Source organism: Lepidochelys kempii, chromosome 1 (assembly GCF_965140285.1).
Source record: "Lepidochelys kempii isolate rLepKem1 chromosome 1, rLepKem1.hap1, whole genome shotgun sequence".
Taxonomy (NCBI): domain Eukaryota; kingdom Metazoa; phylum Chordata; order Testudines; family Cheloniidae; genus Lepidochelys; species Lepidochelys kempii.
This window is the reverse complement of record NC_136380.1, coordinates 280,293,787-280,537,579: the sequence shown is the minus strand read 5'-3', so window position 1 is coordinate 280,537,579 and position 243,793 is coordinate 280,293,787. Positions and strand designations below refer to the sequence as shown.

General features: G+C 40.9%; 1 protein-coding gene across 8 annotated transcripts; it reads right to left on the bottom strand.

Annotated features, from left to right (window-relative positions):
- Nucleotides 1-8,086: 8,086 nt before the first annotated feature.
- Nucleotides 8,087-229,823, bottom strand: PPP1R12A (protein phosphatase 1 regulatory subunit 12A). 8 transcript variants are annotated; one of them, XM_073327676.2, is made up of 27 exons: nt 229,445-229,531; nt 215,159-215,372; nt 211,072-211,632; nt 155,242-155,372; nt 122,696-122,814; nt 108,404-108,563; nt 104,841-104,985; nt 97,643-97,717; nt 97,142-97,230; nt 96,836-96,993; nt 92,291-92,418; nt 82,738-82,953; nt 81,652-81,746; nt 74,736-74,858; nt 70,687-70,854; nt 70,072-70,248; nt 61,162-61,252; nt 58,948-59,145; nt 58,585-58,750; nt 57,249-57,367; nt 54,373-54,438; nt 40,483-40,499; nt 38,349-38,490; nt 37,016-37,120; nt 35,660-35,707; nt 18,389-18,439; nt 8,088-11,609 (listed from the first exon to the last, which is right to left on the bottom strand). In XM_073327676.2, the coding sequence occupies exons 4-27, from the start codon at nt 155,346-155,348 to the stop codon at nt 11,523-11,525; spliced, it is 2,850 nt and encodes a 949-aa protein (XP_073183777.1). In that variant the 5' UTR covers nt 155,349-155,372; nt 211,072-211,632; nt 215,159-215,372; nt 229,445-229,531; the 3' UTR covers nt 8,088-11,522. The 8 variants fall into 8 exon arrangements, with proteins under 8 accessions (XP_073183780.1, XP_073183774.1, XP_073183777.1 ...); XM_073327678.2 differs by lacking the exon at nt 211,072-211,632; XM_073327672.2 differs by lacking the exons at nt 211,072-211,632; nt 215,159-215,372 and having other exon boundaries at nt 229,445-229,823.
- Between the last annotated feature and the right edge of the window lie 13,970 nt (nt 229,824-243,793).

Sequence of the window (243,793 nt, the reverse complement as noted above, 5' to 3'; positions counted from 1 at the left end):
CCATTTTGAAGCACTTGGAGGAGAGGAAGGTGATCAGGAACAGTCAACATAGATTCACGAAGGGCAAGTCATGCCTGACCAACCTGATTACCTTCTATGATGAGATAACTGGTTCTGTGGATATGGGGAAAGCAGTGGATGTGATATATCTTGACTTTAGCAAAGCTTTTGATATGGTCTCCCATAGTATTCTGGCCAGCAAGTTAAAGAAGTATGGATTGGATGAATGGACTATAAGGTGGATAGAAAGCTGGCTAGATTGTTGAGCTCAGTGGGTAGTGATCAACGGCTCGATGTCTAGTTGGCAGCAGGTATAAAGCGGAGCGCCTCACGGGTTGGTCCTGGGGCCAGTTTTGTTCAACATCTTTAACAACAATGATGGGATTAATTGCACCCTCAGCAAGTTTGCAGATGACACTAAGCTGCGGGGAGAGGTAGGTACCCTGGAGGGATAGGGTCCAGAGTGACCTAGACAAATTGGAGGATTGGGCCAAAAGAAATCTGATGAGGTTCAACAAGGACAAGTGCAGAGTCCTGCTCTTAGGAAGGAAGGATCCCATGCACCGCTACAGGCTGGGGACCAACCGGCTAAGCAGCAGTTCTGCAGAAAAGGACCTGGGGATTACAGTGGATGAGAAGCTGGATATGAGTCAGCAGTGTGCCCTCATTGCCAAGAAGGCCAACGGCATATTGGGCTGTATTCGTAGAAGCATTGCCAGCAGTTCGAGGGAAGTGATTATTCCCTTCTATTCGGCACTGGTGAGGCCACACCTGGAGTAGTGTGTCCAGTTTTGGTCCCCCCTCTACAGAAGGGATGTGGACAAATTGGAGAGAGTGCAGCAGAGGGCAACCAAAGTGATTAGGGGGCTGGGGCACAGTACTTATGAGGAAAGGCTGAGGGAACTGGGGTTATTTAGTCTGCAGAAGAGAAGTGTGTCAGGGGATTTAATTGCAGCCTTCAACTACCTGAAGGGTAGCTATCTTGGAGCTTGGCTGTTCTCAGTGGTGGCAGATGACAGAACAAGAAGCAATGGTCTCAAGTTGCAGTGGGGGAGGTTTAGGTTGGATATTAGGAAACACTATTTCACTCGGAGGGTGGTGAAGCACTGGAATGGTTTACCTAGCAAGTGGTGGAATCTCCATCCTTAGAAATTTTTAAGACCCAGCTTGACAAAGCCTTGCCTGGGATAATTTAGTTGGTGTTGGTCCTGCTTTGAGCAGGAGATTGGATTAGATGATCTCCTGAGGTCTCTTCTAACCCTAATATTCTATGATACCATCCCTGCCCAACCTGGCTAATAGCCATTGATTAACCTATCCTCCATGAATTAATCCAGGTCTTTTTTGAACCCTGTTACAGTCTTGGCCTTCACAACATCCTCTGGCAAAGAGTTCCACAGGTTGACTATGCGTTGTGTGAAGAAATACTTCCTTTTATTTGTTTTAAACCTGCTGCCTATTGTGTTAGGAGGAATAAATAACTCCTCATTATTTACTTTCTCCACACCAGTCATGATTTTATAGACCTCTATCTTACACACACGTCATCTCTTTTTCAAGCTGAAAAGTCCAAGTCTTATTAATCTCGCCTCATATGGAAGCTGTTCCATATCCCTAATAATTTTTTTGCCATTTTCTGTACCTTTTCCAATTCCAGTATATCCTTTTTGTGATGAGGTGACCAGATCTGCACACAGTATTCAAGATGTGGGGCATACCATGGATTTCTATAGAGGCAATATGATATTTTCGATCTTATCTATCCCTTTCCTCATGATTCCCAACATTCCGTTCCTTTTTTTGACTGCCGCTGCACATTGAGTGGATGTTTTCAGAGAACTATCCACAGTGACTCCAAGATTTCTTTCTTGAGTGGTAACAGCTAATTTAGACCCCATTATTTTATATGTATAGCTGAAATCTTTCTGGCTCATTTGTGGGTTAATATTGATAGGATAGGTATTAGAGTTATAAGGAAGTGTTTAGTGTCTTTTTGGATGCTTGTGAGTTGCTGAATGCATTAATCTTACTTGTAATATCTATATTCTATATTACATAGTGTAGTGTAATATCTGAGTGGATATAATGCAAGCCTCATGACCATAAGAATCACATACAGGAGAGGGGCATTAATCAGTGGGAAGAGTTGCTCTTCTCTGGAAATGGTTATGCCCCTCCCAAAAGAAGAAACCCATGGATATCAGCCAGGCTACCATTGGCTCTTACAACTGGAAACTCCCTACCTGTGGATTGAGAAATCATTAACAAAAGGATTAAAGACTTGTGTTGTTGTTCTGCTCTTCTACCTGTGAAGATGAATCATGTCAGTGGACTCCTCCCATCATCTGAGTTTGCAGCTGAGAGCACATAGCAGGAGGGAACTAAGGATCTCTATGTTGCTTGCAGGGGGCTGTGGACAAGGAGTTTCCTATACATAAGAAAGAGATCCCCAGCTGCTTAGCCTGGGGTAACCCTAAAGGACAAATAGAGCTTGCTGATTATAGAAACCTCTATTACCTTTTAAAATTTAGGGCTGTAGCTCATTTGTGTGCCCATATTCACATGCTTTAACATTGTAAATAATTCTCTAGTTTCCATTTCCTAATTACTAAATCTTCATATAGTTTATTACAGAATTGGTGGCAAGCATTATCCCAGGTGCAATTGACCTGGGGTAAGTAACTGGTCCTTTGGGACTAGAAGTAATCTGAATTTTGGTGTTAAGGGACATTTGGGGTTAAGGGACAGTAATCTGTGATTTTGGTGTTAAGGCAAATTTAACACAAACTGGGGTATCCAAGGGTACTGTCTTTGACTCTATTTAAGGCTGTTAATGGGCCTGAGGAGTTGGTTAGTGGAATTTAAGTTTAAAACTCATGACCAGTTTGGGGTTTATGCCATCAGTGTTTTACTTTCCACCCTGAGGTTGGTACTCACACTCTCGTTTCACTGTTGGGAGCATCAAAAAGATTCTTCAACTCCCATGACAAAGCAAACACAGTTTAGGATAACCCTCATATTAGTTCTACTGCTGTACTGTGGGCTAATCACCACCAGCACTAGCTGCTGGCCCATTTTTACTAGCCATAGACTAAAATAGTCTGTATGATTACTAATGATGGAGAGAGGAATGACTGACTTAGAGGCAAGGTCTACAACTGGATAAACTTAATGCAGATGAGCAAAAGTCATCCCATCAGCGTTTTTAAAGTGTGGGATCCAAGTTGTAGGAGAAGGGTTGGGTTATTTTGATTATCAGACTTGAGGGTTGGTCCCTTTCTTCCTTTTGTCTGATTGACAGGTCCATTCCTGAGATAAGAAATTTATACCATCCACTAATTCTTCCAAGACATGGGTTAGGTAAAGTCAAATAGCTGTCAGAAAAAAGCTCCTTGCTTGAATTAATGAATAGACTTGTCAGTCAAGAAGGAACCGCACAATGAACTTCACTGCTTTGTGCATTTCCAATTCTGTCTCAGTTGCATATCATCTTAGCAATCAGAAATGAATCATCTCTGACATTAGAAAAGCAGAGAGACTTTAATCTTACCAAGGAGCCCAGGTATGGAGTCATTAACACAGGGATCTTGAAAACAGATATTCAGAGGCTATGAAAGATCACATTTTCAAAGAACGTTAGAAAATACTCCTATGCTGTTGGGTAAGTTAACATTTTTGACTAGATGAAGCTCCATGTGATACATAGGCAGACAGTGTTTGGGAGTGAGATTCAGACTTTGATTGATCAGTAATGTTGATTTCAATTATAAAAATCCTTCTCCAATCTAACTGTGGCCAGAAAACTACAGCCTTCTCAGTTCATAGCGATTTCCACAGACATCATCCATGCCCTTTTCACTCTAAGATTAGGCTACTGTAATGCATTCTATATGGTACTATAACTAAAATCCATTAAGACACTGAAGCTGGTACAAAATGCAGCAGGCCACCACTGAAAGCACATCACCAGGGCTCCATAATTCACAGTGGTTGCCTGTTAGAAACAAAGGGGTTTTGTTCTAGCTTTCATGATCTGGAACCTGATGGTCCAAAAATCTGCTTCTCCAACCTATGCCATGCTGTTGCAGTTGGAATCAGCAAGGCACTTAAGCTCGGTTTAGGAGAGGCATTCTGCGTGTAGGATGCTTGACACTCAGATACATTCTCTTCCTCTGCTCAGAATAGACCAAATTTACTGGCCTTCAGGGTGGTGAGCAAAGTCCCAGCTTTATGGGGAGAATGAGGGAAGGAGAGATAAGATCTTGGAGGCAGGATGAGAGAAGGGATGTTGCTCTAATTATAAAAGTTATTTGTGTTATGGGATTGAGCTGACTGGATTGGCTTTTTAGATTTCTAATTTAATAAAATATAGGTGTCAATGATCTTTTAATTTTCAGAGGACCTAGAGCTCCCCATTTTTCTCCTATTACTGGTTACACATGGAAAGTATGTATCCTTTAGATGAGGAAAGAACTGTGGTTCTCAAACTTTTGCATTGCTGACCCCTTTCACACAGCAAGCCTCTGAGCGCAACCCCCCGTTATAAATTAAAAACACATTTTTTATGTTTAACACTATTATAAATGCTGGAGAAGCAGTATTTAGGGGTGGAGGCTGACAGCTGGTGACCCTCCGTGTAATAACCTCACAACCCCCAGTTTGAGAACCCTTGGTTTAGGGTTTGTTTGAAGTGCTGTCACCTGTTAGATGTCTAAAGTTTCTGTTCACTAAATATTATGAAGGGGAAGGTGCTTTTTTTTCCTGATTAAACACTTATTTTGCGGAGTTATTTAATATTCGAAGGAATAAGCAGGCACATCTATTGTCCAGTTATGTCTGCAGTATATTTTAAGTGCAGAATAAAGCATATTTAAGACTAAGTGAGAAATAGTTTGAAACTTGGCTTCCCAGGAAATCTCTCTTCCCAGGGAAGAAACTGCTTCTCTTCTGCCTCCTCTCCCCTTTCTCACTGTTTTTCCAGGGTGTTTTTTCAAATTAATTATTTTTTTAGCAAAAACAAACAGTGCAAGTTTGTGTTGGCCTGGGCTTGCTGGCATGTAACACAGGGAAGCAATCCTTTGGGAGATGGATTGTGCTGCCTTGCCTAACTGTTCTTGATAAGCTTCACTAAGTCTGCAAGGCAAAAGTGTAAGGGCCAACTAAGTAAGGAGGATTGAAATAATTACAAAGTTGGAATGTGAGGCTTCGGTCCCTGCTATAATTATCCACAGATAGAAACATTAGACATCCAACACGTGACCAACTTAAAAAACCCTCAAACCCTAGTTTTCTTTTTTTCTGAAGATTACATACTTTCGGTATCTAATCAGTAAAAGCAGCAAAAAGGGGAGGTGCTGACATAAGCAAGAATAGATGTTTTAATCAGCATGGCAGCAGTTTTGTTTGTGTGGGTAAGCGATTCATTAGGAATGTTTTTAAATCCTATCATGTATGCACCTTTGGGGCTGCTGTACACGACTACTCTAAACTCTACTACTAAAACAGAAATCAGTCTAATTTTGAGCAGGATACAGGTGCAGCTATTTGCTACCAAATACCAGCTACTGCTCAGGCAAGCGAGACAAATGCGAAAGACACCTGCTTAATAAAGCTCACTGGATATTTTCCAGCAGAACATTTTTGTATTAGAAAGTGCCCATTAGTTAAAACCAAGAGGTTTTATGGAATCCTGTAGATTTCAATGAATCTTCCAACAGAACATTAGAAGATTTTGAAACCCGCCTGGTTTCCTATCAGTTTGGCTGCCCAGCTGAAGGACTGCCTTGGAGTTGGGGATCCCAGAGCTTCCAGACTTTTATGCCAGTTGGCTCCATAGGCTGCCTGACTTCCACAGCCTGGGAGCTAGCTCCCCTGAGAGTCTGGCAGCTGGGGGGTGGGGTGGAGGCGTCAGGTAGCCCTAGGGTCCCTGACTCTAAAGCAGGCAGCATGGTGAGGCTGTCTGGAAACCAAAACCCCTGGAAGGCCAAGAAGCTGCTGACTGAAATTGACACAATGCTGGTCAGTTTCATTGCTGCCCACTACTGAATTACAGCTATGAAACTGATCAGATTGGCCAGTCAGCAAATACAGAACAACCAGGAGAGCCAGTTTGGGTGTTTTAAAATTAAATATTGCAGGATTTATGTTCCATGAAAAATTGAGTTTTTGGCCTTGTTCAGATATGGAAAAGTTTTTCTTCCAAAAACTCTATTATGGAACAAAAATCTGTTCCCTGGCCAATTCTAGTGCTTAACACTTTTCCCTACTACCTGTAGTTTTTGGCTTAAGGTGAAACACAATCTCTCTCAACCTACATGTTAAAACTCAGTATATGTGAACACCACCCCCTTTAAAAAATACGTAAAATAGGTGAATGTCATCCCTGTCCCCCCAAAAGTAGTCTAGGTATTCTCATATGAAAATGTCCAATAAATGTCAGATGTAACCAAGAGTTCTACAGAAGTTCACTTTATTTAGGTTTTTGAAAAGATAATTCTTATAAGATTTTTAAAAAATAGCAGTATTCTACTAACTTTGAGTTATAAAATTTTATAGAAAAGTTCTATAGAATTTAAGTATAATTTAACTTAGAACTGAAGAATGTCTTTTTCTTAAGCCACACACAAAGGAAGCATTGCTAGATGTTGTGGAAGTAACATGTCTCTCAAGAGGTATTATGTACAGATGAGAAGAAACCCCCAAAGGGCATTTGGAAACCTTATGTTCTTAAGAGTATTGTCACAACCCTATTTGGTGGAGTCCTAGCATTATACAACATTCCATAATACACACACACACAATTTTGTATTGGCTGGGTACTTACATCTGGTCCAACAGTGAATTGCATCTTTATGGTTTGGTGCAACAGAAAAGCTGCTTTTCCTACTTGTATAAGCTTAACTTCAAAGAAATTAAAATTGTTGCACAACTTCCAGTTTGACAAGTGGATAAATGGGTAATAAAAGAACAAAGTTTACGATCTTCATGCTGCATCATGAAGTCAAGTACACGGAAGCTCCAACTGAAAGAGAGGGAAATTATTCAATCTAGTAAAAATGTAGGTACCTTTTAAAGTGGCCCTCCCTTTTCAAACAGAAGTGAACAACCACATCCTTCCTCAGAGCAAAGTGTCAGCCAAATATGAAAAAAAATCAACAAGATAAAATGTATGTCATTACTAACCTTATAGGCCAGGGACACAAAATATGGGGCAGGGAATTCCATGTTTGAACTGGTTCTTGTTCTGACAGATGGGTTTGCTGCCTCTCCCTATACAGAACAGGCATAGGGGTTCAGCATACTGGCCTAACAGATCTGAGGACACTTGCAGAAGCCTCTCTACAGAGATTCTCAACTTCTAAGGTGGTGTGACAGCTGCTCCCTGCCATTTCATTCCTCTCAACACTGTGGAGATTTCATATGTATGATTATGCTCACCCTGTTGGAAATTAAGTAGTGTCCCCTCTATTGAATGAAAGCCTCCTGATCAAAGCTATGAGGGATAGGGACAGCAGCTCTCCCATTTGGTAGAGCCAGATTCCTGTAGTAGACATGTGGAAGACTTCTGTAGGAGCAAGGTAAAAAGGAGGATCCCATGCAGTTAGCACTCCCCTTCCTTACACCCAAAGGGAGACGTGGGATCAGTGGATCTACATTTGGAATTCCTGCTTGAGGAGAGACACCCTTGCTCGCCCAGATTGAGCTAGCGTGCTAAAGGTGGAGAGTAGCTGGGGCAGAGCAAGGGCTTCCCACCAAGTACATACCTGTGGGTCTCAGACAGGATCATATGCAGGGCATACCTCCCTCCTGCAGCTACACTCTTAGCACACTATCTCAACCAGAGGGAGCACAGCACAGTATGTCTCAAGCTAGAATTTACACCTCCAGCTTGAAAGTAGACATACCCGAAGCTCGGTATCCTCTGTCCACAGACATATGAATGCAGGGGTCAATTGACCCCCCTCCTCCCCATGTTTAAAGTGGTGATTTGACCCAAATACTTTTCCAGTTTATAAACTGAAAACACAAATGCTTACCCCTTGTCTCCAAATAAGAGTACATTTGTTTTGCTTTAGTCCCTTTTCTTTAAAAAACAGCTGCTGCACAATGAGGTGGGATAGGTAATATGAAGACCCAGTAGGTCTGTAACGTGGATAGAACAGATCTGGCTTTACAATCTGGAGCACAAAGCAGAGTTTTGCATGGAAGTATGCCAGCGCAGACAATGTCAATAGAAGCTCAGTGAGATAGGAATGGGTGATTTTTTGATTTCATGTAGGTGAAAGAACTGGAAACAGAAGAGCAGGGTGCACAAAGACAGAAGCGAAAATGAATGGTGGTTAACTGAAAACTAACCTGTCTTTTTTGGGTACAGGGAGGAAGTGGCAGAAGGCTGCATGGTGTGTGCGCGGTGGGGATTGAGGAAAGCACAAAGGGTGGTTTGGGGAGGGGAACTAGAATCCAGGAGTTCCAATTCTCAGTCCTCTAGCTCTCTAGCCAAAAGCCAGAGTCAGGGATTGAACCAAGGAACTGATACCCAGTCTCTTACATGCACAGATCTCCCTTCTGGCCTCTCAACTCCCTCCAATTGTTATTTATCTAGTCTGAATCCTCATACATGGTCACTCCTTCTAAAACTCTGGTTCCATCCTTGCTGGGTGTTCGGGCCACATTAATTGGTGCCGTGGATTGTACGTGCTATCCTATTCCTGTGCTGCTCTAAATCTCAAGCACCAGCTGTTTCCATGTATGTTCAATATTAACTCTGGCACAGCTCTCTCCCTACCCTGGAACAGGTCCACTGAAAATACGAGTTACTGTTTTGAATTCCTTTCTCCTCCATGTCATTCACTGCACCATCAAAATCTATAGTAAGTTTAGTCAGTCAGGTACAACAAGCAATGAAGTGCTTTTCCAGTAGCGCCAAATGAGCAAGCAGACCTCCAAAGCAGAACTGTGTTTTAAGTTCTGTCATTTGCAGGTTGGGGTGTGGTGTTTTGTTTAAAGTTCACTTTTGGGGGTTTGTCTATCTACAGCAAAGTTTAGTTAGGAAAACATTTATGGAGAAATGAATTGGTGCTACAGAATAATCAATTAAATTCATCACCTACTCTATTAGAGTCAGGGTTGTATTTTACTGTGGTAATAGCACAAAAAACTGGTTCTCAGTTAAGTTCTGCATACAGACAGGTTTATGTAAAATATATAAACATTTGTCCAAGTTGTTACAGATTGCATAAATATGGCATTTTTACTGGTGCATTTACAGATGTGCATGTACAATGATGTGCAAATAATCACAATTAGATTACAATCTTTGAAAAGCACTTGAACTTTGCATCCAAGTAAAGCAATGAATGAAAAAATGCCCACTGAAGAATTTAAATACCAAACTCATAACATCATTTAAAATATTCTCAGTAAAACTTTCACACATTTAAAATAGCTTTTATTCATTTTATTTGTATATGTCAAAATACAATTTTTCCAAAAGAGTGGGTTTTGCAACTAGTTTCATGCAGATACAAGGTCTGCTCAGTACTACCAATAAAATCAATATAGCACAGTAGCTGTTCGTTTTTTAGATAAAGAATAAATAACCTAAATATAAAACACTAAAATATTAGAAACACGTATTTACTCATTCACAGGCACCCAAACTTTACCAAATATAATCCAGAATATGCCTAAGTGTCTCATAACAGAACTGAACATGTTGAATCCATTCAAACTGATCAATTCTCTGCCTTTTATGTTAGCGTAAGACAATGGTAGTTCCCTATATTCAGACCCATCTCTCATACAGATCAATTACAACAAGCTATCTCAAAAACTATCCTTGTACCTTTAAAATCAAGAATCCTGAGCTTGGTAGTAAGAGCATAACCTCACATCTTCAAAAAACCAATCAACTGAAAGAACATGTTCCCCTGACCAAAAAAAACCAAACAAAACAAAACAAAAATAAAACTAAACAAAACCACACAAAAAACCTCCCCACCCCAAAAAACCAAAACCCCTCCCCAAGAAGTAGGCAGTAGAACACAATGACCTTTTTAAATGAAGGGGTACAAATTCACATTTAATATAGTATACAATAACCAATAATACAATAGCTACTACAAGCTTTACAATGTACAATTTATTTTAATGGCTGAACTGTTCAGTGGTATTAGGCAATAGTCTATGTGCCAATAAGATGTCATGTATAGTTTAGTGAAAATATAAAGGCTGTTTGTTTCTAACAAAAGCAATCTTCACTTAAGTACTTTTTTTTTTTAAAAAAAGGCCACTGAAATGTATAAAATGGTCTGAACAGGATGGTGGTATCAACTCAGATGCCTTTTCACATGGCAATAACAGTGCATATAAACATGGTGAGTGTAATGGGTTAGGTTTTTCAAATGATTTAGTAACGTTACTTTGGCTAGCACAACAGTTTTGGACAGCACTCAGATAAATACAGGTGTGTGAAATGTAGTGAAGCAGTTATATTTATGCAACTTTTATTATGGTGAACACTATCAACTGAAAAAATGGGAGGAACAAGGTAATAAAAGTATTTTATAGTTCAAACCTTTTGTCACAATAGGGCTCCGTACAATGTGTAAATTCTTTTTACCATAAAAATTAATGAACTTTGTTAAACACACTATTCTGGAGTAGCCTAATTTGCAGTAACAGACATTTGCAATAGGAAAGTATATTCAAGCATGCCACGTGGTGGTCTGAAAATCAAAACAGTACACATTTATATATACAGCATCACTCAGTACCTGCTAAAATGAATGTGAAGATTACAGGATCTAACATGTTTCATTACAAACTTTTTTTTTTTTTATTAAAGTGACCAATAAAGGCAGAAAACAGGACTTGTAAAATAACTCTAGTTTCAACGGACTTTAAAGCATCTTGTATAGGAAATAAATGCATATTGCACAAACAGTGAAAGCAAACGTTCCACCAGACACGTTCCAGGTGGTTGGACAATACAGCTCTAGTTAGCAACACAAAGATGTATTTTAAAGGGTTGTGTGGTCTCTGCAAATGATAAAGCTGTGAAAACACTGTACAAGAAAAAACTGGTACATGAATAATTAAAAGCAAACACACAAATCCAAACTTAGATGTAAAGAAAAAACCGAGTATAGAAAAACTATGAACTGTGGCACAACATGAGTAACTGTCTTCTGTGAGAGCTGAAAGCTTTCGTTGATGCAAAAGTGTTTATGTACAACTAAGGCTTACTGGTTAAATATCTGAGGCATATCTGGCCTTGAACACTTTCCTCATATGCTGTAGCTGTAAACAAGATTTCTCAGTCATTTTATCTTCTCAGCAGCTGCGCTTTAACATGAAACAATGATCCTGATAAAAAGAACACAGGTAAGAGGGCATTTGGCAGGATATCTGAAAATGACAGTCTCCAAGGTATCTTCCCAAGCTTCCAGTGACTGCCACACCATGGTCCACTGGAGTTACTAGATCTGTGCAATACCATTTTGCTGCTGTAGTAAACCTTTTTATTTGGAAAGTTTGCTTATAACTCTGATCAAGGCCCCATTTTCATCTTTTAGCCTCTGGTTGTCTGCCTTCAAGTCTGGTAGCATCTATCAAAAAATGGAAGCACAATGGTTATTTTGCTGGTATAACCTAAAACAAAGGCAACAAAACTAGACAAGGCAGACATCAGAAATAGAACCTTTAGTCACAGAAGTTGTTTTAATTCCTTCAGTAATAAACTGGTTTAGAGCACTCGGCCTTCTGGCATGAAACAATTAGGCTATGGTATATAAGTTCTCCTTTGCTAGCACTGGATGCACTAAAATTCAGAAGCCAGAAAAAATGGCCTCAACCTGCTCAAGGTGCTTTTGTGCAAAAGAAATGTTGATTGAATTGTTATAAAGGTTTTAATTACTTCCAAGTGCACAACCAATATGATGGTTATCGATTCTTACTATTCAAGAGGCCCATCTACACTAGCAGTCTGCATTATTTCATCAAGATTTAATATTAAAGCTAAGCATTTCTATTACTGTTCGTTCCTGCATTGGTTCCAGCTTTCCATAATACCCAGCCTGAGCAATATAAAATCATAGAATTTAAGGTCAGAAGGGACATTATGATCGTCTAGTCTGACTTCCTGCACAACGCAAGCCACAGAATCTCACCCTCCCACTCCGGTAACAAACCCCTGACCCATGTCTGAGCTACTGAAGTCCTCAAATTGTGATTTAAAGACTGCAAAGATTTCAAGGTGCAGAGAATCCTTCAGCAAGTGACCCGTGCCCCACGCTGCAGAGAAAGGCGAAACCCCCCCAGGGCCTCTGCCAATCTGCCCTGGAGGAAAATTCCTTCCCGACCCCAAATATGGCGATCAGCTGAACCCTGAGCAAGTGGGCAAGACTGCTTCAGCATGTCTTGTAGCACTACCTTCAATCGCTGCCGTACCTATGCTTCGGAGCACCCATCCCATGGTTCCACACTCAGCTTTCCAAGTAGCAGAGTGTACATACACCCAGGAAAACAACATTAAAAAATATTAAGGTTGCAAAGTCAAAAACTCAAAAGTTAGAAAATGCCAGAATTAAAGGTTACCTGGAAGGCTGGGAGATGCACAGGCACAGAGGGGGTTAGGAACCAATGGATGAGGGAGGGAGGGTGGACAGGCACAGAGAGGGAGCAGGGCAGGAGCTGGGATGACAGGGGGACAGGATCAGAGGGAAAGGATGCGCTAGGATCACAAGGATCTATAACCACTACAGAGAACATTCCCCTACAGAAACTAGAAATTGATCCCAGGAGTTCTCAGTCTCCACATTCACCTGTGGTCAGAAAATATCTGTGAAGACTCTTGGCAAACTGCGTGTCCTCACCCGACATAGAAGATAACAGCCTATTTCTGCTAACAGCTACCTCAAGCATCAGAGCTCTGTGCTTTGGACCTAAATGTCCAAACCCTGCTGATGACCCAATCAATACAGTTCCGACATGATTTTTTTGTTTAAAAAAAGTTAGCAAGTTGTGCACACAACCACCCCATATGTTAAAAGAACATTAAGCCTGCAAAATCAAGCATTCAAAAGTTAGGCTGCCCACACAGTGTAATTCTCCCCTCTCCCCCAATGCGTATGTATTACAATCTGCACAGAATGATCACATTTCCCCGCCCCCATAATACCCCTGCCTCTCCAGTGCACAGGATAAGCCTGTCCAGGGAATGAATCACGGTTGTGTAATGAGTTACAGTATCCATAGGATCCCTGCCTCATTTGCAGAAATGTGAAGGTGCTTGGTGTGTGCAGTAGGACGTTGCAGGAAGAGGAAAGATGGTTTCATCATGATTAAGGAACTTGAATGCCAACTACAGTCTATCCTTGCCTCTGCCAGTGTTCCTGTGTGAGGCTATGCACACTTTAAAACCAGACTTTTCACAGCTGGCCACTAATTGTGTGTTCATCATTTTCTGGGTGTCCGCATTTTTGACCCTGGGGTCTGATGTGCAGAAGTACTCAGCACTCTCAGCTGCAACTGAAGTCAATGGGAGCTGAGCTTCTATCATAAACACAACTATAAAATGCTCTGGGCTTTGAAAAATCAAGCCCCATGTGTCTCCACTTGAGCACCCAAAATTAGCAGGCACTTTACTATTTTGGCCTTAATCTCTCTGAGCTTCAGTTCCCCAGCTGTAAAATGGGGATGAAAACCCCTCATCTCACAGGGGTATGATTAATGTTTGTGAAGCACTCTCATGCTATGGTCAGAGAACCCCAGAAACACCCATGAGGATGTTAATAATTCTATCTTCAGATCAGGGTTTGAATGGTATGTGTTAAATCAGGGCTGGGGCTGAACACTGAACAAAGGAGAAGATAAAAGGAAATATTTAAAAAACTTTCATGGAATGAGGCAGGAGCCTTAGGACTTTTGAGCACTTGACTTTGCAACGTTAACTCTTAATGTGTCTTTTTTTAATGCAATATTATCTCTAGTATACTGTGGTGTATGTATTATGTGTATGGACATATCTCTGTACCACTGTAACATGGTTTGTTCCAGGGTTTCTGTCCTATCTGGGGACCAGTGTACAGTGAAATATAGATGAAATGGCCAAGGACTACCACGCTCCTACCTTTTCTGCTGCTCAGTTTGCTCTGGGCTTCTAGGCCCAGAATCCTATGGAACCTCAGTGTCTGTGCTTGAGGAAGTAAGACACTTGGTTTTATTCTTCGTATATTTGTAAAAAGAAAATTTTGTTTTACATGGTTTCGCTGCTTCTTATTTTGAAACTAAATAGTTTTCTCTTTAGGATCTAGAAAGCAGAAAAATGCAAGCTCAGGTGTGGAGTAAGAACGTCTCTCTGACCTATCCATGAGGCTTAGTCAATTCCTCCATGTCCCCAAATGTACTAGTCAGTCCTCAAGGCAAATTTGGGGGAGTGTGGTATGGCAGGCTGACCAGAAGGCACCAGTGCACCTGAAGGAGATAAGTACCGTAGAGAGCTGAGAGTTACTGGTGTGCGTATGGAGCTTGGTCTGTTTTCACAAATGGTTATTTTTTTATTTTCTGTACAAATCTCTGGTGTGTGGGAGATGGGGCTCCAGCTCCACAGTCCTGTGCCAACTCACTCCTTAATGAGGGAGCTACAGTTATTACCAGCATTAATGTATGTGAGCACACACGAGCTTTAGCTTTTTTCCCCCTTAGTGAATTTCCATCCAGATGAAAAAACACTATTCAAACACAGGGCTTTGTCTAAATACAATCTATTTATTATGCAGTTACATAGTTGGCAAAAACTGTCCTTAATAGTTTTTATTCTGATGAAGCTATTCGTGCATTACTACCCAAGACAGGAAGGAGTAATGGGTAGAGAATATATCAGCCAAATACTGAATGGGAGAGGTGACAGCACCAGTGTTCTGTATTACGGCAGTAATAGATATGAGTATTATGGGATTGATCTGGGAGGACAATCTGAAATAGATTAGCTGCAACTCTGTGCTCCTTGTGTATATGAATGCTAAAATGGTTTAACGTGAACCAGCAAAAGCAGAACAACTCAACATTTTCTTGGGGCTAGTGCAATCTTACTGGATTTAGAAATTCCGGCGACATGTCCACGTACCACTTCAACACAAGGGGGCACATCCTCGGCTGGTATAACTAATGAAGCTCTGACAAGTTACACCAGCTGAGGATCTGCCCTAAAACACTTCACTAGCATTTCAGGTGCTTGAACAGGTGGTGTAAATTCCAAAATTCTCTAGTATAGCTGAGCCTTTAGTTAACCCTTCACTATACATATAAAGCTTAAATTCTCGTTTACTTCTCCCTGAAAAACAAGAGCATCTTTCTGTGGTCTCTTAAATAAGCAAGACCATAACATGCACTATTTATATCTTGTTATACTATTGTGGGTAGTTTTGCATAGGTCTAGTTGATGCAAAATGTCATTCAGTAGTCACTAAGCACATCTTTTAGTAGCCAAACCCAGATTTTTACAAAACCAAACCCATAAATGATTAACAGTTTTGCATAAACAAAGGTTGCAACAGACCGTGCTCATGAGCATGTGCAGCCTCCTACCCCAACCCCCCAATGGAAAATTCTGAGGCCTGAGGCAGAACCAAAAAACACACATACGTCCCTCCTCTCTCTTCTGGGACAGAGAGAGAAGGTGCGTGCGTGCAAAAATGAGGAAGGTGGAAGGGCCATTAGCCATAAAAAAAATTCTATTTTTAAATATATTTTCATCTGGCCCAGATCCACAGGGCTCAGAGCTTCAGCCATGCATAGTTTTTCTATGAAGGACAAAGGGTTAGTGGGCTGAAAGATTTGGCATGTGGATAAGAAGCAGGGGAATGGGTCAAATTTTGTTTTCTCAAAAGGTAGCCACCAAATGGATTTTTCACAGATGTCCCCTGTAACTGGATTTCACACAGGTATAACACCTGTAATCTTCAAATCAACAATCAGATTTCCTTTGGTTTACAGTTACAGATTTTCAAGCTTATTTTAAACCTAGTTTGATAAAAAGAGTATTAGCACAACCGAGCCATACCTGAACTAAACAAAGTATTTGAACAAATACATAAGGCTTGAAATTCAAATACATTTTTGAAGAAAAGATTACTTTTTTGCATACCAAAACTCTACATATTGGAATGTAAAAACTAGAATAGCTGATGCAAATAATCAAGTCCACAATCCTGAAATCATTACTCAGATATTCACTAGGGCAATTTTGATTTGGGTCAATCTTATAAAAAGTTAACTGCAGAGAGAGGAAGATCTCTACTGTTAATTTTAATATGTTGGAAATTTTGAGGTCAATTGTCAAACTCTGCATTTTGTATAAAGATCAAAACAAAGGAAACCTAATGCTAGTTCAAGTCCTGCGTGAACAACCATGCCTTTTGGGGCACCACATCTTTACATAAAGTATAAATAAACTACAATCAAAAGTCTTGTACAAGACAAGAAATACCTATTTCTTGAACTGTCCTCTGATTCATCTTTGAATGCAAACTGATAAGATATTATGCTAGTAAGGATAATACCAAACCCTACCAATGTGTCTGTAATAAGGAACAGGAGCTGGGACACTGGACATCATGCATAAGCCATACTTCTGTAATCAAGCAATAAGTAAATCTTCAGACACACAAGCATTAATAGAAAAGTGCTGCCAAAGCACTAGCTAAAATTCAACACCTGCCAGGCTACTCAAAGGAGAAAAAAAGAAGAAAGAAGAAATTACAAGTCCACAGAACGTAGTTGCCTACAGGACCCTGAGAGCTTTGTAACCACTCTGGTCAAGGCCCTATTCTCAGCCAGCAGTCGCTCATTTAAATGTCTCAAAGATTGAATCTGCAGGAATCATAAAAAACAGGAGTGAAAACAAGAGAAAAGCAAGTATAGTATGACAAGGAGAACTGAAAGAGAACAAATCAAAAGAGACAGTCACGTTAAAAGTAGATAACTAACTGTGAAAGGAAAGGATCAAAAAGTGGCACATTCTTGAAATGTAATCTAAGAACAGCCAGTGATTAGTCACAGCTTTCCAGAACAATTCAGGATGCATTAACAAAGAGTTATTTCTGGAATTCTTTACTTAAAATTCTAATTACATGGACTAAATTTCCCATTCAGCAATCTGCAAATAATCATGTGCTTAACATATACTTTTATGTGACAATACAGCAAACAAATAGGATGAGAGTTAATCTTACAATTAAAAACATTAATGTGTAGCTGCAAAAAAAAACCCCAACAACTTTGCAAAACTGGTAATATATTTGTATTCTCTATTTCTCTTATCCCTCTAGCCATCCTTAAGGATAACCTACAAGTATAACACAACATGATATTCTCTATTCTGCAATTCCCCATCATTAGAAGAATGAAAATTTTTCCCTTGCTGTAGTTTGCTTTCTGTCCCAAATATTATTTTGTCCTCCATTAAGGCACACGTACTCGGCTCTGAATCTAATGCAGATAAAACAACATGGTTGTCTTTTGTATACTTCTCTGCTTGTCATCATCCATTATGTCAGCAAGAACTCCATGTATGCATTTAAAAAAAACGTTTCTGGAGAGTGCTGTTGCAGAGCAGCAGGGAGAGCTCAAAAATGTGTTTTAGAAGAAACCCTTTAGCAACAGAATAACGAATACTGGCTGTTAATAGACTGGGGGGGTCCCTCTAAAATTATAGCGTCCAAAGACGTTTTCTAGTTCACCACATTCCAACTGCTTCCTTGGTATGATTTAATTTTATCAGCAGTTTGGTTGGCTCACTTCTGGAGTTTTGTCCATGGATATAATGAAAAATGTATATATGGTCAACTCCCTGGATTAACCTTATTTAGCTCAAATCATATCACAACTTAAGAAAAGAAAACCAATCACAGAGATTAACTCTAGAACTACAAGGTTAAAGTCTTATTTTTAAAAAAAAATTTCACAGGCCAATCCTCTGTTTTGCACTACTGTAAGAGTGAATGAAAACCATACAATACCATCTCAGCCTCGAAAAGTGATTCACTTTTCCCCTTGGTTTCAGTTAAAAAATGTCTACCCTAGAAACCTTTGACTTTTCTCCCACCTAAACTTGTAAATTTCAGCCACCTTCTTAAAAAAATAAATTAAAAAAAAATAATCACCCTTTGCTATTATATCCTTTGGAAACAGAGCAGTAACTGAATTGCAGATTACTGCACAAGAGATTCTGTTGTGGTTGCATCGGGGAAATGATGAATTTGCCTATTCTCCAATGAGATTGCCAACAGCTGGAAAACTTCCACCTTATAAATAATGTGAACCACCAACACTTTTTTTTTTTTTCTTTTTAAAACAGAATTAGTCACAAATGGTGTGACGCACTTACTTTGAGTTCCTCTTCCATTTCAGATATCCGTCTTTCTAGAGCTCTTCGTTCCTAGATCAAAGGAGTGGAGTTAATGGTAAGCAATGCAAATTGCATTTTTAATACTTCTTGTAAATATGGTGAAAATAGTGATACATGTCAAGTTTCAAAGACCAAACAACTTGAAGCACAGAGTGTACAGGAGACTTGTGATGCCAGTGATGTGTAGAAAATTTTTTCACATTACAATTTAAAAATTTAGACGGAAGAGAGAATAAGATATTCATTAAATTTTTCAAAATACATCCCATCTCTTCCTGTACATTAATTTGGACAGGGTATAAGTATGCCTTTGTTCAGATTTATTCCCTAAGGTAGACTTCTGTGATCGTTCAACATACAAGAAATGCAGAAAATGATCAGAAACAAACAAGTATATTAAAAGAAACAAAAAACACAAAAGCATAGGCTTTCATAGACAAGCAAATATAGCTGAAATGTTTGTCTCCTCTCAGAATCTTCCTAAGACACTTTTTTTTTTAAAGTTCATTCCCATAATATATTCTAGATTAACAATGCAGGCAACAGACTTGATATCATGATTCCTTTCCTTGTGTAAGACAATGCAGTGGGTCTTATTTAAAAGCAGTTGCCATATTGAATATTTTACATTCCAATTTTTCAAAGAGTGAAAGGCAAAAGCAACAGATTACTGCAAAGTGTACATTTATATCTGCATACAATGGTGTTATGCAAAACAGCAAGCAGCATTAACTGAGGTGTGTAAAACTTTGGTTAGATCATACCGCCCAGTAGACACTGACTCTTGCCGGTCACCTTTCAGATACAAACCATTTGAATTTAGTTTAATCATAGTGTAGTTATTTCCCCAGACATATTTCCCCATTTTAGCAAATAACTTTAAAGGTTTAGCAAAGTAATCATTTACTGCAGTTGTTAGTATCTTTAGTTTATTCTACTTAAGTCTTCTGAGTTGAGAATTGTATTTTTCTAAGATGATATTGACAGATAATAATGGGCATAGTTATCTGTACCAGTGAGTTAACTGCAGTAAGCAGGTGAACAACAAAAGCAAAATAACAAAGCCAAATAAAACAATTCCAAGAAAATAGCAAACCCAAGTTACTCATTATTAGTTTTTAAGGGTAGCATTTATTACCAGAGCTCTTAGAAACTAGAGGTCAATTAAGTACAGTTCAGACTTCATGAAGTCAGAGCTCCGGTACGAAACTGCAGAAAAACCTGAGTGTCTCTGGATTAAGTTTAGAAGTGTGTGCAACAAGAGTGATGTAGTGGTGGGAGTCTGCTATAGACCACCGGACCAGGGGGATGAGGTGGATGAGGCTTTCTTCCGGCAGCTCATGGAAGCTACTAGATCGCATGCCCTGATTCTCATGGGTGACTTTAATTTTCCTGATATCTGCTGGGAGAGCAATACAGCGGTGCATAGACAATCCAGGAAGTTTTTGGAAAGCGTAGGGGACAATTTCCTGGCGCAAGTGCTAGAGGAGCCAACTAGGGGGGGTGCTTTTCTTGACCTGCTGCTCACAAACCGGGTAGAATTAGTGGGGGAAGCAAAAGTGGATGGGAATCTGGGAGGCAGTGACCATGAGTTGGTTGAGTTCAGGATCCTGACGCAGGGAACAAAGGTAAGCAGCAGGATACGGACCCTGGACTTCAGGAAAGCAGACTTCGACTCCCTCAGGAAACGGATGGCCAGGATCCCCTGGGGGACTAACTTGAAGGGGAAAGGAGTCCAGGAGAGCTGGCTGTATTTCAAGGAATCCCTGTTGAGGTTACAGGGACAAACCATCCCGATGAGTCGAAAGAATAGTAAATATGGCAGGCGACCAACTTGGCTTAATGGTGAAATCCTAGCGGATCTTAAACATAAAAAAGAAGCTTACAAGAAGTGGAAGGTTGGACATATGACCAGGGAAGAGTATAAAAATATTGCTCGGGCATGTAGGAATGTTATCAGGAGGGCCAAATCGCACCTGGAGCTGCAGCTAGCCAGAGATGTCAAGAGTAACAAGAAGGGTTTCTTCAGGTATGTTGGCAACAAGAAGAAAGCCAAGGAATGTGTGGGCCCCTTACTGAATGAGGGAGGCAACCTAGTGACAGAGGATGTGGAAAAAGCTAATGTACTCAATGCTTTTTTTGCCTCTGTTTTCACTAACAAGGTCAGCTCCCAGACTGCTGCGCTGGGCATCACAAAATGCGGAAGAGATGGCCAGCCCTCTGTGGAGATAGAGGCGGTTAGGGACTATTTAGAAAAGCTGGACGTGCACAAGTCCATGGGGCCGGACGAGTTGCATCCGAGAGTGCTGAAGGAATTGGCGGCTGTGATTGCAGAGCCACTGGCCATTATCTTTGAAAACTCGTGGCGAACCGGGGAAGTCCCGGATGACTGGAAAAAGGCTAATGTAGTGCCAATCTTTAAAAAGGGGAAGAAGGAAGATCCTGGGAACTACAGGCCAGTCAGCCTCACCTCAGTCCCTGGAAAAATCATGGAGCAGGTCCTCAAAGAATCAATCCTGAAGCACTTGCATGAGAGGAAAGTGATCAGGAACAGCCAGCATGGATTCACCAAGGGAAGGTCATGCCTGACTAATCTAATCGCCTTTTATGATGAGATTACTGGTTCTGTGGATGAAGGGAAAGCAGTGGATGTATTGTTTCTTGACTTTAGCAAAGCTTTTGACACGGTCTCCCATAGTATTCTTGTCAGCAAGTTAAGGAAGTATGGGCTGGATGAATGCACTATAAGGTGGGTAGAAAGCTGGCTAGATTGTCGGGCTCAACGGGTAGTGATCAATGGCTCCATGTCTAGTTGGCAGCCGGTATCAAGTGGAGTGCCCCAAGGGTCGGTCCTGGGGCCGGTTTTATTCAGTATCTTCATAAATGACCTGGAGGATGGTGTGGATTGCACTCTCAGCAAATTTGCGGATGATACTAAACTGGGAGGAGTGGTAGATACGCTGGAGGGGAGGGATAGGATACAGAAGGACCTAGACCAATTGGAAGATTGGGCCAAAAGGAATCTGATGAGGTTCAATAAGGATAAGTGCAGGGTCCTGCACTTAGGACGGAAGAACCCAATGCACAGCTACAGACTAGGGACCGAATGGCTAGGCAGCAGTTCTGCGGAAAAGGACCTAGGGGTGACAGTGGACGAGAAGCTGGATATGAGTCAGCAGTGTGCCCTTGTTGCCAAGAAGGCCAATGGCATTTTGGGATGTATAAGTAGGGGCATAGCGAGCAGATCGAGGGACGTGATCGTTCCCCTCTATTCGACATTGGTGAGGCCTCATCTGGAGTATTGTGTCCAGTTTTGGGCCCCACACTTCAAGAAGGATGTGGATAAATTGGAGAGAGTCCAGCGAAGGGCAACAAAAATGATTAGGGGACTGGAACACATGAGTTATGAGGAGAGGCTGAGGGAGCTGGGATTGTTTAGCCTGCAGAAGAGAAGAATGAGGGGGGATTTGATAGCTGCTTTCAACTACCTGAAAGGGGGTTCCAAAGAGGATGGCTCTAGACTGTTCTCAATGGTAGCAGATGACAGAATGAGGAGTAATGGTCTCAAGTTGCAGTGGGGGAGGTTTAGATTGGATATTAGGAAAAACTTTTTCACTAAGAGGGTGGTGAAACACTGGAATGCGTTACCTAGGGAGGTGGTAGAATCTCCTTCCTTAGAGGTTTTTAAGGTCAGGCTTGACAAAGCCCTGGCTGGGATGATTTAACTGGGAATTGGTCCTGCTTTGAGCAGGGGGTTGGACTAGATGACCTTCTGGGGTCCCTTCCAACCCTGATATTCTATGATTCTATGATTCTAAGTTTTTACAGTTCAAGCCAGGATGGATTGATTCAAATCAAAGCAATTTAAATAACCAATTTCAATCATGATTTAAATTGGCAAGCAGGAAACACTGATTTAAAATAATTTTAATTGTGTTTCGCAGTTGTACTTCATTATGTTTTCAAAAGACAGGCTGATTTTCATTGGTTGGAAACCAGGGGAATATGCTATATCTATATGTTCATTTAAGACTTACTTAAAAACAGCTTATTGATGCTTAATCACATTCTTCATTTTTATGTTTATGTTAAAAATGATGATTATCTAAAAGTTTATAAAAACATGTTTTGCATTTAAAACTAATTTATTAAACAAAGGAAGCATTATGCCTAATTAATGAATTGAACTGATTGTTTCTGGCCATAATCAGAGTTTAACGACAAAAGGGACTACCAGATAATGTAGTCTGACCTCTTGTATATCTACCTCTACTGAGCACCTGCATACTAAACCCAACAACCAAAACATCACAGCCCACAGGAGACTAGACTATTGTGTGTCACAGGCAGAGAATAGGCGGGAGCGAGGTGCACCAGCGCCCGAGGTCCCGCAATTGCGGGTAAAATTATGTAGTGGATACCCAGATAATCCTGGCAAATGACCCACATGCACATGTAGTGGAAGGCGAACCCCCCAAGGTCACAGGGGACCTGGGGGAAAATTCCTGCCTGATCCCACATATGGTGATTAGTTAGACCCTGAGCATGTGAACAAGAACCAGCCAAACAAACACTGGCATGAAAGAATGCTTGGTGCCACATCAGAACACTGGCCCTCCCCAGTGTCCACGGTCACCATGTCCTTCAAAAGTTTAGAACTAGTAGATCTCATGCTTTCTCACCTAATTTGTATTCATAGCTAGAAGAGGAAATCAAGCCTTCCTACTTTTTTAGCTTCCTATTGGTGTCTCAACTTGGAATGAACTAGTCATTGAACTGAATTAGTTGAATAAACTGAAATGAAGAAAATATTCTCTCTGCACCTACAGAAGAGGCTACTGCTGTGAAAGCTAGTTTAGCTCTTCAAGGAACTCTAGTTTGAGGTGTTTTGCCAGTGACTTCCAAGAGTTCAGTGGTATGTCTTTCTTTAAAATTTGGCAAACATGTACTACTTAATACTATTTTGTATTTAAATTATTTTAATAGATTATAGTAAGTTTAGGCCTTAAAAAAGAATGTCTATTTCAAATTTAGTTTTAAATAGGTTTTTTTATTAGAATAAAACAATTCAATTTAAATAAAGTATGTTTTTTAAAAAATATATAATTGCTTTTTATCTATGCTGGTCCAAGCTACACAAGAGGGGCTCTTAATTGGGCTGACCTAGTAAATTGTCTGTTATGCAAATAGCAAAATTCTGATGAATAAAAAGTGTCCAGAAAATGAAAGTTGTTTCTATGATACAGAAGTGTCCCTAAAAACAAGCTTCTTACTGTAGCGGGAGCACATTTTAGAAAACAAACAAAATACAGTTACAGCTACGTTACTATTTTCTCACGGAGGAAAAAAAAAAAACCCTGGATTCCCTGTACCACAATTTACAGAAGTAACACTTAAACAGCAATTTTAGCAGCTTTCACTAGTTAATAGAAATACTGACAACAGTTATTAGTAAGGCTGTCAAGCGATTAAAAAAAATTAATCACGATTAATCGCACTGTTAAACAATAGAATACCATTTAATTAAATATTTTTGAATGTATATTTTCTACATTTTCAAATATATTGATTTCAATTACAACAGAGTACAAAGTTTACAGTGATCACTTTATATTTATTTTCATTACAAATATTTGCACTGTAAAAAACAAAAGAAATAGTATATTTCAATTCACCTAATACAAGTACTGTAGTGCAATCTCTTTACAATGAAAGCTGAACTTATAAATGTAGAATTATGTACAAAAAATAACTGCTTTCAAAAATAAATCAATGTAAAACTTAAGAAAAGACTATTACTTTTTCTGTAACTGGTGTTCTTTGAGATGTGTTGCTCATGTCTATTCCACAATAGGTGTGTGTGCTTGCCACGTGCACTGGTGCCTGAAGTTTTTTCCATAGCAGTACCCGTGGGAGGGAGGGAGTGCCCCCCGCGACCCCTGGAGTGGTGCCTGCCTGCCTGGCACGGTATAAGGGGAGCTGTGTGCTCCCCCACCCTCAGTTTCTTCTTGCCAGACAACTCTGACAGAGGGGAAGGAGGGTGGGATGTGGAATAGACAAGAGCAACACATCTCGAAGAACACCAGTTACGGAAAAGGTAACTGTCTTTTCTTCTTCAAGTGATTGCTCATGTGTATTCCACAATAGGTGATTCCAAGCTATATCTGTTGGAGGTGGGTAGGAGTTCACAAGTTCCCAGGAAGGAGGACAGCCCTGCCGAACCCGGTGTCATCCCTGGTTTGGGGGATGATCGCATAGTGCGAGGTGAACGTATGAATCAAAGACCATGTGGCGGCCGTACAAATGTCCTGGATGGGGACGTGGGCCACGAAGGCAGCCGACGACGCCTGCGCCCGAGTCAAGTGTGCCCTCGCAATGGGTGGCGGGGGGACATCCACCAGCTCATAACAGGAGCAGATGCACGACGTGATCCAATTGGAAAGCTGCTGGCCCCTCGCGCGCTCAGCTGAGGCGATGAACAGTTGCGAGGACTTTCTGAATGGCTTGGTTTGCTCGAGGTAGAAAGCCAGAGCCTGCTGCACACTGAGAATGTGGAGACGGCACTCCTCACTGGGTGTGTGAGGCCTGGGGCAGAGGACTGGTAGAAAAATGTCCTGACCCATGTGGTAGGCAGAGACCACCTTGAATGTGGAGTGCAGGCAGAGCTGGACCTTGTCCTTATGAAAGACCACATACGACGGCTCAGAGGTCAGGATCCTGAGCTCCGAGACTCACCTGGCCAAAGTGATTGCAACCAGGAAGGCCACCTTCCATGAGAGGTGAGACCAGGAGCACGTGGCCAGTGGTTCAAACGGGGCCCCCGTGAGACGAGCCAACACCGGGTTTAGGTCCCACAGTGGGACAGGGGGTCTAGAACACAAAAAAAGATGGTCCAAACCCTCAAGGAACCGGACAGTCATAGCATGGGAAAAATACCATGTGCCCTTGCACTGGCGGATGGAAGGCCGACATGGCTGCCAGGTGCACCTTGACGGACGAGGGCACCAGGCCCTGGGCCCTCAGGTGGAGGAGGTAATCAAGGATAAGCTGGATTGGGGCGGCCATAGGGAACACACCCTGGTCTACCGCCCACCTAGAAAGCTGGGACCACTCTGCTAAATAAGCATGGCGAGTGGAAGGCCATCTACTTTCAAGGAGGATGCGCTGGACCTGTTCTGTGCATGTGCTTTCCTCTCCGCCTAACCACTGAGCAGCCATGCCGCGAGATGAAGCGCCACTAGGTTGGAATGGAGGTGGCGGCCCTGGTCCTGAGAGAGCAGGTCCAGGCAGAGCGGCAACGGCCACGGCGGAGCTACCGCCAGGCCCGTGAGGGTCCCGTACTAATGCTGCCTGGGTCACGCCGGTGCAATCAGGAGGACCGGGGCCTTGTCTGTCTTTATCTTCTCCAGGACCCTGCTGATTAGAGGGAATGGGAGAAAGGCATAGAGAAGCTGGCCTCAGAGGACAGGAGAAAGGCATCGGAGATAGCGCTCCTCCCCAGGCCCCCCCCGAGCAGAACTGGGGGCATCGCCATTTCTGCTGAATCGCAAATAGGTCCACCCGGGGAGTTCCCCACCTTTGGAAGAGCTGGTGGGCCACTTCTGGGTGGAGGGACCACTCGTGTTGCGAGGAAAAGTCCCTGCTCAAGCGATCTGCCCTCTCGTTCCGAGCATCTTGTTTGGGGAGGACCACAACCATAGGGAGGTGATCACAGAGTCCGGCAAGGTGAGGACCTTGTCCGTCCTGTCCGTGGCCTGGGAGAATTTCGAGGCCAACCAGAGCTGGAGGGACCTCATCCTGAGTCTGGCGTGACAGACCACTCACCTGCACACCGACATGTGACCCAAGAGTTGCAGGCAAACCCTGGCTGTTGTGTCACCAGGAACCTTGTGACCGAGTCCATGAGACCTTTCAGGGTCTTGAATCTGTCTGGCGGGAGAGAGGCCCTGGCCGACACTGCGTCCAGGAGCGCCCTGATAAACTCTATGCATTGGACCAGGACTAAAGTGGACTTGGTGTTGTTTACCAACAGGACCAAGGCGGTGCACGTGGACAGGAGGAGCGCCACATGATCCCTCACCTGTGACTGGGAGATGCCCTTGCCAAGCCAATTGTCCAGATAGGGAAATATCTGGACCCCCTGCCCCCTGAGGTAGGTCGCTATCACCGACATGTATTTTGTAAACCCCCTGGGGGTAGTGGACAGACCAAACGGGAAGACCATGAAATGGAGAAAGCGCCTGTGCCCCTGGGATATGTGGATGCGGAAGTATGCGTCCTGTAGATCAAGGGCAGCATACCAGTCCCCGGGATCCAGGGAGGGGATGACGGAGGCCAAGGCGACCATGCGGAACTTGAGTTTCACCATGTACTGGTTCAGACTTCGCAGGTCCAGGATGGGCCTGAGCCCCCCTTTGGCCTCCAGGATAAGAAAATAACGAGAGCAATACCCCTTGCCCATGAACTCCTTGGGCACTGCCTCTATCACTCCTAATCCTAGGCGCCACCCCACCTCCTGCTCGAGCAGAGATTTGTGCAAGGGGTCCCCAAGAGGGACAGGGTAAGGGGGTGGCTGGGCGGGGAGGAAGTAAACCGGAGGGTGTAACCCCGGGAGATGGAGTTGAGGACCCATCGGTCTGAGGTTAGCCGTGACCATTCCGGGAAGAAAGCACACAACCAATTGGAGAAGGGGAGCTTTATTGGGGATGGATCCCTGGTGAGGACTGGCGGGGTGCCCCGAGTGTCCCATCAAAAAACACCTTTTCCCTGCCTGCTTGCCCTTGGAGGACCCAGGCTGGGGGGGGGCAGGCCGAGACTGCCTCTGAGGGTATCTCTTATAGTCCCGCTGCTTCTTATGGGTGGCCTCATACTTCGGGAGGCCGGCCTGGGCGGGAGTCTGCTGCGGCTTGAACTTAGGTTTTGCCAGAGCTAGGACATAGAGGCCCAGAGTCTGGAGGGTCGTGCGGGAGTCTTTCATGCCATGCAGTCTTGTGTCTGTTTCCTCCGCAAACAGAGCTTTCCCGTCAAACAGGAGATCCTGCATGGGAGACTGTGCCTCGCTGGACAGCCCAGAGACCAGGAGCCATGACGCCCGTCTCATGAACACCGCAAAGGCCATTGATCGTGTGGCCGTATCTGCAGCATCTGAGGCTGCCTGCAGGGACGCCCTAGTGGCCGCTGCCCCTTCCTCCACTATCGCACTCCTGAAGCGAGTCCTCAAACTTGGGCAGGGAGCCCCACAGACTGAATTCATGCCAGCGCAGGAGAGCCTGATGGTTTGTCACTTGTAACTGGAAGCTTGAAGATGAATAAATTTTCCTTCCGAAAGAGTCCAGTCTCCGAGAGTCTTTGTTCTTTGGGGTCGGGGCTGGCGGATCCTGCCATTCCCTGTGGTTGACTGACTTGAGCACCAGGGAGTTGGGCGCCGGGTGGGTATACAAGTACTCACGCCCTTTAGTGGGTACTTGTGTTCCACCTTTTTAGAGACGGGGGCCAATGAGGCCGGTGTTTGCCACAAGGCATTTGAAATCTTAGCCACCCCTTCATGGAGAGGCAAGGCCACCCTACCCGGTGCCAATGGGGACAACACGTTAAACAGAGAGTCTGAGGGCTCCTCCATCTCCTCTGCTTGGAGGTGGAGGCTTGCTGCCACCCTCTTTAAGAGTTCTTGGTGGGCCCTGAAGTCTTCCTGCGGGACGGAGGGGGACGGGGCTGCAATTGCCTCCTCTGGGTGGGGCGAAGAGCCCGGTGCGGTGCTCTGGGTGTTGGCTGGCACTGGAGGGTTCACCACTTGGTCGGACTCCGGTCACGGTGCCGAGGACGTACGTCTCACTGACTCCCTTCTCAGGGGTCTGGAGAGGGAGGCCAACGGTTCTTCCAAAGCTCCAGCCACCGAGTGAGCTCCCACCGGGGGCTGCGCCGGAGGCCATGGTGCCCACTGGTACCATTGGGCCAGCCACGATGCTCGGTGCCACTGCACCTGCTGTGGCACCGGTGGGGCTGGCTGTTCGGGTTGGCTGGCCTTGCCCATCGAAGGACGGCTATGAATGGAGACCGGGCTGGCATAAGATCTGCTGCTGTCTCTGGACCAGGAGGAATGGCGGTGCCGGGATCTACGACGGCCATGGGACTGCGATCTCGACATGGAAGACTGGTACCGACAGAAACAGCTGCTCCGCGAACGGCCAACGGGCAGACCCACGATGGTGAGACACCGGCGATAGATGTCTGGGGCTGCTATGTCTTGGCGGAGACTTGGAGCAGAAGTCTGAGCAGGAACGGTGTCAACCACTGTGCTGTGACTGACTGCGGTACCTTCTCTGAGACGAGGTCCATAGGCGATGCCCGCTGCGGTCCCGTCAATATTCGCTCCTTGAGGATGAGCAGTGCCAAGAGTCCCGGCTGGAGGGAACCCAGCCAGACAATCTGGTTGGCGTTGAGGGTGAACCACATGGACTCTGCCCCAAGCAGTCACTGGGCGGTGAACAGCAGTGGGAATGTTCCCTTGACTGAGACTGGTACCAGGCCAGAGGTGACTGTGGAGATCGCAGCAGCGGCTTGCCTTTGGAGTGTAGGGCCAACATCGGCGGTGCTCCAGGCATCGGCATGGACATAATGTCCCGGGCCGCCTGGAGAGCTTCAGGTGTGGATGGCATCCGGACAGGCCTGTTCCGAAGGGGCCGGGCTACTCCGCTCAACGTGAGTCAGAGGCCTGGGGCCTGGTGGGGATCGAGGACTGCCCAACATGGGCCTAGCCTCTGTCCCAGACTTGCCTGAGTGCCGCTTCGAAGAGTGAGTCTTCCTGGCCCTCTTGGCATGCCCCATGAAAGGGGAGTGGTGCCGACTGGTCGATGGCACCAGAGGGTTGCTGTGTACCGACGTCACGGTGCCGGGTACCGGTTTGGAGCGGCGTGCCAGAGTCGGGGTCAGTGCTGACTCCATCAGGATGGCCTGGAGCCTAACGTCCCTTTCTCTTTTGGTCCAAGACTTAAACAACTTGCAAATTTTGCACCTTTCGCTGATATGGGTTTCTCCCAAACAGTCTGCATGCAGGTCACTTCTTGGCATGGAACACCTACAAGAGCCGCACGACTTAAAACCCAGGGCGCAGGGCATGCCCCGGCCCGGGCTCACTGACTAACTGAACAGCTAACTAACTACAGGTACTAACACTGAATGAAGAGTTCTGGGGATGAGCTACAGCAAAGCCGGAGCAGAGAAGTTCTGATGTATCTTCACTGGAGACAAGAAGGAACTGAGGGTGGGGGGAGCACGCAGCTCCCCTTATACCGCGCCAGGAAGGCACCACTCCAGGGGTTGTGGGGGCACTCCCCGCCCACAGGTACTGCTCGGGGAAAAACTTCCATCACCGGTGCACGTGGCGAGCACGCACACTTATTGTGGAATATACATGAGCAATCACTCAAAGAAGAACCTACAAGTCTAATCAATCCTACTTCAGCCAATTGCTCACACAAACAAGTTCATTTACAATTTGCAGGAGAGAAAGCTGCCCACATCTTCTTTACATCACCTGAAAGTGAGAACAGGCGTTTGCACGGCACTGTTCTAGCCAGCATCGCAAGATACTTATGTGCCAGATGCGCTAAAGATTCATATTTCCCTTTATGTTTCAACCACCATTCCAGAAGACATACATCCATGCTGATGACAGGTTCTGCTCGATAATGATCCAAAGCAGAGTGGACTGACGCATGTTCATTTTCATCATCTGAATCAGATGCCACAAGCAGAAGGTTCATTTTCTTTTTTGGTTGTTCGGGTTCTGTAGTTTCCGCATTGGAGTGTTGTTCTTTTAAGACATCTGAAAGCACCTCATCCCTCTCAAATTTTGGAAGGCACTTCAGATTCTTAAACCTTGGGTTAAGTGCTGTATCTATCCATAGAAATCTCACATTGGTACCTTCTTTGCGTTTTGTTGAATCTGCTGTGAAAATGTTCTTAAAACGAACATGTGCTGAGTCATCATCCAAGACTGCTATAACATGAAATATATGGCAGAGTGCAGGTAAAATAGAACAGGAGTTCAGTCACAAATTGAATTAATGCATTTTTTTTTTTTTAAAGAGCAACAGCAGCATGGAAGCATGTCCTCTGGAATGGTGGCCGAAGCATGAAGAGGCATATGAATGTTTAGCATATCTGGCACATAAATACCTTGCAACACCGCTATAAAAGTGTCATGCAAATGCCTGGTCTCACTTTCAGGTGATATTGTAAATAAGAAGCATGCAGCATTTATCTCCTGTAAATGTAAACAAACTTGTTTGTCTTAGCAATTAGCTGAACAAGAAGTAGGACTGAGCAGACTTGTAGGCTCTGAAGTTTTACATTCTTTTGTAACAAAAAAACCCTACATTTGTAAGTTACACTTTCACAAAAAAGACTGCACTACAGTACTTGTCTGAGGTAAATTGAAAAGTACCATTCGTTATTTTTACAGTGCAAATATTTGTAGTAAAAAATAATATAAAGTGAGCACTTAACACTTTGTATTCTGTGTTGTAATAGGAATCAGTATATTTGAAAACGTAGAAAAACATCCAAAATATTTAATACATTTCAATTGGTATTCTAGTAACAGTGCGATTAATCGTGATTAAACAAATTAATCACGATTAATCTGTTTAATCACGATTAATTTTTTTTAATCACATGAGTTAACTGCGATTAATCGACAGCACTAGTTATTAGCCATATTTTTCAGGAAGTTGTTCTTTTTAAAACGTACATGTCTGTTGGACTAATTTTAAATTACAGGATTACAGTCAAATCACTATTCGTGCATCCCATTAAAAACAACAAAAACCTTTCCTCACTTCTCCGTGAAGATTCAGTTCAAAGATGTACTGAAGTCTCATAATGTTAAGACTTCATTCTCTGCTTTATACTTGATTTTTAACCCTGTTTGCTTGCCAATTGCAATAATCTTCTGTTAATTACAGTGCATTAGTGCTGTTCTACTCTATTTAATCTAATAGTTTTATTTATGAAGTGTCCTCCCCAGGTGCCACTGAAAAAGTAAGTTTCTCTGGGAAACAAAAGGTCTGACTTAGAAAATAGCTGTTATAATAAAACAAAGCCATACTATTGTTCAGAAAAAGCCAGAACCATCTATCAACATCAACATTGCATGCATTTTCCCCTTCCTCTAAGTTAACTATATATCTATTTACATAGTAATGTTTGGATCATGTAACATATCAGCTCTCACGCATTTCAATTAGAGTTTTGCTTTTATCTAATTCTCTAATCCTACCTAAAAGAAATCTCAGTCGATCAGAGCACAAGAATTAGTTTTACTAATCCCTCACTATACGCTTGTTTGTCAATTATGAAGTTTCTGATTCACCTAACTGCAATATGCAAATCCTGTATTCTGAATAAGGACCCTGGATACTTCTCCTGGCTACTCTCTATCCGCAGGCTAACAAACACAGGCACCATTCTGACCCTCTTCCCAAACAGCTTCAAAGATTAAATACAATTAAATTTAAAAAAGAATTACTTTTAGCAGGAGAGGGCCAAAAGGGTTTGCCAAATAATGAGATGTCTGGGGTTTGGTAAGGTGATAGGCTGTAGCCAAGCGGTATTGAGGAATTAACAGTAATCAGAATGCAAGTGTGAGAAGGTGTACTTCGGTAAAAAATGAACAACCTCCTGAGGATATTCTCTATTACATCAGTAGTAATCATATTCTGGGCTTATAAACACCTCAACCTTTGACCTCAAAGAGTTGGTTTACCCCAGTATACAGTTATTGCCTCCAAACAAGAAGCATCCTCGGGTTATATGAATTATGGCCAGTAACTAAGGTAGAGATGTCCCCAATCCAAATCCTCAGATCTGAGCAGCCCCACACTTTGGGGAGGCTTCAGGGTGATGTTTGAAGTCCTGATCCAGATCCAAATTTTGCAGTTTTGGCTCATCTATTCTGTGACTGTAAACAACTATCACTGTACTACTTGGAATGCCCAAAAGCATGGCTAACCGACATTTCCAAGTTAAGGGCTATAAATGGAACCCGGAACCCTGTTCTGCCTAAATATTGCTGGGATCTCCTAGCAGTGATGAGATGTGTGCCACCCATCCCAATCTTCATAAGACTGGCCCAATTCCTACAACATTGTAACTAATCTCAAATAATTATGTTGGCAATGAATCAGCAGTTTATGGCATAGAAACCTATTTTTTTTTAGGGCTGGCAAGGGTATTAGTCAGAATCAACCTCTAGAATAACTGTTAGGCTAGTAATGTAAAATAGTTTTAAGAAGTTTATTTATCATTAGTGAAGAAAGGTACATCTCATCTTGAAAATGGGTCATAGCCCAATCAATTCTATTAGCTTTTCCCTATGGTAACACCTACCTCCTCTCAACCCTGCATCTCTTCCAGTCCCTCCCACTATTTCACTTTTTCCCTGTTCTGTTTTTATACGTATATAGCCCCAAGTTTTGATTTTATGTAAAAGCATGTGTCTTATACTTGGCAAAACAGAACATGAGTTTTAGCTTACTGCTTCATTTATGTATATGCTTGTACTGCATGTGAGAAATAGTACCTTTAAAAATTCTAAAAATGAAACAAAAAATTCTACTAAGTAAAGGTGTCTAGTATATTTCTGGATAGCCAATCTTTATTTACTGCTAACAGTTAAAAAGTAATTGAAGTGGGATTTTTATTAATAAACTGAATTCTAGAGTATAACAATGTTATTTTTTGAAAGGGAAGCTAATTAAAGATAATTCTATCCTTACACCACTTTCGTATTACTAAGAATATTTGAATGAAAAAAAGAATCTTTAGTATTTCATTGGCTATTGCTGTTGATTCAGCTGCGGAACTCATTCCTCTGTGACACTGCTGTTAGGAAAGAATTGATGTCACACATAATTACTACTTCAGCTGAGGAATAAGTAGTAAAAGTGGATTTTTTTTTAAACTGCTCTCAGCATGGTATCTGAGCACCAGATGAAATAACTAATATTTGAAGTAAAAGAAAGCAGAGAAATGAAGGAGGAGAAAATGTATAATCAAATATAAATTCTCTTTTAAAAAAATGTTCCTCATATATCAGAGTTAAGTTTGAGTTGATAAAATAAAGAAAAACATAATTCCATTCCTTGAGCCAACTAGATTTCAACTACTCAGTAATGCTATCCCAACCTTTATTCCTCCCTTTACCTGCTATGTGTTTTATATAATAAATTTGGTACAAGAGTAACGTTTCTACAGTGAAACTGACTGGATAAAAAGTCTACTCCATGGAAAACAAATAGTTTCATAGTGACGCTAAGTCTCTTAATACAATGGCCTATTTTAGGAACTGAGAACAAAGCAGGAATTTTGCTACTGAAATACAAGAGTATCATGTACTACACATTTAAATAAATTGTAATGCATATTAAAAAATCGGTGCCATTACACCTATGATGTACATAATTAAAAGTAATAAATTCCATTTGTGTGACCATAGTGGCAAAGGAAATGCCCGTTAAATCAGGTGGTTATCACTGCCCAGTGAAAAAGATGAGAGCTACCTTAGGGGTCAAAAGAATTGAGACACAGAAGGTGCAGAGAAACTGTTAGAGCTATCTGGAAAGGAAGCCGTAATGAATGAAAGTCACAGTAAGGAAAGACAGCTTCATTTCTGCATATCAGGGGCCTTATTTTCCTTATGCATTGATCATTCACTAAGTTACCATAGTGGAATTTCAGTCAGTTAGTGCAGCTGAGCATTTCTACACCTCCCTGCTTCCCTACCATAACTAACAAGTAAATTTTTATTTTATCATTGGTAAGATTTGTAGAACTAAAAGTGGCTTCTCAATCTGCAATCCTTCCTGTTAAATTTCTAGATCTAGTACTCCTGTATACTATTAAAACTATATATAGCTGCAGGATTGGCTTGAGATTTTTTTGGTCTGGTTTTTGCTTAGGTGGCAGAGGGCAAAAGGGAAGCTTAAGGGATTCATATAATGTTCCAATATAAATAATTTACTTTAAGAATAACGAAACTAACACTACAAAAAATCCTCCTCTCACTACTCTTCTTTTGTATACCTTAAAAACAGCTTAAACCATTTAAACGAATTTGGCTTTTTTTTAAAAAAAGTTGCTCTTGAGAAGAGCCAAACTTTTGTCCAAAGGAAATTTTTACAGCTAAGCTATTAGCTTGGAAAAAAATAAGTCTATAATGGAAATGCAGACACAAAATTAAAAGTTTGTGTCAGTACGACCATAATTTTAAACCCTGTGTCTTATTGCCTACACATACATTTGTGTACAAATATACATATTATCTCTCACAGAATGTGAGTGATCTGTATTTTCAACAACCTGATCTTCACTCGGCCCACAAATCCATCTCCTTTAAGAGTACTAAAATTCCCAGCCTTTGCATAGCTTCAAACAGATCCTCTCCGCCAGTTAACAAAACAAAACAATAACCACATCAATTTTCCTCCTCTCCCCTCCCCCAAAGTGGTATCATCACCCCTAAAAAAATGTACATATGCCAAGAAAAGAAAAATAGTATTTTGCCCTATATCAGACCTTAACCTTGTTACTGGTATCTTATGAAGCAGAAATAGGAACTTTATTACTGATGGTAAAAGGAGATTCCAACGAGACACCTACTACTTGCTTTTCACCCTGAAAAGTTCCAAGACATCAGATTTTAAGTAAACGAGGAGAAAGTTTTGTGGCAAGCGGAGGTTTTTTTTTTTTTAAATGAAGCTGTTTGAAGTTGCTTAGAGATATGGAATGTTAGACATAATTCTGGAGAAAATTGTTTAACAAATTACAGTATTGTATGCAGTGTTACACTGCAGCCATGTTGGTTTCAGAATATTAGAGAGACAAGGTGGGTGGGGTAATATCTTTTAATGGACCAACTTTTGTTGCTGAGAGACAGCCACACAGAGCCCTTCTTCAGGTCTAGGAAAGATACTCGGAGCATCACTCGGAGTTAAATGCAAGGTAGAACAGAGCTGTGACACACACAGAGCTCACTGACTTTATCTCTCTAATATAACTGACAGTTTGAGGATAACTTATTAAAAGAAGTATTACTGCCTATAATGCTACCTTACATTTATTGCCACTTTGCATCCTACAAACCCAACATCTAAATCGTAAGAATCAGTTCACTAAAATATATCCACCCTGGGACTGGAAAACAAAAAGAACCAAACTAAAATATCCACTAGATCTTTGGCAGAAACTTACCCTTTTTTCCATTTCCAAGAGTGACCTGTCAGCAAATCTCTCTTGTCTCTGAAATACAATATTAATAATTATATGTGGGATTTATGGTGAAAAAACAAAATATAGGAGGCAAACAGTAAAAAAATCAATCAATATTTTGGCTCTTCATGGTCTTAACTGTCAAAGACAAGACAAAAGACAAAGAATTAAACAAATCAAAGCTTTTTTGTATTCCTGAAATCAAAACATACAATTTTACATCGTATTTAATCTCATGCCCAGAAAACTCTTTAATACCTATATTCTGAGAGACAGTGTTGTAGTTAAGGTTCTGGAATGGTATAAAAGTGCATGGAGTTTGTTCCTGGCTCAGTCACAGATGTCCTGTGTGACCTCGGACAAGTAATTTAATCTTTCTGCAACCTCTGGCAAAATAAATTAATAGAGCCTTACCACTAAAGGTATTACATCAATGATTTCATTGATGTATTTGAGATACTTAGGGCTAGTCTATGCTATTGAGCTACACTGACGCAGCTGCTGTAGTGCAGAAGACATGCTATGCTTATGGGAGAGCGCTCTCCCATTTGCTTAATTACTCCACCTCACTCAGAGGCGGAAGCTATGTTGGCAGGAGAGCGTCTCCTGTCAACATAAAGCTGAATGGACACCACTTTAAGTTGATGCAACTTATATCGCTCGGGGGAAAGGGCGGGACCTTTTCACACTCTTGAGCGATGCAAGTTACATCGACTTAAGCAGTAATGTAGACAAGCCCTTAGATACTACAGTGATGTATACTGGGTACAGATATTTATTTGTAAATTCTTTCTACAATAGTTTTAAACAAAAAACCTACTATTAATCTACGATGTGATATCATCATATGCCGCAGTTATTTAAGAGCAGTTATCTGCACCGATTTAGAGTTGCATTATCTGCTGTTCAACTGCAAGACAGGATGCCTAATCAGCCAGTGACAGCATGGCAAATTTGTAACAACCTGCCATCAGGTTCATAAATTAATCAGTTCATAAGTTAAACATTTATACTTTGAACATAAACATAATTCAACAATGTAGAATCATTTTCTGTCTTTACACCTTCCTCCCTGCAGAGAAATTACTTAGATATATGCTGGCAAGAATCATTGATACCTTAACAATTACCACTTGCATTAGGTTTCAGACCAGACAGATCTAGCCTTCCCTCATCTCCAGCAACAATGGCAGTTGCAGTACTTAGCCCCTTTCTTTTAGAAAAAGGGAAGATAAAGCCAACATCTGAGAAAAATGCCAATTCCATTTCCAGGATTTTCTGGTTTGTTACCCATTTTACCAGCTAGAGACTTTCCTGTGTGTGTGTGTAAATACAAACCTGAGTGGCCTTTTCCAACTGTAGTTTAAGATCCGTCAGCTCCATGTTGGTATCATGTAACTGTGCTTTCAGCTTTTCATTTTCAGTTAGAATCTGTTCGTAAAGCTAAGAGAAAATTTGGACAGGTTTAAGAAATGTGCATCTCTTTTGGCTGCATTATTTAATGTATAAGGGGCTACATTCTTCTAAAACTTGATTTAATTGTATGAAAAGAACAAACAAATTTACACTCAAGAGGTTCTATAGAACAGAACAGTACTTTTCTGTGTATGTTTTGAACCAACTTGATAGAGAACTATATTCCCACTACTAAATGGCTCTAAAACACCCGCAGAAACAATATCATTTCAACTAATTTTTAGAGCATTTTCTAAACAACATTACTAGCTTATCCCCTTATTAAATTATGCTGTAAAATTTCATACGGGTGACAAAAGTATTGTAAGTAGTATTACAAGAAAATTCTAGCTTCCATACATAAAATGGTTCCATACATAAAATGTTTAAATTCCCTCAAAGGAGAAACTTTTGTCGTTTATATTACAGACAAGAAGAAATGTATGATAATTTTACCTTATATTTCCATAATACAGAAAACAGTCTGAAACATTTTCCTCCTAAAAAAAAATCTCATCTTGACAATAAGTTGAACAGTTGCTCATTTCTTGACAAGTATCTTCTAGTTTTCAACCAACAAGACTAGATTTTACATTGTACTAGCAAGTGCACCAAACAAAAGGCTCCATTATAGATGTCAAGCAATTCTACCATCACCTTTAGCCACAAGGACCAAGGTAGTGATATGTGGTGTCATTTGGCTCCTCTGGACCATCCCCTTCTCTTGCAGAGGTGAATGCAAGGGCCAGAAGCTCCTATATAGCCAGGGAGAAGGATACGATTCTTCCTTTGCCTCTGAGGAGTTCCAACTTGAGTTACTTAGGGTATGTCTACACCTACCAGGGATCAACGCTGCAGCAATTGATGCACCAGGGGTTGATTTAGCGGGTCTAGTGAAGACCCACTAAATTGCCTGCTGATCATTCTCCCGTCAACTCCGGTACTCCACCGGAACGAGAAGCGTAAGGAAGTTGACAGGAGAGTTTCTCCCATCAACCCAGTGCTGTGCAGACACCGCAGTAAATCGACTTAAGCTACGTAGCTGGAGTTGCATAACTTAGGTCGACTTACCCCCGCAGTATAGACCAGACCTTAGGCTGAGGCAGGATTTGGGACTTAACGTGAGTAATCTGATTACTTCAGGACAGAATTTATGGGGGAAAAAAAGACCACAAATAAAGGTTTATTTTAATATCAGAACTACTGGCCCAGATACCTTTTTAAAGTCAGTTGCATCTTCTTTTTCTAGCCTACTGCAATATGGTTTTCGTTCTTCGAAGTAACTGTGTGACCCAGACCGCCCCAGCAGCGAATCATAACGGTCTCCTGATGATGTGCTGATTGATCCTGCATCATATCTTTCAAAGTAGTAAAGGTCATTATTTCCATGACATTGCTAACATGGTGCAGTGTATCACGCATACGTAGTTTATTCATAACATTATCTCCTATCCTCTCTCTAACTGGTGGAAAGCATTTTTAAAGTTTTCTTTCTTCCATTCAGCATTAAGATCTATTTCATATGAAAACAGGTTTTCTGACTGCCAACGATGGCTTAGGGAGTGCAAAATTAGCCTTCTATGTCAGAATTTCTTTTGAATTAAAATACATTCCTTCAAGACATTTTTGCATGATTCTGAAGACGACCTTGTCAAGATTATTTAAAAGAGGGCTTCAACTTTTCTTTGCTTGTTCATCTTTTATAAGGACTGAATTATTATTAACCTCAAAAAGATCAGCCAAGTCATGTCTGGTCTTTCCAGTTTTACTGGAGGACCTCAGGGAATTTTCAAGGATATTAATTGAGAGTTCAACTACCTTAACAGAAGCAATGCGGTTCCTTTAACAAAGGCTTCTTTTATTCAATATTAGTCATTGAAGTAAAATAGATATTTAAAAAAACCCACCAAATGGCTTTAAACAATCTGATCAAAAATCTGTTCCCCTTCCCATTGCTAAGCTTGCACGGTTCAGCTGTTGTAATGTCCTCATTTAACACAGAGGTTTCTAGCACAGACAGGACCTGACTTCTTAATGTTTTTTTTTTCAAAAGCAGATTGTATTTTTGTCTATTTTTGAAGAAGTTTTTCAGGCCATTTTTCATAAAGCAGCTACAATGAGTATACGCCCATTTTTTCCTTTGCAGGTTTTGTTTAAAAGAGTCGACTATAAATAAAATACTTAATAGTTCAGGATTTTTGCAATATTACTTCCTTAAGATTAACTCCTCCAAATGGATGAGTTAAGTGGCATTTTCAGACTATTTCTAATGTTCACTGACTTTGCATTTCATGTCTACTGAATGCAGCCTGCTTTGCTTCCCATTGAGTGTGTCACTCCAGAATGCTCCATATTCAGTATCAATCCACCGATCAGAGCAATGGCACTAGCTTACCAAAAGCCAAGTCATATTCGCATACATTCATTGTTATTTAAGAAATGTTTTTGTACGTAAGTAACATCTAGACATGCACATTATTAGGGGTGAGGAATGCATGATTTGTTTCTCTCTGACAAGTAAACTCCAATTTCCAGCTGGAAGACACGATACCAGCTATGTGGAAGCCAGACACACAGTTTAAGGCAGAGAAGGAGAGCCTGGACTAGTCAGACCAAAATTTTAAAAAGCTAGTAAATATTAATGCACTCCTTATTTGGGTGCTATGTACCACACTTCCATACTTCCAGCAGAGATTTTTCCTGGGAGCCTTCTACTCCACCAACATTTAGGGCAACAGAAGCAAGATCTGACAGAAAACAAACACCATCTTATCTAACGTATACTCTACACCTTATGTCTTAAAAATTTAGGCCAAGATTTTCTGAAGTGACTGAAGATTTGGGTTTTCATCTTGAGAAACCTTCAAGAAGCCTGATTTTCAGAGGTGGCAGCACTTTCTGAGCATGAAGCCCCTTACAGTGTCTCAAACTGGGTATCCAAGAATTGAGAGTCAAAAGCACTTGACGTTTATGAAAATCTTAGCTTTGCATTATAAATTGCATCAGACACAGACTGGATTGATTATGTTCTGCAAAGTACCAAGCATATTTTTGGTGCAGTATAATTAAATAATTCAGCACATAACCTAAACAACATTTTGAACATATCTTCAGGTCCCCTCTAATCTCCCACCTGCCTGAATGTGTAAAAAGTCAATTCTATGGCTTTATTACTATATTTTATATAAAACATACTAAATCTTTACAGCATTAACATTTTTTTCCGAGCTTAACCTAACCAACTATTGATAGCAAAGTAGGATTTGTAAATTAAGAACTTAAAAAACAGAATATGAGTCAAAAAGATTTCTGTTTTATAAATAAATGATTTGTTTAAATCAAACACATACCTTGAAAGACTATCACTCTGGAAAAAAGAAGAAAAAAACATTTGGACAAACTGGTATTGGTACATTCATTAAATATCATATTCAACATATCCGTGAACAAATGTAGCATGGCCGACTTGTGTTAAAGCACAGGAGAAGCTGAATGTTATTCAACCATGTATTATCTGAACACCATGTACAGCTTCTTTTTGTTATGGCTATAGAAAAAAAGGAAATGTGCTAAAATATATTTGCCAGAAAAATGTTTTGCAAAGAAGTTAGTACAGACTGATTAGAAGGCTTAGATTTAAGCATGATCAGAAACGTTAGAATAGTTTGAGAAGTATGTAAATTCCGCAGTTTCCCTGCCATTTGGCAAACCTATTAAATAAGACATAAGGATTTTGTTCACTTCCAATCCTCTTCCTCCTACCCTTTATTTTTTCATTGGAGAACAGTAGTTTAAGAGCTCAATTGTCTGAGTCACTACATATCATCCTGAACAACATTCAGTGCATCCTAGAAAAATATTGGCATTACTGTTATTTAAACAGGAGTAAACTGGGTGGGGAATCTGAACTGCTGCCCCAACAATATGTAACAAAATGAAACCATTTGTACACAGCTACTCAATTTAAGTTCATATACAAAAGAGTAATTTAACAGGTTCCCAAATTACACAGGAGTTTGCAGACACAGGAAAGCCTCACATGTTGGGTCAAGAACCAAATTTAATCAAATTGTATGTGCGGGAATGCACTTTAACACAAAAGAATGTGTAGTTCTCTGTTATTTTTCCTTTGAATGATCAATATAATTGTATTGTTTTATGAATGCAGGTTCTTTCCAGTGACTATAATGCCACCTGCACATTCCCAGCAATGTTCATCTGCTAGGCTGGCTTAAGATTTGGTTTTGTTTCCTTTTTTACATCTTTATGATGTATGGGAGAATTTCTGAAAGGGCTGGATTGTTTGTTGTCCTGTAAGGAGCAAAACAAAAAAATCCAAATACCTCATTTTTCCTCTTCCCCTCCGAGATATTCAACAGTGCTAGCATTGACTTAACTCTACTCCCACTAAATTCAATAGCAATACTCCCTCCCCCCTTCGTTTCGGTGGGAGTGAAGTTAGGCTAATGCTGCGCTCTTTTGAAGGTTCCACTCTATTTCTGAGTCAGAGATTTTAAACCCTGCTGCATGAGAGAGACACTGGAATGGATTTTAAGCAACAGGCTGCAATTTTATTAACATTGGTTGGAGGCGGAACGTGACCACACTTCTCAAATACCAGGCATTTAACTGGGGCCAGTGTGGAGTTACAGAGCTCCCTACATAACTAATAACCCAGGGCAGACCCCGCAGCCTAGTGCCAGGACTCAGGGAGCTATAAAGCAGGGGTTCTCAAACTGGGGATCAGGACCCCTCAGGGGGTCACGAGCTGTCAGCCTCCACCCCAAACCCCGCTTTGCCTCCAGCATTTATAATGGTGTTAAATATATTTAATTGTTTTTAATGTATAGGGGGGAGGGGGTTGCACTCAAGAGGCTTGCTGTGTGACAGGGGTCACCAGTACAAAAGTCTGAGAACTCCTGCTATAAAGCGTACCAAGGGTGTGTGTGTGTGTTGCCGGGTGGGGGTGGGGTAAGAGAAAAAGCTCAGTCTGAAAAGAATGCTGGCTTTCCCTTCTCCTTACAAGCACAAGGTCTGGGAGCTGGTCCTTTTAGATTTTATCTGCATTGGCCCAAGTTACAACAAACTAACCAGACCCATATTATCTCTTAATATTGGAGTTCCAAATTCTATTTGTTATCCCAACTGCACCTCCACAGTGCTGTAAGGAAAGCAAAAAACCCTTATCTGACCCATGTCTAATTTGGCCCAATAAGAAAAGTTTCCTTCCTGATCCCAAAACCCAGGTGATCAGTAAGACCTGCATCCTGGAAACAATCCCCTATCTAGAACTACAGGGAGGGAGAGGGGCAGTTGAAGAGGCAGGGAGTCTTGAAGCCTCGGGGAAAAGTTTCAATAGTTTGGAGAGCAGTGGGGGAGGAAAAATCAGCTCCTACTTTTTCTCCCCAGCCTAACAACAGGATGCAAGAACCCAAGGAAAAGGAGGGGCATCTGGCATCTTTGGAAATGCACATTCTACCATCACCCCCGGGGGCAGAACATCCTTTTTTCTGATCCAACTAACATCCCACCCACTCAACCACAGAGGAGGGAGCATTTCTCAGGCATGGCCTCTTCTCCCTCCTCCTCACTTCTGGGACAGTGCATTCCCTGTGCAGTCTGACCAAACATTGCCCTCCACCCACCCCGACCAGGAAAGGATTGTTGTTGTTGTTGCCGCCTTTATATTAACGTTGCTTATTATTTTCCCCTCTTGCTCCCTTTCAAAGTTTTTCTGTCTCAACCAAAAATATTCCGCATTTAATAAATACTGCTAGAAGATTACATTAACCCTTTGAACACTGGCATTTTTGGACTGACAGTGACGTGGGAGCTCAGGAAGACATATCTGCAGCATTCAGAAGGTTTTTCAAAGAGTTCTGCAGAAAGTGAGTTTTGGTGAGACGTTTCCAACACAGATATCTGTGAACATTCACATCACACATGAGACTATTTGAACGCTGTAGCAAATTTTCAGTTGTCAGTCTGAAACTGACAAAACTGAACAGAGTCTGGTGCCTAATTTTATCCATCAGTTTTCCATTATTGTTTGTGCATTGTTAATCACACTGCTTCATTTTTTCCGCATCTCTAAACACCATTCACACTACTGGGGCCATATAAACAACACAAGAAAAATTGCAGAATCTCATGAAAACATGTATTGAGTTCACCATAGAAGTCTTGTTGACCCTTAGGACAATTATCAGTAAAGAAAATAAAATGGGGACATATGTACACTAATCGTACCTTGAGTCACTCTTGTTACTGAGCAGTTTTTATAAAACTGCCACAAACAGATGATTTGAAAGCTAAAGAACAAGACTGGAGTGCAGTATTAAATCAAAGTCACTTGTGTCAATCTTTGGTGGCTGCCTAGGTGGAATTTAAACATCCAGTGACATTTGTTATCCTAATATTGGCAACCTCAAGCTTCCATAAGTTACGACTCAGTACTCAAAAAATGACTTTCTATTCTATTTTGATTCTTATACTTTATCCATTACTGTGGTGTTGGATTAATCATCACAAGACTTTAAAAATAAATTATATCTGCATTTTGCCTGCCTGGAGATTTTTGAGCCTATGATGGCATGTGGCGCATCAGCAACTACCCATAGCAAAAATCCTTAAGCTGAAGATAGGACACTAGATGGGGAAGGCTCTAAGTTACGACAGAGAATTCTTTCCCAGGTGTCCAGCTGGTGGGTCTTGCCCCACATGCTCAGGGTCTAACTGATCATCATATTGGGGGATGGGAAGGAATTTTCCCCCAAGTCAGATTGGCTGAGACCCTGGGGTTTTTTCAGTTTCCTCTGCCGCATGGGGCACAGGTCACTTGCAGGTTTGAACTGTAAATGGTGGATTCTCTGTAACTTGGTGTCTTTAAGCCATTGTTTGAAGACTTCAGTAACTCAGCCAGAGGTTAGGGGGTCTATTTGAGGAGTGGGTAAGGTTCTGTGGCCTGAAATGTGGAGGAGGTCAGAAGATGATCATGATGGTTCCTTCTGACCTTAAAGTCTATGAATACCCTTATATCCAATTTGCATGTGAAAAGGCAAAAACAGAAAGGGAAGCCTCCCTCGGACTGCTGGGTGGTGATCAATCTGTCATTCCCTCACAATTAAGGCTAAGATTTTGTCACGGTTATTTTTATCCAATGTCACAGACAGGTAACTGGCAAGAACCAAAAATTCACAGAAGCCCCTGAACCGTCCCTGACTTTTATTAAAAATAACTATGACAAAATGGGGAGGGAGGAGGGTCCAGCATCCACTGCTGCTAGGGGCTCCAGGGTTCCTCACACCCATGGTGGCTGAGAGCGCAGAGTCCCCACTGCTGCCAGGAGCATCTTGGAGCCATGGGGTCTGCCTGCACCAACTAGGAGCTATGGGCCACCTCCCCCGCCAGCTGACAAATTCTGCCCCACCACCCTGAAGCTGAAGCAGGATTCCATAACAAAATGTTAGCCTCTCTCTCAACCTGTGAGGTGGGAGATCTGTCTTTCCTTCCTTCTCTATCTGTCTTCCATATCTCCCTCTCATCAAAGCTTTCACCACTCTCCCATTCTCCATGCCTGCTCTTGCCATCTTCTGTCCTCCACATTGACGTCTGCCCCTCACATAATCAATGCCTGCCCTCCAATATTACTTTGTTCCTGTTACCCTTCCTCTCTGTCTGTCCTCCAGCATTCCCTCGATCCCTCTTAATTATTCCCACCACCACCATCCTTATATCTCCTGTTCCCTCACTATCTCCTTCCTGTGCCATGCATAATGAAAAGGAAGGCTTGTCAATTGAGATAACAGTAGCCTCATTTCTATGTTCAAAAGCTTAGGGAAACACTGGTAATCTTAATGAGGGCAACCTGGCTTAAACGCTATTGAAAGTAATGAAAGAGTGGCAACAGTTTGTGAAATGAAAACTTTTAAAATAACACCTAACATCAGACTTGCAATATTATCATGAGAGTTGGCAGTTCCGTGAGGGCTTTAATCTTTGTCAAGTGTCCTGGCCAACATTCCAGTTCTAGCAAATCAGGTTCTAACATTCCAATTTTTGAGCATTATTTTTGCTAAAAGGCCAAATAGCTATCCCAAAATAATATCCAAAATAAATCATAGATTGCAATTTACAAGACCAAATTAAATTCTGAAGTACATTCTAATTAGTAAAAAGATACAGAATAGACTAATTGCTGAAGACTACCTGAGCACAATAAAACAACACATCGCTAAAGTAAATACCTCCCCTACAGCAAACCAGCAATAAACCATGTCATTCAGGCATGTCTGGCGGCAACAGTGTGAACTGTTCAGTGATATTGCTCTGGAATTCACATTATAAAAATCAGTGTTTATGACAACTTAACTACTGAAGTAACTTCTACTAGTTACATTATTTTGTCACCTTCCTCCTTGAAATCCATCCTAGTTCTGAAAAGATTTCATTGCTAGTGATATGACAAATGATCAATTTGGACAAAACTTTTCAGTCTTTCCTTGGCTTGTATTCACAAAAAACAGATCTGATTCACCAGTGCAGAAAATGGATGTGCTTATTTTCACTGAGTCCTGGCTTACAGGCAGCACTGCTTCCTAACCCCCTCTCTGTCCCTACTCAGCATTCAAACCAATTTAAGGGTTTCTAGAACTTGACACTTAGAATAACAGACGTTATTGGTAATCAACCTGTAGCATTTCTCTAGCACAATGCTACACTGATGAATTGTATTCCAGACCAATGCATTCCCTCTTGAAATTGAGACTACAAAGGGATACCAATTCAGAAAATGAGCATAGAGAGCAGTGAACAGTACTGGTATACTGTAATTAAATATAGGGCTTCAAAGAAAGACCTTTAATATTTTAGACTGAGGTATTGCAGAACCATTTGCAGACAAGGGTTTTTTGGGTTTTTTTCCCCAGTTTACTCAGCAATTTATCTTTATTTCTTGTGTGGGTCTAAGTTTATCTTCCTTGTGAGAGCACAGATTTCCTATAAGTAGCAAGGTATTTTGAATTTATGTGCTGTATTGGGAAATCCTTGCTCCTGGCACAGAAGAGCTGAAGTAAAATTATATTATGATGACCTTCAAGTTATAAACTCTTGCTGTTTGTCTTTTTTTCTTTAAAAAAAAATAGGGATGAATTATCAGCTAACTAGTGAAAATGCAGTTCTGTACAGGGAACATCAAAGCGTAGACTGAGGACTTATTATAAACAACTTTTCAAAGACCTCTGATGTTGAAAAATATTTAACTCATTTGTCAGGTTCCTTACAGAGTTCATGCCAGAAACCATTCTGTTTAAAGTCTATTTCAACTTTCTTTGTAGCATCTGCAAGACTTGTTCTTGACCTCTTCCCTTCAGTTTAAATTCTTGAGTTACCGCCAAGGCTGTCAGAACTTTATAACTGCCATCTTCTATCTCTGTCTTGTAACTTCACTAGGCAATGAAAGCATCAGCAGCACCACTTAAGGGAGTAACAGAGAACTTCATTATCTCAAATGATTTTTATTTTCTGACCAATATGTAAAATAAGCAGCAAAATCAAATGATTTCAAACTGTATTTAAATATTTTCAAAAACATGTTATGAATTTTTATTTCCCTCATAACCTGTATGGATTATTGGGACTGGTGGTTTGGGTATGCAGAAGTGAGAAAAACATCAGTTTTTCCAATATTAATCATCATAGTAAAGGTGGGCAAGTAAATTTTGTGCTTGGGACAGTAAGTTTACACAACAATTGTGCACAGGTGCCTTGGAGGTAGGAGTTTTTCAGCTTCTCTCTAAGCACCACACACAGCAGAGGGTTTATGATTATTTCATAGAATGTGCAGTATTTAGAACCACTTGAAAAGAAGCAGAGATTTCACTTTTTGTCATGGAATTTAGGAAGGAGACTGCATATCAATCGAAAGTCAGTATTCAAAACGTTTTCTTATCTGATTTCTTTAGAGATGGCCAAAATTGTCACAAAATATTTAATTACTAGTTTAAGATTTCAGATTCAAATTATTATTAATAGAATGGTTGCTATTTAACTGTAGGAACAAGAGACTTGAAGTCTGCTTAGCCTTAGAATGGGACTGAATTGTAAAAGACTGTCAGAACTCTAGGCCCATACCAGCATTGAAAACGCTGGGAACAGAGGTAAGAAAGAAGCAGCAGAATTTGCACAATATTTTGAACACACAAATATAAGATGTGGGGTTAATGTTTTGAACAAGATGCAAACTAAAAGCACTTTCACAAGTTCAAAGCAATTACACCCCAAACCCAATGTATTCTCTGGTAAAATGGACCTGAATTCTGCAGAACTCTGGCTGCATCAGACATCAACTTCAATTATATTTGAAAACAGTTTTTAATAGCCCTGTATTATTTATTTTAATATTAAACCAATTTTCATGCTGTCCCCATATTTTCTGATGATATACCAGATGTTTGTATAAACAAAGCATAACTCTAAATTGAAGGTACAGTTGTTGGAGAAGAGAACTCTCACATTTTCAGAGCTATTATTTGAAGTGGTCTGCAGACTCAGTAATAGGACACTGCAAAAATTTAGAACTGGTTAATATTTTTAAGGTGCTCTCCACAACCATAAGCAACAAACAATTTTTAAAAAATGAAAGATTGGACATTGCAGCCCATTTCTGTGACAGGACATGGAATATGCAGCAAATTCTATGGCTGCAGAATTACAGAATACATGAATGGAGCCCCACCTACTCCTTTGGCTTCTACTCTATTCATACAAAAAATGCGTGTTAATGGTAAGGTTGAGAAATTAAGCACTCATATGCCAGGAAATGAGAGGTAAGCTTCAAAATCAACCTTAACTCTGCCTCCAACTCTCATACGTATGCCTTAAAATATCAAAATTAATCAAAATATAGTTTGTAGTAATACCAGCTAGAATTTGTTATACAACCCTACCTACAACTCAGTACACAACAGTCACACAATTCATGTTTGAAGAAAAGAGTTTAAATAACTTAAGTTATGAACATTCAAAGTTAAATGACCCATAACTAGAGACAGTTCAGCTTTCTAAGAAGTTCTAATGGCAAATGATAAGCCTCAGTGTGATAGATTCATACGGTTAAAGCTTTACAATTACTGAAGTGATTTCTCAAATTTCACCTCTGCCTCAAATCTCAGTGTTATCTACAGAATAAGTATGAACAAAACTCATTCATTCATTTTCCCCCCCCAAAGATGCAAGTATAAACTTTCTGAATAGAACGCAAAAAGCTTTTTCATTCACCCACACCAGTTGTGCTTAAGTTTTCCAGAACAATTCAGTTCCTAGCTAAGAAGCTGCAGGGAAATTCCCAGCCTACAAGGCACTAAAGTGGTTAAGCTATCAACAAATCTAAAAGGAAGTAATGAAGCATGTTGGCATTCTATATGATAGTTTATGCTATGGTGAACATTTTCCTCCCTTCAGCAAGGAGGCTCAATTTCCAACTAGTTCTCCTGCAACTCTGATGCTGGAATCTGCTTTTCTGGAAGAAGCACTTCTTCCCTGCATCTGACAAGTAATATAGTTTCTAGCCCGATTAGCAGGTTTTTTTTGTTGTTTTTTTCCCTGGCTCATTGTATCAAATATTCCTTTTACTTTCTTAAAAATTATTATTCCCACCCCTTGTCGGGATTCTCTTTACGCAGTTATCTGTTTCTCAACTTGCTTACACTACCTGGCTACTGTATTGTGCACCATGCTGAAATGGTTCAGCTGGAGGTAGCATCATTTGGAAAAGCAAGAACTTAGCCCACCACTTCTTCTTTGATGAACAAGGAGCATGGTGTTCAGCCAGTCCAATCCTGTGTAAAAATTAGGTTCTGGACAACATTTAGTAGTGGTACAGTGTGTAGCTTTATTTGAGAAGTTCATTAATGAAATCCCGCAAGTTAGCATCCACACAGCTTTGCTTGCATCACTCTGCCCCCACCTCTCTGAATCTAACCTACATGCTTTCATCAAGAGATTAAAAAAATATATTCAGTTGCCCACACACACAGTGTATTAAAAAGCACTTACACAATTTTAGGCTTGATTTACTATTGTATTACTTTGGCTTTATATTCACGTAACTCCTTTGAAATTACCATAATCACATATCAGACTACAATTCCACAGAAAGAAATAAGGAAGAAGTAACGCCCAGTGTAGCAACATGAAAGAATAATTACAGATCTGAGAGCAACAAAGAATCTGCACTGAAGACTGATGAAGAAGAAAGGAAATATGAACACACAATCCATTAGGCTTGTAGAAAAGATACAAAAGCAGCAAAAAAGAGGACAGAATGAATCATTTAACCAAAGTGGCTGAGGAATGTGTAATGACACTGATACAAACACAACAACTGATTCACTAGTGTGTTACTTCTATGTTTCGGTCAACAGAAATGTATTCTCTTATGCCATATGATGGTATAGATTAAGATATAATAGTTTTTTTCACCCACACTCACAGATTTCAAAGCTTTCTTCCTTTGCAACTGTCAGGGTTCCTTCCCCACTCTGAACTCTAGGGTACAGATGTGGGGACCCACATGAAAGACCACCTAAGCTTATTCTTACCAGCTTAGGTTAAAAACTTCCCCAAGGTACAAACTTTGCCTTGTCCTTGACCAGTATGCTGCCACCATCTAGCGTTTTAAACAAAGAACTGGGAAAGAAACCGCTTGGAGACATCTTCCCCCAAAATATCCCCCCAAGCCCTATACACCCCCTTTCCTGGGGAGGCTTGAGAATAATATCCTAACCAATTGGTTATAAAATCATCAAAGACCCAAACCCCTGGATCTTGGAACAATGGAAAAAATAAGTCAGGTTCTTAAAAGAAGGATTTTATTAAAAAAAAAAGAAAGGTAAAAATCATCTCTGTAAAATCAGGATGGAAAATACTTTACAGGGTATTCAGATTCAAAACACAGAGGATCCCCCTATGGGCAAAACCTTAAAGTTACAGAAAACAGGAATAAACCTCCCTCTTAACACAGGGAAAATTCACATAAAACAAAAGATAACTAATCTGCCTTGCCTGGCTTACCTATACTGGTTGCAATACTGGAGACTTGGATTAGGATGGGTTGGAGAAGATGGATTTCTGTCTGGCCTCTCTCAGTCCCAAGAGAGAACAACCCAGTAAATAAAGAGCACAAACAAAAGCCTTCTCCACCCCCAAGATTTGAAAGTATCTTGTCCCCTTATTGGTCCTTTGGGTCACGTGCCAGCCAGGTTAGCTGAGCTTCTTAACCCTTTACAGGTAACAGGATGTTGCCTCTGGCCAGGAGAGATTTTATAGCACTGTATACAGAAAGGTGGTTACCCTTCCCTTTATATTTATGACAGCAACAAGATTACGTCAATTCCCCATAATATACTTTCTTGAAGACTAGTAACCTTGTGCTGGTATTTTTCTAGAATGAAGAATTCAAGTAGATTGTGCTCTCCACTTCAGCTTCCCTGTGATATTACCAACTGTTATTAGTACCCACTCATTTATGTATTCTTCAAGAAAAATGTAGAAGACTCAAAGTTTGTGCACCATTAGTCACAGCAAAGAATTTTGCCAGAAAAACCGAACAGATGAAACTAAGGATGTTGACAAGGCAGAAAAAGACAGACAGTTAGCTTTTCTGTAACTGGTGTTCGAGATGTGTTTTTCATGTTCATTCCATATTAGGTGTGTGCGCTCGCCCCATGCACCGGTGCTGGAAGTTTTTCCCCTCAGCAGTATCCGCAGGGGACCGGCTCTGACGCCCTCTGGAGTGGTGCCCGCATGGCGCAGTATAAGGGGTACCACTGGCTCCCCCCACCCTCAATTCCTTCTTGCCAGAAATTCCGACAGTGGGGAAGAAGGGTGGGTTAGGAAATGGACATGAGCAACACATCTCAAAGAAAACCAGTTATGGAAAAGGTAATGGTCTTCTCTTCAAGTGCTTGCTCATGTCCATTTCATATTAGGTGACTCCAAAGCAGAACCCCTGAAGGTGGGTAGGAGTTCATGGATGTGTAGATTGCAATACAGTTCTGCCGAACCCAGCGTCTTCTCTGGCCTGCTGAGTGGTGGCATAATGAGTGGTAAACATGTAAACAGAGGACGTTGCGGCTCTACAGATGTCCTGGATAGGGATGTGTGCCAGGAAGGCCATCAAAGACGCCTGCACCCTCATCAAGGGGGTTCTGACAATCGATGGCGGCAGAACCCCAGCCAGGTTGTAACAGATCCTTATGCACTACATAATCCAACTGGAAACCTCTGCGAAGACACTGGGAGAGTTGAGTTGATTTTTGGAAATGCTTGGTAGGTTCCAAGTAAAAAGCCAAGGCCCTCTGGACGTCCTGGGCATGAAGACCCTCTCCTCACTGGTCTTGTGTGGTTTGGGACAGAACACCAGAAGGAAGATATCCTGGTTCATATGGAAGGCTGGGTGGAGCCACAACTGAACCTTATCTTTGTAGAAGACCATGTATGGAGGTTCTGAGGTCAAGACTTTAATTTCAGCGACCCGTCTTGCCAGCATCACCACCACCAGGAACACAACCTTCCATGACAAGTGGGAAAGGGAGAAGAAACTCAGTGGCTCAAAGGGTGGGCCAGTGAGCCTAGAGAGGACCAAGTTAAGATCCCACTGCAGGACAGTACAGGACTCTACCTGCGGGAAGAGTCTCTTGAGCCCTCTCAAGAATCTGACCATCATGTCATGGGAAAACACCATCCATCCCTGGATCGGCGGGTGAAAAGCGGAGATTTCCGCTAGATGCGCTCTAATGGAAGATTTCAGAGTAGCAGCTGTGTTAGTCTGTATCTGCAAAAAGAAAAGGAGGACTTGTGGCACCATAGAGACTAACAAATTTATTTGAGCATAAACTTTCGTGAGCTACAGCTTACTTCATTGGAATGCATCCGATGAAGTGAGCTGTAGCTCACAAAAGCTTATGCTCAAATAAATTTGTTAGTCTCTAAGGTGCCACAAGTCCGCCTTTTCCTTTTTCTAATAGAAGAGTGTGCCAGGCCCTGGTTCCTCAAGTGGAGGAAGTAGTCTGGACAGCCTGTTGACAAGCTTCCAGGTGGATTTTGTGGCTGATGCAGAAGTCCCATAGACAGAGCGCCTTCTGACAGAGCTGACGAGTGAGCTCCCCCCCTTGCCTGTTGATGTAGAATATCGAGGCTGTGTGGTCCGTCAGGACTCGTACCACCTTGCCCGACAGCTGGGGCAGGAAGACTCTGCACGCCAGCTGGACTGCTCGGAATTCTTTGATGTTTATGTGTAACTGCGCTTCCTCTGGGGACCATATCCCCCGTGTCTGGAGATCACCGAGATGCACACCCCAGCTGAGATCAGAGGCATCCGACACCAATTCAATGGAGTGAGGGGGGTTGTCGAATGGAACTCCCTCCAGGACTGTCCTGTGGTCAGTCCACCATTGTCTGGGGAATGGTAACTATCTTTTCCAGGGGGTCTCTGGACTGGGACTAGACTGTCCCCAGCCATTGTTGCAGGGGATCTGCGTTGGGTATACCGGGCCATCCACGCCTCACACTACTCAACCGGTACCGGGACATCCAACTGGACCGGGAGCTACTTTGAGCCATTGCTGGGAGGATCGTCCTGAGAAGGGAGACCACCTTTTTGGAGACTGGCGATGAGGGCCTGGCGATTGGTGGTCTCTGGTGCCCGATTGGTCCCGGGCCCCTGAAGATGGTCTGGGCCGATCCAGGAGTTCTTGCCTGGTGGCACATGCCTCAAAGGGTCTGCACCAATCTATCAGCGAGGTAAGCCTTGAGTCCCTCGATTGGTGCCCTCAGTGCAGGGACTGAAGAGGGCTCTGCTGAGCCTGCCTCTCCGGTCCTGAGGTGTGATGGCTGCTCCAGGTGAACGCTGGCGGGACGTCCCTCTTGATGGGAACAGTACCACTGAGCTGGGGACACACGCATAGGTCCCAAAGGGGGTCTTCCCCAAGACCGGAGTACCACAGGAGCTGGTGAGGGCAGCACCAGGAGCGTCAGGATCTCCTGAGCTGCCTGAACGGCTTTGGGCATCGATGACACCTGAAGCTGTCTGAGGCCTACACCACTATCTGGAGTCATAGGTAAGGCATAGGATGGGCTGCACCGCTCTACTTGAGACTTCCCGAGGGGGATGTTGAGCTGCCCAACATGACTCTTGGCTCGCCCCCTGCCCTCTCCTTTCCCTTGCGTAAGGTAGGAGATCTTCCCCTCACAGTCTTTTTCAGTTTCTTGACCGGAGCCATGGAGGGAGACTGGAGCTGGCTTGTGGACGGCACCAGGGGAGTACTGTGCACGGATGCCACGGTGTGGAGTCGGACCACAGCTCCGGTGCTGGAGTGAGTGCCGACTCCATTAGGAGCGCTTTCACATGGATATCATGCTCCTTCCTCATCCTAGGTTTGAAGGACTTCCAGATACAGCACTTGTCACTTATGTGCCCCTCGCCTAAGCACCTTAGGCAGCTAGTATGTGGGTTGCTAACAGGCATAGGCCATCTGCAGCAATCGCAGGGCTTAAAGCCACTCGGGACTAACAAAGAGTTTGAGAACTAAGAAAACTACTATGAAGAACTATTTTACAGGATTTTAAAATTCACAAGAACAGAGAAGGAATCAATGCTAGCCGAAGCAGCAGACATTCCAGAACCGTCACTGGCGGCAAGAAAGAACTGAGGGTGCGGGGAGCCGGTGGCGCCCCTTATACCACGCCATGAGGGCGCCACTCCAGAGGGTGCCAGAGCCAGTCCACTATGGATATTGCTGAGGGAAAAACTTCCCGCACCGGTGCATGTGGTGACCACACACCCTTAACATGGAATGGACACAAGCAAGCACTCAAAGGAGAACTAAGAACTCCCTCAACTACTGGCCTAAGCATCAGTTAGAAATATCAACATTTACAACAAATTCAACTTACCTATACCTAAAATGTAAGAAAGGGGAAGGTAATACGCAGCAAACAACCACTATTAAAATATATTAAAACCTATCATTAAAGCCTGTAGTTCATTTATAGGCTAGAAGACATCATCTTTCACACAAAAAACTGCGAAGGAATTGGTACTGAAACATAACAACAAGACATGATTCAACAGATACCCCACTAGATGTGTTCTTATAACCAAATCTAACTGCAATGAAAGAAAATTAAAACAAAATCTGTCTTAAGAGATCACAATTGAATTAAAAATACCCAACAATTACCTGAGTTTCTTTCTTATTTGTTCCTTCTTCTGAATCAGACTGGTGTTCCTGTTCATTTTCATCACTCTGGAGAAAATAGTAGTAATAAAAATAGTAAACTTTTTAAATGCTATTTAGAGTTTTTAAACATTTCATATTTCTAAGGTCAACATTCAAGACAGAGGGCTGATCTACATTACTGCTTAAGTCGATATAACTTACATTGCTCAAAGGGGTGAACAAGACACCCCTCTGAGCAACACATTACAGCAACCTAAGCACTGTCCACACCAGCGCTATGTCAGCAGGAGGCGGAGTAATTATGCCAATGGGAGAGCACTCTCCTGTCAGCATACAATGTCTTCCCTAGATGTGCTACAATGGTGCAGCTGCATCAGTACAGCTATGCCAATGTAGCTCAGTAGGGTAGACTTGCCCAGAGTTTATTTGAATTAAATCTATTTGAACTGTAGTTTATATGCTGTATAAAAGCAACAGAAGCAAACACAAAAGGACAAGAATTTGTCCAAAAGTATCCCATAACATTCCTAGATGGCTTTGTTCTATTAAACAAAACAAAATGGCAGAAACATTGAACAAGTAGATGTTTTCAGTACTAGACTGATATATAATGGAAGAAAGTGGGATTATATAGTTGGCATAAGGAAACACTTGCTTTTACAAGAGACATTTGAACTCTTATTTTTAGAAACCATTGGGAGTATAGGCCTTCTTGTTAATTTGATCAGAATTGACTTTTCTTAATTACTTTCAATTATAAATACACAGCAATTTGCAGAGCACAGGATAACGGATCTACTTCTCACAAATTAAGTTTGTAGATTAAGAAGAGGGAGGGAATTTTGTTCTAAATTGATCACCATTGCTTATGTTTCTCAACTGTGAAACTACCCCCATTAATATTATCTGGCAGCAAAAGAGCTTGATATAAAAAGATATCTACTCTTGCCCACTAGACACTGGTTCAACTGCACTTGAAAGATTCTGAACTTTATTATTTTTATGGTGTAAGTATCATTCTAAAATTAGAATACTTTCTAGATCAGAAGAGTTTTAAAAACATCACAAACAACTTTGGGACAGTGGCTGAGGTCAGGGCTCTCTTCTCTGCACTATCTTAATAGACTGGACAAGGAAGGTATTTGTTTTATATACCAGTTCTACAAGCTTCTTCAGAGGAGTGAGGGGCCTTTTTTTGAAATCAAGGCTGGAAATCCAGAAGAGAATGGGCCTATCAGGCTCTTCTGAATTTTATCCTCAATTTCTTTTCTCTCATTCTCAAAACCCATGCCATGTATGCAATCCAAAAGGCATATTATTATTATTATTTGTATTACAGTAACACTTGGTGCCTCAACTCATTGTGCTAGACACTGTACAAATAGAGTAAGTGATAGTAATTATTTGTTTACCTATTGATCCTACCCAGATTCCTAGGAGAACTTTATGTTAATCTTTTGACATGTTGAATATCGACCATTTATTCCAACACTTCGTTTCTGAGCCAGTTTCTAAATTATGTCAATACTTTACCTCTTATACTATGACTTAGTTTTCTTAAATGCCTCTTGTGACAGACAGACTTTGTCAAAGGCTTCAAAAAAGTACAAATGTGTTATATCAACTGGTTTTCTTTAATCTACTATTTGCTCAAAGAATTCTAGTAGATTGAAGATGAATGATTTTGGTTTATAAAAGCTGTTCTGGTTTGTCCCAATTGCATCATGATCATGTACGTGTTTTAGAATTCATTCGATGAAGTGAGCTGTAGCTCACAAAAGCTCATGCTCAAATAAATTAGTTAGTCTCTAAGGTGCCACAAGTACTCCTTTTCTTTTTTCATTATTATAATTTGATATGCTTACTGCGTGGAAATGTTATCCCTTCAAAATAAGGTGTTTTCTAAAGGAATGATCAATACACCCCAATTTAGATGCGTTTAAATCTGAACCCAAGATACTGCTGCTTTCATTGTTTACTTGCACTCTACAAGTGGGCTCCATTAGCTTGTAGACCTATACAGAACAACTATATCTGAGTACATCAGCAAAAGTCATTTCAAGCATGCTAGGCCTATGGGTTTAACAACTGCTGTGGCCACACTTATGCAAAAGGCATGATAACCTATACAGTGGTCATCTCATTCTATAAGGAACAATGTCCTATGTATTGGTCATCTCATTCTATGTATTACTAATCTAAATGGCCTGGGAAGAAATCCCAGACAATACAGACCTCAACAATCCATGCTACTCCAACATGCTAACACATTTTATATAGAGAAAAACATGTTACAAGCAAGACTGCAACTATTTTTGGAAGCACCCACTAGTATGGGCATAGTTGAATCCATCTCATGATGTTTTATTTCCTGGGTTTTCCAGAAAGAATCATATTAAATCATATAACTCAGTGGTTCTCAAACTTTGGCAACCCCCATTTTTATTTAAAAATTTTCACAGACCCCCAAGTTCGCCGCTCAGCCCCAAGACCCTGCCCCCACTCCACCCTTCCCTCCAAGGCCCCACCCTCGCCCCACCTCTTCTTGCTCCCAGTCAACCCCTGCCCCTCCTGTTCCTGCCCCCTCCCCAAAGCATTTCCCATCCCTGCTCCTCCCAGCGCCTACTGCACGCTGCTGAACAGCTGTTCCCCGGTGTGAAGCGCTGGGAGGGAGGGGAGCAGTTGAGGAAGGGAGGGGGAGGAGTTGATCAGAAGGGCCCACGGATTCCCTAGAGTACCTGGGGATCTGCAGACCCCAGTTTGAGAAATGCTGATAAAACTCTAAGCTATTTCCTATTATTTTAATGTGATAATTTTATATAAATTCTAAATGCTATGAAATAGACGTATGTTTAGTTGTTTTAGCAGTTTCTCACATCTTGAGTCCAAAAGGAAACTCCTGTAGATCTTCGTTTTTCTCTTGGTCGCCGTCTTTCTCTTATTGATTTTGACTGTGATTTATCTTCTTCCTTTTCTTCTTCTTTTTTCCGGCCTTCTGTTAAGAATAACATTTTTAAAATATGACACAGAAATCATGTGATCTTCTGTAATATACAACTTACACGGTAATCTTAGAGCTGCTGGAATAAGAAGTTCAGTAGCCAGTTTTATAAATTACGTGGTAACACACACCTGCTCAGAACACAGTTGTGAAATATTGTTGTAAACACCATTAAAGTGGTCTGGCAAGTATTTTTGTATTTCCCAATTGCTTTCTGTAACATTCTACCTCAGTCACCTAACCAAAATATTTCAATATAATAGGAATACTTCTGACAACAATCTAGAGGTTGGTTCTAAGATTCAAGCTTTAAAACTTCTGTCTACTTTATTATGAGGGCATCTGACTCAAGAGAAACAAGCATAAAAGAACACCAGGCTACATTTCCTCACATAAATATTTCTTTAGTTATAGCATCAAGAATTCTGTGCAATTGACTTACGTTCATTTAAGCTTTCTTTACCCCAAAAATATATATCTCTCTTTTAGGACAATGTACTGAAATTTCCTGGATTTCATTAAGATTGTGCTAAGGGCTTCCTTCTTCCTTAATGGAAATTTAGTTTGAGGTCAGCATGGGCCTTACTGACAAACTCTCTCACTTTTGAGTTCTGATTTTTCACCTCTCACATGCTTTCAATAACTTGTACAAAAATAAGTATTATTCACGGTTGCACAAACAAAACATTTACTTCCTCTAATGTATTTTTAACTATTTGTTTACCCTTCTGTTAATACAACAAATCATACACAGCCAGCAGGTACTGTAGTAATCACTACCCTAACTTATTTATTTCAGTGCTTCCAGTCTTCACGGTTTTAAATGAAACTGTTAAAAGGTGAACCAAGGATGAGATAGAAAAAAAAGAAATAAAACATTCAAGGTGAAAGCACCCCTTTGCTTTGATTTTGGCTTCCTTGAACAGCACTCTTTTCCTCTCAGCAAACTCATAGAATTGCAACATAGTATTATGGAAATCTGACCCAAATTCAGAATCACTTCACGATAGAGGGAAATAAAGTATTATATATTGGGAGGCACCACTTGAAGATGGTTGCTTCAGAAGATAATTATCCTAGGGAGGCAGCGACTCTTAAAGTGGCCTTAAGAAATCCCTTACCTCATAACACATGCAGTTTAAGACCCTCCATAGAGGCAAAAGAGCCTCTAATAAATAAGGAAAGAAAAAAGTCAAAACATATAGTCCTACCTCTCTCATTTTCTTTTGTTCCACTTCTGGGATAAACAGAAGTTATACCTATAAGGCTGTTTGGTCTGTTTAGTTGACTTGAAGTAGAAAGAGAACTAGTGGAGGTGGAAAGCGAAGAGGATGATGAAGTAGTTGGAGTTGAAACTGGCCTATAGCGATGATAGGGCTGTTCAGCAGAGAAAAAGTAAATATTAATTTCCAAAGATTAAAAGGACACAGATAAAAATAAAGAATATTAACATAAGACATTTAAATAACTAAAGAAAACTTAAGTCTATTATAATCTTCGCACCACCAAACAAAAATTAAGATTTATACCACTTTATTCCAGTTACACCACTTAAAAGGAATAGTATGAGATACCTCCTCAAGAGTTCTGGAATATCTTTGTCTAAAGTCATCCTCTTTAGTTTCTGATTCCTTCTTGTCCTCCTGTTTTTCTTTGTCTTGTTTTTCCTTCTCCTCCTTCTCCTTTTCTTCATTCTCTTGTTCTCTGGTTCGTGTAGGACGACTTCTTCCTATAGTTTTTTCAGCTTCTTGAAGATCAGTCAGTGTTACACCCTGTGGGAAAAAAACAGAAGCAAAAAGCAACATTTCACTTTCAGTTTTTACTGTTATTGATGGCCAGTCTATAAACTCCTAAAACGGATTTAAAGTTTTTAACTCTGGAGTGTTTTTTTTGCATTTTGCAATTAACAAAACTTACTCTTCATTCTGTACCCTCAGCATGTACCTGCTAAAATGCAGATAAACAATGTCTGCTTCTGTGATATGATTTTCAATGGGACATTACACTCCTAAATCATGGAGCCACTTTTGAAAATTCCACCCTAGATCTTTTCCACTATATTATAAGCACTATTAATATTTTAGAGAGAATGTTTATGAAAATACAGTAGTATTCATTGTCTTAGACTGCTGAATTTAACAGGTGTTGAGCCTTCAGACATTCCACTACAACTGGAGTTGTGGGTCCTCAGCACATCTGAAAAAATCATGCCTGCAGCACTTAATACCCTTACATTTCCTCACAGTGGTTTCTGCTTACCTGAAAAAGGCTGAAACTTATCCTTAAGAATTTTCATGTTACTTTGAAGATAAGAATTTTCATGTTACTTTGAAGATAAGAATTTTCATGTTACTTTGAAGATTAAATTATCTGAGCCAGAGTAAGCTGTCTACTGCTATGGAAAAAGAACATCTCAAGAAAATGCCAGGTCTTCTCTTTCAGAGTTTCAGCCAGTGTGACTTACTGAAATTCTGATGATGCCACCTGCAAGGTGGGACTAAGGACTAGCATATGTGAGCTGGACCTATTATGTCCAGCATTGGTGGAGACTGTCAACATTTGCCTACGGAAGTCATTGTGTCAGCTGTTCTTAAAGAAACTGTTGTGTGGCCTCTTTTCATAAAGCCAGCTCTTGAAAAAGATCTTGCTGTCAATCTTTTTTTTCCAGGGAAGGGCATGGACAGACTTGTGGTAGGGTAGCTCTGATAGTTTCTTCAATTTACAAATTCTCTTGACATTAGTCAATCTGATGATAGGTTTGGTTTTAGATTAGAAAGTGCAATGATTATTTGGTTATTATTTGAGGATACCGAGGAGTTAGCGAGAGGATGTGGACTGCAACATATTCAATATACTGAGGACTCCCAGATCTGTCTCTCTTTCACATTTGGTATGGGCTAGTGCATTGGAACACGTATACTAGGGGCTATATGATTTTTAGGGATTAGAGGAGTTGTAACTGGCTACCACTCAATCCAGATAAGATGAGGATACTGTTTGTTGTTGGCTTGGGAGAAATAGCTGAAATATTGTATCAGTGCCTGAAATCAGTGTACAACTATTATTTGTAAAAGTCATACACAAAACTTCAGAGTATTCTTAGATCTTAGGTTAGTCCTAGATGTTCAAAGAGCACTCCACACATCCCCCCTTCCCCCCAATCTACATCTAGGGAGACTAGCTTGAACTTTTCTCTTTGATGGGGACCACGCAGGTCCAAGTCTGTCACCTCAATCAAGGGACCATTCAGGAACGGAAGCAAATATAATATGCCAGGCCTGCTTCTCAAACAGTTTCAAGCCTGGAGCACATTGCATGTTGTTTCAGACAATGTAATGGCTACCAGTAAGTTTGCTTGTGGAATTCAAAGTGTTGGTTTTAAAGGTCTAAATAGCTTGGGACCCAATTACCCAGGCATGTCATATTGTCACAGCTGAAATCAATGAAGACATTCAACTAGAGCCACCTTGCTATACAACAGGAAGAGGCTTTCCGGAAGACTCTGTGCTGGAACCTCTGCTTTCTTCCCTCCAGTATGGATCTGTTAACCTTAAAGGAACACTGGAAGGCCCCTCTTTTCTCCCAAACATTTTGAGAGGAAGAGGTTTTAAATTTGGAGCGGCGTTGTTGTTTGTAGTGTGGATTATTTTATCTGCTGGTATGTACTGAGTTTACACTGGTGAGAACCGTCATTGTATTTGACGTTTTACTGTAAAAATTATGAGGTTATTGCAGAGTTTGGCACCAATTTATGTGTTTATAAATGAAAAAAGAACAAAAAACTGTACCTGTGTGGATCTTCTGGACTGTCTTGCTTGCCTGGATCTAGCTTTTCTTTGGGACTCAGACTCTTCATCCCGAACAGGAGTGAGGTATGATCTAAAGAGTAAAATTAAAATAATATTTAATAACCACTAATTTTTGCATTAAATGATTAAAGAAATGAACATTTGCAACATTTTATGATTGAAAATCAATGCAATTATAAGAAAACTCAAAACTAAATTCTACATAATGTAACTAGATACATAAATCTGTCTTTGAAAATGCAAGAAATACAGAACTTGTATTTTGAATAAATTTTAGCATATTTATAGCAGTTAATCTTTAAGTGTTATATCAGAATCATATCACCAGAATACACTACTGATCTAGACAACATCCTTACCAGTAAATTTTCTTATTTACAATAAACTCATTTTGGCATTTTCTCTCAATACCACTTAAACTATTTTGGTGCTCTACCAGTCTGCTAAAAAGGTGGAGTACCTCAGATATATAGTGTGTAGGTATATATGAATGACTATGAAGCTTTAACATGAATTTTTTATGTCTAACATAAAGAATATGGCTATTACAGGAAAGCCCTACTATGCCATCTATTGTCTCAGAGTATTAAAAATGCAAAGCGACTGCTCATTTTTTCCAGTATTACAGGTTTGTAGTCATTTTATAAAAGCAAAAATCATACAAACATCTAGAACAATGGCCTCTAAGTAATAGACTTTTAGCCATGTTGCCAAGCAAAACAAAACATTAAAATGTAACACTTGGCCTCATGACTAATCAACCTCCCAAAAATCCATGACAATTAAAACTCCCAAGTAGTCTTACAAAACACAAGATCTAAAACTAGCACTCCTCTCTAACTCTGGGGGAAAAGAGAACAAAGTTTTCTGGATTATTTTCATGAGAGATTCTGTTTCACATGTAAATTTGAGTGCTCGATCCTAAAGCCATTCAATGAATTTCTGCTTTTGAGGCTTCAACTCTCTCAGATTTAAAGGGCAAATCTTGAGCCCAGTGTACAATGTGTCTGTGTGACCAGGCTTTTATGTGGCTTTCATGCCCTGCAAAGGAGGACAGGACAATCTGTATAGAAGCCGAACCTCAAATCCCACCCCTTCCTTTCCCTTAGCCTGTACATATACAGCCCAGTGTGCATTACGATACAGGGACCCCTGCACATAGGGGGGACCCAATTTATGGATGCTCCACTGCTCCTTTACACTAGCTTTGATTGTATAGAAGAGTTCTAAAGCCATCACGAGGGCCCCAAAAGAATATCTCCTATGTACAGGGAGACTTCTCTGCAGGAGTGCCCTACGCCAACCCTTGGCCGCTTCCATCACTCCTGGGGCAGGTGGCTTGCCTGGGTGCTCTCACAACCCTGCTATTCCAGCTGCTTTAATAGCCCACAGAGTCTGTTGGCTGTTCAGCACCAACTAGTCCAGGCAGCTCAACACAAATTAATCTAGCCTTCAAAGCTGCTCTCACTTGTGGTAGGGGCTGGCCAAAACCTCCACAGTCACAGCACAGGGGAGGTGCCAAAATGTGTGAAGCCTTTTCCTCCCTGAACCTTCTGGGTCCTCTTGCTGAGCTATGTACTGACACATGGATCAGCTGGGCACAGGGTTTATGCTCCCTTCATCCCGCTCTCCTTTGTGCAGCGGAACAGCATCGGTTCAACTACAAGTGAGGCTGCCTCAGCTGTGGACACAGGATTTGCCCCTTACTGAATTATCTATACATCTATAATGATACATGAAGATTCTTAATGGAACTGCTGATTTTCTATTACAGGATAATAAATCAGTGCTAGACCTATACATAATCTGTTCTTTGCTGTGTAATACTGATAGTTATTTAAAAGTATTAAGTATATTTTAGCATCTTTAGAGTAACAAAGTTGGTAAAAAAAAGCTGAAAACAAGCCAAAAATTAAGGCCTCGAAACAAAGTTCTATTTACAAATTATATATCTTGCATTCCAAGTCTGAGGACAACAAACTGTGCAGCCTTGAACCATTCTGGGTCCCAAAACTGGCCAGTTTATCCATCTTTCACAATAGTGACTTCGTGATCATCACATTTTCTGATGTTGTATACAAAATGGTTGGTTATGTTTTATTAGCTTTTTTGTAAAGAACATATTTGTTAATGTTGGAAACACTCCTTTACTTTTGGGAGACCACTCACTAGAACCATCGTTAAGAACAGCTCTTTAAATTAATGAGATGACTGTCACTTTAAAAATACTACTATCTTTTAAAAAAATAAATAAACAATTGCACAAACTAATATTGGATTATCACCCATGTTCTACCTCTACTTTAACTACAGACAGATTAAAAATGAAAACACAAATTTGCCCTAATAGATACAAATATAGCTATTTCTACAAGTGCCCTTTGTCCTGCTATGTAACATCTATAAAATACAATTCATAAGAATGTTCATTTCCCATCCTTCTCTCACCATGTAGTATTTTTGGTAGCTCTTCTCTTTTGCTAGATAGCAAGGGCTAGTTTAGATTAGGAAAAAAGGTGTGTGTTTTTGTTTTTTTAAACTGGGCTAGCTAATGTGTTTGGAAATACCACTTACCACCTAGACCTTGCCTTCATCAGGAAAACCATACATTTTTATCCTATTCGGTAACAAACATGATAAAATCCTAATGTAGAAGGGAAGCTTCTATTTTAACATGTTGGCTGGTAGGGGTCAACTGTAGAACCTACAAGGAACCTAAGCAGGGGTTCTCACAAGCAATTTTTTGGTGGCCGCTCTGACAATTTTTCCTAAAATACTCAATTAACTTTAGGAAAAACAAATAAATATGCACATATACATGTCCAAATCACTATAATTTATTTATGGAAGGTTTTTTCACAGACTCAATAATAAAAATCATGTACAGTTTTCTCTGTTCTTTACTGGACCTAAACAGAATAGAAAAAAAAGAACGTGCTTTCCATGTTCTTGTCCCTTCGTGCTGGTTTCTTTTGCTTTTTTCGGTTGCTTTTTTAAAGTCTTGCTAGCTAGTAAGTCTCTTTCTGTGAAAAGTGATATTTGTATTTTGTTAATATAAAACTTTTCACAGCAGCCGACTCGCTAGCTAGCAGGAAGGCAGTGAAAAGTGATATAAAACATACAAATATCACTTTTCACAACAGACAAAGTCACTGGCAAGCCAGGACAAATTAAGCCCTGGATGAGGTGGTGGGTAGGGAGGTAGCTCTGGGCCAAGGGTGATGGGAGGAGGAGTCTGGGGACAGACAACGCAGTGGAGGCCAGCGGTAATGTGGGGGGTGGTGAGCTTGGGGCCATCAGTCACTGCTGCATGGCTGAGGGACAGAACTGAATTGCGTGGCCCCATGGGTGGAGTACGAAACCTTGTGGCTAGGAGTCAGAGCTCACTGCCGGAGCTCAGAGCCAGAGGAGGCAACGGGTGGGGGGTGAGCCTGGGACCAGGGCAGGGGTCAGGGCTCAAAGCCCATGGCTAGAGGATGGAGCTGCCGCCACACAGCTGGAGCCTGCCACCCACACCCCCAGGTCTGAAGCCCACACCCCACCACCTGCCTGCTCCTCTAGCATTTGTGGCTCCAGAGGGGGACAAGGCCCCACCCCTGCTGGCAGCCCTGCTGGCAGCCCTGGTGGGGCCACTTCTTTGCCACCCGGCCCCAGGAAGCTGTGGCAGCATGAAAAGTCCCTTGAGAAATGCTGACTCCTAGGGTTTACCTTGGCTGGCTAACGCATGCTAAAACACAAACTGCCATGTCTACACTAGGATTTTAACATGTGTTAGTTAACATTTTTAACACACACAAACACACAAGAAAGTGTACATGTGTTTTATCACCTTAAAAATTGTGTTAGCTGCCATGCTCTACTCTGGGCTTCCCTCTGGTTAGACCAATGAGCTAACAAGATTTTAAAGGTGTTAAACTGCTTCTACTCTAGATGCTAAGTAGTGTTTCAAACTGTGGACTGGTTTACACTAGAAAATTAGATTGACCCAGCAACATTGCTCTGGGGTGTGAAAAATCCACAACCTTGAGCAACATACTTAAGCCAACCTAAGCCTCTGTGTAGACAGTGCTAGGTCAATGGACGAATTCTTTCTTCGACCCCCATACTGTCTCATGGGAAGGTGGACTGCCTATGCCAACAGAAAAACCCTTCCCATAAGCATAGGTAGTGTCTACCCTGAAGTGTAGAGTGGCGCAGCTACAGTTGTGTCTCTCTAGCATTTCAATTGTAGACAAGCCCCATGTTAGCAATGCACGAGTGCTAATGTTCATCGGATTACCCACCAGGTCCCTCAAAGTCTTTTTCAGTCACTACTTCCCAAGACAGAGTACTCCATCCTGTAAGTATGGCCTACACTCTTTATTCTTAGATGTATGACTTTACTGAAATGCATCTTGTTTGCCTATGCCCAGCTTACCAAGCAATCCAGATACCTTTGTATCAGTGACCTGTCCTCTTCATTATTTGCCACTTCCCCAATCTGTGTGTCATCTGCAAACGTTATCAGTTATGATATTACATTTTATTGATGAAAATGTTAAATAGCGTTGGGCTATGAACAGATTCCTGTGGAATCCCTCTAGAAACACACCATTTGATTCCCCTTTTACAATCATATTTTTAGACCAAACAGTTAGCCTATTTTTAATTCATTTAATATGTGCCATGTTGATTTTGCATCTTTCTAATTTCTTAAATCAAAACGTCATGCAGTTCCAAGTAAAATGCCCGACAGAAGTCTAAGTGTTCTATATTAACCAAATTTGTATTCTCACAAAAAAAGAGATATGAAGTTTGACAACATATATTTCCACAAACCCAAGCAGACAGGCATTAATTACATAACCTTCCTCAAATTCATTAAGTTCCATATCAGCTGTCCATTATTTTGCCCGGAAGAGATGTCAGACTGGCTGGCCTAAATTACTCAGGTTATCCTGTTTACTCTGTCATAATATCAGTACAACATTAGCTTTCTTCTGGTCCTCTGGAACTTCCCCAGTGTTGCAATAGTTACTGAAAGTCAATATTAACAGTCCAGAGAGCTCGTTGGACAACTCTTTTAGAACACTTGGAAGCAAGTCATCGCACCTGCTGATTTAAAAATATCTAACTTTGCTAGCTGCTGTTTAAGATCTTCCTGAGTTACTGTTGGAATGGAAAGTATTTCATCATGATATAAAATACCTCATCTGGCTTTTTCCTAAATACAGATCAAAAACATCTGTTGAACATTTCTGACTTTTATTACTGACAATTCTACCATTTCCATCTAGTAAAGTACTACTGTTAGGATTCTTTTTGTTCCTAATATAATTAAATAACTCCCTATTGTCCTTAACTCTGCTAGTCATAGATTTGTGTCCTTTTGGTTTCCTTATCTATTTTCTAAAATTCCTACTTTCCTGGTCACATTAATTGCTCTCAGCTTTTCCTTCCTTCCATTCTCTCCCTCTCACACACAATCTTCTTTCAGACCTCATTTCCAAGTCAGGTTCGTGTTCTGTTGTGGTTGTTTGTTTTTAAAAAAGCGTAGCCTTCTTTCACAATTGTGGATTTTTGGTCATCTAGTAAAATGTTCTCAAACAATTGCCAGTTACCATTGACTTTTTTTTGTTTAAATTATCTCCTAGCTGTTCTGGCTCAATTGTTTTTAGCCTTGTGAAATTTCTCTTTTAAGGCACCACATACATATATATTATTCATTTGGACCTGAATCTTTTTGCACATCACAAACAATCAAATCATCATCATTTTGCACCTTCGTTTATACCACCTTGAATGTAGTTTTAACTAAATCAGAAAAAAGCCACTCTTACACCTGATCAGGAGTGTTCAGACAGGGAACTACACTGGTATAATTATACTAGTGTAACTTCCCAGGTAGATAAACCTCTAGTCTAGACAAAGCCCTAGAGCCTGCAATTACTATACTAGTATTTGTTACTGCTAATATACCTATAATGGAAAAGCTCCCATACCACTAGAATCCGTTTTAGAGTCTTATAATTCTGTGTGCAAAAATGTGTGACAGATTAAAATTGCAAAAAGATTTCTTTGTGAATATTTTTGTCCCACTCTTCCCTACTTTGTTCCCAATCTTTTTAAAAAATTAGTTACAGATGAACACTTTCACAACTTCAACTTGACCCAAAATGCACTGTTTGTTTAGGCACTAGAATAGCTTTGAATGGGTTTACTTTTCAAGTAAGATTTTGCAGTATTGTGTATTAATATGGACTAAGTCACTATATATTTTTTTAATATTCAGCAAACTATGCACTACACATACAATCAACACTTTCATTTAAAACAGTTTTACATTGCACCAAACCTTTTGGCCAGAATATAATTAAAAATCAAGGAAATTCAGTCCACTTGCAGAAATCTAACAGTGGATATTGTGATCTTACATAATATACGTGCAATACCTAGACATACTAGTGAGAGTGAATGACAGAGTGACAGCCTTAACTCTGAATTTCCTTGATTTTTTTCAGTCCGTAACATACTTTCAGTGGTTACAGTAACAGTTTAAAATTAAAACTGTTCTAATAGAAGGTTTTCTTTACTGGGAGCAATACTTCCACTCTTTTTACATTGCTTGCATTTATTTTTATCAATTTTATGTAACAGACACTTCGCCTGCTGCAACCACGCTACTTTATGAAAAATACATATGCAAAGTAGTGGTTACTACCAAAATGGCTTGTGAGCCACATCATTCCCGCAGATGCCTCCAATGTCAAAGTGGGGAAGACAGATTAAAAATTGTCCTAAGTTTAGATCACCAAATTAGCATGTCTGCTATGTGGTATCCTCTGGTACAGTAAACCAGAAGGATCTAGGTTTCTCGAGCCAGTTTCCCACCTCTTGTGAATGCTAAACATCGATTACATTACATTTGCAACTTTAGAGCTTGATTTCTGAATTTTCCTAGGCTTTTTATTTTCCAAAGAGAAAGTACTATGTGATTACGTATTGAAATAAACACTTAGGGCTTGTCTACACTTCAGGTTATGTCAGTATAATTTATGTTGCTCACAGGTGTGAATAAGCCATCTCCCGAGCAATGTAATGTAGAGCGCTTTGAGTTAAACCAGCCTTCGGAGAGCGCAGTAGGGAAACTGCTGCAGTCTGTCCACACTGACAGCTTCAAGTGCACTAGCATGGCTACATTTGCAGCGGCATTGGGAGCAGTGCATTGTGGGCAGCTATCCCAGCATGCAAGTGATTGCAACGTGCTTTTCAAATGGGGGTGGGGTGGAGTGTGTTGTGTGTATGTGGGGGGAGAGAGAGTGGATTTTTGGGGGGCTGAGAGCATGTCAGCATGCTGTCTTGTAAGTTCAGACAGCAGCAGACCCCCCTCCCTTCCTCTCGCGCCCCCCCCCTCCCCACAGCGTTCCACACTAATGGTTGCTTTGTCTTGGAGCAGATAAGCAGCCGGCTGTCAGAAACGGAGCTTTCAAAGGGCATCTGTGCATTCCTGCAGCGATTCAAAAACAATGACAAGAGTGGCCACTTGAACTTACGGGGATTATGTGACGTTTCCGGAGGCTGATCAGAGCGCAGTAATGCAACACCTTCATGCATACTGACGCCGCGGCACTCCAGCAGGGGGAGCAGCAAATGTTACTCCACTCGCTGAGGTGGAGTACCAGCAGAGCTGTAGCCACGGAGTCAGAGCACTCTCTGTGCCTTGCCAGCATGGACGGGTAGTGAGCTAGTGCATCCGGAGCTCCTTTATTGCGCTGTAACTAGCGAGTGTAGCCAAGCCCTAAGTTACACTAACCTAAGTGCCAGTGTAGACAATGCTATGTCGGTGGGAGAGCTTCTCCTGCCAACATAGCTACTGCTTCTTGAGGAGGTAGTTTTATTATGCCAACGGGAGAACTCTCTCCTGTCAGCAGACAGCATCTTCACCAGATGCGCTACAGCAATGCAATGGCACCAGTGCAGCTGTAGTGCTTCTAGTGAAGACTAGCACTCAAGGTATTTCCATGCAGCCTTCAGCAGCAAGCCTCCCAGCCCAGGTCAACAGACCTGGGCTCGCAAGCTCGTGCTACCATGCTAAAGGTACAAATGTAGACAATGAAGCTTGGACTACAGCCTGGACTCTAAAACCTAGAGAGGGGTGTGGACTTCAGAGCCCAAGCTGCAACTTCAAAGCACTGTCTAATGCAGCTATTTTTAGCACAACTTTGTTGATCTGGGCTGGTAGGCTTGATTCTGTGGGAGGTATAAAGACATCACAAAGAATGTTTGGTTCAATGTTCTGTATCTCTATGTGATCAGACATACACATTAATAACTGAAATAAATACTACACAATGCCTTCTTATTTCAGTGTATGGTTATTGAGATACTTCTATATTTATATTAGAAAGGGTAATTACTTGCTACAGAGTTCACTGTGCTATTTTAACCATTTCAGTTGTCAACCAGTTTCTTCCCTCTCCACCGCACCCCATTTAGAAATCTTTCCATGGTGTTACTATAGGTATTTATTTGGTTTTTTTTTTTTTTTATGTGAACGATTTAAGCAAAGAACAGAAACATAAACCTGCAAGTAACCTATGCCAAAAATCTACATTATAATTCAAGGGCAAAACAAAACAGAAGTAACACGAAAGACCATAACTCACAATGTTATCATTAGTTGTAAGATATTTTGTGAGATTCTTTGGAAGTTTCTCTCAAGACAGTTTTTGGAAGGTTAATGAAATCTGTAGCATGTTGATAGCTGTTTCAGTACAGTTAGTAAACAGACAAGTATTGATTCACTTACTGTATGTACTAGTTGAGGTACAATTAACTACTGCACTTTTCATAAAGAAGAAAATGATCATTTTGGGTAACAGCACCATTACTCGCAGGACCTTTACACACCTCCGTCTCTCCCTGACCTCTGACGTGGAGGACACAGTGCCAGAAGTAGTTGTAGTCATGGTTGTGGTAGTAGCTGTAGCATTTACAACAGATGGCGCAACAGGAACGGTCACTGCTGTAGGAACATTGTCCTTTTCTTTCTCAGTACTATCCTCAGCCCACAAACGATTTGAGGTACTATCGCATCACAAGCAGCAACACAAAAAAGAGAAAAGGAAACGCTAAACAATGAAAGCACTTTACTAAACAGCTGATAACATGTAAGTTGAGGGATGGATTTTTTTAAAATAACAAATGGAGAAATGTCTCTGCTATGAAATATGAAGCTCACCTGGAGCCATTAAATTAGATAAATTCAAAGTTAAACAGTTCACACTGCTTGAACTTCATTATTCTTTACCCTTCTAGCATTCAATTTATTCTTTCACAGACATGCATAGCTGCCACTTTAAAGCGAAAGCCAACACAAATTATTTTTGAGCCGAATTGTATATGTTTCAACAAATTTAACAGGAAAATGAAAAAATCCAGAGCCCCATGACCTACTGAACAAAACAAGCATGCACATACATAAGCACAGAGTCCATCTGACAGGAAGTGTGTTGATGCCCTTACCTGCTTTGTACACCTGCTGAAGTAGAACCCGTTGTAATCTTTGTAGTAGTGTTTGTGCTGGAAAGCAGGCTTTTCTGAAGACCAGCTGAAGAGGTAACTGTTGGTGCTGATGTAGTACTTGGAACATGAGAACTAATCAAGTCATCTTGTCTTCTTCCAAAGGAGCCACTGAGGGCGAGAGGTATTTACATAGGATGTGTTTGTATCATTTATATGTGTACATAAAGATGTCAAAGCTACGAAGTGACTAATTAAAACACGAGCTCATCTCAGACAAATTTTTTGGGCAAAAGGAACATTTTCAAATTGGAAATGCATTCTTATTTCCCTTGACTCAGCCCCTCTTTCAGCCTCCGATGCTGTAACCTGAGAGTCATCCTTAATCCTGGACTTTTCTTCTGCTACTCAGGCAGATTTGGAGACAGAGTATCACCACCCCATAGGCTTACATATATGTAGTTGTGTTTCAATTGCCTCTGCCGAAGTCCTCATCATTATCTTCACTGCCTCATTCTTCGACTATTGCATCACTCATCTCAATGGATTCTCCAATATCCATACACACAGATGCCAGCAACATTCTCAGTTATTCAAATTTTTAAGCTCTCTGCGGATTTGCTCCGTCTTAGCTCAGAAACATTATGCCATTCTATTTCTAACTCTTACGAACACTCCCTCTTCCATCTCCATTTTTTCAAGGTGTAGAGAGGAAAAGGAGGTCAAGAGGAAGAAAAGAACACAAAGGTTCCCACACAACTGGCCCTGAACTTCTCATTCTGCATAGCAGAGTTGAAAGCACTGTGATTGGATATGCTTTTTCTGTAACTGAACTTAGTAGCTCCATAGCCTCATGGGCTCTACAGACTGTCACACTATTGCAAAACAGTAGCATGAGTGCTGTCAGTTTGCCATCACTACTCTGGATTTTTTATTCTTCTACTGCTGTTAAATTTGCATACAGAGAAACCTATGATAAAAGAACATAGAAGTTGTACATTAAGAATGCAGGAATTACCAACTTAATGTTGCACACAGAATCTTAACTCTACCTCTTGTGCAGATGGATTATAATACAGTCTTCAGCTGCATGATCTCATGCAATTTCTCAAGCAATAGCAATATAGGTGTCACATTCTGATTTGTTTACTGGCCCCTTTGGGATGCCTGAATTTCACAAAAGGGGCCAGAAAGCAGCCAGAGCTGCCCATCTTAGAATGCTGCTAGTGTGGGGAGCTCTCAAATGGCACCGAGCTGGCACACTGAGGCCCCACTCAGCCCTGGTGTGGGAACCCTGTGGGATCACAGCAGGAAGGCAGAAGCTGGAACAGCAACCAGGCTGCTTTAAATTACGCTGAGGCTTAAAGCAAGCAGATCCTCCCTGAGATTCAGTGAGCTGTAATCAAACCAGCTCCTTGAGAGACCCCACTGCAGCTCTGTGCAACAGAGAATTTAAGCCACAATACAGAGGCTTTTTCAACAACTTAAAATATACGTGTGCAGCATCATGCTGTATTCTATGTTTGCCAGAGAACCAAAGTCCATTATTTCTAGCCCCTCCCTTCAGTCCTTCTCCCACTGTAACACTCACTCCAGCTTTATTTTTTTTAAGCCAGCAACAGTATCAAAACATGCACATAATGAATTTAAGCAAGCACATAATATTACTGTAACCCTCATTCACCGCCCCTATCCCCCAACTGTTTGCTACTCCAACTAGCTGTACTATGTTTAGCATTAAATTGTAAGTGTTCTTGGGTGAGGAACTATGTCTTACTTATTCTCTAAAGAGTTTACTATACTTTAGGCACTGGACAGATTAATAAATACTATTACTAGTAGTATATAATTAACCACTTTTAACCATACTACAGATAACTGTAATAGTGAACAAATTGAAAATTTGTTGGTGTAGATGTAATAAGACACCTAAGTCTGAAGTTAAATAAGATTCACAGTTAGCTGTCTTACCACTGAATTGCACCTGAGGAAGGATGAGCTGCTCCATTAATAAAGTATGCCTAAAAGAGATGACTAAACATTTAAGTATTCAATGATACACCAGACTGGGTAAAATTTTCAAGAATGCCTAAATGTTTTAGCAAAAAGAAAAGGAGTACTTGTGGCACCTTAGAGACCAACAAATTTATTTGAGCATAAGCTTTCGTGAGCTACAGCTTACTTCATCGGATGCATTCAGTGGAAAATAAGTGAGCTGTAGCTCACAAAAGCTTATGCTCAAATAAATTTGTTAGTCTCTAAGGTGCCACAAGTCCTCCTTTTCTTTTTGTGAATACATGGCTGCTACTTTGAAACCTGTCATAAATGATTTAGAAGGTCAAGTTTGGTTTTCAAAAGTGAGTTAGGCTCTTTGACTTTCAGTGAGGCGTAGGCTCCAATGGTGCTTAAACCACTGTTGAAAACAGGACTCTGGATAACATTTTCAAAAGCATCTATGATCATAAAAACAGTGCAAGTAAAAAATAATTAAAAGATATTAGAAAGCGTTACATGAATAGGTCAGATATAGAAAAAGCTGATTGCATATGAGAAATAGCATTAAAACTATATAATAATGCAGATGCACAAAGGTTGCTCCTACAACCCTAACTCTGACATTTCCCAACTGCTAAGATTATGCAACCTTTGTCTTTAATTTTTTTTTAAATGGAATTTAAGATTTTTCTTCTTTTCTTTTAAAGAAAAACATCGAAGATATACTCTATAATAGGGAACTATTCAGCTACACACTATTGGAATCATTGATTTGCATCTTAGGATATGTCTACACTACCCGCCAGACAGTGATCGATCCAGTGGGGGTCGATTTATTGCATCTAGTCTAGACGCAATAAATCGATCCCCGAGCACTCTTCCGTCGATTCCTGTAATCCACTGCTGCGAGAGGTGCAGGCGGAGTCGACGGGGGAGCAGCAGCAGTTGACTCACAGCGGTGAAGACACCACGGTAAGTCGATCTAAGTGCGTTGAGTTGCGTAACTTAGATCGATCCCCGCCCCGAGTGTAGACCAGGGCTTAGTGACAAAGAAAAAGGCTCTGAAGGAGTACACCTCACCAGCTTTTGCACCATTAGCATGTTTCAGCGTGAAGTTAGTTACCCATATATCCATGGGTAGAACTATAAACTTTATATGCTTATGGCCCAATCATACGAACACTTACTGACGTGAGTAAATTTACTCACATGAGTAGTCCCATCAGTGGAATTACGCAGCTGAGTAAAGTTATTCATGTGTATGTTTGCAGGACTTGGCCCTTTGTGAGAAAACTCTGTACAATGTATACTGTGCATGCATGGAGAGTTATTTTCAATGGAGTCAAATCTTATTCATATCAAAAACCTTCTTTTAAAAAAAAAAAGAATTAAGAGCAGGCATGTCTATATTCTATGAAGGCTGCAAAGTGGCCAGGCCTAATTTTAAAATAGTTCCATCCCTAGGAATATTGGCATAAGAACTTTGTCAAAAAAAAAAAAATCACAATTTTTCTACCCTACCATCTTCAAACTTACAAGAAGAGGCTGAACCATTTTATTTTAATATTTAAAAAATAGTCACATAGTATTTGGATAATTTCCCAAATGTGGGAAATTTCAACCTAATTCCAGGTACCTAGGAAAGACTGAAAAAACAGGATGGCAGAATGGAAATATTTATGCAACTTTAACTATAGTAGTTACTGCTACTCCTACTTCACATGCACAACTCTAAGCTGGTTTGTAAAATCATGTTTAGAAAAAATAATGGTTTGTGAAACAAGTAATTGGGGGAGGTGGTGTTTTTTAAGAATGAACTTATGCTGCAAGGATTTTAACTTCTCTTCCTTTAGGAGTCTCTCTTGGCATTACTTTGGAATTACTCTTTTTTTAATCATAAAAGAGAAACTGACATCTTTATGGTGGCAATGTTTACTTGAAAACTGTCCTTGTAGGGTAAAAAAATGCATTAATCATTTAATAGTTTTTCTTAAACACAAGCTAACAATTTGTTCACTTATTCTGCTGAAAGCAATACACATGGTCACAGCCCTTACCTTTTTTGATAACTTGTATTTAGTGATGTAGGTCCTTCATTCAAGTTGTTTTTCTTGACATCTTCCTCCCATTTTCTTCTTGTGTAAGAACCACTACTACGTATTGAGCTAGCAGATGAATCCCTGTAAAAGGATTGTATTTGTGTAAGGCTTGTATTAGTGATAGTTTTGTTTGTTTCTTTAAAGGGGGTTGCAGAAGAGAGGAAAAATAGATGATTGGGACTTGAGACAGTAAGTGTACCTGTGCAGACAGCAATAAAATTACCTTTTAGTTAGCAAATTCCAAAGCTCCTATCGATAGATTACTATATCTAATTATGTTAATACTGATATATATATATATATATATATATATATATATATATATATTATATAAAAGAAACACATGGATGAAAGGAGACTATGGAAGAGAAGGGAAACCAGAAATAGCAAATTAATAGTCATCTTTTACATGTTGATATCATTGCCTTTTTCTTCTCATGACAGGGGCAAGAATCTCCCACAATGCTACTGGGACACCATAATGCAGTCAAGGGAAAACTACTTACCTTTAATTTTGCTTCTCCAAAGCCAGTCTCCAAGGATTTCTCATTCTTGGGAGTATCTCCCCTGGTTCAAAAGATATTTTGCCCTTTGAGCCACTGGTAATGTGGGCTAGCAGGCACTGTGGCCTACAAGGTCCACCATCCGGTGGACTGCCATGTGACATTATCTATCACCTATCACTACCTAAGTCCCTAGGAATTTCCAACCAAATCTTGCAGTGCATAGGAAGCACAGGCTCCCCCAAAACAAGTCAATTTGAAACTTTACCATGAAAATTAATAAACAAATCAGTTTGTTTTTGTATTTAAAAATTTAATTGAATAAAAGTCCAGGGAAAAGAAAAGAAAAGAAAAGAAAAGAAAAGAAAAGAAAAGAAAAGAAAAGAAAAGAAAAGAAAAGAAAAGAAAAGAAAAGAAAAGAAAAGAAAAGAAAAGAAAAATCTACCCCATAGACAAAGTAAAAGAGTGGGAAAAAGACCTGTGAAATTATGTCCAGGGCGCCAAGTACTCCTTTATTCCACAAATTTACCCTTTGCTGCAGAAATGAGCTTCAGAATCTCACCTGTCACCTTTAAAAAAAAATGTAGCCCTTAAGTGGCTGCAGATATAACCTTGAAAACATAAACCAATAGCGTGGTATCTCCTTGTCATTGCAGAATGCCTGTAACAATAGCTCTGAGATGTATTAACTGTCTCATTCATCTCAATGAAGGTCCTGTTGACTCCATGATTTTGCAATTGCAGAATGTGGCATTTTGCAAAATGCCAGAGAATTCTGATTTTTTGCTGTAGAATGTGTCATTCTGCTGCAGCCAGGTCCCTAACTTTTTTTTTTTTTGTACACTATCTTCATGCTCTACTGGGACCTGCCTTGTAGTTGGCTCTTGTGCTTCAGCTTTCCCAACAACAGGGAGTTACTTGGATTCAAGTCCATCAGCTATAAACTGTTCTATGGAGCCAGGCAGCAGGTGGTCAGGGAGGCAGATCTGGAGTGCAGCTTGCAGCCAAAGAATAACAATGGAGGCTGGGAGTGGGGAAGACCAGAAACCACAACTTTACTTCAACAACAAGTTGTTGGGCTGAATACAGGAATCACCAGGTTAAATTCTATAGCTTGGGGTATTTGTGAGGTCAGACTAGATGATCATAAATTTAAAGCCACAATGGATCATTAAGTGTAGGCTGGGCTGTATGGAAAACTGAATATGGGTAGCCAAGCAGATGAGCTACTGAGATTGTTACAAGCTGCTCCTTTCCCTGGCACACCTGGGGCAGGGAGAGGAGGCGGCTCTGAAGTTGGTCCCCTGGACAAGATTGCAACTTTTGTGAACCATGGAGACAGACTACCTGGACAACAAGCAAAAGTTGTTGAAATTATCATTGCTGAAAACAAACAGCAACTAATTTTGCATCAATTAATATTTTCAACTATGAGCTACAGTTGTGTGTGCAATAATGGCAAGGACGGGAATGATGTGTATTTCGTTGAGACAGAATAAATTAATATGGCAACAACATGTAGGGGTCCTACTGCAGAATTTGGACCCACAGAGCTATGAAGTAAATTGGGTCCTGTTGATAACTTTGAATAACCACAATTACAAGCAAATACTTCATCTTAAAAAAAAAAAAAAAAAGACATCAATGCAGGAGGTTCACTCTTGGAGAACAAAGGAGCGCAAGAGAGATTCTGCCATACAGAGACTGAATTTAAGCAATATTGTTTTGTAAACGTATGCAAAGGAAAACCATGTGGCTGCCTTGTGTATGTTTTGAACTCAAACATTCTTGAGACCAGCAACCAAAATTGCTGGTTTTTAGCAGAACACCACTGCATATTAAGAGGGGTGACATGACCTTCCAAATTCCAGCTCACAGCAGTAAGATATTCAATTAGAAAGCTATTTAAAGATGGCCTTTTTCATGGTCTTATTGAAACAAGTTTGGTGGAGTTTCTAAGGCCTTTAGTGTGCTCCAAGTATTAAGTCAAGGACCTTTGACCATCAAAGGTATTGAGTAGAACCTCAACAAGAGAGTTTGAGGAAAGCATTTTCAGGACAAAGTTACAGGAAAGTGCAAATCAAAATGAAGGCAAGGGCTCAAGTACTAAACTTCACCTCAAAAATTAGACAAAAATGGATCCAAGAAGAAAACAGCCCAAATCCAGATTTAGACGCATTTCCTGATTGCAGTCAAGGAAGAAGTGGAGCAGACATAGTGGCAGTTAGGGCATCTAACTGACTGGTAAAAGGGCATCAGTAGGCAGGGGTGGCAGGTTTGTAGAAATTTTGGTAGTGCCCAGAACCCGCCCCCCCCCCCCCAAAACTCTGCCCCTCACCTGCCTAAGGCTCTCGGAGGGAGTTTGGATGGGGGGAGGTGGTCTGGGGTGCAGGCCATGGACTGGGGATTAGGGTGCAGGAGGGGTGCAGGGTGCAGGCTATGGGAGGGGGTCTGGGGTCCAGGCTCTGGGATGGAGTTTGGGTGCAGGCTGTGGGCTGGGGCAAGGGGTGCAGGAGGGAGGGAGTGGTGCAGGCTCTGGGAAAGAGTTTGGGTGGGGGAGGGGGTCTGGGGTGCAGGCTCTGGGACAGAGTGTGGATGTAGGCTCCAGGCTGGGGCAGGGGGTGGGGGGTGCAGGAGGGGGTGAGGGGTGCAGGCTCTAAGATGGCGTTTGGGTGCAAGCTCTGGGCTGGGGATGGGGGTTTAGGAGGGGTGCAGGCTCTGGGAGGGAGTTTGGGATGGGAGGGGGTGCAGAGGGAGGGGGTGTAGGCTCTGGGAAGGAATTTGGAGATACGAGGGGGTACAGGGGTGAGGGCTGAGGATGAGAAGTCTGGGGTGTGGGAGGGGCTCAGGGCTGGGACAGAGGATTAGGGTGCGGGGGGATGAGGGCTCTGTTTGGGGTAGAGGGGTTTGGGGCCTTGGAGAGGCTCAGGGCTAGGGTGGAAGGACACGGTAAGGGCAGCCTGCCCTGCCATTAGTGAATGGGGGGGCACTAGGACCCTGCAGCAGCAGTTGATGCCGGAAGCCGGCTGACTGACAGAGCAGAGTCAGCATGAGCTGCAGGCTTTGGGGCCAGGGGAGGTGAGCGCGGGCAGCAAGTGGGGGCCGGGGGACACTTGGGGAAGCTGCGGGGGGTCGGCAGGTGGGGTCAAAGGAGAGACCTGGCCCCAAACATTGGTGGAGCTAGGCCCCTGGGCCCTGAATATTGCTGGAGCCTGGCCACCACGAGTTATAACTCGCTGCCCCTGTCAGTAGGGGTCTCATGTACTAGCGAGCCTTCACTTCCTCAGAGTTGAAAGCTCTTGAATTCAAGGAGTTCAGCCCTCTCTTCTACTGGAAGCCTAAAGAGTGAAAATCCTGTGCAGAAGTTTCTTTAAATAACGTTTTTCCATTTTGATGGAAACAAGGCAGTGATGCATGTGTGGACTATGATATCATGAACAAAATAAAAAGAATTGGCGGGAGGTAGGGGGTTTGAAAACTATGATTTATCACTTTGTACAGTGTAATTTCAGCATTCTCTCTCCAAAAAGAAAAGATGACCAATCAGAGACCCTTCTGAACTGCTATATTCTCAAAACTGTTCAGACTTTTGCAGGGCAGTTTAGAAGGATCTCTAGCTAATCTACTGATCTACAGAGACTAGATGAGCAATCAGCCTTCCCACTTCAATCCTCCATTCCAACAGGTTTACACCAGAACTTTTGCTTTTCTCACCTCATGTATGATTTCCTAGACAAGAGCAGAGCTCAGAGAGAGGGAGAAGTGGAAAGAGTCCTCAAAGGCTTTAAACAGCTATAGTGTCAGATCAGTCTGGTCTCATGGGTCTAACTACAGGCAAGGAAATCCAATAAACTTTCTTTTATAATGTCAGTAAGAGTTTTTCCTGCCAGTGTCTAGCTAGATAGAATTCTACAACTCCTACAGCCACATATAAAATGGCTAACACAAGTACAGTACTCACAAAAATATGTTGCCACAAGTCATCCTTGGAAAATATATTTGCCTCTACAAAATAAAGAAAGCCTACAACATACCACAACTTTTATATTGGAAGAAAAATGTTAGAGACATGTGATTCAATCAAAAGAGAAAGAGGATGCACTTGTAACAGCAATGTAAATATATAGAAAATGCTTATTCTTTTATATGAAGGGCCTTAAGTAGCTACTACTACTATCTCAGTACATGAAAACATTTAACAACCTACTAAAATATTCTAGAGGCCTGACATCATTACAGACAATGTCTACATGATGAACTTCTAGATGTAATGTAATTTGGCACTTGAAAGTTTTTCACTAAGGAGGAAAAAACCTAATAGTGAATTTGCTGGGTAAATCTGAAACTTTCACCACAAAACTAGACTTGCATTATAATTTAAAGATAACACAGTACTGTTTGAAACAGTACTATGTTAAAGTCCACTAGGAAACCTTTAGTGAACACCAGCAGGTTCTACATGGACCGATTAATATGCCACGTTAGTGCACTTTAGAAATCACCCCCGGTTAATATGCAATATCCAACCATGCAGACAAAGCCCCCATGTAACGTCACATAAAACCAACAGAACTCTATTCTTCAAGAACCTGATGCTATTCATTTTAAAGTGACTACCAGAATATCTATACCAGCAAAATCAGCAATCATATTTCAGCAGCTGTCAGTAACACGCAGCTACAGCATGTTAAGCTGCTAGTGTGGATAGGGATCAGCCAGTTTTATGATGTCATGAAAACCTACTCGCAAAAAGAAAAGGAGTACTTGTGGCACCTTAGAGACTAACCAATTTATTTGAGCATAAGCTTTCGTGAGCTACAGCTCACTTCCTCAGATGCATATCGTGGAAACTGCAGCAGGCTTTATATATACACAGAGAATATGAAACAATACCTCCTCCCACCCCACTGTCCTGCTGGTAATAGCTTATCTAAAGTGATCATCAGGTGGGCCATTTCCAGCACAAATCCAGGTTTTCTCACCCTCCACCCCCCCACACAAATTCACTCTCCTGCTGGTGATAGCCCATCCAAAGTGACAACTCTTTACACAATGTGCATGACAATCAAGTTGGGCTATTTCCTGCACAAATCCAGGTTTTCTCACATCTCCCCCACCCCCATACACACACAAACTCACTCTCCTGCTGGTAATAGCTCATCCAAACTGACCACTCTTCAAGTTTAAATCCAAGTTAAACCAGAACATCTGGGGGGGAGGGAAAAACAAGAGGAAACAGGCTACCTTGCATAATGACTTAGCCACTCCCAGTCTCTATTTAAGCCTAAATTAATAGTATCCAATTTGCAAATGAATTCCAATTCAGCAGTTTCTCGCTGGAGTCTGGATTTGAAGTTTTTTTGTTTTAAGATAGTGACCTTCATGTCTGTGATTGTGTGACCAGAGAGATTGAAGTGTTCTCCGACTGGTTTATGAATGTTATAATTCTTGACATCTGATTTGTGTCCATTTATTCTTTTACGTAGAGACTGTCCAGTTTGACCAATGTACATGGCAGAGGGGCATTGCTGGCACATGATGGCATAGATCACATTGGTGGATGTGCAGGTGAACGAGCCTCTGATAGTGTGGCTGATGTTATTAGGCCCTGTGATGGTGTCCCCTGAATAGATATGTGGGCACAATTGGCAACGGGCTTTGTTGCAAGGATAAGTTCCTGGGTTAGTGGTTCTGTTGTGTGGTATGTGGTTGTTGGTGAGTATTTGCTTCAGGTTGCGGGGCTGTCTGTAGGCAAGGACTGGCCTGTCTCCCAAGACTTGTGAGAGTGTTGGGTCATCCTTTAGGATAGGTTGTAGATCCTTAATAATGCGTTGGAGGGGTTTTAGTTGGGGGCTGAAGGTGACGGCTAGTGGCGTTCTGTTATTTTCTTTGTTAGGCCTGTCCAATTGATGGCTAAAAAACACAGCTAAAGACTTATCTAAAATAACAAATTACTTAATTCTTTTTACCAGTGCAGAGAGTGTGTTGGTTGCTAAAACATAGGTATTAATTTTGCCTGAGTAGACAAGACCTAGGGATTACAACCATTTAGTGCTTTTCCCACATATCCCTGCCCACTGTTCCTGTAAGAAGGCAACATATTGCAAATGTATAAATATTCTGTTCTGTTCTGCAACAAGACAGCAGTTGTCTTCTGACTGCAATATATTGCCTGGTTATAAGAATCAAAGTGACAGAAATAGTTTAGATTGAAGAAGGGATACTGTAATATACATGTGCACCATCCAAAATAGCTTTTACCATTAGTTTCAACTCATTCTTTTGGAGGTCCGGAGGCTAGTTTCCAAGAGATTCTGATATCAAATAACTGTGCGCATTGTTAAAAAGCAAGTTACAGTTTCAAGAGTCACCTGTTTTCTTTCTCGTCAACGTCAGATGTACTGGCCAGCCGTCTTGGTATTGTAGGTGCAACATATGCAAGTCTAGTTCCTTTATTATCCTTCTCCTTTAAGACAGAAAATTTTTTAGAAGTTAAGAATAGCTTTGTATGAGATAGTCATGACTTATAATAAAAGCTATTCAAATGTCCCTAGTTGCACTGCTGTCAAAGTTGCAAAATTATCTATGCCAATTCCAACTCTATTTATATTCCAGGTTAAATTGCACAATTAGCATCAGGCAGAAGTTAAGAACAACAAGCAACATACTGGGAACAGCAAACTGTTCAAAGGACCCAACTGTCTTAATTTTACATCTCTTCGTTTTTCTGTTAATGGGTCTCCAAAGGTTTGGTTTTAAACAGCAGCAAATGGTAACTACCGTTTAAAGTGTTCGAGTGTTTTCCTAAAATCTGCAAACGTATTTACTCAGGACTACATGCACAAAGACATTAGAACTTGAAAAAAGGAATTACGTTACTTTGTAACAAGCAAAACCATGAAGTTATTTTTGTTCAAATATCTATGGCAAATTAGTAACAGTTTTAATAAATGCTTAATTAAAAAAGATAAAAGATTAATCTTTGTCCCCAGAATATGTGAATGAAGGGGTATAAGGAGCCTTTTTCTGTCCTCATCCCCAGCACTCTGCAGAAAGGGACAGAAACTATCACGATCCTTGCACTCCCTTCACTGCACAAGACTTTGCACGACTAGTTGTGCAAGCCTTCACAACAGTGGTAAGACCCTGCACATACACTCTTGCAACAGCTAACGAAGCTGCTCTGTGTGGAGGGAGAGGCCTGCTACGTTTTTCAAAAGACGGCACAACAGCTGCATTTCTTCTAGGGCAGCTCTACTGCCTATCAAGAGCAACAGCTTAATGCCACAATTTAACAGCTGACTTTTAGTAAAACTTTGTAAGAGCATTATAAACTCCACTGCAATGTAGCTATCTACAGGAGTACATATTACATTCACTTTATATCATAACTAATATTTATACTAAGTTAACCGGCCAGAACTCAGAAGTGTGTTTTATATTCTGAAAATGGTTACCTTTTCTTTGTTGTCTAATGAAGAAGAGAGTCTGGGACTTGAAGCTGAACGCATAACACCTGTAGAGTCCTTTTCTTTCAGAGCTTCTTTGGAAGCTGTAATCTCTGCAAGTGCCCCATAGCTGCCAGTCTTTCGAAGACCTAACCTCCAAGAGGCAGGAGATTCATCTTTTCTCTCTTCCTCTTTGGGAGAAACCTTGGTTGTTGAAGTTGGAAACTGTAAACAAAAAGACATCATTACGTTAAAGTCATTAACTTACACTAACGCTGGTATTTCATGCTTCTTAGGGATATTTCAAAATACTTCGCTATGTTCAATTATCATACATACTTTTTGGTGGAGGAAGGGGCAACCAATACATATTCATTTCCTGGGTAGGTTAATGACATAAGAAACAAATGGCTCAAAAAGAAAAACAACTTTTCTAAAAGTTAGCGTGAAAACCCTCCACACTTCATAATACACACTGTGATAAAGAGATGCAAACGAACATTTACACACAATTGAAAACCATGCAACTCTGGTATCAACATTTTGATTAAATATGTTACGTTGCAACCTGAAACAAATCCTGTGCACACCAAAGCCTCACCATAGACTTTTCACCCTTATTGGGCACAAGAACAATGCCAGTTTTGCGCAAGCCCTGCCTCCATGATGCAGGATGTACTGACTCCACCACAGGCATGATAGGAGGAATGAAATCATACTAAAGCCAATTAAGACAAGACACAAAGATGAAGAGTGAAAGAATGGAAATAGAGAAAAAAGAGCTTTTTGTTTTAAATCCACATACTTGATTCCTCATTCATGCACACTACTCCTCTTTGAGGCACAAAATATCAAAAAGCAACAAGACATATCTAATACTTTGGTAAAAAGTTCCTATTAAATACACTAGACCATGTTGTGAAATGATAAATTTTGATACAAAAATGCATTTAGTTTCCACATACAAAAGGCAATGAAGCTTTCATATATAACAAAAATAATTACAACATTCTGATATTCCACATTTTGAGAAAGTATATCTGTTGTACTTTTCACACGGTAGACCAATGGCACATAATAAGCTAAAATGACCAATTTATTCCAGTTTTTAACCATTTGTTCAATATACACTGTCAACTTGAAGTTATATTTAAAATGTTCTCCCCTTTATGTTACAAAAATACTTCAGATACCTGAAATCCAAGCATTCTGTGAAAAATGGAGGTCATACAGCTCAGACAGTTGTGTAATCACGAGGGACAATTTTAACAGAAACTAAAAGTCAGAGAAGTTGGAATGGTTGCCAGAGAAAGAAAGACTGAATATGTCTAAGGAGAAGGCAGCTTGGAATGATGGAAAAGTTTGGAGCAGGCAGAGTGCAGAGGTGTTGGGATGGGGTATGAAGGCAGGACAAAGAGCAAATCAATCAAATGGCCACATTGTGAACAATGCACACATCACTATGATGACTGAAAATCCACCTAACAGTAGCCTATCCAATCAATTGGTTGGTAAAATGCAGTTGAGCACAGCTATGAAACTAGAAATTATTGTTGGTCAGTGGGAGGTATCCTCTTCACCTACTGAAAAGCCTATATTTCACTGTGCCTTATCTTTCCACCAGTCAATCCTGATCCATTTTTTGCTCTTTGCATCTCTCTACATTTCAGAGATCAAAAGGGCCATGTCTTTCCAGCCCTACAGGGCACACAAATGATGTGCAACTCTATTCATCAGCCAGCAGCACACACTTTGCAAATATGTCATCATCTCATTGAATCCAGCCTTCATCAACTAAAGGAATAAGATATCAAAGGCAGTTAATGATCATGGGTCCCTGATTGCAGCACAAGAAAGAGGATTAAGCAAGAGTGACTTGGCATCCGAGTGTGACCTTTTAATACCACCTTTGGTCAGGACATATATATACATTCAAAGATGCTCTCAATTCCACACAATATATTGGCCATTATGATTAGCGACCTACAACTATTTTTAACTCTAGTGTATTTTTTATTTCCTTTTTCCCCCTCTCATAACAGAAGAATGTACTATACTGCACATATTGCTACGAAGGAAGATGACACAAGAAGTTGATGGGGGGGTCTTCAGAAACGAAACTAGACCAGCACCTTTCACATAACCACTCCACTTTAGAAGCAGAACCATTCCCTTCCAAACGTTGGAAGTTTAACTCTACTACATTGCAATACATAGTACTATCAGTTTGGTCATCCACCAGTTCAAATTTACTTTTATCAAAGCACTGATGGAATCTCAAAGGCTAAGCTAATTTCTTGGGAAATTTCATGGGATGGTGTTCCATGAAGGAGGAGTGCTGGGCATAGACGGGCTCCATCTTACAAAGAGAGGGAAGAGCATCTTTGCCAGCAGGCTGGCTAACCTAGTGAGGAGGGCTTTAAACTAGGTTCACCGGGGGAAGGAGACCAAAGCCCTGAGGTAAGTGGGAAAGCGGGATACCAGGAGGAAGCACAGGCAGGAATGTCTGTGAGGGGAGGGCTCCTGCCTCATACTGGCAATGAGGGGCGATCAACAGGTTATCTCAAGTGCTTATATACAAATGCACAAAGCCTTGGAAACAAGCAGGGAGAACTGGAGGTCCTGGTGATGTCAAGGAACTATGACGTGATCGGAATAACAGAGACTTGGTGGGATAACTCACATGACTGGAGTACTGTCATGGATGGTTATAAACTGTTCAGGAAGGACAGGCAGGGCAGAAACGGTGGGGGAGTAGCACTGTATGTAAGGGAGCAGTATGACTGCTCAAAGCTCCGGTATGAAACTGCAGAAAAACCTGAGTGTCTCTGGATTAAGTTTAGAAGTGTGTGCAACAAGAGTGATGTAGTGGTGGGAGTCTGCTATAGACCACCGGACCAGGGGGATGAGGTGGATGAGGCTTTCTTCCGGCAGCTCACGGAAGCTACTAGATCGCATGCCCTGATTCTCATGGGTGACTTTAATTTTCCTGATATCTGCTGGGAGAGCAATACAGCGGTGCATAGACAATCCAGGAAGTTTTTGGAAAGCGTAGGGGACAATTTCCTGGCGCAAGTGCTAGAGGAGCCAACTAGGGGGGGCGCTTTTCTTGACCTGCTGCTCACAAACCGGGTAGAATTAGTGGGGGAAGCAAAAGTGGATGGGAATCTGGGAGGCAGTGACCATGAGTTGGTTGAGTTCAGGATCCTGATGCAGGGAAGAAAGGTAAGCAGCAGGATACGGACCCTGGACTTCAGGAAAGCAGACTTCGACTCCTTCAGGGAACGGATGGCCAGGATCCCCTGGGGGACTAACTTGAAGGGGAAAGGAGTCCAGGAGAGCTGGCTGTATTTCAAGGAATCCCTGTTGAGGTTACAGGGACAAACCATCCCGATGAGTCGAAAGAATAGTAAATATGGCAGGCGACCAGCTTGGCTTAATGGTGAAATCCTAGCGGATCTTAAACATAAAAAAGAAGCTTACAAGAAGTGGAAGGTTGGACATATGACCAGGGAAGAGTATAAAAATATTGCTCGGGCATGTAGGAATGTTATCAGGAGGGCCAAATCGCACCTGGAGCTGCAGCTAGCCAGAGATGTCAAGAGTAACAAGAAGGGTTTCTTCAGGTATGTTGGCAACAAGAAGAAAGCCAAGGAATGTGTGGGCCCCTTACTGAATGAGGGAGGCAACCTAGTGACAGAGGATGTGGAAAAAGCTAATGTACTCAATGCTTTTTTTGCCTCTGTTTTCACTAACAAGGTCAGCTCCCAGACTGCTGCGCTGGGCATCACAAAATGCGGAAGAGATGGCCAGCCCTCTGTGGAGATAGAGGCGGTTAGGGACTATTTAGAAAAGCTGGACGTGCACAAGTCCATGGGGCCGGACGAGTTGCATCCGAGAGTGCTGAAGGAATTGGCGGCTGTGATTGCAGAGCCACTGGCCATTATCTTTGAAAACTCGTGGCGAACCGGGGAAGTCCCGGATGACTGGAAAAAGGCTAATGTAGTGCCAATCTTTAAAAAAGGGAAGAAGGAAGATCCTGGGAACTACAGGCCAGTCAGCCTCACCTCAGTCCCTGGAAAAATCATGGAGCAGGTCCTCAAAGAATCAATCCTGAAGCACTTGCATGAGAGGAAAGTGATCAGGAACAGCCAGCATGGATTCACCAAGGGAAGGTCATGCCTGACTAATCTAATCGCCTTTTATGATGAGATTACTGGTTCTGTGGATGAAGGGAAAGCAGTGGATGTATTGTTTCTTGACTTTAGCAAAGCTTTTGACACCGTCTCCCATAGTATTCTTGTCAGCAAGTTAAGGAAGTATGGGCTGGATGAATGCACTATAAGGTGGGTAGAAAGCTGGCTAGATTGTCGGGCTCAACGGGTAGTGATCAATGGCTCCATGTCTAGTTGGCAGCCGGTATCAAGTGGAGTGCCCCAAGGGTCAGTCCTGGGGCCGGTTTTATTCAATATCTTCATAAATGATCTGGAGGATGGTGTGGATTGCACTCTCAGCAAATTTGCGGATGATACTAAACTGGGAGGAGTGGTAGATACGCTGGAGGGGAGGGATAGGATACAGAAGGACCTAGACCAATTGGAAGATTGGGCCAAAAGGAATCTGATGAGGTTCAATAAGGATAAGTGCAGGGTCCTGCACTTAGGACGGAAGAACCCAATGCACAGCTACAGACTAGGGACCGAATGGCTAGGCAGCAGTTCTGCGGAAAAGGACCTAGGGGTGACAGTGGACGAGAAGCTGGATATGAGTCAGCAGTGTGCCCTTGTTGCCAAGAAGGCCAATGGCATTTTGGGATGTATAAGTAGGGGCATAGCGAGCAGATCGAGGGACGTGATCGTTCCCCTCTATTCGACATTGGTGAGGCCTCATCTGGAGTACTGTGTCCAGTTTTGGGCCCCACACTTCAAGAAGGATGTGGATAAATTGGAGAGAGTCCAGCGAAGGGCAACAAAAATGATTAGGGGACTGGAACACATGAGTTATGAGGAGAGGCTGAGGGAGCTGGGATTGTTTAGCCTGCAGAAGAGAAGAATGAGGGGGGATTTGATAGCTGCTTTCAACTACCTGAAAGGGGGTTCCAAAGAGGATGGCTCTAGACTGTTCTCAATGGTAGCAGATGACAGAATGAGGAGTAATTGTCTCAAGTTGCAGTGGGGGAGGTTTAGATTGGATATTAGGAAGAACTTTTTCACTAAGAGGGTGGTGAAACACTGGAATGCGTTACCTAGGGAGGTGGTAGAATCTCCTTCCTTAGAGGTTTTTAAGGTCAGGCTTGACAAAGCCCTGGCTGGGATGATTTAACTGGGAATTGGTCCTGCTTTGAGCAGGGGGTTGGACTAGATGACCTTCTGGGGTCCCTTCCAACCCTGATATTCTATGATTCTTTTACCTACCAAAAGATAACATTGCATGAGGAACTGTGGCAATTTGTAGGATTCTCTATTTGAGCAGGTTTGAGGCTAGAATATATGTTGCAAGTTGAATTATTGCACAAAATTGGATCTGTTGTACCTAAAGCACAGCCCTCAAACATCATGCTCCCTTCAAGAAGGGTCAGTGCCTGCTCATAAAGCCTAACCTCTTCTTCGAATGCTCTCTAACGACCCACTTCTATCATTACACTTACAAGAAAATACTAACTGATACTGACTAGGTAGATAGCTCATAGGGATCCTTGATATCTAGTTTGTTTATTCATAGCCCCTAATTATAACTTATTCAAAACCTTCTGACTGTGCATATAACTTTATAGCCATGGCTTGCATGTTATACTAGATTATATAATCACACGTTTCCCACTTTTTTTTTTTAGCCTCATAATCCCTCCCCTAATTCTTCAGATTGTGTGACATATGCACTTATTAAAAAAAGAAATACAACTAGAACTAATTTAAGTTCTTTGGGTAGGAAAGGCCTTTCATTATGTGTTTGTAGAGCCTAAAACAAAGGAACCCCTTATTAGCTCCTCTTGGCCATACTGTAATACAAACATTATACTCATCCACTTTGAAAAGGCTACCGCAGCACAAGTTCCTCACAGTCCTTGAAAGAGGTGCTGAGCTCGAGGGTCCTTGTGCCTTCCCCCATCCTGAGCACTCTCTTGGAGTGTCCAGAGTATCTCAATTCTTAATATGCTTTGAGACACTAGTCTGAAGATGTATCACTAACTTAATACAATCGTTGAAGCCTCCTAGAAGTTCTGGCCATTAAGTTTTGAGAGACCAAACTCACAGAGGCTCCAAAAGAGAGTTAACAACCCACAGAGATTGGCTTCTCCTCCCATGCTGTGGAGGGCCCTCTTGCAACTAGGATGAGTTTGATGTGCAGAAGTTGCCTACCCCACACATGCCATGGCACTCAATTCTATGGTGTCTTCCTGAAAAGCACTGCAGAATAAGGATTTGAAAGTGGCGCAGAAATGGTGAATCCACTAGTAACTTCCCCATCAATGCAGCCAGTGTACAAACAGTGCAGATGCTAGAGCTATAGCAGCCTGAGGGTAGAAATCTTCCTTCGTTTAAGTCTAGGAAAAGCTCTCCGACACATGACCCAGCTACACTGGGGTCAGGATTGGGGCCACAGCAGTTTATACTTCCTGTTTCAGGCTTCTCTTTCCAACTCCTATGGATTAAAGCTAGTGGAATCCTTCCAAGAGTGCTTGGACCCTTGAGACTCTAATCCAATCAAGACTGCTTTTCTCTTTCCTTGAAGAGCACAAGACACACGGGAAAAGAGCCTGAAAATAAGAGTGAGTGAGTCAAATAGATCAATCGATCGACAGAGAGAGACAGACTGACAGACACATCTTTAGAGTTTCACACACTCAAATACCAGTCATATGCAGGGATAGACTCTTCAGAAATCTATTACTATCTTTAGATAAACTTCTCTAGTTTTCGCAAAAAGAAAACGATGAAGTGAGCTGTAGCTCACAAAAGCTTATGCTCAAATAAACTGGTTAGTCTAAGGTGCCACAAGTACTCCTTTTCTTTTTGCGAATACAGACTAACACAGCTGCTACTCTGAAACTTCTCTAGTTTTGCTAGTGAGAAAAATGGTGGACAAAACACTAGTCCAGACATCCACACAAACGGTGAACATAAGCCAAAGGAAGTCAATTCCACATGTCTCAAAAACCCCTGATACAGTCACACTGAAAATATCATCCTTCAGATAATTATGTCAAATGATCATACTTAAGTTCCTTTTCAAGGCTCTCCCCTATCATGCCTACTGTTAATCTAGCCGACATATACTAATATGCATACAATAAGTATATTGTTAAATTTAACCTTTTTGCTAGCTGTGACCAAGTCATGGCCAATCTACCAGTATGTTTTACCCTTTCCCATCTAACATCTATCTCATTATATGCCTCTCTTTAGATTGTGAACTCTTTGTGGCAAGGGCAGTACATTCTTTTCTGTCTGGAAAATATCTGGCACACTGAACATGCTCTCATGAACTACTAATGGTAACATTAGATGCCATCCTCAGCTGCACAAGAAACAGGTTATTTTAACATAAATGCTAACTATTGATGTTTAAGACCATCTTGCTGTAGTAAATCTAAGACAGGATTTCAGGGAAAACAGAGGCCAAGACCATCAGCCCAGAGGCCATCAACTCCCCCTTACTCTGCATAGGAAACATATTGTCCCTGCTGAGGTAAGTTACCACTGCCTTACTTATTACTTCCAAATATGAAAAACGAATTAAGCAAATAGCTGGCCAGGTTAGCCTGTTGATGTATAATATAGAAACATGACTCTAGACTGACAAATGAACACCTTGAAATGTTCTATTTTGTTTAAAATTCACTTAAGAATATAAAACAGAAAATTCACCAAGTTAGTGCTGCTGTGTATTCTCCTACCAGGACAGGGCCCCAGGGAGAGATGGGATCCTCTATCCTTGTTTCAACAAACACTTTAAAAAATAAAATTAAGAAAAACTTTTAAAATAAAATGTTGAAAGTCGTATCCCTTCCATTTCAATGCAGAGTTCTTACCTGTACTTGTTTTTAAAATTAATGAACCAACAACATTCACTTCTCATGTCTATCATTCCCAAAGGACCAATGAGAGGGAACCACATATATACATGTATTGGAGGACAAAGTTCTGACCAGCTCATATTGCTGCAAATATAATTTCACACAAGTTCTGAGACAGCAGGGAAAGGTTTGGTCCTTTGTGGGCCAACACATTATATTTTAAAAGTTTATGAGATGTCTCCTCTACCGCTTGAGCCATTTTTACCAAACTCCTTCCCAGAGTTCAAATGTTCAAACACATCCTTTCTGCTTTATAAATCTGTTATTTTTGTAACTGATGGGGTTTGGTGATAAACAAGACTGGCCAAGATTGAAAATGTATTTATTTTAAAAGCTGCTTCCCCATTTCAAAACATTGTGACTAGAAAAAGAAATATCCTTCATTTTATTTCAAATTCTTCTTTATTTGTCTGATATTGGCAACCTCAGATTTGCAAAATGGAGGCAGAAGCAGCAGAGATATTTTGAGGTTTTCACTTCAGCTGCATGACTTTAGAACCCATTAACCTTGTGGAACTGGCACAGAAAACACAGGAGAAGCTGAAGAACCAAGCACAGAATAGTCAAGATTTAAAATACTACATGGGAGTCCTCCCTCAACTATGGAGCAGTACTGACAAGGGACTGAAAGCTGCATGACGGAGGACCTGAGCAGATTTCTGCTCTCAAGTCCCTCCTCCAACAAGTCTAAAAATGCAACTTGTATGTCTAAAACAAAAAGTTAATTTCAAACATGATTACCATTCTACCCATCTATCCAGGTTTATGAGTAGCTTAATTGATTCCAACACACACCACCTTGGATCTATCAACAATGAACACACATGGTCCCAATATGTATATACATTAAACAATAAATTAGGTTATTTGAAAAAGTGTTTTCAGTTAGATTACATATATGGAACATCAGTTAAAATTCCTGTCCTTTATTGGGGGGTTTGTGATCGCGTGTTAATTTTTTATTAAAATTGCTACTTGTTATTTCCAGTGTTTCAGAAGAGTCCAAGTGTTCAGGAACACAAATACTTGCTTTTCTATAAAACTACATATATGGCACAGTAAGTTACATACTTGAGGTTCTTGTTTACAGACTCCTTGGTTTAGATATAAATAGAACAAGTTCCCCTCCTCCCCATAAAAAGTAGAGTGGGTTTATAAATAAAAGATGTTTAACAGGGGTGCTTTTTCTTGGACAATATTTTTTTGTTAAACAACTAAAATCCTTCAGGTATGTAACATACATGTAGAAGTCTCAGTAAAACATGATGAAACTCAATTTTGAAAATACTTAAAGCTGTAAGTTTTATAAAAATTGAAAGCAAATATTCTAAAGAATACAGAATATTCCACTATTCTTGGTGTATTATCTAAAACTCATTTAGTCAAGCCAATTCACATTTTTACACTAGAATCAACACAGAGTTTATTCTTAGACAATAGAACTATCTAGAAACACAGATATAAAGAAATTTTATTTTGTTTTACCTTCTTAATGGGTGATGTAGGTGTCACTTGACCAGTGGTTATCGAAGATGCTGTCACAGCTACAGAAGCTGGCTGTGCACTGATGTTATTTGTATTATTAGTTACAGATGCCAAGGATTTGGTTTTATCTGCAAATAAAACATTTAAGATGGGTCATTTGTAAATTTATTGATTTCATATTTTATAGAAATCACATTTCTTCAGAATAGGTTAAAACTCTAGTTAAACGTTCCAACTAACATATGTTAACCATCCCATTTTCTATTCTTCAGTGTTTACTTCTGTCCGCATCCATTTTCTGTATCTCTTGGTCAAAAATAACAAGATCTTTTCCCATAGTCATTAGTTATACAGCGCTGCCATTTACATTAGTCAGAATTACGTGTTCTTAAGGATTGCAGCTTCAGGCCCTAGTCATTTGCTGATGCCCCTCAAAAAAGTTAAGCTCTCAGATGCATGAAGGAAAAAAAATCAGCCTACTTAGTTTTGGACAGTGTGAGTAACATAATCCTTGTTAGGTTTGGATTGTTTGCCTTCAGAAGGATTGTAACGGTTTATTCCTAGACTACAACATTCTTCTTTATCTTTATTATTAAAGGCCTCAATTCAGCAATGTGCTCATGTATGTGTAACTTTACGCCTCTAATTAAGCACAAGTTGTCCTAATGGGACTAAAGTTACACATTTGGTTAAGTACCTTGTACTGAGTAATATACTGCAGTTCAGCAAACAAACAGATTCTGATCGAAAACTGATTCAGAGTTTTCAAAGATAATACAAGACTATTTACATAGTACAATGAGTGTACATTGCACTACAGTAAAACAGGTCCTTGCTTTAAAGAGGTCATAGTTTAAAGACAAAACAGGTATAATACAGTACAGCATAAACCACAATGGAACGATATTAATGTGTGGTTCTACCATGAAAAGAAACTAATTAAATAGTTGGTACCTCCTGACTCCAACAATCTGCTCCCCATACAAATTCAGTGATATATGTTATTCACTACGTTTAAACTACTTTTAACTTCTATAAGCACCGAAGAGTGACCACAGACCTGGAGAGCAATTAATCAATTAATTAACTTCCAATTGCAGAATCTTTATTGCTGGTGATTCATGTGGCAAAGTACCTGGCTTGGCTTCAGGTCAAATTTCCAAGCCTGGCACTTAGTAAAAACATATTTTAACTGGTCAAGGGAGCACATCTACAGGTTGGAGGGGTCTTGGTGTATGTGATATGGTGTGTATTTCATGAAAAGCTCCTTGCACACATAGGGAAAACATAAAAGAAGGCACAAACTCTGTATTCACTTGACAAAAAGATCAATTAGACAAGAAATGTGGATTGTCCATGTGAACTGACAGAAGTATGGAAACAGATATAGGTGCAGTAGTTAAAGAGAGATTTATAAGTGAGGAGTACAGCCTTGAATCTAATGTGGAAGAAGAGAAGTAGCAGCATAGGAATTCAAGTATGGGGGAGGAGGGGCGAGATGGGAAGGAAAAGATAGAGCAGCATGACAACTTTTGAAATTATCTGAGGGAACGGCAGGCCAGCAAATAAAACTATACATTAATTATATGAGTGAGTATATGTACTAAATTTAAAAATCAGGAGCCAAGCTACCCCAAAAATCATGAAACTTAAAAAATGAATAAACGTAAGGTTTTTATTTATTTTCTGGCTGGTTAGCCTTTACAGCATGAATTCACAGATTTAAGTTTTTTATACCCCCAACCCTTAGGGACAGAAACTTATCTTTAAAAAAAAGTAGAGAGTCTCACAAAATCGATAGCCTCCAGGAGTTGAGGTTTTAAGAAAACACAGCAACTATCATATCACTTGTGATAAGTCACAGGAGTTTGCAACACTACATTTGTGTAGAAAACCACTTTACATTATCCAGCTGGAATTTTCATTAAATTTCTGAGAATTTTCATTGTAAAGCTACATTAAGAGGAATAATGGGGAAAAAAGGGACAGTGCAGTTGAAATTTCGAGATGCAGCTCTTCAGGGAAAAGCCTAACTTCTCTTGCTTGCCAAATAAAGTATGATAAAAGCCTTGTTTATATTAAAGAAAGTCCAAAGTTTACATGAAAATTAATTCTTGTGTCACAGTCAAATTTTCCTGGCACAAAACAGTCTACTAGTAATCAAGAGAACACAGTTAGAAAAGTCATGGAGTTCATGAAACATTATAGCTAGCACAGTGACTGAGGCATCACTGCATGATCAAAGGTGACTTAAGTTTAACAAACCTCAACTGTTCTAGATGAGGGATGCAGGAACACCAAAGTGGTGTTTGACTCTCTAAATTTGAGAGTGGTTTTCCAGTATATCATTAAACATTTATAGGAGACGATGGTCTAATTAAAATCTAAAAACTATGAAACTCTAGTAAGAATTTAGTTCTGGAGCTTATCCCATCCCACAATTTCATTTAAGGCAAATATTTATAACATTTTTATTGGTCCAGTGCTAAAATGTAGCTCAGGTGGATGAACCATATGAAGGCAGAATATTTTAAAATGAGCAGAGATGGCTGACAAGGATATTTTAATCATTTAAAAACGTTCAAGTCACTGTGTCCAAGCCCTGGTCTACAATGGTGGGGGCAGATCGATCTAAGTTACGCAACTGCAGCTACGTATTTAGATCGACTCACCGTGGTGTCTTCACCATGGTGAGTCAACTGCTGCTGCTCCCCCATCGACTCTGCCTGTGCCTCTCGCGGCACAGACCGCTCGGGGATCGCTTTATCATGTCTAGACTAGACACGATAAATTGATCCCCGCTGGATCAATGGCTGCCCACCGATCCGGTGGGTGGTGCAGACATACCCCAAGAGATAGTTTTATAGGATTAAAATGATAATAGTCTAAAAATAGAAAACTAAGTAGTGCAACTATATATTAAGCATTTCTCTAGATAGTTTGATGCATGCCTCTAAATTAGGTAACAAATAATTTAACCCTCTACAGATTTCTTTCCAAATACTGTGTGATTTCTTGTTCCATTAGGCATTTGTTCTTTAGAATATAATGCACTTACAACTACAGTTGTGTCAAACATTTCTGTTGTTTTACATATTAAAAGCATTGCTGTATTAGTAATAGCTGTCTAAGACTGTCTAGCATATTTTATATCATACAGAACACAAGTTTAAGCAATGTATTTACACATTCACCTAACACCACATGCAGGCATAAAACACTGCATATACGTGGAGGCCCAGGTGGTGATTTAAGTACCACTGCTTATGTATGGTGACAGAGAAAAGCTCCCCATTTGATCTGCCTGCAGGGAGAAAGGGGCAGTTGGGAAAGCAGCCGATAACTCCTCTGAAATTGCTTGATCACCCACATAGACTAACCACCTTCTCCTCTCCCCAACTCAAGGGGCAGTCCCTAGAGCAGCCACATGCAGATGGAAAGGCAGTTATCCAAACAGGCAACAGCAGCATTGTTTTTCCAAATATCAACATACGTAGACAGACACAGGAGAGAAAGGTTGTACAGCGATCAGAGCTACTATGCAATTTGGTGGTGGCATGAGAAGAGGTGGCAAATTTTGATGGACATTTGGGGTGGGCTGAGTTTAGGAAGAGGATGCTAGAAAGCTGTGTGCTTCCCAATTCCCCTCCACCCCCGATACACACTATATTTGTGTTACTATTTTAAATATTGTTACAGCCCTGTGTACTTGTACACATACACACACGTGCACAAAATGCTGAACATTTGCTCCAGTCTAGGAGTGTAAAGAGAAGTCTGAACAATGGCATCCAACTTAGATTTTTAAACAAGTCTGCTGTAGCACCAGTTTCTCTACAAATGAATCTAAGCTCTTTTGAGTACTATTAATCTTGAGCTGAAGTTGTATGTGAAGCAGATGTTGAGCTACTACCAAAAATAATACTTTTTTAAACCCCATTTATTCCAGTATACTAATAATCAATCCGAAACACAGGTCTCTTTAATTTGTCAGTATCTGAGACAGAATTATCCACTGCATTTATCAGAGTCTGTTCCAAGGTAACAGAACACATGAGGATGTTTTCTTTTCCAATACTTCATAATGTAAGGCATTAGGATAGTGAGCAAAGAACTCTACTCACAGAGGTCTTATTTCTGTCTTTTCCTTTGTTTCCTCCCTATTCCACATCCTTTTTAGGTATGTTATTTGAGATCTCTGCTTCCTTGTATTCTTCTCTGATTAGCGATTTATAATCAGTATTTTTAATCAAATTACTGAATTAAGAGTTTCAATTTCAATCACTGCCATAAATACAAGAATATAGCTCATTGCAAAAAATTTCATATGAATTACATTTTGTGTTTATAAATGGGGATTTAGATTTAAACTTGTTTAAAAACTCTTAAAAATTTATTGAAACTAGAAAGTGGCCATCAGGAAATGAAATGAAAAGTGGAATCAAGAAGCTACAATGATTAATTCCCGTTATCATATAAGCCCAGTATAGTGAGTTTAATTGAATCAACATCCTAAACCAAAGATACATTTCCAAAATTATTTACCTGTTTCAGCTTCAGATTCTGAGTCTTCTTCCTCATCCTCTTCACTTGAGCAGCTGGATTCATCCTTCTTTCCCTCTTCTTCCTCATCTGCTTTCTCTTGCTCCAGAGACTCAATACTAGATGCATTCTTTTCTTGCTCAATAATCAAAGTTTCTTTGCTGGAATCAAAAATATTAATTTTAAATAAAAAATACAGAATATCTATTCTTAACTTCAGTAAAACCAACCGCCCAAATAAGTGCTTAGTATTTGTGAAAGTTTTTTAAGTTATTTTCCTCACCAGAAACATCTTAATTATTTACTTACTTTTTAAATGGCTTTTGTGACTGATTATTATCCATGTTGGCTGTAGATTCAATTAAGGGAGATTTCTTTTCCTGTTTTTCACTATGAATCTTTAAGAGATATAAAATTATGCAATTAAATTGATAGAATGATATAAATTATACATATTTAATAAACATGTTATTAAAAGATACCATCTTCTGCAGAATATAAGAAATCCTCTATTTTACAACACAGCACTCCCCAAACAAGCATTTGCCAAATAACTGTATACAGCATTTGCCTTGGGTAGTTAAATACAGTGAAAGCTTTGCCTAAAACACATCACTTTTCCCTTCAAGATTTTCAGATCAACTTCACTGACCAAACAGAACAAGGAAGATGGCACAGAAGGGCAGTTAAGCACCTCAAGTCAAACCTGAAGGTTAATTCCATATACTAATCTGAATTAGTTATAGCTTGTATATAAACACACGCACCATAATACAGAGAGAGAGAGCGCACACTCTCTAAAAAGCCTACCAGATTTTGCTTCTTTTGTAATTCTTCTAAATATCCTAGAATATCTTCATCTGCTACATCAAATGCTGTCTGACCCTGGTGTGGAGGGGAAAAATGTAATACATCATAAATATAAAGTAGGATTTAAAAAACAGATGATATCTAAACTCGTCACATGATCGTGTAATAAGACGTACAACTGTAAGTATGAGCTAGATCTCATCACAAAATTGGTAGCATTCCACCTGTCTAGCAGTGATTCAGCAGATTTTTGCAAATCCACTTCTACCTGAAGTTGATATGAACAGGAAAATATACATGCTCAGAAAAGCATTTCTCCATGGGAAAAAAGATTTTATTGTAGTAGAATTTTAAATTCTGTAATGCCATGAACCCAGTTAAAAAAAAAAAGTGTTTGAAAGACACTTGTCTTACTCTGAGCCTCAATGGGTTTTAAACAGCTAAGAGAGTCATCCTAATAGCTGCTTGTTACATGGTGCCCAGGAAAGGTTGGGTGTGAGTAGGATGATCAGCTCAGTGATATATGGGGAATGGATGCCAATTTCATTTAGCTGCAGACATCTGCAACTTTCCACCTTCTCTGTATGTATGTGTATATATACATATATATATACACACACACACACACACACACACAAAACCCTCTTCTTATTATATGTTCCATTCTATGCATCCAATAAAGTGGGCTGTAGCCCATGAAAGCTTATGCTCTAATAAATTGGTTAGTCTCTAAGGTGCCACAAGTACTCCTGTTCTTTTTGCGGATACAAACTAACACGGCTGCTACTCTGAAACCTGCAACTTTCTAATTCTCATAGGTCCATGGATCATAAAGTTAAAAAAAATTATCTTGCACCATGTAAACAGATAAAAGCAGTGCAGGTAACACTGCCTATAGTTAAGGTTGCCTGACACTTTCCCTTATAAGAACCAGTTTTCAGTTGCCTATGAGTTTACAAACTTTAACCATTTCAGCTGAAATTTACTCTAAGTGTCTGCCTTAAGCTGAAAACTTTTGGAGAATTTCAGCATTTAGCTGCTCAGCTATTTCTTCAAACAAGATTGGGGGAAATGTTGTTTAGCCATGTTAAAAAGTTTCTTACAAACTGTTTAATTGGGAAACTAGTGCATAAATGCTTTGGAGCAAGGACTTGACATTTGACAAGGGGATCACCTGGGTTTCAAGGATGTGCTGTTTGCTGTCCCCATAAAAATTCACCCTAATTTGGCCAAGCTCTGAGCCTCTGAAAAACTCAGTTCACACATGCTCAGTAAACAATTTTTAGAATTTGGCAGCTAAATTCTCTGAAAATTCTGTCTAATGAACAGGTTTTTGTCCAGGGCCGTGACGCTGAGAATTTTCTTACAATAGCTCCTTCTGTTAGCCTTCATTCTGATGTTTTCTAACTTTTGAGTGCTTGACTTTGCAACCATAACATTCTTTCATGTATTTTTTATGTAATACTATTAACAATGTTATCTGAATTATCAGGTTATTTTTTTATTTCAGAGTAGCAGCCGTGTTAGTCTGTATTCGCAAAAAGAAAAGGAGTACATGTGGCACCTTAGAGACTAACAAATTTATCTGAGCATAAGCTTTCGTGAGCTACAGCTCACTTCATACTCTTTCTCCAGTCTTCCCCAAGGCTGTCTGAAAAGATGCTGAGAGGGAAAGGAATTTTTTTTCTGTTGTTCATAATATAAAACACTCCTTTTACTTTAAAATGAATATGTTTTCTTAAAATAGTTACTGTAAGTCTTAATATTAACTGATAAGGGGTATTTTGGTAAAAATAATCTTATACCTAAATTTCTTAATCTCAAATGTTCTCTCATATCTGATGTTGTCCTTTTGAATTAATGGTTTTCAAACTACAGTAATATACTTTAGGGGTATTATGGATTAATGATCCTCCTTTGGTTTCATGCTTCACAACCATCAAGGCATGTCATTAGATTGTAAGACATGTAAGACATGTAGACATGCAAGACACCCGTAGTCACTTATATAACCTTGCAGGGGCACCTTCTTTTTATAAAGGGCATAGCTCAAGGTAATATTTACATCAAGTGAATCATTTTTAAATTTTTAGGTAATAAGCAATTTTAATAAAAATATAAAAGCTATGAAGCATTTTTTCTCTCCAGATAATCTGTATCTGAGGCGTGTTCTGACTCATCTCGTCTAAAAAAACCAGTTAAAATGAACACCTGTCAGTCTGTTGTTCTTCACTGCAGAAAAGGAATTTTTCAGAGAGAAATTGACCAAACATAGTAATGATGCCCTGATCAGCTCTGCCAGGAGCCTCTCTGGTACAAATTTACAGAATGCCAAAAGCTCATTCTTTAGGAAGACATTCTCTGTAACAGTAACATGCTGCAAGTCAATCAAAGCCAGCTCTGCTTATGCTCAATGTAACTGCAGAGCTATAGTCTTTTAGATGTAATGCTCACTATTTAATATTGTGAACAGTTCATGATCCTGCCATCCTGTAGTGAAACAAACAGTTGTTCCAATATGAATAGCAGCAGCTGAGGAAACTGGATTCAACTATTATTCTGATTTTGCAACAGCTATTTTTTCAAAATGAAAACCCATTTCCCCCCTCTAACCGAAAACCAAAACATTCATTACTATTAAAGTTTCTCCCTACTTACTGTAGCTTTAGCAGGGCATAACTACTCTGCTTCAATTTTGCCAGTTGTAAAATAGTGGTAGTAATACTTACGTACCTCATAGCAATGGTTGCAGTGGGGGAGGTTTAGATTGGATATTAGGAAAAACTTTTTCACTAAGAGGGTGGTGAAACACTGGAATGCGTTACCTAGGGAGGTGGTAGAATCTCCTTCCTTAGAGGTTTTTAAGGTCAGGCTTGACAAAGCCCTGGCTGGGATGATTTAACTGGGAATTGGTCCTGCTTCGAGCAGGGGGTTGGACTAGATGACCTTCTGGGGTCCCTTCCAACCCTGATATTCTATGATTCTATGATTCTATGAATGGTGTATGCAATTTTATGTTGAAAACTACTCTATCAAATAAACAAAGTTCAGCTAGCCAGTGTTAACTGCTAGGATCTAAAACAGGCCACTACTGTCACGGATTACAGTGGATTCAGAAACTGAAGTAGGTTTACTTTTGCCCATCCACTTGTCTACGGATTTTATTGTGTTGCACATTTATCCATTTTGCTGGAAGAAGTTTTATTTAAAAAAAAAAAAAACAACCCATATGTCCTATAAATCCCCTACAAAGCACACCACAGGCAACCAACACTTGTTAGCTGATAGCCCTGTATTCTTTTTTCACATTAGTTTTTAAAAATCAGAAATAAAACACTGTTTGGTTGTCCACCTCAACCAAGAGAATATGTAAACATATTCAGTTTTAAAACTCACAATCTGATTCCTATAAAATATGCATTCACGCAAACAGATTATGAACAAATAAACAAATAGATAAATATGCAGATTTAAGCCTGTCTTCACTAAGTAAATCTGTTGGTTGGTTGGAATGCCACCATCTTGCAATGTCTTGCATCCACACAAAACAGTCATTGCAACTATTGGTTGCATCAAGGAGTTACAGTACACGAGATTCCATCTTCAGGACTGGCTAAACTGGTGCGGACTTCAACAATTCCCTTTCTCCAGCCCACAGGAATAGCTGAAAGGCACCAATACACACTGTCCTCTTCAAGTCGTCCCATTATCCATTGATTTGTACTTGGAACCAAAGGCCCCTGTTTCCAACAACAGTGCTCTGAAACTACATGAAGTTCCAGATGCACTGGTAGAAACCACAGCAAGCTGGGCATATACAGCAAAGCTATGCCAAAAACAGTATAGTTGCGGATGCACTTAAGTGTGGCAAAGGTAAGGACAATGACTAACTCCTTTCAAGCAAACAACGTGTGACCACTGTTCCTCCTTGCTTGGTGTAAACACATCCTGTTTCTATTGGACAAATGACCCAAATTATGTTTTGATAGAAAAATCAGCAGTGTTGGCATTTAAAAATGATCATAACAGCTTCAGATTTAACAGCTCATTAAGATAAAGGAGAGGAGTTCATAATTGTCTTTATTGTTTCAATCAGACTGGTAGCCAAATAAAGACAACTATGCACCCATTTACATTGTGAAGGTTATTTTAAGCAAACCCAAGACTGGAAAGGGTTCTCTCTCTTCGATACAGCTTAGATGTGTGCTGCACAACTGTAAGCCAGGCAACATGTGGTCCCCTATGCTTCCTACAACCCAGTTGTCATCTTTCAGTTTCTGTGGAATCTTTTGGGTGTGTGCCTGCAGCCTCCAAGCAGTGTCAGTTTACAGACAAAAAGCCTGAAATAGTCACTTTCAGAGGTGTGAACTGCACCATTTATCTCAATGACATTAACTCTGAAACTGAACCATTTATATACTAGAACTGTAAACACACTTCTTGCTGATCATTTTAACAAAAATATCCAGCATAGCTAAATATCAAACATTAAAGATGCAGAAGACCTATTAGTTTGTGTGTATAATCCATGTCCCCCAGCTGCTTTGTAATGGCAAGAATGGATTCTGGGTGGCTCCAATGAGAGGGGAAAGGGGAGTGCATCTAAACAGAATATATAGTATATTCAGTAGAGGCTGACTAGGGAAGCTTGTGGGAGTTCATTCTGCAGCTTACTCATTTCAGCAGCTGACAAATAATTTCAGATTCTCAAAAGCATTCAGCATAACACATGGATTTAGGGGTGGGAGGATTTAAGAAATGTAGGGTACAGTCTCAACCTGCAGCCACAAGCCTCTATATGGAAAACTTTAATGAAAAGACCTTCTCCAACTTTTTAAAAGAAGTGTCCAAGGGGGAAAAAAGGCTTAGATGACTACCTTCACTGAATGAAACAAGACAACTTCAAGACTTGGGGGGGGGGGGGGGGGGATGGGGGAGGAGAGGACTGTTCATACTGTCTGCGAACACATTTTTCACTGGATCCTGATAAAGCTTAGATCAAATTCAGCTACATTTGATTGACTCATCTCTGTTTTGTGAAGGAAACTGAAAGCTTGCCAAATGGAAATTTAAAGCTTGACAAGTGCCCATAAATAACAAGGCTACAGTATTTGAAAAAATCCCTATGGAAGTCCTTACACAAAGCTATTCTATCAGGAGTGTGTTAAGAGATAACATGTTGATCTGGGTCACAATTTGCTTGACCACTTCAAAGATAAAAGCAGGCCAGAGTTGATTTCAGAGAAGTAGTTGTATAACTTTCTGTTGATGTACTCCCTCACCTGGAACCATCATCTGTGGGCTCTACACTTACAGCACTCTACAAATGAAAGTTTTCCATAATCACCAAAATATTTTTTGTACATTTATATGCAAAGTAAGGCCAACGTTTTCAAGCCTGTCTGCCTAATGTAAAACACCCAAGTAAATGTTTGATTTTCAAGAACTATTGATATAGGCTTATTTTCCTCAGGTAAAATGACTTTGCAATAAAAGTATTTGTTGAAATGCCTTCAATCCACACACAGTCCATCGTGCCAAATATCTGAAGCTAGGCACCTAAATAAAAGTGTCTTGGTCCTCAGAAGCTGCTCAGCACCCACAACTCGGATTAATTTCAAATGAGGTGTGGGTACTCAGCCTCTCTGAAAGCCAAGCCACTGATTGGGTATTTTGCAAAGTTACAGATGGAATCTCTCAGCTGCACAGGTAAGCCCATGTCTCCAGCCACCACCGCTTAGCTTCTCTTGTCTGCTTCTCCTCCGTCCTTTCTTGCCTCAGTTTGACTAAAGATATCCAAGTTTTCTCTGCGACAGTTCTCCAGAATACCACCACCACCACCACATGCATCTCCAGTCTACAAAGAAGTCTAAGGACCCACTTGGTAAATGAACTAAGTTTCAGGGGCAGATTTAAGAACATACATTAATAGAGCTCAGTTAAATCAATTTCTGACTTTCTGATGCAACTGAAATACGTTGTCTGAGTACAGTGTTATCTTCTGGTTTTCAGTGGTTCTGTGAGTATTTATACGGGAGCAGAAAGTTTTTTAAAAGGCAAGTTCATCCTTCTTAATGTTTTGACTCTCTAAGTCTAACCTAAACTTCTGGGCATAATGTCTGATTTTTGAGATAAACTACAATGTTTACCCTTAAGTGGTTTCCTCCTCATATAAATTATAGATATTTACAAACTTAGTTCTAGTTTAAGTTTTTATGCCTAAAAACTTCTTAAATGATTTTTTAAAAAATTAAGGAAGGGCTTGGTGAATGAATCCCCCTACACCTTAAAAGATGTGCAGGAAAATTCACATGCACTACAGGCACTGAAGAGTAGAAGTAGTTCAGGGTCCAGGTAGAACAAGGGAAGCAACCATAGCCTCAGGCCCTACAGACCTGCAACAACAATTTCAGTCCTTGAAAAGCTTATAAACTTCATAGGAATGTTTGGATTTTGGGGGAAGCAGGTCCGCTGCAGAGTTAAGGAAGTCCACAGTTCCTAAGCTCTGCCCAACAAAAGAGCTGAAAACCTGCAGCAAGAAAGCATGAAGCTACAGATTGATGCATCATTTAGTAAGCCCAAAGCTGTCTGCTATATTTCCCAAGTACACAAAAGCAGCACACAGTGTTAACACTTCAGTGCACATAATACAAGAAGAAATTGCTTTTAATAGTTAATTTTGCCATCCCGCAGCCCAATGCTAGTCAAAGACACCAGCATTCACCTAGGTGAAACATATTAAAGCCAATCTGGGGTTCAAGCAAAGCTGCTGAGTTATGATGAACCAAAAAAAGTTTAAGAAAATGCCCAGGAAGTAAGAAACTGAGTAACATTAGATATCAAAAATTAAAAGGCCTTATTTTATTTAATCCTAAACATTCAGAAAAATTCTACCACAGCATAGGTTCTCACTAGTTTTATTTCAAATTTAATTTTCAAAGAAAAATAGCAGAGCATATGGGGCAATTGTTGAAAACTCAGTACAAAGTTGAGTCAGCCATCTACAAGTCAATTTAGAAAACAAAAAATTAAAAAAAAAATCTTAACACACAAACATGCTGGTTCTCGCAAAACATGCATTACAGAAAGTGCCATGTACAGGAATGGCACATTATTACTACTGTTCTTACCCTGGCTTCTAAAGTCACTTTAGAGACCAGAACTTTGCATCTTGACAAGGATTACATAAAAATCCTACCACTTTGTTGACAGTCTCCGTATCACACAGGTTTTCCACTAAAATTCGACATGCTTCTTCTTTACCCCAGTGAGCAGCAGCATGAAGTGGTGTCCAGCCATCATAATCTTTAATATTTACATCATAGCCAGCCTGTATTAAAAGCCTAAAGGAATTAGAAGAATTAGATCTAGAATACCACTGACAGTAATAATTAAACTGCCAATAAGTGATAAATTATTTTAAACAGTTTTAAATTTTTCTTGCCTTCAATTCACTTCTCATACACAGAGGTAATGGTAAGTCTATGTTAAACGTAAGACTCAATTAAAAAAAATAAATCATATCTTCCCAAGAAATATTTTCAAATCATTACTAGTCCCAAGATTACTACAACGAAGAAATTCAGAAGTTTGTTTTTCCAGTCTGTTTTGTCCTCATGCATTTAACATTTTATATATCATCAGACAGTTCTCCCTCTTGGCGAGAGTATTTTACACAGGAACAGGGGACAGAAGCGTTTTTTTAATTAGGACAATATGACTGTAAAAGCTCAAAAATTATCAGACACACCTTCTTACAGGTAAACTACCTGAAACTATTTTTGAATTAATTTTTTGAGCTGATGTCATCCCTTTAAGATCACACATGGCTAGTGCTGTGGCAGAATAGTGCTTAGATTAATCAGTTTTCAGAGTAACAGCCGTGTTAGTCTGTATTCGCAAAAAGAAAAGGAGTACTTGTGGCACCTTAGAGACTAACCAATTTATTTGAATCAGTGAAGCTCTTCTCAGAGAGTGCGGGACCTCTCAAATCAACAACGTCCCATCCGATGAAGTGAGCTGGAGCTCACGAAAGCTTATGGTCTAATAAATTTGTTAGTCTCTAAGGTGCCACAAATACTCCTTTTCTTCCTTCAGCTGAAGTTCAGCATTACTGATTTCATAGTTCAAGAACCAAAAACAATCAGCCAATACTTCCCAGAATGATTCCTTAGGAATATGGGTGTGAGAGTCTGTGTGTGAGCAAGTGCAAGAGAGATCATATACACCACAAGATTAATGAAAGTGTCAAGTGTTCTAACACAGGCATCTTCCAACGATTCAACTTTTAAAAGGATTGATGCAGAGACACGGTCTAGCTGTTGAAGAAACATTCGTTTGCACACAAGAGGAAGGGTATAAATGTATCATAAACCTGCAAAAGGTAGTTAGCCTATTTGGAGAAAAAGAAAAATAATTATTTATCCAACATAATTTCCATAAATAATGGCTCTTAAAAAACAAGGCTGGCAAACACTATTTGGCTGCAGATATCAAGGTATTACCTGAACAAAACCCTTTTTTTTTTTTTCCTATTGAAAGTATATTAGGGCTTTTTCCTAAAGCAACATTTAACAATCCATGTTGGGAGTGTAGGATGGGGGAGAATATTTAGTTGCAAAGTACTCTGAGTTAATAATTTAGTTAAGATTACATGGCATTTAAGTAAGCTAACAAACAAGAATATTTGGCAGGTATACACTTTGAGTCTGCATACTAAATATATATTTCTATCGACCAGAAGATCAACTGTTCATGTGTAGAGATATCTTAATAAGTCATGGTTTCAAAATTATGCACATAGCACAGAATCTTCTTACTGCAAAGAAGTCTAATATAAGGGCATGTCTACATGGAGAAACTGGCACAACTACAACAGTGTAATTATGTCACTGTTCTGGAATGAAAAGTGATTTTTTCAGTATAGTTTATATTGTTCTGCTATACGAAAAAAATCACTTATTTCAGAATGGACTGTCCCCAATGGGGAGTTATAACAGCATAGATATCACAATATAGTTATACTGCTATAGTTCTGCAGGTCAATTTCCCTACGTAGACAAGGCTTTACAATGTCAGAAGTAATGAAGTTTATTCATTTAGGGACACTCATTTATGTTCACTTTAAGGTACCTTACTGCTCTGCCAGTGCAGGAGCAGTAAAGTACATTTATACTCACTTTAAGGCCAATTTACATTGCCAGAGTGGTGCATAAGCCACCTTAGTGAAAACCAGGGCCTAGGCATTTTCATTACAATTAAAGAGAAGGGATTTCACTTCCTGTCAAAATAGGTATGTCAGAAGTAGACAGATCAATGGTACAAAATATAAGCAGCTAGGTTCTTGGAGAGTCCTCTTCATGTATTTCAAAACTATAAATTTACAGAATATATATTGTAGTCTCAATGGACAGCAGAAATTTTAAATTTAAAGTAGTCAACTAGTAACTTTAAGAAAAACAAACTCCATAGCCCTGTGAATACACAATTCACCTTGGTGCATAAAGCAGATATTTCAAACACCCTAAAAACAGGGACTTGCATTAGGGATTCACTATCTGTCAAGTTTTAATTAAATGAATACAAAATCTCAAATTCATTTCGTCATTCACATTTCTATTTAAAAAATATTGATAAGGCATGTGAGCTAACTGCTTTCCTTATGATAAAATATTGATGTCTTTTTTTTTTTTTTTTAACCTGAATCTGTTTTACCTTATCCTCTAGGACTATACAATATTTATTTTATTCCATATATTTTCTTCAAGATTTCTAAAACTATTGGTCCCAAAATGAGATCTGTATATTTCTGAACACAAGATGAGCTTAAAATATAAATCCATACAGGTGACTTTAAATTTTATTAAAATATGTAAAAAGAAAAGGAGTACTTGTGGCACCTTAGAGACTAACCAATTTATTTGAGCATAAGCTTTCATGAGCTACAGCTCATTTCATCAGATGCATAAACTGTATGCATCCGATGAAGTGAGCTGTAGCTCACGAAAGCTTATGTTCAAATAAATTGGTTAGTCTCTAAGGTGCCACAAGTACTCCTTTTCTTTTTGTGAATACAGACTAACACGGCTGTTACTCTGAAACCCATTAAAATATGTAGAATCTGTTTGGCCCACACAAATGTTGTGCTTAGGTTTATGCGGCCATCCTGTATAATAAGGTTGGGCACCACTGAATTAGACGATAAGAGAAGTCTGAATGTTTGCAGGAAAAAAATTGAGATGTTGATAATGATACATCTTTTAAAGCCTTTCCCTAAGTAATCCTTCAAGTTTTGGAATAAAATTACTAATTTTCTTCTCTCAAACCTGGATAGCTTTAGTCTGGACTACTTTTACTGCATAAAAACAGCACAGTAAATGATGGTTTTAAACCAGGTGTATTATCCCAAAGATAACCTGCATTAAAGAAAGGTATCCTTTCTCCTTAATATATTAAGCCAAAATATACTTCAGAAATATGGATATTTTTGCCATAGTGACATTGAGGATTCAAATTCAATATGTACAATACTGTTAAGTTTTGAATAACTCAAGTAAAGTTCATGACACTATGTAAAGTTTCAACATTAGTTGAAAACAGGAAACATAACTGTGAGAAACAGGTAATTCTAAAGATCACAAGGTTCCAGGATGCAATCCAAAAACTTTCAATCATATTAAGGCCAAGTTATTTTACACTAACATCTGGACAAGCTTGGAGACACGGAAAAAAAAAAATCTACCATTTAGAAATAATACTTACTTTAAAACTTCTGTATACCCTTTAGCAGCAGCTACATGAAGTGCTGTACCTCCAGATTTTGCATGCCTGACATCGTTTATACGGCCACTGTTAAGCCACTGTCTTGCATCTCTAAGCATTATCCGTTCTTCTTCTTTTCTAGCTGCCTCTATATCAACCCCTAATTGAGAAAAAGAATCGTTTCATTTCAAACATAAGGTCATCATTAACTGATAATTCCTGCACATTCCTTGCATGTGGCAATAAAAACACTGGCTAAACAATATCATTAATGTATTGGGGCAAATGTTAAATGGATCTTTTAAAATAAGCCCTGAGAAAGTGTGGGCACATCCATTTTGTATTTTTTACATGCAAATCCTCTAGGATGATTTTCAGAGACTGACTAAAAACTGGCCTTTTAACTTTATTATTAATTTACATGGGGAGTGTAAATTAATGACCATGAAAATTTAATGACTACTACAGTGGTCACTATTAAATAGAAAAAGATTAATGATTAAATTTGTCAAGCTATCATACTACTACATCTCAAATAATGTAACGTTATTTCCTAAATCATGCCGCTTGTGATAAAGGTTGAAAAAACAAGGTGAGGGGGTGGCAGAGGGGTTCCAATTATGTGTGCAAAGACATAAGCAATGGCTGCTGAAAAGTGTGTTTCCCGCAATTAAGACATTTTTAGAGTTATTGCTGTTTTCCAAAGAACCTTTCGTAAAAAGTAGTTTCTAGCGTCTCTTTGTGAAATAATGATTTTCACCCTGGTAATCTAGCCTTGGAAAAAAGCTTGCAGGATAAACAGCAAGAGTATATCATGAACTTTTACCTCAGAATTCTCAGAATACAAGTTTTACCAAAGACTGTATGTAGCATCTCTTATAGAAAACAGTTTGTGGTACTTTATAAGGAAGGGCAGACAAGAAAGAGCAATAAAAGTTCAACAAAGCAATTTAAGAGTATAAAGTTGAAAAAATGATGCTGAAGTGTTAACGTGAGAATGTTACCAATCTCTTCTACAGCATTTTTCACAAATAGATGTCAAAGCACTTTACAAAGGAGGCCAGTATCATACTCCCCATGTAAGTAGGAAGCACACAGCACAAGCATTTTAATTGACTAGCTACAGTAAGGGGAGTATAGAAAACTATAACAGTGAACAGGAAATAGATGGGGGCTGTAGCTAAGCAAGAGTCTGCTATTTATGCTGAATGGGAGAACTGGACTCGAGGACAGCTGAGAGCAATACACAGGGAAAAACAGCTCGAGGAAGTGTGGTTATCAAAAGCTCAAATCAAAATTGGTTGACCTGTAACAGAGAACTTGGGCTGTTTGAGCTACAACAGTACACAATAATGAAAAAAACAGAAAAAGAATACTACTCCATGTCTAAATCCAAACTGCGCAGGGATTTTAGATGGATTGAATGTAATTACCCAAATACAGGGCACCAAAGTTAAACATCTGTTTTTGCAAAAATCGCCATGTGGCTTTTAATGACCACAAGTGGACAACATGGTAATTTGTTTTATGACAGTATATATGGCAACATGCTGTTTTCTATACCTCCTTCTCTAACCATCTACAATGTGTTTCAAAAAGCATTTCAGCAACACAGTTTTCTCTTTGCTTTCATCCTGCAGTGAAGTTATGTTAAATTTGATATTTCCATGGCAACTAATATAGAAATCAAGTTTTAACTTAATTGCAGAATCATGTTGAAAGAGATAATGGGTTGAAAATGATTCTTGTTTGAATGAGAAGTCTTTGATGACACCAATATTAAGAGTAACTTTATAAAAGGCTAACAAATTACAGATGTTGCTGACAGGAATAGTGTGTGTTATAAATGATTATAAACACATCAGTAGAACGTATTATAGATCATTTATAAGGAGCCTACTGAACTTTTGGACATAACTAATTATTGACTAAAACACCAAAGATTTATTAATCCTTTTAAAAGAATGCTGAACATAAAGTCTGGTCAAAACCACAATAATACATAACTCAAAAGGTTCACAGAAAACCTACTTAGCCAAGAAGCTAAAATTTACAGGCTATGTGTACACACAAGAGACAGTGCCGTGGTGGGAAGTTTAGAATGCCTCCATTTCTGAAAGAAGTCGGGGGGGGGGGGGGGGGGAAGGAAATAAAGGACATCCTGTATATACCACCAGACCCAGGGTGGACTGATTTAAAACAAAACGATTTAAATCAGCAAACATGAAACACTGGTTTAAATCATCAATTTTAATCATATTTTGCATTTGTACTTTTTAGTTATTGTCCTAAAGAATGGCTGATTGCCACTGGTTGGGAACCATTAACACATGTTGATTTGCAACTAAATATAGCCCTTTTATGGTATTTCCTTTTGCTAATCAAGAGGATACACTATGGACATGTCTACATGTACAGCACTGCAACAGCATAAAATTAGCCCTGGGGAATTCCACACCACTGCATGTGTGCAGAATTCATGTCCCCCGCAGATTTCTATGCTTCTCTGCAGAAAAGTGACTTTCTGATAGGGATGCAAAGGGAAGCTGCAAGAGCAGTCACGCAACACTCCCTAGCAGCGCAGGTACAACATTTCAGGCACCCAGAGCAGACAGCGGAGAGGTAAATCACTAAGGGGCTGGAGATACCTCAGCCAGTGGCTCCTACCATGAGCCAGGATCAGCTGCTAACTCCTGGCTGGGCTGGAGGCAGGAAGGGACGGGACCTTCCTCTTCCCCTGCAAGGACTGGCTGGGCTGTGTCAGACCCGCCACCAGAAACCTCCCCAAGCTACAGGAAACTCAGCATTCTCCCCTGCTTCCTGCCCCCATCACTCCTCAGCTGTGGCGGGAGGGGGACTATATGGAGAGCTGCTTCCCCATCCACCCAACCCCTGTACATCCAGACCTCCCATGCCAAGGCACCCCTGCCAAGCCTCATCCGGTAATCCAGAACTCCCCTAGCCCTCCATACCCAAACCCCACCCCCCGCATCTGGAGCCCCCTGCACCCAGACCACCCCCCCCCCGAGCAACCTGCACTCAACCCCCCACCCTGAGCCCCACATCCAGACCCCCATGCTGTGCACCAACTAGCTGCACCTAGACCCCCCACACACACCAAGCCCCACTTCCCCAGGACCTAGACCTCTCTGCTGATCCCCAACAACCTTCACCTGGAAGCCCCTGCAGAGTCCATTGCCCCTGTACCTGGAATCCCCCAATGAACCTCTGTGCATCCAGGACCCCCCCCCCCCCCGGAGGGCCCCAGGGTGTTTCTGGGGCAGGCCCAAGCCTTGTGCTGTGTCAGGGTCGGGTGCAGCCTCTCCGCTGAGTCTGTGTCCTGGGGGAGGGGGGGCTGCGGGGTGATCTTCCACTTTCGTGCAGTCAGTTGCCTGTGCTCCGCATTGCCATGCTGGAGCTTCTACATTGATTTATTGACAAATAAAACTTGCAGAATTTTAAAATACTTTGCGCAGAATTTTTAATGCCCTCAGGAGTAATCAATACAGTTGCATTGCTGCAGCGTGCCTGGTGAAGATGCTCTACGTCAGCGGGAGAGAGCCCTCCTGTCGTCATAATAAAACCACCTCCCCAAGCGACAGAAACTATGTCACTGGGAGAAGCTAGCCACACCGGCGCTTATGTTGATGTAACTTATGTTTCTCAGGGGGTGGCTTATTCACACCTCTTAGTGACATAAATTCTGCCGATGTAGAGGCTATGTCTACACTACATCTATATACATTTATTTAAGCAATTATATAATTTAACTTTTTACTAAATTAAATTTTTACTTGTGATTTGTGGCAAGCTCTATTTGGATGGAAATTCAAATTCAATTTCAAATGCACAAACAGCGTTGTAATCTTTTTTATTAAATAAAACTACTTTAATGTGTTGAATACTTAAGAAAAAAGTTTATCAAAACATGTTTTACATTTAGAACTAATGGATTTATTAAACAAAGGAAGTAGTATCTATAGTTAGTGAACTGAACTGATTGTTTCTGGTCACCTGTCCTTCAAGATTTTAGAAATAGTTCATCTACCAGAAAAGACTACTGCTTTCAAAAGCTGGTCTAGTATTGCAACCAACTCTGGTTCCAAGTGCTTAAGAACTGACTTCTAAGACCTTGATTAAAACTGGGCAGCAAACATGTACCTCTTAATGTTATTAAAATCATTTAAATTAAATATACAAAAATAGACTATAAATAAGTTTAGGTCTTAACATAGCTTGCCAATTCCAAATTGAAAGTAAAAAGATTTTTTTTTTAAATAAAAGTCTGTATTTAAATAAACAAACCCAATATAAATAAAAAATCAATTTTTATTTATTTGTAAATCATTTATTTTTATCCACCTCACCCAAACCCTGTCAAAAATCTTCTTGTTCTCCTCCACCTGCAGTAGCAGCTTTACCTAGGTAGCACTTGATGAATATTGAGCTTCTCCTCTCACACCCCAACCCCATGAAGGGGTCCCCCATATTCACTTCTCTTCCGGGTAGGAAGGGGAGCAGAAGTTGGTCAGTTATCCTCTTTCCCAACATGAGAGGTATAATCCCTGCACAGCTCCTTGCTCTCCCAAAACACATAGGTGCTTTGCTCATTGCCTAACTCTTCTTAGTTTAAGCCATTTGTTTGCTGCCTCTGCTTTCCACATTTGTGTCTATTGTTTTCATTCAAGTTTCCTTCCTTTGCCTTCACAGCATCTTTCATTGAAAAGTTATCCTAATCATTTTTCCAGGACAGCACTTCATCTTTCTTGCCATTTTTCTTGCTTCTTCAAACACTTTTGGTATGTTTCCCATTTTGTCTTGCCCCAGACTTATCTTGATCAATTCCAATATATGGGTGGGGCAGAGGCACGGTTAGGTGCACTAAGCAGGTAAATTCCAGAGTACCTGAATCAGGGGTGGGGGCTTAATGAAAAATTCTGAATACTACTCTTAAATTTATGCCAAGGATGGGGTGTGGGGGCAAAGATGCAGAAAGGAAAAGAAAAGAGGAGGGACAACGACTGGAGTTGGTGAATCTAGAAACAAAGGGATTATGGGAGAGAAGGGTAGGGACAATGGCATAAAACAACAATCAGCAGAAATTTAAAATATCTGAGTTTTAAGTTGTAAAATGCATAGCATGATGGTATCACTGGACTGTGTAGGGGTTTGAAGGTGTGCTGCAATACCCAGTTCCTACTAGGCCAAGTATCTATATTCCCAGAGCAGGTTCCACCCTGGGAGCTCCTACAATACCACTCAAGCCTATGTGGATAAGAAACATGCTCATGAACATCAGTCCTGGATCCAGTAAAATTCTGGATAATTCAAAGTAAATAAGATATCTGAGGGGTTATCAAATATATATATGCCATCATGTGCCAGAAATGCCCCTCTGCCATGTACATTGGTCAAACCGGACAATTGCTACGCAAAAGAATAAATAGACACATATCAGACATCAAGAATTATAACATTCAAAAACCAGAGAACACTTAAACTCCCTGGTCAGTCAATTTCAGACCTAAAAGTCGTAATTCTCCAACAAAAAACCCTTCAAAAACAGACTTCAACAAGAAACTGCAGAACTGGAATTAATTTGCAAACTGAACACCATTAAATTAGGCTTGAATAAAGACTGGGAGTAGATGGGTCATTTCCCAAAGTAAAATTTATTTCCCCATGCTAATTTTTCCCTACTGTTACTCACACCTTCTTGTCAACTGTTTGAAATGGGCCATCCTGATTAACACTACAAAAGTTTATTTTTCTCCTGCTGATAATAGCCCACCTTAATTGATTAGTATCATTACAGTTGGTATGGCAACACCTATTTTTTCATGTTCTCTGTGTATATAGCTCTTCCCTACTATATTTTCCACTGCATGCATCCAATGAAGTGGGTTTTAGCCCACAGAAGCTTATGCCCAAATAAATTTGTTAGTCTCTATTAGTATGTCTACACTATGAAATTAGGTCGAATTGACAGAAGTCAACTTTTGAAAAGCAATTTTGTGTGTCCCCACTAAGCGCATTAAGTTGGCGGAGTGCGTCCTCAGTACCAAGGCTAGCGTCGACTTTCGGAGTGTTGCACTGTGGATAGCTATCCCACAGTTCCCGCAGTCTCCGCCACCCATTGGAATTCTGGGTTAAGCTCCCAATGCCTGGTGGGCAAAAACATCGTTGCGGGTAGTTTTGGGTACAAGCTGTCAGTCGCTCGCTCCTCCCTCCGTGAAAGCAACTGCAGACAATCGTTTCGCTCCTTTTTTCCATGTGGGTACCATACTGCTTTAAGCAGATAGGACTGCTAACTGTTGTCATTGAACCACCATTTCCACTGCCACTCTGCTCTCCTGCTTGTCTCGATAGCGAATTTCTCCATGTTGTCTCTCATGGAGACTCGTGCTTCCACTGCAACTCATTTTGTTTGCTGATACAGACTAACATGGCTACCACTCTGATACCAGATACTACAGGGATAGATCAATGTAACAATTTACATACAGATTTAAAATAGCTGCAAGAAAGACACTTTCACAATTCTTCCCTCACTAAACCATTAAATATATATGCAAGAGTTTATAAAATTATTTGTTTTTATTGAGTGTTCACTATTAACCCGAAGTCTGAAAGAAAGTAAAACATAAAAAAAGAATTTGTAGTTTGTAATAGTCTGTGTGTAAAATGCTTGGCAATCTTCTGGAGGAGAGGCACAATATTATTATATTATTGATCTAAGCTTCCTGTTCTTGCCTTATAATTATTAGACTAGTAAAATTTCATCTCTGAACAGATTTATAGTCATAGGAACACTAACATGACTAGTCCTGTGGGACAGGAACCACTTCTACGGGCTCACTCCCCAAACCAACCCGTCCCCCCAGCCCTCTCCCCAGCCAGGGGAAAATGTATGTTTGCCTTGGCCAGGGCCCAGTGATGGGCTAATCCAGACCTGGATGGGGCAGCCCATTTGGAACCTTCCCATGACCCACTGGAGGTCAGGACCCACTGTTTAGAAAATGACCAATGCAAGTAGTTAAGGCAAAAGTCTATTTCACGACAGACTCTGAAAGTAATGACATTTGGAAAAGTGTAAATACCACCATTAGTTCCATTGTAAAGACCAAAAATAATGTAGATGCTTAATGCACTACATGACATTGTAACATTTATGAAACTTGAGTTGCCTTCAAAAAAGTCAAAGATGTTTTCCCATTGGTTCTGAAAATAAATAAAAAAGTAGTTCCCTCATTAAAATAGGAGTGCTCCCTGATGCAACACACTTCATTTAATTTAAATTATTTAAACAGATTCTTGTTAATTTAGGCTTTAACACAGCTTGTCATAATTTCAAATTTAATTTTAAAGCAGTTTTAAAATAAATAAATGTATTTAATTCAAATAAAACTGATTTAAAAACAATTTAAAAATTATTAATTTTTATTCACTTTTCTTTCAGTGTATGACACAGTTCATCCATTTTTGTTTCATTCTTAATCTATGTGCTTGTTTTTCCACCTTTGTTTATTTGACTCTTGACTATTTGGTTCTTAATATTCTTTTGGCAGCAACTGTTGTAATCCTTTTACTATTACCTATAGTAGGCAGCCTATGATGTTTGTCTGATTCCTTATTTTGGCACTAGGAATTATTTTTAAAATCTTAAAGAACAGTGCTAATATCTGGTCAGTTTTACTTTGTTTTGTTTACAAAGAATAGATATACAAATAATTTATCCTGGTATCTGGAAAAGACTTGTCTAACTAAGCTTCTGTTTACATTACACTTTCTTTCCTGGTGATAATACTATTGCAGGCATGGTACTTAAGTTTCATTATTCATTGCACACTTGCCCCTTTTACAACTACATGCCAAAGCCCTTATCCTGCAAACACTGATGCACAAGATAAACTTTCTGTACTGAGTAGTCCCTGTGTGCAAAGTGAGTTCACCGGTGTGTAAAGTTACTCATTCATGTTTGCTAGATAGGAGCCCAAGAACTCTTCCCAACAACAAAAACAGAAGGGTCCCAGTGACAGTGAGGGAGGAACTACATAATTTAAAAAAAGAAAAAAAAACTTCCCATAAAGGCCTATATTTTTCTTGCTCACGGTTAGTCTTATATACATGGAGATTAAAGCAAATGCAGATTAAACATGGACTGACAACTGTTTTTTGCTGATTAGGATTTTAGACATTTGTTGGTACACCTAACAAACTTCTGTAAATCACATGAGAGTACAGGCTACAGAGGACTGAAGACTGAAAGCTTTGAACATTATTTATGATACAAGTGTACCAAATAGGACAGAGTAACTTTACATGATCAAATTTCCACAGTCAAACACAAGAAAAAGGGTGAGAATCAGAAAAATGTGCCAATTTATATAAAACATCCTGTGTTACAACTGGCACCAAAATGGGAGATGAACTTTTCACATCCTAGAACAGGAAGAAGATTTAGAGAAGAAGATTTAGAGACACTTCAAATCCATATCCCCAGTATATGTACAGAAAGTAAATTGTAAACATGTTTTAGATTACCTTAAAAGGAATTTCCTCTTTGCTTTTGTTTTCAAAACTCAATACTGAGTGCAGAGGAGGTAAAATAAACCAAACCAAACCCACTGCTTCTCAGACATGTAAAATACTTTCTCCAAATGGCCCATAGATGGTGATGTGGTGCCTCTCTGCTCAAAAACATTTGATAATTTACAAATGCTTGTAAACTTTACCTCAGGTAGGCTAACAATTCAAAAATTGTTAATACAAAGGACAGATTCATAAATTATTGGCTAAATGCTTTAAACTTTATTCAGAAAAAAGTTTTATATAGTAGTTTTTAAGTAGATACAAAATATTATGCTGCTTGGCAAGCATTTTATGAAAACAATATTGAAATGCTGAATCACTGTTTCAGAGCAACTAGCAATATAAAAACATGTTTTATGGGTACACTATGCAAAAAATAAACCCACTTTTTCGTTCACATAATAAATGTTTCTATATATAAACACAGTAGTCATATGCATGTAAACAAAGTTGAGTCAAACATTGCATTTAACTGAAATACTCCCTAATAGAATACATACACATCTATAATTATAATTTACATTGAAAGATCTCTATTTGACGGAGGGGTATATAGTTATGATCTCACTATTATATATGATCAGGAGCAGCTTCAAGCAGCTGCAGCTAAAATAAAAAGAATCATGCTGCTTGAAGCTGCTCATGAGTTTTGGAATGTTAGAGTAAGTGCTGTGGAGATGAACTGGTGGGCAGAGGCCAGATGAGGTAGGTGGTCAAAGATGCCCTATTACCACCATGATTCTGCAATATATAATAGTGAGACGATCTCTATTTGACGGAGGGGTGTATACTTACCTTTCAATGTAAATGATAATTATAGGTATGTATATAAGCTATGTATTTCTTCTCTCCAACAAAATATAGATATTTTGCCTTGCATAGTTACTCCTGCCCAAGGGCTCAGGAACAGGCAAGATTTGGTTCTGGTCAGTGACAGTTTTTCTGTATGAGAATGTCAGTCACAGTTCACCTGTATTCCCCCCTCCACGGTCCAGCAGAGTACCAAACTTTTAGGTTTCTGGCTCCAAAGTGGTCACCCCTCTTCGGCAGAGAATCATGCCTATCTCCCTCTTGAACATGGTTTTCCAGACTGCACAGTTCCCTGACTAGACGGAGAGTTCCCCCAGAAAGTAAGACTGCCTAAAGCAGGCCTGCTTTGGAAAGAAAATTAAGGAAACACAATTATCCCATTCTTTTTCAAATTCATGTCCTATGACACTCACAATGGGATCTGTACATCAATAAAATTAATCTGGATCACTTTGTGAACATACACTTGGGGTAGATGTGGATTTTTAGCTTTAAATGCTAGAAGGAATACATTTCCTCAGTCACATTTAGATTCTTCTTTTTGTTCTGGGCTCAAATTTTAGCTTTTTATTTGGGATTAGTCTTGTTGATTAAGTAATAGAAAAGTTCCATAGCATTTGAGAATTACTCAGATTTTTCTTGGGTGGTTCCTATTTAACATAGTTGAAATCAACTCAGATTGATACTGTAATAGTAGTGCGACCAGCCTATACTCTGTCATGTATATATGAAACATACTTCCATCCCACAATTTATTGACCTTTGTGAATTTAATGCCTCTCTGTGAAGTCCCTTTTTGCGTAAGATGTGTGCTGTATTTTGATCCAAGTCCCCAGCACAAGTTTCAATATACTTATAGGTATCGAACGCAAATGCAGACACAAAAAATAGTAGTTGGGGAAAGCTGACTAGTTACATGGCGCAAACTCTTTCCTGGTCTACCGCTGGCTCTGCTGTGGTTCACTGCAGATAGGAGCATGGAATCTTGCACAAGTAGCTGGAAAAAAGGAGGATGTGCCAACCTGTTAACTGTACTAGACAGTCAAGAGTCAGTTAAGGCAGGAATCAAGAATCAAGACCTTGGCTAGAAAGAAGCCCATATATCCACCAAATCTGGATCCAAGGGAATGACTCAGAGAAAACTGAAGTCTGCAATGCAGTGCTTAAAGTGTGCCAGTCGCAGATCCAGGAAAAACACCAGTATATCAGTTCACATCCAGAAGTTTCCTTACCACCATAAGGATTAGAAACTTTGTTGTTGTTGTTTTATATTAAAGTTTGCCTTATCACTTTCTTCAGAATTTAATCAGAGAGGTGCCAATCAGGAATCCCAGAAACACAGGATAAAAATGTCCCTTAATTGCGTATGAAAATTTTTTTTAAACACTTCATGATAGAAATTAATAATTACACCATAACATTCAAAAGCAATGACCACACCAGAAACTAGTAATCTTTCTTATGTAATCTAGTAACTAGTAATCTTAATATACACAAGCTAGATGAGGAACTAATGTTCTTGGTCTCCAACAAACAGAGATATTTAAAAGTTATGTTAACTATACCATGACAGAGCCATGCCATCAGTTTTGCTATTACTAGCATGGGTCTCCAAGAGCTAACTTCATGCATTTGAACAAAGAGCCTTGTCCCATCATATAAAAGTTAGTGGAGGGGTGATTTCTCAAATAGCATTGGGGGTTATGTCAATGACAAGAGAAGGTTGGTTTTATTCTACGATTTAATAAATAATATTATAAGGTATACTAGGTCCTACCTCAGCACAGGGGGAGGAGAGACAATAGGACTAGATGTCTCTAGAGGTACCTTTCAGCCCTGTATTTCTATTATTACTTCTTAATATTTTTTAAATTAGGTTTGTATTATGTTTCCTTGCTCAGCTGGGGGTGAGGGACCATAAAAAGTTAAGGCATGTGGATGGGGAGATTCTCTTCCAACAGGAATGCAGGTTTACACAGAAGGGCAACCTTCATGGGCCGAGCTTATTTGAGGTACACCATAGCTACCAATATCTGTTACCGCTGCCCAGAGCTAGTGAATGGATCGACTATACATTTTTAATAGGAAGAGTCTGAAATTGGGCTCTCTCCACAGCAGTCCAATTGCATATTTTGTGTTAAAATATAAACAAACTACTCTCATTGTTCCATCCCCCTGCCAGTAGCCATTATTTGTTTGCTCCCTAAGGCATCAATAAATATACATGCTTCCCTGCCTTGTGAAGCTGGATGCCTCAGAAAGCTTTCAATACATTTCATATCTGAGATAGAGTGTGTAAATGTTTTGTGTTTATGAATACAGTATGCATATTGAAATTATCACTAATCTAAGTTATTAAATTGTAAAATTAGTTTCAAACTATATTGTTAACAGGAACTAATATTTACTGACACAAAGCTAAGCACCATCAGAGGACTGAAGTTCTGGAATAGCCTTCCAAGGGAAGCAGTGGGGGCAGAAGACCTATCTGACTTCAAGATTAAACTCGATAAGTTTATGGAGGAGATGGTATGATGCGGTAACATGATTTTGGCAATTAACTGATCTTTAACTCTTCATGGTAAATAGGCCCAATGGTCTGTGATGGAATGCTAGATGGGGTGGGATCTGAGTTACTACAGAGAATTCTTTCCTGGGTATCTGACTGGTGAATCTTGCCCACATGCTCAGGGTTCAGCTGATCGCCATATCTGGGGTTGGGAAGGAATTTTCCTCCAGGGCAGATTGGAAGTGGCCCTGGAGGTTTTTCACTTTCCTCCGTAGCATGGGGCACAGGTCACTTGCTGGAGGATTCTCTGCACCTTGAAGTTTTTAAACCATGATTTGAGGACTTCAATAGCTCAGACATAGATGAGAAGTTTATTGCAGGACTGGGTGGCTGAGATTCTGTGGCCTTCATTGTGCAGGAGGTCAGACTAGATGATCATAATGGTCCCTTCTGACCTTAATATCTATGAGTCTATGAGTCACTGGAAAATATGTAATACATATGTATAAGAACGCTTGTATAAGAAACTCAAAATGGTTTCTTATTTTATCTTTTGATTTTAATTTTGGTATTTTCCAAATTGAGTGTGATTATTCACATTTCAGTGTAGTATTAAGGACAATTAGGATGGCATTTTAGTGAAGTTAAATGTATCAAAAAACAGCTTCACAGAAGATTATGAAGAGGCACAAACTGAAGACAACTCACTTCATATCTCCTTCAAGACTTTTTTTTTTAAATTGTATTCTACCAAATTAAGTGAAAGAGAGAAGGTTTTTGTACAATATGCCAGCAAACTATCAATTTACTTCGGTGTCCCTTTACATGGGAAGCAGAGTCCAAATCATACAGTTAAAATTTGGTTACTACAAAATGTTTGATCCAAGTTTCTAGAAATATAACTACATACTAGTACCTAGATGACCTCTTCCCTTCGATGTCATGTCATCCTATTGACCAGTAAATAACAGTATCTGGTTTGGACAATAGGCAGATTCAACCATAACCATTTAATCCTGACAGAACTTGGGTCACTGCATAGTTTATTGTGACTTGAGATTATTTAGATAACATCTTGAAGCTAAAGGTGTACAATATCCCCTAGGTGGGCATGTATAATTCAGTGTTATGGAGAACCATACACTAGAATGAGTGAAAGTACCCTTTAAAAACAAAAAGGAAAAAACTGCCCATGACTTTGGGTGGGCAGAGAGAGAGAGAGAGAGAGAGAGAGAGAGTGAGAGTGTGTGTGTGTTTGTTTGTGTGTGGGGGTGCGCACGTGTGTGTGTCCCCTATCTGATTTTGTGTGGAAAAAAACATTATTTCAGCCTCCATTTTGAGTGTCACCTTGATTATGTACTTCACTGTAACTGTCAAGTTAGACTGCATCATTCCTCGTGTTTGGGAGGGAAAGGTGGGACTGGCACCTAGGGATCTGATCCTTAGAAGGTCATCGACTATTGAATAGCCTTACCCTAGTGGGACAAGGGAGGTTAGCAACAGTCATTAACTTAACAACCCTCTGCCAGCAATTCCACTCCAGGGCTGGCACACAGAAAATCCTAGCATAAGAAGAGAAGTAGGAAAAAGATGTCACAACCTGCTTTTAAAACGGACAGGCTCTCTAGCAAAAAGACACCTTCCAAAATGAGAAAGCTAAGCAGGAGGCGTGGGGGAGCAGAAACGGCACTGACCAGCTGAAGGACACTGCCCAAAATCCAGAAGACTCTCAGCAGTGGTGAGACCACTGGAGGGAGGAGTCTGCATTCAGGTGTGTGTTAGTTTTTCATATATCAGTAAACCTCTGGCGCTTTTCTATGAATAAAATGTTTGTGTTTAAGAAGACCCTTTCCAAAAAGCCTGTGCATTCTTTACGTTAACTATAATAATGGTCCCCCCAAAAGAGTTAAATGGTAAACTGGCATGCCCATGCTGGTGGACTTTTGGGGAGAACATGCGTAGGTACTGGGAAGACTTGGGAGGTTGAGCACTGGTCTTGGGACCTACAGCAGTTGTGTGACAGGGCCCATATGCCAAAAAATGGTATCAGAATGGAAGTCTATGCCCCAGGACTGTGCCTGAGAGGTCAGAACAAGCGACAATGTCTGGACACTGCTCAGAGCCAGTTGGACACTCAAAAGCATGTGGGATAAAAAGACTGGATCCAGTACAGCAGCCTGTATTGGTTCCACAAGGGTGAACTTAGACAGGGCTGTAACAATGCCTTGGAGGTAATGTTTAGCAGTATATATGGTTCACTCTAATTCTTTTAAAAATAAAAATCACTAAAAATGTCTTTCAAACATTATTTTCTAAAAATACTTCCCATAAAGCATACTTAGGTTTAAAAGATAATACTAGACTTCCACATTCAACATTACCTTGTCTATTTACTTCATTTTGAAGCAGCTCTTCCATTGCCTCTTCCTCAGCAATATCTAATGGAGTGTCTCCTTCACTATTAACAGCTCCTACATGTGCTCCTTGACTAATTAAATACCTATAAAAGAAGAAGAAAAAAAGAGTTGGAAGCTAAAGAAAACATAAGGTGAGCATCAGATTAATAAGGTTGGGTACAGTGAAGGAGTAACAAAAGCTGTTAGAACCTGGGACCATGCACGGCAACTAAATATTTTATATTACACACACATACATATACAGTAAGAATAAGACCACAGGTTTACCTACAAGTGTTAGCTATTTAGGGCAGCATTTCAGATAAGATGTATCTTATTAGTATACGGTGCCAATCTCTGTAGTTAGCCACTGAAAAAATTCACAGTCATATACTGATAGATCTCTTCAGGGCTTGGGTGCACGAAGTGTCCAATGGTAAATGAAAGGTTTTCCTGAAGAACATAGGAGCCTGAGACATCAATAATTGCAGGATTTAAGTTTTCAGATTAAGAAAGTTGACATTCCTAGTACTTATGATTGCAAAGATAACATTTGGAAGGTTGATACATTATTCTTTGCCGATTTGGGAAGAATAATGTCTCCAGTGCCTTCAATTCTGCTCCTAACTTAGCCAAGCAGCAGAAAAAGTTAACCAGACTGCTTAGTTTCACTCTCGCTATTCATAGTTCTTTAAGCAGCAATGAAACTTATGTCAATTTCACAGTGCAAGTGCTGATGGGGAAAAACTATGAACAACAGAAGAAGGGAGGGAAGACAACTACTGAAGACCTCTTTTTTACTCCCTTCACCTTTCAGCTGCCAAGAGGATGCAGCAGGAATAGCATACTGAAGGCCTGTCCCCTTGCAGCAATCATAAAGGCTCTGGCAGTGGTAAAATATTCGGTTTCCATTGCAACATCTAGAGGGAGTGAGGCTTCAAATTTAGAGACATACTAGCCAAAGTTGCATATTAGACATGGCACTCCCAAGCAAGGTACAGATTCACATACTGGCAAAAATCCGAGCACCTTCCTGTGCAGCAGCACAAGGTGAAGAAGTTATTGTGCATTTCACCAGAGGGCTGACCCCAGTTCTTGCTAGTAGGGCCCATTACATCATTAGCTATATATGCGCATGCATGCCCACACACCCTTGTCTAGGTAGGCTGAGCATTCCAGCGGTTTGGTGTCTAATACGATTCAATATGTAAAATGTTTTATTTTAAAACTAGGGTAGGCACTGAGACCTGGCATGAACAATCCAAATCAGGAGGAACTTATTTCTGGCTTTGGAATATCAGATAGATAGGTTCCAACAAAGAGCCATAAGACAGACATTTTAACAGTTAGAACTTGATTAACTCCCTTATCTCTATTAAACTAGAAGTCTATGAAGTTTTTGGAACCTAGCAGCCCAATGTATATTCTACTGATGTCAAAGTACCCAATCAATAGTGACTGAAGCTTCCGCACCACTCCAGATTGCAACCTTACAAATTTCTAACCATGAAGTTACTACCTCTCTTATGGATTTATTTTGTTACAGTAGTACTCAGAGGTCCAAATCCCAGGCACTATACACAAAGATGGTTCTTGCCTCAAAGAGCTTACAATTTAAGAATGAGCCACAAATCTCTTCAGCATAAGCCTTCCGTATATTACACATACACACTCCCTTTTGTGATGGATAGAGACAAATATAATGTGCTTTCTTAAGCAGTACCTTGTTTCCTGCCATATTACATATATGAAATATACAACCTGTGGGAACTGCAGATGCGCAGCAATTTTTATTTTGGGTCCTGAATGCAGCTTGTGAAACATAATTTTAGGGATCAACTTTTTTTTAAAAATGGGCTATTAGCAAGACCTGCATATAAACTGGGCAGTACTCCTCCAGAGGTGGTCTCTGATCTAATTGCTAACCTGTCCAGGAAATCTCTTAGCGAATTTACATCCTGACTATTTTTGGCTGAAATGTCCTACCCATCCTTTAAGGCTCATGCTCCTTACCAGAGCATACATCACTACCAAACATGCATGTACGTTATTCTTTTTCCCATTTTATCCACATTGTGACAACATAAGATATACTCACTGCAACAACTGAAATTACGGCTAATGAAAGCAGGTCTTATGCACAACAGAAAAAAATAGCCTTCAAGGTTTCATCATTTCTCTCTAAGGACATGTAACAATCCCTCTCCTGTTTTTGAAGACTGCTCTTCAGTGGAGAAGTCTATCCACCAGTAATAAAATCCCACTGATTGAAATGTTAGCATCCTATGATTTCTTTTCCACTTTTCTTAATTTTTGCCTTTTGCAACATACCATCTTCTTATCCATGGCTATAAAGATTACTATTACTCTTATGATTTCTCTGCATAAGAAGTGTAAAAAAGGACTCTGTTCACTTGCCTAAATAAAAAGCTGTCTTCCTTGCTAAAATGTCTGGAGGATGGAATTGTTAACCACACCTCCAAAAAGGGGTGGAGTTAGGGAATACACGGACAAGAAAAAGCAGGACTGGCCTGTCTGGCTGTGGATTCTGTTAACACCTTGTGGATGCCAATGGAAGGACTATTTTTAGTGACTTTTCTAGCTGCATAGTTAATTAGTACCCTTAGTATAGTGCTAGTTAGATTTAGTGTTAGTTAGCTGTAATTTAAACATTTCCCTGGTGATGCCCTCACCGGGGTTTAAACATTGTCCGTTGTGTGTGGGAGCAATCCCCAAAAGTGATCCCCACATGTGGTGCTTGCTGTGCTCAGGTGAAGCTGATGTTAAGAAGCAGCGTTTGCGTCCATTTGGTGAACAATCTGCAAATCAAATAGTGAGGGATCTTCGTCTTAGGTAGCACTTGCTCAAACAGGCCACGTGGCCTGCTTCAGCACAGATGCCCTCATCAGATCGGAGGTCGCCCTCAGGTTCTGAGTGTTACAATTTCATGCTCTGGTGCAGGAGCCTCTCTGAAGAGATGGAGGAGCGAGGTAAGAACCACAGAGCTCCGACACCAGCCATGGGAAGTAAGAAGGAACTGAGGGAGATTGGGGCACTGTTGCCTCATATAGCTGGGGAGACACTATGGGCCACAAGGAGAAATCAGCACCCCACTACAGATATTGCTAGGCAAAGTCCTCCAACCCCAGTACACTTGGTGCACCCCCCCCCCCACAAGTGGAATACACAGATGTATTTACTCACAGAAAAACCTGCTAATGCTTGAGGCGGAATAGAATATCACTTCTCTGTATGAAGGTATTTTGGCTCTGCAGCCCTGACAGGAAGAAAAATGTGACTGGCTTCAATGAAAATTAAGGAGCATCAAGTCCTGTCCGTCATATTCCAGAAAGCAATGGGAAGTTTTCACAGTGACTTTCATGGTTAGTTGCACTTCCAGCTAAATATGAATTTAACGAATTTTAATAATGTGGTTCCAATCTTGTCAATTTGCACACATAATGGGAAATCTGTTGCAAGACAATACATGACAAATGTACTTCATATTGACCACTGTAGTTTAGTTTGATTTAGGAAAATACTTCATAGCACATACTATATGTTTGCAGTGTTTCTGAAGCAGTGTTGGTCCCAGGATCTGAGAAAGACTAGGTAGGTGAGGTAATGTCTTTTATTGGACCAACTTCTGTTGGTGGAAGGGACAAGCTATCGAGCTTCACAGAGCTCTTCCTGAGGTCTGAAAAAGGTAACCACAGTGTCTAAGCCAGTGGGAATGGACCGTTAAGCATGGGGGTTCACACTTCGCAGGACATCGCTTAAAATGAAGTGGGTGTTAAGGCTAACAGGTCGTAGGGCATCACAAATTGTCGTAATGAGCCATGAAACCAGGGAGTCTGTTAAGCCCATGGTTTTTCATGTCCAGAGTCATAACTTTAAGTTCCCATTAATTTAGGTTGGCTTTTAAGGTATTGTGCAGGTTTTTTTGGAGGACAAGGATTGCGAGATCTTGTGTGGAATGATTGCTTTGTGAAAAATGTTCAACCACAAGTAATATGGTGATTTTTAAACAATTTTATGGAAGACTTCATTCAAAAGCATAGTGATTGGTTTCACCCACATAAGTGTTGCTGGGACATCTGATGCACACCACGTGTTGTTGAAAGGCAGTAAGACACATGGATCTTGAAAGGTGTGTGTGTAGTTGGGGGTGGGGGGAGTGGAAGAAACTGATCATCGTAGCAGTGGTGCCATGTCCACAGATATTTTCCCAAAGTGATCACTCCATATCTCATCTTTCAGTCCTCATCCTCAAGAGTGCTAGCACAACACTTAAAAAGATGAGCCCAGGAACTTAAATTCATAACTCTGCTGGACACTGAACCATGAACTTAGACACACTGGTATTATGGCTTATTTCAAAAAGTTGTAACACCCTACTGCCTGCTAATGCTTAATTGCCCATTTCATTTTAAGGGGTCTCTTACAGCTTGTGAAAAACGCTAAAAGTTAATCTGTCCCTCCTTAAATTTAGTTTAGACACTCTGGTTACCTTCTCCAGACCTGAAGAAGAGCTCTGTGAAACTAGAAAGCTTGTCCCTTGCATCAATGGAAGTTGGCCCAATAAGATATTATCTCATCTACCTTGTCTCAGTACATACTATATACAGAAATACATTTTGTAAAAATAAAATATTACTGTGAGAACACCTATAAGAATTTTTGCTCTATATCTTTGCTGAGAAGTGTGGAAATCACTATTGTTCTGTAAATTATGATGTGTGTAGAACAGTGAGACTTTGCTTTAATAATAACGGCACAATTTAAAGTTTGCATTTCTATGCAAATTATTTGTCACAAGTGCAATGGTATTTGCTGAAAAGTGCATTCCATTTGTGAAAGTTACTGGAGTCGAAGCTCTAGAAAGTACTCCACAAATCTATAAGTATGTACAAGTTCTCACTTCCAACTTATTTTCCAAGCTTAAAAAAAATGCTGCGAGGATTAGATAAATTTTAATTGTTGACATTGAAAAAATAGATAACATTTGTTACTTCAATATATCTTTCTTGTAGGGACAGAAATGACATCTGGAATCATCCGGGTAGGCTCTAGCAGCTTATAAAAAAGATGGCACATGCCAAGTCACTTTGTTATATTACTTCCAAAAGTTCAAAAGTTGCTGGAAAGGAAGGAAGGAAGGGAAGAGAGATTTACCCATAAGAGGGTATACAAATTTTAACTTATTTATTCTTTTTAAATCTAGTTAATCCAACACCGTGAAACTATTTGGGGAAATGAAAACACCATTGTACAGTTCCAATAAAATGACAGGAACCTTTGATACCATGTCCAAGCAGTTTGTTTTCAGCAGGCAAGCTCTGAGGCAGTGGAAAAGTAAACATTCAATATACAGTGGAATCCAACTATTACAAGCAAGTCTTTTCAGATTTTTAAACTCTTTCAAAGCATTTGCACAAAGGACTCAAAACAAGTTAATTTTTTTAAATCACCAAACTTATCATGGGATTGGACAAAATGGCTATGCACCATACTGTATTTAATTTTTTTAAAAGTGTTATTAAACAGAGTACCCTCTACAGAGATAAAGGATACATTTTCGGAGATCTGCACATTCCATTAGAGATTTCTCTAGAGATACAAGTTTAAAAAAAAGTAACAAAAGCGAAACAGCAGTTTGGTCACTGCCAAGGCTATCTTTGGACCAAGAGGTTTCAAGTTTGATTTTCAAACCTGAAGTATCCATTCTTAAATGCAGAACTATGTGGACTCAAAACTGTGAGTGCAAAGAATTGCAGGTGGAATACTGAGGGTACAAGGAAAGCCATGTCTTCCCCCCTCTCAAAAAGATCAGACCCTCTCTTGTCCAGATGTTTCTAAACACTACTGTAACCTAACCTTAGATTATGCATCAGCTATATTGATTACGTAAGAATCCCCAGTTATCACTTTGAGGGTTGACAGGTTCTTACCCAAAGATCAGGCCCAGTATTTAAATCATTCTATAGTTGGGAACCTTGATGTGCACAGTTGCAACACTTACAATATAGCTATATTTAAAAATATAGTTTATTAATAGATTTAGCAGAGTCACAAACACCCCAATTTAGTAAAATAGATAGAGATACTACAGAATGTACATCTACACACCCATATACTCTCACACCATCCCTTGCAGAACACACTGAAATGTTAATCATCTTCCTCATCACTATCAGCTTCCCCTTCACCACCTGGGGCCATCATTCTGGCAGCTCCCAAGGGCTACATCTCTCTCTCCTACTGCCCCTCGGCTGGGATGCCACTTTTATAATGTTATACTGATGCCATTATGTTTGATGCATATTCAGTAGGGAATTGTTTCCCTTCTCCTTATTTGTATTTTCTCACCTCACTAACACTGGAGTTTTTTTTTTTTTTCCCCAATACGTTAGTACAGGGGTCGGCAACCTTTCAGAAGTGGGGTGCCAAGTCTTCATTTATTGACTCTAATTTAAGGTTTTGCGTGCCAGTAATACATTTTAGAAGGTCTTTCTCTATAAGTCTATATTATGTAACTAAACTATTGTTGTATGTAAAGTAAACAAAGTTTTTAAAATGTTTAAGAAGCTTCATTTAAAATTAAATTAAAATGCAGATCTTATCAGTTTAGTGGAGTGGTTCTTAACCTGGGGTGTACGCACCCTGTAGGGGTGCGAGATGCCCTTTCGGGGGTTCAAGACATGCAATATTTTTTTAGAAGGTAAATCATCGAAAACACAAATTAAGCACAGACAAGTACAAGTACTTTGTTTCATCAAACCTATGTATTTATTAACATTGTACATTTAACAATTACTGTAATATACAAAGGTTTTACGTTTTCAAGCTAATTGTAGTGTAATTTTTCATAAGGGGTAAGAACATATTTTGAGAACTCCAGACCATCAGCAGGCTGAGCGGGGCCAGGTGTAGTATATTAAAATGCTCCCCATAGGAATGTGCTAGTTAGGGTGTAATACTTACGGCTGCCAGTCCTGATGCTCTGAGTGGCATGGTAAGGGGACGGGGAACAGGGGTGGTTGGATAGGCGTGGGAGTCCCAGGGGGCCTGTCAGGGGTCGGGGCAGTCAGGGGACCAGGGGGCTTGGATGGGTGGAGGGTTCTGAGGGGGGCAGTCAGGAGGTAGGGGGTCCTGGGAGGGGGTGGTCAGGGGACAAGGAGCTGGGGCGGGGGGGGATTTGAATGGGTCAGCAGTTATGAGGGGGGGCAGTCAAGAGGCAGGAAGTGGGCCAGCTGTTTGGGGAGGCACAACCTTCCCTACCCTAGTGTAGTATATTAAATTTCTCCCTGTAGGAATGTGCTACTTATGGTGTACTACTTATGGCTGCCAGTCCTGGTGCTCTGCAAGTAGCACGTTCCTATGTGGGGAAATGTAATACACTACACCAGCGGACAGAACCCCAGACCGGTGACAGGCTAAATGGGGTTCCATTCACCCAGGCCGGCAGCAGGCTGAGTGGGGACGGTAGCCGGGACTCCGGCTGGCGGCAGCATGCCAGTAAAAATTGGCTCGCGTGCCGCCTTTAGTTGCCGACCCCTGAGTTAGTATATCAATTATCTCAATTTATTATATTAGTCATTTCGTTACCCTTTTGTGGTTAGATATCACATTTGTTATTTGTCCTAACTGGTTATTTCAGTTCTTCCCAAGTTCTAAGTTGTGGTGTACCTGTTAAGTTTAAAAGGGAATAACTTAGGAAAGCCCCCATACCAACCTGCTTTAACACATCCTCTATGTTGAAGGTCACAGTCATACATGGACCTTATGCTTTAGCTCCATTGATCCAGTTGAGAGGTCCCAGACATATGTATGCTAACTTGCTGAAGCTAATGTCTTACAGGATACAGGCCTGTAGGTTTCTGGCATTACTGCTGAATATAATGGAAAGCAATAAATATAATGAAGGCAAGCTAGCCCACTGGGCTCCAGTAGCAGTGAACATAATAAAGCAAACTAGCCTACTGGGCTACACTGAATGGCTTGGCCGATACTGCAGAAAGAAGTTTGTCTTGAAATCCCATTCTTTTGGGGAGGTAAAACTTTGTTTGTGGCCCACATATTTTAGGAACCCTACTCTGTGTATATCCTTCAACAGCTCTTACATGCAGAATTTAGACTAAAGTTTGCAGATCCTGTCTTGAAAAATAAGAAAGCAACTCTCCCCTTATATTTAGGAACCCTGACACACTTTCACCCATTTATGGGAAATACTTTAAAAAAAACCTTATCTGATAAAAACATGAAATTTTTAATAATTCAGAGTCCAGATTAATTCTCCTATAAGATAAATGCCACATTTTGTCTACTCTAAGTCCCAGTTTCAACAGGTCTGAAGGCCAATATTTTATCTCAGGGCTTTGCTTAAAAGCTCTGCCTCAGGATCTTCATGTGATGCAGCGAAAACTATTGCAGAACTCTATTAATATTAAGCTAATCTCTACAATATACTGGGACATGGTTTGTGACTAGAGAGGGAGGGGGCTTCCTTTGAAACACAGATAACTAAAATAGGGAATTTAAGGGCTTAGAGGGAGACTGCTTCAGAATCTGGCACAATGCCCAAGCTCTAATCTACTTTAGGCATAAACAATTACTTTGTTGTACAGAACTTCGACATCATGATTTAAGATTTTATCAATATTACTTAAAAGGATGGCAGTAGAAAGATGGGCATGTACCTTCATTGTGGTTCTGCTAGAATACTTAGTTTTGGAACCAGGTTTACAAGGTCATTAGGGAGATAACTGGATGGTTGATACTGCTGAATCCGATATTTATTAGGATGGAGACCGAAAAAACGTGTCACCAACTGAGAGAAGTGGCAGGACAAATTGTTCTTAAATTCAGAAAAGACCTCTCCCAGAAGTCTGGACCGAGATTTAACAAGTGAAAAATAAGAGGACTGCAATAGTCAGCGTTCTGTAACTACAGTGAAGTTGAGGATGCCTCCTGGAAGGTTTCTTCATATACAAACCCACGAGCAGCCCTCAGGATGTAAATTTAGGCTATGCACTTTTGTTTGGTTATTTAAGTAGCGTGTAGGATCAATGTGTCATTTTCAGTCAGTTGTAGGCAATGTTATTTTTGAACCAAGTTTCTTTAAGAACTTATCAAGCCTATGTGACAAGCTTAATGTTGAAAACTATATTATTCTCATGCAGGAAGTCTTTCTAAATAAGGGTAACATACTTTTCTAAGCATACCCAAGAAGAGATTCACCAATTTAACACTTCCTTACATATTTCTCTTTGTGGTAGAGACTACACATAAGAAATCTGAGCTCAAAATCAATTTTGTGGAAAAAATTATTACTGGCAGTCTATATGAAGTTAAGACTGGAAAAACTATCTTCATGACAGCTGTGACGTCAATTACGGGCAGAGGAACTAAGAAGTGTAGTGTGCTGCTTAGTTTTCAGGATTAAAGAGTAAATTATTGTTTCAAATCTTTGTTTATATACCACTATGTTTTTAAACAGCTTTTAGAATCATACAAGTTTATGGTTTTGTTTAAATAAAATCCCTGCGGTTCACCTTTAAAGTATACTTTGCAAATCCCTTCATTTATTAACACAGGACACCAAGGGGAATTCAGTTAAAATATCTGTGTACACAATTAAGTTTCTTTTTATCACATTTAAAAAACTGGGTTTGAGTACTTAATATTAAGAGGTCAGAGTATTCTAAAACATTATAATAGCTTATCAAATGACCCTTTTACTGTTCACTTTTCCTGGGGTTCATACTTTAAGAAGATAGAAGTCACCACAACAGGATTTTAATGAACATAAAACTAACATTCAATGGGAATTCTGCCATTGATTACACTGGAAATAGGACTGAGCCCAAAAAACCCTTAGATTTTCCCTTTAATTTAAAACTATTAGGAATTCTGGAAGGCAGGCAAATCTGCAACTAAGTGAAAACTATCAAGAAACATACCATACACTTATTAAAATTAATATTTGTACTCTTATGTAATACTTTTCATCCACAAATCCCAAAGCACTAAAGTATTAAATAAAAACTAGCATTTTCATACTTATCCACAATATTTTTAAGGGTTTAAGGCAAAGAATTTAGTCCCCTGGGGAGCAAAGAACCAAAAACAACCTCACCTCACCCCCCCAAAAAATATGAAGCCAAAAATGTTGTACCATATTAATCTAATCTCAAAGTACTCTAGGCTCTTTTTTGTAAATAACCTTTACTTTAAGGTTATTTCTTGGCTTTTAATGCTATAAAATTAAATGATAAACAAATGTAACCCGCTTGACACAGATTTTTAGGCTCCTTTTAAGAAGGTTTCTCTGAAAAAGCCAGTTTTAAAATAGCAATCCAATTACTTTTACTCATAATATTAAATCAATAAATTTGAAACTTAATTTTTAATTCAGCCCAATAATGAAACAGGTATATTCCACAACCATGAAGTCACTACACATCTCAAATCTATTTCATTCTAAACATATATCTGTGAATGTCACAATATAGTCTTCAGATCTATATTAAAAAAAACTGATTTTGTTTCAACAGTTGTATTGATGTGGGAGGGTTTTGCTCTTTTTCCTCCCTTTAATTGCATTTCACAATACAGGTAAATGAATGAGGATTTTGCAGTAAGTGGCTCAAGAATACCTAGTCTTTTAAAGAAATCTTTCATGCAGAGGAAAATCTCTATGAAACCTTACTTCCAGTATAGCTTGTCTGCAGTGTAAATACATTGTTTCAGAGAGTAAGACAGCTTCCATCAGCCTCACCTATGTGGATCAGGAAAGTGATTAATAGATCTAATGGAGAATGGCAAAGGTAGAATAGAGAAATGGAGGTAGAATAGCAGAAAAGAGACAGTTCATCTTAGAAAAGAGACAGTTAAAGGAGGATATGATAGAGGTCTATCAAATCATGAATGGTATGGAGAGAGTGAATAAGAAGTGCCATTTACCCTTTCACATAGCCCTAGAGCCAGAGGTCATCCAATGAAGTTAAAAGGCAGCAGGTTTAAAACAAACAAGGAAGCATTTCACCCAACGCACAGTCAACCTGTGGAACTCATTGCCAGGGGACGTTAAGACCAAAAGCATAACTGGGTTCAAAAAAGAATTAGGTAAGTTCATGGAGGATAGCTCCATCAATGGCTATTAGCCAAGTTGGTCAGGGACAAAACCCTGTGCTCTTCCAGCTACTAGAAGCTGGGACTGGACAACGGGACAGATCACAACACTTGACCTGTTCTGTTCATTCCCTCTGAAGCGTCTGGCACTGGCCATTGTTGGAAAACAAGATACTGGGCTAGACCACTGTCAAGTTCTTAGCTCTGACCTTAACACGGCATGGCAGCACAGGTACTTTTCACCATGTCTAGGTTGGTATCTTGTACGTTTTTAAATTCCTGACATATAAAAATGTTCTGCTTCTCTCCCCCAAATAAACAACAGTTACAAAAAAGGGAGGTATTAATCCTCACTGAGGATGGATGAGCAAGATAAATGTGGAGTTTCTAGACCAGCCTATTTTTGAGGTAGGACATTCTCCAAAAGTGCTAGAAAACTAAGAAATGAAACTTCATTTTTTAAAAGATCTCATAACTAAACAAGTGTCTCACCACATTCAAACTCCAACTCTGACTAGCGAGCAGCAAAAGTTTCAGATGGAAGACACTGCATCTACCAAATCCCAAATTCTAAACCCAAAACCTAATGTTGACATCGATAATCAATATCAAACTAAAAAAAAATTATAGCTATTTATTTAGGAACTTAAACAGGTTTACAAGTCATTGACACAAACATCAGAAATAAAACATTAATTATTACAACATTGAACATATTTTTGTTTAAAGAAACACTATGCGGTAATATAATCAACAGGTCTCTATATTTAGCAGGATGTTTCCATATTACAGTATAAGACTTTCACACTACCCTGGACATAATCAAACTTATGATCATTTAGATGAATGCGGCAGTTCACACTATGGAGCTACTACTTTGGCATATTTGGCCAATCTAATACACCCTCCAAGTCTTCTCCTTCAAGTTCTCCTGAAAATACATTTCTCCCAAGAGAAACCCTAGCCCTCCGCTCAACCAGTTATTTATTAAGTAACAACATATGGAACCATCACATTGCCTGCCTAACAATTCCTTTTAAATTCAAATTTGTCATCCTCAAACCAAAATCCCACTCCCACTCCGTCTATATTTTCTAAGGATCTATCCACATAGCAAGTACAACCATGTTTTTGTAACATCCACATAAAACTTATCATGGGTCAGCCTATGGTGTCTATACACAGCACATTAGCTGTATTTAAGTGGGTTTGGGGAAAATCTAAGCAGCTTTCTTTACCACTTCAGCAAGGAACTGGAAGGCTAAACACAATAGTAAATATACTTTGGAGTGTCCTACTGAACTGAGAGCTGACAAGAAAGAAGACTGGCTGAACAGAATACATGGACATGGTAAGAAGGTCCAGTGTACACTGCAAAACTGTGACAAATCCATTACAGGAAGAAAACCACAAGACAACTTGAGAGATGAAAAGTGAGAGAGACACTTAACATCCAGTGCTTCCAGCTGAATATTAACCATGTTGGGTTTGGACAATTACCATGTTTGTAACAAGCCATGTCACTATCTACATTGCAATTTTTAATGGAGTTTGTAACTAAACACAGACTGAAAGCCTTTCAGAGAAGGGACCTTGTCATTGTCCTCATCTCTGCACCACCTAGTACACACTGCAGTTGCTACAATGTAAGAGCTCTAAACTGTGGAAAACAGTGTACTGCTTCACATTCAGACTGCACAAGGATCAGCACTAGACCTTTAATAAAAGTAGTAAAGCTTCAATTTTGAATGAACTGATGGGGCCCTCAGAAGTGGGTAAGTATGGCATACTTACCAAGTACTGGGTTAATCCAAACCCTGGTTGCCGGTGTGTCTGGAATTGCCCTCCTGTGGTTCCAGTCATACCTAGGAAATAGGAGTCAATCGATGGCGATGGACAGTTGAGAGTCATCACCAAGGAATCTGAAGTGTGGTGTTCCTTAAGGATCTATCCCATCTCCAATACTGTCAGTGTTTCCAAATATGCTTCCTGCTGCAGTCATTTGCTAACAATGGCCTCAATCTGTTGATGATATATGACCGTGTATCTTTTGCCTCGCACATGCTACAGTTGGTTCTCTACTATAGAGGAATATTTAGGTAACTCTGCAAACTGGATGTCTGTGCCAATGACACCTATTAAAATAGTTCTCTACCTACTAAAACAAGAAAGGTACTCCCTACCACTTCACACCTCAAAACAAATACTGTAAACTGGTAGTTTTGCAACACACTCACGTTCAAACCCATTTTTTCAGGCCAAAAAGGAAGGAGTCAGAAGTTCTCCACTGAAAATATCAGTCCCTGGACAAACATCTAGGCACTTAGCTCGACCAGCTTATCAATTATTAGGTAAACACAAAAGGAGAAAGATAGTATCCAACAAGCACAGGAAAAATATCAAAGGTTCTCAACCATGGGTTTGAGGCCCCCTAGGGGGCTGCAAGCAGGTTTCAGGAAGGTCAACAAGCAGGGCCAGCTAGAGCATGGGGCAGAAAGCTGAAGCTCTGCTACATGGGATTGAAGCCCAGGCCCTGAGCCCCGTCATCCAAGACTGAAGCTGAAACCTGAGCAATGTAGCTTTGAGGGGGGCCCTGTGGCATCAGGCCGCAGGTAACTGCCCTGCTTGCTACTCCCTAATGTCTGCCCTGGCTTTTATAAGCAGAAAAACAGTTGTTGTGGCACAGGTGGGCCGTGGAGTTTTTATAGTATGTTGTGGGGGGCCTCAGAAAAAGAAAGGTTGAGAAACACCCTGCTTTAGAGATCAGTGCTTTGATCTGAACTTGAAAACCGAACTTAACATAGTTAAGGCAAGCTGATATACTCTTTAGAAAACAAAAGAGTAAGACTTTATGATCACCAAGAGGTTTAGCCTTAGATAGATGCTTATGCCTAATTCCAAAAATAAGTTACTGGAGTTATTTTAACTTGGAAAAATAGCAAACACAATTGAGAGAGAGAGGGAGAGAGAAGGGGGAGAAGTTATGAAGGGATTTTTTGTTGAGAAGGAAGGAGTGGGGGGTTTATTTACATAGGCATTTAATGTGGGATGTTTGCTTTGTTGAGGATGCACCATACAGATTTGTTGCGTTTAACAGTTGTGGTACTTTTAAGGGAGAAGCTTCATGGCTATGCATCTTTTCTCTGTGTTGGGGAAGGAGGTTTAATAACTGTGGACCTGCCTCTCCTTCCCCCACAGTTAATTTCTATGTATTTGTCTAGTCAGTTTAGATTGTAAGCTCTTAGGGCAGAGATCATGCCTTAACTTGTTTAATGTGCTTTCTAAACTGCCATGTACAATTGATGGGTTGGTATACAAATAAAAATATACAAGCACATATATGTTGATGTCACCTGTTGTGAAAAACGTGAACTAATTGAAAGTTGAGCATCTTGATTGGCTGGCTCTTCTAAAAAAATGTATATGTAGGCTTGCTAACAGACAGCAACATGATGTAATCGAAAAGGTAAACCAACACTTCTTTTTTGTGCCACGCATTTAGGCTGATGCAATCTTGACTTTCTGTCCAGATTGTTAAAATTCATCCAGGTCCTCATGTACCTTCCTAACTACTGCAACCTCCTCTTCTCTGGTCTCCCCAGTACCCAGGTCACTACACCCTTCCATCCATACAAAAGCATAGCTGTTGAGAACATCTTCCTTGCTAGTAACTCTGACCATATCTCTGATTACCTCCACTGGCTCCTGCTATTTTTATTTACTTGTCCCCTTAAAATACTTTCATAACTTTAACTCTCCTTCTTAAATTTTGTCTAAGTATGCCTGCCTTCACACGCCACCAAAATTGCCAGCCTCGGCTACCTATTTGTCCACTTCACCCACAATCACTGCCCGACAGTACTTAAGAAAGCTTAAGGGACAGCTGACATTTACTTTAAAAGCTTTGCATATATTTACAAATATATGATATTATTCCTGTCCTCCATGCTTCATCTATTGTATATCATCTTAAACGATGTTCCTCAGACCAAACACTAAAAACTTCAAATACAACGAGACACCAATCTTAACAGGTCCTTTGCGTGCGGCTATAATACAAGTTAATTTTAGGTGGTATTTTGTAGAATCCACACTATATTTTATTTTCTCCACCTAGTCATTCTTCCTTCTTTTTCTTGTGCATCAAACCCTTTCAAATGTAACTGTTAAACGGAATGTTAACCTAATGAATGGTTTTATTGTGTTTATGTTATTTTTGGAAATGGCTTTCAGGGCGGCATACATATCTTCTACTTTGGTGGGTATAGGAGAATGCTGAAGCATTATTAAAATTAATGTTCTAGTCTTAAACTGCTTGTTTGCAAGAATTCAAATTCAAATCAACTACACACTGACAAATATGCATGGTACCAGATCAGACCATGAGAAAGTCTATTTTTATCAAACACTAATTTTTGCAGCTCAAGAGAAGTTACTGCCATTTCATGAAGTTTATTTAACATCAGTCTTAGTACTATATATAAAGCACAGAAAAACACATACTATAAACATTTTAAAATTACTACTATTAAATGCCATCTCATGCTATTTCTCCTCCTCTTCGCTAGACTGCAATTTAAGATCCACAAAGAAAGAAGAATTTGCTAGTTGCAAAAAAAAAAAAAAAAAAAAAAAAAAAGAGTCCCTAGATTTCTAAACTAGATCTTTTAAAAAGTATTCAGCAGTTTAAAATTATCACATGCACCAGACAAAAATTTGTAGATATCTGCATAATTGGTTTTGCTGGATTTGTTACTGTTGTTTTAGTAGAAGGTAAATTTAAAGTTTTATCCATTATGCACCTTTAAAATAAAGGCTACATATAGTTATGCACGAAAAGCTTTCTTAAAGTTACCACAAAATGTACCTGGACAAAACTAAAGAAATAAAAAGTTAAGTGACATAACCATACTCTCCCTTCCTTAACCCCACCGCACCCACATACCTTACCACCACCATGAATACTACACGACACAGAATGCACACCTCAAACTTAACTGCAACCAGAGGGATGCCAACCTTCCAGCATCCCCTTATTTGACGCATGCCATCCAAACATACCAAATATTGACACATCAGTGAGGTAGGAGAATAATTTGGTAATGGAGTAGTGCAGAACAGAGGGCCCTCATGTTTTTTTATTCTCTTTCCATACCTCTAATACATTGTCATCCATGTCTGTGAACCCATTTCTGCTATATGTCCCTTTTCCCCTCTGCAATACAGCTTCCTATTTTCACAGGTCTGCAACTTTCCAAAACATATGGAGGTTAAAATTTCTAATGTCTCATTTTTAATTCAGTGTGAATATGAGTGAAAAGGATGGGAAAAATCTCCCCAGTTTAAAGAATTGGAAAGCATGTAGAAATGGGGGAAATAATTCACAGATTCCAGACCAGAAGGGACCATCGTGATCTCATCTGACCTGTGTAACATAGGCCTTAGAATTTCCCCAAAATAGATCCTAGAGTGTATCTTTTAGAAAAATATCCAATCTTGATTTAAAACCAGCACGTGTTGGACTATCCATCATTATCCTGGGTAAATTGTTTCAATGATTAAACTTTTCCTACTGTTAAGGCATACATTTTTAATTCCAGACTGAATTTGTCTAGCTTGAACTTTCAGCAACTGAATCAAGTTATATCTTTGCCTGCGAGATTGAAGAGACCATTATCAAATGTATTCTCAGTATATACAGACTGATCATACCTTAACCTTCTCCTTGTTAAACTAAATAACCAGAGCTCCCTCAATCTGTCATTGTAATATAGGTTTTCTAATCCTTTAATCATCCTCGTGGCTCTTCTCTGAACCACATCCAATTTATCATCATCATTTTTGAATTGTGGACACCACAACTAGCCACAGTATTCCAGCAGTGGTTGCAGAAGGGGTAAACAAAGGGATAAAACCTCTCTACTCCTACACAAGATTCTACTGTTTCTGCATCCAAGGTTCACATTAGCACTTTTGGCCTCAGTGTAGCACTGGAAGCTCATGTTCAGTTGATTACCAACCATGACCTCCAAATCTTTTACAGATTCATTGCTTCCCAGGATCCTATAAGTACAGCCTAGAGACTCTACATTTACATTGAGCCAAATTAAAACACACTGTTGGCTTGTGCCCAGCTTACCAGGCAAATGCTCTAAATCAGTGCCTTGTCCTCTTCATATCAACCATTCCCCGTTAGCGTCACCTGCAAACTTTATCAGCGGTGATTTTAGGTTCTCTTACAGGTCATCGATAAAAATGTCAAATAGCTTTAATTCAAGAACCGATCCCTTCAGGACCCTACTAGAAACACATCCCGCTCAATGATGATTCCCTGTTCATATTTACACTGACACCTATCAGACAGGTTGTAATCCATTTAACATTGCCACATTAATTTTATATCATTCTAGTTCTTTAATCAAAATGTCAAGCATTATGAAGTAAAACACCTTACAGAAATCTATGTATATCACATCAACAATGTTATCTTTAATCAAATAAATTAGTTTGACAGGATCTACTTTCCATAAACCCATGATGACTGGCATTAATATTAAACACCCTCCTTTAATTTTTTATTAATTGAGTCCCAGATCAGCTGCTCCATTATCAATATATCAGAAGGTGGTGCTAGACGCAAAGAAGAATGGAATATATGCCTGTCAATTTTGTGTTCAAGCTTGTGTTCTTGAACACAAAAGAAGTTTAAAGAGTAAGAAGGTTAGAGAGACTCTAGGCTAGTCTCTCTGTATAGATGTGCATTTTAAGACAAATTCAAATCTGCAGTTCTAACAAACAAGTACATGACATCCACTTTAAGAATTCAAGAATATCAAGGGGAAGAACTAGCAACATGTAAATAAAATACTTGCTTTTGTTTTTTAAAAGATCATTTTTAATCTAACCTGGCTCACACACTGTCAAGCAAAGGAACAGTGAACTAGCAATCCAAGGGAACCAAGCTACAATGGGCTTAGGAAAATTTAGGGGGAATAAAAATCATACACACTATCCCCATCCCACCCCCAAAAAAGACAGCTGTGTAAAAGTCTAAAATTTCATAACACGAAACCCACAAATGAGAACCATTTCACACTGAGGGAGGTTGGCTGAAAGCCCCAACAGACTTTTGTTAAAGCAGGTGGCCACAAGGGCTTCTAACCTTGCCTCCCCATCAAGATTTTGCAGTCACACATTTGAATGGTTTAGTGCTTCCCCATCCCCAGTGATTAATGAGGTATGGCTTGGCAATCAGGAAATATGTTCGAATTTTTTAAAACAAATTTTTATTTTTATTTTTTTACTTAAGGTAACATTGGGGAGAAAGACGAGATGATATTTTACAGAAAAAATTGTAATAGTGAGTAGGGAATACAAGGATAGTTCGTATATTTATGGAGGGACTTTTTATTAAAAAAACCCTCATGTGCCAACTCAGTTAGAATGCTTGAATGTTGCATCCCTTCTCTTTACCCTTCACGTTCATCCCTATTGTAAGCTTGTGTTGTTTTTAGATTCCAAATGCATAGGAGGAGACAAAGCACCACCTAGGACATTCTAGTGTTACAACAACCTAAGTGATAGTATTAAAATTATCTAAGGACAGCCAATTTGGTCTACACTACAAAGTTAGATTTACATAAGCCTCCTTGTGTCACCCTAGTTGTGCATGTGTCTACTATTTAATTTGTCCCCAGTACAGTTAGGCAAGGGGGGCAATGCAGAGCTGTTTACATACACAGGGATGTCCCTTGAAATCTCCTGACAGATCTGTATGAAACTTTCATCGAGATACTCGGCAATCCTCTCCCGAAGGCTTCTAGGGATGGCAGCCTTATTTCTTCCTCTGCAGTAGGACACTTTCCCACACCAGTGAGCAAAAACTTCAGCAGACAACATTGCAGTACACAGGCTAACAGCAGAGAGGCCTGGGCAGCTTCAGGACACCAGAAGCAGCTGTGATTTCTGTGCCTTTGTTACCCTCAGGACTGAGATATCAGCTAAAATCACCACCACCTGTGCAAAATGGTGCCAGTATTCAGTGCCATTGTCCCATACTCATACTTTCCTGACACCAAGCAATTCTCTCCTCATTTCCCTCATCCCTGGCAGGCCCTACACAACATGGCTAGCGCTCTGAGTGGCGCCATGCTCATGCAGCCCGAAGCAGAAATGTCAATAAGCATGACTAGTTTAAAACTTTAGGAAAGTAAGGGAAGGGACTTCTGAATGTTAACTTTCACTTTTTCCATTGTGACTGTATGGATAATTGTACTTCTGCGTTTTATCTGCAGCTATTGCAGCCTTGAGGGGTTCCGCCCTCCCCACCAACAGATCTCCAGATCAGAAAGAGGAGGAGAAAGAAGGGGCTTGGGGATGACACATTCAGTTAGATCTTAAAAGCCAATGCTTCATTAGAATGTGAGCACAGGGACTGGAGGGTGAACACTGCAGAAAAGCCTACAAGTCCCAGCGGGAAAAGGAGAGGGCAACATCCCAGGACATAATGGGGCTTCTCCAGGAGCAAACAGATTCTGCAGACTCTTGTGGACCGAAAAGTTGAACAATCATGGGCCTGCCTCATTTTAAAGTGGCATGGAGAACTCCATTAGAGCACCTCCTTACCCCCTCAACAGTCCACATGTTATCAGGGCCTATATTCCTACTCCTACCATTCCAATCCAGGGGATATTCAGGACAACCACATCATCTCATACAACAACTGTGGTTTTCACAGCAGTGTATATGTAGGTAAAATACTCATGAATGTTCTTTCCCTTTAAGTTTTTATGTATTTGCTATTAAATTGCACAGATTTTTCATTGCACTGGTTTGGTTACTGAATAAAATTCTATTATTTGGAAAAGAATTCATCTTTATTAGTTTACAACATATGTAGCAGAATGCCTCAATTCTGAAAGCACCTACTTACCGTGTCCCGCAGGATCACTACTGGCACTGCAACATCGCCAGCGGTAATCTGCCAGTACCTTTCTGGAAAGTCTGGTGTTCTTAAAGATGAGCGCCATGCACCTTCCCTGATCAGTCAACACTGATGTTGGTAAAGCATCTCTGGTGATCCATCAGTGCTTGCATGACCATAGAAAAGTAGCCCTTTCTGTTGACATATTCTGTGATAAGGTGGTCTGGTGCCAAAATAGGATTTGCATGCCATCTCTCTCCCCAACACAGCTTGGGAACTGCATTGCTGCCAATTCATCCACTAGGACCTACACATTGCCAACAGCCACAGTCCTGCATAGCAGAAGACTATTAAGGGCTCTGCACATCTGCATGACAACAGCCCCCCACCCCCACCCCATCCCCAGTGGGTTTTCCACTAACCAGCGGCAATCCAACATTGCAAGTTTCAACAGTGTGAATGCCACTCACTTCTCCACTGTCGATGCAGCTCTCATTTTGTTGTGCCTGCACTGGAATGAGCTCAGCACACAGACCTAGCAATGTGCCCTTACGCATCCAACATTTCTGCAACTGCTCATCATCCCAAGCCTGCATTATGATGCAATTCCACTAGTCAGTTCTCATTTCTTGGGCCCAGAAGCAGTGCTCCATGAATGCCACCAACAACCTTGAACTGGTTCTCACTATGTCCCACAGAAAATCTGTCCTCCAAGAAATCATGTTCCCTGCTGATTCAGTTCTTCTTATGGCTCTGCAAATACCAGAGGATTGTACTTCCCATACTTGCAATACTTAGGACAACAGTGCAGGGTTGTGCAGCTCCAGGCTTCGGTCAGATGATGGACAGGGAGAAGGGCCACATGGGTTCATGGGATTTTTTAAAAATGGCGTGAAAATTATAGTGTACTGATGACATTATGAGATGGAGACAGCTGCATGCTGGGAAGTTGACCCATTGCTCCCAGTCACCCTGAACAACTAGTTTCTGAACCACTATGCATTGCCAAAACTTCCCAAAAGACAGTGTGGTGGGTGGTGGCAGGTTGCATACTAGGATATCTACCCACAGCACACCACACTGTGCATCAACACAAGCACTCCTAGTGAGTATGCTGAGTGCCAGTGCAAGATGCCAAGTATGCAAAGCGCACAACAGATTTACTAATTACAGTGGCTTTATGCTGATGTAACTTGCATCAAAGTTTGTAGTGCAGACATGGCCTTAGAGTCTGACAGATGCTTGTTTGAAGACCTAATTAGAGCTGTACAGTACTTACAGTACAGATCCGTTTACGTGCAGATGTTGGGAGTCAAGGCGTCACGACAGCTTGTTAACGGACCGCAGGTTAAGAGGCCCATGCTGACAAAAGTGTATGATTCGCTTAGGAAAAAAAGGCCGTTATTTTCTGCTCTTTCTGGCTCGCATTTTTTCCTTCTTTCTTATGAAGTCTGTCATTCGCCACAGATGAAAGGCGTTCGCAGCCAATTCATCGGCTGATCAGCTTTCTCCAGAAATCGATACCTGTGTTATGCTATGACGATTTTTAAAACAACTTATAAACCCCTTGCTGTCTTGGAATGATTCATCCCCTGTTAAATTTCCAAATTTTGTCGCTTGGGCTTGAAGAATTGGCCCACTTAGCGGCATTCCTTTCAGCCTTTCCTGAACAAACTACGTGCGCATGGCTTTGTCTATTGTGGGTTTTGCTGAATAGCGCACACGTTTTCGCTTAAGCCCCACGGCAGATTCGATATTTTGTACAAAGCAATTCAGTTTAGATTAGTATTTTAGCCATCCTCGGAGAATAGATTCGGCAATCCCAATATCTTTGAAACTTTGGCTTGGGTTTCTCCGCTATTTACTCAATCTATTGCAGCTAGCTTTTCTTCTACAGTTTACAGTTTTCTTCTACAGTTTAGCCCCATTATATTAGGCCTACGGTTAAAATTTTCTAATGTAGTATATATATTACTATATAACTACTATATATTATCTCTCTCTAGCATGACAATGACTAAGCATGCGTGATAAGTCTTTACCAACATCGGTAAAGATGTACAACACCTTTCCACTCCACACTTCCTGTCGATTTCTATGTCAGTGAGTTAGTGAACAAATCTGTAGCACTACATAGCAAGTTCCTGTACCGCGTATTAACAAGTCTCGCGTGTTAAATAGGTAGCAGTGGGAGGTATGGCACTACTGCACGTTGAGCGGATTTGCATGTAAACGGGTCTGTACTATACTAGTAATTAAATACCAGAAACACCTACCAGCACTCAAGCAGCTAAACATTTGAACAAAGATTTGTGTTCATTAGCCATAATGAGTAGTATTTGCTTTGGCAAATTTGAAGAATTTTCATTTAAAACACAAATACTATGAACCTTTGAGCCCAATTCATGGTGCAGCCATACATCCACTTGCAAGCAGCAATCTTAAAACATATAGCTATGTAATTAAATGCCCTGTCATCTGAGCCTATCTAAACATGTAAGGGCTTCAAAAGCTGCAAGAACGTAGGAACAGCCATACTGGGTCAGACCAAAGGTCCATCTAACCCAATATCTGGTCTTCCGACAGTGGCCAATGCCAGGTGCCCCAGAGGGAATGAACAAAACAGGCAATCATCAAGTGACCCACCCCCTGTCACCCATTCCCATCCCATCTAAAAGCCATTGATGGGCCTGTCCTCCATGAGTTTATCTAGTTCTTTTCTGAACCCTGTTGTAGTCTTGGCCTTCACAACATTGTCTGGCAAGGGATTCCACAGGTTGACTGTGTTCTGTGTAAAGAAATACTTCCTTTTGTTTTAAATCTGATGCCTATTAATTTCATTTGGTGACCCCTAGTTCTTGTGTTATGAGAAGGAGTAAACAACACTGTCATTTACTTTCTTCACACCAGTCATGATTTTATAGACCTCAATCATATCCCCCCTTAATCATTTCTTTTCCAAGCTGAAAAGTCCTAGTCTTATTAATCTCTCATCATACAGAAGCAGTTCCATACCCCTAATCATTTTTGTTGCCCTTTTCTGAACCTTTTCCAAGACCAATATATCTTTTTGGAGATTGGGCGACCACATCTGCGCACAGTATTCAAGATGTGGGCGTACCATGGATTTATATAGAGGCAATACGATATTTTCTGCCTTATTATCTATCCCTTTCTTAAGGATACCCAAAATTCTGTGTGCTTTTTTGACTGCTCCTGAACAGTGAGTGGATGTTTTCAGAGAACTATCCACAATGACTCCAAGATCTCTTTCTTGAGTGGTAACAGCTAACTTAGACCCCATCATTTTATATGTATAGTTGGGATTATGTTTCCCAATGTGCATTACTGTGCATTTATCAACACTGAATTTCTTCTACCATTCTGTTGCTCAGTCACCTAGTTTTGAGAGATCCTTTGTAGCTGCCTGGAACTTAACTATCTTGAGTAGTTTTGTATCATCTGCAAATTTTGCCATCACACTGTTTACCCCTTTTTCCAGATCATGTATGAATATGTTGAATAGGACTGGTCTCAGTACAGACCCCTGGGGGACACCATTATTTACCTCTCTCCATTCTGAAAATTGATGATTTATTCCTACCCTTTGTTTCCCAACTTTTAACCAGTTACCAATCGAGAGGACCTTCCCTCTTATCCCATGACAGCTTACGTTGCCTAAGAGAATTTGGTGAGGGACCCTGTCAAAGGCTTTCTGAAAATCTAAGTACACTATATCCATTGGATCCCCCTTTGCCACATGCTTGTTGACCTTCTGAAAGAATTCTAGTAGATTGGTGAGCCATGATTTCCCTTTACAAAAACCATGTTGCCTGGTACTGAAGTCAGGCTTACCAGTCTGTAGTTGCCTGGATCACCTCTGGAGCCCTTTTTAAAAATTGGCATCACATTAGCTATCCTCCAGTCATTTGGTACAGAAGCGCATTTAAATGATAGGTTACAGACTAAAGTTAGTGGTTCTGCAATTTCACATTTGAGTTCCTTCAGAACTCTTGGCAAAATACCATCTGGTCCTGATGACTTATTACTGTTTAGTTTATCAATTTGTTCCAAAACCTCCTCTAATGACACCTCAATCTGGGACAGTTTCTCAGATTGGTCACCTAAAAATGAATGGCTCAGGTTTGGGAATCTCCCTCAAATCTTCAGCCATGAAGACAGACCCAAAGAATTTATTTAGTTTCTCCTCAATAGCTTTATCATCCTTGACTGCTCCTTTAGCATCTCGGTCATCCACTGGCCCCAGTGGTTGTTTAGCAGGCTTCCTGCTTCTGATGTACTTAAAAATATTTTGCTATTACTTTGAGTCTTTGGCGAGCTGGTCTTCAAATTCTTTTTGGCTTTCCTAATTATATTGTTTCACTTCTATTCTATATGCTCATTGGGGTGACCATCTCCCTCCTAAAAGCCCGGTTAATGTCTACCTTCCCTTTTAGGGGATGGCAATGGTGACTACTGCTGCTCAGTGACTTGCAGTTCCGAGCATAGAGAGACCTGGGAGGGAAAGAGGAGAACAGCTCAGGAGCTCTTTTTGGAGGAGGAAGAAGGGAGTGCAGTGCCTTTTGTGTTAGAGCTCATAATCATACTGCATTGCATGTTACACTCTCCATTGCAGTCAGTACAGCTTTTACCTGATGAAGTTCCAGAAGTAAGCTAATGTTGTGCCATTATTTGAAAAGGTAAACTGAAAGACCCGGGTAATACAGGCCTGTCAGTCTGACATCAATCCTTGATGATATAATGGAACAGTTGATAGGGGATGTGATTAACAAAGAATTAAAGGAGGATAATATAAATGCAGATCAACATGGGTTATAGAAAAGAGTGTCATATTAACTTGCTATCTAATTTGATGAGATTACAAGTTTGATTGAAAAAGGCAACAGTGCTGAAACAGACAGACTTCTGTAAGGTGTTTGACTTGGTACCACATGACATTTTGATTAAAGAACTAGAATGATATAAAATTAACTTGGCAAACATTACATGGATTAAAAACTGGCTAATGGATAGGTCTCAAAATGTAACTGTAAATGGGGTATTATGGCTGAGCGGGTGTGTTTCCAGTTGGTCCTGCAGGTATCAGTTGGCCCTACACTATTTAACATTTTTTCAATGACCAGGAAAAGAACATAAAACCACTACTGATAAAGTTTGCAAATGAGACAAAAATGGGGGTAGTGTTAAATAATGAAGATGACAAGTCATTGATACAGAGCAATCTGGATCACTTGGTAAACTGGGTGCAAATCAATTTGTGTTTTAATATGGCTAAATGTAAATGTATACATCATTGAGGAACAAAGATTGTAGCCCATATTTATAGGATAAGGGACGGTAACCTGTGAAGCAGTTAGCTCTGAAAAAGGTTTGGGGGTCATAATGGATAATCAGCTGAACATAAGCTCTAGTGTGACACTGTGGCCAAAGTTCTATTGTGATCCTGGGATGCATACTACAGAGATATCTCAAGTAGGAGTGGAGAGGTTATTTTATCCCTGTATTTACCCCATCTGAGACAGCTGTTAGAATACTGTGCCTAGTTCTGGTGCCTAAAATTCAAGAAGGATGTTGATAAACTCGAGAAGATTCAGAGAAAAGCCACATAAATTATTCAAGGATTAGAAAACCTGACTTAGAGTGACAGACTCAAGAAGCTCAATCTATTTAACTTAACCAAGAGAAGGTTATGGGGTGACATTTTACCAAGGATCATGGTGGAGCCCCCATTACTGAATTTTTAAATCAAGACTGGATGTTTTTCTAAAACATGAGCTATGAATTATTTTGGGGAATTTCAATGGCCTTTGTTATACAGGAGGTCAGACTAGATCGTCACAATGGTCCATTCTGGCCTTGGAATCTATGAATACCTAATTTATACTTCAGTGCATTCTCACGTGGTGTTTTCTGTGACGGGATTGCAAGCAGGCAAGAGAAGATGCTCCTCCTGCAGCTCTGGGGCCTTATGCTCCTCTCTGTTGCTCCAAAGCCCAAAAGAGATGTAAGTGAAGAAAGAAATAAACCAGAATGAACCAACAATAGTTTTCAGGTAGGAAGTTGCTGGCCCAGTCATAGATGGGGAGAAGGGAGTGGTTGAGTTATTTTTGTTCCCTCCTTCCCTCTTGTTGCCCAACAGAGTTTCTCCCCCTCCCTTCCCCCTATTCAAAAACAGCTCCTGAGCAGCTTTCCTCTTTCCCTCCCAGGTCCCTCTATGCTCTCAACTGCAACACCTGGGAGTTACTGAGCAGCAGTAGCCACCACTGCCATCCTCTAAAAGGGAAGGTAGACATTAACTGGGCCAATAGGATGGAGGTAGTCACCCCAATGAGGGTATAGAATAGAGAGAACCTGCATTAATTTTGTGTGTGTAAAGGGGTGAGATTTTCCTGAATCACTGCATGGGGTGGGAGGCTGGCATTAACGTTGGCAGGATGCACTGCATTCATTGAAGGTGTGGTGTCCTGAGGACTGTGTTGGAATGGCAAGCTATTATTTTAATGCTGTGCGGGGAAGGGGGGGGAAGGGGCATGCGGTGTGGCACAGCAGCAGGGGTTCTAGTCCTGCTTGCAGGGCAGGGGGCTCTGTAGTGAGGTGTGCAATCTGAGAGCAGTCAGTTTGTAGAAAGCCAGCCTACAGTAAGGTGGGGTGACCTGTACCTCTTGGTTTTAAGGAGAAGCCTGCTCTGTCTCTGTTTTGGGGTTCTTTGATGTAATCATTTTGAATTCTAAGACGAAATTTGGATTAGCTAAACGATGAGGGGACTACATTAACAGAACTTTGGAGGACACAGGAATCCTTCTCCCTCCATAAACCACCTTCCACACAAGAAGGCTGAGCAAGGACTTTTCTTCAGACACTGTCCCCACACAACAATCCCCATCCCCTTGGGCTCCAAATAAACAAAAGGTAGAATACACATGCTTTACTGAGCATCACAGCCTAAGCAACAGATAATAGTTACATATAAAATCTGTTTTTAATCTGTTAAAGATTAATTTGCAGAAAAGAAGGGCGACAAGGTTTAAAAATTTAGATTCACAAAATGAGAAGACGCTTTTAGAAAGCAGATTTTATACTTAAACTGTCACATGTTCCTCATTCTGGTCATCTGTCACACATTTCCTGTGCCGCACACAGGCAGGCAGGTTTAACCTTTAAGAAGCATGCACTATTCCCACTTTACTCCAGAGGTCTAAATGGGACAAATTTTCCTACAACACGAGACTGTAAGGACTGGTGAATGTTTGAACAATCGGTTGAAAATGTATTGTATTATGGAGACTCAGTAAGGGAGCTCAGACTTCTGCTTGGCAGGGGAATTTTCCCTGCCAGTTAAAAAGCCTAAAACAAATACATGTATTAAAGCTTTGTTGTATACGCATAATATACCCAGTACAAAAAGCAGGGGAAATGAAGAGTTCTGTACTGTGAAGTGTCATAAAATATCTATTCCTCCGGCCACAGACTCTCAACTTACCAGTAGCACTATTGTACATTGCAAGCTTTAACTCTGTCCTATAGAGATATCAGCCTTCCAGCATCCCACTTAACTAAATTACCCCTACTAACACAGAGAAACTGGGACTGGGAAACAGTAGTTAGGCAAGAACAATGGGACTGGACAGAGGAGCTGGGGTAGCAAAGAGACAGGACTGGGATAGAGAGAGATTGGAAGAGAAGGGACAGAAGAGCCTGTGACCACCAGAACACACCCTCCGCCAGACCCTGGATTGGAATCTAAGATTCACAACTTTCACCATCCCACTACCATGAGTAAACGTATGTGAAGCTCACTGGCAACATTTCTCATCCCCCTCTAATGCTGCTCCACATAGCAGTAGTAAAGGTTGTCATCCTCTATCAGTTATTACCCTTAGCTCAAATTGCAGTGGTCTGTGAAGTAGACCTGAAGGTTCCAACCCTCCTGGATGACCATATGGATGTCACTACGATGCCGCTTGATGGAATCTGTTTCTTTAATTTGCTTTTTTAAAACCTAGAAAATTACACATATCCAACCATATGTTAAGACTGCAAAATCAACTTGGCAACCTTAACATCTAATGTACTATTATGGTGTAATTTATATATTATGTATTTGGCATTAGATGCCCCCTACAACTCAGAGCAGCAATGCTTGGAGGGAAAGTGTCCCTTTTTATCTTGTTTCAAGCTCTGGATTATAAAGGTAAGAAATTTGAGAAAATTGAAAGTAAAATTTAGTACAGCATTTTTTCCAGTGACCCTGACTTTGCAATAAGTTAAGATTTATACACAAAATAAGTTTGTTTTTTTTTAAAAAAAGGGTCTTATCCCAAGATAGATAAACTATAATCCCATCTAAGTCTGAAAGGAAGCCCCTAGGGATCCCTTACGACAGTAGCAGGGGATGCAAGAGCAGATTGTTTGGCTGCAGAAGCACTTCAGCAGCTGCAGGGTGGGCAGTACAAAGATCCAACACTCCACTTTCTCAGTCTTTCTTTTCCAGTGAGAGCAGGACAGTCATCAGAATACACTGCCCCCAGCCCTTTGATGCAAAAAGAAATCAAGGAAGGAGTAGGAGTCACTCCACACCGAAAACACAATCTTCACATCATAAAGGAAATGCTAGAAAGAAGATGAATGCTTGAATTCATATACTTGTCTTGATGTATGTTTGGAAAAGTCTTCACGACCTTTACAAAAATATATTGGCTTTTCTTTGAAGTCTTGTAAATCCATGACAATTTATGCTACTATATGAACTTTTCCCAACACTTCAAGTTTCTTTTTGGCAACCAAAACTTTTGTGATACAAAAGAATGGTTACTTACCCCCTTGTATAGTAACTGGAGTTCTTCCGGGTGTGTGGTCCCTATCTGTATTCCACTGTAGATGTGTATGCACTGCATGTGCCTGAGCCTGGAAGATTTTTGCCAGCAGCATCTGTTAGTCTGTCCCTGCGCTCTTCTCCTCCTCATGCTTTGAACCAAGGACATATGTTGCAGCGCAGACAGATAGTCTCTCCAGTCACCTTTCACTGCAAATAACCCTACAATAAGGCTCTCCAGAAGAGAGGAAGGATGATGGGTAGTGGAATATAGACAGGGATCACACATCTCAAAGAACTCCAGTTACCGTACAAGGACAGTAACATCCTTTCTTTTTCAAGTCATGGTACCTATGTGTATTCTACTTGAGGTGACTCAAGCAGTATTTATTGAGGAGGAGGAGGAAAGGAACTTTGCTGTACCACAGACTGGAGGACTACTCTTCTGAGAGATACTTCTGCTGTAGACACTTGTGAGACATTACACTCCCAGTACAAAGGTATGAACAGAGCTGCTCTGCAGACCTCAAAGAGTGAGATCTTGAAGCAAGACCATTAACGTAGCCTGGGCTCTAGTTGAGTGGGCCCTCACATCCTGAGAAGCTCACAACAAAGCACTATGCAGCATGAAATCCATTTGAACAGACTGTAAGGAGATGAAGTTATCTCCCATGCATTCAGCAAAGGAAACAAGCAGTCTGGGGGATTTCTGAAGGATTTCATCCTTTGTGGGTAGAAGAGAGAGTGAAGCTTCTTGTCCTCTCTAATGGCTGGAACTTCACTCAAAAGACAGTAGTTGGATGCTCTGGTTCAGATGGAATTCTGAGATGATTTTAGGAGTCAATTTAGGGTATAATCTCAAGGAAAGTTTATCCTTATGAAAGACTATATAGAAAGGGTCAGCCATAAGGACACCCAACTCACTCTCCTAGCATAGGTGACTGCAATCAGAAATGCAACCTTCATAAAGAAATGTATGAATCAACAGGAGGCTACAGATTAGAATGGGGTATCCATCTGTGTTGATAGGACGAGACTGAGGTCCCATATATGGGTAGATTCAGCACTGGAGGAAAGGTTTGGATCAGTCCTTTCAGAAATCTCACTATAATACTAGAAAAGACAGTCCACTGGAGGGTGAAAAGTGCTAACAGCTGCCAAGTGGGCTCACAAGGAGCAGATGGATAGCCCTGTCATTTTTAGAGATAACCCACAATAGTAGGGATGTCAGAAATTTCCAGAGGTATCTAATGATGCTGGCATCAGGTATGGAAATTTTTTCCATTTTGCGGTGTAGCATTTTCTCATGGAATCTTTCCTACTCTTGCTAAGGATGGATTGCATCACCTCTGAACATGACTTTTCTAGGTCTGTCATCCATCCAAACCACACTTTTTGATAGAGGGATGCTGGGCTGGGGTATCTGATCTTGCTTTTGTCCTAAGTTAGTAGGTCTGGGAAGTGGGGAAATAGAGATACCTGGATGTGAAGAGTTCCAAAAAATACTCGGGAATCAGAAGTGCTTGGGGTACTGGGGAGCAATGAGGATAACCAATGCTCCAGCTTGTCTGATCTTCCTCAGGACTCAAGGTAAGAGAAAGATGGGTGGTAATATGCACATCAGCTCTGGAGTTATGGCGCTAAACTGCTCTGGAGCAGGTGGTCAGCCACTTCTTGTTCTCCTGACACGCAAAGAGATCCCACGATGGAAATCTCCACTTCCAACAGCTGCCTATAGCACCAAGTTGTATAGCTCCCACTCGTGGTCTTTGGAGAACTTTCTGCAGAGGCTCTCTGCCAATATGTTATGCATTGCTGGAAAGTCCACAGCCAATAGGGGCGACATGATGGTGAATGCAACACTTTCATAGATTGACCGCTTCTATGCAAAGAAGGGTGGACTTTGCTCCCCGCCTACTTGTTTGTTGATAAAGTAAGCCTGTCACATTGTCTGACATGACCCAGATTTGAGGGGCCCAACTAAAGAGGAGGAATTGTTTGCAGGATTTGTGCACTGCGAACAGCTTCAGAAGGTTTATGTGCAAGTGGGATTCTTGGTGGGTCCAAGTACCCTGTGCCACATGTTCACGGAGGTGGGCAAATAACCCTACGATAAGGCTCTGTACTTCCTAATAGGATTTCTCTGTGGGCAGTCATCTAAGTAGAAGAACCCTGACAACACAGGTGAGCTGCTACTACAAGTAACACCTTTGTAAATACTTTTGGTGCTGTTGAGAAATGAAGGGGAGCATTCTGTATTGGTAATGGCTTGGGCCCACGGTAAATCTCTGGAATATCCTACGTGCAGGGTGGATATATCTATTTGGAAATAAGTCTCAAATTGAGAGCTATAAAGCAGAGGCCCCTGTTTAGTGAGGAGATTATTGAAGTCCTCGCTAAACATCTACCGTCTGAACCACAGATGAAGATGTTCAGTTGAGATCTAGCATGGGCCTCTGGCCTCCTTCCCTTTTGGGGATGAGGAAATATCTTGGGTAAAATACTCTTCTACGCTGAAGAGGTACCAGTTCTATGGCTCCCACACAGAACAGGGAGTCTACTTCTTGTCTGAGCATCTGCTCACGAGAGGGGTCCCTGAAGAGAGAAGCGAAGAGGAAGAGAGGGCAACTCTATCAGATAACCCAGTGGTGGGCTGCATGTGCCCCATCAGGGTGATTGTGGGCTATGAGACATTTTGCAGACGTCGCTGTGGGCCGCTGCCTCCCATTGGCAGGGAACGGCGAATCACAGCCCCTGGGGCCGTGCCTGTGGACAGTCAACATCCACAAAATGTCTCACAGCGTGCAATCAGTTTACTCTGATGGGCCGCATGCAGTCCACAGGTTGCCCACCACCGATGTAACCAGTGGTGATTGTTTCCAGAACCCATCTGTCTTATGTTATATGGTACTAAGCCTGAGAAAAATTATCTAGGCAGTCAGCAAATGGAGTATAAGAACCCTGAACATGTAACTGTGGCAGGTGGACTAAACTAAAGCTCTCAAAAGTCCTGTCAAAAGGTTGTCTACCTTGTCATCTTCAGAAGCACTCAGCAGCCTTTTTGAAGAAAAAGGCTCTTCCTGGACTCTGTGGGTGTCTGACTATGTCCATAACTGACCTTTAACTCTGACGCTAAAAGTCTGTTCTATGATGCCATTTCTAATTTACACCACCAGAAGAACCAGGAGAGGAAGTTACACAATCACATGACTGAAAAATTAAAGCATCAAAATTGCTAATACAACCAAAGTATGGGACCTATTATGAACTGGTTCTAACCTTAGACATGGCTTCAACCTGCTTATGGGATACAAATAAAAAAATATTAAGTCCCAACTGTACTACAGGGAAAATAGTTTTGAAACTGTCACTTGACTGTTGTGACTTATGTGGATGGGCCCTATGAAAACTGTGATTGGTTAAGGAGCCTAAAAAGGAAAATAAGCAACTTTAAGATGTCCAATAGGCATATACGTAAAAGAATAGACAGCTACAAAGTATAATATACAAAATGTCTCAGATAGCTCCACAACTTAAAGTTAAAAACACTTGTTTATGAATGCCATCTGCTCCTGACAGACTATCAGCAAAACAGTAATATATATACACAAATGTTTTTAATATAGGAGAAAGAGTCCTTACTCTGCTATATCAAGATATCCACAGGATGAAGCCGCATGTAGAGGTATCCAGCCTTCATTATCTGGTTGATTAATGTTTGCTCCATTTTCCACCAGAAATTTCACCATATCTACGTTATCATCTATGCAAGCCTAGAAAGAAAGAAAAAGAAAGAAACATTAAAAAATTCACATTAAAGTCTCACTTCAAATTAATTTTTTTTCTTGGAAAAACCTTCAGAAAAAAACAGTTAAGTTTTAGTTCTTTATCATCAAAAAGAAAATTCCCAAACAAACAAAACAAAATTAAAAAAACAGGAAAAACTGCTCAACAAAGCTAAAACAAATACCTACCAAGTCCTCAAATGGATCTGTTCTACCTAAGGCCTATCTTTTATTATAAATAAGGCCCTACTTGAATCACGGGATGATCTTCAAATAATTGTGGCAGAGTTGTGCACAAGGTGTGGAAAATCGCGGAGAAGCAATATTGTAATGGACCTTTATTAACAGCAGGAATTTGGAAAAGCCAGACTAGACCTATTTGTTTAAGAAAAATTTGCTGCAACAACATAAACACTCTACTATGAGGCTACCCTCTATGTTATGCTGTCTAATTTTTTTTTTTAAACGACCAGATATTTTGCTGCAGCTATATTACATTCATTAAAAAAGTGACCAGTACAATATAAAATTCAGAAGACTAAAAGTCTTAACCAACTGCTGTAGAAATCAAGTCCAGTCACATTTATCTTTTACATTTTACAGGCACTGAATATTAGTGCAGTACAGTACTAATGGTATACTCAAAATGTATGCAAAATTATGGACTGTACAAAGTAAGCTAATTAAAAATGAAAATTGTGGTGGAAACCTAATATTGTGGGATCCGCAACACTGAAAATTAAGTAGGCCTTTCCTATAAAGCTTTCTTTACAACTATACCTATGCTGGGGAACCTGATTACCATATGGCTCCATTTAATATTGCATATGGGACCATCATACAGTGCTTACCTCAGGTGGCTCCTGGAAGCAGCGGCATGTCCACCCTCCGGCTTCTACGCAAAGGCGCGGCCACTTGGCTCTGCTGCGTGCTGCCCCATCCACAGGCATCGCCCCTGCAGCTCCCATTGGCAGTGGTTCCCACCCAATGGGAGCTGCGGGGGCAGCCCTTGGGACAGGGGTAGCATGTGGAGCGGAGCCCCCTGGCTGCCCCTACGTGTAGGCGCCAGAGGGGGAACAAGCCACTAATTCCAGGAGCCATGCAGAGCAGCCCCCAACCCTGCTCCCTGGCTGGAGCACCGGAACAGGGTAAGCCCCAGAACCTGCCCCCCAGCGGTAGCTCAAGGGCCAGATTAAAATGGCTAGTGGCCCGAATCCGGCCCACAGGGCGTAGTTTGCCCACCCCTGAGCTACTATATACCCTTTGGCTATCTACGAATTTGTACCTTTAAAAAGGCACATGCCTGAGTAGCAGTTTCAGTGTACTGAGAGAGATAATCCATGCGTTTCCTAGGGACATAGCCCTGTGTATTCTGCATGTTATACAGCTGCATGAATTACCACGTTCACCTTTGTTGGTGCTGCATAAATACACAAGAACAGGCATTTTCTAGTTCCTCAACTTGACCACCTGCTGTTCTGCTTTCCTCCTCCCTGTTAGAGTATTTTTTCTCACAAGGGGGTGTACAGTAGGTTTCCCTGCCAACTTCCATACTGCTGCCCTTAAAAGGGCGAAGCAGAATGCAGAGAGAAGGCCCTTTTTGATTCAGGACAGCAAGGACTCAAGCAGCCAGATGCACAGGACCTTTCCTCAGAGTTTAACTACTAAATTATACCACAATATGCCTCTCTCCCACTCCAACAAGCTACGAGATTGAAAGAAGCACCTTTATTGAAGAGGTCCTAAACCCCTCAGAAGTATTATTCTTCAGATACAATGCAAATGAAGTGTACATTTATCATATACTTTCAATTTGATATACTTTTCTACAAATTTGCCATAATAATACTGAAACGTAATGATTTAATATTACTCCAAAAATCCCTTCCCCCTTCTTTGTACATGGCAGATATTATCATTCAAAGAAAAAGGAAATTAAATGCAATAATTTGTTAATGCAACTATGTTATATTTCACTGAAAAATAAAAACAAAAATTGAGTATAAACAGTAAAGTTAACTTGGCTACAATGCACATATGCAATATTTTCCATTCCTGTTTTTCTGGTTAAAAATTCATAGACTAATGCCAATCATCAAGTTCAAGAGTATACCGTATGGCAGGGGTAGTCAATAGGAGGACTGGGGGCAAATCCGGACCACCAGATGCTTTTCAACGGACACTGAAATCTTTTTATTTACTTTTTTTATTATTTTCTTCTCTGGAGTCTGGACCTTGATTAGATCTTCCCCAAGAAACCTGGACCTGGACCAAAAAAAAAAAAACCTGACTGCCCCTGCTGTACGGTGTACAGGATAAATAACCTGGTTAAATTAACATTTGTTTTGGAACTTAACCTTTGCATTTCCTGACTGATTTTAACTACGCAGCTTTCAATGTTGCAATAATTGGGTATTGCACTTAATAGATGTGGCAACCTCTCTTTCAAAAGCATTATCTGGAAAAAAAAAGTATTTGAAGTGTATTCGTTCTGCACAGCAAAATAACAGTCCTTTTGTTTGCGACACTAACTGTACACAGAACAATCCTCTTGCACATTTTTAAAGTATACATAAGAGAAACTGCCACCACATACCCATAAAAATATTGTTGCTAAGAGAATCAAAAGCTTACACATGGAGCACATTTAAAGACATATGACTAACTGGCTTAAAATATTTGACCAAATTTGGTCAGTTTATTGTGCCATATATGGCAAGAATCAGGATAGCTTAAATATACTTTGAAAGTCTTATCAGAGATTGTTTTTCTTAGCTTCACAGGAATGTGTAACCAGCATGATTATCTATAATAAGAGACTGGATGAAGACACTTGTCATTTACTTCCCAGGTGCAGATGGGTTTAAGATGACTTTACTGCCTATTATAGTTCTTAACGGATTCAAGAAACTGGTTCTTCAAAACACAAAACAAACAACTGGTTAAGTTTGAAGAAATTGAGCAACTGTTAAAGTTATGCTGGTTTTGTTACTTATTTTAAAGGACAAGCTGAAGACATCAAGAAACTGAAGGCTGTAAGAGGGAAGATAGCTTTATGTTTGAGTACTGTACAGACTTCAGCCTTCTTTTTGGTGGGGGTGGGATTTTCAAAGACAAGATGCGTTCTTTATAGGAGTCTCCTTTGTACTATGAATACTAAAGCAGGATTAGAAGTGTGCTATAGTTACTATAAGTCTATAGGAAAAGAAAAAGCACCTGCAGTTGATCAGGCAAGACAACTTGAGATTTTTTTTAAACTATCTTTTATTATTTTAAAGGCTTCATAGAAATGCTCACTGCACACAGATTGTAAGAATCTACATGGACATGTATTAAAATCTAAATAATGTGTTTGCATGTTCATGTTAAATCTCAACATGCTAGAATGAGTTCCATCAAAGAAAACTGGAGACAGTTACTACAGGTTTTTCCCTAAATTAAAAAAAATAAGTATTTATTGACTTCAGCAGCACCTCAGGTGATTTGGTTGGATTTTCTCTATACTATTCCTGTCACTTGCTCTAGAAAGGAAAACTTGGGTATTAGCAAGGGCTTAATGTCCAGACTATCAAGAGACAAATTTAGTAAAATTAATTTTTATCTTTTCCTCTTTTTTATTTCTCCTTCCTCTATCGTAGGGCCTCTTATCACCGTATTCATTTTTAAAAGTGATTTTTATCATTGAATGTCAGCATTGCCTCTATTGTTAGCCACCAAAGTTTTAGTCCAAAAAGGAAAGCTTTGCATAGTTAAAAGGAAAGGAGTACTTGTGGTACCTTAGAGATTAACAAATTTATTTGACTATAAGCTTTCGTGAGCTACAGCTCACTTCATCGGATGGAGCTCATGAAACCTTGTGCTCAAAAAATTTGTTAGTCTAAGGTGCCACAAGTACTCCTTTTCTTTTTGCGGATACAGACTAACACGGCTGCTACTCTGAAACTTTGCATAGTTGTAAGCTGAACTGAAAGACGTGGCTTCAGAACAGACTGCTCTTCTCAACCTTAACATGCAATAGCCTGAAAGTTATAATAAAGGAAAGAAACATATGCAACATATAAGATTATAGGATGCACAGTGCAAAATACCATGCACCGTTACTATAGTGCAAAATAAATATGCCAGACAGAAGCGAACCGGAGCAAAATCAGGTAATACAATGGCTGGTTACATTTTCTGATAATGGACATAGGGATAGAATCCTGAAGAGCAATAAAGGGAAATGTATTTAAGACAGGAAAAAGTTGTGTTCCACCCCCACTGTTAATCTTAACTCTAGGACCGATGAGTTCAGCACATAGCACCTGCAATCCTGTTCCCATGTAAATTCCAAGACAGACCTGTGTTTTGGAAAATAAAGGTCTACACTAAATAGTGAAGAAATGTTTACAAAATTTCAAACAGCACCCTGACTATCCTTAAGTGAATGTGATCCAGTCTGCACACAGTCCTGCTAGATTCCAGATTCTTAAAAAGTTATACAAAATAGCTTCATACTCCAGTAACAGGTACATGTAAGCTAACTGCCTCTTGTAAAGGAGGCCAGGTCATTTGGGAAGAACTGACTGCAGACTATGATGAACCTATTTCTCAGTAAAGTTCTCTCTCTCAGGTGTTTATAAAGGTCACTAATGCTGAATTACCTAAGCCCTCAGGGGGGTTGGGGGGGATTCTGTTCATAAGCACCCCTAAAAGTACATAAACTCAAAACCGTTAAGCCAGTTCTCAACCAGGGGCACGCATACCCCTGGGGGGACGCAGAGGTCTTCCCAGGGAGTACATCAACTCATCTAGATATTTGCTTAGTTTCACAAAAGGCTACACAGCAAGCACTAGCAAAGTCAGTACAAACTAAAATTTCATATAAACAATGACTTGTTTATTCCACTCTATATAAACTATACACTGAAATGTAAGTACAATATTTATATTCCAATTGATTTATTTTACAATTATATGATAAAAATGAGAAAGTAAGCACTTTTTCAGTAATATCATGCCGTGACACTTATTTTTAGGTCTGATTTATAAAGCAAGTAGTTTTTAAGTGAGTGAAACTTAGGGTACAAAAGACAAATCAGATTCCTGAAAGGGGTACAGTAGTTTGGAAAGGATGAGAGCCACTGAGTTAAACAATCTAGACAGTTTAGTTCCACGAAAGATAATTGCTTCAAGAATTCAGTACACATTGCTCCTTCCAGTGAAAGAAAAATACGTTTACATTTTAATGGTATTAATTTAAAAATCCAGAACGCTGGTAAGAAAAAAGCTTGTTGCAGTTATTTAAATACTGCACCACAGAGCAGAGTTGTGCGGTACTACTGAATACATCCTATCTTGGTATACAATCTTTAATATTTCCCCGTTTTATTTTTACTTTTCATCAATCAAGTACACTATAGAACTCTGTTCAGTTTTTATATTCTAAATAGTACTAGATTTCTCAGCCTAATATTTCACTAACACTTTCTAGAGAAAGTAGCACAAGAATACATCTTAAGCTGTCATCTGATTAGTACCTCCATATGAGCTATAAACTAATTTGAGATTTCTGCCTATAAAGGAATAAGGAAAACAAACCCTATTTATAACTTGTCAAACCATCAACTATGACCAAACTTTATTTTACCTTATTTGCCCTCAGTACAATGCTGAGATATGTACGTAACATACAATAATGTAGATATAGGGCAACGTATTACAAGTTACAAGGCTGAAAGATTTATTGTACTCTCTGGGACAACATTTTCTTTTACAATAAAATATCTAAGATACAGATTATCTGTCATGCTCTTTCTGTTTTAGTTCCCTCAGGATTGCACCCAAAAATCTGGTTTTAGGCCTAATGGACTGGACGTCTTAAGACCTGGGTTCTATTCCAGCTAGGTCACAATCGGTATGACCGAAGGCAAGTCACTTTCTATGCTTCAGTTTTCCCATGTGTAAAATGAGGACTAACGTTACAATCCTCATGTTATAAATTAGCTTAGTTTATATTAAATATCAGTTAGAAGGCATGATAAAATATATACCTCCTACTGTCTCATGCTACTGCAGGCACTATGATCTTCAGTGTAAAACATTCAGCAAGTAGCATATTAGAAAGCAGTAGAAATGCTACCTGCAAGAAGAGGTAAGAGCCAGAATGCAGTGTGCACGCAGAAGTCCTGAGGGAAAAAACATAATGACACTGTGTAATTAAAAACTGTATTAAGACGCATTCACACAAAGGTGAAAATTTAGTTTGCAAGGACAACCTTATTTCCAAACCCCTGAGTGCCTGCATTTACAACATTAACATTATTTTAATGTACTTTTTTGGACGCAGTTTTCTAGGTTTAAAAAAAAAGCAAACTAAAGAAAACAAGTTCTATCAGCAGGGTTAGAACCTGTAGATCCATAACAAACCTCTGCTATTTGAGCTAACAGAGTAACTAACAGGAGTAGTAGGTTGTCATCTTCTCTAATCCAGCCACTAATGGGAGATGAGACACTTTGCCAACAGGTTTCACAGCTATTTGCTGATAGCAGAGGAATGATTAGATTCAAAATCCATAATCGAATTCAAGATTTCTGATGGAAAGTGTACTCTAATGGTTTAAAAAAAATTTGACCCTCTTGCCCTATCCCCCAATCCTGATCCCTCCAAGCTGTCCCAGTACTAACCTACCACTCTGCAGACACACATCCTAGTCCTGTTCCTCCCATACCTCCTGCCCAAGTTCCAGTCCTATACCTTCTCCCTCTTGTCCCGGTCTCCTCTACTGTCATCCCCAGGGCCCAGCTCCACAACCCCATTCCAGAGGAGACCCCTTCCTCCTCACCACTGCCTGAGAATCAGTAGCACAAGCAATGAAAGCACAAGACAGTCTCTCTGCTCTTCATGCATCCGATGAAGTGAGCTGTAGCTCACGAAAGCTTATGCTCAAATAAATGCGTTAGTCTCTAAAGGTGCCACAAGTACTCCTTTTCTCTCTGCTCTCAGTTTCAGTGCCCAGCACCACAGTAGCACCTCGCTGCCAGAAGCAGCAATTCTAGGGAAAGTCCTGCTCGGTCCCTGCAGCCCTATGCTGGAGAATTCCCAAAGCAGATGGAATCTCTGGAGAATGTAGCTGTCAAGCAGGGTGCATAAAAATCAATGATTTTATTTAAAAAAAACACAGATTTTTGAGGAAAAAACCTATCTAAAGATAGCTATAATGTATCTTAATTAAAACTATCTCATCATGGAGTAGGGATTATAAACTCTAATTCTATAGTATGAGACAATATATTCATGTAATGTTTAAGTAAAGTTTTGTAAATGAGTTCCAATAGTTCATGGATTAGGGACCCAATCTTATGGAGTCCCAGTGGCTTCTGTATAGGTTAATCTTTCTATCTACCCAACAGGATTCAGTGCTCAGTCTAGAAGATACAATCAGAGATGCTTAGTTTTGCAGTTCTCAAACTGTGGATTTGTGTCTCCAGAGAGAACATGCTTGTTAACGGCAAAAATGTTTTAAAATAATTAATAAATAGAGAGAGGTGAGAAATAACAGGCGTCAACCCTATTGTCCCTCTGCAAATGTGTATACAGAGTCAATCCCTTACCTCTCTCTAAAAGTGCAAAGTCTGAAAAAGTTCAATGAATAGAAGATTGTTGGCGGCGGAATAGATCTGGACAAGGAGAAGAAGTCTGGAGATAAATGTGAGGAGGGAGGGACAAGCAGGAGAAACAAAAGCGAAACTGTTTGACCAACGTATTCCAGAAGTCTTGAGGTCTTTCTGAGTGTAGCCTTCACAGATTTCAGATCTATCATACCATTCTCTCACTAGAAGGGAAAACCTATAATGGCAGCAGGCCATAAAAGAGACCCAGTTTAGTTCCTCTACCTGTGGGTAAGACAGGCATGCGTGCAAAATGCAAACAGTGCAACAAAGAAATGCAAGGCCTGGTTGCCCAAATGAAACATCATGAGAAGTTTCCTTCTCAGGAGGAAACTGCGTTGAAGATGATGAAAGGAACATATCTGAACATGCAGGATCTTCAGGATTGTAAACTTTTTTATTTCATACTTCTTTCTTAAGGACTGCCTGTCTTTCTTCTGGACTATTCTTGAATTCTCACGTTTGAGCAAAAAAAATATAGTTGTTACTCTACAGTACTATCATTTTAGATGCAGTTGTGATAAAAAATAACTAGCTGAAATAGACAGATCTTCCTTTTACAATTTCACCTTTAAAGTAGTACTGAGTGTCAGTGAATGCAACGAATAATACTAAATGAGTAGTATGGTAATAATAATTAAATAACTACACTGACTTGTTTTGTTTAGCAGAATCCATCCTCAACATACAGGATTCTGAAGACTATCCGCCTTCAAGATCATCATCATTTTCTATAGTTTCAGAGTTATCTGCCAATGATAGTGTTTCAGTCACATAGCTACAGTGTATCACCCGTAGCAAAAAGAAGAAAAAAAACCATCATCCAGAAACAACCATAGATAAGTTTGTGATAAGAACCAGCAAATTACAAAAAGAGACAATTGATGAAAAAATTGCCTGTTTTGTTTATGCAAGAAACTCTCCTTTCCATATGATTGAGAACCCACACTTCATTAACATGGTTCAGTCATTAAGACCAGGATACAGTCCACCCAACAAAACAGATGTCTCAGGCAAATTGCTGGATAAAGTGCATGAAAGAGAAATTGAGCAGTGTGCAAAAGGTTGAGAGGGTAAAATTGTTAATCTGAGTCTTGATGGGTGGAGCAATGTCCACAATGATCCTGTTGTATGTGCTTGTGTCTTCCTTACAGAAAGAACTGATACATCAGGAAATGCACACAGCAGAATACTTACAAGTTAGCAGCAGTAAAAGCTATAACAAACAACTGAAAAAAAATTCAAATGTCTAGTACGCAGCTTGGTCACAGACAGTGCTGCAAATGTATTCAAGATGAGAAGAAATTAGAAGAGAGTCCCAAGCTAACATACAGTTGCAGTATTCATTTGATGCACCTCCTAGCCAAAGACTTAAGTGTTCCAGAAATAAAGGCTAATGTTGTTGAAATTGCAAAATACTTCCAGAACAACCACTTTGCAGCAGCTGCTCTGAAAAAAGTGGGAGGAACCAAGCTAGCTCTCCCACAAGACATGTGATGGAACTCAGTAGTGGACTATTTTGAGCACTATATCAAGAAGTGGCCTAATCTGATGACAGTTTGTGAACAAAACCATGAAAAAACAGCCAAAGTTCTCAACATTGGGCTTAAGAGAAATGTTGAACACATGCTGAGTACCCTCAAGCCTATTTCTGTAGCCTTGAACAAAACGCAGGGAAATAGCCGTTTTATTGCTGTTGAAATTTGGAAGGAACTGAGGGAGATCTTAAAAAGAGAAATATGGAATGACAGAGTTAAATTACAAGCATTAAAAAAAACAAATGGGACAAACACTATCTTCAGCTCATTTTCTTGCACATATTCTCAATACTCAAACCTTAACTGCTGAAGAAGAGGAGTTGGCGATGACATGGACATCCAGCAATCAGCCCTCCATAATCCCAACTATAATAAACTTCAGAGCTAAGGGTGAACCATTCAAGAAATATGTTTGCTGCTGATGTTTTAAAGAAAGTCACACCAGTAAACTGGTGGAAGTCACTTAAGCACTTGGATTCAGAGACTGTTGAAGTGATAGTCTCACTTTTAACAGCAGTAGCTTCTTCTGCCAGTGTAGAAAAACTATTTTCTCTCTTTGGACTAATTCATTCCAAATTGAGAAATCGTTGGGACCTGAAAAAGCAGGAAAGCTCATTTTTCTTTTCCATATTATGAACAAACAGGAAAATGAAGGTGAGGACGACTGAGCTAGCTGCAGAAGCCAATATTTTAAGTTTCTCATGTTGATCTGGCTGACAGTCTAATTTTTGGTTTTTTTTTAAATATTTCATTTAAACTATTTTAGTTAACAATTTTAATGAAAACAAACCTGATTTTAAAAAACGTGAATGTTTAACTGAATTCAAAAATTCATATGCTTGTTGTGTTATAATATTATGTTTGCTGTTGAAGAAAAAAATCCAGAATACATAACGTTGTTGGTTTAGTTAAACAAAACAATCTAAATGTCTGTCTGGTGACATTCTCCCAATACAGCATGGCAAGAAAATCCTCCAAATATTAATGAACTGTCTCCATTTCAATAAGTTAATCACCTCCCAATGACTTCATAAATATCTGCTTCAGTTACCTTGGTAAATGAAATAACCAAACAATCATTTTCTGATATAGCTGTAAAATTAATCTGAAAAGTTTTCAAAATAAAACGCTTAAAAAAATATATGGTGTGTACCTTCTAAAAATGAAACCTACATCTCTGAGTTGTGAAGAATACGTATTAAGGTTATAACAACCAACAAGAATGTACTTTTATGTAGAAATCCATGATTAAATCACTAGTCAAGAAGACTATTTAAATCATGATTTAAATCAAATCCGCCCTGCCGTCAAGTTCTAACTGGAGGGTTACGTACTTCATTGCTTATGTGAGCTGAGCTAGCATATGGTAGGAGGGACAGGAATGCAGTCTACGCCTGAACCTATAACAATTGTATAGGATATTGCCACTAAACCTAAATTGTATTGTTAAGTCATCTAAATTGCTCCCCACTCCCTTTGTTGCTTTAGCAGTTTCACATCAACAACCACTTCCCCTTGTCAGTGCCCACTGGGTGCCATAGGCTGAGAAGCCTGAGTAGTAGCATCATGACATGAGAGGTAATTCAGCCAAATCCTCCAGTAACCTTAAACATTGCTCGTCTCTCCTCAGGGCAGCGCCCATTTGGAGCTGCAAGCAGAGGACTGTCTAAAGCACTATATGGGTGCTGTTTAGATTAACAAAAACAATTCTGACTGGGCAAAGGTAAAACTTGCCTGAATCAAGCACCTCTCACTCTGTCAAACCACCTTAGTCATGAACTGCAGTTTCATTTGCTGACTTATTTCAATCAACTGAATTGAAGTATGCAAATTAAGTAGAGAGAGAGAGAGAGAGAGAACTGACTGAATTACCTCTGATGTCAAAATGCTTCTCTACCTGAAGCACCAAATTGGCAATGTGCGGATATCAGGCTGTTCCGATTTCTAATGGTTACCAAACTCAATAGAGTTATTTCCACTGATGCCTAGAACGTTCCCTGAAGTTTTGCAATTGATCCACGGTCTTCAAAATTTATTACGTTACACACAAACAGAAATGCCACAAAGTTGAGAGTTAGGCTTCATTTGGCTTGGCCAGTAAATCTCTTCTAAACATATGTAATATATTCAGAGGCTATTAATTTGACCAAATTTGGGCAGAGATTTTCAGAGATGGCAAGAAGCACAAAGCTGATAAAAAGGCAACCCGCTGCTTCCAAGCATGAAGGCGCTAGAGAGTCTCAACAGAAAAGTTACACATTGTTTTGCCCATTTTAAGAAATGCATATTTTTCCCCAACCTCATTCTAAAAAACAAATGAACTTTCTCCTGAAATTTGAAAATAAAATAAATAAATAAAATCAGCCTGTAACAGCCACCCAGCATGGAAAATTTCAGCTGAAATGGTTAAGTTTTGGCAGAGTTATATGTAACTGAAAACAGGGTCTATTAATAGAAAGTGTCAGGTGACACTAACTATAGGCATCATAACCTGTGCCTCCTATAATAAATAGCATGTGCGTACCACAGTTCCTTGGTATTTGCAGCTGAATCCCACTCTTTCCATACCATTGTGCTCCAGAATTTAAGCTTTCATTAAAAAGACCCTCAAAGTATTTACCTCGTGACTGTGATGAAAACCTTATAAATCTGAACCATATGTATACAGATGCAGTGATGTCTGCTTAAATCTGCAAACAACACTAAACTGAAGTATGTCCATTCATTTTAATGCAGTAGTAACGCTGCAACCTAGCGACACTTTAAATCTCAATATTAACTACTTCACTGCTGATTAGCTGGATGCTTCTGCTACAGCAAAATGCTTTTCTCAAAATCAGAGTCTCCCACTATTTTCCACATACCAAGAGTCCCAAATTCCTCCTCCATTTGTCAAAGCCTTCACCCTTTCCCCAGCTACTTCCACAATGCAGATATATTTTCATTACAAACTTCCATAGCACACTGAAAGTACTATTTACAAGCAGCATATCATTTTAGTCACTGAGACAAATATGTAGCCTCACAATGATATTCAAACAATGTAACTTTGCAGAGATGAATTGTACTTTGAGGTATTGAAGGAAGTCCTGAGTGCAGATTTCAAGTTAAGTGACACTGAATTATTTAAAAAAACTAAACGAAAAAAAAAAAAAAAACCTCTTTAGGGACAGAGAGACCATTTCAGGGTAGTCTCACCCTGTACACTTATTCCTTCCAGAGTGGTTGAAATGCGCTCCCATCTGGAAAAATATCAAAGGTTTGTTTAAATGAAACACACATCCCTCAAATTTACTTTGCATCATAACATCTATTCCTTAAACCAGGAGTCTGCAACCTTCGGTACATGGCCCATCAGGGTAATCCGCTGGCGGGCCATGAGACATTTTGTTTACGTTGACCGTCGGCAGGCACGGCCCCCTGCAGCTCCCAGTGGCTGTGGTTTGCCGTTCCCAGCCAATGGGAACCGCAGGAAATGGCGGCCAGCACATCCCTTCACACATCGTCCGAGGGTTGAGAATGCATTCTGGCACCTTCACCACTGAGTCCAGGCTGTTGCTCCCCAGGCAGTAGGCAGATGCAAGCCATGCTTGCAAGGGTCTGAGCCTCAGTCTGGCATGCCAGACCACACAAATGCAGTCTGCCATGTGGCCCAGGAGACGCAGGCATCCCCTTGCAGTAGTGGTCAGGTACCGCCTGAGGCCCTGAATAATATTTGACATGACTTGGAATTGGGTTTCTGATAAAAACACCCTTGACTGTACCGAGTCCAGCACCACTCCAATGAACTCTATTCTTTGGGTCAGTGATAAGGTTGACTTGTTCACGTTGAGGAGGAGGCCTCGTCTTTCGAAAGTGGACCTGACTAAACAGACCTGAAATTCCACCTGCTCCCTGGTGCGCCCCCTGAACAGCCAGTTGTCTAGGTAAGGGTATACACCTGCCTCCTCTGGAGGAAGGCTGCTACGACAGACATGCACTTGGTGAACACTTGGGGGGCTGTCGATAGACCATATGGGAGGACCATGAACTGATAAGGTTTGTGGTCGAACACAAACCACAGGAATCCTCTGCGTGCAAGCCGAATGGCTATGTGAAAGTATACGTCCTTCATGTCAATGGTGGCATACCAGACTCCTGGATCCACGGAAGGAATAATTGTGCTCAGGGAGACCATGCGAAACTTCCATCTTCACCATGAATTTGTTGGGTCCTTGCAGGTCTAGAATGGGTCTGAGACCCCACTTTGCTTTGGGAATTAGGAAATAGCAGGAATAGAATCCCTTGCCCCTTAGCTCCTAAGGAACCTCCTCCACAACTCCTATGGTGAAGAGCCTAAACCTCCTGGATAAGTAGTTGCTCGTGAGAAGGGGGAGCAGAATTGGAGAGAATATCCCACTTCTACCAAGCGAAAAACCCAGCAGTCCAATGTTATTTGGGACCAAGCATGGTAGAAGTGGGATAGATGATTCATAAAACGAAGGGGAAGGATCAGCTGTTGCGGCAAGTACACCATCCTCGGGCGCACCTTCAAAAGGCCTGCTTAGAGCCCGACCAAGGTTTGGTCAGGCCTTGGCCCTGTCCAGAAGGGGGATTGGATGGTTTCCCCCTGCCATTCCTGTCCGTAACTATAAAAATTCTGCTTCAGCAAGGAGGATATGGGCACTGCTGCTGCGATTGAGGCTGGCAACCGAGGCTAATGAAGCCTGCAAAGAGGTCCGCGCCACTGTCTTCCCTTCATCAATAATGGCCAAGAAATCGACTGGTGGAAGTAGCTTGTTAAACTTCAACACAGAGTACCATGAATTGAAGTTATATCTATTGAGGATAGCTTGCTGGTTAGCTATCCTCAGCTGCAGGCCACCAGTTGTTTAAACCTTCCTTCTGAAAAGGTCCATCCTTTTCAACTATTTGGATTTACAGGCCCGCCCCTGCTGCCCATCTCTCTTTCTCATTAACTGCCGACACCACCAGAGAGCATGGTTGCGGGTGAGGAACAGAAACTCATACCTCTTAGAGGGGACCAAGTACTTGCACTCAACATCCCTGGCAGTAGCAGGGTTCTGCCACAGGGTGTTAATATTGCTCTGGATCGTTTTTATTAGTGGCAGAGCTACATGGGATGGTCCTTCTGGTGCAAGGATGTCAACCATGGGGTCATCTGGTTCAACCACTTCCTCTGCCTATAACCGCATGTTGCGGGCAATCCTCCAGAAAAGGTCCTGCTGGGCCCTATGGTCAATTGGAGGAGGGCCCAAGGTTGAAACTCCTGCAACCGCCTCTTCTGGGGCAAAGATGAGGGGGCCAGAGGTGGAATGGGGTCCTCCTGGCCCTTCGGTTCCCTGACCTCCCCCTGGTCAGAGTCTGGGGCCTCTGTGGTGACCGTAGCTGTGGTGGTGGTAGCCTGGCCTTGCAAAGGGTCTTGGAGTCAACTCATCTGCGACCTGGGCCAGCAGTAGGACTCGTGCCAAAGTCACTTCAGATCCCCGGAGCATAGGCCAGTCCTTGGCTGGCTGGGGTGGTTGGTGCTCAGAGGCCACCAAGCAGGAGCCCCTGGAAAAAGAACCCTGGGCCCAATGGTAAGCCCAGGGAGTCCAAAAGGGCCATTGTGCCAGAGGCTGCCACTAGGGGTGCCACGCTGTTGGTGCTTCCCTTCATTGCCTGCCAGATTTGTGTCTGCTGTGATTGGAATAGAAGGAATCACCATCCGAGGCCGATGAGACTGATCTCAACCATGATGACCATGGTGGAGCTGAAGAGTACTGCGCCGTGGACTAGTGCTGAACTTATGATGCAGGGATTGGTGTTGAGGCGCCGGTGCCAGGAATCCTGTGTCTGGGATCAGTGCCGCTCCGTCCTTTGTGTCGGGGAAGGGGAGTGACGTCCTGCTGCTGTTGGGGAACCCTGCATGGAATCTGGAGCCGGAGCATGGTGCCCTGGCGATAGCGATCTGGAGCTGTGCCGAGGCGAACGGTGCCAGGCAGGAGAGGGTGAGTGCCGCATCATGGTTGGCTTGCCTCTAGACGGGTGAAGGATGCTTATCTTTAACTGCGGGGGGGCTGAAGAGCTATCAGGGCAATTAAATCTCTGGCAGCTTCAAAAGTGTCCGGGGTGAAGGGTAGCTCTAACTTCTCCACCTGGTATTGCCCATCCAGGGAGTCTCTTGGCACCGGACTCGAGTTCTCTCGGGGGAACTGAAGTCAACGGCACCAACTCTTGCTGCTTGGGTGCCGGGTACTCCTTCAAGGGACGCACTAATGCAAAACCTGCCGGTCCCGCTGTTTTCAGCACCGGTGAGCACCCCCTGTTGGCTTTTCTATGCCGTTTGTGCGGAACCAGTGAATGCGAGCTGTACTGGGTTGTCTCTTCAGCATGCAGTGCCGAGGGTTTCTTATACTTGAGTCCTTCCTCAGCACCGTGTTGCGTACTGATGCCGGGGCACTCCATACTGACACACTCGGTGCCGGGTCCTGGTGGTCCGCAGCAGACTGGTTACAGAGAGCGAATTCCATGAGCAGTTGCTTAAGTCAGAAATCTCCTTCTTTTTGTCTGCAGCTTGCACCTTTCTGTCTGATGCACCTACCCCAGACACTCAGACACGCGTCAAGGGGTGTCGCTCGCTGGCCTAGGCTTACTGCAGGTTCCGCAGGGTTTAAAGCCTGGGGCTCATGGCATGCCCCGGAGCCCAAGGGGGTTGGGGGTTAGGGAAACCCTGCTCCCAAACCTTACTATATATACACACTATCTACTAACAATAACTACAACTAACTAAACTAACTGTGAAAGAATGCCGAGGGAAGCACTTGCTAAGCAAGCAATCACAGTTCCAACGACCAGTCACTGGTGGCAAAAAGGAGCTGAGGAGGCGCGGGATCCTATATTCAGTGCCATGAAGGCACCACTCCAGAAGGCGCCGCTCCAGCCAAACCGAAGGGAGCTGCTAAGGAAAAACTTTTCAATGACTGTGCACGCAGCGTGCACAACCTGATTGGAATTGACATGAACAAGCACTCGAAGAAGAGAAGCATTTTTTGACAGAAAAACTTATTCTGGTGACAAGTTACAAGCTGGTTTAAATAGCAATTTTTTGCCTACAGTCTTTATTTCAGAGCACTGATCTTGATACACTTTTAAATAGAAAAGTAGGATGTTTCAATTCTACAAAAAGTCAAAGTATTAAAAATTTAGACAACTGACTGAGCAGTTCTAAAATGAAACCTAGCCAGCAGGTTGAAAAGGAAGTCAAACAAATAATCTACATTAATCAACTAGTATGACTTAGTAAACATTTGCTAAATATATTCATAATCTTCTAGTGGGCCAAGAGTAATAAAAAATAGGCACACTGTCTACAGCATTTACTTTTACAGTGGTTCCTTAAATACTCAACATACACTTCATTTTCACTGAAGCTTTTTCAAATATAGTGTACAGCTGTATTTTGGGATGGGGAGTGACTGCTGTAAGTTTTCAAACTGTTACCAGACAGTATTAGTAGGATAAGTTATTTTGCTGATGTGGATTTCTGTGAGATAGGGCAAATATCTTCTGTAATAATGGAATTAAATCTATTTTAAAGTAAAGCTCACCCTTTCTAATGCTCATTTTGCCAATCCATAAATAAATTTTTTTGAATAAATAAAGTCCCCAGAAAAATTTAAGAACAGTGTCATAGGATCACAACATAAAAAATAATCACTTCAATAAAACAGTACATTAACTAGTATGCTATAAATTAAGTATATTTTATTTTAAATATATTACATTAATTTTTGATGCAGTAGCCTTGTTTGCTTTTGCATGTGCGCTAGTTTGCAAAATGGTGCCATATACAATGGGCCTCACATTGTAAAACAATAAGGACTGAATGTACATTATATAGTTTAACCAATTCTAAAACAAACTTCAGGTGCTATGATCTCCATCTCTCTGTCCAGATGAACTGTTTATTTAAAATTCCAGGAGACTTTTTTTTTTAACTCCACAGTTGAAATACAAGTGTCATATTGAACAAATGTCAAATTAATAAGCATTTTCAAACATGTCTCCTTGCCTCTATTGCCAGCTACCTTCTAATCTTGAAATTCATGAGAAGCATTTCTTCAGGTCTAAAAAGTATATAAAGAACCCAAGCTTTTAAAAAAAACTTTGGGCCAAATTTGAAATGAGAGTGCATTTAAGAAACAGAATAGAAAAACTGGTGTACACACTTTCCTTTCCACAGTATTACTGAGTGGTACCTGTAGCTGATGGAATCTTTCAGGTTTGTTCAAGTTTTATGGAGAAGGCATGCGGAGCTGATCAGTACAAAGCACTTACTGATTATCACTAGTTATACAGCAAATAGTTTAACAGTCCTATTTTAACAAATTGGTAGACACAACACCCACAAACTTCTCTAAAGAGGTTTCCCTTCTTGTACCATATCTGTAATCACAAAAAAATGCATCGTGTACAATTTAATTCATAATCTTTTTCTAAAGCTAAGGAGAGCAACAGGTAAACTTGCAGCCCTTGGAAACTGACATTAAATATCTGAATTTAATTGTTAAGAGTACAATGCTACAGGTAGTTTACAGGGGAAAAAAAATCAAAATTAAAGATATTTGATGTTAAAAAGCTAAACAGAACAAGAACGAACTTAAAAGGTCAAGATATTCCAAATCATTGTTCCCAGAGCAACTATAACTTTACCCTATTGACATGCAGTATTAGGCAGTAATTTTCAAGTATTAAAGTTTTAGATTTGCAGTATGTAATGTTATAGTTAAGACTGCAACTTAATTTCTACATATGAACAATGTGACAAGATGGTATGACAGCTGTAACTTGAATATTAGAACTAGATTTAGCGTTTGTCAAGTTTCTTTTTTTTACTGTAATCTCATACGTAAATTAAGTACGTAGATTTGCCATGATTTTAATCTGAGGGGTAGATATTTTGCCACAAATGTGTGTAATTGGAAGTCTGCACGTTTCTGTCTTGTTACAAGCTTATATAAGGTACAATTCTTTGTTCCTTGCACATCAAAACACCCAGTGAAGTCACTAAGTGGGCAATGAAAGCAGGATCAGGTCCCTAGTATGACTCAATCTGGCTTCTTCTTCCCTAATAAAAAAATCATTAAAAACGATGTGTATTATGTATAAGTCAACCCAAAGCTGCCCAATCAAAATATGTAAGACAAGAAAGAAGTTTCCAAGTGTGTTTCAAAGCCTCCCGCAAAGTATTTAAACTTCCCCACTTTAACATTTTGAAGTAAACTGCAGGTCTGACAGAAATTTTTTTACTAGATGAAGCCATCACATTAAATGTTTTCAGATTATAAAAAAGTGTAACAGTCATTCACTTTGGACAAAAACAAAAAAACAGAAGAAATCTAAAAGATATGTTAAAAGGGTTAGCCCCCACAAAATTATTTAATCCACCATAGAAAAGAAGGAAATAAATAATTTAGAAAAATCAGCGTTCTTAGATTGAAAAATAGATATGGGGAAAACACCCAATTACAAGCAAGGGGTTTTAGACTAGGATGTACAAGAGCAATTAAATTACCTGTTCTCCCTTGTCTCAAGCCTGGAATCTACCCTTAAAAATGTAGGTTGACATAACTACTTTGCTCAGGGGTGTGAAAAATCCCCACCTCTGAGCAATGTAGCTTTGTTCACCTAAGCCCTGGTGTAAATGCGGGTAGCTACTGCTACTGCCTCTTGGGGAGGTGATGTTCCCTTTAGTAACAACAAAAAAAATCCCCCTTCCATCACTGTAGGTTGCATCTACACTATGGGGTTATGCCAGCATAGATACAGGGCCGAAACTACCCTGCTATAGCCCCCATTGTGTAGACAACTCCTCAGTAACTCAAGCCAAGTACGTTGGAAGCAAGGATGCTACCAAGCAGCCCTCACCAGGGCTCTCAATAGAGCAGCTCAACCTCAAACCTGTGAAATTAAACCCCTTAGGAGTATTGTGTTCATAGATTTTGCAGGAGCCTCAGTATTATTTCATATTAAAGCAAGACCTGTTCATTCGGAGAGAGTAAAGTAAGCAGTTTTATCCTCTAAAACAAGGCATTCTGGGATAGCCTGGTCACAATGCCAGTGTGGCCTAGGAACTTGAGCTCAGTGTAAGACATGCATACCAGAGATTGTGGCCAAATCAATGTACGAATCTGACAGCATACTAAGGCTAATTGAAATCCATGGATTGCTTTGTTCCCCAAAGACATTTCTGTATATGTTAGATATGACAAGTTTTGGTTCTGGTTTTACACTTTGCTGAAAACTGTTATCCTGTTTTAGCACCCAGTCTACCGGTGTTAAACCACATCCCAGTATTTAGGCATGGTCATCTCAGAGGTAGTTTCACTGTCATTCTGGCCTGTGTCCTAGTAGCAGCAATGATGGGTCATATACTAAGCTCAGTACAAATGTACAAAAGTGTGCTCTCCCATCATACTTCACCTGAAATATGTAGGAATATGATAGAAATACAGGATGGATTACTAGATTGTGACTGGTTCAACAGAAATTTAATTTCACTGAAAAACTACAAAAGTGATTTAACAGTGCAATCTAGTGACATAAGGAACCATGTCTTGACTCTCACAGCTATTATATTAATGTATCCACAAGCACGGATTAGTTCTCATGATAAAATATGGATGTCCAACCCACAACATTTTATATTTTGAGGTGGGAAGCTTGAGTTGACACAAAAATGTGCTCAGGCCTAGGTCTAACCTCAGGACAGGCTAAGTAAACTACTCCATCAGAAGTTAGCCATACTTAATTCATTCAATTTTTTGGCACATATACACACACAGTCCCACTGCTGGGAGAGCTACAGTCAAGAAAACAGGTTCACAAACCAAAGGTGCTCATCTGTCACAAACCACAGATGCTGGTATCCTGAAGCATACAGACTGCTGACTTATGAATCTTAAACCACATTAATCATTCATCTACAGAACACACAGATAGCTTCAGAAAAGTCACCACAGAGTACCAAGTATTAATAAAAGTGTCTGTGTAGATCAGGGGTATAATTTTCTAACACTTGTCAGGATTCTTGCCACTTCTTTCCCCATCTCAGCCCCTCCGCCTGTCATCTCCAAACAGGCTGAAAGCTCTTCTGCAAGGAATCCTGCACTTCCCTTGAAGTACAGGATAGAAACAAGGCAAAACTGACTGGAATTGTCAGATCATTTTATAAACATGCAGGGAGCATACTAGTAGTCCTTAGTCAATGGTAGGAGAATCTCTTGTCACTACCTACTGGGATATTTGCAATCCTCTCCAGCAACTCTCCCTAGCCAACAGAAGCAGCAAGTCTTTCACTTGATGGGAGAAGTATCTCCATAAAGTAAAACCAGGAGGTAGGGGAAAGTGTGCGATTCCAAAAGACACCCCACATGCATATTGCCTAGATCAGGGGTCGGCAACCTATGGCACATATGCCAAAGACGGCACGCAAGCATATTTTTAATGGCACACTGCTGCCTGCCGGGTCCCAGCCGCCAGCCCCCTCTCAGCCCACTGCCGAACCCAGGCCAGGACCCCGGCAGGCAGCAGTGTGCCACTAAAACTCCTGCCCACCCTAGCCCACTCTTCTCCACTCTGCCCCCCCACCGCAGGGACAGCGTGAAGAAGCTTGGTCCTGCTGGTTGTTGCTGCCAGGAAGGCAAGGTCCCCCCCTCCCCCGCCATGCTGGGTTCCTGCCCCTCCTCCTCTCCCTGTTGCCACCGATTTGATGGCCCTTGCAAGGGAGGGGGAGAAGCAGAGCCGCAGCCCAGCGCTGCTCAGGGAGGAGGCAGAGAAGAGGGACGCAGCCCAGCGCTGCTCAGGGAGGAGGAAGAGAAGAGGGACGGGGCCTTGGAGAAGAGGGATGGAATCGGGGCATATCCCCTCCAGCCCCTGCCGTGAACCACTCTGGGCAGGGGGCTGGGAGCACCCCCACGACCCCAGCCCACACCCCCAGCCCCCCATGCCCTGACTCCTGCACCCCCTTCACACACCCCCAGCCTTGACTCCTGCACCCCCCTCACAGCCCAGCCTCCTGCCCTGATCCCTGCACCCCGCCACAACCCCAGCCTTTACTCCAGCACCCCCCCCACACCCCATGCCCTGACTCCTGCACCCTCCTCACACACATCTCGCCCCCTGCCCTGACTCTTGCACCCCCCACATTCTCACCCCCACCTCTCACACCGAACAGGAGCTCCTGCACCCCCCCCACATGCCTACTTGCACCCCTCACACCAAATGGGAGCTGCCCAGGTAAGCACTCCACACCCAAACCTCCTGCCCCAACCCTGAGGCCCCCCCCCATTCTAGTTCGTGGCCAGACCCTACACCCCAACCCCCAGCCTGCTCCTTCACCCCCAGCCCTGTGCTCAGTGCACTCCCACCCTCAGCTCAGTGCAGAGAGAGAGAGAGAGAGGAAGAGAATGAGCTAGAACCAGGGAGAAGGTAGGTACCCACTTTATGTGGGCAGGGCCGGGATCCCAGACTGGCAGCGGGCTGAGCAGGGCCAGCAGCTGGGACCCTGGCTGGCAGGAGCTGGCAGATGGAACCCCAGAGCGGCAGTGGGCTGAGCGGCTCAGCCCACTGCTGGTCTGGGGTCCCAGCTGCCAGCCCTGCTCAGCCCGCTGCTGGTCTGTGGTTCTGGCCGCCAGCCCCTTGCCAACCATGGTCCTGGCCGCAGGCCCCGCTCAGCCTGCTGCCGGAACAGTGAACAGAACCCCAGGCTGGCAGCGGGCTGGCGGCGTACAATCAGCATTTTAATTTAATTTTAAATGAAGCTTCTGAAACATTTTGAAAACCTTATTTACTTCACATACGACAATAGTTTAGTTATATATTATAGACTTATAGAGAGAGACCTTCTAAAAAACATTAAAATGTATTACTGGCACGCAAAACCTTAAAGTGAATAAATGAAGACTCGGCACACCACTTCTGAAAGGGTGCCGACCCCTGGCCTAGAAACAACTGAGTAGCCCCCATAAATACCCAACATAGAAAAGTGTGCTCACCGAAAGTCAACACACTGCTAAAGAAGAAAGCAGAATCAAGTGTACAAAAAACATTAGAGCTAAAGAAAATCAACACACACTGCTTTTGGAAAATGCATAACTAGGTATTTCCACCATCACTACCACACCATCTAAGTATCCACCAAATAGATTTATCCTCAACACCCCATTGAGATACAGAAGTAAAGGCAGAGTTCTAGTGACTTGTCTAAAGCCTGCCATAGATTGTGGAACCAAGAAGTGAAACCATATCTCCCAGTCTCAGGCCAGTGCCTCGCCATAATATCACTTTCCTCTAGAGTTGTACCACAACAATTAACTCTGGAATTTGAAGCAACAGTAGAATGTTGAAGTGGCTAGAGTCAAATTGATGCTTTTTGTTTGGCATGTGTCCTGGGCACAGACTGGATAGAATAGTCAGGAACACTTTAAACTAATAACAAAAGGGGAGAATAAAAAGAGATAGGAGCATTCATTTAGCACAGAATCAAGACACTGAGAACAAAAATTAATAAAGAAACCACAGGACATGAGAAAAAGTTCTTTAATTGCCTATAGGCCAGAGGGTCCCAAAATTGGTTTGCAGCTTGTTCAGTGTAAGCCCCTGGCGGGCTGCAAGACATCATTTACCAGAGCGTCTGCAGGCATGGCCAGTTGCAGCAACTAGTGGCTGCGGTTCGCCATTCCTGACCAATGGGAGGTGCGGGAGACGGCACGGGCCAGGCCACCACTTCCCGAGGTTCCCATTGGCTCTTATCTTACCTGTCGCTGTGGCCACTGGGAGCTGGGAGTGGCTGTACCTGCAGATGCTCAGGTAAACAAAGCGCCTCGCGGCCTACCAGGAGCTTACCCTGAACAAGCTGTGAACCAAGTCTGGGAACCCCGCTATCCGCCAATGCTAGGAGGCTGGATAACAAACAGGAGGAATTGGAATTGCTCATTATGATTTTAACTTTAATCCAGTTGGTGTTACTGAAACCTGGTGGGATGATCCCCATGACTGGAAAGTCAAAATCAACAGTTATAACCTATTTAGGAAGGATTGATTGGGCAAAAGGGGTAGAAGAGTGGCACTGTCAAAAATGGCAGATTCCACGTCACTGATAACTTGGAAGAAAATTTTCTGGAACGCTTATGTACCAATGTCTTAAAAGCTAAAGCACAAGATGGGTATTAGTGAGTGTCTATTACAGACCACCAAAATCACACTAGGGAACAGCATAACAAACAGCTACTTAAGCATCTCTCTACAACATATAGGGGAAAAAGCTGCATCGTGTGAAACTTCAACTGGCGTGACCTATGCTGTAGGTCTCATGCAGTCCATACTAAAACATCCTTGGAATTTCAAATTTTAGATGATAAATTTCCTAACTCAAAAATCCAGCAGTGGGAAATTCTGTATTAGACTGATCTTGACACACAAAGAGGAATTGATCACAGAACTGGTAGCTTAGGTACAAGTGATCATGACTGGATCACATTAACAATGTGCAAACAAGTAATATATATGTGCAGTGATTTAAAAAGGCCAATTTCACATACCTAGGAAAAAGAATGTAATAAAGACGTGAATGATAATTAGGAATTGTTTAAGAACTATTTAGATAAAGTAGTCCACTATCGAGGAAGATGATCATATTGGTTTTAAAAAAAAAATCTAGTTCACAGGGGAAGTGAAGGCAACTATAAAAAATTAAAATATATATATAACAAATGGAAAGGGGAATATTATATTAATGAATATAAATAGAGGCTAAGAATTGCAGAAAACTGATAAGGGATGCAAAGGGACACAAGGAAAAAAGATCTAAGACCAGCAGAGAAAAAGACAATAAGGAGTTTTTAAGTACATTAGGAACCAAAAAGAATCCAGACAATAGTAGTGAATTGTTACTACATGGAAGTGACAGAATTATCAATAATAATGCAGTATTTGGGAAAAAACAGATGCAGTCACATGATAATGTTGATAATACTCTTTTCATTCCACTAGCATCTCAGGAGGATCTCAGCAGATCCATAACCAAGAATTTTAAAAACTGGCTGAAGAGCTTGTCAAATCAGTAATGATGATTTTCAACCAGTCTTGGAACATTGGGGAAATTTTAGAAGACTGAAAATAAGCTGATATTGTGCCACAAATTAAAAAGGGTAAATGGGAAGATTCAGTAATTATAGGCCTAACGGTCTGACACGAACCTGGGTGAGATAATGGTGTGGCTGATATGGGACTCAAAGGATATGATTAATGCCACTGGACATGGGTTTATGGGAAACAGATCCTGTCAACATTTTTTTATTGTGATTAAAAGTTTGGTTGATAATGGTAACAGTGCTGATGTGTCATACTTGGACTACTGTAAGGTGCTGGCTTTGTACTGCATGACATTCTGATAAAACAGCTAGAATGATAAAATTAATATGGCACAAATTACATGGATTAAAAGATGGGTTACAGATAGGTCTCAAAATGTAATTGTAAAAGGAGAATCACCATCAAGAAGGTATTTTTCTAGTGGGGTCCTGCAGGGATCGGTTCTTGGCCCTACCTGCTAGCTTTTTTTTTTTTTTTTTTAAATCATCCAGAAGAAGAAAAGAAAATTATTGGTAACATTTGCAGATAAAAACTGAGGGAGTGATAAACAATGAAGAGGACAGGACACTAATACAGAAAGATCTGGCTTGCTTGGGCATAAGCAAACAATGTGCGTTCTAATAAAGCTAAATGTAAATATATACATCAGGAACAAGTAATATAGTCCCCTGTCCTGTATGTATGGACTATCTTAGGAAGCAGTAACTCTGAAAAAGATTTTTGGGTTGTGGTGGATAATCAGCTAAACATGAGCTCCTGTGCAATACTGTAGCCAAAAGGGTTAATATAATCCTTGGCTGCATAAACTGTGGAATCTCAAGTAGGAATACAGAGGTTATTTTACCTCTGTATTTGGCACGGGTGCAACTGCTGCTGGAATATCGTGTTGACTTCTAGAGTCCACAATTCAAGAAGGATGTTGATAAATTGGAGAGGATTCAGCGAAGAACCACGAGAATGATTAATGGATAGCAAACCTGCATTATAGTGTGTGAGAGTCAGGCCAGAGAGCTACAGGAGAGTGACAGAAGGTAGATACATTAGCCCCAGATTAAGCAGGCCCCTTTTCGCTGAGTAAGATAATGGGCTGTTCCAGAACAATCAGGAAGTTGCTCGAACCAATTATGGGAGGCAGGCTAATTAGGACACCTGGAGCCAATTAAGAAGCTACTAGAATCAGTTAGGACAGGCAGGCTAATCAGGGCACCTGGTTTAAAAAGGACCTCACTTCAGTTGGTGAGGTGCATGCGAGGAGCTGGGCGCAAGAGGTGCACAAGGAGCTAAGAGTGAGAAGGCGTACTGCTGGAGGACTGAGGAGTACAAGTGTCATCAGGAGGAAGGTCCTGCGGCGAGGATAAAGGCGGCGTTGGCAGGAGGCCATGGGGAAGTAAACCAGGGAGTTGTAGCTGTCACGCCATTGTTACAGGAAACACTGTAGACAGCTGTGATCCAAAGGGCTCAGGGCTGGAACCCGGAGTAGAGGACAAGCCCAGGTTCCCCCCTTCCCCCTCAACTTCCTATTTGATACAAGAGGAGGTAACCTGGACTGTGGGTCCCAGAGGGGAAGATCCCTGGGCTATTCCCCCACCCACTAGGTGGGTCAGCAGAGACTGCGGTGATTGTTCTCCTCTCTTTCCCCATGCCGGCCAGTGATAAGGCTAGCTAAGTGGCAGGTTTGAGCCACTAGCAAAAGTGGCCAAACTGAGGGCTGCCATGAATCTCTGGGGTGAGCAAATCCACCAATAAGCGCAGGACCCACCAAGACAGAGGAGGAACTTTGTCACAAGTGATAGACACAAAGAGCTCGATCAACTTAATTTAACAAAGAGAAGGAGAAGGGGTGACTTGATTAGTGTCTATAATTATCTACTAGGGGAAGAAATATTTAATAATGGACTCTTCAAACTAGTTGGAAAGGCATAACGTGATCCAATGGCTGAAAGTTGAAGCTGGACAAGTTCATACTGAAAATAAGGCTTATATTTTTGACAGTGAAAGTAACCAACCATTCAAACAGTTTACCAAGGATCATAGTGGACTCTCCATCATTAGAAATTTTTAAATCTAGATTGTATGTTTTTCTAAAAGATGGGCTCTAGGAATTATTTTGGGGATGTTCTATGGCTTGTGTTACACAGGATCACAATGGTCCTTTCTGGCCTTGGAACTTATTGAAAAGCAGAAGTGCAAGATGCAATCTACTACCAATTTAGAGAATTGTTTCTGACAGCTACAAACCGATAGCTTTTTACTTATGCTGTAGACCAAAGGGAAAGAGATTATGGAGAGGCTGATCTGAATTCTAATTTAGATATAGCTCCTTGCTTAAACTAGAGGTGCAATAGGAGGCAAGTTCCTGCAAAGCTTAAGATGGGTCATTTGAAAAGGGCTAAAAAAACTAAAAACACTAATTAAATATATAATGCTCCTTTTCAGAACAGGGCTCCAAATTCAATACAGTATACATCTTTAATAAATACACAAATCTTTATATAAAATGTTTTTAGACCAAGTTTCAGAGACTTTCAATGAAAGAAAACTTGAGTTTTCTTGAGTTAAGTTTATTAATCACTTAAGCAATTTTTATGTAATAGTTTGGATAAGATTGTAAGGAACTTGGCTAAAAAGCAAAGTGATTTTAGTCATCCTTTAATCACCCCTGTAATGTTTTAGTATGAAATAACAAAGTGAAAAAAACAAAAACAAAACAGAAGTTATTCTGTTTATACTGAAGTAACCGAAGTAATCTAGCCAACGATAAAATGGTAGAGTTTATCCAAAATAATCCAGCATTATCATTGCTCAAATACATATTGTTTATTATCAAATTAACTATCATTTGCAGTTTGTGAAACTGTCCATTCAAGTGTATTGTTTCCATAGACCTGAACTGTGGTAAGAAGGGGATAAGGAAAGGGTAAAGATATTTTAATTTTGTAGTTGAGAAATTGTGTCTGTGCCACCTCTCTCCTTAGATGTTACTTTTTCAACTAAAGTCCTATCTTCCTGGGAAATACAAGTCAGTACTATCAGTAATTTACAGGGTGGATTGATTTAAATTTTAAGATTTAAAATTGCCAATTTTAATCATGATTTAAATCAGCAAGCAGGAAACATTGATTTAAATCAATTTTAACCTTGTTTTGCATTTGTACTTTAAAGTTATTTTCCTAAAGGAAGGTTCATTCTCATTAATTGGCAGCCATTAAAATCTGAAACTAAATACAGCCTTTAAACTAAATTTGGTATTTTCTTTCAAGAAGAAGGATAAGTTAATTTATATAGAAATAATGTAAGCAATTATATAGTCTAACATACTTTTATTCAGATTCTTAATTTTTACATATTGATATGATGTTAGAAATGCTTCACTCATTTTCTTACTCTTTTTTTAAACACTCTTGTGATTTTCTGTCAAGCTTCCTTTGGATGGAAGTTGGAATTCGATTAAAAATGTACAAAAATTTAAAATTTGTTTTTACATTAGTTAAATAAAATTACCTTAAGTGTCCTGGATATGTAAGTGGGAAAGTACCATACTGTGTTTTACATTTAAAAACAGATTTATTAAAAAATGAATACGAACCTGCAGAAGAGGTCTGTGTACTCGAAAACTTCTCTATTTAGCCAAAAGAAGTTGGTCCAATAAGAGACTGTCACCCATCTTGTGTCTCTTATTAAACAAAGAAAGGTGGTTTAGCTCTCTAAAATTTCAGCAGCAAACAAGTATTACTTGTTTTTTTTTATTTAAATTTTAATACTTTATAATAAGTTTTGGCCTTAACATAGGTTACCATGGTTTAAACTTTTAATATATGTTTATTTTTTTAAACAAAAAAATTAAAATCAAATTATTTTTATTTTTTAAAAATCATTGATTTTTATTTACACTGTTTATTTAGTTTAAGCATCTTATAAGAACAGGCTGCCAAGTGCATGGTGATTTTCTAGTGACTCATCATAGGCTAAGCCAAGATGTACTGTCTCTGAACACTAAGTACTGTTTCTCAGCATCTGGCTGTGTTATGATCAGTACTGAAATTCTCAGTAAAAGCACTTCAGAGCATTTGGGGAAAGAGCACAATTTTTAATAGAAATATGATCTTCATGAATCAGACATTTTCTCCCAAAATTTATAACACAAGTTGATCCAAATACATCAATGCTTTACAATATACCAGCTACATAAATTTTACATACTAGCAGGTATTAGTTATAGGATTCCTATCTTCCTCCTTCCTTTCACAACCTCCTCAGGCAAAAGCCCCAGTAATATAGTAACAAAAATGTAGTTTAATGACAGTTATGGATGCAGCAAGACACCTCCAATCCAGCAGAAGTCTTAACACCATGGAAATAAGAACTTATGGGGAAGTCTACAGCTTTCAGTGCCACTTGATAGCCTTGCATACTTTTAGTACCACTGCAAGATTCCATAAGGCATTCACTTCAATCTGAACAGATACCAAAAAGCAAAATGTTTGCCAACTTCAAATTCAGCTCTACAACACAAAGCTTTAACTGGTTAACTTACACTCCTGTACCAAATAAAACAGCACATCTGACTATGTTGTCATCCACAGATGGGTAGCAATATCATATCTTAAAATCATAAATGTATCAGCAGCAATATCTACTTGATGAAGGTAGACTGCCTATTACATCAGCATCTGTTGGAGGAGGAAGAGAATACCTTATGTAGCAGCACAGTGAGCTGCTGCCAACACTGAAGGAGGTATAAAAGGCAGCAACAAATGAGGCTTTTCCCCCTTCAATTCTTATTTCTATGCTTTCAAGGTTTGTAGAGAGCATCTCATTCTAGACACCCTGAGAGAAGCCCTCTCTCCTGTTTAATTCAGAGGAGGAAACAATGTTAACGAAAGAACCTCAACTAATTACAAGGGACATGGTACTACATGAGGAAGAGACAGTCTAAGGTTGCCATGACTTAAATCAGAGAGACCTTTACAGGTCAAGACAAAAACTTTTGAATTGCATCCAAAAATAAAATGGAAGTCATCACAGGCCACGCAGCGTTGGTGTCACTCAGATGTTAAACCAAGAAGTAGCCACACTGGCAATTTCAGCTAGCACACAAACTACCTTTGAGAGTAACTTCCCAAAGAATACACTACAGCTATCCAACAGTGACAGGCGAATAAATAATGGTGGAGAGGCTTAAATCAGAAAGGAGCAGTAGCTATTATTTATGCTTATACAAATAGAAGAGGTGCCTACCCAAGGCTCTAGATGTCTGTCATAAGTTATAAAAAAAAAACCACCCTTAATTTCCCATACAACATTAAACTTCCTTCCAGCCCATAAATATGATTACCCTCAGAAGTCCACCTCTGTCTCTAGCAGTCCATGTACACAGATGTGTTTTATATAACCTAGAAAAACCACTTTTGGCCACAGACGCAACTTGATCCTCCTTATCCCTGGCTGCATTCAACAAGATATCCAGATTGTTCAATTTATTAAGCAACCTCAACTAGAGGGAACAGATTATCAACTCTGCAGTCTCTTCTATATATTTTCTTCTAGCCAGTCAGGATCATTTGTTTCCCTCCTTCAGCCAACTTTCATCTAGATTGCAGTCTTTAGTTGACACTGGAAAATGTCAAGACTGTCTCCTAGACAAGTCTGAAATGAGAGAGAGAGCAGAACCTTCACCCATTCCTATTGGCATCCACCAGCCAACCATGCACACTTACAATAGAACCCTGAAGCACTCTGTGAGAGACTATCTGCCAATCCCCACTTCAAAAGCTCTGCAGAAGCACGAACACTGGAATCTTTTTTTGGGTGCTAGGGGTAAGGGGGAAGGACGGGGTTGGGCCTCAAGCCTTGTCTAAACAGGCAAGTTTTCCTTTCTGCCATAACTATACCAATAGAACTATACTGAAACAGTGTGGCCATACCACTTTGTTTATGGTGGCTTAAGTTACTTTCCACGTGAATCACTTCATCCACAAAGCTCTGCCCTTTTTCATAATAACTGCACAGCATTCCATCGTGCAACGTCCTGCTACTAGACCCTACGCATTCTGGGATTTCTTCTCACAACACATTGTGGGATACCTATGGAATATATTGGAATTATGGGACTTGGGCTCAAAATAATAAACTCTCATGATTCCTTTCCAGGTATTCAATAGTTCATCAGGTTTGAAAATGGTACTGAATCATCAAAACTGCTGCCAAGCAGCATGGAGGGAACACTGAGTGATGTGTCTCTGAATCATTAATACAAACAGGACACTCCAGATATACTGGCAGTCACATCCAGATGGCTTTGGATGAGCTGGATGCCAGCTACAAGCACAGCCACTACAATGGTGCACAAATACTGCTATGAGGAGATGGTAATTGTGGTGACAGAGGAGGATAAAATTGAGCTCTCTCTACACAACACAAATTCAAATTGATGAGGAAAAAAATTGATTAACATTAAGGAAATCTAGTGGGACAATATGCATGTTTGGGAACCTGTTTAGGAAGGACAGAAGGGCAGAAGAGGCGGTCTCTACATGAAAGACACCATTTACCTGTTTGGTAGTACAGGATCTTGAATATATATGGATCCAATGTACTACCCTGATTTGATTCTTTGAAGATGCTGAAGGTCTCATGAAGCCAGTAGTAAATCAGAGTTTCTAAAAATTACAGGTAATTTCCACCACATAAAAAGATACTGCACCCACCACAAGGAAGGTGGACCATGATGAGGCTAGATGCTTCTGACAAAGCTCTGCCTTGTGTTATAGTTGCTTGCTGTGTTTTGAACAACATCTGAGAGCAAGGGAGAGAGCCTCACTGTGGGCTCAGAGGCTGAGGTAGAGAAACTAGAGGAACTTTATGAACAGTCTCTGCAAAATACCCCAAATGATTAGGGAATTGTTGTGCTCCTACTCAGAGATCAGAATATAGTGGAGAAAAATGAAGGTAAGGTAACCAAGGAAATAAATGAAGTAAATACGCTTTGTGTAATGATTTTATTAGGAATGGATTTTATTAGTGGGAGCTGTTCCTCAATAAATTTTTTTTAAAAAACAGACTTGTAATTCATTTAAGCAGGTTATTAATTGCATGTGCACCTCTGCAGGCAGCTGCAATGTGGATATGTGAGCTTGCAGGATTCACAAAGGGACATATCTGGATGTGTGCCAGTATTTAAAATGAAGATGTGACATTCTGTCAAAATGAGAGCAGTGGTAGGAATGCCTGAAGCAGTACAATTAATTCAAGACAGGATACATCCACACAAACCATACACCGATGTGTGTCACTTCCAAAGTGGATTAAAGTGCAATAAGATGACAGATAAATTAAAAAATCCTTTTATGTGGACACAAAGGAGTTTGTGCCAGAAAAACTAAAGTTATTTAAAAAAAACTTTCCAATTTAGAAAGACTTGAGAGACACAAGAAAGGAGTTTCAAGCTGTGTCAACAAAACCTAGTGGTCAATAGTAACAAAGGCAGCTGAAACAGCATGGGAAATTCCTATTTGTCCTTTTTCCTCACTCAGAGATCACTTAGATCAACTAGACCAATGCTGTATTTGTACCATAAACAGGTCTAAAGACAAACTAGATGGGGTCCAAGAAATCTGTCAGACTCAAGAAATGCTAAAAGTCGTTTTACCACAACCCTCCCCAGAAAAAGGGTAAATAGAAGGGTGGTAACTGGGCAAAATCATCCATGTCAAAACACAACATCTAAAGCTGACCTGTTGGGTGACCTTAGACAAGTCACTCCCTTTCTCCCTCCCCCCATGTCTCAGTTTTCCTATCTATGAAATGGGGATAGTGATACTGATTTCCTTTTAAAGCAATTTGAGTTCTACTGATTAAATATGCTAACAGCTAGATTTTATTTTATTTTAAAGCAATGGCTATTTCAGAGAAGCTGGAACCCTGTCCTCTGTCTACTCCTGGGGGAATTCTGCACCACTGTGCACATGGAGAATTCATGTACCATGCAATTTTTTTTTCTCTGCAGAAAATACATTCTGCCAGAGAGGCACTGCAGTTACGCCTTTTGTCCACCTGGAGCTGCTGTGGCACCAGAACAGAGAGGAGCCGTCTGCATTTTTCACAGTGCCCTGCCTGCAGGGCCAAATTAGAAGGCATGGAAAATGGGTGCAGACAGACTGGGGTTCAGAAAGACTAGCGGGGAGCACACAGACTGGGGCAGGAGCTGAATGGGAATGCAGGGACACATGGGGATAGGGCACGGAGTAGGGGGTGCAGGGGATCCACATGGGGATGCAGGCAGATGTGCCTGACTGAATGGGAGAGGTTAGGGGTCAGCATGTGGGAGGCTCCCCGACTTCCAAACAGTCCCTCCTGCCCCCCACAAAAACCCTGTTTTATACATCTCCCACCCACACCCAACAATCCTCCAGATTCATTCCCAGGTTCCTTCCCAGCCATTACCTCCCTCTTCCTCATCTCCTCTGACTTCTCTAAGCCTTTGCACAGCTTCAGAAGGGTGCAGGAAATATGCTTTATTTTGTAGTTTAAATTATTACTCAAAGTTTCATATTAATATGCCTAGTGAGGAATCTATTTGTCAAAAAACATTTCCTGAATCTTTTTTTTCTGTACTGGTACAGTCATACTTGCTGACAGGTATTTTGAAATAAAATTACCAAAATAATTGAAACAGGTGTGATTATATTGTGTTATTTTGATAAATAAAATATGCAGAATTTTATTTTTTGGGGCACAGAATTCCACCAGGAATCTCTCTCGTAGGGATGTGAGCTAAATACTTCACTGATAATTTATAAACATTTCAAAAGTGTTTACCTGCCAACTGAATCCTATGACCCAGAGGGACGGTGACAAATTGCAGGTTGGAGCCCTAAGTACCCTAAGCAGCACACATCAGGCTTGTATTGAGTTAAACAATTCTCTTTTACCTGAAGGGTAGAAACCTTGTTGATCTGTCTCAGACAGGATTAGGCTAGATTATGCTGCATCACACTAATGATTTAAAAGCCTCAATATATTCCTGAGCAGCAGCGGCAGCGGGTGGCGTCCAGGTCTTGGTCCATTCCCTTGGATCAAAGCTCCTCTTTATAGAGCACTCCCCTTCCTTTGAGCCACATAAGACTTGAGCCCTGCAAAGGGGCCTTCAGATAAATCCTAAAATCCTCTCCCCAGGTGGGAACATGGAGAATGCAGAGCCAGCAAACCAGACATTTCCTTGCTGCTCCCTTCCAATCAAACTCAGATAGGCAAGAGCAGCTGCAATTGCTAGGACACCTCTCTCCCTGGGAAGTCCACAGACCTGTCCAAGGAGACCCCATTAAATGTTTAAAAAAAATTACTCCTTTTTCCTTGGTCTTTTAAAAGGTCGAATTTAAGAGCCACAGGGTGTACAAGTCCAGCTGGGGAAAGCACAGCAACTTCTGGTCCCCTCACCTCAGGTGACTGATCTCAGCCTCCTGGCAGGTTTTACTACTGACCACGGCTCATCCCTCTTCCCCGCAATGAAAGAAAGACTTCAGTTGATCTCTCTGCTCTAAAGGGGAAAAAGGCCCAGATGGCAGGAAGGGCATGGCAAGGCCTATACACTTCATACCATGCCCTCTCTACCCAAGGAGTTCTGACTTATTTGCCTCCTCTGAGGAAATCATCTTGAGCCACCAAATGGCAAACTGAAATGTCTGATCCTACAAAGGTAGAAAAGAGACTGGTAGTGAGGAAGGATGCTAGCTGAGGAGAGCTGTCAAACTCTTCTCAGTCAACTGCTTGAGCTACCTAATTAAGCAAAGGAGAAGCAATTAAGTTTCTGGAATCTGAGAGCCCCTACAAGCAGCAGAATTTCTTCACTATAACTGAAGATACTAGTGGTAAATGGGTATAAGATCCAAATCACCTGTAAAAAGATAGTGGTGCATATCCTTCCTGCATAAGAGGACTTATGAAGTATTATGAGCTAACATGTTTTCTGCCAATGCTTAACCTTTTAGATAGTTTTCTAAACAAAGCACCAAAGCTCCAGCACTGTCCATTTATGACTGATCTCTTAAGAAGCAGGTTTGTGTGAAGGGAGGATTTGTGGGGGACAACAAGAGCTGTAAGGTAATTTTATGTTCTCTTCCTGAGTAACATTTACAAATTCAGTTAATGAAAAACAACCCTGATATTAGCCCCTTTTAGAGTTTTCCTATTAAAATAACCCTCCATATGAGAGCTATTTAAACTGTTTTAATACAATAGGTCAAATGCACAGAGAAAGTACTGTCTTGTACTGTAATGGAAATTCAAAGATGTTGACTTCTGCAGCCTAAACTTTGTTTAAAATACCTACAGGATCAGCCAGTAATTTATACCATGCATGGTTGAAGGCATGCCAGCCTATATTGTAGCTTAAGTCCATTCTGCAACAAAGTTATATAATCAATGTGCTACAATGCTTTATTAAAGTAACATTAAATCTCCGGTATGTAACCACTGCCACAAAAGGAATTTCTTCCACTAGCTACATAGGCTTCTGCTGCATTTTAAGTTTTAGTAGTTTAGCTACTGTGCTACTGAAGAGGCCAAGAAAAAGGGTATTATATAGACAAAGCTAAAGCCAGCAGGGTTGGTTTTGGGTTTGGTTTATTTTTTGGGGGGGTTGGTTTTTGTTTTGTTTTTTTTTTGGATGGCTGCCTTGGTTTCACTGAAATGCTACAAAGCAAGTTGACCATATAAGGCTCTGGGATTCCCACAGAAAATGCTTAAACAAATCAGATCCATGCATTGACTTTAGTTTACATATTACATAGTTAGTACAATACAGAGGTACTTGAAGCATATTTTCAGAAGCCATTTAGAAATTCAGACTTTCAAGGACAGTAATGTTAGCTCTGCCCGGCTTTAACTAATTTTATAAATTATAAAGGTGATTTTTATTTATGCAAAGTCCTCACACTTCCAGAGCTCATACCATCTAACAAAAAACAACCCTTTCAAATACAAATACAACACAACAAGTGTGGAGAGTCTACTTATAAAACAAAACAAGAAAGCGAAGGAAGAAGATATAGGTCTAACAGTACTGTAATAGGCAAAGTGATGATGAACACTCAATGGCATTTTTTTTGTCTAATGGATAACTTCTGACCACCACAACCAATCAATTCTGAAATTTCAGAGGATGTGTTGGGCATCAATGGGCACAACCCTATTGATTTTGATGCAAACTGGAACACTAGAAAAACCTGATTCACAGGAAAATTAGGGCCCTTAGACAGCCCAGTACTGCACATAGAGTAATGTCTCTGCCATCCCCTGCTGCTACCCACCCATACCATCGGCAGCAGCTTATCTTGCTGTGTGGGGAGACTACCTACAACCTGTACTCTAACAAATAAGAGCATTACAGGGTGAGGATTGTAATGGGGAGAAATTAAGACCCAAAAAGGGAGGGGGGGGGGGAACAGCCACGACCAGAGAGATGAAAGGGTGGTGGGCAAAGCAGGGATGTGGAGGGAACTGGGTGATGCAGGCACCCATGATGTCAGAGACCACCAAGGAGGGGAAACTGAATGGAAGGGTGGATGGGCATGGAAACAGGGACCTGGAAGGAAGGGATCACAGAGATCCTGCCATGAATGGAGATAATGCTGGACCCTGGTATGGGAAAATGGGGGTATGGGTGTGCCACACAGCCTCTGCCACAGTGGTATGGGCGAGACACACAGAACCCCTGGAATGAGGGAAGGAGTTGGGGGAGCAGAAAGGGGTCTTTCTGAAAGAGGGGAACATAGGGAGCTTGGGTGGGGAGGAGGGAGGGAATGGAAAAATGCAAGAAGCCTCAGTGTATGCAATGCACTCAGCCTACAAATGCATGCGACTCTCCTTAGTTCTACAGTCCCCTAGGAAAATTAAAATGGTTTCTAATAAATGGGGAAGGGAGGAACAGGAAGCTGACATGAACTCCATCTGAAGGCGTACACCTGTCATATGCGACCAGGATTCACTATCTGGGAATTGTGTTTAATCTGTGATTCTCCTCCCGCCCCCATGCCTTCCTTCCTTTCCTCACTTGTCAGAGGTCACAACCATCTCTTTTAGATGCGTATCTCAGTGAGCCATGCCTTATCACATCAAGACAATGATTGCAATACATTCTGCAGCCCTGACGATATTTGACTTATTTTTCTAAAAGACATTCAAGGATCAGAATGCTAGTGTATATAGGGCTCCATATGGCCAGTGTTTTAAATTAATGGACCACTTAAACAATGTTTGACCAGGGTTAGAAAACAGAGTTATTAAAATGCCAGTAAGTTAGTCCATAGTAAGACTCTCACCACTGCTGCTACTACTAGTGGGATTTTAAAAAAATAAAGTGTAATGCAACCTATACAGAGCTACTCCCTATAAAAAACCTCACTGTTACTGAAGGTGGCTGTCCTCTTAAATAGTTCACACAAAGAACATCCACCATCTGCACCACACCATCCACATCCACCACATCTAGTCTGCAATAGTTTCAAGTTGGTTTCTGGGTGAAATGTAAAAAAGTTAAAGCTAATATCTGGTTTCCCTTCTCCCCATTAAAGCAACCAATGTAATGTTCAGGCATCTGTGATCAGTTGAGTGCTTGAGATATCCTCCTACATGAGGATGATGAAAGGCAGGGCATTTTCAGGAAATAGTTCTCTACTTTGAGATCTAGTCCCCCTACTGGTGCAAAATATCTCTGAAGGCTTATCTACATGGTGCAGCAAAGCGCCCTCTAGAGCGGTGCTTCTCAAGCTATCTGATGTGAGGGACCAGCAAATCTTTTTTCCAATGTGTGCGCAGACCGGCAGCCAACGGCTCGCGGACCGGCGCTAGTCCACGGAACACCACTTTGAGTAGCACTGCTCTAGAACACTGCGATTTATGAAGCATTCCATCATGATCTACAAGGGGCAGTTAGAACCCAACTCATTAGAGCACTTTATAAATCACACCCCACTAGATCATGGTGCCACACCATGTAAACAAGCCCTCAGTTTACTCTTCAAGGTTTATTTATTCTCCCAGGTCTTCCTGAGGGCTGGGAGAGAAAAGCTGACAACTGATGTGGTGCAAGGGCTTTGTGGATTTCAATTTAAATGAACTACATTTCTGAGAAAAGGAAGTACTAGAGATATCTGTGGGCACCTGTCAAGGTTCCTCCCCCACTCTGAACTCTAGGGTACAGATGTGGGGACCTGCATGAAAACCCTCCTAAGCTTATCTTTACCAGCTTAGGTCAAAACTTCCCCAAGGTACAAAATATTACCCCCGTTATCCTTGGACTGGCCGCTACCACCACCAAACTAATACTGGTTACTGGGGAAGAGCTGTTTGGACGCGTCCTTCCCCCCAAAATACTTCCCAAAACCTTGCACCCCACTTCCTGGACAAGGTTTGATAAAAAGCCTCACCAATTTGCATAGGTGACCACAGACCCAAACCCTTGGATCTGAAAACAATGAAAAAGCATTCAGTGTTTTACAAGAAGACTTTTAATAAAAAATAGAAGTAAATAGAAATAAAGAAATCCCCCCTGTAAAATCAGGATGGTAGATACCTTACAGGGTAATTAGATTCAAAAACATAGAGAACCCCTCTAGGCAAAACCTTAAGTTACAAAAAAGATACAGACAGAAATAGTTATTCTATTCAGCACAATTCTTTTCTCAGCCATTTAAAGAAATCATAATCTAACACATACCTAGCTAGATTACTTACTAAAAGTTCTAAGACTCCATTCCTGTTCTGTCCCTGGCCAAGACTACTACAGACAGACACAGACCCTTTGTTTCTCTCCCTCCTCCCAGCTTTTGAAAGTATCTTGTCTCCTCATTGGTCATTTTGGTCAGGTGCCAGCGAGGTTACCTTTAGCTTCTTAACCCTTTACAGGTGAGAGGAGCTTTCCCCTGGCCAGGAGGGATTTCAAAGGGGTTTACCCTTCCCTTTATATTTATGACAGCACCTGTTCAGTGGAAGTCAGACTGGTACCAATTTGTTTTGCATCTGGGCAAACATACTTTAATTAACACTATCACAGGCTGAATTTTAACTATTAACCCCACCCCCACCGCCAACCAATTACCAATGCCTTCAGCTATTCATCCTGAACAGCTGCTGTTTCTGAGACATGTAGGTACATCCAAGTTGCTTGCTAAAGTATTTTAGAGTTAGATAAAAATGTTTCCTTAGTCGCTGATCCATTCACCCATTTCAGGACAAGTGAAAAATTTGAGGTAGTGACTATACCACACCAAGTACACAGTGCATCCTTGTCACCAGTCAGAGTACTTTCACCTCCTTCACTAATTTTCTATGAAATGTAAATCAAATTTCTAACATGCAAAAACCACTGTTAACTACTGACCTGGAGAATTCTATATTGCAATGCTTAAGATGAGATTCCTGGACAACACTTATTGCTTCATCACCACATCTTCATGATGATGATGATAATGTTCTGAAAGTTAGAGTAATCTCAGAGACAAAACACTGAAGTTTTGTTAAGTCTGGGTATTTCTCACTTTAGTGAATTAATAAAAAACTGAGGGAAGGAACTAAATGCAAGACACGAGAGGTACTTAAGTTATTCTAATGCCTAAACTGTTTGTATATCTGACAGCTCTATCAACCACAGTTAAGGTAATGATCAAGTGGCAAAAAGTCAGGATTTGTTTAAAGGGGCATATTATTAGAAGGACATCCAATAGGGTTCCAAGTAACTGGCCTATTGATTTAGACCAAGAATCCTTCCTTCAATAGTGACCATTGCCAGATGCTTCAGTAGAAGGTACAGGAAATTCCATAATTAAATAATATACCTACATCAAACTTTAACAGCTGATACTGGCTAACTCATGTCCTGAAGCATGAAAATTTAATTCTCCCTTCTATATTTTTTTTTCTTATAGAAGGGGGGATTTTTTCTTCCCTATTTGATTATATATTTTAACTGTAATAGGTTTTATAAACCGCATACACTGACAAGACAGGTTGGGGATTTAGTAGTCTGTCCTGGGGACAGCGAACAAAATGAGCACCACTCCAACACCTGGCAAAACTGTAAATCTTGGAAGGATAGTCCTCTAGATTTAATTAATTAGGGAAAAAAAGTGATAAGGGAGGGAAGTAAGCTTCCAGAAAAGCTGGTTGATCTTTTAGGCCTCAAAGGAGCTGTCTCCCATGAGTTTGAAACCCACAGCCAGCCAGTAAGGCAAGGGACTTCCTTAGCTCCCCCAGGCTTTATCAGTTTAACACATTAAAAGGTAGTATATCACCTTGTCTACACTAGACTTTAGTGTTTTTACACACATAAGGCCCTCTCTACACAGCAGTTGCACAGGCATGTCTAAAAAAATCGATTTAGTGAACCGAAGAACCTCACAAGGGTTTGCTTTAAGCTCTTCATACCAGGCTCATTACAGGGGAGCAGTAGCAATTTCTGTAGTTAAACTGGAAGAGAGCTTTCTGTTTAAGAGCCAATTTTTCCAAGTGCTCTGAAATCCACATCATACCCAGATAGTCTTGAAAACTGCTGAGTTAGTTGAGTGACAAAATACAATTTGTGGTTCAAGTTTTGGGCCAGCTAGCTGACACCCACCCACCCCCATGACTTTTTAAAAAATGCGTCTGTTCTTACAATCTTTTTGCCCACTGTAAAGCAGTATTAACATATGACCCATATCTATGGACAACCTCAGAGCTCATCCAGTCTCCAGCACCAAAATTCATCTTCAAAACCTAATAATTCAAAAATTAAGACTCATTCAGGATCAATAGGGAAGATCATATGCTTATCTGAGCAAGAAAATCTAGCATGTATGCAGGAAATCCGTTGAGCCCGTGGTCAACACAATGTTCCACCAGTTTAACTCAAGTTTGATTTTAAACTGGTAGCCTGCCTTACACTGGTTTATTTTGGGTATAATAACCAGTTTTAAAGAGATAATTGTCTCCAAACAGCATTTGGAGTGCAAGTTCGTATGTAAACAAGCCCTTAGCACAAACTTTTTATGCTGTTGATCCCATTTGGGCTTTAAAAAAATCATTACACTTTCTCCCCCCCGCCCTTAGAAAAAATTGAGACCCCCTTACCTTCAGCCCCACTGGGTGTGGGGCTCAGGGCTTCAGGCCTGCTCAAGGGATGAGCTTCATCCCCACTAGGTGAGGAGTTCGGGGCTTCAGCCCAACTGGGAGCTCCGGGCTTCAGCCCCCTGCCACCCATAGGGCTCCTGGCTGGGGCTGTCTGCCCTAGTGACCCCATTAAAACAGAGTCATGACCCATTTGGGAGACATGACCCACCATTTGAAAACCGTTGCCTTAGGGCAAGGGAAAGACTACAGCTACATTTTTGTACAAAGGCAAATTTCAAAGTGCAGTAAAATTCAAAAAAGCCACATCCCCTTGAAAATTGGTACACCACATCAGGAACTGGGATAGGCTTTTTTGCATAATAGGAACTTTTTGACCAAAATGACCCCCAAAAAGTGACATGCTTTAAAAATGTTTAGATGTGGGTAATTTTGTAGAGTTGGGGGAAAGCGGAAGCTGTCTCCAATTTCCAAATGTTATCTCACTGGACTACCCCTGAGTTTAAACTATTTAACAGCACCAAGAAACAGTTCAGCAACCCAACGTTTCAGAAGGTATTACACTATAAGGACTTTAGCACCTCTGTGAGCTATTGTTTTTTTTTTTTAGCAACCCCTTTGAGCAAACTGAGCAGCACCCTCACTTGGTAACTTGAAGGAACTAATACCATGTGTTTGAATCTACTCTGGGGGAGACTTGGGTCCTGTACCCACTCCATTAACATCAGCACTCTAAACATGTCTCCTGCTTGATGTCTGGACCTGCAATGGACTTGATTTTGGAAGTGTAAGGGGTGTACAAAATTTTAGCAAAGTTCAGCACCTCAGAAGCATACTCCAATTTCATCTTAGTCCGACTCTGGGATAGGTTAGCAAATAATACTGTGCCTGAGATATAAACCCTTATATGTTGGTATGGGAGGCACCTGATCACACACTGAAAATGACAGCAGAGGTACCAGCAAGAGAGTCCTAACTTGAACACTTGGTTCTGTATTCAGAAAGACTCAAACTCCTGTGAGGTTAGACTAGGTCCAAAGATTGACCGGGTCTGTGCCAGGAACAAGCATGTGTATTGCATGCCACAGGCAAGCAGAAGTACCCGAAGGAATGAGAACAGGTATAACTGGTGCATGGCACAGGCCCACAAAACAAACTAGAGTGAGGACATGTTCAGCACATAAATCACGCAGTACAGAGAGACTGGGAGTAGAAGAGGAACACAGACTACACGGACTGAGATGAGATCAATAGGGAAGTTTGTACTGGTCAGAGCTACTGTTTCTGTCTAGAGTCATCTCCATGGAGCATTCATTCAGCTGAAAACAGCCCATTGTGATAAATAGGCCATTTTACATCTGAACTTCCTGTGTCATACATGAGAGTGCAGGGCTTCTACCCCCGAAACCAGGGATGGGCAACTGGTGACCTGGAAATGATCTAGCAGGCCGGATGTATTTTATTCAGCCTGTCCATAGGTAGCTGATGAAAATATTCTGGGGACGGGAGCTGAACAGGAGGGTAGCCATGGGTGGACCACAGCCCACACAATTAGCTCTCAGGCCCAGTTAAAATTTGAGCACCACACAGTGTTTAAAGTGAGAGAAATCATGGGGGGTACAGACAGGAATGGAACCTGGAACTTGGAACAGGATTACATGCATCGCAATGCCACTCATCAGTCCAACTAGGGTTGCCAACTTTATGATTGCAGAAAGGGAGTCAGCCTTAGCCCCGCTGCACTGCTGACCAGACTTTTAAGAGCCCGGTCAGTGGTGCTGACTAAAGCTACCAGGATGCCTTTTCGACCGGGCGTTCAGGTCGAAAACCGGACACCTGGCACCCCTACGTCCAACCATCTCTCCATCACTCACACAGCAGAGGGACTTTGCCCTACGCTACCTGGCTCTGCTTATTGCCTTCCCATTGGCTTCCAGCACCCACAGCCAATCTGATTATAGCTAACCCAACCTATCTTGGCCATGGGCAGGCACTAACCAGAGATGGGTGGTGTTATGGCAAAGCTCCTTCCTTACCGGCAAGATGGAGGGGAAGGCTGGGCCAAATCTGAGTGGCACTGCAACCCGATTCATGGGTTTCTGCTGCTCCACCATAGACACAGACTGATACATGGGGAGCCCATGCACCAGCCTCCCTATTGATAGAGGCTCCAGCTCCAACCCACACCACCCAGCTCTGGTTACCTCCTCCCCATTGGTGAAGTTGTGCCTTGCTCTCACTCTGTTCTGGGGGAACATGGCCAGAATCAGATTGGCTCTCAGCTCCCAAACAATAAGCCAGTTGGCAGGTAGTAAATGGCACAGACTTGGACCTTGTGTTAATGGGGAAGCAGAGCCAAACTGAGAAGAGCAGTATGAGGCAGCAGCAGCTTTACTAAAAGACGGCACGCTTCAGTGACCTGGCTCTGTCTTAATTAAGTATGACTCACCAAGGGGTAGTTTGGAGTTTGTGGCCTTCTACCACCTTAAAGCTGCCCATCCTTGCTTGACACTTCTGATGGCAGCATAGCAAGTCTGGGACTCTCTTCCCTTTGTTGCCTCCAGCTGGTACACAAACTCCTCACAGTTCCATGACTACCATTTTGCCTCTTTTCCAGAACTCCTGCTGATCCACCAGGGACATGAAGAGGCCACAACAATGACAGATCTGTAGCAGCATGGCAGTGAGTGACCAAGAAGTCCTGCTGTGCCATTTATGTCACTTCATTACCATTGCAAAAGGGTGGTGGTAGGGAATTAACTGCATTTTAGGTAAAAACAAGCCTGTTCACCACTGTTTCATGCCCTTCCACAACAAAGAGAGGCTAAACCTAAGCCTCTAAAGACAAGGAAGTATACACACATAAGGGAACATCTCCCCACCCCACATTCTGAGTGCAACCTATGTGTGCAAAATTATAGGACTGTGCCCTTCAAGGGTTAGGAGAGCAACGATCAGTGTATGGGAACTTTTAAGGTCTCACCTTGACTAGTAAAGAAAGGCGTTTCGGTATGGCCTAGCTGATACCACTAGCTAAATCCAACCATTATTTTTAGTCAAGAAACTCCATAGTTTCTCACCACTTTCATCCTGTTTTGAGGACTCCCTCTGAGATATCGTCTTTGGCCACTCTTTACTACACAAAGTGGTGTGTGACATCACACTGCTAGTACTCACCAGTACAACAGTACAGCAGAGGATAGGCATCATGTCCATACCATTGTGACTATGTTAATGCCAGTGCAGATGTTGAATTCTGGTGGATACCAAGAATATGCAAGGGGTTGTTCTGAACGGTGAAATGCTTGTTTTCTTTTCTTACTGACAGCCCTGATGGAACATCAGCTTCAGAAAGCAAGAGTAAAACATACTAACCAACTGCAAGCACTTCCCAAATAAATACTAGCTGCAACATATTGAGGGATAGAGCAACTGTCAAATTAGGAGCAACATGCTGTGCACAGATCTTGTCTATGTTCAGATGCCTACTGCCATCTCCACATGGGCAGAATTAAGGTTGTGCAGGAGACAACATTACCTCTACATTTCCTGGCTGTTAAGAGTCTTAAGTTTAGCCACTTTTTTGAAAGGAGATGAGACAGTACCAGTTAACCTTATGTCTGCATTAACAAAATACTACTGAATATAAAATTAACTTATATCTACTTTACTTTAAATTGGATGCAAGCCTGGTATAAAAGGATTGAAGCATACACAGAGGTTTGCACTGCTTTAGCTAGCCGATTTTAGTTAAAACTGGTTCAACTTGTGTACTTAGACAAGGACTCAGTCATTGATTCAGGCTGTGTGCAAATTAAAGATAACTTAATTAGTTTAATTAGTTTAAAACTGTTTACAATTGGAAGGGCTAACCTTGAGGACTAAAACACTAAGTGAGAATTACGGTTCTGCAGAATCTGAATTTGCTATGCAGGTCACAAGTACATAAAGCAGCCCAGAGCCAGACCATAAGGCCCAGGTTTGACATCAGTGGCCTACATATACTTTAACAGTTTTCCCTAACACTCTGAAATTGATCCCAGCCCGTACTCAAAATGGACAATTGTGCTTTGTGTAGAGCTGCAGTTCTTAATCAGGGGTCCAGGGTCCCCTAGGGGGCCTCAACCAGGTTTCAGGGGGATGTCCAAGCAGGGCCAGCATTAGTCTTGCTGAGGCCCAGAGCGCAAAGCTGAATCACCACCGCATGGTGCTGAAGCCTGAGCAATGTAGCTTCGTGGGGTGACCTTTGGCATGGGGCCCTAGGCAATTTCCCTATTATATGCAGAAAAACAGTTGTTGTAGCACCAGGGCGGGACACAAACACACACACACACACCCCCGACACAGGACAGCTCAGAAAGAAAAAAGGTTGAGAATCTCTGGTGTGGAGGGCTCTCTTCTACCACCACGGAGCTTCCTGTTGTACTGTGGCCAGCAGGAAAAACACCTATACACAATCCAAATTCTTGGCCTCAGAGATATATATACACACACATGCTCTACATAGACATGTATGTTATCAAGTTTTTTATTTGCTTTTTATTTCTGGTGGTCTGAGGTCCACTTGTTCTTGTGTTAGTTTGTGATCAGTGGCATCTTAAACAGAAGCTCAAAAAAAGCTTCAGTCAGTTTTAATCCCCACCTAGACTAGTTCCTGAACAAATACTGATCACTGCTGGATTCCTCAAGCTTCTCTGCCTAACAGTCAGACCCTGGATGAGAAGACGTGAGCCAGAATGTGTGTTTATTTAAAGAGTCCATTTAAGGCATGGGGGTTACCATTCTAGATTAGTGTTATGGCATGGTTCTTTAACAAATATATTTAGAGAGCAACTACCTACAGAGAGTAAGTAAGCACATGTGAGCAATGAAAGCTGAGGCACATGGGAAAGGGGGAGGGGGAAAGAGTGAGTCCCTAATCCTCAGTTTAAGATCCTGATTAGTGTGTTCTAACAAAATGCAGGGTTTCTAAAAATTTTATCCTAATACTTTTAAAGATGCTCCTCACATTGCAACAGAGATCAGTAATCCTACCTCACAAGACAACTCCTGGCATTGCAATCGCCACATGGATTGGCTGCCGGAAAAGTGCTGAATAATCTATGGCTATGGTTTAAATTGCTAAACCATGAGAAATTTTAGTTGTTTAGTTACAGTTCATTTTTGTCCACACTAGCACAAAACAAGGTCAACCTAGAAAGTACAGACCAGCTGGAATTTTATAGGCAGTCAAGGAAAAAGAAGAACCTCATTATTCAAGTAAATAAAATATTTTAAAATGTAGAAGAGAAACCTATAGAAAAACAAAATCCTCACAAATAGTTCACTAGTCTTGGCCTCAACTCAGGGGAACATCCCTATATACGCTCTCCTGAAGTCATGGCCCCTGTTTGGAACAACCACGCCCCCACACCCCCGACACCTGAGACACCTGATCAAAGGCAGAAAAGTCTACAAGTGGAATTGACTATTTTGTTTTCAACATAAGTGGAAGCAAAGTTAGTGCTTTCCATTAAGCTAACTAAAAAAATGTTTTAAATATAGTTTTATGCAAGGTGTTACACATCTAAGTTTGTCGTGAATATTTAACAGAGTACCATGCAAAAAAAAAAAACTGCACAAGCTTTTGTATGTAGTAAGGTAATTTATTCTGAAGTCTTAAACTGAAGATTTGGAGTGTACAGTCAAATTTTATAACAAGTCACAGTTCTACCCTGCTGTCACACACCAAGACACTAGTGTATTCTTTATTCTATCCCAACTTTTGTTTATTCATTCATTTAGATTAAAATATATAGCTCATCTGCATATCTTAAACTACTGAAATCTGAAGACTAAGAACTGTCTACATGGCAATTTAGTGCATGTAAGCCACAGCCAAACTGCAGTGCACTAGCTGGCCGCATGGACCCTGCTACCGTACACTAAAAGTTCCATAGTGCACTTTGAAATAGGAGTATGTCAAAGTGCACTATGGAATTTTTCGTGTGTAGTAGGAGGGTCCACATGGCGAGACAGTGTATGGCAAGCTAGAGCACTGTACTTTGACACCCTGGCTTGCACGCACTAAACTGCCATGTAGACAAGCCCTAAGATTATTAGTCACAGTCCCTTGTGTGTGTATTAATGTTGTCAGAACCCTCTCCCCCATGCCAAAAATATAGCCAGAAACCAGAGAAATAATGCCATTTAGAGAGCTTGTTAGTGTCATATAAATCTTTTTTTTTTTTGCAGGTGGCAATGTTCTAAAACACAACAGGACATCTATTCTAAAAGTGACTTTGTTGTTCATTAGATAATCTTTTGGACATTAGGAAAAACTTCACAGTCAGAGTGGTTAAGCACTGGAATAAATTGCCTATGGAGATTGTGGAATCTCCATCATTGGGAATTTTTAAGAGCAGGTTGGACAAACACCTGTCAGGGGTGGTCTAGATAACACTTAGTCCTGCCTCTCAAGATCCCTTCCAGTTCTATGATTCTTATAATTCAATTTTCCACTTAAATTTTGTAAGGAGTTTTGAAAATAAAAACCAACTGATAAATTCTCCAAGTACTTATAAAAGCTAAAACCCATCACTTTGCAAAATTGGCAAGTACCAGAACTTTATACTGTTTGTTTAAAATTATACAATGCCAAGATAAAACGTGCTCAGGTGTTTGTGTGGAGAGGAAGCCAATAGAATGGAATTGTCTTCAGCCAACATGCATGAGAGCAAGTCATAAAATGCTTAATTCTCATAACTGTGTTAAGCATAAGATTGTTTAACTGCCTTTCTGCTAGCTTCTACTCTTGCCTTGTGTTGAGTAATTTTTTCCATTACTAGAGAGAGGTTTGTTTTTATTGGATGCCTTCACTCCAAGTATGTTTAGAACTTCTACGTTTTAAAGGACCATGGGTACAAGGAGATTAAAAACTGCTTTTCTTTTAATACTTTTCAATTTTTTGTTTCAGCAAAAAAAGTTATGGCCATCTGTTTATCCTATAATTAAAGTATACTACCTATTTTTTCAAAACAGGGATAAGGATCCCAACTTTAATGGTAGCTTTGTTTTCCATAAAACTATATGCAATGATAGTAACTTTACATTCCTATACACTTTAATTCAGAGGATAATAATCAATGCATTGTAGCCACAGTTCTTTAAATAGGGATCATTATCTACTGGATTTATAGGGAGGCTGTGTAGATCTTAAATAGCTTCCTTTCTACTGTGCTCTGTTACAAATAAAACTTAATTGAACAGTAAGACTTTTCACGTTTTGTTCCTTTAATGCCTTGTAGCTGAAGCCCTGAGCCACACACAGACACCCCCACCCCACCCTGGAGTTTTCATACCATACTGCGGTGCCTCAGAAAGAAAAAGGTAAGATCCATTAAAGCAGGGGTTATTGGGTTAATTCACCTTCCAGAAACAATTCACTGTTTACAGTGGTTAACAGAAAAGATGTGCTAGTTTGTTAGCATATTTCATCCATTATTTTGCTCAAAATTTTAAATAAAAAGTCTGTCAGCACAATTCTACATTTCATAGGTTCTGACAAGTTTTTTGTGCAAAGATTCAACTGATCCAACTGCCGGACAGCAGAAATGCTGGCAGATGTCACAGTGCTCCACAATTTATAGATTTTAATATTTATAAGGTTCCTATCAATTTCTGGGGGTCTGTACACAGAAGTTTAGATGACTCACATGACATGATCCCATAAGAAGTCAGCCAATTACTAGTCAGAGGAAAGTAGAAATAGTTAGGAAAATAATTGCAATTTTATGTCTCTCTCCAACTGCTGCAAGGTCCTCTTTTGGAAACTCTGCAGAATAGGAACGACATCCTCACAGGTTTGTATAGTGCCTAGCATAATCAGGGCGCCAATCATATTGGGGCATCTGGTGCTATTGTAATAGATGACAGACCTTGTGTATGATAGGATAAAGCAGAAAAATGACTGCACACCTCCCCTTTTCTTGCCTAGGGATAGAAACTCCTGCTACTCAAGTGGCTTACCTGGATATAAATTTTTGAAAGGGGAGGGAGGAGGAAGAAGGTAGGGAGCAGAGAACAAGAAAAAACATTGAAGAAAAGCAAGCAATGCCTTGTGAAAGAGGCACCTGCCCTAAAGGGATCCTAAGCTCTGATGGAACGTAAGCCCTCCAAGACATTAGACACCCACAGCTGCGAATCTCTTCAAGTGCATCAGAAAAGGGTTTCCTCCTATCTAAAAGAGCTCTGCCACAGGACAGCAGAGATAAAATGGCTTTAAGGGGTGGGACGAGGAGGAGAGAGGGGAGAAAAAAAAAGATTGAAGAAAGAAGCCTTCCTTTTTAAGCACCTGCACTCATGAGCACAATTCCTGAAAGAACTGTTCAGAGAATCCCTTAGAATTTCCACATCCAGGGAAATGCGTTACCTTCAGAAAGTTCCTACACGGAGCATGCATCTATTCTTGCAAGCTATTCTTTACATTGTTTTAAAAAATCCGTTTGAGTCCCCTTCTGAGGCACCTACTCACCCCCACAGACATGGCTGCATGTCCCCCAGTGTAGAATAAGATCTTAAACTGACTTGTGGCAACTGGAAGCAAATGCCTTTTCTGCGTAACACACTGGGCCTTAATATCAAGCGCTCATGGGACTCAGAAGCTGCCCTTTGAACACCCTGCCATAATGGACATTCTGCAGCAATTTTAATTTATCGTTTGTTTAAAAAGCCAGAATACAAGAGTTGCAAACATAACATTGATTCTTTGCAAAGAAACTGAGAGAAACTGCAAACCAAATTCTCTAATTGTAGGGATTCCCAGTCCTATACAGGCCCATTTTGAATGGGTTCCCTCCTCCTCCATTCCTACTGCTACTCTCCCTCATTTGCCCTATCCAGGAACCAATGTCTGCCACATGCTGCTTCTTGGAAAGGAAAGAATTTGAAATGACCCTGGTGGCTTGTGTCTAGCTTTGCCCAGAAAAGGGATGGGTCTCAGATAGGCAAATGAGTTACTGAAGCTGGCTAGTCTGTTCTTCCCAAATAGATTTTTAAAGATATGCCCATTCTCATATGTTTGTCAGCAACTATTAGTGAAAATTTGTCAGCGTTTAACCAACCAAACCAGCTCAGGTTCAGCCTGAAAAGATGGGGCTTGTAGCAGCTCAACGAAAAATCACAAGCTTTCGAAAACCCAGGATAGTACTGATGAACAAGAGATGCTGAGAGTGCTCTGGGCAAGATGAAAAAAGAAAGGTCCCTCTGCAGTTCACTTCTATCCTTTTATGGACAGATGGGGAGTATGAGATACAAATCCAATCAACTCTCCTTTGTAACCTGGAGAACAAAGAGGTCAGCCAGGTCCTGACAGGACAGGACGAAGGAAAACAGCGTCAGACACCTCTCTGCAGCAAAAATTGTGGCTTCCATAGCCAAAAATGCAGAATTCTGTTTAAGAAAACAAACAACCAAAAGTCCATAGTTTTTGGAGCATACAGACTTTACATCAGCCTCAACTACAACAGAACTTTATACATTCCCTGCAATCACCATAACCCTCAAATGTTTCTCAGGCAAACGCAAAAAAAACCCATAGGTTTTGCTGACACTGAGCCCTGAAGTTTTGCTTCTCCTCTGGTCCAGCAGGTGTCTGAGCAAAAGGCCCTTCACTGAGAACCAACTGCCTCTAGTCCCCAGCTGTTACTTTATGAACTCTAAGAACACACAGCTGACTCTAGCCCAGGGGTGGGCAAACTACAGCCTAGATCCAGCTGGTCAGGGCTTTGGATGCGGTCTGCAGGATTGCAAACCCCGTGGCGCTGTGGGCCCTATTCCGCTCCGAGAAGCGGCCGGCACCACATCCCTGCAGCCCCTGGGAGGGCAGGGGGCTCCACACGCTGCTTTTGCCTATGGGTACCTCACCCAAAGCTCCCATTGGCTGGGAACGGGGAACCTCAGCCAATGGGAGCTTCGGGGGAGGTACCCACAGGAGAGGGCAGTGCGCTCAGCCCTCTGGCCCCCAACTCCCCGGGGCCGCAGGGACATGGTGCCAACCACTTCCTGGAGTGGAGCAGAGCGCGGGCGGGGACAGGGCAGGCAGGGAGCCTACCCTGGCACACGCCGCTGTCACCCCAGAGCTGCTCCAGGTAAGCACCCCTCCTGCACTCCAACTCCCTGTCCTGAGCCCCCTGCTTGCATCCCAACCCTCTGCCACACCCCACACCCCTCCTGCACCCCAACCCTCTGTCCTGAGCCCCCTGCCGTACTCCGCACCCCTCCCTGCACCACTCCCTGAGCCCCCTCCCGCACCCCAACTCCCTTCCCTGAGCTCTCTTGTACACCCCGCACCCCTCCTCTGCCCCAACCCCTTGCCCTGAGCCCCTCCCTGCACACCACACTCCCTCCCCCACCCCAACCCCAGCATGCAATTTCCCCACTCAGATGTGGCCCTCAGGCCAAAAGGTTTGCCCACCCCTGCTCTAGCCTATGAAACAGACTTAATAGAAGCATCACACCTGGTGTCCCTTCAAGATCAAAGGCATAAAGATCCTGCAGTTACAGCTGAAATGATTAAATGTTTCTCTAGTGACTCCAGAAAAGTCAACTTGTCTCTTCAAACCATCCAATTCATGGGGATGACAAACTGTGTGGGAGTTCTTAACAGAGTTAATTCAGAACTGATTAGGAAAGCATGGGTCACACAGTACTTCTCAGATAGTGCAGTCATGCAGTGCTGGTGCCGGTGAAGACCTGCTGGTATGGCTAAGTATTAACATAAGAACACAAGAACGGCCATACTGGGTCAGACCAAAGGTCCATCTAGCCCAGTATCCTGTCTTCCAACAGTGGCCAATGCCAGGTGCCCCAGAGGGAATGAACACAACAGGTAATCATCAAGTGATCCATCCTGTCTCCCATGCCCAGCTTCCGGAAACAGAGGCTAGGGACACCATCCTGGCCCATACTAGCTAATAGCCACTGATGGACCTATTCCCCATGAATTTATCTAGTTCTTTTTTGAACCTTGTTATAGTCTCGGCCTTCACAACATCCTCTGGTAAAGAGTTCCACAGGTTGACTGTGCATTGTGTGAAGAAATACTTTGTTTTACTTGTTTGTTTTTTCAGTACTTAGTCTTGTATAAAACTTTGACTAAACCTGTTTGTGCTAAAAACACGCTAATGCTCAAGTGTTCATGGCTCCTAAAACTGACAACTGAATTTGGTTGTCCTGTATTCATAACTTTACTTACACAATTTTTCCACAACTTGATGCAATCAACTGTCACAACTTTCTTTGCAAGCTAGCAGATTTGAGATAGATATCTGAATTATCAGGTTTGTCGGCTAGAAGAGGAAGAAGGAACTCAAGATTGTACCATCAGCCATATTTCATTCTCTTCCTGTTCTGTACTCAACCTATGACTACAATGGCGATCAACAAAATAGCTTACTTATGAAAAGCAGGTTAGTGAGGAGGCTGATGCTGTACAACAAAACTTGTCTTGGGGGTGGTAGAGAAATCGGTCTTTGGTTCAAGTCATGTGTAAAAGCAAACAAGTAGAGATAGGTTAGCTGAGCAGGCAACTGGCAGACACTTCTGAATAGAATCTCTGAGTTCATACTCCATTTTGATGCAAGAACTTGAGTTACTGATGTGGAACAACTTTTAGCAAATAGATGAGAGAACCCACCACTTTTTTTTTTTTCCATCCATGGAATTCAATGCAGGGTGGGAGAACTTAATAAATATACTGTTCCACTGTTGGCCAATAGCTCTTCTCTATGCCTTTCCCGTGATATCCAAAACACTGTGAAAAATGCAAGAAGAGACCAATGGCTTCACCATTCTGATCCAAAGTCCTTAGGCATTTGGAACTGCAAGTTCCTATCAGTCTGAGTGATTGGAGGGGAAGAGACTTTTCTTCAAGTCAGCTGTCAAGCTTGTCTCATTCTAATACTTAACTTTAATAAAGACTTTCACCAGAATATTAAAAATGCAATGTTATTGCCTTGCAACTAACGTATAAGCGCCTATGTTAAATGTGCTGAGAGATGTCTACCACAGGGGTGGGCAAACTATGGCCCGCAGGATTAGCACTCCTGTGGTGCTGCGGGCCAGCACTGCTCCTGAAGCAGCCGACACCACATCCCTGTGGCCCCTGGGGGAGGGGGTATAGGGCTCCATGCGCTGCCCTCACCTGTGGGTACCTCCCCCCACAGCTCCCATTGGCCAGGAACGGGGAGCCTGCCCTGGTGCGTGCCGCTGCCACCCTGGAGCCGCTCCAGGTAAGAGGCACCAGGCTGCAGCCCACACTTCAACTCCCTGCCTGCATGCCAACCCCCTGGAACAACTTGCCTGCACCCCAACTCCCTGCCATGAGCCCCCTGCCGCAACGCTCCTGCACCCCAACCCCCTGCCCTGAGCCCCCGACCACACACCCCCACCCATCCTGCACCCCAACCCTCTGCACTGAGCCCCCTCGTACACTCTGCACCCCTCCCCTGCCCCAACCCTTTGCCCTGAGCCCCTTCCTGCACACTGCACCCCCCTCCCACACCCTGCACTCCTTCCCGCACCCCAATCCCCCACCCCAGCCCTACCTGCATGCAATTTCCCTACCCAGATGCGGCGCTCAGGCGAAAAAGTCGGCCCACCCCTAGTCTAGCAGGTTTTCCAGCAAAACAAGACTTGGGTATGTCTAATACAATGGTTTTCAACCTTTTTCATTTGCGGACCCTTAAAAATATTTCACATTGAGATGCAGACCCCTTTGGAAAACACAGTCTGTGGACCCCCAAGGGTCCACAGACCACCGGTTGAAAACCATAGGTCTAATGTAAACTATCAAGCAAAGGGAATATTTTTGGAAAAACTAAATTTCTAGGTCTTCATACAGCACAGAGAAGCAAAAGGTGACACCACCTTTTTTAATCTTTTGAAGGTCAGGATGTAGATTCTCCTAAAGCTGGAACATAACTGGGATATTTTCCCCAAAAGAGGAGCTAAGCCCTCTGTGGCTGTCAGGGCTGGGCCTGCCTCTTGGACCTGCAGAGGAGACAAACTTAATGACGGGCCTGGATAAATGCAGAAATACTTGGGTAATGAGTACTTCAAAAGCCAGACTAGCTTACTGATTCACTTGGGTGAAGGGGTGGCATTCCTGAAGACCACTCAGAAACTGTATCTGCAAAAAATAGGTCTGCTCTGCTTAATGGGTAGCAAGGAGCATATTCTACTAAGTCTCCAACTACAGTGACTTCCTCTTCCTGCACAGGCTTCCAGGTTCAGTTCAAACAGTTCTTCAGAAGCAAAGATGATCTGAGAGAGATCATACTCCATCTATCTAAGGCTACTTCCATGCATAAAGTCAATGGACTAGCTATAAAACTCCGTGGAATAGCCACTGCTGTTTAAGAAGTAACAGCCCATTGGGATGGAAGCTGAAAGTGCCTGCTGCTGTGTCCTTTCTCCCTCCACCCCACTTCCCCTTTCCTTGAAAAGGTTCCAGCTCCTCTGGTATACAGTGAAAGGAGTTGAGCACTCTTTACAGAGTTAGAAGTGAAAGATCACAGATTTAGCTCTTCGACCCAGCATCTGTGGATACTGGTTGATGAGCAGTATGAGGAAGTAAAAAAGCTACTGACACTTTGTTGCAAGTCATTTGTACTGTATGGAGGACACCAATGTCCTCTTCTCATCCTTTGTCTTGAATACTGCTCTATCCAGGAGCTCTTGGAACAATCTACAGTCTCCCACAATGTGGCTCACGTCATGAAAAACATGTTCAAGCTGAACAACCTGATGGTAAGTGCCCCTTGCAATAGCATTACTTGTCAAGGCACAAAAGAAACCAGAGACAAAGACAGCTAAGAAAAACTTGTGAAGCATGACTTGGGGTCCTCAGTTTTGATTAGACCACCTCAGATTATATGCCCAAAGAGAACAGCAAAGGAAAAAGTAGGCAGAGGACTCTTAAGTCTTCAATTGTGTCAATTTCAGCACATTGCAATACATTTCACTCACTAACTGGTGGGTAATTCAGGCAGGACCTTGTCTTATGAATGAGTGAATTAGTTACCAAACTGGTGATTGTGACATCTATTTTAGGCAGCAAATTAAATTTTTAGCACGGGGCCTAAGTGAACTGACAGAGCAATTCTGAAAGCCTTTTGATCTTGTTTGCCTTCCCATTTTTACTATTGTTTCCCCCACACCCACACACACACTCCGAAGACCTGGGAGATGCACATCTTTCTCTGATCCTATTTATTCTCAGTTTACTCCTTTCCAATGGGCTAAGCATATAATTATTACCTTACTCTGACATATGTAAGCTAGAAGAAAACAGCTTACCCCTCACTCAGTATCATCTTCTAAGCTGGCTTTGGCTTTGTTTATTGGAGGATTGAAATATCATGTAAAAACTTGCTATAGATGGTTACAATTTCTTCCCTGAGACTATTGCTTTTTGTGATTTAAAGAAGTAGACAGCACAATATTCAGTTCAACTACTTTCAAACAATGTTTTGTAACACTGGACCCAAGTTTAAGTTCTGTCATCTGAATCACAGGTCATTGGCACCTTTAGTCAATAGGTTCAAGAACAATTTTAGGTTCAATGTCTTTAGAAACCAGCTCCTAATAGTCTGTGACCAATAAACCTGAATGACTCCAATACCAAACCAGATGAGAACACAGTTCAATTGGGATCTCCAGAGTTCAGCAAGGATGAACTGTATTCCACAATTATACTAAATTTTAAAAAATTAACATTTGCTTGGCTTTACAAGAACAGATTCTTCTATTCTTCACACTCAATCACCTGTCTAAAGTAGGAAGTTGAAGAAGTGGAAGTTCTGAAGGCATAATTTATGCCTTCACATTTTAAGTTCTCTGCTAGGAACTAAAGAGCCATGAAAAGCTAGCAGCTGTCAAAATTTTCTTGAGACACAAGGTAGGTGATGTAATATATTTTAGTTTATCAATTTCTGATGGTGAAAGCAGCTTTTGAGCTACACAGAGCTCTTTTTCAGGTTCAGGAAAGGTACTCAGTGTCACAGCTAAATACAAGGTGGAAGGTTTAGCATAAGCAGTTAACAAATTCTAAGAGACCATTCAAGGTGAAGTAGCCCATTAATACCTCCGCAGCTCCAAGAGTCAGGCCAAAAGAGAGGATTAGTGGGTTACAGACTGTTGTAATAAGCCATGAATCCAGTGTCTTTATTAAGATCATGATTTTTAGCATATAGCAAAGTTATGATTTAAAATCCCAGGCTTACCTTTGGAAGGTGTTGTTCAGATTTCCTTTGAGGACAAGGACTGAGAGGTCAGATATGGAGTGATCATTTTGTGATAAGTGTTTGCTCACAGGTAGTATTGCGTTTTTGTCTTATTTTTCTGTGAGAGTTCATCTGAACACAGTGATTGTCTGGTTTCACCCACATAGTTATTGGGGCATTTGGTGCACTGTAGGAGATACAACCCATATTGTGACAGGCATATGTAGGAGCCATGGATCTAGGAAGGTGTGTTGGGGAGCACTGATCATCGTAGCACTGTAGATAGGTCTGCAGAATGTGTGTCTGTTGTTATGGCAGAGTCTTGTGCCATTTGGAGTTGGTGTGCCCTGGTCTGTGGAGAACTTGCATCTGATAAGTCTAGCAAGGCTGGGGGGAAGGGGGGAGGAACGGGCGAGGAGGGGGGTTGCATGAAGGTGAGAAGAAGGGGTTCAGGAAAGATCTCTTTCAGAATGTGGTCCCCATCGAGTATGGCTTGTAATTGTTTCATGATACCCCCATATGGGTTCCAGTGTGGGGTGGCAGATTTTCTTGAGTCATTGGCTGAATGGAGGCATAAACAAAGCACAAAAAAAAAAAATACTGAATTTCTACAGTAGTTAAGAGAGAGATCTCTCTTTAGTAGTTAGAAGTATAGCATGGTTCACTGGTTATGGTGCTTTACTAGACTCACAAGGTCTAGGTTCTCCTACCAGCTTTGCCACTGACCTGTGGTGTCTCCTTAGTAAAGTCATTTCATTTCTATGTGCCTCTTTCCTTCCTCCACCCCCTACTACTTGTCTCTTGTCTATTTATAGTGTAGTGCTTCAAGGTAGGGACAGTCTCTTGCTATGTGTGTACATTGTACAATGGGGCCTTAATTTTCTACTGTAATACAAACAAGTCACAACAGTTATAAACACACACTGATTTAAAGCTATACTTTCTACTTGGATGTGGGGCTTCCACCAGGTTTACTAGGAACCAAGTGGATATACCCAACAGCAGAATTCAAGCCTCATGTTTATTCCTGACATTACATAAAGTATAAAAAAAACCTCAGCTTAAATTTGGCTCAAACAAAGTATTAATTTTGTAAGAGTTAAGATTTTAACATCAGCTACCAAAATTTACATACATTTTAAAATTGAAATACAATATTTTGAACAAGTTCTTCTGGGGGCTGAGGAGTCCACACCATTAGTTCCTACAGAATTTAATTTCCCATCCACGCTCATGCCCAATTTACTTATGTTGAAAATGTTAGGCTGTGCAACACATTCTGCAGAAGTGCTTTTGGTGGCTTATTTAGGAAAGTCTTTGAAATCCTTAGCATGGCTACAACAAAAACAACTCCAGACAACTAGATAACATCTTGTTCTGAAGACAAAGTTTCTGCAGAACTGAACCTTAATCAGGATGTCCCCCAGAATCTTCCTTTTGCCTTAGCCACCACATTTTTGATGAGTACTAGGTATTTCCTAAGATTTTCAAGCCCTGAAATGACAAGTCACCTGTTCTTAAGAAAGGTGCCCCCATTCTTCATAGCAGCAATTCAATTTTTAAAACACTTCAGTTATTGTACCTTATGACTCCGGTATTTTGTATTAACAGTCATTTAAATGTACAGCAAAGCTTTTTTCACTTCTGAAATTGAGATTTAACTGATGTTCCTCAGCTGCCATTCTATGCCCCCCTCCAAAACAGTATCCCTAACTGTGGTTTTTCTCATCCCAGAGAATCTGCTCATATAGTAACTTGCTCATATGTGGCTGCACCTTTCTGCTGCAAGACAGAGGACAGCTCCAGACAGAAAATCAAAAGTGACTTTTAGTCACCCATAGGGATCTTATCCAGTCAGTCCAAAGAGCCACAATATTGTCCCATTAAAGGGCAGATCTTGATCCACAATCTGCCCTGCTTACAGTTCAGTAAGGAAAATGAGGACATAAAATTCTACATGCACCTAGGTATTATATCAGTACTGCTACCATTCCTGCCCTGCTGTGAAGCAGGAAAATCTGAAGCTGGAGAATATAGCAGCCTGCTGTAAGGTTTCCATGTGACCAAATGGCTACAGCTGGATTGTATTCTCCCCTAGAAAGAAAGTCCATAATCCTGGGTAGAAAGTGGGAGGCTCTGAGAAAGCAGGGGGGGGGGGTGGGAATAACTGGCGAATGAGTAAGGCTAAGATTTTGCCATGGCTAATTTTAGTAAAAGTCATGGGCAGGTAATGGGCAATAAACAAAAACTGAAGGAAGCCGTGACCTGTCTGACTTTTGCTGCGGCAGCTCCATGGTTTCACCTGCCACCGTGGCAGCTGGGAGCTGCAGGATGACCATATCTCCCCAGCTGCTCGCCCAAGGAGCCCCTCCATCTGAGGCTGTTGCCTGTGGCTGGAACCCCGCTAGGGCCCTGCTGGCTGCCAGCTCCAGAGTCCCGCGGCCACTGGGGCTGAAGCAGAGAATGTCCCGGAGGTCTCTGGAAGTCACAGATTCCGTGACTTCCATGACCTCTGTGACATAAAAGTAGCCTTACTAATGAGTAATAAAAATATAGATCTGGATACAGGATGGATGTAGGCTGATGTATCACGATGAGGAGTGCTATCTTGATGTTCCATATTTACTCAGTGATGTAGATATCACTTTTGCATAAAGACTGTTTGGACTTGAAAACTAGCTGCCAAACCAAACCATCAACTTATCTCAAAAGACAAAATGCATTCTTGTTCTCTACATAGCACATCTCTTCATTAGCAAATCTTCAGTGATCAGAACTCTGATGGCCATTTTGTTGATGCATGGAGTAGACTACAGCTTGTCCTTCCAAACTAAACTGACTTTTTAGTACAGGTTAGTAAAGTTGTTCCAAATTGTAGATTTTTCTGAAGAAATAGAAACTTCCCAAGATTCTTGCTGGGGGTTTTTTTGGTTGTAATAGTAAAGATTTCAAAGGACTGTTCTGCTAGAAGCTATTACTGCATGCAGTCCTGACTGAAAAGTGTGCTGTGCTGCCACAAAATTGACTGCTGCAAATGATGCTTAAAATCAACATTAAGATATCATCCAGTGGATATTTGAAGGATCAGCCACACTCCCATTCAGCCAGTTGAGACCTTTTGACACTCTAATGAAAAGGCAGGAGAAGAGAATACATCTGACTTGCAGGCCAATAAGGCATCTTTTTCCCCTGAACCTCTGAAACACAAGGTGGAGGATTACTACGTTAGCACAATTTTGCCCTTTAAGGGGTCAGGAGCAAAAGTGTGCAGTAAAAGTTTAGACTCATTTAATGGGGCTTTAGAAATCAAGTCTTTGCTGAAAGTTAGAAGATGTTATTGTTTAAGTAAGGACTTCTCAAGCTATTCAAGAACAAGTCCAATTTCAGAAATCAAGAACAAGTCCAATTTCAGAAATCAAGAACAAGTCCAATTTCAGAAATCAAGAACAAGTCCAATTTCAGAAATCAAGAACAACGTTGTAGGATGTACTTCGGCCTTGCAATGTTTTACCCACCCAGAGTAATTTGAGGGGTAAGATTTAGAGTGAAACCCTGACTCCCTTAAAGTCAACAGACAAGACTTCCATTGGATTTCAGACTTCCCGGGAGCCAGGGTTTCACTGGTAGTCCATACTTCTCCTCATTTAAAAAAAAGGTGGGCAAACTGCATGTAGGATAGTATTTTAATGATTTTGTAAGACTTGTATTTAAGGATCCATTCCTGGGTTACCCTGCCATAATAATAATTTTTGTCATTATAATTACAGTTTGTGACACCTCAAGCTCAAGTGTCTGAAATTTATTCATAAACTTGGCTAATTAAAAGGGTTTTTTTTCTTTTAAAGAGGCTTTCATTTTTAACTCTTAAGGATATTACAGAAACAGTGACTTCCACACATTTATGAATTAAGGCCAAACTTCTACTGCAAATACATGAAAACCTTTCATGCAAGTGTTTTCACCATTAAGAGATAGGGAACAAGCAGAGCTAACATAACATCTACAGAAGGAGGAATAGAACCCAGATTCTCTCACGCCAAGTACTGCAGTTTAGCCACAAATCTAGACTTCACTGTTTGTAACTCACCTTATTAGAAGATAATTACAATTGCACTGCAGGAAATTATGATCTCAGTTTGATAACAGTTACCTCCCTTTCGGAAGAACAGCAGAGTAATTTAAAGATTCTCGTTAGTTTCACAGCTCTAAGATGCATGGGTAGAAGTTGTTGGAAGTTTCGCTTTTGCTGCTCAGAGTGCTGAGAAAGAATTGTATCTGTATCTTTACAGTAGGTGTGGTCTCTGGGGGGAAATAATGAAACACGTAGATCAAATTACTCATTTACTGCAAAAGAAAAAGCTATGAGTAGCAGCAGTATAGGCCTACTAGAAAAATTCTGAGCAACAGTAGTAAAGCTAGATCATGGATGGAGGGCTGGATGATGAAAGAAAGGGATAGTGAAAAGGGGAAAACCAAAGAGGAACTTGGTCACTTCTCACTGCCTCACATGCAATACCCCCTCCCCCATCACCACCACCCAGTCAAAAAAGGTAAAACTATTTCTCCTCTGCAGCTGAAGAGCTGGGGAAACCAGAGAACAAAAAGTTCTATTTGGCACCTAGGTACTACTATTCTGGAACATGTGCAGGGAAGGAGGAGGAGGAGAATTGGGAGCACCTAAGAGCGTCTTCACAGCAGGTTGACATCCATGGCTGGCCCATGCTAGCGGACTTGGGCTCACAGGGCTCCAGCTGCATGCATGTTTCATTGCTATACAGATGGCTCTGTGACCCTCTCACCTCACAGGGTCCTAGAGCCCAGGCTCCAACCTGAGCCCAGAAGCCTACACAGCAATGGAACAGCCCCGCAACCCGAGGAGCCTGAGTCAGCTGACAAATTGTGAGAGCCCAAAGCTATTGATTTCTGCAGAATTTAAGCACCTTTAGATGGGCTAGTTTTCTAGTCCCTCTACTTCTTCTAAATTAACTGAATACAAACCAATGCTGTGTTATCTTTCTGAGTCAGCAAGCAGGTCCAATGGTTCTGCTGCATCAAATGGTATTCCCCAACAGCAGCATCTTGAAATTAAGATGTCGTAAAACTAGTCATTCAGAACTCCATAGCAGAGAAATAGTCAAGAATTGTTAGTTTCACGATACTGTTACAAAAAGCTATAAGCAAAGACAATCACTAGAGTCATTCATAGAATAAGCATACTCCAAAAAAGGTTCCAAGCAGCAAAGAGACAGAAAGCTCCTTCTTTGCAACAGTTATTGGGGAAATATAATTTGAAATTTAAGAGATACTGGCAAGAGGATAATATAAAGAATTGAGAGTCCATGCAAGAGCCATTGACTACAGTACCTGCAACTTTATTTACAAGCAAGCTGGGAGTTGTCAAGGACTTGGCTTCTCAGAAAGGCACTGCTTCTGGACCCCAACTGAAGCTCCCTCTTACCTAAATTTGCCCCCCTTCCACCTCCTCCCCCCACTAGCTAGTCTAATAAGTTAAAAGTTAAGTATTTATTGCACAGTACTATACACTAATAGAAATTTGGGGAGTATTTGTAAGATTATCACCCTCCCTGCACTGCAGCCAGAGAAAGTGTTTCATTTTAAACACTTACAAGACCAAAATATTTTGAAATACCATAGCAGGGTCAAAATTAACTTTTCTGGTGAGGAGTCCAGTGTTGCAATTACCCAGCAAGCAGAGGGACATATAGGGGTTAACAGCAAGATTCATCCTGGCCTATTTTTTGTACTGCCTCCAGCTAGGAGGTACCAGTAATTAGGATTGGCCAACTGTTTAATCACACAAACCCAAACACCCCTGCCCCATCCGAGCCCATGAGGCCCCACTCCTTCTCCAAGGCCATGCCCCCGCTCACTCCATCGCTTGCTCTCCTACACCCTCACTCACTTTCACTGGACTGGGACAGGGGGTGGGGGTGAGGGAGGGGAGGCGGGCTCTGGGCTAGGATGGAGGGGTTCGGAGTGTGGGAGGGGGCTCCAGGCTGGGTCTGGGGCAGGGAGTTGTGCAGGAGGAAGTCTGGGATGTGGGCTCTGGGAGGGAGTCTGGGTGCAGCAGGGGGTTCAGGGCTGGAGTGCAGGAGGGGGCGAGGGGTTCAGGCTCCGGCCAGGCAGCGCTTACCTAGGGCGGCTCCCGGAAGCAACCAGCATGTCCAGTTCCTAGGCTCAGGGGCAGCCAGCCGACTGAGCGCTGCCCCTGCCTGCAGGCACCACCCCCACAGCTCCCACTGGCCACGGTTCCTGGCCATTTGGAGCTGCAGGGGCGGCGCGCAGAGGCCAGAGGGACGTGCCAGTCACTTCCGGGAATCCTGCAGAGTCAGAGCAGGTAGGGAGCCTGCCTTAGCCCTGCTGTGCCACTGACCAGACTTTGCCCTATTAAAATCTCCCGGATTGTCTTTAATAGTCACCGAGAGATTGAGGCTGATTCCGGGAGACTCCTGGCCAATCTGGGAAGGTTCACAACCCTAATAAAGATTCAAATATGTTCAGTTCTGGTGAGTTTTTTTAAAAAAACTGCTTTTGTCCAAAGAGGTTGTTTTTAAATCTTCAGTGCTAAATGCTAGATCTTGTTTGTGCATAAACCAGGGCTTCAGAATTGTTCACATAGTTGAGAAAGGTGCTAAAGTTTGAAATAGACTGGGGGTGAGGATGACATGGCATGCTACAAGTAGCAAAAAAGGAGCAATTATTTGCTGTTTTAATTCATATACTAAGTGAAATTAAGTATTGGAGGGTTAGTGGTAGAGAGAAAATAGTCATACAGCACCTCTTTTTTAAGACATTAATTAAATGACTCTTCCCAAACTAACAGTAGAAACTAAATAGTAATACTAGGCCTCCTACATCTTAGTCAAGTTACCAAAACACCAGTAAGAATATCTTACTGTAACTTCCTGCAGTCAAATAAAAATAAATTTCCCTTAATATGTAAGTTAGGTCTCCAGTATATAAAGTGACGTGCCGGTATCAGTATTAAACACCCCTTGTCCACACTAATAAGGGAACTGCATACAGAAACTCACTGACAGCCACAGTATTAGTGCAGCACACCCTCTCTCCTATGCTATTCTTGAGAGCCAAGAAAATAGAAAGTGTTAAACTGTTTTCCATGGAGTTGGAGACAAATTACACTCTATTCAAAGTAGCTTTAATCACTTAGGGCCCTTATAATAAAGTGCACAAAAAGTTTCACAGGTTAGACAAAGTGAGAATGTAAAATTTCTAATAATTTGCAGTTTTATATAACTTGTGTTTTTAATTCCATCTGATATTGGCTGGGGAGGCCTCTAGCCATAATTAATACAATTACAAACTTCACTCTTTACCTGGACTAAAACCCAAGAGGAGGATGGCACAAGACATGAGTCTACCACTTATCCTCAGCTGAGCTTTTTATGAAGGTTAGGCACCATCAAGTCATAAAGCACCAGTACAGAGTGATTTTTAGACCAAAGCAATTTACATTTAAAGTCAACTGTAGATTAGTAACACTCATTTGAAAATGTGTTAATGTAAACTTAAAGTTTAATTAAATGCTGAGACTTTTTAACTGACCCTTCTGGTAAGGTCTCAAATTTTACAAAAATGCTAAAGACAAGATACATAAAGTTAAGGTCTTGGTCCTGGAAACACTAACGCAGTTATGTAAAGTAGTTCATAATAATAGAATAGTATGATTTCAGTGACTATTCATGTGAGTAAAGCTAAGCATGTGCATGTTTACAACACTGTAAAGTTGTTGTTATTAAAACTTTTGTGGCATAAAAATCTCATCTCAAAACAAGACTGAAAGTTTAGACTTTCGATACATTGACAAAATTATCACAAACTTATTTTTTGTAAATACATAGGCCAAAGTTTTCAAAACAAGGATCCTAAGTCTACATTTTAAGCACCTATGGGTATGATTTTAAAAAACTACAAGACGCACATGGCCCATGAAAACTACAAACTGATGGAGAAATATAGCCTAGTCAAAGAATTTCAGCTTTCTTTCAGGTTTCAGAGTAGCAGCTGTGTTAGTCTGTATCTGCAAAAAGAAAAGGAATACTTGTGGCACCTTAGAGACTAACAAATTTTTTTGAGCATAAGCTTTCGTGAAGCTTTTCAGAAATTCAACAGGTTCACAAACTCCAGGGTCAGAAGGGAAAATTGTGATCATCTAGTCTGACCTTCTGTACAACACAGGCCATAGAATTTCCCTCAAAATAATTCCCAGAACCGATCTTTTAGAAAAACATCCAATCTTGATTTTAAAGTGTCTAAAGATAAAGAATCCAACATGATTAAATTGGTAAATTGTTCCAATGGTAAATTACTCTTAAAAATGTACACCTTATTTCCAGTCTGAATTTAACTAGCTTGAACTTCCAGTCCTTTGATCATGTTATAGCTTTGTCTACTATGCTGAAGAGCCCATTATCAAATATTTGTTCCCCCAAGCAGCTCCTAATAGACTGATCAAATTACCCCTTTAAAACTTCTTTGTTAAGCTAAATAGCTTGAGCTCCTTGGATCTACCTCTACGAGGCACATTTTCCATTCTTTTAATCATTCTTGTAGCTCTTCTCTGAACCATCCCTCTCCAATTTATTGATGTGCTTCTTCAATTGTGGACATCAGAACTGGACACAATCTTCCAACAGCAGTGCCAAATACAGTGATAAAATAACCTATTTTACTCAACACTCCACTGTTTATGCATCCAAGGGTCATATTAACCCTTCGGGCCACAGCGTTGTGCTGGGAGCTCACGTTTAGCATCATGATTCCCAAATCTTTTTCAGAGTCACCACTTCTCAGGATCGTGTCCACCATCCTGGAAATATTACTCCTAGACGTATATGCATTTAGGTGTATTAAAATGCGTATTTTCTTGAGCCCAGCTTGCCAAGCGATCCAGATCGCTCTTAATCAGTGACCTATCCTCTTCACTATTTACCATTCCCCCAATGTATGGGTCTTCTGCAAACTTTCAGTGATGATTTTATGTTTTCTTGCAGGTCATTAATAAAAATGTTAAATAGCATAGGGCTAAGAACCAAAACCTGCAGGACCCCACTAGAAACATACCCAATCAATGATGATTCCCCATTTATAATTATATTCTGAGACCTATCAGTTTTAATCCATATAACATACCGTATCAATTTTATATTGTTCTAGTTCTTTAATCAAAAATGTTATCTGGTAATAAGTCAAACACCAGAAGTCTAAGTACATTACCATTATAAATCCTGTAATCTCACTAAAAAATAAAGTTAGTTTGACAGGATCCATTTTCCGTAAATCCACGCTGATTTGCATTAATTATATCAGCCTCCTTTAATTCTTTATAAATAGAGTCCCATATAAGCCACTTTAAAGTCTCCATTAATAATTTATCAGAAGGTGGTGCTGCTTGCAAATACAGAATGGAATATATGCCCGTCAATTTTATGTTCAAGCTTGTGTTCTCACAGGCTCTGAGCTAGTCTCTCAGCACAGATGTGCATTATCAGAGTGAAACTGAGAACAAAATTTGAAGTTCTACTAACAAAACAAGTACATGACACAGTAATTCAAAACTATCAGGTGGGAAGAACTAGCAACATAAAACAAAACTAAAACCACTTCTTTTAAAAAAAACCATGTTTATCCATCCTGATTCACACTATCAAGCAAAGGAATGGTGAACTGGCAATCAAAAGAAACAAAGCTACAGTAGCCCAGCTGAATTGGGGGAGGGGGGGGCGAGAGAGGGAGGAGGGGACGACAACAAAAAAGACTTTGTATTGTATACACGTCTAGAACTTCATAACACAAAACCCAGAAATTAGAACCATTCCACACAATAAGGGAGAGTGGCTGACAGGTTGGCCTCAAGGGCTCCTACCATGACCCCCCTCTCCCATAAATCAAGATCTTGCAGAGCCACACTACTAGAATTTTGTGCACATTATTTAGCTGTTAACTGGCAGTGCTCCCCCATCTGCAGTGACTAATGAGATAGGTCCTAGATAGAGGGAAGCTAGAAATTTTATTTATTTATTACTTAGGGTAGTCTTGGGGAGAAAGATGAGATGATATTTTACGGAAAAAATATAATAGTGAATAAGGGATACAAAGAGTTTCTATGTTTATGCATGGACATTTTTATAAAAAAAGTCATGTGCCAAATTAATTAGTTTGCTTGAATGCTGCATTCCTTCCCTCTACCCTTCATGTTTGCCCCTATGGTAAGCTTGTGTTTTTAGATGGTCTCCTCTTATGAATTTGGAAAGCACTACCTAGAACATTCTACATGTTACAAATGTAAGTATTAGTATTAAAATAATTTGGAACCAGCCAATTTTGATTAAGAGTGACAGGTTTTTGTCTGACAACAAATAGAGCTGCACAGTTCTTATTAGTGATTAAATGTCAAAAGCAATAACTAGCATTCTCGTGGAGAAAATCCAGAGTCACCATAAGCAGGTGCAATGCCAAACTGGGCCTTTGTGTGATTATTTTGTCTGTAGTGCCTCAGCCTATTTATTAAAATCCCTGTATTTATTGAAGATCAATTACATTTTATTATTTTAAATGCCCCCCATTAGCCTTATATTCCTAATACGCTCTAAGAAGGTGTATGACAGTAATGGAGAAATGAATGCCACCACTCATATTTGAAAACATTTCTAAAACTCTGCATCAGTAAATTTAAAGGGGAAGACAAGATGAACTGTTTTGTACAGTAGTTAGTGATGCCTCAAAAGCCATTAACACACCACTTTCGTAGGTGGCAGTTTGACAAAACTTACTATACCTGATTTAAAATCTAGGTTTAAAACTCCAGAGACAATGCATGACTAAACATTTTGTTTGTTGTAAATACATGATAATCTTTTTCTTACTGACATATCACAATGCACTTTAACAGACTACTAGAAAGGTGACAGCTGAGGAATGCCTCCACTCCTATGCCAAGGTTTCCATTGACTCATTTCAGGAATGCACACAGCAAGCATGACAGCTTGGAATGTCTCCACCCATCTGATAGCATCTGAACATGCACTGCTTACAGCTAGCCATACAGACTTGCAGCTCTATTCCAATTAGATCAACAAAGAAAACTAATAAGAATAACGACTTTTACATGCAGTATGAAATTTTGCACTACTCAATGCATGCCAAGTGGTGAATTCTTAATTGTGATGTACTTAATGGCTAAAAACCTTAGTTTTCATCTCAGAAGGGAAATTAAACTGAACAAGAGACAATTAAGGGGCAAGTGCTTGCTCTTTTGTAATTCATCCTTTGAAGGATTTGGTCAGAACAATAAAATATAATCAGGTAAATGTTACTGAATGTCATGTAGTCTCTCTCTTTTGTAGTCCTCAAATTACTTATATCAGTAAGCATCTCCTATTAACTGGAATAGACATTATAAGGTCACCAAAACAACACAAAACTAACCATTCAAAAGCTTGTATTATTTCCAGTTATGCCCATAGTGTATACACAGAAGACATCGGCACAGATACTCAACTTAAGGATGATCTATTGAAGTCATGGTTCCAATAGCAATTATCCGAGGATCTGCCCCACCCTGGAGCTCACAATACAATCTGAATTATACCATTTCAATAAATAGAAGTGAAATAGTTACAATTTATGTTCAAAGGCTACAGTGACACTTAGGCTTAGTCTACTCCACTACCTAAAAATTAGGTCAACCTAGGTACACTGCTCAGGGCTATGAAAAATTTCACACCCTGTGCAACATAGTTAGGGTGACCTAACCCCCATTGTAGACACAGCTAGTTTGACAGAAGAATTCTTCCATTGACCTAGCTCCTGCCTCAAGGGTATGGATTTACTGGAGTGATGGGAAAAAACCCTTCTCTCAGTGTAGCAAGTGTCTATACCAATAGTTCTCAACCTATTTACCATTGTTGGCCACATATGCAGATCCGGAGCCGCATCCACACTATATATACACACTACGTGTATTGCTCTGAGGATGTCACGTGGCTGCAGCCATGTGCTGATTAGGCCGTAAGTGGCCCACGGGCCACAGGTTGAGAACCACTGGTCTACAGTACAGCAGTTTAACTGCAGTACTGCAGCTGTAGCACAGACATCTGCCTAGATCAGCAATTAACTTCCTCAACCTGAATCTGTTCACATGCAGTGGTTCCCAAACGACCTATCGTGATGAGTGGTTTATGTAACATTCCTTTTACTACACAAAAGTAGGTTACAAAAGAGAAAAATTTTAAAAAAATCAAGCGTACCGTATGTCAGAACACGCATGGCATTTAATCTACACATTTCATTGTGCCAATGAAGTCTGTAAACGCATCAGTGTACTGACTCAAGAATATTTAATTCCAGGGTAAAGTTTACAACTAGAAGACACGGTCATTAAACAGTAACTTATTTTACAAAATAAAAGATTATACTGGCTGTAGTTATTGCCAATATTTTGAATTTGTTATGAAACCTATGTGACTATCTTATAAACGTATTCTTCAAATGCTACATTACAGATACTATAAATAAGTTTGAGATGTTTCTACTCATGTCATTGCCAGTAATTTTTAAGATGGGAGTTTCCCCAAGCTTCGTCTCAGCCTATATGCTAGAATTCAGTTAAATTATTATATTTGTGCATTTAAAAGAGGACACTTAGCAGAGAATGTGATGCCTTTACGTACAACTCAAAAAAGAAAGGTTGGGTTCAAACCTGGCACATAGTTAATCCTCAGTATGCACAAGGCTGTTAAGCCAAGTTTGGAGAGGTATAACATTTACAATTATTGCACTCTACAAAAATTTGTATGCAGTCATATGCTTAATAGAATTTTTCTTGTATGTAGGCTAAGTACTAAAGATGTCCTCAGTTATCATGTAGTATGAAGGGGCACATGATGTACCCAACACTTCATATACTTTATCTCTTCCTCCACCACCACTATTTCTTTAGAGAGGACGGAAATTAGACAGGCCTTTATTAATGCAATATTAAGGTTGCAAAATTAAGCACAGAAATCAGGAAATTAAGAGTTACCTTAAAATAGTTATTAGTTATATAATAGTTATTACACAGTGAAGTATGCTATTCAATTCTCATTTCCTGGAAATGAACACGTTTTACAGAATCTATGGCCAGCAGAAGCGTTTCCACTCATTTCTTTACGTTATAGTAATTTTTTAAAAACAAACATCTGAAGTCAGACAGTGCAACATTAAGAACCTAGAAGTGGGGGGAGGAATAGCTCAGTGGTTTGAGCATTGGCCTGATAAACCCAGGGTTGTGAGTTCAATCCTTGAGGGGGCCATTTAGGGATCTAGGGCAAAAATTGGGGATTGGTCCTGCTTTGAGCAGGGGGTTGGACTAGATGACCTCCTGAGGTCCCTTCCAACCCTGATAGTCTATGATTTCTATGAAACTGATTTCCCCACTTCTGTTGTCCACACTGAGACACATGCAAAAAGGAAAAAAAGCAGAACAATGACCAATAAAGGATTTTTTAAAATCCTTACCTCTAAGCGTACAGTGTTATCAGAAACAAGAATGATTTCCCCCCCATGCAATGAGATGGAAGGTATCAATTTCACAGTAAACCAAGTACAAATTCTGACGTATGGATTTCAAGATTTTTGTGCAAATTTTTATATCTAATGTAAAACTAATTCGTTTCTGCAAATGGGGCAAGACTCTGTCCTCCAGTAAGACCAACACCATTGAAGTCGCAGCTCAGGGAGTGGGGATTGGGTGCTAAGGTGGCTTTGAGCCATTTTTGCATCATCTTGATCCTAAATTGCTCTGCAGCTCCTATCGTAGTGTAGATGGCCATAGGAGCTTAGATTACAGCAATCTACCCCTGGCTACCGAGCTGCCATGCTATATGTTGTGTCTGGTAACTTCCTATCCCAGGGCTTACAAGGGGTCCTCAGAAGACAGCTTTACAGCTGTCTTTCCTTGTTTTTATGCCAGTGGGCTCCATCTACAGCTCAATCACTGGTTTTTAATCATCCTTTTACACCACTCCAGCCCTTTAACCAGGTGTAAGGGCTCTAGAAGGGGATAAGGCTATTACCCAAGATATTTAATGACAACCAGTACTAAAGCCCATGTCAGCATGAGTGATCAAGTATATACGTTTGCGATAAATAAGCAATAACTGGATCTCTTTGAAAGAAAAGGGAGGCAGTTAACTTATGTCAAAGTAAACTCAAAGCAACTACCTCTGCGATTAGTAAATATTAAGATAACAATAACTTGCATACATGGCATGTACTGTCATCTCCAAGTTTGCCCTTTGTCAGCCAAAACCAGACCACTGTACAGTTCTATAATGAATGATCTGTGGTTATAGTGTTGTTAGCCACTGCTGAGCCAGTGCTATACGATACCAAGACAACAGCATTAAGATATTCTTAAAATCAGTTCCCCCACACCCCACATGAAAACTATGTTCTAGCTACAGAGTGGGTGACGTAACACCTTTATTGGACCCACTTCTGTTGGTGAGAGATACCGTACAAGCTTTCGAGCTACACAGAACTCTTCTTCAGACTACACAGCAGATTTTGTTAGGAAGAAGAGTTTAATAGATAGTAAGGCAATGAAGTCAATCTGCACGATAAATATCAAGGGTTCAATTCAAATAGCTAGTGTTATATTCCCACATCTACATGACATCACATTTCGCCTCCTGATTCTATTCTTCTCTTAAGTCCCGCTGAATTACCTGGAAGGACACATCACAAGAAAAAGAGTTAACCCCTACAATCCCAGCGTTACATCTATGCACATGACAGTTATACAGAAAAAATGCATTATTCAGAGACTCTGTCTTTTACAACTTCCATTGAGTTAATGGAACATTTTGGATTAGGAAGCCCCAACCCAAAAAACATGGAAACCAACTATGCACAACCCTGTCAAAGGCAGAAAATAAGATTCAAATTCAAAGATGTTAAAACCAGAAGGGACCATTATGATAATCTATTCTAACCTAGATTACAAAACAAAAATATTTTTCTGTACTGATTTGCAAATAGGAAGCTTAAATACTACTTGGAATATAGCTGGTAAATGTGACAAAACGTAGTTTAATATGTTGCATCCCTTTAAAAAAGAAGTGCACTTAACATGCACCATGCCTACTTCTGCGCAGCAAAATATAAAATGAAATCAGCAATTAGTGTCAAATCACTGTAGAATTAAAATGTGTAGGCAGTATGGGGGAAGAGAAGCACTTAGACTTTCCATCTCAGAAATAAATGTCTGCAGTACACATTGGCCTTTAGAATGCATACTGAATAAGAAGCACAGTAAGAATTTGTTTTGTTATACAGGAAGAGGGACAAAAACCCTGCCTAGTTCATCCTACAAATTTTATTACTCCACCCAAATAGCTTTTGAGCCTTAATATTGGAACAGATTGCCTAATGAATGGCACAGTGGTTTGGCTGGTAGCACAACTTGTTGCCACAGTGGAAACTGAGGCTACGTCTATGCTGAAGTTGGAGTTCTATGGGTAGACACATATGCATTAACTTTGATCCAGCTAGTATGCTATAAGAGCATGTTAGCCACCGTGGTAGCAGCAATCTACCTGCCCAAGTACTTACTTAGAGAGACTCCAACAGGATTGTTCTCAGGCAGCTAGCTTGTGCTGTACAGCTAAACTGTTATTTTTAGCTCAATAGTTTGATCAAACCTAGCATGCATACACCTGAGCTGGAAATTACACCTCTAGCTGCACTGTACATATACCCTGAAACTGAAGCTACCCCATGTGTTCACGGCTGAATGTGTTGAGGAACTGCCACCAACGTTTTGAAGGAAAGTGCTGCTTATCCCTTTTTCCTATACTGCCTTGTGTCTACAAGAAAATATTACAAAAATGTAGTTTATGCTCCTGCTCTAGTGCACTAAAACCTAACTCATGGTGGGCGACTCAAGACAGGAGAACGCAGGTGATGTGGAATAAATGGATGAGAACCGGGGGAAGAAAGCGGTCCAAAAATGGGGATAAATCACTTCATTTTAGATATCATGCAGGTATTCTTGTTTCACATGGATGAGCAGGTCTAAATTGATATAGTGCTTAAAAATGATGGTAACCATGGAAAATCCTGTCTATAATAGGGCTTTCAAAATTACCGACACTGGTAAAGTCACAATGGCATTAGCAAAGTGCTAAACTTTTGAGAAGTTTCCCTACGGTACATCTGGCCTTACTTCATACCACAACAGCTCTCATTTAGAGTAGACCCATCTATGATAAATAAGATGTGCAGCATTTTCTATTTTGTCTCAAATGCATGAACAACAAAGAAGTTTGGCTACACTAAAGACTGTGTGTCAATTAAAGGGACACTGCAACCAATACATTCCCTGAGGGGCTTGGGAGAATATACAATCAATTCACATTTAAATCTCCCAATTTGCTTTTCAACTAGATGTTTGTCGACAGAAGCCTCCCAAAGCCATTTTTAGTTATCCCATAGTAGTAACACTAGAGTATCAACTACTCCAACAGAAGTTTAAGCAAAAAACCAAAAACTTGCAGCTATCTTGATCTCCCACTATCTGCGGTCAGCTTGCAAATTAAGGAGGGGTGAAAGTCTGGCAGCACAGAGGCAAGGATGACATTAATAAATGCTAAAAATGTTGCATTACAATATCATAAAGTTGTCAAAGAGACTCCTCCTCACCTGCTTTTTAAAAAGGCTTCTCAGAATGGCCAAAAAACGGAAACCTTAGTCTTAATTTGTTGTTCTACCAATAACTATAAAAAACAACACTTCTTTTGTTCCCACCATTAAAAGTTCTATACATTCTGGACCTGAAAGAACTTGTTTATATATTAACAATATAACCAATATTATCAATATTCTAATAACAATATTACCAATTCTGTCAAGGCTAATAATACAATGAAAGGGCAGGTGACAACTTTTGTACAGGAAACAGTAAAGCTATTATATACACCTTACATTACAGTAAGAGTTAAAAGTATAAAATCCAGTTCTTAGCAATCCATTTATTGTTAGCTATTACAATAAATAATGGGGCATTCCTCACACTTATTTCACTATCAAGAGGTTTACCACATACTAAAGTCACCAGTTCCTGTTTAGAAAGAGAACACGGTCACAACACTGCTCTGAATTCCCTCACTGCGCTATTTTGGAAAGATTTTTTTACCTGATCGAACTAGAGCTCATAATTACTAAGTCTTTCTGGAACTACTGAGGTACAATTTTCAAAACAAAACATTAATCTATCAAAGAGATTATTCTTTCTTTTCTGAATTTAGTTTAGTGAATTTAATATGCTGCTATGGTTTTTGGTCTGTTGCAGAAACGAAAACTATTCAGGCAAACCCACATTATCTCTGGATTGCCACTGCCTTTCCTTATTTGGCTAACATTTTCAGATTCCAATCAGATTGCTATAAAACTTTAACATGCACAAAGCATCCATTTTGAGGAAACTTCACGGCCACTTTCATTAAGGGTGGGGGGAATGGAATAGAAAATTAGATCTCAGTTCAAAAACCATGGACAAAGCAATCCCTTCTTACAACCTCCCACCGCAGGAAAAATATCCTGTAAAAACACTGCTAACCTAAGAGTAGGGCTTTCACACTGCGGCAGAAACCATCAATAAAGAAAGAAGCCTGTCTCGTATCGACAAACGTTTCTATATTAAGAACAAAACACTAGTTTCCCCCTAGAAACCAGAGAAAAATAAATGATCCGCCTTCACAAAAAGCAGATTTAATCCCCTGAAGTGCAGAAAAATTGGAAGGGTCGGGGCGGCAGGAACTCTCTCCCGATAACAGCAAACATGGGAGTGACCCTGTTTCTCATCCCACCATCCTTACCTGCCAACACCACCCCCTTTCCGGGATCTGCCCTTCACCTCCCCCGACTCCGGGGCGCCATCTCTCCTCCCTGGACACACAGCGGGCAGGGCCCCGGCGGACCCAGCTTTCTCAGCGACACCCTCCATGCTATCCATAGCCGGGGGGTCCCACCGACACCGTCCCCGGGGGAAGGAAGGCAGAGAGGGCCCCGGATCACCCCACTCAGGGGAGGAAAAGGTTTAGCCGCCACCCCAGACAGTGGAATAGGGCCGATCCCAGAGACTAGGGAAAACGAGGAAGAGCAGCCTCCGCAGGGCCGATCCATCGGCTCGGGACAGACCCCGCTGCAGAGAGCTGGAGTCAGGCTTGGCAGCACCTCCCCACGCCCCCGACCACCGGGCCCCGACCACCGGGCCCCTCCCGCCCCCGCGCGGCCAGGCCCAGCCCCAGCTCCCCCCCGCCCAGGCCGAGCCAGGCCCCGCACGGACCTGGTGCAGTGCGGTGAGCCCGTCCACATTGGCGTAGTTGATGTCGGCGCCCCGCTCCAGCAGCCGCAGCACCTCGTCCGTGTCCCCGCTGGAGCAGGCAGCCAGGAAGACGGCGCCGTCATCGAACTTCACCTTGGTCTTTTTGCGCTTGACCACGGGCGGCTCCAGGTCGGTCTCGGAGCCGAGCCAGCGCTTCAGCTGCTCGTTCCGCTTCTGTTTGGCGTCCGCCATCTTCATGCCCCGCTCCTGGCTGGCCCTAGCGCTCCGAACCGAGGAGAGCCTCTATCCACCACTATCCCATAGAGCACCGCGGCCGACCCGGCCGCCGCCGCCGCGCCGCACTCGCTCACCCGCCTAGAGGGAAAGAGCCGGAGAAGGGGCGCGGAGGCCGGCCGCTTTAACATAATCTCGCGAGAGTCCTGAGGGGAGGGAGACATCAGAGGGCGGGGCTGTGAAAGACCGGAGCGTGAGATCAGACCTGAGCAGAGGGAGTGGGCGGGGACCTGGGCGCGGCTCGGAGCGGCCCAAGGGCGCGCGGGGCAGGGTGGAGGTGGCTGCGGCAGGGATGGAGCCGCAGCGGGTGCGGGGGATGGGAGAGGCGCAGGGACCCTGAGCGGGGAGCGCGCCTCAGCGGTAGGCTGCTGGGCGGGGCGGCAGCAGAGCAAGGGGCCGTTGAGCCGCGCGGGCGCGGGCTGAGGTGAGCAGTTCAGCCGGCAGGCCACGGGGCTCGCTGGCAGGTGCAGCGCAGGATACCGCTTCTCGAACCGTGTGGATTGTAAGAAACTGCTGTTGTAGTAAACTGCTACCCGATGTCGCCGATGCCTATCGATGGCCGTGTCTTGCACTGTCGTGTATGTGAAATTGCTTTGTGTAGAAACGTGCTCCCTGTAGCCGTGAGGGATACGTGTAGATTGTAAGAAACAGCTTTTGTAAAAAGATGCTACTTTATTTGTACATACTTGAAAACTGTTATCATGTTTCAGTCTTCCCTCATAGGTCATGTTTTCTAGACCTTAAATTTTCACAACCTCTATAAGTGTACCTTCTATGCCATTATCTCAATCATTAAGATTTTGAATAGAAACGTATCCAGAACTGACCCCTGGAGAGCCCCACTCCTTATGCCCATTTTATTTTAGTTCCATCTAGGTTTCATTTCCATAGTTTGTTTATGAGAAGGTCATGGGAGACGGTATCAAAGGCCTTACTAAAGGCAAGATATACCACAACTACCGCTTGTAGGCTTGTTACACTGTTAAAGAAAGCTATCAGGTTGGTTTTACATGTGAGACTGCTTGAAATACCTTTCTTAGCAAAGTAGGACCTGTCACTGCTGCAGGTAGCATGGTCCTACAGATAGCATTCACACACACCAACCACCACTTCCTCTCCCCACCCCCCACCCCCATGTATGAAACTGCAAAGTATAGGGATGTGCTACCTGTAACACTGCAACGTGATGAAGTTAATTCCTACAGACAGCAGTTTCTGACACTGCTGGTATGGGAGACTGCTATTTGTAGGAATTAGCTAAATCAGATGGCCTTTTTTAAGCAAAGTTGGACCTGTTGCAGCTGCAGGTAGCACAGTCCTACAGATAGCATTTTCACACACACACAAAACTGCAAACTATAGGGATGTGCTACCTGTAACACTGCAATGTGATGAAACTACCCCACATCAGCCACCTTGCATAAAGTATATATTAGCTATGTCATATCTGTATCAAAAGCATATTTTCATAAAGAATGTAGAGTATAATGTCACACCCCACATGTATGTTTGCTGATCTGCAAATAGTAAAGGAGCATGCACCTTTGGGTGCAAATGCTCATGACAGTAGTGCAGAGCCATGCAAGCTCCATGATTCTGTGTGAGATGGCAGACAGTGAGGAGGGCCAGGCAGGTTAGTAGGTTTAGAAAAAAAGGTGTAAACATTATGTATACGTTTATGTATGGGATACAAATAAAATTAGTGGATGGTTAACAATGCGTTATAAGAAGTTGGATCCCATGGCCACAACCACCCCAGTCTGACCTGTTTAGTACCCAGCATATGCTGCCAAACCAAAGCTTCCCAAAATACAGTGGGTGGACAGTAGGATATCTATTCGTGGTGCACCTCACTCTGAATCTATACAAGTGCTTCTGGTGAGTACCCTGACTGCTGAGACAAGGAGTCCAGGAGGCATGCACACAAGTGACATAGTAACCGTAGTGACTCTGTGCTGACATAACTTGAGTTAACCCACACTTAAAGTGTAGATATGGCCTTAGGTATATTAAATGTTTGGGAGTATGAGGGTAGACTAAGATTCATTCAGGTGTTTAGGGTCAAGGCATTGGAACTGGCCTTACTCACCCTACAGGCTCAGGAACAAAGAGACACATAAAAAAATATTTATTTATTAAAATTTCTTGACTCGAGGGTGTATAACTCATGATTTTAGAATTCTTGTGGTTGTAAAGGTATCTTGGAGTTGTAGATGTGTGTTCATTATATTTTGAAAGGCAAAACTATGAATGGGTTGAACAAAGAATTAGATCAGTCCCTCAGGATAAGTACATTGGCTATTAGCCAAGATAATCAAGGGATGCAGGCCCATGCTCTGCATGTCCTTAAACTGTCCTTTGACTGTCAGATGCTGGGAGTGGACAATGGGATGGTTCAATGTGTCATTACCTGGTCTGATCATTCCCTTAGAAGCACCTGACATTGGCCACTGTCACAAGACAGGATACTAGATTAGGCGGACTATTGGTCTGACCCACGATAGCAGTTCTAATTTTCTGCAAAAATTACAATAGATTTTTTTTCCAGGGAGAAAGACATTATAGGAGATAGTATACTGCCTTTATTGAATATTTAAGAATCAAGTTGTACACAATGGCAGACGGAAAAACACTAAGGGCTAGACTGAGAGGCAAAATAACAGTTACAAAAATGCAATCCCCATTGGTGGATTGACTCAAAACAAAGTTTTGACAATAGGCCAGAAATTCAGTCAGAGTGGAAGTCAGATGATCCAACAGAATAAACATCTGCTCTAAAAATGAAAAGAAAAAATTAGAATTAAAATTTCACAGAATTCAGGGAATCCCAGCAGATCAGACAACCTGGGAAACTGCTCGGAGACTCTATACCTCCTAATGCTGCTTGACCCCCCTGACCAGTAAATTTCCACCCCCTGCTCAGACCCTGGCCAACCCCCTGCTCCGATTCGTCCCCTTTGCCACTTTTTAATCCCTGTCAAAAGCAGTCCGCAGAATCTTATAGGTAATAAGGGCAGGATGAAGCGCAGTGGCTTCAGCAGATGAACTGAGCATGCTCAGTACACCAGAAGTAGCACATTACTACGCGGGGCAGTATCCTACACCAGCGCAGGGCAAGAGGGGGTCCAGCCCGCAGACTAGAACGGGTGGGCGCAGAGGGCCCGGCCCTTCCTCGATCGATGTCCCCCATCTGCTCGCTACACCTGGCCTGGGGGCCGGGGACTGAGAGAGGCCGCCTAGGGCTCGCCTCCCGCCTGCCCCGTCCAAGGTGTTACCTGCCAGCACGTGCAGAAACACAGGGCGTCGTGACAACGAGGAGTAGTGGCTGTCACCGGTCCGTCCCTGAGGCCGCATTTCACCAAGTGCCTGCCTGGGCAGGGCCGTGGGCTTCTGCAAAGCCCCCGTGGAGGCTTCGTTCATGTTATGCAAATTTTGCCTCAGTTTCCCTCTTTGAACGAAGTGGGGATAATACACCTTTCCCATGGTGGGGGGATAATTAATTACTCTTGATAAAGCACGCTGATGTGCAAAGCAGTGCAAATGCCTTTTTTTTATATCAACCTAGATTTGGTTTCTACCCCCTGTGCCCTCCATAGGGTGGGCTCCTTTTAGCTACATTGTCTTAAATTATATTTCCCTTGGAGGAAGGTATGGGTTTAAATTTACTGGAGAAGCTTTGAATTTGTACTAATAAGAATCAAAATATAGTCTGAGACATTCACAAAACCTCTAACACTTCAAATTCTGCAAGGTTACCCTTTCCTCATTAGAAGGGTTCCTTTTCTTTACTGCATCCATTCTCACAGCCCAATCAAGCTTCCTTTTTCTTTTCTGTTGATTGATGTGTGCCAGCAGCATTTGACAAGAGGCAGTTACATTAAGGTTACCCACCTGTAAGGATTAGTTTCTCAGTGTATTTTGGGCCAAATTTCCATATGCAGACACCTTTGCTGTATCAACCAAATTTTCTCACACATCCACTGTGCCTACAGAACCTTTATGCAAAATTTGCTGGCATGGTGTGTGTGAACATATTCAACAGACATTATTTAGGCAACTGCATTAAGACATCTTTTCAAATGTCAGCAGTAGGGCATGAACACAATTTGCAGATATAACTTAAGCGTATATGGACACCATATGCATAAGTGTCCATAAGCACATTTTAGGCACCTGCGATTAAAAGTGTGACCCTTTGTGGATAATTTATATAGTACCTTTAATCCCCAAAGCACTTTACAGTCAGTCTTCATAGTGGTTTTTACTAACATGAGTAACCCTATTTTCTCTGTCAGAGTCCTGATTGAGTTCCCCTGTGAAGACACTCACCAGCCTACTGGGTTTGGACCTGCATGCTGGATCTGTGTGCTTCTAAACTCTCTTGCATTTGGGCAGGCTCCAGCCAGTCTCTGGTCCTGGCCTCTAGGGCACTGATTTTCTGTCTTATGCCACTTCTGTGGAATATGATCCTATGGGCCAGCTGCCCTAGGTCCCAAGACCAATGCAGAACCCTCCCGCATAACTTAAGAGCATTCTTCCCAAGCTCCATCCTCAAAGGTACACTGGTTTATAGTTTGAAACAAGTAACAAACAGACTTTATAGAGGAATTCCTAAACCACTTTACTCAAAGACAAATCAGAAGAGATACAAAATTCTAGGCAAAATAAACACCTGCTTGCAATTCCCGGCTCAGAGTCCTCACCACTCCTGAGCATTCTTCTTTGGGTTTTGATCAGTGCTTTCAGGGGTCCCAGGTCTCCTGGATCCCACTCCTCTAGCTCCGTTTTGTCTTCCTGATCAGGGAGTCTCTTTTGACTCCTGCAGCAAGCTCCCATTAGCTGGTTCAGGTCTGGTGCTCAAAAGGTTCCCCAACTCAGCGTATGTCCCTTTGTGGTTCCTGAATCACTCAGAGCCTGTGTTTTTAAAAGCTATTCTAACACCTTGTTTCTTTGCTTCTGCTGTGGGTTTTCCATTGTGCCAACACCAAACCCTGCAGACAACTTGCATACATCTCATTGTTCTAGGTTGCTTCCAACCTGAATGGAAGACCATTCATAGAATCATAGAATATCAGGATTGGAAGGGACCTCAGGAGGTCATCTAGTCCAACCCCCTGCTCAAAGCAGGGCCAATCCCCAATTTTTGCCCCAGATCCCTAAATGGCCCCCTCCAGGATTGAACTCACAACCCTGGGTTTAGCAGGCCAATGCTCAAACCACTGAGCTATCTTGTTCACCTGTATAGACTTGGTTGGGAGCTACATGACATAAACCCTGTAGGCAAATAGCTAATTCACTATACACTGAGGCATTCAATGGTACAGCAGTTCCATAAAATCATACGTTTTACACAGAAATTTTTGCAAACTATCACATATTCTATAGTAAATGTTTGGAAGAGTGGACTTAATCCTGCAAAGTGCTGACCGTTCTGGCTCAATCCAGCAAAGCACTCAAGCACATGCTTCATCCACGTAAGTCAGTCCCATCATCTCCGAGACTACTCACATGTTAAAGTGCTTTCCGAGATCAGGCCAGACTGCTCAATAACTTGTAGATGCAGACCCTAAATGCCCTGACCACTGAAATGCATTCTACTCTATGAGCTGTTAACGGGTATGTTCTCACTGCAAAGTTAGCCCAGGCTCTTACACAGGCGTTGCGCCTCCAGCCCCCTCTAATTCACACATGCACACACCTTGCCTTTCACAGAGTTTAGTGGAGCTTTCAACCTGAGCTAGCTGACACAGCCGTGGGTGTAAGTTAGAGCCTAGGGTCTGCTTTCACTTGCGCCAGTAACGCACCCACTTTACAGTGAGGATGCATGCTAAATCACTCCAGTGCTGATAATCCTTAAATGCCAAGGACAGGCAAGTTTTCTCACAGTTCATGGGGAAAAATCATACTCAGTTTACTGCAGGATAAAGAATGAAGGAACATGCTCCCAGAAGTCCTAGCGAAACACCCCAGGGACTGGAGCACCAGTGAGTACATGAACTTGAATGTGTGTATGGCTTTCCAGTATGGCTGTCCAGCTTTGCAGTATGGCTGTCCACACTCAGGCTAGGCAAACCTGAGTGCTCAGACCTGGGAGCCAGTCACCCAAACTAACTTTGCAGCAAAGGCATTCTTTAAGGTTATATCTACACTATGAGCTAAGGGTGTGATACCCCTGCTCATCTACCCAGGCACTAGCGCTCATCAAGCTAACATGAATATAAATAATAGCGTAGCCACAGTAGTACAGGTAGCAGAGGTATGGCTGGCCTGTGCCGTGCCGAGTATAAACCCACCTGAAATCAGTGAGTATGCGCTCAACACTCCTGCTACCAGGGCTACACTGCTATTTATACTTGTGCTAGCTTAATGAGAGCTAGCACAAGTATGTGTACATGAGCAGGGGATCACGCCCCTAGGTCACGGTTTAGATGTAGCCTCAGTGTACAGCAAAACTACACAGCATTTTAGAACATTTAACATTTAATAATAATAATGCTAAACTATGGTATTTTGCATCTTCAAAGTGCTTCACAAATAATATCAAAATCTAAATTTGAATTTGGCCAGGATACCAGGGTTAACAAACAAAAAGGTGCCACGGTCTAGGTCATAGGCACTGACTCTGTGGGTGCTCCAGCAAGCACCCAGGGACAATAATTAGTGGGTGCTTAGCACCCACCGGCAGCCAAACTCCCCTCCTTCCTCCCCCCACCCCTGCCAGCAACCCCACTGATCAATTCCTCCCTCTCCCTCCCTCCCATCACCTCCTGCCCGCCGCGGATCGGCTGTTCCGCGGCATACAGGAGGCACTGGGAGGGAAGAGGAGGAAGAGGCAGAGCAGGGATTGGAGGCGGCAGGGAGAAGCAGGGCCAGGTTGGAAGCTTGGGGGCTAAGGACCAGCAGTGATTATGATCTTGGTTTTGTATCTCATACAGAACACTAACTTTAGCAGCAAAATGCCCTTAGCCCAGTGGGCTTTATTCTCTTCTCTAGCATATCAGTTTGATGGTATAGCCGAGTGGAGATCAGACCCTAGGCTGGGGGATTGGTTCAGTACTCACTCACTTGGAGATATGCCATTTCCTGCAGCATCAATAATTGCTACAGCAATCATGTGCTCTTTTGTAATCTACCACACAAGTACAGCTGGTGAAATTCAACCCCGTGCAGAGGTTGCCGCAACACAAGACCTATGCACCATTTAAGTCCTACCTTAAGGGTTCTGTTCACCCTTTGAAAAGGAATTTTAACTTGACAGGTCCTACTTCTGCTTAGCTTGTGTAAACCAATAAGATCACAGAATAAGGTGGGGTAATTGAATAACTGCAGGGCATAAATATATATGTGTAAATCCCCAAGGTTATCAAACATGACAAATGATTATAAGTGCCTCAATTTTTGAGTGCCCAATTTAGCACCCACCAACAGCCAAGCTTCCCTCCTTCCCCCCCGCCCCCAGCCCGCCAGCAGCCCTGCCGATCAGCTCCTCCCCTCCCTCCCATAACCTCCCTGGAACCTGGTTTTTGGAGGGTAGAGGAGGAGCATTTTCTGAAAACCAGGCCACCTTGAGGTGCCTCAAGTTGAGCATCCAAAATCATTAGTTATTCTTGAAAATCTTTGTGTGTGTCTATATGCACAGTACTATTAGGGAGAGGCCAAAGACAGTTTATGTAGTTGATATATAGATTGGATTAAGTGTATAATTGTGTCTGATCACACAGCAATACTACAAAGACACCAGAAAATATAAAGCAGCAGGAATATGAGATAATAGGTAATTAAGAGTTAATAAAAAAAATTGTTTAGTTACAGTTAAACTTGTACCAAGATATATCTCACCAGCCCAGAATCTTACAAATATGGAAATAAAGTGAAAGTGTCCAGCATTCATTGCCACCTTCACATCTCCCACACACTATCAGTAACACACACACACAATCTTCAATAGATATTGAAAAGAAATACATACCCCAATTTGCACTCTCACACAAAGTCTTAATAGTGACCTCATAATCTGTTATATTAACAGATTGGCACAGTGGACTGTCACCCAGTCCATTAATTAGGGAAAATTTTCTTCCTTAACATTGTTAAGGTTGCTGTAAAGACCATGTGTGAGAACAAGAGTTGGGTAATATAAATGAAAACCAGTGACTTGTGAGAATAGTTAATAACATTTAATAATTGTTAAGGAAAAGAAAAAATGAACTTTTGGCAGGAAAACTTGTGACTGGCAGCAGAATGCTTTATTTGGAAATGCTCCCAAATCAAACCATTTTAAGAGGACATCTAAAAGGAAATGATTAGATAGCAGTAGCCCCCTATTCTTACATTTCACTGTCAGCAGCCCTGATCCTGAAAACGGGCAGGTGAATAACCTTACACACGAGTCATGTAATTGAACTCAGTAGGACTATTGATGTATAAAGGTAATCATATAAGCATTTGCATGACTGGTGAGTAAGTTTGTATAGTATGCTTTTAGTTTGTGCAATGACAGGCAATTATTTTTTTACCATATCAAATGGAACATAAAAAATGATTTATCAATGTGTTTGGTTTTGTTAAACACTCTTTTTGCAATTCTAGGGCTTTGTTTGAAGCTAATTAAATGCAGGTGGTATGGCCAGGTCGTGAGCCGCCAAACAACAAGACAGGAGGTGGGAGTCAGCTGGGTCAGGCTACCAGGAGACCAGAAGCAGAAGACAAACTTGAGATCAGAACCACAAGTCAGTAACAAGAAGCAGCCTGTGTCAGGATACCAGGTGGTCAAAGTGGAGATCAGAAACCAGGAGTCAAGCCACAGAAGCAGGACGCAAAAGGCACACAGTCTGGAGCAAGATTGATCCCAGTTGTTCAGACAGCTTACTGGTCTTGCTGCTGGCTAAAGTATGCCTAATGGGCCAATTGGCTGCTCTGGGATTCCACCAATAGGACCTTGGGGTGGAGCCTCAGAGTGGAACTGGACTTCATGGGTTCTGGGTAAGCAGTTGTCAGCAGGCTGCTAAGTGGTGGGTTGGAGCATGGCAGCTCCTGCAGACCTAGATTCAAGGCCTGTGGGTTATGACAACAGGCTTCCATATTACAGATGAGGCTTTTCCACCAGCCAAAATATTCAAACTTTTTGAAGCTTTTTGGGTTGCAGAAACACTTTTTTCCCCAAGCTTCTCAGGGAAGGGATTGTCTTTGTTTACATTTTAAACAGCACTTGGCACATTGTTGGTGCTTAACAAATAATATAATCAGTAGCTGCCTCAGTGGGTAACTGAAAGTTTCAGCATAGTGCTCCTCTCTATGGCTCTGGCAATCTTTCTCTTCCCCTTGAGGATGTCCTCCCTGTGCCTTTTCTACCTCTTGGCTAATGGGCTCATTAGCCTGTTGGGCTCGCCACAGCCCACCCCAATCCAACAGTTAAGCACAGCTGTTTCTAATAGGGCTACTTCAGAGCAACTACGGTAGTTGCAGTGACCAGAGTGCTGCATCGCTACGTTTCCCACACAGAGATATTGATATAAATCTGCTCATATAATCTATATTCTCATGTAAAGTTCTCCACTAAATTCTCAAATTAAATGCACCCGGTTTTCTGCCAAAGATCATGCATATTAAAAGGAAAGTTGGGAAAAGAAGGGATGACAGGTCTCTAATCCCCAGGAAAATGATATGCTCAAGTGGATATCAGTAATATGATGCATCCACCATATGCTGATATTTTTTCCTTTTGTTTTAAAATCATATTGCCCTATTTTTTAAAATGCCCCCCACTCTCAGTGTTTTGTGGGGTGGGAAGGGACCCATACACTACAAGGGAACTAATAAACCCCCCATACTGGGGAAAGAGGGAAATGGTATACACAAAGTGCTGTCTAAGATATAAGGCAAATAAACTGAAAAAACTGAGACTTTTTTCCTAATATCATCTTAGGAGTATCCTGGTAATAACATGGGTACAACATTTTCAGACAGAACTATGATATCTGAGTTGACTTTGTCCCTTAGAAACCACGGGATCCACAATAACCCACATTGCTTGAGGTGGGGGGTTACTTTTTAATGCTATGTAATGCTGAGTCATTAAAACCAACTCATACAATAATAACAGAGGCACATATTTATAAAATTATCCAGCTCTGAATCAGAGAAGCAAAAGCATATTTTCTCAATTTCATATGTGAGCTCTACACAGATTACCATTTTGATATTCCTGGATGGGAATGCAAACTAATATTTAAAATTGATTCACATACAGGCTCTCTGGCATGTCTTTATTCATGCCCATCTGTTAAAATGGCAGTTAGCCTACTCACAGTGCCAGCTAATAATAGTTGTTCTGATGAACAAATGTGACATCACATGTTTTATTTGCAGTGTTCTTAAAGCTGCGTTGGTCCCAGGAAATGTGAGGCTATATGCTTAATTATAAAATGGATGTTATGTGCCCATTCTTGTTTTCTTTGAAGCCAGTGAAAATTTTGCAGTGACTTCAATAAGAGCAAAACAAAACCATATATCACTGACAAAGTGCCAATATTTTTATTCAGTTTCTCTGCAATCCTGTAAATGCTGCATGTGGAGAAGGATAGGTGTAGGAATCTTGTTAGCCAATGTGTTCAGATTGCTTGATCGCAATCTCTTTTTGGGTGGAGTGTTCTTAGGCACTTTTATGGATTTTCTTTGGCATTTGATGTCTTCCAAACCTGCAGGGAGTCTAAGGACTTACAGTTGCTTTTATCCTTTTCTGGTCAGAATTTCTTCAGTGTGCTTTTGTGTTCCTTTTTTACTCCTTCTGTATCTTGAGTCAACAAATGTACTATTGAACTAGCAAAAAAAATTTAGACGCTGGGGGCAGGGAGAGGGTGAGGGGAGAGTGAAAATGTTCCCTGGTAGTGTGTGCAAGATGTTCCCTATGTGTTGCATTCATATTGCAGCTGAGACAAGCATTTCCCTGGCTGCAGGAGATCACCTTGCACAAAAGAAAATGAAAGCCAGCTCCTGTTCCAGTTATTCCTTTCACAATATGAATGTAAGAATAGTAAAGGATAACTGATAGGCTCAACATTTAAATATCTTCTACCCTCCCGCTACTACTAAGCATATTTATTTGTTTAAATATATTTCTTGGTACATAAAAAAGTCATCTTTCTTTCAAATCAAAGTTAAAATCTAACTAAGTTAAAATCTCAGTGAGGCACTGACCTGAGCAAAATTTGGATTCAGGGCGTCCATGAGCCTGCCATGCTATCCACTCAGCCGGTAAGCTCTGTTTTCATGAGTCATCTGAACATATAACCACACACTTATAATACGTGCACATCTTACCCACGTACCAACCTAGATGACAACACCACCACCAAAAAAATGAATAATAATGTTTCCCCTTTGGCATGAGCTGTCAGCTGCACTTCAGACCCCTTTTAATCTGTCTCTAATACATACGCTTTGGTGACCAGTTTCACTAATTTCATCCCTCTCTAGGTGGTACCATGTAGTCCTACCACTCTTAGAATGAGTGTCTGGACCACAGCCCCCCTGTTTAGCAACAGTGATAACGTGACAGGCCCAACAGTGTTTGGCACCTGTAAGTCCTTTTCTTCCAGGAGCCTGTGACCAGTGGCTGATTAAAGTGACTCAAAAACAGCTTCTGCAAAACAGTTATTTATTCACCCAAAGGCATATAAACAGAGAAAAAGGATAAAACAATGAAAGTCCTATAAGCTGGGTCTTACCTAAGCATGATTCTTTCCTTGCAAATTTTAGAAAAGTTTCATTCAGCCCAGACACCCCTACTCCTGGCCTGGGAGAGACAGACAGCACCTGGCAGACTTACTTCCAGCCTCTGCTCTCCACTCACCCTCTTCCTCCTGTGCAGGGACCTTGAACAGTTTAGTGTCCCTTTGATATTAGGCTTAGGCCTGGGCAAAACAGACCTGCTCACCTAGTTGGATCCAGGCAGATGGGTATTTCCAAATTAATAGCTGCCCTGCTCGTCCTTTATGGTCCCTATTCTCATTGAAGTTACGTTATCTCTGACGCTTTTTCATTTCCTGTTTGTTTTCCCCTAGCAGCCTCCTTAGATGTAACTCTATGCAGACAGGCAGAGTAATATCAAGCAGGTAAACTGAGGTGCAACAATATTTATACAAAATAATACAGATAACTCCCTCATTCTCTGCAGTTATCAAAATAAATTTAAATCCACATATTAACACACATTCAGGGAGTACAGTAACAGCATGAAGAAACCCATGAGCCCACAAAAACCCTCATACTAGTGCTATACAAGTCCTACAATGTGCTTAATTAGTGTTCTTTTAATTATTTAATTGGGATTGTGACCTATTGAGTAGAGCAGATGACTATAGATTAGGAGGCCTAGGTACTATTTCTGGCTCTTCCAGTTAATCTTTTTGTAACCCTGGACACATCATTTTAAAACTCTTAAATCTGCACTGCTGAGCTCATCAACATCAAGACCTGAGTTTGGATCTTTGATCTTAGTGTTTAATATCTTTAAATATGCACTCACAACTTTAAAGTTGGAATTTTAAAATATTGTGGCATTTGAACATATATAAACATCAATTTTACTTTTCATTTTAGACAATGCATAACTCCAATAGCAGAAAGGAAACAATTCCACCAAATTCTGCATTCTCCTAATCATGCTGAGTAGTAGTATCTTACTCCTTGAGTAATCTAATTGATTTCAGAGGGACTATATGTGAAGGAAAGTACTACTCATCATAAATGTAGCAGAATCTGACTTTTGATTTGTGCCTATGGTGGTTTCATTCTTACGCTGTTTCTTTTAAAGTCCAGAAAATTTATAACAGTGTAAAACAGTTAACTTTACATGAAATAAATTTCAAGCCTATCCTGCTCCTGTTGACATTAGCAAGAGTTCTGCCACTGACTTCAGTTTGAGTAGGATTGGTCTAATAAATGGACAAATACAAGATAACTATAACTTTACAATGAAATAAAATGTGTTGCCACTTTTTCTAAAGTGACTTCAACTGAGAATGATGGAGATTTTCTTGAAAGTGAAGATGCTTCTGTATGGAAACCATTTGTCAACATGCTGTTCAACAAGAAAGGCAATCTTATCTGAGTAAGGACATTTAAATGGCTTGATACATAAAATTAATCTGCATTCATCTCCTTTGCAATACAAGTAAATTAATCTACCAATTATAAAAAGTAGCCAAATCTTTCTTACATATTTCAGCTCTTACATATTTCTTGCTGATGTATTTAAAGTGCTATATTAATTTTGTGTTTTCTTCTTATTTATGGGCAAATTGTGACTTGCCCAATATGCCTGTGAAATGGAGTAAGGGGACATAATGTGCTCTGTTATTCCCTTATGTGGGTTATGTGACAAGCGTAGAGCAGCCTCTGTAAGATTGCTACTTCCCACTCCATTCAGGTGGGTGGGCAGAGTTGGGAAATGACAGAGCCTTGCCTCTGCCTGGGCCAGCTTACAGACCATCACAGCTAAACTAGGGCGAAAGGGGACATAATCTGATACTGAATAAACCTGTAGCAGATTACTTTCCCCTGGAGCAAAGGGGGAAACCAGAGAGAATTGTAGCTCTCAAGGATTTGTCTTCACGTGGAGTTATACAAGAGTCACAATTCCCTCCTTGGTTTATTCCTGGGGCAGTGCAGCTACTCATTGCTCTTTACTCAGAGCAGACTGTACAATTACAATCTAGCCCTAAATTATCGGAGGTGAGAGGATTGCATGAACTAGCTCAGAAACAAAAACAGATGAAATGGCACTTCAATACATATCAGAATCAAATAGTTATTCAGTGGCTTTACAAACAGCATCATCTTAAATGTTAATGAGATTCTGACATTCTGTCTTCAACTTTCTTGTTATTCAGTGTTCTGAATAGATTTTTCTTTCTGGCAGGCTTGCAGCTTACCTAAACATTAGAGTCACTAATTAAATTGCTTTAATCATACTGAAATATACGACAATAATTATTTCTTGACAACACGTTTATAGTTTCTTGGGCTAATAAGAACTCCTTGAAAGCCCCTTTAACATTGAAACTGAGTGTTACA

Excerpts from the sequence above, each read along its gene's own strand:
- PPP1R12A (XM_073327672.2), bottom strand. The coding sequence starts at position 229,681 with ATGAAGATGGCGGACGCCAAACAGAAGCGGAACGAGCAGCTGAAGCGC. Across the intron at positions 97,231-97,642 it reads TACAAAAGAAGCAAAATCTG|ATTCATAGTGAAAAACAGGA; the intron begins GTAGGCTTTTTA and ends TATCTCTTAAAG. Across the intron at positions 35,708-37,015 it reads AGTTGGAAAAGGCCACTCAG|AGACAAGAGAGATTTGCTGA; the intron begins GTTTGTATTTAC and ends ATTGTATTTCAG.